The 288,358-nt window shown below is 36.8% G+C and overlaps 1 long non-coding RNA gene and 1 pseudogene across 1 annotated transcript; one reads left to right on the forward strand and one right to left on the reverse strand.

The window, feature by feature from the left end:
* Window positions 1-4,234: 4,234 nt before the first annotated feature.
* Window positions 4,235-103,589, reverse strand: LOC112642718 (60S ribosomal protein L24-like; annotated as a pseudogene).
* On the forward strand, window positions 103,589-135,926 carry LOC112642772 (uncharacterized). The gene is made up of 4 exons (XR_007403799.1): window positions 103,589-103,991; window positions 116,878-116,987; window positions 131,614-131,691; window positions 133,967-135,926. It is a non-coding gene; the product is annotated as an uncharacterized LOC112642772 (long non-coding RNA).
* The last annotated feature ends 152,432 nt before the right edge of the window (window positions 135,927-288,358 follow it).

The raw sequence follows: 288,358 nt of genomic DNA on the forward strand, positions 1-288,358 counted from the left end.
TGTATGCATTCCTAAATTGCCATTTTATTATAAAGTATCACTGAAGTTGTTCCACTTTTATTTCCATTCTAAATCTTTATTATTATACTTTTCTATTCTTTGACACCTTATGCCATTAACTTGTTCATTTATGAATACAACTGTTTGGCACATTCTATATTCACAAGGTATTGTGCTGGGTATTATAATTCTCAAAATAGTGTGTGTATGCCACAGCAAAATGTGAACAATATTTTGAGACTAAGTACAAATCCTCAAAAACTTTTGCTATGAGATAACTTTAAAAAGCAGTAATTTCTTTTAGCCTTAATCTCTTTTGGACTGGTCATATGGCTAAATATTTATTTTCTTGATTAGACCACAATATGTAAAGTCATACTAAATTTTATATACAGGTAACTTTATAAAACTATGTGGCTTAACAAAAATCCAAGGAAACAAAATTTTCACAGCACTATTATCCATAATTTTTATATTTATATGTGAAAATTTTAAAAATTCAAGTATCATAAACATGAATTTTTTTTTTTAGTTTCAGAAGTAGAGTTTAGTGATTCATCAGTTGCATATAACACCTAGTGCTCATCATATCAAGTGCCCTCCTTAATGCCCATCACCCAATTGCCTCATTCCCCCACCTACCTCCCCTCCAGCTCAATGAAATCAGAGAGGGAGACAAATGATAAATATGAATCTTAACAAGTTTCACTCTTGCCTTTAGAAATTCACTTTTCAGATCAAAGAAGGGTCAAAGAAAGTTAAATACATTGAAATAATATGTAGAAAGTCCTTTTAAAAGTAAAAAGTGCTGGGGCACCTGGGTGGCACAGTCAGTTAAGCATCTGACTCTTGGTTTTGGCTCAGGTCATGATCTCAGGGTCCTGAGTTCCAGTCTTGCATCATTGGGCTCCACATGCTCTGTGCAGAGTCTGCTTCAGATTCTCTCCCTGTCCCTCTACCCAGTCCTGTTTGCACACATACACCCTCTCTACAATAAATAAATCTTAAGAAAGGTATAAAGTACTGTTTATTACTGCAGAAAGTTGTTACTTTGGGGTTTGAATTCTGATTTTGATATTTATCAGCTCAGTGTTTTTTTTTAATTTTTATTTATTTATGATAGTCACACACACAGAGAGAGAGAGAGAGAGAGAGAGAGGCAGAGACACAGGCAGAGGGAGAAGCAGGCTCCATGCACCGGGAGCCCTACGTGGGATTCGATCCCAGGTCTCCAGGATCGCGCCCTGGGCCAAACGCAGGCGCCAAACCGCTGCGCCACCCAGGGATCCCTCAGTGTTTTTATCTGTAAAAAATAGGGATGATAACTCATTTTATGACTTCTTCCCTCCCTTTTTGCTTCACTACTTTCCTGAGAAATGACAATCTAGTTGATTGATAGTTTCTAGGTAGGTCAGAAGGCTGAAGATCAAGGGAAAGATGAAGAGCAAAGGAAAATTATGTCAAATAAGGGAAAAGTATAGAGACTTATAGAATTGTAGAAAAATGGAAGTTTCAATTGTTTTGTAACACTACTAACCTAAAAGATGAAAAAAAAAATGATGAAGGAATATTTCCATCTTGTAAGTCACTAATCTTATAATATCTTGGTTTTCAAATTTCTCTGTGTGGGTTATCTGTTTTATGGATTATTTTAACATGCTTTGGAACTACCACTGATTTCTTCTAATAAGCACCATTTCTGTTCTGTCTCCTATATTATAAATTGGTGTGGGATTAGGAAATGCAATAATAGATTAATTTAAACATAATTGGAAAAGTAATTTAGTTAACATTGCAAAGAAAAAATATGCTTTTTGGATTATTCATTGTTATTTTTTTCTTTCTGCTACTCTCTTTTTGTTACTCTCTTTATGTAGATAATTAGGAAGTTTAATAAATTTGCCCTCCTGGGTGAGGATTTATGTATGAGAGAGTAAAGCATTCACTGTTTTTATAATGAAGGGCTCTGTTTTAGAATCAGTGTTTTTGTTCAAATATTGTAGATGTGCCTAGTGTGGGAGGGGTGTGAGATGTATTCTGGGAAGTAGCTGGTGGTGACATCAGAATCCAAAAGAGCATGTTCAGTTTTAAAAAATCATACTTAATTGTATAATTACTTTGATGTGTTCTTTTATTTTTAACTTGTTTTAATCACCCAGTGCTCATCAAGACAAGTGCACTTCTTAATCCCCATCACCTATTTCACCCATCCCTCCACCCATCTCCCCTCTGTTAACCATCAGTTTGTTCTCTATAGTTGAGTCTGTTTCTTGGTTTCTCTCTCTCTTTGTCCCCCTTCAGTCATTTGTTCCATTTCTTAAATTCTACATATGAGTGATATCATATGGTATTTGTCTTTCTCTGACTGATGTATTTCACTTAGCATTATATTCTCTAGCTTCATCCACATCATTGCAAATGGCGAGATTTCATCCTTTATATGGCTGAATAACATTAAAAGGTATGTATGTTCCGTATCTTCTTTATCCATTCATCAACCAATGGACACTGGGGGGCTTCTATAATTTGGCTTTTGTAGGTAATGCTGCTATAAACATAGGGATACATGTATCCCTTTGAATTAGTATTTTTGTATTCTTTGGGTAAATACCCAATAGTGTGATGCTGGGTCATAGGGTTCTATTTTTAAGAACCTCCACACTCTTTCCCAGAGTGGCTGTACCAGCTTGCATTCTCACCAACAGTGCAAGAGGGTTTCCTTTTCTCCACAACCTCACCAATATTTGTTGTTTCCTATCTTGTTAATTTTAACCATTCTGACAGGTGTGAGGTGATATCTCATTGTAGTTTTGATTTGCATTTACCTGATGGTGAGTGATGTTGAGCATCTTTTTATGTGTCTTTTGGCCATCTGTATATCTTCTTTGATGAAATATATATTCGTAGCTTTTGCTCATTTTTTAGTGAATTATTTGGTTTTTGGGTGTTGAATTTTTAAGTTCTTTATATATTTTGGATTCTAACACTTTATCAGATATGTAATTTGCAAGTATCTTCTCCTATTCCAAAGGTTGTCTTAGTTTTGTTGATGGTTTCCTTTGCTGTGTAGATTTTTACTGTGATGTAATCCCAATAGTGAACTAAAAGCAAAAGTGAACTATTGCTTTTGCTTCCCTTGCTTCAGGGGACCTATCTAGAAAAAAATTGCTATGGGTGATGTCAGAGAAATTACTGCCTGTGTGCCCTTCTAAGATTTTTAAGGTTTCGGATCTCACATTTAGATCTTTCATCCATTTTGAATTTATTTTTGTTTATGGTGTAAGAAAGTAGTCCACTTCCATTCTTCTGCATGTTGTTGTCAAGTTTTCCCAACACCATTTGTTGAAAAGACTATCATTTTCCCATTGGATATTCTTTCCTGCTTTGTTGAAGATTAGTTGACCATATCATTGTGGATTTATTTCTGGATTTTCTATTCTGTTCTATTGATATAGGTGTCTATTTTTGTGCCAATACCATACTATTTTAATTACTACAGTTTTGTCATATAACTTGAAGTCCAGAATTGTGATGTCTTCAGCTTTGCTTTTCTTTTTCAAGATTGCTTTGGCTATTCAGAGTCTTTTGTGGTTCCATAGAAATTTTAGGATTGTTTGTTCTAGCTCTATGAAAAATGCTGTTGGTATTTTTGATAGGGATGGTATTGAACATCTAGATTGCTTTGGGTATTATAGACATTTTAAGAATATTTGTCTTCTAACCCATGAGCATGGAATGTCTTCCTACTTCTTTGTGTCATCTTCAGTTTCTTTCATCTGTGTTTTATAATTTTCAGGGTATTGGTCTTTTGTCTCTTTGGTTAGGTTTATTCCCAAGTATCTTATTATTTTTGGTGTAGTTTTATTTATTTATTTATTTTAATTTTAAAATTTTTATTTATTTATTCATGACAGACAGAGAGAGAGAGAGAGAGAGGCAGAGACATAGGCAGAGGGAGCAGCAGGCTCCATGCAGGGAGCCGGACGTGGGACTCCATCTAGGGACCCCAGGATCCCACCCTGGGCTGAAGGTGGCGCTAAACCACTGAGCCACCTGGGCTGCCTTTTGGTGTAGTTTTAAATGGGATTTTAAAAAAATTTTTATTTCTGCTACTTTATTTTTGGTGTATAGAAATACAAGAAATTTCTCTATGCTGATTTTGTTTCCTATGAATTTACTGAATTTGTTTATCAGTTCTACTTTATGTATTCATTTTTTATACTTAGATGTTTATTTAAACATCTGATCCACCAACTTTGCATTTTCTACCAACCCAGTGTGCAGAAACCTTTACAGGCTTCACAGTCTTTTGCTTAGCCTTCAAGGGAAACTCTGAAGCAGCCATTGCTGTCTTTTTTGATGTTTGCTTAGCCTCTTTGGGTTCCTTGGCAATCCTGATGGTTCTTGTTGAGCCTTTCTAACTTCAGGCTTCTGATTCCTCTTAGCCATTCTATCAGCAAGAGATGGCACCAGTGATTGTCTTTTGGAATTTGACTGCATACCAGGTTTTTGTCTTTTGAATTTCTTCGGACTGTCCCTTTTTGTGCTTTTTTCTGTAGGGGATAGTCCAGTTTATCTGCTGAGGATTCCTCTGCAAAAGGAATGATAACTGGCATTTTGCATTTAGAAATTGGAAAGCTTTCCTGTCAGTCTTGGCATTGGGTTTCCCATGTCTAGGGTAGATCTTGTACTCACTGAAACTGCACAGCTCCACCTCATGGCTATGGCAGCCAGGAAGAAGGAAAGATGGTGAAGAACTACATTGATATGTTCTTCATCATTACTTTACATTGAAATTTCAAGTAATCTGGTATTTTTAGGTTTATCAGAAAGGGGCAATAGATTTAAAAGAAGGTTGAGAAACAAATTGTAGACAGCTTTTCTTAGCACAATATGATCTTTTGTTTTGCAAATGAAAGCACTGCAGGATTCTTGGGCATACAGTATACAATTTAATCTTGTAAGTTTTTATTTATTCACAGGAGGTGGGGAGGAGTACTATATCTACTTTAGAAATGAGGTGTGTTTGGGACTGTTTTCTTTCCCCTTTAATCTTGATAATATGGTGGGCAATGCCTAGTTTTGATAACTACCATAGAAAATGAGGCATATAGAGTAATAGCATGGGACCAACAGGGCAGCTTCTCCCACAGAATCCTTTGAAAGCATTTGGGACCTTGAAAAAGTGTAAGAAACATGAATCTAAGGACACCAGCAATCCTATGGTCCATGTCTAATTGGTTCCACTGATATTTGATGGCCCCAAAACTTGCTCTTCTCCCTAAACTACTGATAGTATCATGAATTCACCTCACCCTCAGCCTGCTTGTTATTCCGTAACCAGAATCTTTAGTGATCCACCCACGTATTTCACATTGAGTACATATATTCAGCCTGGTATTTAGAGCCCTCCATATCTTACCTGCCCAATGTAATCTCTCATGAGTTCTTATTCTACTCTCTACACTTAGTTAAACCTACCAGTGTGCTTTTTCTAAGATTATACTACATTTTCTCACCTTTGCACATTTTCTCCTTCTCTTCCATTTACTAGGAATATTTTCTTCATTTCCATCTACCAGAATTCTATTAATTGTCAAGATGCATTCACATACCAAATCCTTTGTTAAGCCTTCTTACTATTGTTTGGCTGCGACACTCCCCTTTTCTGAGTTATATATTTAGCTTATGCTTTCACCAGGTTTTATGACCTGACTTATATTATAGTTATTTTATATTTTTTGCTCTGTCCTTAAAGGACAGAGCAATATCTTTCCCATAAGGTTTTGTCTTTTCATACAATGTTCAAAACAGCTTGACTTATAGAAGGTGCTCAACAAAAATTAGTTGAATTAGGGTTAATTTCCAGATCTATCCATGAACTTCCTACTGACTTATCTCTCACGCATTTAGTAGAGTTTTAGAATAATGAAATTGAAATTACAGATCACCTGAAAAGCAGGCATACTTTTAAAGATGTGTACCTCAATGATTAATTCTTCTAAAAAAGTGATTTAAGGAAATATTTTACACTCATTCATAGAACAACCAGAAATAAAACATTTTTGCATTATTTTCTTACTAATATTAGGTGACGTCAAAGACTGTTGTTCAACACATTACAGTTCTGGAAATCATATTATAAAAGAAATTGTTACAGAGGAGATCATATTTTGAAACTGTATAATTCTCAGGCACTGGATATATGCCTGATCAAGGACTTTGGCATGCTATTACTACCAATATATTTTTAAAAAGCAAGTCTATAAATTCAATAACTCTTTTTAAAAAAAATATTTATTTTTTTATTTGAGAGAGTGAGTGTAAGCACGCATGAGTGCACATACAAGTGCGCATAAGCCAAGGGAGGGGCATAGGGAGATAGAGACAAGCAGACTTGCTGGTGAGTGGCAAGAACTGGATTCGGGCTCCATCTCAGGACCCTGAGATCATTATCATTATCAGGGTCTCAGGACCCTGAGATCATTTCATCTTGAGATGAAATCAAGAGTTGGATACTTAACCCACTGAGTCTCCAAGTCCCAATTCAATAACTCTTAGTGGTCATATTTCAGAATTTAAATATACTCTTGGTCATACAGAATCATCTATTCTTAATTTCCACAGTTTCTTAGATGAAGAACCGAGATTCAGAGAGCATAAGTGACTTGCTCAAGATCTTAACAGCAGGTGTGTGGCAAAGCAGTTAGGGAAACTTTTTTTTTTTTTTTTTTTGATTCTCAGTTAAATAGTTTCTTTAGGAGTTCATAATATCTTTTCAACAAAATATACAAAGTGAGATTAAAGATACTTGACCTATTCATTTTACCAGGATTTAACATGATGTGCCATGAAGTGTAAATATAACCCATTAGACAGTCCTATAGTTTACATTTTACTTAGCTAAACATTACTTTAGCTTAATATGTAAAATGTTCAATTAACAAAAAAATCTACTTGACTCACTAAACTGCAAGTTCTTAGAAAACTGACTTAGCCCCACATCTCTTTCAAAAGCAGTATATTTCAAAAGATTTTGAAATAATTCCATTTCTCCCTCTAGATTTTTCTACAGTAAACTATGCATTAAATTTATTCTTGTGAACATTCTTTTTTTTTTTTAAAGATTTTATTTATTTATTCATCAGAGACATACACACACAGAGAGGCAGAGACACAGGCAGAGGGAGAAGCAGGCTCCATGCAGGGAGCCAGACGCGGGACTCGATCCCGGGACTCCAGGATCACACCCCGGGCTGAAGGTGGCGCTAAACCACTGAGCCACCCTGGCAGCCCTAGTTGTAGATTTTTAAAAAACTCTTTCCACTGCCTCTTTGAGTGACAACTTGGTATAGAAAACTGAAATAGTGAGTAAAAGCCTTGAGAAATGAGATGCAGCTTATTATTAAGCAGGTTGAAGCAGCAGAGCAGAGTACTGAATAGCAGGTTTGCCTTTAATTTTCACTTGGGGTAACCCATTCATTAAGCTTAAATCATGTATATAAAGGATTTATTGAAATCTTCAGCCATAGGAACAACCTGAAGTTGGACAAATTATTTTATTTTATTTTTAAAAAGATTTTATCTATCTATCTATCTATCTATCTATCTATCTATCTATCTATTTATTTATGAGAGACACAGAGAGAGACAGAAACATAGGCAGAGGAAGAAGCAGGCTCCCTACAAAGAGCCTAATGTGGGACTCAATCCCAGACTCGGAGATCACAACCTGAACCAAAGGCAACACTCAACTGCTGAGCCACACAGGTGTCCCTAGGCAAATTTCTTTAATAAATAAACTTCATAAGATGAGGCTTAAAACCAGTGGTGTGCTGGGTAATATATAGGGTAGGAGGAACCGCTGGTTTACAGCACCTGCCAATTTCTATGGTGTAAATGCTTCCACAACTGCCAAACTCAAAAAAAAATGATGAATATTTAGCAATTGGCACTCCAACAAGCCAGTTGCAGCACACTAGCACTTAAAGACCCACTCCCACATCCAATTAGTGAAGCCCAGGAAGCATTCTCTGTTTTCTTGTATAGGCAATCAACAGCCAACACCACATCCTCCTCTATCTCCACCACAACTGCCACCAAGTATTAGCTGTGAACAATGGACCAGGTCCTGTGCTAGGAACTTTATGATCTTTCTTCACATCCTCACAGACACCTCTGAGGCAGGTATTAATGTTTCCATTTTACAAATGAGAAAACTGGTGCTTAACTATCTCAAACAGTGAGTTAAATAGTGAGTAATTGGCAGGGCCAGCATAGAAAACAAATCTTAAGGTAGCTTCAACGTAGGAAGGCTTTGAAGCCAAAATCTGTAGCAAACATCTTGTCACTTGGAGAATAAAGAATCAGACTTAGTAAAGTTCTTAGGGACTTCTGAGAATTTTTCAAAACCAAAAAACTATCATGCAAAACTTATAATGTGTCCTATTACTTTCAAACTTTAGCTGGCATGGAAGTGTCATAAGTACCCTTAATATATCGTTTAATGTTTTAAGTTTTTTTTTTTAAGATTTATTTATTTATTTTATTTTATTTTTTTTTTAATTTTTTTTTTAATTTTTATTTATTTATTATAGTCACAGAGAGAGAGAGAGGCGCAGAGACACAGGCAGAGGGAGAAGCAGGCTCCATGCACCGGGAGCCCGATGTGGGATTCGATCCCGGGTCTCCAGGATCACGCCCTGGGCCAAAGGCAGGCGCCAAACCACTGCGCCACCCAGGGATCCCCTATTTATTTATTTTAGAGAGAGACAGAGAGAGAGAGTGAGAGAGAGCATGAGTGGGAGGGATGGGCAGAGGAAGAGGGAGAGGATCTGCACCAAACTCAGCGTGAAGCCTGACATAGGGCTGGATCCCACCACCCTAAGACCACAACCTGAGCTGACATCAAGAGTTGGATGCTTAACTGACTGAGGCACCCAGGCACCTTTTAATTTTTTAGATTTTAAAAATATTTGTGTTCTTCATTTCTTCTGAAGTTTTAATCAGTGGATTTGGAGACTGTATAGAAAAATATCCTATTTAACATAATGTGTATAAAATAAGTGGCATATTTGGGCAATAAAAACTGAATAAAAATATCTATAAAATATTTTTTTTTGAGAGCAAGAAGTAGTTTCCCAATCAGAAATAGATCCTGACAAAGAAATGAGATTTTACTTATTTGGGAAATAAGTATACTGATGCCAGAGTGCTTAACCATATGTTACTTGATTTTTCCCATTTATTCAATTATTATGATTAATTATGCAAAATCCATACAGTTAATGAATTATTCTTTAAGGCTGATGAGTATTTCATGCTTTATGAACCTTTCAGCTAAAAATATGTAGATCTGAGCCATCAGGGAAATTACTTCAATTAAGTTAATCCTTCTCATATATACATAATATATGCTTGTGGTGTGATCTGGAATCCATTTTTATCATAGAAATAGCATCTGAGATTTTAAAAATATTAAGACCATTAAAATACATAACTTATTTTTAGAACTTGGAAAATTGCATAAATCCTAGGTCTCACTTACAGATTGTCCACTTATTTGCATGGTATAAAGTTACTTAACCAGAGAATGGGATTTAGTCATGTGTGCCCTATGTTTCCATTCCAAATGTACAACTATTCTGAAAGTGAGTTATAGGTTTATATCACACAGAGTTACTTGGTTACTGCCTGAAACTGATTTTGACCATCTGTTCAACATAATAAAATGGATATTTATAAAATATATAATAACCTAAGTACAGTATGACTGGTTTCACTATTGATTCTTACTTTTTAAGTGCATCAAACTGCTTATCAAATGGAAAAAAGATGGACTCATTCATTTAGCACATTTACTGATGTTTGCAGATCATGACATTGTGTATTTTGAACACTAAAACACAACCACTTTACTTCATGTGGACGTTATAAGTAATATATTTTTATTAACTTCACTTTTGAAGTCCAGGCCTAAATTTCTAATTGTCATTCATATAGTGTTAACTATGTGTGTGCCCCACAGGCATCTCCAACTTGGTAAGACACTTGACTTTCTCAGCTGTGTCCACCCCTTGGCCATCTAAGTTCCAATTCTAAAGGAATCACATTTATAAACTATCTCATGGTGGGTTATTTCTAATCTTGCTCATTATTTAATGTAGATGGAGAATCCTCATTTTATAATTATTTCTAATGCCCAGAACCATTCACTTTAGAAGACAGAAGGAACTCTATAAATAGCCCAATTCTTTTATCTGAGGCAAATTTTTAATAGACTTTTAAAAACCTTCTCTTCAAATCTGTAGTTGTTCTTAGGTACTGCAATGGTGAATATACAATGGCATATCTGATCTAAGTTTATAAACAATTATATATACTCAATGGAAGAACAAAAAACTGATTAAACCTTGCTGTGTTATTAGTATCCTGTTAAACTTTCCAGAAAAAGAATAGCACACATGACTTTATAAGTAATCAGTTTACATACTCTTCCTCAGTGTGAAATTATTATTTTCTCATCAATACAAAGTCATTAAAGACATTTTTCATCTAACCACGTCTGGGTAGATGTGTGTGAACACATAGGCGTGTGTGTGAAGTCTTTTTGTTTAGGTGTGATATTACATTATAAATAAAAATAGTCCACTTAAAATAATCAGTCCAATGGAAAGATTGGTATCATAGAAGTCCTTGGATTGCCTGGATAATGAGACACTTTTTTTAAAATTTATTTTTTATTGGTGTTCAATTTGCCAACATATAGAATAACACCCAGTGCTCATCCCCTCAAGTGCCCCCCTTAGTGCCCGTCACCCAGTCACCCCCACCCCCTGCCCACCTCCTTTTCTACCACCCCTTGTTCATTTCCCAGAGTTAGGAGTCTCTCATGTTCTGTCTCCCTTTCTGATATTTCCCACTTAATGAGACACTTTGAAATACTGCCAGCACTGTTGGAGAAAGATTTGGGCCATCTTGGTTACACTTTGTTTAGCACACAAGCTGAACAAATGCTCCCAGTATGGTTGGTTCTGAATGTAATTTTTCTTATCTTAGTCATGAAACAGGTCTTCAGTCAAGCATGATTCCAGCTACTTGCTCAATTTTAGGCTATGTGAGATTAGTCAGCAAGAAGAACATCACCTAAATATCTTAAAAATCATGGATAAAGTTATAAGAAGAAAGCAACAAGAATAGTATTTTGGACTTTTTGTTGGGTGAACCTTTCGACCTAGTATGTATGCTTCTGAGAACATAAATGTATCTGTCAGGGTTCGACCAGAGAAACAGAACCAGTAGAATATCTATAGAGGATACTAATTGCAAGGAATTGGTTTGTGGGTTGTGGAGTTTGGCTAGGCAAGTCCAAAGTCTTTCCCTGTCGGGCAAGCCATCAGGAAGGACAGGCTGGAACTTTTGGACATTGTATGAGCAGAAGCTGTAGTCCTTAGGAGGAATTTCTTCTCCAAGGAAAGCCTCAGTTCTACTTTGAAGACCTTTCAATTGATTGAGTGAAGTTACCCAGAGTGTCTAGGATAACTTCCCTTACTTGAAATCAATTGTTTATGACTTTAATCACATCCACGAAATGCCTTCAGAGCAACACCTAGATTAATGTTTGATTGAATAATGGGACCGTAGGCTAGCCAGGTTGATGTATCAAAAAACTATCACCATGGGGCAACTGGATGGCTCACTCAGTTGAGCATCTAACTCTTAATTTTGGCTCAGGTCACGATCTCAAGGTCCTGGGATGGAACCTTTTGTCCGGCTCCACGCTGAGTGTGGAGTCTGCTTGTCTCTCTCTTGCTGCCCCCCCCCCCGCCCCCACTCCCTGGTCTCTCTCTCTCTCTCTCTCTCATAAATAAATAAATAAATAAATAAATAAATAAATAAATAAAATCTTAAAACACACACATACACACACACACACATAACACTGACCTAGGGAAAATAGCCTAAATACAGAAAAAGCTTCACACACAAATTGATTCACTTTCACTAAAAAAACCTGTAAATATGTATAATATTGAGTAAAAGGCAAGTGGTTAAGTTATGACCCATTTATATGATGGACATTATGCTATTAAGCAATATTTTAAAATTATATGGAGGATATAACAATTTTTATGATGTCAACTAAAAATCAGGAGACAGAGTGTCTGATTATAACTTTGTAATCATTTGAATGGAAAAAAATGAATATTTAACAAAATGTTAGAAAAGATAACCTGGGGTGGTATTACTACTGCTGGTTTTCTTTCCTTCTACATTTACATTTTTCAAATTATCTCTAAGAAGCATGTATTACTTTTGTAATAGGAAAAAAATAACATTCTAAAAATGATTGTTCTGAATTTTTAAAAAGATTTTATTTATTCATAAGAGACATACAGAGAGAGGCAGAGACATAGACAAAGGGAGAAGCAGGCTCCTCGCAGGGAGCCCGGTATGGGACTCTATCCCCGGACCCCGGATCACTCCCTGAGCGGAAGGCAGATGCTCAACCGCTGAGCCACCAGGCATCCTGATTGTTGAGGCATCAGAATTTTTAAAATATGCTAGACATTTATTTTTATCAAGACAATTGATTTTCTATTTTTTTGCCAGTAAATTTGTTATAAGGACATTTAAACTTTTATGCCATGGTCATTCTCATAATAAGGCAGGAATATACAACTTTCTTGGTATCCTTTTATAAAAGGCAGAAGAAAAAATAAAGGTCTCAGATTTTAGTGTTTCTTCATTACAGGTGAAAACAGGAAATTCTCAGGCCAACTTATTTGTATATTATTTGTATATTTTTATTCTGCTGTCATAAAACCTGCAGGACAGGGGCACCTGTATGGCTCAGTCGCTTGATTTTCTCTCAGGTTATGGTTTCAGGGTCATGACATGGAGCTGTGTTGGGGGCGGGGCAGCTGTGCTCAGCGGGGAGTCTGCTCTCCCTCTAATCCTCCCCCTGCTTGTGTGCTCTCTTTTTCTAAGATAAATAAATAAATCTTAAAAAAAAAAAAACTACAGGAGAAAAGTTCAGACTTATAACAGGTGAATTCCTTAGTGCAAATTCTACTTTATTTCAACTGACAAAAATATTCCTTGAAGTGAATCATTATTGCAGGTGTGATCACATAGAAAGGTTGTATGTACCCCTTTAGGATATTTCATGTTTCATTTTCAGTGAAAAACGCACAATACAAAACTGTATACTCTGTATGATCCTAACTATGTATAAAGTGTATGTTTGTCTGTGCATATGTCTGTGCCTGTGTGTATTTGTGTGTGTGTGTGTGTATGTAATACAATAAATTGTTAACAGTGATCATGTGTGGGTGGTAAAATTATTGTTATATATTCCTTCTTTATTTTCCAAACACTGCAGTGCATTACCATTAAAATCATACAAGCATTTTTAAAAAAAATAGTCTTTAAAAACTCACTTAACTTTTCAAAATGTACATATAACTTTTTGGTATGCATCTGGTATGTAAACAGAATCTATAATGTATTATGTAAAAAAGAATAAGGGAACTTTTGTACTTTGTAAATGGGATGCAGAAAATGATGTAGGTGGAACTCAGGGTTTTTGTAACAAGAACTAAGAATATTTGGTTTATAATGATGCCTTATAGATGAGCATTCAATAAATGTTCAGTGAATGAATGATGTCCAAATGCCCCTGCCTCCAAATGTCCAAATGTGATATGCCACCTCTTTCCAATCTTATTGACCTTTACCACCTACTACTACTAAACTTCTCTGTTTTCCCTCCTAGGCTGAAAACTTCTTGTGGGCTGAAGCTGCTTCAGATATATCCATTGATTCTGGTATCTAGCCCCAAACTCAGGACATACAGATATCCAGTAAAGGGTTGCTTAAATAAGCCATTGTATCTATCATTGGCAAAATGGTGAATATAAGAGAATGTCTATAAACATAAGCATTCTTCCTTATGACTGCTTTTTTGTTTGTTTTAGCATCAAGAATTCTTATTTGTTGAAGTAATTAGCAGAACAGTGCAGAAAGAGGAAAGAACCATAGGACTAAGCTGTGATATTAGGAATTCTTTGAAAAGGTGTCTTCCTGCCAGATTTTGACCCCTCTTTTTGCCAGCAGGAACATAATAAAGTCGATTCTCTATTTGGGAGCACAACTGAAAATAATTCTCTTTACAAGTTTTCCTTGGATCTGGAATTAAATTTATGACACTTGCTTAGACTATGAGAGCAAAATAAATTCAATTCCTGGTTGTTAACTTAAAACTTGAGGAAAAAAATCAGAAAATTTTATTGTGCATAAAACAAAAAGTGATTGTATCTCTATGTTATGGGTTAATCCCCCATCAAAATCCATTTCTCCTCCAGGATTCTGTTCAAAGAGTAGTAAGTAGCCCCTTTAAAGGGGAAAAGGCAGCAGGACTCCAGGCAGCATGGAGATGGGCTTCCACACTGCCTCAAGACTCACAGCTCACAGTTTTCTCCTCTTTACTTCATAGCAGGACCTCTAGAGTTGAGAATCTTCACAAAGTGGTTGAGTAAATTCTAGCCCAGCCTAAAACGCTCTTTCCTGCCACTCTTCCTATAACCAGTCAAACATATGCTTGAGTTAAAACTATTCCTTCTCACTAAAACTAGAAAAAAAAAAGAAAGGAAAAAAAATGTGCTTGTCAGTTGAAATAATTAAGGCTCCTAATAGATAGTATACAGATTTTTAGGAAAGGAGTAACAGATTACCCTTTTAATCTTTGATCCACTCTTCATGAGTCTTTATTTCTTTTTTCTTTTTTTTTATTTATGATAGTCACACACACAGAGAGAGAGAGAGGCAGAGACATAGGCAGAGGGAGAAGCAGGCTCCATGCCGGGAGCCTGACGTGGAATTCGATCCCGGGTCTCCAGGATCGCGCCCTGGTCCAAAGGCAGGCGCTAAACCGCTGCGCCACCCAGGGAACCCCATGAGTCTTTATTTCTTTGTTTCCTCTCTCTTTCCTTCCTTCCTTCCATTCATTCATTCATTCATTCATTCAACTGTCAAATGTTTACTGAGTTCCTACTATACACCAGGCATACTTCTAGACTCTGGGGAATCAGATAGGAACAGGAACAAAATCTTCCCATTTATGGAACATACTTATAGCAAAGGGCATGAACAAGAACAAACATATATGTAATATATGGGAGTATTTATTGTCCCATATATCCCTGAGGATATAGGGATAAGAACTGATAAGAGGGAGGATTGTGGACAGGGAAGGCTCTTCTCATGGGAGACTTGTATGAAGTGAGGGAATAGGACCTGTGAACATCTAGGGGAAGGATATTCCAGGAAGAGGGAACAGCTCTGTGATGGGATTGTGCATTGTGTTCTCAGTGGAATAACGAGGAGACTACTGAGGCTGGGGAGGGCTGGGGACAGGGAGTGTTGCAGGAAATAAGCTCAGAGGTGTGAGGATAGGAGAAGAGATCATTGTGTTTGACTGTGTATGTTCTGTACCTCATTGGGTTAAATGGAAGTTGAGAACTCAGTTGTTAGTTATGGTGACCGGCATTTAACCATGATGATCTTATTTATCTGAGAATAGTTTACAAGTGAACAACATGTATACTTTTAAAGCTAAAGTGCTCTGATTAAATTGAAAGTGTAGGGGCAGATTTTGTGCTTGCACAGTATTTTAAATGTGAAATATTTGAATTAAATAGAAGAAACTATAGTAAACCTCAGGTAACATCCTATCTCACAGGATGAGTCAACTGTGATTTAGAAGGGATAATCATAATAATACAACCATAGCTATAACATTCTGTGTCAAGCACTTTGTTGAGTGCTTTATACATTTAATTCCCATGACAACTCTGTTGGGTAGGCATATTACCCTCGTTTTTAAGATAAGGACACCCAAAATGAGAGAAGTAAAGTAACTTAGACAAGACCAGAGTCCCAATAAACAGCAGACACATGATTCAGAGGCAGAGTCAATCTTCCTCTTGCCTGACAGCAGGATTGCTATAAACAGAAGTTTTCTGACAATTAATGTTTTTGTTTAGATACTAAAAAATCCAGAATCCAGGCTCCTTGAGTTTTGGGACAAGGCCTTCTAATTTTCCTTGCTTGAGTCCAAAGCCGGGGTTTTTGACCACTATACTCTACTGCTTCAAAGTGATAATGTGTTCCAAGGTGATAGCTGGAACAGTTGGAACTATTATGGAACCAGTTATGAAATCAGTTATGGAAAAGGCCACAACCCAAAACTGTTAGGCTCTTAGCTTGGTGTTCTTTACAGGAGGCCACTCCATTCTTTGATCGCCCCCCCCCCCTCAACTCTTCCAACCAGCAAGCTCTCAACTACTCAGGGAAGTAAAGGGATGTTGAAGCCTTTTTCTCTTAATCGCTGCTACAGTCCTGCCTTCTGATCACCAGTTCCTCTGACAGAACCAACCATGAGCGATTACTTGAATTTTGGTCAAGGTCAGCTTCACCTTTTTCACTTGCCCTAAATTACTTTGGATGTTGGTCTAGGAATGTTTCCAAATCAAACTACACAAAGATTAGGGAAAATAATTCTATCAGTAAAAAAAAAAAAATTTTTTTTCCTGAAGAGTTATTAACTAGGGGAGAAACTGGAGGAAAGACAGAACACAGTTAATGGAGCAGATCATACTGTTCTGCCAGAAATTCTTCCTTGTTTTTAATTCTTTTCTTCTCTCCAGAGACAACATTTTAAAGAACATTTAGAAGGAAGACATAAAAGGCTAACATCTTTGGAGAAGAGAAATATGTGTTATCTGAGCAGAATAACCTGGACCATCATTTGCAAATGACATAATAATCATCAGAAATGCTGAAACCAAAGAATAGCTGGTTTTAGTCTTCCAAAGTTTTCTTTGAGTTTTTGCCGTGTCTTTGTTTTGTTTTCCTTGTGGGAGAAGACCATCATGCACACATCCCAAAGGATTCAGGATAGTTGGCTTGTTCTTTCTCTGTCCACACCTGGCTAAATACTCTTTGGCACTATACAGCTTGGGTAATACTTGGATTTATTGACCAACGGGATAGGAGTGACTGTATTGAAAGAATACATTCAATCATTTTCCAGAAAGTCAAATGAACAAGAATATTCCAAAGAGTTAGGAATCATGAAAATTAGAAAATTGACTTAGCAATACCACATCTAGACATTTATACTCAGGAAGTAATGAAACAAGTAAACAAAGTTGTAAATGCAAAGCTGTTCATCAAAGAGTTGTCTCCATTAGCAAAAATAGGGAACAGCTTAAATATATATGGAAACATTTAGAGGAATTAAAATTAAAAAAATATTTTATTTATTTATTTGACAGAGAGAGAGAGAGAGATTGAGAGAGCACAAGCAGGGGGAGCGGCAGGCAGAGGGAGAGGGAGAAGCAGACCCCCTGCTTGGCAGGGAGCCCAATGAGGGGCTAGATCCCAGCACCCTGGGATTATGATCTGAGCTGAAGGCAGATGCTTAACCCATGGAGCCACCCAGAGTCCCCTAAAAATGTTTTTAAAATAAATTATGTGAGTGATGTCAACATTATGGTGAAATAGGATGGTTCTAGATATGCAAATCAATAAATGTGACACACCACACTAATAGAATGCAAGATAAAAATCATATGATCAAAAAAATCTTCAAATTAAAAAAAGCAAATGATCATTTTAATAGATATACAAAAAGCATTTGACAGAATATAGCATCATTTCATGATAAAAACCCTCAACAAGTTAGGTAAAGAAGAAACAACCCTTAACATAATAAAGACCATATATGACAAACCCACAACTAACACCATACTTTATGGTGAAAGATTGAAAGCTTTCCCTCTAAGATCAGGAACAAGACAAGGGTGCTCACACTCACTACCCCTATTAATGTAGCACTGGAAATCCTACTCAGAGCAATTAGTCAAGAAAAAAAGGTATATGAATTAGAAAGGAAGAAGTAGAATTGTATTTGTTTGCAGATGATATCATCTTGTATACAGAAAATCCTAAAGACTCCACCAAAAAACTGTTAAAACTAATCAACTATTTCGGTAAAGTTGCAGGATACAAATCACAGAAATCAGTTGCGTTTCTAGACACCAATAATGAACTATCTGAAAAATAAAGAAGACAGTCCCATTCACAATAGCACCAAAATACTTAGTAATCAATTTAACCAAGGAAGTGAAAGATATGTACCCTGAAAAACTATAACATGTTGATGAAATAAATTGAAGACACAAACAATAATTTGTTGTGTTTATATATTCTGTGTTCATGAATTAGGAGAATTAATATTGTTAAAATGTCTATACATCCCAGAGCTATTTATACAGTCAATATAATACCTATTAAAATTGCAGTGGCATTTTTCACAGAAATAGATAAAACAATCCTAAAATTTGTACAGAGCCACAAAAGACCTTGTATAGCCAAAGCAATCCCAAGAAAGAACAAAGCTGGAGGCATCACACTTTGTGATTTCAAACTATACTATGAAGCCATAGAAATCAAATCAGTATGGTTCTAGCATAAAACACACATAGACCAATGGAAAATAATTGAAAGCCCAGAAATAAACCCTAGCATATATGGTTAACGACATTTGACAAGGAAGTCAAGAATACTTAATGGATAAAGGATAGTCCTTTCAATATATGGTATTGGGAAAACTGGAAAGACACATGGAGAAGCATGAAAAAGTATACTTATCTTAAAGCACTCACAAAAAGTAACCCAAATTGGATAAAAGACTGAAACATGAAACCTGAAACCATAAAACTCCTAGAAAAAAACTTAGGGGAATAGCTCCTTGACACTGGTCTTAGTAATGCTTCTTTGGATATGACGTCAAAAGCACAAGAAACAAAAGCAAAAATTAGTAAGTGGCACTACATTAAAAAAAACCCAAAAACTTCTGCATAGCAAACTATTAACAAAATGAAAAGTCAATCTACTAAATGGGAGAAAATATTTGTCAATCATATATCTTATGAAGAGTAAACTTATAAAAGATAGAACTCCTACAACTCAATAGCAAGAAAACAATCTGATTAAAAGAATGGGCAGAGGAACTTTATAGACATTTTTGCAAAGGATGTATACAGATGGCCAACAGGTTCATGAAAAGGTGTTCAATGTCACTAGTCATCTGGGAAATGAGAATGAAGACCACGTTGAGATAGCCCTCACACTTGATAGAATGATTATTATCAAGAAGAAGAGATTACAGATATGGTGGTAATGTGGAAAAAAGGTAACCCTTGGTGGTAATCTAGACTGGAGTAGTCACTATGGAAATAGTATAGAGGATCCTCAAGAAAAATTTAAGAAGAATACCATATGAGCCAGTATTTTTGCTTCTGTGTATACATCCAAAGGAAGTAAAATCAAGATCTTGAGATACCTGCACCTCCATGTTCACTGCAGCATTATTCACAAATAGCCAAGATATGGAAACAGTTTAAATGTCTGTCAACAGATGAATGAATAAGGAAGACATGATTATATACATGTACATATATCAGGATTTTATATATATATTTGTGATATGATATAAACATATCATATACATAATCAGGATTATGTTATATATAACATACATTATATTATATATAACTGAATATTATATAATCAAGAGTATACATATATTACATATAATTGACTATTACTCAGCCATGAGAAAGAAAGAAATCCTGCCATTTGCAATAACATGGACGGACATTGAGAGCATTATGCTAAATGAAATAAGTCAGACAGAGAAAGTCAAATACTGTGTGTTATCACTTATATGCAGAACTTAAAATAGCTGAAACTCATAAAAAGAGAGAGAGGAATGGTTGTTACCAGGGTCTGGGGCAGTGGGGAAATGGGGACATGTTCATCAAAAGGTACAAACTTTAAGTTATGTAAAGATGAATAATTTGGGGGGATCTAATGTACAACATGGTAATTACAGTTAATAATATTATATTATATACTTGAAAGGAAAGGAAGAGAGTAGATCTTAATGTTCTCACCACAAAAAGGAAATGGTTATTATGTGAGAGGTGATGGAAGTGCTAGCTAACACTACAAAGGTAATTATTTTCAAATATATGTGTATTAATGTATACCTTAAACTAATACAATATGTCAAGTATATCTCGATAAAGCTGGAAAAACTAAATTATGGTTCATGTATTTAATGGAATATTACCTAGCCATGAAAAACTAATTTGAATGTGTATTTATTTGGATGGAAAATTTCATGGTGTATTATTAAATGGCAAAGCAGATTTTGTTTTGTTTTGTTTTTTCATTTTTGTTTCTTTTTTCCCCGAGTTTTTACTTAAATTTCTGTTAGTTAGCATGCAATGTAATATTAATTTCAGGAGTCAAATTTAGTGTAAGTTATATTCATCACTTACATATAACACCCAGTGCTCATCACAACAACTTTCCTCCTTAAGGCCCACCAGCCATTTAACCCATTCTCCGCCACCTCCCTTCCAGTCACTCTCAGTTTGTGCTTAATATAAGAGTCTGTTTTCTGGTTTGCCACTTTTTTTTTAAACCCCTATGTTCATCTGTTTTGTTTCTTAAATTCCACATATGAGTGAAATAATACTGTATTTGTCTTTCTCTGACTGACTTATTTTGTTTAGGATAGTATCTGGCTCTATACATGTCATTGCAAATGGCAAGATTTTATTCTTTTTTATGGCTGAGTAATATTCCAGTGTGTGTGTGTGTATGTGTGTGTGTGTGTGTGTGTATCAAGACTTTTTATCCATTCATCAGATGCTGGACATTTCCATAATTTGGCTATTGTAGATAATGCTGTTATAAATATCGGGGTGAATGTATCCCCTGAATTAGTATTTTTGTATTTTTTGGGTAAATACCTAAGAGTGCAATTGCTGGATCATAGGGTAGTTCTATTTTTAATTTGTTGAGGAACCTCCATACTGTTTTCCATTGTTTGCGTTCCCACTAACGATTTAAAAGGGTTCCCTTTTCTCTGCATACTTGCCAACGCCTATCGTTTCCTGTGTTGTTAATTTTATCCATTCTGACAGGTGTGAGGTGATACCTCATTGCAGTTTTGATTTGTGTTTCCCTGATGATGAGTGATGTTGAGCATCTTTTCATGTGTCTGTTAGGCAGCAGATTTTATATATATTAGTTTTATATATAGATTAGTTGCATAAGGGCATAATTTTTCATTTTGATTAGCTATACTTTTACCTTTTTCTACCAAAAACTTAGATTAAGAAAGGCTTAGTCAGCATAAAGGTAAATATTTCAAACTATCTTCCATGAGATTTCCTTCTTTCTTTTATACAAGTAAAACACATGTGTATGTGCATGTATTTGTAGAAATAAAATATTGGCTTTGAGAAAAATTCTCTAATATCTAATATCTTAGTATTTAATTATAAATACTATACTAATTATAGTATAGTATTATAATAGTATAAATACTATACTAATTATAAATACTAAATATAAATATCTTAGTATTTAAATTAATGGAGAATGCAAAAGTCAATTCATGTCATTTCCCTGCTCAAAATCATCTAAAGGCTTCCCATGTTACTCATGTAAAGTCTCATGTCTTTAAAATGGCTCACAAAGTCCCACCTGAGCCTTTCCTCCATTGCTTGTCTGATTCCATTTTCTAGTACTATCCCTCAGCTCACTCTGCTCTGGTCACACTGTCCTCCTTGCAGTTCCTAGATCTCCAACCTTGTGACTTCCTTAGGGCTTCTGCACATGCTGATTCCTTTGCCTGGGATGTTGTTGCCCTACATTCTGCAGGGCTAACAACATCTCTTTTAGATCTTTACTCAAATAGCTTCTCAATGTTGCCCAAGTTGACCACTGTATTTAAAATTACATATTGCTCCATCTTCCTAGCATTCTTAAGCCCCCTGGCTCTGGTCTAGTTTTTTTCTATTAAACAATATGCTATTATTTAAGTGGTGGTTGCAGGGGTGATCATCATATTTAAAGAATTCTGAAATCTGTGTATAGTTTAGTTGACAATAAATATTGATTAATTCCAGATCTTGTTAGATTAAATATGTATTTAAGTTTCTGAGAAGGCAGAAGAAAGATAGAAATAGAGTATACATATTCCCAGCTATTAGAGAGAAGTAAAGGAAAGAAGAGGGGAAAAATCAACCCCAAAAAGACAAGAAAAAAAAAGAAGAAACATAGAAAAAGCAGCATAGAATGAAAGTACAAAATAAAAAATAAATTCAAATATATATTTTCCATAATATATGTACTTTCAAAAAAAATAAATTAGCTGAATTCTCCAGTTAAAAACTAACCTTGTCAGCCTGGATAATACACACATACACACACACTCTCACCCGTACAGACTGAGGGTGTAAAGATACAAAAAATTGAAAGTAACAGGGTATGAGAAGATAAGCAAATATGTATGAAATGGAAGCTGGTATAGCCATGTTAATATTGGACAGAATAGACTTTAAGACTAAACAGTGGAAAAGAAGATCAGCACATAATGGTTTAATTTAGCATTCCAAGCTTCATTGTACTTAGTAACATAACTTTAACTATGAAAAGCAAATATTAAAACTACACCTAGAAGCTGATATATTACTATGTAGGGAATTAAAACATTTTTTTTTAAATTTTCTTAATGATTTAAATAACACTGGCTGCCTCAGTGCTATATTTAAATATCTTTCCCCACATTACAGATTAAAATATTAATCCATAAGGGAAAAGATTGATCAACATGCTTGTTTAAAATTAAGACCTGTCGATCAAAAGATACCATTAAACCCAATGGGCATATATAGAAAATGAAACCTTACAATTGGTTTATACACATTCTTCTTAAGCTCAGGGGTCATTTATAAAAACCAACTATATTTGGAGACATAGAGTAAGAATTCGAGGAATCAGTATCATATAGATCTTTTTTTTTTTACTTCAAGACAATCATTAAAAAACAGTAAGCTAGTAAAACAATAAAATAACAAAATAATCACCTTATATTAGGAAAATTGTTAAAAACTTTCTATAGTTCATTGGTCAAAGAAAAAGTCTTGATAGGATCGAGAAATATTTGTTCTGGAATAAGAGAGAACTTGCAGGAAACTTATAGCCTTAAATACTTGTATTACAAAAGAAGAAATTTAAAAATTATTGACCTAACCAAGTTACTTTAGAAATTAAAGAAAGTACAGGGGAATAAACATAGATAAAGTTAAAGGAAGGAAATAATAAAGATAAAGAAATTAAAATAAAAAATAAGATACAATAAAGACAATTAAGAAGTCTAAAGTTGACTCTTTGAAATACTAGTAAAATTATCAAGTACACAGCAAGATTTGTATCAAAAAGAGAAAGGTCACAAACAAAATAAAGAATGAAAAAGAGGACTAAGTACAGATATAGCAGAGATTAAAAAGATATGAGAAAATTACAACTTTACAAGGTCCTAGGAAAATGTTTATTCTTAGTTGACTTAGGAAGGTTTAAAAAACCCAAATTATCTTATAACTATTGAAGAAGTTGAGTCAGTGGTTATATAACTTTCCGCAAAGAAAGTCTAAAGCCAGAGTTTTTCTGTTGAGATCTAGAAAAAAATTCAAGGAAGACATAATTTCAATCTTAAAAAAGTATTTCAGATACTATCTAATTCATTTTATAAGGATGGAACAATCTTGATTTACAAACCAAGCAAAAAGTAGGAGGAAAGAAAATTGCAGACTAATCTTATTCATAAAGATAGATGTAAAGATTCTAATTAGATCCTTATAAAATCAGCAGTGTATGAAAAAGTCTAATAATAGATTATTCAGTGATTATTTATTTATTTATTTTAAAGATTTTATTTATTTATTCATGAGAGACACAGAGAGAGAAAGGCAGAGACACAGGCAGAGGGAGAAGCAGGCTCCATTCAGGGAACCCGACGTGGGACTCGATCCCAGGTCTCCAGGGTCATACCCTGGGCTGAAGGAGGTGCTAAACCGCTTAGCCACCGGGGCTGCCCCACTGTTATATTTACATATCTTTCCCCACATTACAGATTAAAATATTAATCCATAAAGGAAAAGATTGATCAACATGCTTGTTTAAAATTAAGACCTGTTGATCAAAAGATACCTTAAATAAAGTGAAACACAAAACTACCTTGAGAGAAGAATTTACAATATATATAAGTGACAAAGAAATGTTTTCTAAAATATATAAACTCCTCTTAAAAGATCAATAAGAGGGATGCCTGGATGACTCAGTGGTTGGGCATCTGCCTTCGGCTCAGGCGATGATCCCAGGGTCCTGGGATCGAGTCCCACATCGGGTTCCCTTCAGGGAACCTGCTTCTCATTCTGCCTGTGTCTCTGCCTCTCTCTGTGTCTCTCATGAATAAATAAATAAAATCTTATAAAAGTCAATAAGAAAAAAGTAAACAACTGGATAGAAAAATCACCCAGTATATGACCAGCCATTGCTCAGGAGAAGAAACAGAAATAATCAAAAAATTATGAAAAGATGCTCAAATCCATTAGTAATCAGAGAAACACAATTTAGAACCACAATGAGATACAATATAGTCCTGTTTTGTATCCATTATAGTGGCAAAAAAAAAAAGTATAATTCTAATGGTCGCTGAGGAGGTGAATAAAGCACATGTTCTTATACACTGCTGATGAAAAGATATAAATTCGCACAAAATCTTGGAAAATAATTTGAAATTATCTAGTAATTTTGAAGATGTGCAAATCTTACAAGACAGTAATTACACTCCTACTTTTATACGTAGGAAAAACTCTTGTACCTATGGATCAGGAGACCTAGAATGTACAAGAATGTTTATAGCTGCCCTCTTTATGAGAGCCCCAATCTGGAAGCAACCCAAAAGTTCAATGTCAGGAGACCAGACAAACTGTGGTAAATTCATATTGTGGAACTCTGTACTGCGGTGGGAAATGAATGAAGTACAGCTACTCACATCAAGACAAATACAGCTCCCACACAAAATACGGAGTGAAGGAACAAGTTTAGAAGGCTATGTGAACAGTATGACTCTGTTTAAAAAAGTGTAAGAAACAGGCAAAAGTGAAACACTGTATTTTACAGTAATAAGGATGTGTGGTAAAATATCAAGAAAAGTAAGATCATGGTAAACACAGTTCAGAATTGGGGAGAGAGAAGAATTGGGGACAAGCTGTTGTGACACAACTCCAGGGAGCACTCTTCTCACTACACTCTATGTGAACGACAACCACTGGAGTTGTGAACAGTGGCCCTTGGGGAGGAGAGTACAGGCACTTCAACGTCTAAGCTAAATCTGGTTCTTAAGCCGGGTGGCTGGTCATAACGTATATCCTCTCGTATGTAAAAGAGAATTAATTGAATAGAAAAGAAGTGTAAAAAAAACCAAAAACTTGTGGATAGAGAATATGTTCTTGTTCCAGTTCCACCTCTAATATAAAACTATGTCATCTTTGGCAAGTCACTTAGTCTCACTGAGCCTCATTTTTCTCATTTTAATAAATGGTTATAAGAAATCCAGTCCTACCTGTTTTATAGGATCGTGCGAGGATCAAGTGTACTTGAAAGCATCTAATAAGTTATTAATGAAATGAAATATTCATATGTAATATACTTTTCCTACATATGAACTCAAAGGTTTATCTCTCCAAGTAATATCCAAAATCCACATGATGAAAGGTGAGAATGTTCAGTGGAATCACACAGCTCTTCCTCTGCCAGTTGAAGTGTTCTGCACGGCTATTAGCCAAAGTCCGTCTAAGCTGTAGCAGCCGTGTGGCTGCCCTTGGAGGGGATATAGGCCTTGGGAAGGGAGAGCTTGGTTTTTGAATCCTGGCTTTGTCACTTCCTAACTCTGAGATGTTGGCAAGTCACTTCCCACGTCAGCCCTTAGGTTTCTTTATCTGTAAAATAGTTTTTATTGGCATTGTTCTAGAGAGGGAACTGCGGTATTTTCTTTAGAGACAGCAGGCCTCTCCTTCATTCTTTGAATTCACATGAGCTGCTTGGGCTTCCTTGCCCAGGTTCACACCAGTGTTGACTTTTTGTTATGGTCAATGGTACACCCCACCTGATTCTTTTCTTCTGTGTTGGTTTCTTCTATGAACCAGCTATTGTCCATCTGCAGACAGTGACCTATTCTGACTTAATTTTCGACTTTGCTTGTGGACCATTTGTAAGGCTGAGAACACAGGCTTCTCTTATGAGGCTTCTCTTATGAGGGGCTGTTACTTTCTTGTTGGCCCTCCTGTTCTCATGATTTTTACTCAGCCGCCTGCAGTCCAAACGAGGGGATTCTAATGCTTTTGATTGTGATCATATAATATAATGCTGCATAATGTAGCAGTCGGGAACTGGGCAAAGTTAATGAGACTGGGATCCTTGTCCCGAGTTCCTGGGAGGTCTTATGGGTTAAGAGTATCAGTAGATTGCATCATTTTGATGACTAAAATCCAGAGATGATTTTTTTAAAAAAATGAAGCTTCTTATTTTGAGATAACTATAGCTTCAGAGGCAGTGGAAAGAAATAATGCAGAGAGATGCTATGTATCCTTTGCCCAGTCTTGCCTAATGGCAACATCTTGCAAAACTATAGTATAATATTACAAGTGATCCACAGATCTCATCTTATTCATATTTATGTGTGCTTAGTTTTATTCAATTTATTGTCACATCTGTAAGTTTGTGTAACCACCCCAGACATAAAAATAAGACAAAAAATCGTTACATCACCACAGGGATCCCTTGTGTTGCTCTTTTAGAACAACCTCTTTCCCCGTTCCCCACCTTTGGCAACCACAAATCTGTTCTCCGTTTCTAAAATTTTGTCATCACAAGAAAGTTAAATAAATTGGATCATACACTAAGTAATCTTTGGAAGTTAACTGTTTTACTCAGTATAATTCCTTGGAGATTCATCTATTGCATATTTTATTTATTTATTTATTTATTTATTTATTTATTTATTTATTTATTTTTAAGATTTTATTTATTTATTCATGAGAGACACACAGAGAGTCAGAGACACAGGCAGAGGGAGAAGCAGGCTCCATGCAGGGAGCCTGATGTGAGACTCGATCCCGGGACTCCAGGATCACACCCTGGGCTGAAGGCAGGCACTAAACCGCTGAGCCACCAGGGACCCCCCTGTTCCCCATTTTAATACTTCATTCTTTCTTATTGTTGAGTGCAAGTGCCGTGTCATGTGGTAGTTGCACATCTAATTTTATAAGAAACTCCCTGTTTCCCAGAGTGTCTATACCATTTTATGTTCCCCCAGTGCTGTAGGAGTGATCTAATTCCTATGAATCCTTGCCAACATTTAGCGTTGTCACTGTTTCTTATTTTTGCCATTCTGATAACTGTAGTACTATCTTATTGTGGTTTTAACTTGCATTTCTCTAATGGCTGATGATATTGACTTTCTCAAGTGCTTATTATCCTTCTGCATATCCTCTTCAGTGAAACGCCTTTTGTCCATTTTCCAATTGGATGTTTTATATATCATTGAGTTCTGAGAGTTCTTCATATATTCTACATACTAGTTCTTTTTCAGCTATGTGGCTTACAAATATTTCCTCCCAGCTTGTAAAAAAGATGTGTTTACATCTTTTTAACATGGTCCTTTGCAGAGCAAAGGTTTTCAGTTGTGATGGAGCCCAATTTACCCTTTTATGGATTGTGCATTTGAGGTCAAGTCCAAAAATTCTTCCTCACCCTAGGTCATAAAGATTTTCTCCTTGTTTTTATTTTCTAAATGTTATATTTTAGGTTTTACATGTAAGTGTGTGATCCATTTTGGGTTAATTTTTGTGTAAGGTGTGAGGTTAGGTCTAACTTCCCTCTTTGGCCTGTGGATGTCTAATTGCTTCAGCACCATTTCTTTAAAAGGCTATCCTTTCTCTGCTAAGTTACTTTTGCACTTCTGTCAAAAATAAGCTGTATGTATTTGCATGGGTCTATTTCTGGGTTGTCTAGTCTAATTCTATTGATTACATATCTTTGTCTCTGCCAATACCACAGTGATTATAGCTACATAGAAAACTTTATCATTGGGTACAGTGATTCTTCTGACTTTAGAAAACTGTTTTAGCTAGTTGCGCTCTGAGGCTTTCCATAGAAATTTTAGAATCAGCTTATCTATGTGTGTAAAATCTTACCAGGATTTTGATAGAATTTGCATTATATCTATAGATCTGTTTGGAGAGAATTGACATTTTTACCATGTTGACTCTTATAATCCACGGACACAGTTCTTCTCTCCATTTATTTAGGTCTTTGATACCTCAGAGGCAACTTACTAACCATGCTAAGTGAATTCTAATACTCAGAGAACCTCACACTGGTTAGAATTAAAATACATCTTTGGGGCAACCCTATCACATTTTGGGATAAAATATGACTGAATCTAAGCATAACCTTTGGACCATGGAGTTGATAAAAAACAGTTTGCAAGCCACTTTCCATGTTTGTGGCATATGGTCATCAGTAGCAATTAAGGACAGTTTTACACTAGTAGAAGTATAATGTGACACTTATTTTTTAAAACTTCTCTTTTCAACCACTCTTTTATTTATTGATTAAATTATTGATTCATATGCACCATAGAGTCAAGGGTAAACATCTGAAAGAGTACACTGTAGGCACGGTGGGGATGATATGCTTCTTGCCACAAAGGCTTTCTATAGACAAAGTTCTTGTTTTGTATCTGCCAGGTTGCTTCTGTATATTCCCAAAGAGACTCTAAATTGTGTGAAGATACCAATATATTTCCAGTTCCTAGCACAAACTTGGCACACAGTAGATGTTCATTCATATTTCTAAAAATCTTTAGCAAGTCACAGTATTTGGGGATCCATTCTAGGTTCTTTTCCTTCTTTTTGTGCCAGGTTAGGTTTTGTTGAAGTTCTCTGTGCTTATTGATACCATTTCTATCCCTTACTTGGTAGAATATTACATACTCCTGATTTAGTCTCTACTTTTTGAACTTTTCTTTTACTAGCCTTTTATTGTGAGTATTCTTCTAACACTATTTTTGGAGCCACTACGTTTTTTTCTTTTTCACACTGTAGGAAAGAAATCTCTCTCATCATTTTGCCTGTTAGGCAGACTTCTTTTTAAGAACTTCCCCTTTCCTATGCCAAAGGGTGATAGTGGAGATTTCATGGTTGGTACCTTAAATGGATTAAAAAAATTTATCTTTTTGAACATCGTTATTGGTCTAGATATGGACACATTGTGAAAGCAGGATGACTTAGACTCCATTTGGGATTTTTATGTGCATGCTGGGGGAGGGAGGGTCACTTTTTAAAATCTGGGATTATAAGATGAGATTCAATCATTCAACAAATACTTATTGAGTGCATACTCTGTCCCAGCCACTGTGTGTGGACTCTGAATGACATGACCTAGGACCTGTCTATGGCAATCGGTGCTGCCACAGGAAGAGGACAGGGGCCTACCTGAGAATGAAACTAACACAAGAAAAAAAGCAACTCGAAGGAAGAGAAAATAACAACTACCTTCCTGTCCTTTGAGTGTCTGGATCCAGTTGTGCCTGATGCTTATGTTGAACTTCCAGTTAATGAGGACCCATTTAATTAAAATTTTTATGCAGTCTTTATCACTGAGTAAAACACATGCCAAATTCTAATCATTTTAAAACCTGAATCTTCAGTTCTCTCTGCTAACATTTACTGTTGTTTCTTCCAATGGAATATTCCAATGATATCTGTAATAAAACATATCTGAAAGTAAACTTATGATCATAATTTATCAGGATATAAGCTCCGTGAGGGCAGGGGCCTTGTCTTGCTCACTGTTATGTCCCAGTGCCTAGAAGAGTGCCTGGCACATTATAGGTCAAAAAATTTTATTAAAGTAATTAAAGTAAATCCAAACTCCTCAAAACCCTCAGATTATGATGCATTTCCAGTTATCCTTAATGAGTACTTTTCTTCACTGTGGCAAGTCTTAAGGATGTTGAAATGTGGGGGTTTGGGAAGTGGGTTTCCAGAATCATCCAGGGAACTTTGTCAGTTGAGATCTACTGATATTAGAATTATAAATAACATTTTATTTTATTTTTTCTTTTTTGAAAGATTTTATTTATTCATGAGAGACAGAGAGAGAGGCAGAAGCATAGGCAGAGGGAGAAGCAGGCTTCCTGTAGGGAGCCTGATGAGGGACTCTATCCCAGGATATCAGGATCACAGCCTGAGCCAAAGGCAGACTCAACCACTGAGCCACCCAGGTGCCCTAAAAATAACATTATAAAAAATAAATCAAACTTTGCATGAAAAACTCAAATTCACATTACACCATTTTAGAAAGTGAAGACTTCCAAACATTCTAGTTTTTCAGCTTTGGAAATGTTCTAGTTACCTTTCATCGTTATCTCCAGCCATCCCAAAGCTTAATGACTTGAAACAATGACTATTTGATTGTATTTCATGACTCTGAGATTCAGGCAGGGATTACTTGGTTAGGTGATTCTTCTGTTCCACGTGGTGTTCATGTTGGTCACTTGGTGACCTGATGAACTGGTCTGGTGTATCTGTGTACATAGTATACAGAACAGATAATTTTTAGCCCATTTTTATTTTTAGTAACAACATGAAAAGAAACTAATAATAACGATGCCCACAAAAGAAATAGAGACAGTGAAAAAAAAGTCTATTTATCTATCTATTTATTTATTTATTGAGAGAGCATAGGTGGGGGAGGGGCAGAAGGAGAGGGAGAGAGAACCTCAAGCAGATTCCACGCTGAGCACTGAGCTCGATGTGGGGCTCAGTCTCACGATCTTGAGATCATGACCTGAGTCAAAGTCAAAATCAAGAGTTGGAAGCTATAACTGACTGATCCACTCAGGCACCCCCCCAAAATTTTTTTGTTGAACTTTGTATACTCCCACCATTTTTTAAAAAGTGAGAAAAAAGATACTACAGTCCAATGAAAAAAGGAAAAATGCATAGTTATTTATTCTGGAGTTTTTCCGCCTAATCTACACAGTTTGAACTTTTGGTCACAGTTGGATCTAATAATATTTGTTTTTTTTTTTTTTTTAAATTTTTATTTATTCATGATAGGCACACAGTGAGAGAGAGAGAGGCAGAGACACAGGCAGAGGGAGAAGCAGGCTCCATGCACCGGGAGCCTGACGTGGGATTTGATCCCGGATCTCCAGGATCGCGCCCTGGGCCAAAGGCAGGCGCCAAACTGCTGCGCCACCCAAGGATCCCGGATCTAATAATATTTGAAGTAAATAATTGTTCAATAAGTAAAAAATGAATTGTATAATAGCTGAAAAGTCTGCAAATGATTCAATTTGGGTAAGTACTAAGTTGTACTATTGATATAACGTTTTATTTTCTTTATTTGTTCTTTAGGTTTAAAACCATTAACAATTTAAATAGAAGAATAGATTTAATTTATAGAGATATGATTGAAATTCAGCCAAAGTTTTCATATATGAATTTTCTCTTTCCAAATGTTGATATCACCTTTGCACTTTTCACCTTGTTTCATTGCTTTAGTGTTTTAAAATGCAAGGAAGATTCCAAGTGGTCAAGTAGAATAACAAAATTGAAGTTCTGTTTCTTTGTCTTTGCAACTACTGTATATCATAGCTTATCTGAATCTATCATCTAAATGCAGGAATATGACGTCTTCCAGGATTGGAGAGTACACAACTCCACAATGTCCACAAAGAGATTGTGAAATTATGAGATAAATGTATAAAACTCTGCCCCCACTTCCTGGCACAGGGCTCCTAAAACTCTCATAAATTCCTAAGTGATAAGAGCACTAGGAGCATCATCTGTTCTATTGAGCAGACTCTGGGTGGCCTCCTGGATGGGGGGTGGTCAAGAAAGACCAAGCTATGAACAGAAGCTTGGAATTTTCACCCTCGCCCACCATCCTCCAGAGAGGGGAGTTATAAATGAACTTACTCAATGACTGCGCCTACCTGGGGAAGCCTTCATTAAATCCCAGCAGTAGGGAGTTTGGAGAGCTTCCAGGCTGGTGAGCACATCTCCACCAGGAGGGTGATGTACCCAGATTCCATGGGGACAGAAGCTCCTGCACTTGGGACCCTCCTAGATCTTGTCCTATATATCTCTTCATGTGGCTGTTTATCTATATCCTTTATAAATATTGAACCCTTAACCTGGATCCGATACTCTTCAGGTAGATAGAGTTGCATATGAGTTAAATTGTAGGACACTCAGCTGGTGTCACAGAGAGTTGCTTGTTGTGGGGAAAAACCTCCACACATTTGGTTACCAGAAAGGTCAGAAATGAAATGTTCTTGTGAGTAGTAAAGGAGACATGCAAGGAGGAAACACATGGTAGGGAAGAACTGGGTTCTTTTAGAGAGCTTGAAATCGTTATGCTTTGCTGAGATTGGGTGTGCTGGGGGTTGACTGGATAACTGAGAGTTCTCCACATTAGCTCCCACGTAGAATATAATGTTTGTTAAAAGATAAGTAACACAAATATGCTAATTTGAAGTTTATATGCATATTATTAAAACTAAACAGTATCCCTAGCAAGTGTTTAGAAATTAGGGCAACTAAAGATGTCTTCAGGTAGTCATATTTTATTACTGACATCATTTAGAATTGCTAGTTCACAGGGATAATAAAAAGCAGATAAGCTTTTTGTTTTATTATTCTTTTAAAATGCTGTACATATAATGAACCTCTCTATTGTCTGCACCTCAGACAGACTGGTATACCAGAGGTTTGGACTGTCTCAGATGTTTGGAGTCTTCTTAGGGATGGCTGAAAAGTCGTGATCATCTGACAGTATCAACTGGAGCACCTACTTGCGGCCTCTCCAGTGTGGCAGCCTCAGGCAGGTCAGACTTCTAACATGGTAGTGTAGGGCTCCCAGAAAAGAATATTCTAAAAGGGGGATCCCTGGGTGGCTCAGTGGTTTGGCGCCTGCCTTTGGCCCAGGGCGTGATCCTGGAGTCCCATTATCGAGTCCTGCATCGGGCTCCCTGCATGGAGCCTGCTTCTCCCTCTGCCTCTCTCTCTCTCTCTCTCTCTCTCATGAATAAATAAAATCTTAAAAAAAATATTCTAAAGACCAGACAGAGCTGCAAGGCTCCCTATGTCTGTGCTCCAGTTTCCCCATCTCTTTTTTTTTTCAGTTTCCCCATCTCTATACTGAGCATAATGATGATAGTATCTACCCTAGCCAATGAATATGTAAAAAGCTCTTAGAACAGGGTGTCTCACGTGGCATATGCTGAACAATAACGTATTACTGTCATATGTCTCTAAGTGGCAGTGCTTGAAACAAAGATCTGAGTGTAAGTAGTTTATTTGGGAGATGATCTCAGTAAACATCAGTATGGATGTGAGGTTGTGAAATACAAGGGAAGGCAGCCAATAAAGGCAAGTTACCACCCTGGAAAACTAGGGCGCCATCCCACTAGAAAATGCTGGGAGCCAGTGTGGAACATACATTTCACAGTGATCTCACCCAGGGGATAAGAGATTATTTATAAACCAACTGTCATCCATCATTGGATAAAGAGCTCTTCTAGAGTGTGTTAATTCCCTGATACTTCCTTTCTTCTGTGTGAGAAAGCCCTCAAGAAAAGAGATGCAGGTGCTACCACTGGAGGTCAGGTGGTGGGCACAGAACTGATAAAGACCTGTCCTAGGGGAAATGGGAAAGGCACTGGTGGCTTCCACCACTTTGTATTATTTGTCTGCTCAGGACTTTAAAGTGGGTTCCTGTATGTGTCAACCACTCAGAAGATTGGCCAGATACAACTTGGAGAGAGAGGGAAGTAGTTGCTGTAAGCTTGGAGGGAGAAAATAGTAGAGGAAGTAGAAGTAAGAGATGGGAGGGTGACAGTGCCCATGATAATAGGCTCACACACCTACACGGATATCTTTATTGGATATTCAAGGCCTTATTATCAATTAAGCTTTCTGTATTTACCCACTTTCTTTTTTTTCTTTTCTTTTTTTAAAGATTTTCTTTCTTTTGGGAGAGTGTGTGTGAGAGAGGGAAGGGCAGAGGGAGAGGGAGGAGAGAGAATCTGAAGCAGACTCTGCACTGAGCACAGAGCTGACTTGGGGCTCAATCTCACCACCCTGAGATCGTGACCTGAGCCACAATCAAGAGTTGGGTGCTGAACTGACTGAGGCACCCAAGCATCACTACCTATTTTCTTTCTTAATGTTCTCTTTTTATTATTCCTGTAGTTAGCAAGGCCGAGCAGCTTGCCAAAGCATTCGTGACTCTTGATCATTCCCACTTTCAATGTAGAATGATAATATCATATGTGTAATAAAGTAGGAAGAAAATACTCTTTATTAGCTCGATACAGATTTATGCCTGCAAACACTGCCTGTAAACTACACAAAGTACAAATTTTCCTCAAACTCCTATTCAGTTTTCATAAACATTGAGGAAGTTGTTGTAACCTACAGACTAATATCTCAAAATCTGATGAGAGTTAACAAAAAGTCATTTAAGACTACTACCAATCCATTTAGATATTCAGGGGTCTTCCCTTAAAGCCACACAACAAAAATATTGTAAATTAATTAGACAATGAGGCCATTGAACTGAGGGGCTCTAATACCATGTTGGCCTACGTAAGTAAACAGAAATCTAAAACTGTAAATACCCAAGTCATGAAATTGAAACATAAGGAAAACCAATCACAAACAGCCAACTAGGCTTTAAGCTATGGCCAGTGAATAATTTCCTTACTTTGTTTCTGCCATTTCTCTATAAAACTCTTTCCTGGCCTTGGAGTGCTCCTAACCACTTCTGCGTTGGTGCTGCCCTCTTTCAATCAATTTTTGTTCAACTCCTAAAATTTTTAATACGCCTCAGTTTATCCTTTAAACGTAGGAAGCACCCTCAGGAAGAAGTCTTGAGGGAAAGGCATTGTATTTGGCTTGTATCTCTGTCTTGCGTCACTCTGGGTTGATCTTGGATCTGATCTGTGACCCAAGAACAATAAAGGATTTAGTGCTGGGCTGATTTTCACAGAGGAAAGCTACCATCTCTTTCTGGAGTTATTTGGGCTGAGCCACACTAGGAATGTTTTTGAAGTGGTACACTCATTAAAAAAAAATCAAAACCAGAAGAAATCATAGGAGTAGAGTATTGCAAATGACTTCTGTTTATTTAGGCAGGGTGTTACCACTGTGTTGGCAGAGTTTTCACTTTCTCAGTTTGGAATTAGTCCCCCAAACCAGAGCTAGCCTCTTTAGATGTTCAATGAGAGTGCTTAAGGGATATACCACTGCAAGTGGGGAAGGTATATGAAAAAACCCCACAAAACTCTGGCCTGGAGGTGTGTACGATTTTACAGGTCAAATTAATATGTAATCAAAATAAATGTAGACTTACATATGCAGGCATTGCTGATGTGTATTCAGGGAGAGCAGTAGATGGGAGCAGAGCTGATGGGTTGAAGAAAGGGCAGAGTGAAGTGGTGAAAGCTGCAAATAAATATGTCCCTGACCCAACCTCCTCTTCCCTGACTTTTCTCATTTAGGCTCCAAGGAACTACCAGCTGATGAACAGCCACAAAGTACTTTGGAAAGAGCCTTAAAGAGGTGCAGACCAACACTGTGCATTAGAACTTTCTGTGATGATGGAAATGTTCTGTGCACTACTGTAGCCACTAACCACTGTGGGTAATGAACACTTGAAAAGTGTCAGTGGAACTGAATTATTTAAGTAAATTTAAATTTAAATAGCCATGCGTGGCTGGTGGCTACAGTACTGGACAGCACCGGTCAGGACAGTGCTTTCCTCTGACAATCAACCATCTCCTGAACTGCAGGAACTAGAGAAATAGACAAGAACAAGGGCTGGAGGGAGACTATGTGACTAGGGCAGTAAAAGCAAACTTGAAGGCTGCTGTTTGTGTGATGAAGGCCCACTTGTCAGTCAGGGCCCGTGTGGAGACGGAAACCACACCAGTTATTTGTTTGTTTTTATTAAAGTGAAATTGTCATAACATAAAAGTAGTTATTTAAAACATTATATTAATATTTATTTTTTATTTAAATATTTTATTTATTTATTTGAGAGACAGAGCATGTAAGAGTGGAGGGGAGGAGATGAGGGAAAGGAAGAAGCTCCCTCTCTCAGCAGGGAACCCAATGTGGGGCTCAATCTCAGGACCCTGGGATCATGAAATGAGCCAAAGGCAGAGGTTTAACCAACTGAGCCACCCAGGTGCCTCTATCTATCTATCTATCTATCTATCTATCTATCTACCTATCTATCTATCTACCTACCTACCTACCTATTTATTTTAGGTAGTCTCCATGTCCAGCATGGAGCCCAATGCAGGGCTTGAACTCACAACTCTGAGATCAGGACCTGAGCTGAGATCAAGAGCCAGATGCTTAGGCAACTGAGCCACCCAGGTGCCCCAAAAGTAGTCATTTTAAAATGAATAATTCAGTGGCATTTAGCATAATATAGAACAAAGGATTGGGATTATTAAAGATTAGCAATATTAAAATTTAGAAACTTGCAGGAGCTCTGAAGACCTGAAACTCAGACCTCTGTGGAGGGGCTACTGCTTGGCTGGTACTGGAGACTTTGAGAGATGCTTGAGGCTGGTTCTGAAAATACTGGAGAAGCTACAACCAAATTCAATTGTTGCTATGGGAAGGGGCTGTTGCTGCTGGGGTAAAGAGGTGGTGTTGGGAAGAGCAAGAAGACAGGAAACCTGGAGAAAGGGGAACCCTCTTGCACTGTTGGTGGGAATGCAAACTGGTGCAACCACTCTGGAAAACAGTGTGGAGGTTCCTCAAGAAATTAAAAATAGAACTACCCTATGGTCTAGGATTGCACTAATGAGAATTTACCCCAAAGATACTGATGTAGTGAAACGCTGGGACACCTGCACCCCAATGCTCATAGCAGCAATGTCCACAATAGCAAACTGTGGAAGGAACTACAATGTCCTTCAACAGATGAATGGATAAAGAAGATGTGGTCTATATATACAATGGAATATTATGCAGCCATAGAAAGGATGAATAACTATCATTTGCTTTGATGTGGATGGAACTGGAGTGTAGGTCACTCAGAGAAGGACATAGTATGGTTTCACTCATATACGGAATATAAGAAATAGTGAAAGGGATTATAAGGGAAAGGAGGGAAAAATTAGGAGTGGGGAAAAATTAGAGAGGGAGACAAACCATGAGATACTCCTAACTCTGGGAAACAAAGGTTTGCTGAAGGGGTGGTGGGTTGGGGGGTTGGGGTAACTGGGTGACAGGTACTAAGGAGGGTATTTGATGGGATGAGCACTGGGTGTTATACTATATGTTGGCAAATTGAATTTAAATTAAAAAAAAAGACAGGAAGCCAATAGGAAACAATTAGGAAGGACCACATCTCTTCTCCCTCCTTTACCTTTGCAGCCTCCCCTAGTCCGACTCCCCCTTGTAGAAAAAGCCTAACAGGGTGTCAGCTGGCAAAGCTGACACATGGTTTGCAGAGTACCAACACTAGTATCACAAATCAGAACATAGAAGGGTAGTTTTGGAGCAGAGACAATTATTTAATAACTGACACAATCCATTAAAGAAAAAGACTCAAGGCTATACTGAGAGGGCTTAGGTATATAGAAGGAAATGCCAAGCACTGATACAGTTTTCTATAACCGCTTGAAATTTCATCCTTCTTTCATTCTTTGCTAGGTATAGAAAAATATCTCCTAGGCCAAGGTAGAATGAAATATAATATGTTTATTTTATCAATTTGCATTCTCCAGGGGCTTTGATCCCTTTGTCTGAAAAGTTCTTCCTTCCCTTTTACCAACTGATCCCAGATCAATTATTACCTTCTCAGGCAAGTCTAGATTGGGTCCCTTTGTGTTATAGGCCTTTAAAAACAGTTTCTTTTAGATTATTCATCTCTTTGTAAGTATAAATTCATTAGTGGGCTTACTGGTATCCTCCCAACTACAATTGTGTCTGTTTTGCAGCACTTTTATACCCTCAGTGCCTGATACAGTCCTGGCACAAAGGCAGAAATAACAAGTTACGATTGAAGGAATAACTGCATAGTATAATAGAATATGGATGTACTATAATATATTTAATCAGTTCATAATATATTTAATCATAATGACAGATATGTAAGTTGTTCCTACCTTTTATATATTAACAAATATTTCATATTAAACTTTAAAAGCCCAGTTAAAAATATGATATTGTTTCTGCCTTTGAATGTTCATGGATCCAAGTGTTTTGGAAACAATAATAATAACAACAACCTGATTGCAATAGCAATTTTTTTGAACTGGACAAGAAACAAAGTAGTAGTTTTTGTTGTTATTATTATTATTATTTTAGCAAGAGAGAAAGATAGAGAACACACAGGGGTGGGCAGAGGGAGTGGGAGAGAATTTCAGATAGACTCCACACTCAGCACAGAGCCCAACATGGGGCTCCATCTGACAACCCAGAGACCATGACCTGAGCTGAAATAAAAAGTCAGATGCTCAACCAACTGAGCCACCCAGGCGCCTCTCACAAAGTAGTTATTATATACTAGTAAAATGTAAACTTAATCAATACTGCAAATAGTACCAAATATAATGATTTAGGATCATCCAGGGAAGAAAGTAACAAAAAAGTTAGCATTTTATTTTGAACCAAAAAAGATGTTTATATTATATTTATATTTATATTATTATTTTATTATTATTTTTGATTTAGACTTTGAATAGTCATTGTCATTACGTTTTTGGCATGAAATTTGTTAATTTTTCATAGGATGGCACAGCTTGTAGGTATTAGCATTTTCAATCTTGTTAGGATTATTTTGACCTAACTAGTATAAAAATATACACAGGACTACATCCAAAACTGTCAAAACTCATAAAAGAGTGTGGTAATATGTATTAAGTTAAAATATGTTTTTTCTTTGATCTTGATGCCTCTGCTTTTGGGACTCTGCTTTAACAATAGAAGCATGAGTATCAAAGAAGGTATATACAAAGATATGTAGCATTATTTGTAGTGGTCAAAAAGTTGGGAAAAAACCTGTATGTCCATCATGAGGGAGGTTTTTGGACTATTTGCAGACCATTTATACTATGGATTGACTATACAGTTATTAAAAAATGAATTGGAGGTATATATCTATTAATCCAAAGGGATATACATGATCTGTTATGTTCAGGAAAAATTTCCAAAACTTGGAAATAGGGTGAAACAAGATGATTGCATGATATTAATATCCTGCTACAGCATTTTCTAACAAGCCAGTTTGAGAGCCATCTAGCTCTCTTGAGGAAGAGAGATTTGGCTTGACTTGTTTACAGTTGATTAGGGCCCCAAACACTCTACAACTCGGTAAAATTAAAGGTTAACTTGTAGAAATCTAATAAGGTGTGATGAGTTTTTTTTTCCCTGTATAGTAAAGGAGATAACCCCAAAGGTTATGATTTTATTTCCCTGTAGGACAATGACTAATTTTATATTTAATCTAGCAGTCTTATTTATAGCATTTTTTTCACTGTTCATTTAAGTCCAAATTTCTTGTATTCAAATTGAATCAATATTGTCATTTTGCTGATTCCCTCATTAATGAGTCAAATGAAATTTTAAAGTGTTCCCATTACTATTTGTATGGGACTTTGTTTTAACCAATTTGAGAATTAGGTTTTAATGACTGTTAAATGAGAAAAGCAAGTTGCAGATATAGATTATTTATATAATGATACAAAAATCCCTATTCATATGTCTGCATGTCTGTATATGTTTGTATGGGTGTGGGTGTAGGTGTGGAAAAATACAGACTAGGATGTTAACATACTCCTGTTGCCTTAGGGGATGAAGTGGAAGGAAATTATTATGAATATATACATATATATTTATCCTTTTTTGGTGAATTGATTCATAGTTTAATACTTAAACATTTTAATAAAGAAAATTGAGGCAGGTGTGTGCCTGGGTGGCTCAGTTGGTTAAGCGCTTGTAGTTTGGCTCAGGTCATGATCCCAAGACCCCGGGATTGAGCCCTGTAACAGGCTCCCTGCTCAGTGGGGAGTTTGCTTTTCCTTCTCCCTCTGCCATTTCCCCTGCTTGTGCTCTCTGGCTCTCTCTCTGTCAAATAAATAAATAAATAAATAAATAAATAAATAAATAAATAAACTCTTTAAAAAATTGAAGGAGAAAACCCTTTTAAAAGATTCTGTAGTGTATCTGGGTGGCTTAGTTGTCTCAGTGTGGAGCCTGATGTGGGGCTTGATCCCAAGACCCATTCTCAGCACTGGAGTCTGCTTGAGATTCTCTTTCCCTCTGCACCTTCCCCAGCTTGTTTTCTCTCTCTCAAAATACACGAATAAATAAATCAAATCTTAAAAAAAAATCTGCAACAATTTATCATTGTCTATTTCCAAAGTATATACAATGTATTTATAGTTAAAAATTCATATTTTTAAATAAAAAATAATTTCACAAAATTGGGGTTCTATTGGACTATGTTTATATAATTGGTAAAACTAACCTAGTTTGAAATTTATTAATATGCTTTTCTCTTTTGTTTTTCTGAATACATAAACTTAGCTCTGGCTGGTTTAGGAATCCATTTACTTGGGGTGGAGATGGAGAGAAGGTATGAGAGAAATGTAGTTCCTGAATTCAAATTTGTTTTAAGACCATAGGTTGTATGGGATGCCTGGGTGACTTAGTGGTTGAGCATCTGCGTTTGGCCCAGGGCGTGATTCTGGGGTCCTGGGATCGAATCTGGCATCAGGCTCCTCTCAGGGAGCCTGCTTCCCCCTCTGCCTATGTCTCTGGCTCTCTCTCTGTGTCTCTCATGAGTAAATACATAACATCCTGGGGAAAAAAACACATAGTTTGCAAGCCAAGTATCAATGAGAAAAGGTTTAAAAAATCATGTTTCCCCCCATTTATCATATCAAAGAACAAATTTGGAGCACTCCATTGTAGGGTAGAGGGGGTGCCACTTGCCCAGCCATCCAGAACCCGAGTCTTACTCTATTTGGTAGAGGAAGTGTGCTCTAGAGGGACCACTAGATGCTACCTATGGGGACAGTTAAAATTACTGGATTGCCATAAGGTTTAAACCAGATTTGACATTAGTAATTTTTCTGCCTACTACCCAGAGGGTGGTGGCTGATGAAGAAAAACCATATTAACTTCAAAGCGAAAGAACCATGTTCTCTCTGTACACTTGAGTTGATATGTGAGTTAATTTAGAATGCCTTCCCATTTTGCTGTTTTATACCTCAGGTTAGGTTGTGTAGATTGTGGTAAATTGGGAAAGGCTTGGGCTTTGATCTGCCGAATCCATTAAAATAATGTCTGTTAGTAGATAATTTATTGTGACCTATAAGAAGCTCAGTTAATTCTTTTGTAAAATAATAATGCATATAATGTGTCTAATGCTGTGCTTAGTGCAAGCTAGGCTGTCAGAAACCATGACCTTCCTGTATTTTAGGGTGAGATGTCAAACCACTCAATTCTAGTGAGAGTCTACAAAAGAGCGACTTTGCCAGTACAGTGTACATGATGGATATAGCCTATTACTGTTCCTTGGCTCAGAGAAAGCACCCACTACTTAATATTTAATAAGACATTTATAATGGTTGCCATCTGCTTTATTAATAGAATGTTTTCTCTCATTAGAGTAGATGAGAAAAGCTGACTGTATTCTGGGGAATGGGTGTGACCTGTTGAAATCGATGGGAATTTACAAGGGAGAGTCCATTGGGATTATAAATATATGTAACTGTGGTTTTGGTGGTTTGAGAATGTACAAGGGACTCCTTTTATGGGACCCTCTGATACTTATATTGGCATAGACAAAGGGGCGTTATAGTTTGAAGTAATGATTTAGAAAACTGGGCAAAGTAATTTTAATGAGCAGTTTCTCTTAAATGGACTGCCTAGATGATACACAGTATTTCCTTTTGCCTCTGTAGCTTCAAGCGTTTGCATTTCTATTGCCAAAATTTCTATGTTCACATTTCTGTTGACTGAATAAAGATTCACCAATGCAAGAAGATTATAGCTTTCTAAGGAATAGTGTTATGAAAAACTTAATTAGTGTTTTATGTAGTCACTGAATCTTTTGGTAGACTTCTGAGGCATGTTTGAGCAAACTGGCAAACTGAGGCATGTTTGAGCAAACTGAAACAATGGAAATGTTTAGTGAGCCAATCAGATTAACATATGAATAATAATTCAAATCATAAAGGGTTTATTGATTTTTGTTAAATGACCTCCAGATGTGTTTGCATTTTTTTCATAACTTATTACAACCCATATTATAATATTTATAAATAATGCAGAGAATTCTTTGGAGATGATGCTGTATATAATAAGCTGATCTACACCAGATGGTATTAGGTAAGAGGCAAATACTCTTAAAGTTAAAGGCCTGTGTGGTGTAGGATTTTAAGCAATTCTCAAGCAAGTCATAAAATACCAGATATCTAAATTCTAAAAATATACATCATTTCTAAAAGGAAAACTTTTGCAGATTTAATCAGACTCTCATCTCCTACACGTGAGACAGTTTTTCACTGCTGAGGTTAGGTAATGCTACCACAATCTCAATCTTACTATTGATTCTATAACTCAATAACAAGTGATAAAGTTTACAGAGATCACTTTCCTAAGCTACTAGATAAACATTCAGGAAAAAAGAAGGTCTTGTGTTTTTGTGATGTGCCTACATTATGTAATAACTGAAATTACATCGCAAAACATATTGTACATAATATTTTTGTATATATATGTAACTTTACCTTTGTACACACACACACACACACATAGTTGTGAGGTAGGTTGAGAACAGCATATGTGTAAGGGAAAAAAGAATCTCACCTAAAAAGAACTAAAGGATCTGATTTAAGTAGTCTAAATATAAAGCAGTTAAAGCTTATTGGGATATGTAATGTTGAGAGCTTACAACCAAGAAAAAGAAATGAGTAAGAAAAAAAAAAAGTCCTTTTGGAAAACAGCACAGTTAACAGAAACCAAACATAAAAAAGCTCTATTTTCTCTGTAATGCTTGGTGCTCTTTCAGCTCCTTTGTACAAGTACTGTTATTTTTGGAAAAGTGGATAATTTTATTTCCTTTTAAAAATATTTATTTATTTCTTTGAGAGAGAGGGAGAAGAGCAGGAGCGAGCAGGGGGGCAGGGCAGAGGGAGAGGGAGAGAAAGAATCTCAAGCAGACTCCATGCTGAGTGCAGAGCCTGATGCAATGACCATGACCCTAAGATCATGACCTGAGCTGAATTGAAGAGTCTAATGCTTAACTGAGTGTGCCATCTAGGTACTCTGCTAATTTGATTTCTAATGCTCATTCATAATGAGAATCTCATCATTATTTTAATTCTGTCACTTTTGTGATCATGTTTTCATGTTATAGTTACAAGATTGATACAAAGGCTGTATAGTTACGGTACCAGGTAAACTCTACCTCAATGAACATTATCAGTAATGCTGCCTTTTTTTTTGTAGAAAAATATGAATCCAGTGCTCAAATTCTGAATTAACAAATAAAAACAAAGTTATAAAGCTGTCTTATTATGTATGTGATTTCTTGATTATATTAATGCTAGATTAAGATATTTTCAGGCTTCAGCTTTATAATGAAAAAAGTTATTTCTCTGTATTTGGGAAGAGGAGTGTGACTTCAGGTATCTCTGGCCCCTCCTCTGCAACCCCATCCTGATTTCCCTAGTTGGACCCTCATCATTCCTCTGCTAGCCTATTTCTATATTCTACTACTGGTTTTCATATTGGGCAGTCATTACTGTCTGGAATCTGTTACGTACATTACAGAAAGAATGATATATATATTTGAAATGTGCACCTGACCATTTATACCCTGAGATGGACTCTGTTGAGGTGTTTCCCAAATATGGGAATCAGATTACAGTTTGGGAGGGAAACTTTATTATCAACACAGAATGATCTGATTGTAAAAATCCAAATGACCCCCTGTGAGCCAGACTTCACTGTAACCTGATTGAATGTATCCACTCCCTTATGCAGAATGTTAGTCAGTCATGGAAGCTAGAGAAGGAGAGTGAAAGAGGCCAACTTGTACTGTAAAGTAGTGATGCCAGGGATCCCTGGGTGGTTCAGTGGTTTAGCGCCAGCTTTCAACACAGGACGTGATCCTGGAGTCCCAGGATTGAGTCCTGCTTCGGGCTCCCTGCATGGAGCCTGCTTCTCCCTCTGTCTTTGTCTCTGCCTCTCTCTCTCTCTGTGTTTCTCATGAATAAATAAATAAAATCTTAAAAAAAAAAAAGTAGTGATGCCCTGTTAGCCATCAGGTATTTTGGTCTTGATTATATCTACTGTGGAATTAAGCACTCTGTTTTTCAAGACACCACAATGACTCTATCTCACTGGTATGATGGATGACAAGCTCTTATGACTTGACCTTCCCTTTGTTAGCCTTCTGGGTTAGGCATCGTTTCCTCCAAGAAGCCCTCCCCTTCTAGTCTGTTGAGTGCCCTCTTCTTTGCTTTCATGACTCTCAGGAACTTAGCACAGAAACTTGAACACAGAATATCTCCTCAATTTTTAAGAGTTCTTTTCATAGTAGGGATATTAGCTTCTTATCTGTGATAAATGTTACAAATACTTTTTCTGTCAGTTGTCTTTTTTTGTTGTTGTTGTTTGCAATGAAGTTGGTATTTTTTATGGAGTCAAATTTACCAATCTTTTAAAAATTCTTCTGGGGTTTTAGTTATAGTTAGAAAATAGCTATGCCAAGTTAATGAAAATTTAACCATGTTTTCTTCTAGAACTTGGATAGCTTTATTTTTTACATTGAGTTCTCTGTTCTAATTGGAGATGTGTGTGTGTGTGTGTGTGTGTGTGTGTACTTTGAGGTATGGATTTAATTCTTTTTTTTTTTTTTTCAAATGGTTAAATAGTTGTCCCAGTCCCATTGATGATAAAGTTCATTCTTGCTGTTGAGACTTGAGAGGTCATTTTTATCGGATAGTAAAGTAATATGTTCTCAAGTCCATTATTTGAATTTCTATCCAATTTGACAGGTCAGTTTATACACCGATACCACATTATTTTCATCATAGTAGATTTTACTCTACTATCTGGTAGAGTTAGTCCCTACTCCCTCCATCATGGTTTTTCTTTTCTGGTGTTTTTCTGACTACTTTTACATGTTTACTTTTCCACATGAAGTTTAATATCAATTGTCTAATCCAGTTCCATTAAAAAGCTTGTTGGTATTTTTATCAAAATATTGTATTAAATTTATAAATTGACTTAAACACAACCGACATCTTTAAGATGTTGAGTATTACTCCAAGAACAAGAGATGGCTTTCTATTTATTCAGCTCTACTTTATTGTCTTTCAGGAGTGTTTTAAAGATTTTCTAATACAGACTTTGCATATTTCTAGGTAAATTTTCTCAAGAATTTTAACTTCTTTGCTGCTATTAATAGGCAAAGTAGTAGCTAAAAGCCTACTAATAGGCTTTTTTCTTCATTTACATCTTTTAACTGGTTATTGCTTGTGTAGAGGAGGGCTATTAATTTCCATATGTTAGTAAGTTATTTTGAAGAAGAAGACACAATAGTGTAAAAACAATCTATAGTTCCATTAAATATAAATAAAATGTTGAAAACAAATTGTGGGTAAATCCTGACAAAATTGAGTTTTATCTGAAAGAATAAATATGAAAGAATATCCAGAAAATTTCTTAAAATAATTTTTTAAAGATTTTATTTATTTATTCATAAGAGACTCAGAGAGAAGGCAGAGATAGCCAGAGGAAGAAGCAGGCTCCTCGCAGGGAGCCTGATGTGGGACTCGATCCTGGGACTCCAGGATCATGCCCTGAGCTGAAGGCAGATGCTCAACAACTGAGCCACCCAAGTGTCCCTCTTAAAATAAATTTGAATGAAGGGATACCTAATTAATCACATATTAAAATATATTATGAAGATTTAGCAGTTAAAGTAGTCTGGTGTATTAGTAGCGATATGAATTAATGAAGTAGAATTCAGATACAGACTCTTGTATATATAGAAATTTAATTCATGATAAAGTTGTTATTAAACTTATTAAGGAAAATGTAAACTATTTAATGAATCATGTTGGGAAAGCTGATGATCATTTGGAAAAAAATAGCTGGATTTCTCCTTTTAGTCTTGCCCTTAAATGAATTTAGATGCATCAGTTTTATTATAAGAAATGAAGCCATAAGAAAAATGGAGAAAATTGGGGTGCCTGAATGGCTCAGTTGGTTAAGGGTCTGACTCTTGATTTCAGCTCAGGTCATGATCTTAGGGTTGTGAGATCAAACCCTGCTTTGGGCTCTGCATCTGGCCTGCTTGAGATTCTCACTTCTCCTTCTGGTCCCCCCTCCCTTTAATAAAAAAGAATAATGGAGAAAATATAGTTGAATATTTTTATAATGTGGGGGCTGAGGAAATCTTTCAAATCTAATCAAGAAGACAAAGGAACAAAATCAAAGACCTATAAGGCAACAAAGAAATCAACACTAAGCCAAAACAAAAACCCAAAGGGTTCAAAAGTGAATTACAACCTAGGAAAAATTTGGTAACATATATGACAAATATGGACTAGGACACAATTTTTCTTTTTTGTCAAAGGTTTTGACTTTTGAGATTATCAAGTTGCCTGTTTCGGAGCTCAAAGTCAAGAATTTGAATTTTTTTGTCTTCTCTCTGTTTATCACTCTATTGAAGCAATGTCTCATTGTCATGGTCTAGTTGTAATTGTGGAAGGGCCTTCAGGTAAAAGGGAATTTCCAAAATGGGAAATAAAAACCAGCATTAGTATGTTGCTAGTTTTTAAATGGCTCTTACAGGTTTTTTTTTTTTTAAGATTTTATTTATTTATTTGTGAGAGATACACAGAGGCAGAGGGAGAAGCAGGCCCCCTCTGCAGGACTCAATCCCAGGACACCAGGATCATACCCTGAGCCTAAGGAAGATGCTCAACCCCTGAGCTACCCAAGCATCCCTGGCTTTTACAAATTGATAGGAAAAAATAAATCCACCTATAGAAAAAATGGACCAAAAGATAAAGATGCTATTCACAAACAGAGAAGTTCAAATGGCCAATCAATATATATAACAGATGTTCAAGTTTGCTTATAACGAGAGAAAAGAAAACAAAAGCTTATTAAGATGTCCCTTTTCCGGCAGCCCCGGTGGCGCAGCGGTTTGGCGCCGCCTGCAGCCTGGGGTGTGATCCTGGAGACCAGGGATCGAGTCCCACATCGGGCTCCTTGCATGGAGCCTGCTTCTCCCTCTGCCTGTGTCTCTGCCTCTTTCTCTCTGTGTCTATGAATAAATAAATAAAATCTTTAAAAAAAAAAAGACGTCCCTTTTCACCTGTTACATTTAAAAAGGAGAATGAAAATAATAATGCCCATGGCTGCAAATTGTGTGTAAGAAAAAGAACTCCCGTGTGGTAAAAACTAGTACTTCTTAAGAGGGTGGTTTAGAGCATGTGGCAAAATGTATAACGTATATTCCTCTTATTCTGTATCTAGGAATTTATTCTAAGGATGCAATTTGATATCTTCAGAAAGGTATGTGTTTGAGGAGTTAATTACAGCATTTTTCTTTCTTTCTTTTTTTTTTTTTTAGAGAAGGGAGGGCAGAGGGTGAGGGAGAGAATCTTAAGCAGGCTCCATGCCCAGTCTGACGTGGGGCTCGATCTCACAACCCTGACATTATGACCTGAGCCAAAATCAAGAGTCAAACGCTTAACCAACTGAGCCACCCAGGAATCCCATTGCATTTTTAATAATAATGAGAAATACGGGATCAGTTATGTTTGTCTGTCACAGGAATGGAACATTATATAGTATGGAACACTACACAGCTAATAAACTAAGGATATATAACCATAGTTAGTGACAAGAAAAAATGTCCATGGCACTGTGGAGTTACAAAATAAAAAGTATAGAGACACAGAGACGCCAACCTCAGGAGGGCCCATCCACATAGACTAGGATGGTACCCCCAGAATTGAGCAATGTAGCAGTCCTGATAGTGTAATTCTATTCTGTTGTTGTTGTTTAGAAATTTATATATATATGTAGAGAGAAAAAAACTAATATTTAAATGATGCACTCAGAATTCTGGAAGAAGAGGGTGTTCCCTTGCAAAGATGAGGCTCCTCTGGCATAGCTGTGACAGGCAGGAAAGGGGTAAAGAGAAAGTTGAACTCTTCTACATAAGAAATTGAAAGGAATTTGGGATTAGATGCTAGCCAGAGAGGGTGCAGAGGGAAGATGCAAGGAGGTTATACAGCAGCAGGGAAGATGGAAGATGTGGTATGTAAAAATTTTCTTGGAGAAGAAATGGCTTAGGGACTTCTTCAAAAGAACAGGATGTACGAAATGAAATTTTACATTGATTACTTTTCTTGGCTTCCCCCACTGCTGTTTTAAGAATTAATCCTGTCTGTACACATATAGCCTTCATTAGGAAGGAAGTATTTTGCATAGTGAAGGAGTAGGGCCAGCTGGGTCACTATGCATAAAAACAGAATGGAGGTGGGGAAGCTGTGCACTTAGGGTTAGTGCCAAAATACACGGGAGTCTCACCAGTCACAGGGACTAGCTAATGTTTGGGTTAGATATTCATGGAAGTTGTTCATCAATATAAAAAAAATTTTTTTTCTGGTGGTGGAATTTGGGGTAATATTTTACTTCTGTTTCCAGCATCCCCCTGAACCTTTACAATGATTATAATTATTTTTTATATTAGGGAAACACACAAAAACTATTTTCTTTTCAGTTTAGCCTAACAATGAGAATGTACTTAATGCCATAGAACTGTACTCTTACGAAGGATTAAGATGGTAAACTTTATGCTATATTCATTTTATTACAATTCTAGAAGAAGTCATCATTAATGACACAAAGACATGGATATTCACCACAAATCCTTGTGATTTAGAAAAGGAAAAATAAAGATTAAAAATATATACTTCAATTCCTCTGCGGTAATTGAATGACTTCTGATATTTCCTGCACTGTTTGTTTTGGACTACTGATAGTAGTGGGAGAGAAAAAGTACTGAGGAGGCAAGAAAATTAAAAATTGAAAAGTTAGTGTGCAGGACGCCTGGGTGGCTCAGTTGCTTAAATGACCAACTCTTGGTTTCAGCTCAAGTCATGATCTCAGGGTCATGAGATCAAGCCCTGTTTGTGGTAGAGACTCTCTTTCTCCCTCTGCCCCTTCCTCCTGCTTTCTCTCTCTCTCTAAAATAAGAATATGTATTTTTTTAAGTTGGTATACATTACAAGGAAGTCATCTCATGGTTTTTGTTTCACAGCTTCCAAATTTGTTTTGCCCTTGGCACTTTCCACCTATTTCTAGTAATTACCAACCGGGGGGCAGTGGCTTGCGAATGTTAGCTGAACCTGCCAGGTTTGGGTTTCCTTTCACAGACCCCACAGGGGCATTACTGTTCCTATTATACAGATGAAGAAACTAAGGCACAAAGTGAATAGTAGGCGACCTAGCCTTGTGTGAGTGTGGAGGTAGGATTTAAATAGTATTTTCAATTATTTGTTGGTTAGGCTTTTTGAGAGCCCACCTGAGGGTACAGCTATTATTTCCATGTTGTTTTCAATGCGTTACAACCTTCTTTTATTAAGGCAATAGATTAAGCAAATTTTAAGCAACCAAACAAAAAGAATACAGGGGCATGTTTACTTCATGGATGGCATGGTGGTAGAGTCAGAATTAGTGTGAGAAAGTAAAAAATACAATGTAAAATTCAATGGGATAAATTAAGTTTTGCTTGTACTTTTGCCCATTTTGATGCTCTTCTTCTTTCAGAGTTTATATTTATGAAAACCTTGGTGGGTTTTGTCTTCTTAAAGCAAAAAATCTGCATTAAAGATAGCAGCAGTTGATTAAGATGACTTATCTTCACAGATAAGAATTTGTTTTATCACAGCAAAGTTTCTCAAAAGACACTGTTATGGGCAGAAATGTGTCTGCTTCCAAATTTATATGTTGAAGTCTTAATTTCCAGTAGCTCAAATTTTGACTGTATTTGGAGATCAGGTCTTCAAAGAGGTCACAAAGGTAAAATGAAGTCATTAGATTAGGGCTCTAATCACATATGACTGGTGTCCTTACAAGAAGAGGTGGCTAGGAGACAGACATACACAGAGACTATATAAAGATAATAGGGAGAAATGGGGTGATGGGCATTAAGGAGGGCACATGATGAGTTGAGCACTGGGTGTTATACTATAGGTTGGCAAATTGACTAAAAAAAAAAAAAAAGAAAAAAAAAAGAGGGATGCCTGGGTGGCTCAGTGGTTAAGTGTCTCCCTTTGGCTCAGAGCGTGATCCTAGAGTCCTGGGATCAAATCCCACATCAGGCCTGCTCCTCCCTCTGCCTGTGTCTCTTCCTCTCTCTCTGTATCTCTCATGATTAAATAAATAAAATCTTTAAAAATTTTTTTTAAAATAAAAATTAAAAAAAAAAAGATATAGGGAGAAGATGACGAAGATGACCAACTACAGGCAGAGGAGAAAGACCCTAGAAGAAACCAACCCTGTCCACACTTTGATCTTAGCCTTCCAACCTCCAGAAATGTGAGGAAATAAATTTCTGTTGTTTAAGCCACCCAGTTTGTGGTACCTTGTTATTGCAGCCTGAGCAAACCTATATTAAAAAGCAGAGCAAAACAAAACAGAACTATATCAAATGACGCAGAGGCTTATTGAAGAATGAGAGACCTCTGAATGATTGGAAAAAGAAAGGAAAATATTAAAGAAAATGTCTATACCTTTGAATAATCTGGACACGAGTCCAATCAAAAGGATGGTATTGAACTGTGTAATTTTCATTCTTCAGCAATTGTAATCACATTGCTATGTGGGCAAACCACACAGATTCTTTTTGCCTAAAAAATTCTGATTTTCTATTCTTTAGAATAATACTGTTACCTATGCATGAATATAGATCCAAAAAGGCAATTGCACATTGACTAAAGATTCTGAAATTCCCTTTCATTGCTTTTACTCTTGGATCCCCAGGCCAACATCTTGCAACTTATACCAATGACTCATGGCTTACTATGTAAATTTCTTAAAGCTCTGACTGGTAGGTTTATAATTGAGTTTATTGGGCAGCTGGGGTAGCTCAGCGGTTTAGCATCGCCTTCATCCCAGGGCCTGATCCTAGAGACCAGGGATCAAGTCCCACGATGGGCTCCCTGCCCTAATGCTCTATGCCTCTTCTTCCTGGCTCTTCCTGTCTCCTCTTCCCTCTCCTCTTTCTCCTTTATCGCTTCTCTTTTTCCTTGTCCCTGCCGTTTACATACTCTCATTGCTGTAATCCAATTCACAAATCCTTGAGCTAATTCTACTACCAGTGGCTATTGAATTAGTATTCCACTTGAATCACAATGACTACATGTGGAAAATGGACAGTGACATTATTTTCTGAATGTTTTCTTTTTAAAATTTAGAAGCAAAAATGTACATGAATAAAAATAAAGCAAAAAAAAGAGGTTTGCTTATAAAGCACGCTGAGCTTTTTGGGTGACATTAATTTTACAACAGGATAGGAAGAAAGGGAGTTGATTTTCAGCTACTTTAATGGGTTTTGCAATATTCTTATAAATTTCTCTAAACAAAATTAATATGAATTCTGTTTTATATTTAATAATGTTTTGACTAGAATTTGTAGAACTCCAAAGCCGTTCATCCTAAAATCATGTATTATGCACTTAATGAAGTTGTTTTGTAGCAATGTTCTATAGAGATGGTCTCTAAATTTAGTACTATCAGAGAAGAGTTGTATAAGAAGGACTGAATTTACATTTATGAGGAGGAAAGGAAAAAAAACTGCTAAGTTTATGGTAATTTGTTATGCAACAATAGAAAATTAGTACAGTGACATAATTTTGAAAACTACTTCTTTAAGATATCTTGGTGTCCATAAGTCAGCCTCAAATAAGAGCTGCCTCTTACCAGCTATTTGACCTTGGATAAATTACACAATCCTTCTGAGTCTGTTTCTTCACCTGCATTGACAAAGGAAAAAATGACTACCGCCTTAAATGGTTTCTAGGTGAAGTGAATTGACATTAATGAAAATCCCTAGCAGGTTTCTTGGCATGTGGTAGACACTCATAAATGGTTTACTTTTCCTTCCTCCCATTCCTCTTTCCACAGGCCATTCCTGCCCTAGTTCAGCAGTTTTCTAAGTATGGGGGCCAATGGCGATCTTTCAGACCCTTTCAGGGAGTCCTCGAAGTCTAAGCTATTTTTATAATGATGCTAAGATGACATTGGCCATGTTCACTCTTATTCTTTAGGGGGAGTTTTTCAGAGACTTACATGGCTTATCACAATAGATGGAGTGAAGAAGCAGGTATGAGTTTCTCATTGTCTCCTATTAATCTGGACATTAAAGGGATTTACAAAAATCGAAATGCCAATCTCCTCACAATATATTTTTGTTTTGAAAAAGATAGTTTTTTAAAAATAAAAAAAAACATTATTTATGTTAATATGTAACAAGTTTACTCTTGTATTTTTATTTTTTTTTTATTTTTATTTTTTATTTTTTTATTTATTTATGATAGTCACACAGAGAGAGAGAGAGGCAGAGACACAGGCAGAGGGAGAAGCAGGCTCCATGCACTGGGAGCCCGATGTGGGATTCGATCCCGGGTCTCCAGGATCGCGCCCTGGGCCAAAGGCAGGCGCCAAACCGCTGCGCCACCCAGGGATCCCTACTCTTGTATTTTTAAATGAAATAATCAAACTTTAAATTTTCTAGGTTCTAATTTCCAGTGTTGGTTAGCAAATATCAGCACACAAAAGCTGTTTGGGGCCCTTAATAACTTTTAAGGGTGCAAATGGGTCCTGAGACCACAATACTGTGCTTTAGCAGAGAACCCAATATTTTCTTATAAATATTTATCTTCCAAAAGGAGATAGCAATGCTTAGAAAAAGAGTTCTATGGAAAAATGGATTTGGGAAACACTGTAATGTATTCACCTCTACTCCAATACTCTCACTACAAGTTAGAGGAATTTTGGAAATGCAAATACATTTTAAGTTTGCTCAATTCAGTATTTCCCCAACCTAAACTGCCCTCAACCATCAGGTTAAAAACTTAGCTGGAATTACCTTACCAGCCACTGAGAGCAAGATTAAGATGCAGGCTCAGATTGTGAGGGAGGGATTTTATTGTAAGGGCATCAGGAAGGAAGTAAAGGACATTTATAATAAGGAAGACAATTTTTTCCCAGGGATTTTTTTTTTTTTTAAACGGAATGCCTATCAGGAGATCAGCCTGTAGGTCACAGACTACAAGAGCTACTCTAGCCAAGTCCTCTTCGCTGCATTTCACCCACCCTGCTCTGTCTCTGCTCTTCTATGCTTATTAACTGTTTACTTCCTTTGTGCACATACATATTCTACTGCCTCACTTCCTCTCCCTTGACCTTTTGGAAAATAAACTTTTAAGAGATATATCTATATCTATGTTTTTTTTTTTTTTTCTTACATCGAAAGAGCAAACACTGTTTCTAGGGAACATTTTTTTTTTTTAAAGATTTTATTTATTTATTCATGAGACATGGAGACGTAGGCAGAGAGAGAAGCAGGCTCCACACAGGGAGTCCGATATGGGACTCGATCCTGGGACTCCAGGATCACGACCTGGGCCAAAGGCAAGAGCTCAATCGCTGAGCCACCCAGGTGTCCCTAGAAAACATTGTTTAAAGCCACGTATGTCCTGTCTCTCAGAAGATAAAGAATGGTTGGAATTAGGGGAGAAGTTACTTATTACTGATTCTCTGTTAATTCCTCAAGCCCCAGTTGCATCCCTACTTTCTTGCCTCTTCAGAATGCCTCAGATTCAGAGATGTCATTACCCTGAGGAGAGGGGCCCTAAGGACACCAGCCCCTGGCCCCAAGCAAGGGTGCAAAAGCAGCAAGGGTGTAATGAAAGGTGTGAAATTCTTTCCCTTGTTCTATTTCTGTAATAGCTCAATTCTATGACATGAAAATCTCCCTCTCTATATTAAAATGATCTGTAAAAAAGTCTCAAAGCTGTAACTCATTAAATGTTGCCCCCAGCTGATTGCTATGGAACCTAAACACAGCAGAGGAGGGTGTTGGGAATTTGAGGAAATTCTTTCATAGAGGGAAAAGAAATAGAACTAAAGCAGAGAAACCTCAACCAGTGATTGGGGATTAGGGAACCAAAGGGGAGATGCTGCTTTTTAAATGAAGAAAGACTATTTTGAGAAAGCCCTTGCATACTAGCAAAAGGGGTCTAGAGTGGAAAACACTTGAATATTATTAGCAGGCCCTGGGCACATGTTCCTCCTTATTTTGAGTATCCTGCTCTTCCTGTCTGATTCTCCTGAGTCTGGCTGTTTTTCACAGTGCCTGGTCATACAATCCCAGCTGAGATTTTGATAGTCAAGAGCAGGTTATTTTTTTTTTTTAAGATTTTATTTATTTATTAATGAGAGACAGAGAGAGAGAGAGAGAGAGCTGCAGAGGGAGAAGCAGGCACCATGCAGGGAGCCCAACGTGGGACTCGATCCTGGGTCTCCAGGATCAGGCCCTGTGCTGAAGGTGGCACTAAAATACTGAGCCACCCAGGCTGCCCTCAAGAGCAGTTTAAAATAGAGTTGGTCCCTTTGGGTACTTATATGTGGATGTTGAGAAGGAGGGTAAGAGGAATCGACTGGTACAACCAAACCCTGACACTGGTTGTGTAAAACCAATGGTGGTGGTCCCTTGGGGTCAGAAGACTCCAGTGGAGCCTCTCAAATGCTGTCTCCATAGGCAGAATGCACCTGAAGGTGGAGAATAAATCCGCTAATATAGTGTTTATTCTCATGGTTTCCTGATTTTCATTTTTACTGTTTGACTTAGTCTACACATGCTTCCTGACAGCAGGGTTTTATGTTTGCCGTGCTCATTGCTGGAGCCTGGGTGTATTATAGCCCATACTGAGTATACCTACATGTGGCCCTGGGTATTATCTCAGGGAGCATCTCATATACCCTTTTCCTTCTTAAAAATGTATTTATTTATTTGAAAGAGAGAGAGAAAGAAAGGCCATGAGCAGAGGGAGAGGGAGAAGCAGACTCTCGGCTGAGCAGAGAACTTGATGTGGGGTTCCATTCTAGAACCCTGACATCATGACCTGGGCCAAAGGCAGACAGACACTTAACTCAGAAGAGCCACCCAGGCTCCCCTATCCTTTTCTTTCTTTCTTTCTTTCTTTCTTTCTTTCTTTCTTTCTTTCTTTCTTTCTTTCTTTCTTTCTTCTTCCTTCCTTCCTTCCTTCCTTCCTTCCTTCCTTCCTTCCTTCCTTTCTCTCTCTCTCTCTCTCTTTCTTTCTTTCTTTCTTTCTTTCTTTCTTTCTTTCTTTCTTTCTTTTCTCTTTCTTTCCTTTTTTTTTTTTTTTTTTAAGATTTTATTTATTTATTCATGAGAGACACACACAGAGAGGCAGAGAGGCAGAGGGAGAAGCAGGCTCCATGCAGGGAGCCCAATGCAGGACTCGATCTTTAGACCCAGGATCAGGCCCTGAGCCAAAGGCAGAGCCACCACTCAACTGCTGAGCCACCCAGGTGTCCCGCCCCAACCTTTTTATACGGTGCCAAACAATGTATTCAAAAGCTAAACTCATTTGTCAAGATGTGTCAGGTTTGTATTTTCCATTTTCTGCTTAGTCATTTAGAATTCCCATTATATATGCAAAGTGGTCAAAAATGGGTGTGATGTAATACTTCAAGAGTGAAGCAGGTTCCATGTCCTACCCATGAAATACCCTGAATGTGCATTATTGGTTTTCTTAATATAAGAGTAATATGCTCTTCTTACCTTGACCTTTCTGATAGGAATTTTTGGATCCAAAATGGACTGTTTACTGATTCTAAATGATTTGCTGGTCAGAGTGTATTTTCTACACATTTGTAAAAGATGAAATACTCAGAATGTGTACAAAATCCAATTGTTATTTAGACACTGATAGTAGTACAAGAACTGGAATGAAACTCATGTGCTTAAGACCAAAAAGGGGGATCCCTGGGTGGTGTAGCGGTTTAGCGCCTGCCTTTGGCCCAGGGCGCGATCCTGGAGACCCAGGATTGAATCCCACGTCAGGCTCCCGGTGCATGGAACCTGCTTCTCCCTGTCTATGTCTCTGCCTCTCTCTCTCTCTCTCTCTCTCTCTGTGTGACTATCATAAATAAATAAAAATTAAAAAAAAAAAACAGGTAAAAAAGACCCAAAAGGTGGGATTATTGTACTGGTAGCAAAGAAAAATTTAAAATTTAGAATGGAAGTAAAATGTGCTTAACATAGTATTTTTGTTTTTTTAAAGAATGATTTATTGGCTAATAGATTTGTTTGGGACTAGTCTCTTAGAAACATGAAGGACACTCAAATTTGTCATCTTTTGTTCTTTGATAAGGACACACTTTTCTTTAGGAAATAGGATCTCCAAGTCTATTTTTCTTATTGCCTGAGAGAGATTTCATTCATATCTTTTGTATTATCCTACAGGGTTAGGCGATTAGGTACATTTATTTTGTTTTTTCTCTGAATGGATTTAAATTCCTCTACTTAGAAGCCGCCCCTTCAGGGAATGAAGAGGGCTTATCTTTACTGGCCATGTGGATTCCTGTGAATTTTCTCATCCAAGATGAAAGCAATTTACATTCCAGTAACGCTGAGCTATCTTGTGTTCCCTCAACACTGGTGATTTTTCAGTTACTTTCTCCTCTCTGAGATGTCCTTTCTAGCTGTAAAACACTTTATTCTTCAAAATCCTGTTTAATGAATGGATTCTTTGTGAAGCCTTTCCTTTCCATCTTCTTGTCCCCATAATCCTAAAACAGAGTTTATCTTAGCTTTTTCTGTAGTATCTCCTCATCATAGATGAGGTGAGGAGCTTTATTATTACATTAATCACATTATATTGTGGCCATAATGCTAACTCTCTTGACTTCATTTAGCCTTCTAGGACTAAAGTTGTTAATCTTTTTAATCTCTGTAGGCTCTACCCCAGGTGTCTACATAAATTTCCTTAATAATAAATTATGCATGATAACATGATAATAATTATCATTATCATGATATTATTATGATATCATGATAATGCATGATAATAATAATAATTATGCATGAACTAATATTTATTAAGTGCTTATTACCATATTCTATGCACATATTTTTCTTCCATATTTAAACATCTATAAAATTAGGATGCATCTTAAAATTGATGAAGTCTTAGTTTTGATGAAGTGCAATGTATATCAGCCCCCGTACTGATTTCTTAATGTTGCATTTCATCCTAAATAAGCCCCTGAAGTTAAGTACTACTACATACTCAATTTATAGATGAAGAAATAGAGACTTAGAAGGACTGAATAACTGGCTCAAGGTCACATAGCTATGAAGTAGCAGAGGAGCAAGGGCTGAAATTTAGGTATGTAGGTCTTCATCACCCTGGATCTTAACCACTGGGCTGGGGAAAAGTGGTAAGAATGGGAGAAAACTAACATTTTAGGACTTCTATTATGTGGCAGCCACTGTGCTAGGTATGTTATATACCAGTTCCCTTTTCATGCTCACAAAAACTTCATGTGGTAGATATTGCAGTCTTCATATTATAGATGAGTAAACAAGCACATGTTAGCTTGTTTGCAGTCAAATCGCTGGGAATGCTGAAGCCAGAATTGGAACAAAGGTCTGGTGGGCTCCAAAGTCCTTTTCACCACAATTTTAGCAGTGTGCATCCAGGTTAAGGGAAACCACCCACTTATATAGGCAATATGGATTGCACAAACGATATAAAAATCCATTTCCCAGATGGTAAGATTAGGTAGTAATTTTTTGTATGATGATATTAGAGTGTCCTAGACTCGTGGTTTTCCTTGAAGATCAAAAAAATAATCTGAACTGTGAATTAGTCTCAGGCTGTTTTCTTGACCTATGTAACAAAGATAATGCTCTGTAGTTTCCACTGCCTTGTACTTTACAAGGATGTTACAAGAGCTCCAATTAGCTGGACCCTGCCCTGGAGCTTTGCATGTTAAAGGACAGTGATCTGTGTACCTTAATACACAGTGTAACTGATATTCCATTTGTTAAACTGTTGATTTGTGGCCCTATGAACCAGGTCTTAAAGGCTTATTAATTTAGCCTGGGCTAGACCATTAACACTTGGGAGATTCCATTATGTGGGATGCCTATTATATGCATTTATTTTGCATTACATAAAAAATTCCTGGGATACCTGAGTAGCCTAGCAGTTGAGTGTCTGCCTTCAGCTCACGGCGAGATCCTGGTCCAGGGATCAAGTTCTGCATCAGGCTTCCTGCTTCTCCCTCTGTCTGTGTCTCTGCCTCTCTGTGTGTGTCTCTAATGAATGGATAGATAAAATCTTTAAAAAAAAAAAAATTCCCTTTCCCTACTTTTTAAGGAAAAAGCAAGATGGTTTTTACAAACTAATCTTGAGTTCACTGTAAGAATTAAAATACCCAGCTTTTAGGTATATTCAGTCCTTTCAAAGTATATAGCTTGTGAGTATATGATAATGTTTTCATTTTTCACTTGGGTAAATTTTGATATGTAACCAGATTTAATAAATTTAAATGTAGCATTCTAGAGTAGTGGTTCCCAAAATGTGTTCCACAGTGTACTGGCTCTAAGAGTAGACCTTTGAAAAATGGGATCCATGGTCAAATAAATTTGAGAAATGTAGCAAAGGTATTCCTCCCTCATAGAGTTTAAATGTTCGTGTATTAAATGCTCTGATAAGTCCAGATATAAAGAAATTATTTTTTGGCAAGATGCTCACATCTTATGGACTTAGTATTTCCTTAATGCACCTCAGGATATACTGTCAGTGGCAGAGACTGCAGTTGTTCCCCAGTATTCTTTCTCTTTTTCCTTTTAGTAAGAGAATCTCTGAATTTTAGCTAGGCACATAGCCTTCCAACTGAATACTATATTTTTTAGCTTCTTTATAACCAACTCTGGCCCTGCAGGTAAGTTTTTGCCAGTAGAATGTGAGCAAAAGTGGGGCACCTGGGTGGCTCAGTTGGCTGGGCATCTGACTCTTGATTTCAGCTGTGGTCATGATCTTGGGGTTGTGAGAGTGAGCCCTGAGTCAGGATCCACGCTGGGTGAGGAGTACGCTTGAGATTCTCTCCCTCTGCCTGTGTGCTCTCTCTCTCAAATAAATAAATAAATCTTAAAAAAAATGTGAGCAAAAGTGATGTGGACAACTTGTATGTTACCTCTTTAGAAAGAAGTTGCTTGCTCTCTACTTTCTATATTTCCCTATTCTGGCTGGCTAGAACACCCAATTGCTGGTAACTCAATTTTGACCATATGGCGTGGGACAACACTCTAGGGGATGCAGAATAAAAAGATACAAGGAATCTGGGTCCTGGATGGTTTTGTGGACTAGCCATCTGTATCTGAATTGTTTCATGCAAGAGAAATAAAATTCCATTTGTGTGAACCGCTCTGTTTTGGATGTCTTTGTTATAGCTATTTAATCTAAACTGTCACTAATCACTGTCTCAGAATTCTCTAAGAATTTTATGCTTGGGTTAGTATAAACTTCCTGAATTCTATTGGCTGTTCCTGATAAATGTTTTTTAATGAGAAATTCCTAACTGTTCTAGAGGAAACTAAAAATTTAGGTCAAATAACATTTAGAATGAAGCTAAGTTGTAGATTTCTCATCAAAATACAGAATGAGCACTCAAATCATGAAACATTTGTTCAGACTCAGCAAAGTTAAAGACTGGACTTTCTAATGAAAGAGGAGGAGGTTTTAAATGACTCACGTTATGTATAGTATCACTAATTCTCCTAAGTGTGTTTATACATAAATGTCTTGAGCTACTGAAATAAATGAATGATTCATATTATCTTCAAAAAGAAAACCTTTGGGGTTCTGTTTCTGCTCAGTATTTTAACATGTCATTATTTAGAGGCTTATTCAAGACTTTTAATAGCAGACACACTGGCAACAATGTCGATTCTGACCTCAGTCATACATAATAGGAGAGAGCAAATTGTGTTTTCCTCGGAAAAGAAAACCACAGCATATTTTCCTCCTGGAATAATTGGATTTCCTTTTGCTGTAGAAAGTCCAGAGAAAACGACTGCAATTCTATCATAAGCTTCACAACTTGAAACTAAATGTCTGTGATTTTACTTCCCATGATGACTTTTCTACACTAATACTTGGGTTTCCATTGTAGGGCCCCTGATTACTAGATGTGCTGCAAGATTTTAATGTAACTAAGCACGCTTGGCTTGGCTCTGCTTTGGGGCAATGGCATCTTGCCGGCTTCTGTGATGAATGTGTCTAGAGCTTTAGCCTTGAAAACTCCAGTCTCCAAGGAATAGTTGATTTTGTCTCTGACATTTATGAAGGACACCTGTGTAATGTCTGACCATGGCCTAAACCTCTGTATCTCCACATTTATCACAGTACCTGTGTTTATCTGCAAGTCCCGAAATGGAAAGGAGCAATTTACTAATTGGAAACTATAACAGGTTTGGACTTTTTCATTGTAACATCTGTGAAACAGTATGAGATTTGATCAGTGTCTAAAAATCTTTATTTAATTTACTACCAGAAGCAGATCAAATTTCAGATTCCCTTTGCTGGCATTAGAGTCAAGATAAATTTTTTATAAGGGTATATAGGAATTCTAACAAAAAAACCCACCAATAGCTTTTTAGATTTTCCTTGTTTTATGTTGGCTTTTTTAGAAATGAAAAAGAATTGTTTCTTGGGAGAAAGTTAAAAACTACTGGTAGGGAGGGAAAAACAGGAAAAGAACCATGATATTTCATATTTTTATATTCCTGAAGGCTAATTTTGATCCATTTCCTGTTCTCTACTTAAAGACTATAATATAGTTCTTTGCAGGTCGTCTCAATTCTAGGGGATTCTCACTCAGTTATCAATGAAACCCAAAGCCATGTGTGGGAGTTAACTATTCTTTGAAAGATTATCATAGATTCACTATTAACAAAACAAAATAGGGTTTATACTCTACCTTATAGCGCCTTTTGGGAGATTTGTGAGCCCTTTCCGTGCATATGCTATGAAAATGCAAAATTATGGTAATAGATGATGTAAAGGGAAAAGAGGGTTTCTATAGGATCCTGTAAGAGAAAAAAACATATGTCCTACACAGCATTTAGGACAGGGCACACCTGCTTCTGTTCCAGACTGCTAATTTTTCCTTTTCTCATTCTTTGTAAATAGAAACTTCTAATCTCATCATTCCATTCCTAAAATGAGCTCTCAACCTATTTCAGACTGCAGAATTCCAAAGAATATGGGTCATGTTTGTGAAGCTTTCTTGAAGAGCCTTAGCACTACACTGCCTGTGCATAAATGCTTAACAAATAGGCTTTTCATTATGATGTGTCTTAGATTTTAGGGAAAAACTGTCTCTTTCAACTGAAGAGTTCCAGGTAGCAGCTCGTTAAATTAGTGGCCAGCTGCCTCAAATCCTTTTTGAAATGAAGTAAGATTTATTCACTGAATAGATTAAGAGACCCACTCATCAATGCAGTATTGTAACATGGCTTCAACAAAGCATGGTGCTAGGCTTGTGTCAGCATTTGTGTTCGAAATCGGTGGGCACAAATGAAGTCACATTAACTCTAGCAGCTCAAATTTTACTGACTTGTGAGAGCCCTTAGCCTCCTGAAAACTCCCTGCCAACTATTTTTTCACATATATTTAGTGGCTATCTCCTATGCACTTGAGAAGCCACTCTGCTCATTGATGTTCCTTGTTTGAGAAAATACCTCAGAGCGGTTGCTACCTGCTGTCACTCCCCAAGCTGCAAACTAGAGAGACCAAGTAGAGTTGCAAGCCCTGCAATTGACCCTGGCCCAGATATAAGCTGTGTTCCACACAGAATTTATTTTGTCAGCAGGCACACAAAGAGGGTTTTAGACAGTGCCTCCTAAGTTCCTTTGGGAAAACAGTTTTTTTCCCTTTTTGCCTGTAGTACCTCTCTTTCCTTAGAGCTCAAACGTGAGTCTATGTGTCTTGAGCAGGATAGCCACCATGTTGTTCCCTTCAAGTCCCGGGTGTCTTCTGTAGTGTGCCTTGAAAATCCCTACTCCCTACAGTCACTCAGCACCCCTAGGCAGATCGATTTTTATAGACACCTGTGGGCTGCTACTACCTCATCAGACATGCCCAGATGTGTCTCAATCCAGCAGAGATGACAACTTAGGCTGAAACCAAAGCCCCTGTACATGCTTAACCAAAATGCACACAATACTATGAAACATAAAGTCTTAACGAAAAATGCCTCATATTAACTTAGTTCATGCATGCATGCTTCATTTATAATCCAAATAAATTCCTAGGCCCCATATGGCTCAGTCTTGGCAGAGTACCATACTAAAGAAACACAGTCTAGCAACCAAAAGTAATTAAAAAGTAATTCCCACATTTATTTGGGCCTCCTCAAGAATGTGAAATGAACGACAAGTTTGTGACCCTTACTCACACTTCTGGAAGCTCTTGTCTCCTTCCCTCTTATGTCCCTCTCTCTCAAACCTGGCTGTATGTCTCTTAGTTGTTTTTGTTCTTTTTTTTTTCTTTTCCAATTTGTCCTTCTCCTTCTCCAAATCTAGGAATTTCTGGAAAAATTGAACTCATCTTAATGGGTCAAAGTAGCAGGGAAGTTAGCAGACCAAGACAAGATTCTTTTTTGTGAGCAGAAAGAGTGAGGGATAAATCAGTAATTTTTCTACCTATTACACATTCAGCTAACATCTACTGAAAGTCTATTATATGTGGCAGGCACGGTGGAGGCAGAGAAGACATAAGTGAATAAGATCTTGTCTCCAACTTCAGGAAATGTAAGTCCAGTAGAGGGTACAGGCATCTGATTATTATTACATGTATTTTTTAAAAGTTATAGATCTATAACTTTAATTCCTTTTTACCTTCTGACAGTGTGGCTTTAAATAGCATATTCATTTTTTTTTCTTCCAAATTTTTATTTAAATTCTAGTTAGTTAACATATGGTGTAATACTGGTTTCAGGAGTAGAATTTAGTGATTCTCATCACTTAGGTACAACACAGCGTTCATCACAACCAGTGCCGTCCTGAATCCATCATCCATTTAACCCTTTCCAAACCTTACCCACCCAACCCACCTACCTCTCCTCCAGCAACCCTTAGTTTGTTCTCTATCATTAAGAGTCTCTTATGCTTTGCCTCCCTCTCTCTCTTTTCTTTTTTCCCCCTACATTCGTCTGATTTGTTTTCTAAATTCCACGTATAAGCAAAATCATACAGTATGTGTCTTTCCTTGACTTATTTCATTTAGCATAGTATGCTCTAGCTCCATCCACTTCATTGCAAATGGCAATATTTCATTCTTTTTGATGGCTGAGCAATATTTCATTATATATATTTTCTTATATATATAATCTTCTTTCTCCATTCATCATTGGACATTGGAGCTCTTTCCATAGTATGGCTATTGTTGATAATGCTGCTATAAATTTTGGGGTGCATGTACCCCCTTTGAATCTATATTTTTGTATACTTTGGGTAAATACCTAGTAGTGCAATTGCTGAGTTGTAGTAGTTCTATTTTTAGCCATCTGAAGAACCTCCATACTGTTTTCCAGAGTGGCTGCATCAGTTTGTACTCCCACCAACAGTGTAAGAGGATCCCCCTTTCTCCACATCCTCACCAACATCTGTTGTGTCTTGAGTTGCTAATTTTAGCTGTTCTGACAGGTGTGAGGTGGTATCTCATTGTGGTTTTGATTTGTATTCCCCTGATGATGAGTGATACTGAGTATTTTTTCATGTATCGATTAGCCATTTGTATGTCTTATTTGGAGAAATGTCTGTTCATATCTTCTACCCATTTCTTAACCAGATTATTTATTTTTTGGATGTTCATTTGACGAGTTCTTTATGTATATTGGATACTAACACTTTATCTGATACATCATTTGCAAATATCTTCTCCCACTCTGTAGGTTGCCTTTTGTTTTATCGTTTCCTTCACCATGTAGAAGCTTTATATCTTGATGAAGTTCCAATAGTTCATTTTTGCTTTTGTTTCCTTGCCTCCGGAGATAGTGTCTAGTAAGTAGTTTCTATAGCTGAGGTCAAAGAGTTTGCTGCCTGTTTTCTCCTTTAGGATTTTGATTGTTTCCTGTCTTACACTGAAGTCTTACATCCTTTTGAGGTGGTAGTTTTTTTTTGTTTGTTTGTTTTTTGTTTTTTTGATGGTGTAAGAAAGTGATCTGATGTTATTCTTCTGCATGTCACTGTCCAGTTTTCCCAGCACCATTTTTTGAAGAGATTTTCTTTTTCCCATTGGATATTCTTTCCTGCTTTGTCAAATATTAGTTGAACATATAGTTATGGGTCCCTTTCTGGGTTCTCTTTTCTGTTCTATTGATCTATGTGTCTGTTTTTTGGGCCAGTACCATACCGTCTTGATGATTATAACTTTGTAATACAGCTTGAAGTTTGTGACTGTGATGCGTCTCACTTTGCTTTTCTTTTTCAGGATTGCTTTGGCTATTCAGGGTCTTTCGTAGTTCCATACAAATTTGAGGATTGATCGTTCTAGGTCTGTGAGAAATGCTGGTGGCATTTTGATAGGAATTGCATTAAATTTATAGATCACTTTGGGTAGTACAGACATTTTAACAATGTTTGATTTTCCAACCCATGATCATGGAATGTTTTCCCATTTCTTTGTATCCTCTTCCATTTCTTTCATAAATGTTCTATGATTTTCAGAGTACAGATCTTTTACTTCTTTGGTTAGGTTTATTTCTAGGTATCTTAGTGTTTGTAATGCAATTCTAAATGGGATCAATTGCTTGATTTCCTTTTCTCCTGCTTCATTGTTGTGCATAGAAATGCAACAGATTTCTGTACATTGATTTTATATATTGCAATTTTACTGAATTCATGTATTAGTTCTATCAATTTTTTGATGGAATGTTTCAGGTTTTCTACATAAAGTATTATATCAGATCATCTGTAAATAGTGCAAGTTTGACTTCATCCTTGCTAATTAGGATAACTTTTATTTCCTTTTGTTGTCTGATTCCTGAGCCTAAGACTTTCAATACTATGTTAAATAGTAATGGTGTGAGTGGACATCCCATCCCAGTGGTCTTGTTCCTGATCATGGAAGCAAAGCTCTCAGTTTTTCTCCATTGAGAATGGTATTAGCTACGGGTCTTTCATATATGGATGACTCTCATGATGTTGAGGTGTGTTTTATCTATACCTACTTTGTTGAGGGTTTTTATTAAGAATGGATACTGCATTTTGTCAAATGCTTTTTCTGCATCTATTGAAAGGATCATATGGTTCTTACCCTTTCTGTTATTAATGTGGTGTATCATGTTGATTGATTTGCAAATATTGAACCACCCCGCAGTCCAGGACTAAATCACACTTGTTTGTGGTGAATAATTCTTTTAAAGTACTATTGAATGCAATTTGTTAGTTCTTGTTGAGAATCTTTGTGTCTATGTTCTTCAGGGAGATTGGCCTATAATCCTTTTTAGTGGGGTCTTTATCTGGTTTTGGAATCAAGGTAATGCTGGCCTCATAGAAGGAGTTTGGAAGTTTTCCTTCCATTTCAATTTTGTTTTTAAGGTTTTATTTATTTATTTGAGAGAGAGAGAAGGAGAGCACAGAGGGATAGGGAGAAGAAGCAGATTTCCTGCTGAGCAGAAAGCTCAATGTGGAGCTCAATCCCAGAACCCTGAGATCATGATCTGAGCTGAAGGCAATTGCTTAACCAACTGAACCACCGAAGTGCCCCTCCATATCTATTTTTTGGGATGATTTGAGAAGAATAGGTATTATCTCTTATTTAAATGTCTAGTAGAATACCCCTGAGAGCTCTGTTGGTCCTGGGCTTTTGTTTGTTGGGAGATTTTTGATTACTGATTCAATTTCTTTGCTGGTTATGAATGAGTCTGTTCAAATTTTCTATACCTTCCTGTTTCAGTTTTGGTAGTTTGTATGTTTCTACAGAAATTTGTCCATTTCCTCCAGATTCCCCAGTTTGTTAGCATATAATTTTTCATAATATTCTCTTATAATTGTTTGTATTTCTGTGGTGTTGGCTGTGATCTCTCCTCTTTAATTCATGATTTTATTTATTTAGGTCCTTTCTCTTTTCTTTTTTATAAGTCTGGTTAAGGGTTTATCAATTTTATAAATTCTTTCAAAGAACCAGTTCTTAGTTTTGTTGATCTATTCTATGTTTTTTTTTTAATTTGCTTTTATATCATTTATTTCTGCTCTAATCTTTATTATTTTTCTTCTTCTGCTGGCTTTAGGCTTTATTTCGTGTTCCTTTTCTAGCTCCTTAAGGTGTAAGGTTAGGTTGTGTAATTGAGACTTCTCTTGCCTCTGAGGTAGAGGTAGGCCTGTGTTGCAATATGCTTCCCTCTTAGGACTGACTTTGCTGCACAAAGGTATAGGCATATCAGACAAATGATTGTAATTGGTAGGACAGGTATATGAATGGAATCACATTTTAGGCCACGGTGACAGCAAATTTGAGTATGTCAATAAAGGCTTCACAGAGGACAAAATCTCGGCTTTAAGGTTAGGTGGTAGTTTTTCAAGTGGGTAATTTTCTAAGCTAAAAGGGTCATCTGAGACTCTTTTTGTTCCTTTATCCTCTACAAATACTTCTGTGCTTATGGCCCATTGATTCTATCTACTTAATATCTCTTTTATCCATCTCTTCCCACCCATCCACATTGCTATTATTTATATTAGCATACCTTTCACTTTGAAAGTATCCAACCTAGCTTCTTATTTATCTTCTTACCTATAATCTGGTATTTTTTGAAATTATGTATCATATTGCCTATAGTCTAGATAAGTAGTTTTCAAATTTTTGTCTCAAGACCTCTTTATACTCTCAAAAATTACCGAGGACCCAAAAAAGCTTTTGTTTATGTGGATGATAGTAATATTTATTATATTATAAATTAGGGATCCCTGGGTGGCGCAGCGGTTTGGCGCCTGCCTTTGGCCCAGGGCGCGATCCTGGAGACCCGGGATCGAATCCCACATCGGGCTCCCGGTGCATGGAGCCTGCTTCTCCCTCTGCCTGTGTCTCTGCCTCTCTCTCTCTCTCTGTGACTACCATAAATAAATTAAAAAAAAAAAAAGAAATTAACATTAAGTAGTTAAAAAATTAAACATTTACAGATGAAAAAACCTCATTTCATGTTAACAATATTTTTATTAAAGGTATATTTTACAAAACTAAATAAAATTTAGTGAGAGGAGTAGCATTTAAAAAGTTTCTGCAAGTCTCTAATGTTTGATTTAATAGACGACAGATGGATTCACATATCTATTTCTACTTTCAGTCTGCTGGGATGCACATGGCATGCAGTTTCTGTCAGTCTCCACTGTATAATCATTAAAGAATGAGAGTGAAAGTATTATTATGAAAATATTTTTGACCTTGCAAACCTTCTAAAATGGTCTGGGGGCCCTAGAGCTTCTTCTGCCACCTTTTGAGAACTGCTGGTATAGATCTTCTTAGAGTATAAATCTGATCATGTTTCCCCCCTGCTTAAAATCTTTCAGAGGCTCTCTTTTGCCTAAAGGACAAAGTAAATGAAGGAGTGGGAAGACACTAGGATGACTCCTAGATTTTAGGCTTAGGTAATTAGATAAACAAAATTAAAAAGCCTATTTTTCACAGCAATGAAGTTGATCAATTTAGGGTTTTTTTTTAGTCGTTGCTTTTGAGGTGAATATCAGCTAACTACTGTGCCTAACAAATAACTAAAAAACGGTAGTGGCTTAAAACAGCATTTGTTATACACACCAAGGATGTTATCTATGAAAGAAATACTTGATAAGCTAGACCTCACTAAAAAACAAGAAACAAACAAAAACTTCTGCTCTGTGAGAATTAAGCCCCAGACTAGGAAAAAATAGTTGCAAAAGACACACCTAATAAAGGAAAGCTATCTAAATATACAAAGAACTCTTAAAACTCAACAATAAGAAAAAAAACAACTCATTAAAAAAATGGGTCAAAGACCTACACTGATTCCTCACCAAAGAGGATATACAGATGGCAAATAAGCATATGAAAAGATGCTCCACCATCTTGTGACATCAAGGAAAATGAAAATTAAAACAACAATGAGATATCACTACACACCTATGAGAATGGCCAAAATCCAGAACACTGACAACCCCAAATGCTGACAAGGATGTGGAGCAACAGGAATTCTCATATCACAGATGGGAATACAGAATGCTACATCCACTTTGGAAAACAGTTTAGCAGTTTCTTGCAAAACTAAACATACTCTTACCATAAGACCCAGCAATCATCATCATTGGTATTTCAACTTAAAGGAGTTGAAAATTTATGTCTACACAAAACCTGCACAAGGTTGTTTCTGGCAGCTTTTTTCATAATTGTCAAAACTTGGAAGCAATCAAGGTGTCTTCCAGTTGATAAATGGATAAACTGTAGCATATTCAAACAATGGAATATTATTCAGAGCTAAAAGGAAATGAGCTATCAAGTTACAAAGACATGGAGGAAACTTAAACACATATAACTGAGTGAAAGAATATGAAAAGGTTACATATTATATGATTCCAGTTCCATGTCATTCTAGAGAAGGCAAAACTAGGGAGATAATGAAAAAGTCATTTGCTGCTGAGGGTGTGTGTGTGTGTGTTGGGGGAGAGATTAAGAGGCAGAGCATAGAGGATTTCTAGGAAGTGAGAATATTCCATATAATATTATAATGATGGATACATGTCATTATACATTTGTCCAAACTCATTGAATGTACCATCCCAAGAATGAACTCTAAGGTAAACTGTGGACTTTGGGTAATTATAATGTGTCAATGTAAAGTCATACTTGTTAAAAAGAATCTACCATTCTGATGGGGGATGTTGACAAAGGGGGAGAATGTGCATGTATGAGGGTAGGGAGTATATGGGAAATTTCTGTAACTTCCTCTCAATTTGGTTGTAAATCTAAAAAAACCAAAGTCTTAAAAAAAACCCAGCATTTAAAAAATTATTTCTCACAAGATTGTGGGTTGGCTGGACCCAGGTAAGATGATTTTGACCAGCTTGCTCACAATTTTTCCAATAAGTCAGAGGGCTGGATGGGGCCTGACAGTATGCTTTCTTTGGGTTACTTGAATATATTTTAGAATTCCATTTTTAATTTATTAAATGTGTTTTTGAGTATTTTACTTTGGACAGTTTCTTAGTGATTCCTCTAGCCATTACTGTATACATACATAAACTAACCACAGCTTACTACATGTCACTGTATTACTACTTTATTAAAAAAACTGAAGACTTATTTCCATTTAGGTTTCCTTACTTTCCCACTATTTAAATACAACTGTCTTAAGTATTTCCTCTCCATATATTGAGTACCATATCAGATGGAGTCATAGTTTTTGCTTTAACCATCAAATGATTACAAAAATTCATGAATAAGATAGTCTATTATATTTACCCAGATTTTCATCCATTTTGATTTTCTTTCCTTTCCTAAATTCTATGTCTTCTTCTGTTATATTCTTATCTATTTGGAGAGATTTTTAAGCCATTCTTTAATGGCAGGCCCGCAGGTAACAAATTCTCTTAATTTTTTTTTTCTCTACAAATGTCTTTATTTCCTCTTCATTTCTGCAGGAGTTTCCCAGATATAGAATCTGTTGTCAACAGTTCTTTATTTCAGAACTTGAAACTGTTGTGCACTTCTTCTGGCCTCCATTGATGAAAAACCTGTTGTCATTAGAACTAGCATTCCCCTATAGGCATATGGTAATGTGTTGTTTCTCTCTGGTTGCTTTTAAGATTTTTTTCTTTGTCTTTAGTTTGCAGAAGTTTAATTATTATGTGTCTTGGCATGAATTTACTTACACTTATATTAGTTGGGATTTGCTCAGCTTTTTGAATCTGTATGTTTCTGTCTTTTTGCCAAATTTGGGAAGTTTTCAGCCATTTTTTTTCTTTGAACACTGTTTTTAGCCCCACATTCTTTCTCCTCGCCTTCTGGGACTGCAATGATACAAATGTTAGACCTTCTGTTAATGTCTCAAAGATCTCTGAGGCTCTGTTGATTTTTTTTGAAATCTATCTTTTTCTGTTGTTTGGATTAAGAAAAATCTATTGATCCATCCTCAAGTTCACTGATTCTGCCTCCATTATCTTCATATACTATTGAGCCCATCTAGTAAGGTGTTGTTTTTTGGGGGAGTGGTAATTGAATTTTTCATCTCTAGAATTTCCATTTGATTCTTTTAAAAAATATAAATTCTATCTCTTTGTTGAGATTTTTCTATTTTTTATTTGTTTTTAGAGATTTTGTAATTGCCCATTCAAACATTTTTCTCATATGGCTGCTTTTAAATCCCTCTTAGATAATTCCAACTTCTCATTGTGTCAGACAATTATCCTTTCTTTTCAAGTTGTGATTTTCCTGTTCTCTGCAATGAATGCTTTTTGGTTGTATCCTGGACATTTTGGATAGTATGTTAGAAGATTCTGGATTCTGTTTAAATCTTCTCTTTTAGCTAAAAGAGAAACCCCACAGCCACTTTCATCCCTGTTTAGGTTTTAGTGTGTAGGTTCTGGCTTACTTATTTTTTTTTTTTTTAAGATTTTATAAATTTATTTTGAATTGGTTAGAAAGAGAGAGACAGTGAATACAGGGGGAGGGGCAGTGGGAGAAGGAGAGAGAATCTCAAGCAAACTCCCCTGCTGAGCATAGAAACAGAGGTGGGGCTCAATGTCTTGACCCTGAGATCACATTCTGAACTGAAATCAAGAGTCTGACGCTTAACTGACTGAACCACCCGGACACCCCAGTTCTAGCTTACTTACGTTTAATATAACTCCAATGACATTTTAGTTTTCAGAATGTTTTCAATGCATTCTGGTCTGCTTTGTTCTTCCTGCTGCTTGGGCTCCCATTTGGTCCCTGCTGGTGGCACTTATGGGGACAAAAAGTGTTTCCCTGGGCCTCCCAGTATCACTAGGTGGTAAAAGGGGATGCTATACTGGTGAGATGGAAAGCATTTCACCTGGGCTATTCTTTGGTCAAACAGTGCCAATGTGCTTCCCGCTCAGTCTCTGCTTTTGTAGGAGGAGAGTGCCTCCTGAGGCCCTCTGCCACTGGTGGAAGGTCAGGAGATATCACATCTGAGTTACTCTTCGCCACTAGGTGGAGAGGACCAGAAGATACCAGCAGTCTCCTGTTGCTGTGTGAAAGGCTGGGACAGCCGGGGTTTGGGTTGCCTTCTACCACTAGGTGGAGAACTGAGAGGTATCTTATTTGCTTTTTTTTTTTTTTTTTTTTTTTGCAGGTGCTCTTCCAAATTTTTATTTAAATTCAAGTTAATTAACATATAGTGTAGTACTGGTTTCAGGAGTAGAATTTAGTGATTCATTACTTACATATAACACCCAGTGCTTACCACAAGTGCCCTCCTTAATGCCTATCACCTATTTAGCCCATCCTCCATTCCCCTCTCCACCCCGACCCCAGCAACCCTCAGTTCACCTTTGACATTCCTCCTCCATGTTCTTACAATGTCCTGTATTGGTATTTATAACATTACTTATTAATCATTGGCTTTTTTATTCAGGCAGATACCATGTCCTATGGTCCTACCATACCATTCAATAGAATGCCTGATATGTTGCAGGCATGTAACAACTGTTTGAGAAATAAGTGGATGGTGAAATTTGATATTATGAAAAAAAAAAAAGAAATTTGATATTATGCAAAGGAGGCTGAAAACAGGAAGCCGTTATAAACTTCTGAATTGAGTTATGACATAAAGAGAGTTGTGTTTTAGGAAGATTATACCATTATTAATAATGCGGTGAGAAATACACTCCTCTTTCAGGACAACAACTACTTTCTCTTTTTCTCCTGGAAGGCCATTATAATTAGAGTTTTTCATGTACCTAAACACAACCATAAGGTTTGGACAGTTAAACCCATAGATATATAAATCTGTGAAGGTATTGAATTAATGAAAAGCAGTGAACCATCATTCATTTATTCCCAGTGAGAGTGCTAATTATGTAAATGAACAATGATCAGATCACAATGACAATAGAACTTTGACTCAGAATCCCAGGAAGCCAAACTATACTTCTGCAGCAACTGGCCCAGAATTGTCAGAGCTGGTCAATGACCACCAACTTTCCAATTTTTGCCACTACTTCCAAATCAGGACCAATCAGAGAAAGCCAAATATAATCTCTGAACCAATTGTATGATATGCTCTGCTTCTAGGTAGTTTACCTCTATCTTTCCTATACCAACAACTTCCAGTCAGGCATGCCTGATGTCTTCCCTTTCGTTTTTTCTTACTATAAGTTTTCCCACTCCCTGCCTGGTTTTGCATCTTTGCCAAACATAAGAGATGATAACTTAACTCCCTTGGTGCAGCAAACTCAATAAATAGCCTCTGTTTGTTCTCATGTGGGTGATCTTCATTTCTCTCCACACCAGAAAATAAAATGGTCCATGGGAAGCTGAACTAAGGTAGTTATACTATAACAAACACCATCCTGAGCAACGGACCAGTCTAGACAACTGGGGGAGCTACTTTATCTCAGTTGCTTTATATATTTCAGTAGAGTTGGTGGTGAAGAGTTCTAGTGCATAAATCTTAACTCAGTTGTCATAGCTCCAAATCAGGTCAGTAAAATAAATCAACGAAAGCATTCTTCTATTAACCTGCCATCCAATGTTTTATCCCCTGGAAGTTTTGTCTTTTGGTTGGCGTTAAGTTCTGTTGATTTGTCATTTAATATGCCTGTAGATTTTTTTACTTTTTTCTCTGTCACATTGTCACTTACCCTTGTCCATGTTTTCATGATCTCATAATGAGCAATTATCTAAGTAACCCCTCTGAACCTCTTTCCACTTTATTTTTTTTTTTTAATTTTTATTTATGATAGTCAGAGAGAGAGAGAGAAGCAGGCTCCATGCACCGGGAGCCCGACGTGGGATTCGATCCCGGGTCTCCAGGATCGCGCCCTGGGCCAAAGGCAGGCGCTAAACTGCTGCGCCACCCAGGGATCCCTCTTTCCACTTTAAATCATTGTGCATGCTAAGCTTATGCTATCTTCCTCTAATTTCCATCATTAGTAATTTCCTCAAGAACTTACTTTATCTGTAAAGTAAGTATCTTTTTTTTTTTTTTTTTGAAGGATTTCTTTGTTTATTTGAGAGAGAGAAAGCGCACACACAATTGGGAGGAGAGGCAGAGGGAGAGAGAGAAACTCAAACAGACTCTGGGTGATTGTGGAGCTTGACACAGGGCTCCATATCATGACACTGAGACCACCACCTGAGCAGGAACCAAGAGTTGGAAACTTAACCAACTGCACCACCCAGGCACCCCTATCTATGTAAACTTGATTTGGCATGTGTGTCTTCCATCACATGGCTTCCTTAACTAACCTAGCACTTGTGTCCTTCTGTTCTTCTACGTGTTCTGGACTCATATCCTTACCAGGTTTATTCCACCTTTGTGTCTTTGGTCATTCTGCTGCTTGATCTGCAATGCCTTCTTCCTTTTTTTTTTTTTTTTCTATGTATCCTCATTTAAACAACCCTCTAACTCTCACTTTGTCTCTGAGTAGTCTAATCTCTTACACTAGAGAGTATTCTATTGTAAATTTGCTCATGCTGTGACCTATGTTTCACTGTAAGATTCTAAAATTAGAGTTGACCATATATGAAGCTGTAGGAGATTTTGGAGGCAGAGATTAAAGCAGCAGCCATTATACTTGGAAAGTTGTCATTGGTTAGAGGCAGTGTAGACAAATGCCAAGATGTCAGCAGTTTCCAGTTTATACTTGCACTTCTCCTCTCTGCTTTTAGTTCTCCTTTCTAACGGCCTGCCCTACTGACCAAGAGCAGCCCCAGGCCCACCACCAGATGCTTTGCTGTAAGCTCCTAGAGGCCACAGCCCCAAAGAATCCACAATCGTCCATAGCAGATACAACAGCCCGCTTCTCAGTACTGCTCCAGCTCATGCCTCGCTATTAGATTCAACTGTGATCTGGGAACAGAGTACTAGAATCCTTTCTCATGTACCTTCTAGCATCTCACACCTGGCCATATACTCTCTGATCTTTTTTTTCCTCATTCTTACTGAATTCTTATCATTTTTGGGGCCAAAAATCTGATTTTATGTTTTCAAACATGTTTCCTTAATTAATTTATGGTATATATACTGGTCTGAATTTTGATATTTTAAAGGAAACTATTTTTTTTAAAAAAATCCAAAACACTCTTTTACTTTCACGTACCTTACGACTGCAATTGAGACCCAGGACTATGCCATAGATTTACAAAAGTCCACTTAGGAACTTGAAAGCCAAGAATTTGGCTGCTTTCTTTGTGTGTCTGCTCTAGCCTAGGGACAGCTTATATGGATTGCTATTGCTATTGCCTCAATGTCGAAGGCAGAATGTTGGAAAACGAGCTGTAAGATGATGTAAACCTTCATTTGGTATCTCAAATATTATCTTGTTATGCAGGAATAAAATTTAAATTTTTCATGGAATGAATGCCTTTTCAGTAGTGCTATTTTTTGCAACTATGCTTTTGATAAAAATTAGTTAGTAGCCAGCATGAAGCTGCATTTTCTGGCAAGGAACCTAAGTTCATGTGTTCTGCATTCTTAAGAGCAGATCTATAGACTTAGAAATCAACTGGGGAAAAAAAAAAGCAGAAAGTAGGATTGCAATTCTCTTGCAAAAATGAGATGATCTAACCACCTCTCTTGCCTGAATAGATGATCACCATAATTTTTGTCTTCTAACAAAAGAGGTATTTTTTTTTTGAGAAAAAGGGGTATTCTATCTTCTGTATCTCCATCATCATTTTCTTTCTATTGATAAAGAGAGGTTATTAGAGATGACTATTATGATCTCTGACACATATAGGCTTTAGATCTCCCACTACTCCAGACTCATGAAATAACTTTTTTTTTTTATGAAATAACTTTTTAAATGAAATCTGGAGTGACATTTTATATGTTTGGAAAGTATGATGTCCCATACTCAATGAACATATAGTTAGGTAAGTCATTAACTCAGAGAGCAGAGTTTTGAGAGTCTTGGAAAATGAAGGAAAAATAACATTCAGTGTTGATTTCTGTGTAACTATTTTCTGAAAATATCTTGGCTCTGCTTATATTCCTCTGGGCAAAGAGAACCTATCAAATTGTGGTGATGTTTGCACAGCATTGCCCTTAATAAATGGCAAATTGTATGTTTTATATATTTTACCATAAAGAATACCATCTCTTCATACAAGATCTTGGGTAAGCTTAAGAAGGTTAATGGATTGGTGATTTATATAATAGAGGAAGGAAGCAAGACTCTACTCACAAGAAAAAAAAAGTGACTTATATGAAGTTCCTGGAAAAGGATTCTGTGTTACTATTTCATGAACAAGTCTGATTTTTAGGTGACTAACTTGGAGAGAGAGACTAAATTTCTTTTTCTTCATTTCTATTTTTAAGATTCTGGTGTTTATAGATACTGTGGAATTCATTCACGCCACCTTTAATATAGGAAATTATGTGTTTTATTTTAGTGAAGGATATGATCATTTGAAAAGTAACTTACTTAAAGATATCATGACATGAAAAATATAGAATCAACAACATATTGGTCTTTATGGTTTTAAATATGCTGAACTGTCACAATCTGAGATTTCCAGAGGAAAGACTCTTCCAATTTTTTTTAATATGAAAGTTTTGGGATATGTCCCTATTGATTTTCTAAACATTCATAATATTTTATTCCTTCTATTTCTATTTTTATTAAGTAATTATTTTCATAACCTGGAGACAAACTACCTTTGCTTACCTCACATAGATATTTTTATAATGCATGAAAAATCACACATATGATGTAAAAGTTTAGGATATATTATTATATAATTTTTGAAGATTTAAATTTTAACCTCAATGTAATGTCTCAATTGCTCTGTGATAGCTAGATGTGAAATGGATAATTTTAATGTAATTAAAAATGAGTTGCTATCTTGATCATCTAGAGGTTTTCCAACTCTTGCATTTTTTTAAAAAGGTTTATTTATTTTTAGAAAGAGGGAGAGAGAGTGCGTGTGCGGGAGCAAGCAAGGGGTAAGGGGCAGAGGGAGAGAATCTCAAGCAGACTTCCTGCTGAGCGAGGAGCCTGAAGCAGGGCTCTGTCCTTGGACCCTGAGATCATGACCTGAGCTGAGATCAAGAACTGGTTGCTAAACCAACTGAGCCAAATAGGTGCCCCTCAACTGTTGCATCTTTTATAAGGGATTTTATCCTGGTTGACAGAAATTAAAATAATTCTACTCATACTTATAGTTGGATTTAAATGTGAAAGTTTGAGCCTGGTAGTGGAGACAAATGTCTATAGAGGATCTTGATTCTGCCAATTGGTTCTATATAATACTGAACTGTGTCAAAATAGGTAAAAGAAAGTGGAAAGATGGGTAATTCCCTGTAAATATAATGATAAAATAATCTGTAAATGTAAATGAGAACTGAGTGTTCAAACTATTTGAGTTCATATAATCCAAATATTGGAACCATCACCATTTTTCTCCAAGAATAAACAGCAGGTTTTATTATTGTTCTTCTTACCTAAATTATCTAGGCTATTTTTAATCTTCCACTTTAATCTTCTCGGGTAGACATAGTCATACAGGAGGTATACATACACACTGCCAACTGAATATTCAAGCTTTATTCTACTGCCAAAATATGATTTGTAACAAACCTGCTGATATGATTTTGCATTCTCCACAGAAATCACTCAATGGCAAACCAGGTTTTTTGGCCACAGCAGTATCCCCTGCTAAGAGCTAAATAAGCCATAGTATTGAGAAGCTGAGCTGGAATTTAGATGTTTAATTGTTTTCATGTGTTTGCATTAGCATGGGCATGAACCCTGAGTAGTCAACATAGGAAGATTAGAGTTGGAATCTGGGTCTTGTTCTCATAGAGCTAAAGCTAAAATGCCCCCTTCGCCTGATTTATCAGTTTCTGTTTCTCAGGGAAGTAAGTTCTATTGCTTTTGAAGGAAAGCAAAGTGATTTTAAGGAAAGACGCTCTCTAGTTCAGTTATACTTCCGCTTCCTCCTCTTTTCTCTTGGCATTTCTTAGAACCTTTCAGACTACTCATGTGGCATGCACTTTATATTCTTGAATATATACCCCAAATCTACTCTCTGAGGTACAAATATTATACCATATACTATTTTTCAAATAACTTTACTGGGGTGTGATCGATAATCAAAGAACTGCATGTATTTGATACATATAATTTGGTGAGTTTGGGGACCCCTGGGTGGCTCAGCAGTTGAGTATCTGCCTTCAGCTCAGGGTGTGATCCCGATGTCCAGGGATCGGGTCCAGGAATAAGTCCTGCATGGGGCTCCCTGCAGGCAGCCTACTTCTCCCTCTGCCCGTGTCTCTGCCCCTCTCTCTGTGTATCTCATGATAAATAAATAAAATATAAAAAAATAGTTTTGTGGGTTTGAACATACCCAAACACATGTGAAACCATCACTACAATCAAGGTAACAGGTTCAGAAGAAGGAGTTTTGCTAAAGATCCCAGAGATAATATGTAAGGCAGTAGTGACTTGAACACTGGTTTTACTTCAAAATCCATGTACTTTTCATTGCAATGCTACCAAGTTGTATTTTCATATGTATTGGCATAGGACTTGCTAGAAGTGTTAGCATTGAAGACCTAGATTTTCTCCATTGAGAAGCAATAAATACACTTAAGAGACACAACCTTTGGAATTGGGCTGTCCAAAAAATCCAGAGTATGTTCATTCAATTCAAGCAAAAGTCACTTTACTTGGAGATAGAAACAAAGGAATTCACACTGTCTGATTATGTCCTTTCCTCAGTTATAAAGGTACGTGGGGTGTTGTATGAATAGTAGAAGTCGGTCAAGAAGGCCTGCTTTCCCAAATTGCCACAGAATCACAAATCATACTTTGTGTGATGGATGGGTCATTCTTTCTAGGGGATATGATATCATCTTATTAATACATCTTTAAAGCAGGAGTGAGTTATGCACATATGTATATATGGCATTAGATGTATTAAACTCATTATACTTTATCTTCATATGTTTGTCTTCTCCTAATTATGTTGTTACGAGAATATGTACTGATACTTGGAGGTGTTGGAATCACTGAGATTTAATCTTTCTTAAGTTTCCAGCATGTTAACATACCACAGGAGGGGATAAAGTTAAATTGAAAAGAATTTTGATTCCTTTCCAATAAAAAACAATAATTTTCAGTTGGAAGATTTGGTCACTATAAGAAAGATTTTGAAAAAAGTAAAAATGAGTTTTAACACCACCAACCAGATATGACTATTGCTGTTATTGGTATACTGATAAAATTATTTAAGAGAAAACCTTGTGAATGGTGCTACATTTATGAAAAACAAGTGAAGGAATAAATGTTTGATATTTTACACTATTCATAGTAGAGGAATTAAAGTGTGCAATAGCAATATATTCTAACATTTCACAGATAAAGATTAATAAAACAATTGTCTTTATATATAGACATTTTCAAGAAAAAAAGAAGCTTTTAAAATATGCACTGAAAACCTAATTTCATATAGCAATCAGGATTATAGATTCACAATTTTGAAGTCATGGTTAAAAACAAACAAATAAAAAAAACCCCAAAACCATGGTTACCAAGTGTTAAATAACTGCCTCTAGCCCCAACTGGTATCCTGTTTCAATGGCTGATGGTTTGTTTTACTTCTTGCTTAAAAATAGCTAGACAAAGAAACAATATGGAACAAGTCTAAATCTGCTATTATGTAGCAGATTGTATTTCTGAAAGATGGTTGCACAATAACTCTGAGCCACATGCACTTTTAGAACTTTGCCACTCACCCATAAAGAGTCTAATTCTCCCCCTTGCCTTGACTTTGGGTGGGACTGGAGTTGCTTCACTGATGGAATGTAGTTGACGTGGCTTTGCGCGATACTAGGTAAGAATAAACTATAAGTTCCTATTGGTTCTCGTGGGATGATTGCTCTGGAGGAGGGTCAGACCAAGTAAGCTGACCAACTTCCCCCATACAGGTGTGCTGTGAGGAAGCCCAAATTAGCGAGGCGGAGCAAGCAGAGACATTGAATCTGCATGAAAGAGATAGGATCCAGGCATCTCAGTTGCTTCCAGCTCCTCATTGCCCCAGTCCAGCTACCATGTACTGTGTACAAATGAGTGACTGTGCCAGAACCATGAGCCGGGCCCTTTCTGAATTCCTGACCTATTATCATGAAAGATAAAATGATTGCTGTTGTTTTAAGCAACTACATTTTGGGGTGATTTATCATGCAGCAATAGATAATTGGAGCAGAATTTGATGCAGAAATGGAGTGCTGACATGACAGAAACCTAATGTGATCATAATCCTTTAGGAAGAGACTGTTAGTGAAATCCTACAGCATCTAGGGAGGATGTTACTGAAAGCTGGAAGGAAGTCGGGGAGGGTGTTAGCAGAAGCCTAAAGGGCTTCAGGAAGTCTGTCTGTGAGGGCTTAAAGCAAAGTGAGGAAAATATAATTGGAGGTTGGAGAAAAGGGAACCCTTGTTGCATATTGGCAGCAAGTTCAGTAAAACTCTTGCCTAAGCAAATGTGGAACATAACTGTGTGCCTAATGAACTCACTGATCTGGCTTCTTCTTGCTTCCTATCACACAATGGAAACAGAGTGATGAACTAATGAACAAATTATTTAGTTTTGAATGGAAGTCATAGAAAATGCAAAGGATTCAGAAGTTTTTTCAGAGAGTAAATTGTTCTCAAATTTAAAAAAGGCTTTAAATGGTGGCTGGGTGGCTCAGTTGGTTAAACACCCAGCTCTTGATGTTGGGTCAGGTCATGATCTCAGGGTTGGGAGATTGAACCCTGAGTTGGGCTCTTTGCTGGGTGTGCAGCCTGCTTAAGGTTCTCTCTCTTCCTTTTCTTCTGCCCCTCCTCCCCCATCCTCCTGCTTTATCTCTCTCTCTCTCTCTCTAAAAAAAGGGGGGGGGGAACTTTATGACAAAGATCTAAGGGATAGAAGATAGGACTATTCTTTGTAAGACCTCAGAAGGTTCTAAGGCATCATATAACACATGCAATACATGAGAGGCTCCAAGCCAGAACCACCCAGATGAGCCTTCCCTAAATTCTTGGCCCATAGAAACCATGGGAAATAAGAAAATGATTGCTATTTTAAACCACTTCAATTTGGAGTGATTTTTTTTTTTTTTAGGTCAAAATAGATAACTAGGATATATTCAAAAGACAAGAATAGCATATAAAGTAATAGGTACTCATTTTTAATTTAAATTTAAATTTTTAAAAATGAGTTTACCACCTGGAAGTAGGATAAACATGATTCAGGTATATAAATAAATGTAACATGTCTAATTTTCCTTCAGAAGTAAAAAATTAGAGCAAAATAAAAATCTTCTATTTAAAGATTAAACCATATTTTATTTAAATGTTGAATCATACATGCATTCTTTTTTTTTCATACATGCATTCTTTTCTTTATTCCTTCATCATTAAAACAGAATAGAAATATTTTTAGGCCAGGGAATTGGCTTTCACACTATGGGTGTTGCAGTATATGACACCTTTTTCAGAAAAACAAATGTTACAGAAAGGGAGCCCATAAAAGTTCGTTTTAATTAAGCACTTAATTTTCACCCAGAAGTGAAGTTTCCACATGTAAGTAAAGTTTCTTACCATGTGCGCTTTCACAATGACTTGTTGAGAAAACTGATTGTAACTTTCACATAAAATTAAAATTCTAATTTTACATAAAATTAAAAATGAAAAGTGACTGACATTTTGCCTTTAATTAATGATCAATACATATGGGCTTAAACATGACAATTTAAACAAACTCTACTGATGAAATTCAGATGCAGTGTATAGTTGAATTTTGCAAAGGGGTAATACTGTAGGACATCGTAATATTCCAAATCTTCTATAAGCTTCTTTTTCTCCCACACCCTTCCCCCATCCCGCCTTTCTTCTTTCCTCTTCCTCCTCCTCTTTCTTCTCCTTTCTCCTTCTTCTGTGATTTTAAGATAATTTTTTAAATAATAGGCCAAATTTGTTTATTTTTTCTTTGATCCCTTTATCATTTGTATCCATATAATGTGTTTAGTCTAGTTGCTTGTGGTATTTAAGAAGAAAACTCTTCATTGTGTTAAAAATAGGCAACATAGATAATTATTCCCGACTTCAGGGAGTTCACATTTTACTATGGTAAAAAGTCACATACTGAACTCATCACAGTATTCTCAGATAGTTATATACAAGTCAAATGTATAATGCAGTTGAGACCACAGAAAAGAGAGTGGTTAATATTTTGGGGTGAAAGTGTGATTTAAGGAGTGGTGTGTTGGAGTAGGCTTGCACTGATTTGGGGTAGGTTTATGGAAGAGATTCTTTTGAATTGAGCTTTAAAAGATAAGTAGAAGAGTTTTCACCAGGTTATAAGGGAGAACCGGTTGGGGAAGGGCACTAGGTGATAATCGTGACAACTATTTACTAGGTACAAACTATGGCCCAGGTACCTGCTAAGTAAGCACTTACATACACTATCATAATTCATCCTTGAAAGGTAGATATTAACAACTCCTTAGGCATGGAAAATGGAGGCTCTGGGATTTGAAATCATGTCTTTCTTCTGGAAGGTTTACCATTGCACTTTACTGCCTCATAAGTGGATATAGGGAAGTTTGGCGAGGGGTTGGAGGAATAACTTTAAGAAAACAGTTTTTCTTTTATCACCACTTTACATAGCCTGCAATTTTCTGAAGTTACATATAAATTCCTCTGGCTGGGGGCAAACTTATTCTCTAGGTAAACTCACTGATAAATCCTCAATATTATAGGCTCTGGTGGCCCTTTGAGATATCTTGTATTGAGATATTTTATTTAGAATATTAAATTCCAGGAGAGCAGTGAGTGATAAGGTTGAAATAGCTAACATACAAAGTCAATTGAAATTGTGATCTGCCCAGTGTTTTTTGGACTGCAAGAAAGAGGAATGCATTAGATAAAGTCAACTGACAGGGACAGAGAAGACTTTTGCAGCATATATAATTAAAAAAGAGATTAATATCTAGAATATATAAGAAACTTCTTCAAATCAACAAGAATAACACAGGAGAGCCAATCTAAATGGGCACAATGCACAAATAAGCAATTCACAGAAGGAAGTATCTTAAATGACCAATGGCATTACTGGGTACAAACTATGGCCTAGGTACCTGCTAAGTAAGCACTTACATACACTATCATAATTCATCCTTGAAAGGTAGATATTAACAACTCCTTATGCATAGAAAATGGAGGCTCTGGGATTTGAAATCATGTCTTTCATCTTACTAGAAATTAAAAAAAAAATAAGTAACCTAGCATCCATCCTCTCAAAAAAGTATGTCAAATGAACCAAGGGATGTGGAAGGGAAGGTGGGCAGGGGGTTGGGGTAACTGGGTGATGGGCACTTGATGAGATGAGCACTGGGAGTTATACCATATGTTGGCAAATTAAACTTCAATAAAAGCAAAAAAAAAAAAAAAACCCAAAAAAACAAAAAACCCCAAAGACTTGGTAAGAAAAAAATGTTAATGATTTGTTATATATTTACATGTCAAAATGATAAAACATTGCATTTGAAGACTTTTTATTGCTAAAGAATGTAAAATTGTTTATTCTTGTTGCTTATGTGTTGCAGTGATAACATTTGAATTTCAATGACTTCATAACAAAAGATAAATGGAAAATAATTACTGCTTTGTGTATAGTGTTTCCTTGTTGAAATGAAAACAGACTGCATTTTAAAGACTTAGAAAAGGGCATCCCTGGTGGCTCAGCGGTTTAGTGCCGCCTTTGGCCCAGGGCCTGATCCTGGAGTCCTGGGATCGAGTCTCACGTCAGGCTCCCTGCATGGAGCCTGCTTCTCCCTCTGCCTGTGTCTCTGCCTCTCTCTCTGTGTATCTCTGTGTATCTCGTGAATAAATAAATAAAATCTTTAAAAAAATAACGACTTAGAAAGAATGTAAGAGTAACAGTGATATGTTGATGTTATTTCTATGTTGAGATAACATGCATTTCAAAGACTCACTAAAATTTTTTAATATTATTTTTTCTTATTGCTTGCAACCTTGAAATGATAACAAACTGCATTTCAAAGACTTAGAGAAAAATGTAAAAGTTGATAATAAAAATACTTAATAACCTGTTATTTCCATTTTATGATAACACATTGCATTTCTGACTTAGACATGTTAGAATAACTAATAAGTGAATTGTGTATGTTATTTCTTTGTTGAAATAACACATGGTATTTCAAAGATTTCATAAGAAAAAAGAATACAAAATCAGTAATTTCATATTGCTAACATTAAAATAATGATATTGCATTTCAAAGACTTAATATAAAATATAACGTTAAATAACAATTTATTCATATTGTTTCCAGCTAGAAATGTTAATTTCTTTACCTTTGTGTTAAAAATAATTAAAAAAAAACTTCCTTTTTTTTTTTTAAGATTACTTATTTATTTATTCATGAGAGACAGAAAGAGAGAGAGAGAGAGAGGCAGAGACACAGGCAGAGGGAGAAGCAGGCTCCATGCAGGGAGTCTGATGTGGGACTTGATCCCTGGACTCTAGGACCACACCCTGGGCTGAAGACGGCGCTAAACCGCTGAGCCACCGGGCTGCCCAAAAATAATTATTAAAGTTGAATTCACCTTTTCCTATTAAAAAAAAGTATGTCACAATTTTGGTTAAAGTAATACTTGATGCTTATGTTATTATGATTATGTGAATATTATTGATCTCTAGGATTGTATTTCACTTGATTTATGGCCTGTAAAAACATTTATTTGGTATGTTACATAATACAAATACGCATTTAAAGTGGAAAATTTAATAAGATTTTACATACATTTATACCTGTGACATCACCATAATCAAGATAATGACATACCTATCACCCTCAAAATTACCTGTATCTCTTTGGAATCTTGTGGTACTGCCCATCATCTGGTAGGCAAACTCTGATATGCCTTTTGTTGTATAGATTAGCTTTCATTTTTAAGAATTTTACATAATCAAATCATTAAACATTAGCCTTTTTTGGTCTGGCTTCTTTCACTAATTCTGAGATTTTACAACTATTTTGAGATTCATTCATGTTGTGGCAAATAACAATAGTTTATTTTTATTTTTTTAAGATTTTAATTATTTGTTTTTTAAGACTTTATTTATTTATTTATTCATGAGAGACAGAGAGAGAGAGAGAGAGAAAGAGAGAGAGAGAGAGAGGGAGAGACATAGGCAGAGGGAGAAGCAGGTTCCATGCAGGGAGCCTGATGTGGGGCTCGATCCTGGGACTCTAGGACCATGGCCTGAGCAGAAGGCAGACACTCAACCACTGAGCCACCCAGGAGGCCCTTATTTATTTATTCATGAGAGATACTGAGAGAGAGGGAGAGACTTAGGGAGAGGGAGAAGCAGGTTCCCCAGGGGAGCCTGATGCAGGACTCAATCCCAGGACCCTGGGATCATGCCCTGAGCTGGAGGCAGATGCTCAACCACTGAGCCACCCAGGTGTCCCAACAATAGTTTATTTTTATTGCTGAATTTATTCATTGTTTGGATGTACTGCCATTTATTTATCTATTCACCTGTTACTGGATGTTTGGATTGTTTCTAGTTTTTGGTTATTTCAAATAAAAATATTATGAACATTCATATACAGATCTTTGTATGGACATATGTTTCATTTCTCTTAAGTACCTAGGGGTGGAATGGTTGTATCATATGGCAGGCAGATGTTTGGCTTTTTAAGAAACTGTCTAAAGTGTTGTATTGTTTTACATTCATATTATCAATGTATGAGCATTCCAATCTCTCCATCCTCTCCACTACTTAATACTATCAGTCTTTGGTCTTTTTAATTTTAGCATTCTAACAGGTATGTAGTTGTATCTCATTTTGATTTTAATTTGTTGCTCCAGTAACTAATGATAATAAGCATCTCTTCATGTTCTCATTTGGCATCTGTTTATCTTTTTGAGTGAAGTATATGTTCAAATCCTTTGCTCATTTCTATTTTATTTTAATTAATTTATTTTTAAGTACTCTCCATGCCCAGCATGGAGGCCAATGCAGGGCTTGAACTCATGACCCTGAGATCAAGATCTGAGCTAAAATCAAGGGTCTAATGCTTAACTGACTGAGCCATCCACCCAGGTGCTCCCCTTTGCTCATTTCTAAAATTGCATTTTAAAAAATTTTCTTATAGTTGAGCTTTAAGTTTTTCTTTATATTCGGACACAAATCATTTATCAGATCTTTGGTTCACAAATATTTTTTTTCCAGTTTGTGGCTTTTCTTCACTCTGTTAACTTTTGAAAGGCTTTCAAAACTCAAAAAGCTTAAAATTTTGATGAAGTCCATGTTATTAATTTTTTCCTTTGTAGATTGTGTTTATGGTGTTTTATCCAAGAAACCTTTGCCTAATTCAAAGTAATGGGGGTTTTCTCTTAAGTTTTCTTCCAGAAGTTTTATAGGTTTAGGTTTTATATTCAGACTTATCCATTTTGGATTAATCTCTGTATATGGTGTGAGGTATAAGTCAAAGTTCTTTGTGTGTGTGCATATGTGGATTTCCAATTGATCCAGCACTATTTGTTGAAAAGATTGTTTTCTTCACTGATTTTCCTTTGCATCTTTATGGAAGATCTGGTTTCATATACATGTAGGTCTGTTTCTAGCTCTCCATTCTATTCCATTAATCTATTTATGTATCTTGGCTCTGATATCACATTGTCTTTACTGTAGTTTCTTTTTTTTCTCTCTCTCTCTTTTGCTTGTCACAGTGAAGTTTATGAAAAACTGGTATGCGGACATTTAGGAGGGCTGGCTCAGGTAAGATTGTGGCTTCTTTACATTGATACCTTATTTGCTGAGGGCAGAGGTCAAGTCCTCCATGGTTAGAGTGTACTTGTGGTCCTTTCTCTGCCAGAGGCGGTGCCGTTCATTTTGCAATGCCACAGGACATCATTGGAAATATCTGAGATGAATTTCTGGGCACCTAGAGACAAAAAGCCAAATTATGCTTGGATTTGAGGCCCCAAAGCCAGCTCGGTTCAAGCAGTAGCCAGTCACAGTATTTGGGATCTTAGGTGTGTAATTCTCCCAGCTGCACCTGGAAGTCCGTTAGAGGCTTGCCGAAGCACTTCCAGCCTCAGATCTTTGCTGGCTATGCTTGGAAGTATGTAAACCCTATCAGACACAGCCCAACCCGGGGTGGGGGTAGGCATTACAGGGATGTGGTAGGAGGGAGGGCAGGCAACCACTGCTCCAGGCCCAACACCCCTTGTTATCCCCAAGGGTCTGGTCTTGTTCTACAGACCCTTTTACTCTAGTTGTATCATGAGTCTTGAAGTCAGGAAGTATTAATCCTTAAGCTATTGTGTGGCATCCTTTGCATTTATAGTGAATTTTAGAATCCCCAATTGATGTACAGATTTTTAAAATCCGAGAAAAAAATCCCAGCACAATTTTTCTAGAAATTGAAAACTGATTCTAAAATTCACTGCCCCCACCCCAGTAATGCCTCAAATCCAAGAGTTTAAGAGTTCACTGAAATCTGTGTGTGTGTGCGTGCGTGTGCTAATTTGTTTCTATTACCTTCATTCTTTTTTTTTTTAAGATTTATTTATTTATGATAGACGTAGAGAGAGAGAGAGAGGCAGAGACACAGGCAGAGGGAGAAGCAGGCTCTACGAAGGGAGCCCAACGTGGGACTCGATCCTGGGACTCCAGGATCATGCCCTGGGCCAAGGCAGGTGCCAAACCACTGAGCCACCCAGGGATCCCCTACCTTCATTCTTATGTATTGATTGACTGGCTTCTATGTGGGTTATTTGGGTAGGGAGTGTGATGCTTCATTGTTCATATTCAACTTTGAGTATGTGGATCTTTTCTTTTACGTATTCAGTATTGATAAGTAGAAATCCTTTACCTTCTTGCATAGGGGTTATAAGGGTCACTACCAGAGCTCCAAGAGTCAGGTTGCTATGGTGGGGTGGGGAGGGGGGTAAGGGGTGTTGGTGGTAGAGCTCAAGAGTTCCCCTATTTATACATAAATTTCACTCAGTATGGCATCTCTGCCTTTAGCTGTGCCCAATGACTCCTAATTAAAGTTTCCAAGGTTTAACTTTAAAAATGTTTTACTGAGGCGATGGAGGGCATCTAGGAGTTTAACTGCTTCTTACACAGACTGATAACCAACCCTTCTATTCTCGGTCCTACAATACCTGAACTTCAGTGGTACTTGTAAGATCCAACTCTTGAGACTTTTTTCAATATTTGTGTCTTGTTTCTGTGTAGGAATTTGGTTTTTCTCTTTTCTTCTAAGTCAGTTATTATAAGTCCATGTACTTTCCACCTTCCAAAATTTAGTTGAAATCTCTATTTTCTATATTATTCTATTCTTTTTGCTCTATGGGTTTGGAACTTAAAAAAATCCTTTCAATGTAATTTTAAGGTATCCTCGGGAGATGGCAGAGATTAATGAATGGTTGAGATATATTCTCTTTTGTTTAACTTTTTTTTTTAAACTGTGAAATGTAACAAATGTGTAGAAAGCTTACAAAGAATGTAATTCACTAAGTTTTACAAAGTAAGCAGTCAGATTAAGGCATAGAGCATTGCCAGTTGACCAGAATCCTCTTGTGCAATAATCTTAATCCCATCACAGTATTATTTTGGTGCACCCCAAATATCCTGACACTTACTCTATGGTTTCCTGAATGTGCCACTTGATAAGTAATCCAAAATTAGCTCCATTTTCTCTATATTTTCCTGGTGTCTACTGGATGGGAAAAACATTCCATATATATATGGAATTCCATATATATATATATATTCAGTGTTGAAATAGAGCAAGATATGACAGGTCTTGCTGACCTTTATCTTAGTTAATAAATGTAATGTTTTGTTAAGGATCATTTGTGTGCAGGTACAACCTGACTTTATCCAAAAGAAACTTCATCTAACACAGAAAACTATTTCTCCTTTGAGATATTCATTCTGTAAGACTAATCTAATATTCTGACATGATTTCTTTTTCTGTTTTAGAAGGTTCTGGAGAAACATTGAAGTTAGACTGTGATATAGAGCCAGTATAAAATAAGTTGAAAAATAATATTTCTTGGTAATATCATTTACTCTTTACCTACTTAAAGCTCAACACCCTTCCTTTACAAAGGCCATAGTTCTCTGTGAACCAGAAAAGCTATAAATTTTACCAGCTGGTTTTAACTGAAAAGAAATATCAAAAAAATTTCCTCCTGTGGGCTCTATAAATGCTGAGATAGTAGACTGACACATGAAATATATTAACTGTAGTTATTCATGCCTTTTCCCCCCTCTCAAACATGTCCTAATGATTTGTTATTCTACTTCATTTATAAATAGCCATGGAGCAGAGTCTCACTGAATGAGAAGCCTGCTGTTTTTTCTTAATGTAAAGTGTCAAGTGAGTTGAATATTTTTGGGCACATAAATCCTTGTTTGGCACGTAAGCAGAGAACATGTTAAGGATTCAGCATATGGAGAGTAAATTGGTTATCAAATTTTGTCTACATTGAGTTTCTTTTTTCTCCTTCAGGAATTACGTTGAAATTGGTACCTTTTTGTTTTGTTTTGTTTATGGATTTTACTCTCTGTCTGCAATCTAAAGAAAAAAGATGGGAAAAAGAAACAAGTGTATTTAATCTTCCTTTCCATGGAAGTGCAACATTGGGAAATTTCTGCAGTGCATGCAGAATTCTTCTGCAGGAGAAATCTCTAAAACCTTCTAGTTTCAGAAATGGCTTTGTCACATTCAATCTCTAGCAGTTTTGTGTTGTCTTTCCTGTTTAAGAGTTTCAGGTTAGCTATTGAAATGGACATCCAAAATGTAATCTCAGGGAAAACTATTTGCATAAAGATTATATTGGAGATTTTCTAAACTTGCTGAACATTAGAATCCCCTGTGGAGTTTGTTGAACAGATTCTTGAGTCCTGCTCCCAGAGTCTGATTTTCCAGCCATTGTTGATAATGCATTTGGTTTCTGCTCCTGTAACAGTGTAGTGAAGGGGCCTTTTCATTATAGCTTCCCAAACTCTGAAGTTCAAATACTGTTTTCATTACATTGTTTCTTTATTCCTTGGAGCAGCAATTTTTAAGTACTAGCAATCTCTCAAGGAAAGAATAGGGATAGATAACTTGGGGGCATGAGGCTCAGAGAGAGAAGGGCAGGGTGTAGGGCAGAGGACATGGAGTCCTTTGATATCAGGTCTCTTAGAAGCCACTGTTGGAGAAGAAATGCAGAAAAGGGCAGTGGAGGGCATCTGTGAACAAGCTATTTCCCTTTTCTAGCCTTTTCCTCAGTAAGCACACATGTGTAGCCACTCATCCCTCAACTCTGCCAGATGCTTGAGTGGTTCTGTCCAAACAGCTGGAAGCAACCCCAATAATCCATCAGTATGGCAGCTCAATATTCTCCTGAGGCCTGCTCTGTGGGACGTCATAGGTTAACTCCAAGTCCACTGGGTTAATTCATGACTTAAAGAAACATTTGAAAATATGGGACTGAAGAAAGCACACCTGAAATGAGAGTCAGGAGACAAAGTTCTAGTTCCATTTCTGTTGTTTATTACCAAAGTGACTTCCTTAATATCCCTGAGCATTACCATTTTTTGTGTGAGTTTTTTTTTTCTCAAAAAAGGTTGCATTAGATGATCTTTCACGTCCCTTTTATCTCTTAATCTATTATTTTGAGAGGGCTGAGTTGGAGGCAGAAGATGGTTTCTAATCAAATTTCTGCTGCCTGCTGTTGTCAAGTAACTGTTGCCCCGAGTCATTTGCTGAGATTCTTTCTCTTTGGAGGAATCAGTGTTTTTAATGAGGTTGGCAACATTGCTTATTTCTGCTTATTGATGAATATTGGCACACCTTCTATTTTTACATGGTGTAGGTTAGTTTGTGCAAAGTATAAAAGTTGCAAAGCATAAAACTAAAGAGGCTGGGACTTGGAAATGTGATATGAGTTGCAAAACAGTCACTGAATTCCTATTTGTTTGAATAAAGTTTGAAAATTCTCTTGGAGGATTGTTCAATTTCCTGATAGAGTCTCAAGATTTTGTTTAGTCTCTTTTCTTTTAATATTATCATTATTAATACTATTAGTATTCTGATGGATATAGATTCATAAGTCAAATCTTGTGTTTTCAGAAATAATTAATAGCTTAAACTCAAAGTGCTCTAAATAAACCAATCTTTCGCACAAAATGCGCTTCATTTCCTGTATTTCCTAACATTTTAAAAGAGATACCTATGTAATCACATCTAATCCCCTCTTCTCTTACACTCTCCACATTTTAATGAATGGCTAATTTTGCTTGGTTCTACCTCTAAAGTGTCATTATATGAGACTTACTGCCCCTGACTCTTTTCTTTCTTATACCATTGCAATAACCTTCTCTCTAATCTTTATCTTGCACCAGTTTATACTTTAATGTCACAAAAATAATTTTTATAGTGCACCATTCTGATCATTTCTCTCTCTTGCTTAAAAAACATAAATGACTTAGTTTTACTTATAGGATGAAATCCAAACTTTCTAGTGAGATTTTAAATGTTTTCTTGTTTGAACTTGCCTAACATTCATATATTTACATGATTCTCTACCTTTGCTTATGCCATTCCTGTAGCCTTGAATGTTCCACTTCTGTCTGGCAAAGTCCTACTCATCCTTCTAGGTCAAACCTCAAAGCGTCCTCCATATGAACCTTTACCTGAGAATTCTATGGCCAAATAAATGCTCCTTGTTCTAAGCTCTTTCAATGGATCTTATTGCTTTCATATTTTGCTACTTTGTTTTTATTACCTTCATTCTTATTTTTTCTTGAATGTTAACTGTTACTAATAAGCATTAGGTAGACTTCAGCCCTTAAAACTGATGCAAATTTTGCATGTATTTGTGTATTTCTGGTAAGGGCAATTGTATCTTTAATAAGATTTTCAAAAGATTTAACAACTCTAAATGGTCGAGAAATAATAATATATTATGAACTATTTGATAAAAAAAGATGAATTTTGCCAAGTGAAAATTGAGTGTAATACCTTCAACATAATCAATAAATAATCAGCTGGATAAGAAATAAGTGAATATTACATTTAAATATCATTTAATTGAAGAGTCCACTAAATTTGTATTCTCAATCATGTATTGGGTTATTGTTAAAACTTGCCTATATTTCTACATATCTAGGATAAGGAAATTTTTATTCAGGTGGACACTGTTTCATAAAAAGGGTTTGTGGTTGTTGTTTGTTTGCTTTTTTTGGCTAAGATTTGAACTTAACTAGGATTTATCTGGTATATTTGGATATGATTAGAAATCCCTTCAAGTCCCTCGAACTATTCTTATGGCCTCTGAATCAGGTGGAAGTCTACATTAATCTTCAAGGGGGGAATCTGGGATACAAAGCAGATTTAAATCTGAGTGTCTATCGTGTGGCTTTGGACTGAAACCAGTCTTGGCTCTCTACCTTCCCCTTGCACTCATTCAATTCCATCGTAAGAATTTACATGTAGACACCCTCTTGTTTCTCACAGGCAAACACACGAGGATACACTCTTAGCAGATGTGAGTACCTTCACCCTCAGCAGCAGTTCCTCCTGTGTTTTCTGCAGCAGAGGAGTTTAGAAGATAACTGTGCCTGATTATCCAATGTAGAAGCAAGACATGGCTGGCAATTTACCTGTTGTTTGGAGTGTTTTTCCTTGTCTTTGAAATTAGGGAGTAGGAATTATTTGCAGATTTAGGGAGGGCTTGCCAAGGACAGTAGGGAATGATTAGAGATGAAGGAGAAAGTGCTGGCAGCCTGAGAAGGGTTCCATATACTCTGACTTATAGTTTCTTTAAATAGAGGGCTGCCTATGGTATACAGTTAGCATAAGTGATAACAGAGATAATAAATCTCTTGAAAAGTACATCTTCTTTTTAGAATGTTGTTTAATTTGCAATTAAATATTCTAATATTTATTCTAATATTGTTTAATTTGTAGTTTGTAACAAACTACAGCTAATCTAAGGGTTTATAGCCTATTTAGGAATAAAAGGCATATATTGAAGAGGAGGGCATTTGGGATTTGTAGGTCATACTTTTTCAAATATATTATCCCACTTACTCCTGACAATAATTTTTTGAGGTATGTAGGAACAATATTATTCCCATTTTTTAAAAAAGGAACTTATGCTTAGCAGCGCAGATTACTTAATCAAGAATCAGAACTAAAATTTAAATCCCCTAGGCCTATTAATCAAATAATAACAATAACTATTCCTAACTCAGTTATCACAATCTGTAATCTGTGGGTAGTTTTGCCCTAAGAAAAATTTCTTGTGCAAAATAAATGTAACAGGCATTTATTCAGAGACCAGAGATACTTGTGAGTCCTAATTATATGAACATAAATATTACTATAAAGTACTCTCATTTAAAAAGAATAAGATAAATTTCATAGGTTTCTATACTAAAGTTTTTTTTTTTTTTGAGTTAAGGAGGCAAGTAACAAGATCTTACTGTTTAAGGATGTTTGTGTAAAAGTTTGGGGTATTTTTCAAATACTTTGAGGTAATTCTAGAGTGCAACCAGTGTTGAGAGCTAGTGGTAGAAAGGCAACGTTGGAAGCAACTGGAGAAGGATGCCAAAGGCTGGGACCATGGTAGTGGCGGAGGAGGGAGAGGCATTTCTAAACTAATATTTAAAAGGATTGTTGATCAATTGAGAATAAGGAGAGAGAAGTCTACGTTGAGTCTAATGTAGTTTCTAATCTGCTAACAGAAGTGGCTATTCTTGGCTGTAAGCTGGTTTGAGGGAATAGAAATAGGATAGAAAGACATTGATAGCCTGATTTTATACATAAGATGGTAGTAGAGATATAGGATAATATTCAAGGATAGACTGAATAGTGAATCGTTCTAAACCCTCTTCTGTTATATTGACAATTACAATAATGACAGTTTTTTAAACTTTAAATTAAATGTAACCTTTGATAGACATATTCTTGTAAATGTTCACTTAGTCCCTTCTAAATGGAATAAGTTAGCAAGTAATATCCTATTACTTCTCCCTCTGATGGATTTAAACTAAGCTGAGAGGAGAGGAGGTAAACTTGAATGGTTCTTGCCTAAAAAATATCACAGGGCACCTGTTTACGTTTCCACTCTGAAGGAACTCTGTTTCTTGGACCATAGTTACATTGGCCTTCATGCGTAGGTAGGGTAGATACAATTTTTTGTACAGTGGCTTCATTATGAAACTTTTCTTCTTATTTTTGTTCTTTTTGGGGGGCACAGGGTTAAATTCCAGCTGGGTGGGACCCTATGTGTATATTTTGTGGCTTCAGACAAAGCACTATAAGGCGTTTCCTTCTGTTCATTTTCCAGGGTATTTCTGGGAAATCAGACCATGAAGTTTGCCCCAGGAAATTGTTTCTTTGTGGCCAAGACCAGTGTTTACACATTCTCATTGAGGGAATCTTTAATAAGCTGTTTCATTTGCACACAAATTGCCCAAAGAAGGTATTTTTACCCTCTTTTCTAAAACCTTGGCATTATAAGAATGTATTAAACAGTGGCCCAATTGTGAGAGGTTATCCAGGGCTGAAGGTTTGAGGACCCTTTTTAACAATGCTGTATATTTAAGCATCTAAAATGACTTAATCATGTAGATTTCATGTTTTTCCTTCATTGGAGGGAGAATCCCTTTTTACCTTTGGAGGAAAAAAAAAAGTAGCAAAATGTTTCAACACTTCCCAGTGGTTTTTTTGAATTTCAAAACAATTTATGAGGAAATTCTAGGAAGATATTCAGCTCTATTTTACCAATGAGAAAGCTGTGGCCTTGACCTGGAAAGGTTAAAATACTTTCTTAAGACTCCACAAGAAGTCAGTTGTCCAGCTGAAATTAGAACCTTGGAGAAGGATCTTTGGCTACTTTTATTTCTGTACATTAAGAATTCTAAAATAGCTCTTGCAGAAGTTTAACATCAATCTTGAAAAGGTCTAATGATATTTGAACAGATTTAGAATGGCTGTGAAAGATAAGGAAGAAAACAAACCCTTCTTTGTGTTTGAAGCAGAATATCCATTTGAGAGAGAAGCCTTGAATGGCCTGGCTAAAATGACTTTCATTTTGTTTCTTCTTTGTCTCCACTAATTGTTTTATAGTACATCTGCTCTTATCACATTTTTCTTCTTCATACAATTTTATGGTCCTTTGAAACATTTACTTCACTCCAGATCTTCCAAGTATACGGTCACATACCAAAGGATAGGGAGAAGATAAGGATAAGATACACATTTATAACTTTTCTCACTGAAAGTTGTCATATGGTAGGAGAGTATAGCATTGGCAGAAGAATGGAGAAGATATGTTAGACCAACACTCATCAATATCATGTTGGGAAAATTTTTCTCTTCCAAATCATGTTTGTGCTGGAACATTCCTCTCTCCTTGAGTTGATAACCATGTGGTCTAGAAAAATCTCCTGATTCTCTCCTCCTTGAAGTTATTCCAAACTCTAAATGTCCTTGTTGGGGAGAGTGGGTCCTATTAAAAATAACATGCTCAGTTATGTATTTTTCATCATAATTAAGGATAATTCTGCTAGAAGCATTTTTTATTCCTTTTCAAATTATTTTTGTTGAAATATTTGTAAGAGTTCAGCGATGACTCAGATTTATTGTTTATATAATTATCTCTTCCTCTTTTTTCATTGGCATCTCCAGTGAGAAAGCCAGAAGAATATGAGCTATATGTGAAGCCCTTTATCTGGTATCTGAGGACTAGGTTTGTTATTGACATCTCCAACCAATATTTCTGTGTTTCTGGATAAAAGTTAATTTTCCCCAATATTTTTCTTCTTTACCGTAGAGTAAGATGGAAGATTAACAAGCTATGTCTCCCTCCTATGTTGACATAATTAGATATCACAGTAGGATATTGGAGAGAAATGGTGATTGCCATCCCTTAGATCATATGTTACTAATAGAATTTTCTCCTTGTGAGAAGGGTATGTGTTTGGTCCACTGATGGTCCAGTGATTTTGATTCATTCTCAGGTCTCCTTCCTTTCTTTATTCTTTCCTTATTACCTTTCATCACTATTAATTGATCACATACCATGATCTAGACATTTAAAGTATTTGAGTATACAACTCAAAACACATTTTATTTTCATTATAAGATACTATATATATAATTGGCCATATTTTATAATGTAGACAAATAGACATTAAAGAAGGAAAAGATAAAACTAAATAGAAGTTCTAATAACTTCTTATATCCACAAAGCACACAAACACAATGGAGTCCAAGGAAAGTCCCTGGTATCTGAATTCCAAAAAGACTCTGGGTTACGTGCATGCTGTGGCTAATGAGAATGTTACCCATGGCAGGCCCCCCTACTTATATAATTTCCATCAAGGCTCATGGCAGTTTTATGTATACATTTATAAGGGGAGACTCTTAAATACTACTACTGTTCTATATCTAAGGGGCTAAAGTGCTTTCAGGAAAGACTATTTAATCTTCTTGTGTTTGAAAAACATAAAATGAGGTGATGACTGGCAAATGAGAGCAAGCCTGTTTAATATTAAGATTATGACGTAAATTGACAAAAGCTCAGGCATTCTAAGTCCAAGTTGCTAGGCACCTTCTTCTTGCTCCCATCTGAGTATAATGATGTATTGTCAGCCTTAGCTGAGGTACAAAAGGGTTATTAGACTTTGGAGTCCATCTGCTCCCTGTGCAAAGGAAACAATTGAACTAATACTGCCTTCTCTTTTCCTTGGTTTCTTGCCACCTTCATTATAGTTCATCTGGGCTATGTGTGTACTTGCTGCCTTGAGTAGAACATTTTCCAGAACTCTAAGAAAGAAGAGTGAAAGCATAGGTAAGGGAATTGAAGCAGTTTGCAGTTAAGGCTTGGAGGAGGGTGTCATCTGACGAGTCATCCAAGCAATCAGGGCAACAGCAAATGCTATCCACAATTCACATTACCTCGATACTATTACTGCACCATCTTCACAGAGTTTTCCAGTTCAACATTGGTCTTGGTTTTTATTTTTAAATGTTTTCTGAGCGTGTGTATGTATGTTTGTTGAGACTGGTGCATCAGGAGTTATTTCTTTTTAAGTGGTAGGAATGAGAGATGAACCATCTTACCTTCCATATTTATTTGCTTATACTTTTTTTGGATCAGTAGTCAGCCCCCTATTTCCTCCTGGGGTACACTTGGCAGATGTCTTCATGTACAAAGCGACTTGGGCATACCACACAACTAGGTCTGTGGCTTGGATAAAATAGAGTCTGGTGATAAGTATCGCTTGTGAGTTACTGTAACTCTAGCTCTTTATGTACCATCAATTTGAGACCAGTTAGGTTACTGTACCACAAATAAAAATTGCTGCTCTAAGAATATGCCAAATGGCTCCAGGAAAGGTGACAAACATTTAAATTCTGGAACTTCAAGGAAGATTTTGTAAGAGTTTCCCTTTGTTGACAAATGTTTTCATTGTGTCCAGAATGGCTTTTCCTTACTCGGTGCAACTAGGACTACTGAGGCGGCTTTGGACAATCTTTTGCTTGAAACAAAACTTTCTTGTTGGATTAACTCCACCCTCCCCAACCCCCTGCCCATAGTATCAAAAATATTCTTTCTGCTTGGGTCTGATTTTGTGTTCTGTGAACTCTAAGAAATTTTGGTTCCTTTAATTAAATACATAGTAGAGAAATGTGAACAAGCTATGTGCAAATTAATTATAGGTAAAAATACATTCTCTCTGCTCATTTTTGGTAGGTCTGACTTTCATTATTTTATGCCTATATTTTTTTATTAGCAAATTGATTGTTTAAGATGCATTTTTCCTCATGAAAATTAAAAAATTGAACCTGAAATTGAAATTTGTCAGTATCAATTGGATTGCTTATACTAGACAACAGTATATGAAGGCTCTGGTCTTCATTTGGATTAAAAGAGTGCGGTTTTATATGCCAGTCAGAGGATTGAAATGATTCAGTGGGAATGAATCAGTGGTTTCCCACACTGTCAGCACATAAGAATCACCTGGATCTCATCCTCAGGTGATCTGGATTGGAAAAAGAGGGAGGCTAGTAGTTTGTCTCTGATTAGTCTAGGTGATTCTGAGAATCAAGCAGATATGGGAACCTCTGGAGGGATGGTAAGTTTTTTTCTCCTCCTACATCTAAAATTCCACGACTATTCTCCATTTATTATTTCCATATCATAAATATTTAGAGCTAGAAAGTATCTTAGAGCACATTTGGCTTGAATTTCTCATTAAAAATAAAATATTTTTATCCATTCCCACCAACCTCTCCTCTGGTAACCATCAGTTTGTTCTCAACAGTTAGGAGTCTGTTTCTTGGTTTGTCTTTCTCTCTTTTGTTCCTTTTGCTCATTTGTTTTGCTTTTTAAATTCCACATATGAGTGAAATTATATGGCATTTGTGTTTGATTGCCTTATTTTGCTTAGCATTATACTCTAACTCCATTTATGTCATTGCAAATGGCAAGATTTCATTCTTTTTTATGGCTGAGTAGTATTCCAGTGTGTGTGTGTGTGTGTGTGTGTGTGTGTGTGTGTGCATCACATCTTCTTTATCTGTTCATCTATCAGTGACACTTGGGCTGCTTCCATAATTTGGCTATTGTAAATAATGCTGCACTAGACATATGGGTGCATGTATCCTTTTGAATTAGTATTTTTGTATTTTTTGGGTAAATATCTAGTGGAGTGATTACTGGATTGTAGGGTACTACTTTTTGTAACTTCTTGAGGAATTGCTGTACTGTTTTCCACAGTGGCTGCACCAGTTTGGATTCAAACCAACAGTACAAGAGGGTTCCTTTTTCTCCACATCTTCACCAACACTTGTTGCTTCTTGTGTTGATTTTAGCCATTCTGACAGGTATGAGGTGATATCTCATTGTAGTTTTGATTTGCATTTCTCTGAGCGGTGAAATAGGTAATGGAGATTAAGGAATGCACTTTTTTGTTTTTTAAAGTAGGTTCCATGCCTAATGTGGATGTTGAACTCATGACTCTGAGACCAAGAGTTCCGTGCTCTACCTACTGACTGAGCCAGCCAGGTGCCCCAGGAGTGCACTTGTTGCAATGAGCACTGGGTGATGTATGGGATTGTTGAATCACTGTATTTTACACCTGAAAATAATATAACACTCTATGTTAACTAAACTGGAATTAAAATAGCAAGTGCAAACATGGAAAAGTAGTGGTCAAAAGCAAAAGTTTAAAAGTCAAAACTTTCCAACTTTAAAATAAAAATTTGAAGGGTGTCTGGGTGGCTCAGTTGGTTAACTGTCTCCTTTTAGCTCAGGTCATGATCCCAGGGTCCTGGGATCAAGCCCTGCATTAGGCTCCCTGCTCAGCAGGGAGTCGGCTTCTTCCTCTGTGACCTCTCTTGCTCTTACTCTCTCTCAAATAAATAAACAAAAATCTTTAAAAAAAGTTTTTGCAAAAGTAAAAAAATACAATCTTTTTTTAAAAGTCAATCTTAATTTCTTAGAAATATAAATATTTTTAGAATTATTTATAGAAAATTTGGAAAATGGACATAAAAAAGAAAAGAGAATAAAAATCATTACCCCTACTCTGACCACTTACTCTCTACACATTAGTATTATAATTTTTAAATTTGAGTATCATTGACATATAATGTTATATTAGTGTCAGGTGTAAAACAGAATGATTCAGTTTTTCTATACATTATGTTATGCTTACAACATAATTATTATTTACACATTTTCAATTTTCCTTCCTTTCTCTTAAATATATATTTCTTTAAAAATGGGAGTATACATTTATGAATGTATGCAAGGTCTCTAACTTGCTATTTTTGCTTAATATATTTGGGAACATTTTCCATATCATTAATTCTTTATGATTACAGAATCAATGGTTTGGCTTTAACAATCATTTCAATGAATGCCTTAATTTTGGTTACGTAGGTTATTTTCCATTTTTTTTCCTATTATAAATGATGCTGATATTAACACCCTCATTGAAAATTCTTTGCATACATACTTGATGATTTTCTTAGGATAAATTCCCAGAAGATGAAGTTCTGGAATATAGGATAATAGTTCGCAGCATGGGCTTTGAACCATACAGCCTGGATTTGTATCCAATTATTGATTTTGTAAACTTGGGCAAATTTTAGTGTCTCAGTTCCCTGACATGTAAAATGGGATTAATTCTTAGTACAACTTTATAGAATTTTTTCTGAGGATTAAATGAGCAATATACTAGGAGCACTTAAAAGAGTGTGTGGGACAGAGTATGACTTCAATATTGGCCATTATTCTGGCACTAAGGCGATGTACATTTGGAAACTCCTAGTTTTTGAGAGTTATTGCCAGTGTACTTAGGAAATTGTTAGAAAGTTATTGCCATTTTTCCCTCGAGAAAGGCTGTAGAATCATTGCTCCTCCTAGAAGTGTTTAGAGTCCATTTCCCTGCATCTGCACCAATCCTTTCTTCATTTAAGAGGAAGAAAAATGAGGTTCTAGTGAGATCAAATTCCTTAACACTGGTCTCATTGTCAGGCTTTGACAGATTTGGGACAACAGTACAGCTTCATAAACCTGTCCCTATCAGAATTATAAATTAAGAATCTTACATTTGTATATATTAACGTATCTTGTTTCGTAGGATTGATTGGAATGAAGCCTTTTCCCCCTTCCAGATACAATGTAACTGTGGGAGCACTGGATATAAAAGGGTCATTCTCCAGTGTGATATGTGGCTAATTGATTGTAATATATACTTTCCTCAATAAGAAATAGAGATTGGTGATTATAAATATGTATGGGGAAAAAAACCTCCCTGAAAACATTTAAGACTCATTTATACTTTTTGTTTTCTGATATTATAATAAAAGCCAGGCTTATCAATGGGTCACTAGAGGGCACTGTGACTCTTCAAGTTTTCAAGTTGTACTGTTTGGAAAAGAAATTCTGTTCTAAAGGATATTTTTGACTTCTGTGAAGATTTTTGCTGGCATCCAAAAAAGTGAAATCAAATATGAAGAGTGTGATAAGTGCATAGAAATTGATACAAGACTGTGTATGAGTTGATCAGGAGGTTACCTTTTTTGGTTACAGGAAAATCCAAGTTTTAGGAGCTTTTAAATTATGGAAATGGTGTGTTTTGATCTACCTTCCTTTCAGTGTAAGACAGTGTTTTGGTCTAGAGATTTCTCATTGTTTTCCCCCTCTGGAAACATTTTATGTTACAGCTGTAGTTGTGAGTGTTAACTTGATTCACCAAATGGCATAAACCGATATTTATGAAATAAAAATTTATGTTGTAGTTATTTTAAAGCATTATATAATATTCCGCCCCCCAACTGATGTGAGCCTTTAGTAGGTACTTTAGAATTTACCTAAGATCCTTTCATTGGCATCCTTATTTTTACTTCGTTAAATACTGTGCTGAAGAGAAAGCTCTTCTTTCACTTCATTTTTCCCACTATATGGCTAAGCCTGGGATTATGTTAACAAAATCAGCCAGCAGCATTGCTTTGCCCTTCACAGTGACCTTCCTGAAGGACTTCCTAGTGAGTAGTGTGCATCAAGCAGCATCTTTGTTAACAGTTAACTATGATTTCCATTCACACAACATAAAAACCCAGAACATTTGAAATGGTAGTAGCCGGTTTTAATTTGATAAACTTGCAAATGGTTCACCAATTTCTTTTCTATGTTTGTCATCTTGTAGTAGGTTGTTTAGAAAAAAAAAGTCCACACATCATTAAGTTTGAGTTTGTCCTAGCCTTACTAAAGGGACTTGGTTTATTTATTTATTTTTAAAGGGACTTGTTTAAAATAAGGAGTGGTTTTGTACGGTCTTCAACAACCAGGTGCTGGGCTCCTTCCTTTTTTATAAACAAACAAACAAACAAATAAATTCAATAAAAAGACTCTAAGTAGTATAGTTAAAATACAAGATATTAATATTATTTCTAAAATATATTTTTAAAAAGGCTCTATTATTGTCTCTTCCTGGAAGACAATATATCAAAACTTATTTGTTCAAATTGATTTTTTTATGTTTCTTAACCAACCTCACCTTCCTTTTTTAAAAGAATATTTTATTTAAATTCAATTTGCCAACATATAGTATAACACCCAGTGCTCATCCCATCAAGTGACCTCCCTAGCCCATCACCCAGTCACCCTACTCCCCCAACTTCCTCCCCTTCTGCAACTCTTGGTTTCCCAGAGTTGGGAGTCTTTCATTGTTTGTCTTCCTCTCTAATTTTTCCCACTCGGTTTCGCTCCTTTCCCTTATAGTCCTCTTCACTATTTCTTATATTACACATATGAGTGAAACCATATGATGATTGTCTTTCTCTGATTGACTTATTTCACCTAGCATAATACCCTCTGGTTCCATCCACATCAGTGTAAATGGTAGGTATTCATCCTTTCTGGTGGCTAATAGTCCATTGGGTGTGTGTGTGTATAAAATATATTCTTTATCCATTGAAGGACATCATGGCTCCTTCCACAGTTTGGCTATTGTGGACATTGCTGTTTTGAACATTGGTTGCACCAACTTCACCTTCCAAAACAGTTTACCAGTCTCATCCCCTCCACATTTCCCCCTCATCTCCTCAATTCAGAGTTTATGCTAAAATTCTTTAATCCCTTCTCTTCCTCTCTTTCCTTCTCTCAATAATCTAACAGGCTGCAGGACTCTATCTCCAATTATATATATATATATATATATATATATATATATATATATATATATATATTTTTTTTTTTTTTTATTTTCTAGAGTGGCGTTTTCTGAAAGTAGCCAAACCTTGTCATATAGCATCTTACTATACCTTAGGTTTAAATCAAATCATTTTTCTGTGTATGGTTCCTTCCTTTCACTGTAAAGTAGAACATTTTAAGTAGCAGTGGCAAGCCCCCTCTCCCCCCAACAGTATTAGAGTTTCCTTTACGGAAAGCGAGATCAACAGTGAGTGTGTGTTGTATGAGAGCACATGAAATTGGCAGTGAGGGACCCCTGGGTGGCTCAGCGGTTGAGCGCTTGCCATTGACCCAGGGCGTGATCCCGTGATCCCGGGGTCCTGGGATCGAGTCCCACATCAGAAGCTGCAGGGAGCCTGCTTCTCCCTCTGCCTCTGTCTCTGCCTCTCTCTGTGTGCTTCTCATGCATAAATAAATAAAATCTTAAAAAAAGAAAAAAAAAAGGAAATTGGCAGTGAAACTAATGGCCAGGTTAATGTTATATTGGTATGGGGCTCACTACTTCAAGGATCAGTTCTTTCCCTACTGTGGCATCTGATCAAATCTGTTTCTGCTTCCTTGCTGCAGCGTGGTAATCACAGCTAGCATTGCTGAATACCAATGTATCTGGCAGGCTAAACCCTTCGTTTAGGTATTTAGGGCGCACCCTATAGGGCTCATCACGCTCTCTTGGCCTAGGCAGGATGGGCAACGTGTTCCTTTGGAATTCAGGATGGAGCCTACTTCCGGAAAGGTTATCTTGTTGGCGGTCACTGAGAATTACCGGGCTGCCTGGGACTTTCAGAACCACCCTAGGGCTCCCATAAAAACACTTTAAAAATAATATTTTTAGGAAAAGATGATGGAAGTAGAAACCACGTGATGAAGAATCTTAAATCTATTAAACTGTTGTTTTTTCAATCCCCCTCCCCTCCCCCCCCTCCCCCAACTAACGTGTCCCTGCAGCCATTTCACCACTACGGTTGTTGAGCAGGGGGTAATTGCTGCCTTGGGAAGAGGAAGATGGATGGAAGGGAAGTCTAAGTCAGGCCAAGTAAACACAAAATCAGGCGGGGGCTGAGGAAGGGACGGTCAGACAGGCGTGTCGGAGTGTATCCCGCGGTGGGCGGGGATGGTTAGAAGCAAGGGAAGCCCGGCTCTCGCTCCCAGGAAGCCTGCGGGGGGCATGGGAACCGAGCAGCGCCTCGTCGGGCCTCAAAGGCAGTGATGGCGGCGCACGCAGGGCGTGCCAGGGCTCACGGACCAGGGCAGCACTGCGCAGGCCCGAGCCACGTGGCCGCCTCGAGAGAGAGCAGGGGACGCCGGGAGGGCTGCCGTCTGCGCATGCCTGCGGCGGAGGCGGGGCTGCGCGGCGGGGGTGCGCAGTGGGTCAGGAGAGCCCGGAAGCGGCGGCATGAGGTGCGGGGGAGCCGGCGGGATCACGCCCTGGCGCCGTCGCGTCGCTCCCTGGTCGCCCACGTGCCGCCGAGCCGGCTAGTCAGACAGGGAGGCCTGGAGGTAGCCCGCGGTGAGGCGCCGTTTGCTGAGCTTCTCAGCTCCCTTTTGGAGAGCGGGACGGAAGAGAAAGCTTCGTCGCTCTGCCGTTACCCCCGGAGAGGCCTAGACGACCTGGAAGACCCCCGTCTTCCCTGAGACTGTTTTACAACCGGAAGTGAAGGAGCAGCCTCCGTCGCCAGGTTCGCTTCCCGACTCCGCTGACAGTGGGAACTTGAGCGCCGCGTTGTGTCCGTGAAATGGAAAAGGAGGCCACGTTTTCACGAGACGCGAGCGTAGCGTGTACTTTTTCAAGCCTACAAGGTACAGTTTGTGCGACAGTTAGAAAAGTGGGATGAAAACATTAAAAAAAAAAAAAAAAAAGAAAGCTTGATCTCCAAGCTCAATATTTGGTTTTCTTCAAGAAAACACACAATTGTATCACAAGATGGGGGTCCTACTGCGTAATTCCCTGCCCCAATTTTTTATACGTCATGCTTTATTTTGAGTGTTTTCCCGGTTCTTCAAATATTTAATGGCTGTAACTTGATTGCACTCTTCTTCACCTTCCTCTTCCGTTTTCTTAAATGTTTGTCCTGGCCCCATTTACTGCCACAACTGTCTCCTTTATACCTCTCCTGGGTGCATCAGGCTTCCTCTTTTTCAGTCATGCCTGTATTTTGAGGAGCTTTTTTTTTTTTTCTTTTTTTAAAGATTATTTATTTATTCATGAGAAACAGAGGAAGACGGAGAAGCAGGCTCCATGCAGGGAGCCCGACGTGGGACTCCATCCCGGGTCCTCGGGATCACGCCCTGGGCCGAAGGCAGGCGCTAGACCGCTGAGCCACCCGGTCATGGGCTTGCTTGCTTGCTTATTTATTTATTTATTTATTTAATTATTTTAATTCATGAAAGACACACAGAGAGATAGAGGCAGAGACACAGGCCGAGGGAGAAGCAGGCTCCATGCAGGGAGCCTGATGTGGGACTCGATCCCGGGTCTCCAGGATCACGCTCTGAGCCGAAGGCAGGCGCTAAACTGCTGAGCCACCCGGGATCCTCGTGGAGTTTTTTAAATCATGCAGCCATCATTAAGTACTCCAAGACTTTGTTGTGTTGTACATGCTCTGCTCCATTTCTGAATTAGTGCCTTATTCCCGAGTTCCATATATTGGGAGCATATTTGAGAACTAATGTGAGGAGTCTTACCAGTCAAAATGCCCTTAACCACCACAAACTGTATTCTCTAATCTTCCAGCCAAGTCAGATACTTGATAGGGAGGATGGCTTAATTGGGATTAAAAAATCATGACTAAGGAAAATGTCCCCACAACTGTAGGAGCATGCTCCTGTGAGAATTGTGTTTTTTTTTTCCCCACATGTATGCAGAAGGCAGTTCCTTTTACATGTGGGAAGTTTATTATTGCCATCTTTTTGGAAAATGTGGGTCTATTCTTATTTTCTCTTCTTTGCTTAAGCCACCTGCAATTTCGTTCTCTTTAGCTATGACTGGCGTATATATCTGTAGTTGTTATTTTGTAATCTTGGAATTTATTTTATTTTTTTTTACCAAGGTAACTTTCTATCTTGACCTTAATCTATGTGAAGAAATGGGTTTAGAGTAAATGACTAGCCACTTTTAGGGGCAATTACTTAAGAAGAGCTCCAGTTATTTTTATATTTTAATGCATAAAGATACCTGTTTTTTTTTTAAGATTTTTTTTATTTATTTATTCATGAGAGGCAGAGAGAGAGAGAGGCAGAGACACAGGCAGAGGGAGAAGCAGACACCATGCAGGGAGCCTGATGTGGGACTCGATCCTAGGACTCCAGGATCACACCCTGTGCTGAAGGCAGGCGCTAAATCGCTGAGCCACCCAGGGATCCCCCGAAATTACTTTTTGAAGAATGAAGCAGGCACTGAAAAGGGAAACATATTGTTCCCAAATTTGTCAATTTCTCTAAAATTAAAGGGAAATAATTTTGGATCTGAAATCTTGAACAATGATTACTTGCTGGGCATATGAAAATAGAAGAATAACTTTAGAGTAACTAGAAGGGAAAGTTTATTTTAGAAACATTTTAAGCTTAGGCATACTAACATAATATACAATATACATAATGTATATTGTTATAATTATAATATTAGGCCGATTATTATACAATACTATTAAACAGTATTATTATTATTGCCTTTTTACTTCTTTGGCAAGGGTGGAGATGCTATTGTGATATCTCTTAGGTTCAATTAAAATATGTAAAATTATTTTCAGACTTGGGGCTTTCGTATTACAAATTACATTGTAGAGGTCATCTGTTAGAGCCATATTATCAGGCTTAGCTCCAGGAAAGAAAATTATTTTTATAGCAATTAGGAGTTTAGAACCATGGTACCCAGGCCTCACATTGGATAAAAAGAACTGGAAGAGTATTAATTCAGTTTAGGGTGAGGCGACTCTTAGGATAAACAGCCTCTGGCTATGCCAGTTTAAGTTTTATATATTAGGGAAAAAGTACACGTGTTTTATCTGAATTCAGTTCTAAACATGATTGCTTAAAGAGCAGATATAATGTCACATCCGTCAAACATAGATTAAGGGTGTGCTCCGTCCGGGGTTCTCCTGTACTAAGGTATAATTTTTACTTTATGATACTAGCTGGGTTATGAGAAGAAACTGGAAGAAAAAAGAGGCTGTTCTATAAATAATATTGATATAGTACTAAATAGAAAAAATTCTGCAATATATTGTAGATATAAAGAAACCATATGTAGAGAAAACTCCACAAAAAATTGTACCATAATAATGTGAGAAGGGAAGGTAAGATTAAAAGGGGAAGTTAAGGTTAATAGTAACTTTCACCCTGAGGCCAACACAGTCCCTTTTCTTGTATATTATTGGGTTTCTGTACATGTGTTTGAAGAGAGATGTTTGGATCTAGGTTACATAATCCATTGCTGTTTGCTCCAGAACATTGTATAGCATCTTTGGAGCTTTCCTGTCAGCTTCTCTATAAAAAGAATTGTTCTTAAATCTCTGCTGCCTGGAGCTATGCTTCAGCTAGTGTAATTTTTCCATATTAACTTTGCTGATAAGCAGAGCCTACATTATAAATGTAAGTTTGACACAAATTGGGAAGAAAAGGAAATAATATGAGGTTTATTCAGTCTTGTAGAAGTTTTGCCTGAGGAAAAAATGATACAAATGTTTATTATTTAATTAATTTTTAGGCTTGCTCTCACTCTCTCTGTCTCTCCATTTGTGGAAAGTATTTACTCCATCAGTGTACTGAAAGTCTGTTCAACAGACCAAAGGCTAGCCAATATACAGCATTTCTCTTTATTATTTATATATTATTTATATTGTTAAGGTTGAAAAAAAATGAGGTGAAAGGAAACATTTGTGGAATATAGAATTTGAAGAGCATATGGCTATTAGGGATTAATAGATTAGCTGTGCAAATAGAAAATATTCTAAAGCCTTTGAACTTTCTATTTAGTAGTTGGCATTTGCATTCATCAATCTCTTCTAAACCTTTCTTTTACCTTACAACAATTTTGAGTAACAGCCATGTCTCCCATTTTCTGACATCAACTTTACTTACCGTTAACTGATTTCTTATAAAAGATATAATTCAGGAACAGCCAGATGGAGAGCTGCATAGGGCAAGATATAGGTGAGGGGCATGTGGAGCTTGCATGTCACCCTCCTAGTACCTCGATGTTTTCACTAAACCAGAAGCTTTCTGAACCTTATCATTAGGAGTTTTTATGGCGGTTTCATTGGTTGATTAAATAAATCATGGACTGTTGGTGATGAACTTAATCTCTGGCCCCTCTTGCCTCCCTAGATGTCAGTGGGTGGGGCTGAAAATTCCAGTACTCTAATCTTGCCTTGGTCTTTCTGGTGATGAGCACCCATCTTGAAGCTATCTAGGGACCTACCAAGAGTGGCCTCAATTAAAGAAAAGATGCTTTTATTACCCAGGAAATTCCAAGGGACAAAGGAACCAGGGATAAAGACCAAATATTCCAAGTTGCTTCTATCATCCCTTTCATTCAGGAAATTATAGAGGTTTTAGGAGCTCTGTTTAAGGAACTGTGGGAAAAGACCAAAATATATGTTGTTTTTAAATCACATTCTCCCTTTCTAATTTATGATCATAGGAGAAATACTGTCCTTCCTCTTTTTCCCATCACATGTATCAATTATATTTAAGTATCTGGCATATCCCATTAGAGCTTCTTCACTAAAAAAATATTTTCATGAAAATCCCAACAAAAGGAGTAGAAAGGAGAAACTTCCTCATATAGGTTATGTTCTTTTTTCCCCTTGTAATCTTGGCACGTACTGTTTCATGAAGGGTATGATAATGTCCACAAAAGTCTTGTGGTTAGATATAAATATCATAGGTTACAAATAAATTTCCTTTGTCAAACAGGAAGTATGGCAAATGGGAAATAATTATCTTAGAATGTTTTTTGTTTACTTTTCTGCCTGGTTTTAAAAATGTTGCTATTTCTTATTTTGCCTTTGCTCCTTTCTATCCTCCATAGTACATGTCTCTTGATTACAGTCAGTCATACATTTTTTTTCAGAGACTACCTATATACTAGTGACTTCCAGATCTGTATTTCCCAGATCCTAAGTTCCTGATACATAAGGGAGAAATCTTTCAGTTTTCCTACAGGCATTTTAAGCATTCGTTTATTCATTCAGTGCATTTAAAAAATGTTATTTCTTTCATTTCTTGAAATACCATTAACATACAGTGTTATATTAGTTTCAGCTGTATAATGTAATGATTTAACAGTTCTACACATTACTCAGTGCTCATTACAATAAATGTACTTTTTTTTTTTTTTAAGAGTGCAATAAGTGTACTCTTAATCCCCTTTATCTGTTTCACCTATCCCCACACTTTCCTCCCCTCTGGCAACCACCAGGTTGTTCTCTGTATTTTTTTTTTTTAAGATTTTATTTATTTATTGAGAGAGAGAGAGAGAGAGAGAGACAGGCAGAGGGAGAAGCAGGCTCCATGCCAAGATCCCGAAATGGGACTCGATCCCTGGTCTCCAGGATCACACCCCTGGTGCTAAACTGCTGTGCCACCAGGGCTGCCCAGTTCTCTGTATTCAAGAGTCTTTTTATTGGTTTCTTCTTTACTTTGTTCGTTTGTTGTTTATTAAGTGCGTTTTTTTCTTTTTTCCTCAGTGCATTTTTATTAAGGGCCTGTTATGTGCTAGCACTTAACCTGTCCAGAACTTTTCATTTCTATTTCTCTCCATAAGTAAATACTTGTCTCCAGATAACAAAGAAACCTGGGGACTGTTTTTCCCTTTTCCTTTGATGATAATGATAAAAAGAACTGGTCTAATACTGTGATAGGCATTTGGCATACTTCATTACTTTGTTGTATTCCCATAACAATTTTGTGAGTTAGGAACTAGTATTTTAAAGTCAAGGAGAAATTTGAATTGAGAATTCTGTAAATTATTTGAGATCAATATGGCTATTGGGTGGGAGAGGCAGGTCTAAACTAAGGTCCTATGCAGTAACAGATTGATTTTCCTTCATTAATATTACGTATGTAAAGCTCCCTCTTCTCCATTCTCACTGTTCCAAGTGTAGTTCATTCCTTCATCAACTTGGCCTGGGTTTCGTTTCTTTCTTTCTTTCTTTCTTTCTTTCTTTCTTTCTTTCTTTCTTTCTTTCTTTCTTTCTTTCTTTTTTTTTTTTTTTTTTAAAGATTTATTTATTTATTCATTCAGAGAGAGCGAAGAGAGAGGCAGAGACACAGGCAGAGGGAGAAGCAGGCTCCATGCAGGAAGCCGATGTGGGACTCTAGGATCACACCCTGGGCTGCAGGCGGCGCTAAACCGCTGCACCACGGGGCTGCCCTTGGCCTGGGTTTCTTAAACTGGTTTCTGTTAGGTTGGTTCATATGTCTCCATTTCATCTTCAGTACTGCTACCAGATAAATCTAAGATCTGATCATGTTACTTGTCAATTAAAAACCCTTCTATGGCTTCTTCATTAACTACATGACACGGTACATACTTCTCTCTGACTGTTCCTCACACTCTCCTACTGTCTCCCCTCCACTTAGATTCTTTGTTAACAGAACAAGGGTTCTTTGTTTGTAGTGGAGTAGCAATGTGCCCACTCTAGTGGCTGGTTAAAACTGGTCTAAGCCAGTGTTTCTTGATGGAGGTGTTTTGGTGTTTTGAACAGTACAAATCTCCATTGTAGGGGATTGTTTCCAGCATTTCAGTGTTTTTAGCATTTTTGGCCTCTAGGCATGAGATGCCAGTCATGCCACGTGCTTCTTTCCATCATTGTGATGATCAAAATGTCTTCACACTTACTAAAACATTCCGTTTGGGGCCTGGATGGCTCAATTGGTTAAGTGTCTGACTCTTGGTTTTGGCTCAGGTCATGATCTCACAGTTGGGGATCCAGCCCTGCATCAGGCTCTGGGCTCGGCGTGTAGTCTGCTTCATATTCTTTCCCACTTTCTGTCTCAAATAAATAAAATCTTAAAAAAACAAAACAAAACATTCCCTTGGGGTTGAGGTACAACCACAGATCTAAGTTAATCATGGTATTCCTTCCCCCTGCTCGTAGATTCACTCCTAGCTAGTTGTAGTCGTGTGATCCTCTTAGGGACCCTGAGACCTAAGGGAAGTTAGCTGCCGGATCTTCAGGGAAAGCTTTTCATTTTCTTAATTGAAAGGACAGATATAGCTGTTGATGTTCCTCTTTCTTCTGCCTGTCCTGAATGAGGAGTAGAGCAGAGCTGTAGAATCCATTTTGCAACAAGCCAATGTTCCAAGGGTAGTGGAATAGAAAGAAGGGCCTGAATGTTAGCACCAGCACTGGCCTCTATCTCGTTGCAATTCATTTTTTTTTAAAAGATTTTATTTATTTATTCATTCATGAGAGAGAGAGAGAGCGCGAGCGAGAGGCAGACACAGGCAGAGGGAGAAGCAGGCTCCATGCAGGGAGCCAGACGTGGGACTCGATCTCCGGTCTCCAGAATTACACCCTGGGCTGAAGGTGGCGCTAAACCGCTGAGCCACCCGGGCTGCCCTGCAATTCATTTTTAAATCCTGTACATACTGAAATGCTCACTATGATGTTACCATTTATTGCCATACAAAGTTATTACAATATTATTGACTATATTCCCTATGCTGTACCTTTCTTCCCCATGACTCATTCATTCAGTGACTGGAAGTTTGCACTGCCAAATCCCTTCACCCATCTTGCCCATCTCTCCCCTACATCCCCTCTAACAACTACCAGTTTGCTTTAAGTAGATTTTGAGAGGAAGAATTATTTTACTTTGAATTATGAATTCTGTCATACTTGGTATCTAATACAGAATGTGTCAGTCCAGAACAAATTAAAACATTGGAATAATTCTTGCTTGAGGATAGCATTCCTGTAGACTCATATTTCTGGCTCATTGTATCTTTCAGTTGTAACTACAAGGGGACTACAAGGTTCATGTCTATAGCCAATTAAACATGTCACCTCCTCAGTTACTTGGCTATCAGCAACTTCATGTCCATTCTGTTTCTTCACCTTTTTCTATAGCTGTACCTGGACTTTGTCTTACCTAATATTTCTTCCTTAGACATAATAAGCCATCCTTCCTACTCTTGCATTAGTCCTTTTTTACTAGGTTTTCTTTCTTTTTGTCTTTTTCTTTTTTGTACATGGGAACTAGTCCTTGACTTATCAGCATTCTCTCTATTGGTTAATTCCTGTCTTTCTATAATTCCCATGGTTCATCATTTCAACCATCTGTAAGCAGTTCCCTAAATTTCCTTACATTTTGCATATCTTTGCCATTTTGAAAATGTTATTTTTTCATTCTCCGTAGAAGTTCTTTCAAAACTTGTCCATTCTTGGGGTGTCTGAGTAGCTTAGTCAGTTAAGCATCTGCTTTCTTTTTTTTTTAAGCATCTGCTTTCAACTCAGATCGTTATTTTGGGGTCCTGGAGTCTGGCTCCCTCCTCATCAGGGAGTCTGCTTCCCTTTCTCTCCCCCATTTTATATGTGCACTTGCTCTCTCTCTCTCTCTCAAATAAATAATTAAAATCCTAAAAGAACCAAACAACAACAAAAAACTTGTTCATTCTCCTTGAACTCCAGCTACTTATACCCTCCCCCCAACTGCTCCCTTCTTAAGAGATAAACATTTTGCCATAAAGAAAATCTGTACTATCCCCACCTTCTACTCAATCCCTCCTACTTATAATTCAGAGAGGACCCTTTCTTTTGTTTAGGTATAATCTATGTGAGTTCTAGATCTCATACCCTGCCATCATCTCACGGACCTTGCTCAGTGGATTTTTTTCCCTTCTCCTCTTGTTATGTTCCGTTAGAATTTATATACGGCATAAGTTGCTCCTGTTTTGTAAATGTACTTAGATCTCGCATCCATTTGTGGATCCTTGCTCTTTTTCCAATCCCTTTTAGTCACATATTTTGAGAGTTGTATTTTGTGCTTCCACTCCTACTTCCTATTACTTTCTCAACTAGTTCTGTTCCTTCAGTCCACAGGTTCCTTGGCTTGAATGAAACTCCTCTCTCCAGAGTCACTAGTAATCTTGCTAAAGCCAAGAGGCATGGCTCAATCCTTACATTATTTGACTTCTTTCTTTTATTTGATACTTTTGATCCTGACACACTTTCTTCCTTTGACCTCCATGATATTCTAGGTAAAATTTTCCTTTTACTTTTCTGGTTCTTTCTTACACATCTTTGCAAAATTCTTTGCCTGAGGAGTCTTTCCTGCAGTCTTCTCTTTTCATTCTATAGTTCTTTTCTTAGATCATCTGTTTCTAGGACTTAAAATACCAACCATATACTGATGATTCCCAAGTTATTGATTCCCTCTCAACAGTTCTTAACTTCAAACCAGTATATACAGTTGCCTATTAGATGTTTTCAATTGGCTATCATATAGGTATTTCAAAACAACACATCTTATCTCTTCGCACATGCTTGCTTATCCTTTGTTGTTTCTAATCTCATTAAATGGCATCATCAAAGGAGAAACTTGAAAATGATCTTTAACTTGTCTTTCTCTGTTATGTTCCATATCTAAAGATAATTGGATCCTATTTCTTCCACCTTGTAAATATTTCTCTGATCTGCCAACTTTTCTCTATTTCTGTTGCTATTTTCCTAGTTCAAATTGACATTTAGCTGTCATCTGGGTAAATGCAAGAGCCTTCTATTTCATCTCCATGCTTTAATCTTTCCTTTTTAAAATCTATTCAAATGCACGTATTGTTCACCTGGCTAAAATCCCTCAGGAACTTCTGTTTGCTCTTCTGGCCTAAACTTTTAAGCATAGCTTATCAGGTTCTACTTCTTTACACTCGCCAATAACCACTTAACCCTTTTTATTCTAAGCACTACACATATTAAAGTTCTTCCTATTCATTTTTCACTGTTATATGCTCTTGATTTCATGATTTGGCATATGCTTTCTTCTTCCTACTTCAATTTGTTTAACTCTTACTCATTTTCTTTTTAAAAGATTTTATTTATTTATTCATGAGAGACACAGAGAGATAATGACATAGGCAGAGAGGGAGAAGCAGGCTTCGTGTGATGAGCCCAATGTGGTACTCGATTCCAGGACCCTGGGATCATGCCCTGAGCCCAAGGTAGATGCTCAACCACTGAGCCACCCAGGCATCCCAACTCTTATCATTTTCTAGATTTCATCTTAGATATCCCTTCCATTAGAAAGCATTTTTTCTTTTTTAAGAGTTTATGTATTTGAAAGAGACCGTAAGAGCACAAGGGTGGAGTGGGGAGGGGGAGAGAGGGAGAGGGAGAAGCCAACTCCTTGTTGAGCAGGGAGCCCCATGGGGCTCAATCCCAGAACCCTAGGATCATGACCTGAGCTGAAGGCAGATGCTCAACTGACTGAGCCACCCAGGTACCCCTAGAAAGCCTTCCTATGGGATCCCTGGGTGGCGCAGCGGTTTGGCGCCTGCCTTTGGCCCAGGGCGCGATCCTGGAGACCCGGGATCGAATCCCACATCAGGCTCCCGGTGCATGGAGCCTGCTTCTCCCTCTGCCTGTTGTGTCTCTGCCTCTCTCTCTCTCTGTATGACTATCATAAATAAATAAAAAAATGTTTAAAAAAAAAAAAAAAGAAAGCCTTCCTATTTCCACATCTCCACCTCAAGTCTGGGTAGGTCCTAGGGCACTTTGTATCTATATTATCATGACATTTATAACAGTGTATTGTATTTACTTGTTTATTTGTCTATGTCATGGATTAGACTCCGTTTTCTGGAACTGAGTCTGATTAGGTCAGCATGGCATGCTAGGGTCTGGCACATTACATGGTAATAAATGGAGACTTAACACATGATTGAATAAATAAGTAAACGAGTGGGTTACTTGTAACTGATTAAATGTATAGAATGAGTGAAAGTTTAGGACAAAAAACCCTAAAATATGGGTTTGAAGTCTAGGTTGGCTGATGTTGCCAGTCATTGGGAAAAGGAATCCAGAAAGCAGAGTCATTTTGGAAGTGAGATCCTGAAACATTTATGTGGAGCTATCTGATGAGCAACAGAATTTTATAGGAATGGTTTCAGGAGAGGGAAATAAACTAGAAACATTGATTGGAGGTCATCAGCCTATTGAGTATGAGAGAGCCTGGGAGAGGCTGTATAGTGGGAAGAGAAGAGAGCAAATTGTCAGAGTACTTAGGAACACTGGCATTTATGAGGTGAGCAGAACAGCAAGGAACCCACAAAGGCATCTGAGAGAAAGCAACCCACTTGGTGTCATGTAAGCAAAGGGAAGGGGGAGTTTCAAGGAGAGATAATTGACAGCGTCCGATTAATTAGGTGTTTTGTTTTGTTTTGTGTGTTTTGTGTTTTTTTTGGTCATTCAACAAATTGAGTTTCACAAAGGATATTGTGTCAGGTGTTATTCGTCCACCTTGCTTCACTACAAGTTTCTTGAGTGCAGAGATATTTGTACTTTTAATCCCAGGATTTATCCCAGTATCTGACACCCAGTAGAATTTGATAAACAGGTGTTACACATTTGCTCTGGTTAGGTGATGGACTCAAAATGTATGGCAACATAGGCATAAATGATTTCTCTTTATTCTATAAAAATTTTCTTCTAGATCACATTTGGATTTCAGAGACGTCTGGAAAGTAGAATATAGTTGGGTACTTCCCATTGTATAATTTAAAAATGAGTCTGCCTTAGTGAATCTTTTCAATTTTAACATCCTTGACTTTTCTGTTTATTTTTTTACTACCTAGTTTCTTTATCTTACAGACATCTCTAGTTCTGTGTCTTGTTCTGGGGAATACAAAAAGAGATGTGATAAAAATAGGTAATATTAAATAGTATTGATTTAAAATGTTAAAAAGTCCCATCATCAAAAAATAAGACAAAGTATAGAGCTTACCATCAGTAGGGTAGAAGTAGTGGTAGTGGAGATGATAGAACAGGGTCTCTATGTTCTCAAATACAGAGCTTGCCTAACAGTCCTGTGGAGAGAGCACTGGTCCTCAAATAACATCTGTTTTGAATCCTTACTCTTCACTTACTAGGTGGGTGCCTTTGAATTTATCCCAGACTTTCTGAGCTTTACATTCTTCATCTGTAAAAGGATCATAAGAACTTCCCTGTGAACCTCCTGGGTTAGCCAGAGGATCAAATGAGATTGAATATATGCAGCTAGTTTGCACAGGAAAGACTATTATTCTTTGCAAGCACTCATGAAAGTGTCTGATACTTGCATTGTGTTTCTAGTCTTAGATTTCAACCATTTGGTTTGCTATTTGAATACACCAGAGCTGCAGAAAAGTTTGTTATAGTCTAATTGTAACATTATATAATACAATGTAGTTATTTAGAGGTAGAAATGCTACAGTGTAACATAGGTATTTGGAGGTAGAAATACTATAGGAATGCATATACTTTAAGCCTCCTCTAAGCTTCTTAAAAAAATATAAACCAATAGCCTAGGACACAAAAACAGTCTTCCCAGTTTATTCTTCCTGGAGACACCCAAACTCTTTAGAGAGCTGATTGGTGTTCTTACTTCCCACACAGCTGTAGTTGAACCTGTGCAGTTACCTCCAGGGAATTATTTTGGCTTTAGTGTGTTGGATAATTGCCTATTTGGACAACTTTGCCTTGGATAATTTCCCTTTGACCAATCATGGGAGTCATAAATCCATGCACAGGGGGACATATTTCAGAAGATAATATTTGGCCATAGATAGTTGCAATTTCAAGACCCTTTCAAAGGGTGATAATGACATATTTTTACTGGACAATGTAAGTTTTCAAACTTTGAAGATATATTCTGGGATCCAGATCATTTATGCACCAGTATAGAAAATGCATTGCTTATCCATCAACCTGTTTTAAAATGTTAAGGTCATGAATAAGAATGTTCCACAGCCCATAAAATACTTTTCTTGGAGTAATACCTAACCAGGGGGAATATTTTTAAGTATGTAGGAGTTCTACTTTGGTATTCAACTGAGATATAAAATGAGAGAGAAAAAGACCCATTTCTTTCAAAGTATGTTTTCCTTATAATATTAAATGTTTAGAAAAGAAAATGCACAGAAAGATTTGTTTTTTTTATAATCCTTTTTTCATCTCTGAATTTATTTTGTTTTGATTTCATCATGGAAATTTTAATGAATGGCTCGAGTGGTTATCTCATCTGTAAAATCTGTTGGGTATAGTTATAGTTATGTTTTCCAGAAAATACTATGCTAAATGTGGGTCAGGAGTATTTAGAAAAAGGATACAGCTGTATACTATTCCTATGAAAAAAGAAACAATGTCAGGAGTCATCAGAGATACTTAGAGATGCTTTCTGCAGGATTTCCAGATTTCAACAAAATTGTTTTGCCCTGAATAATGGTAGGTTTAATCCTAGCCAAAATGCAACTGGGCAATCTGTTACTTCCCATATGGAAAGCAACTGTTCAAGTAAATTATATAATTGTACATTACAACTTTGCTTCTGTCATACATTATAAATTCAATTCTATCCCAAACTGAGACCATTGCATGATTGAGCCAAGTTTAGTGTTGCTTTAACCAGCCTTTCTTGTCGTAGTTGCATCCAGCAAAAAAACAGTGAATTCTCTTTATATTTCTCTTACTTGGCTTCTTGGAAATAGAGATTTGCTTGGACCTGTCACTGGATGTCACTTTTATCCTGATTGGGAGAATCGATCAAGATGATTTTCTAGAGTAGCCTGTTGTGAAGTGAAGAGCCTAATAGGAAAAGGTAATTGTTCATTTGGATTTTTATTTTCTTCTGAATGAGATGGTTAGTACTAAAATTTATAGAGCATCTGTAAAACCTAAAAATTATTATTACATGGACCTTTTTATTTGCTCATGATGGTGTTCTGCCATGGGAGAGCTGAGCTCATGGTCTCACTGGGCTGGTGCTCGTGAGGCATTGTAGAGCGTTCTCTGTTTTGTCATGTTGGCAAAGGAAATTACACCAGTACCATGATTGTCAGAATGATGCAGCACCTCTGAGGAAAGGGATTACTGCCTTATTAAAGATAGGTTGGGGTGAGCTATGCCAAATGTTGAGTGGGATTTATTGAGTACCCTACAAACACAGTGTGAAATTTCTGTACATTTTAGTTGTGAGAAAACAAGTGTTGGTAAGAAAATAACAAAATTGCAAGTGAGAAAATAATCATTTTCTGGGTCCTTTCATGAGGCAAAGGGATGAAATCTAAAAGGAACTGTCAGGAAAACATTAAGTGAGGCAAGTAAGTAATATTAGTCATGCTTTATAGTAAATTGAAGAGCTGAGATGTGATACTTCTTACAATGTGTGTCTGACTCTTTACCAGTGGTTTTGTTTCCTTTTACTCAGTTTGTGAGGATGTGTTATGAGTGCACAATTATATTCACTTTCTCTAAAATTCCAATGTTTAAAACATTCCAGGACTTCTCAGATTAAAATGATACCTTTCAAGTTATAGGCCATTGTATTAAAATATAAACTTTAAAATTTTATTATTCATTGCATGAGTGATTTGTTGTTTAGGTCTTTTTAATGTAACTTCCTTTTTTTTAGAGTATAAAATGACCCATGTTTGGAATTGTCAGGTTGTTCACCTTGCAGCAGACTTACAAAGTAAAGTAAGCTCATTAATGCACTCTGCCTACCTTTAAAAGTGGCTCATGTAGAAGAAGAAAAAGCTTACTTTATTTTTTTAATGGAACAGTGTGTTATCTTTCTACAAATATTAGCATTGGGCTATGCAAACAGCTTAATGAATACTTGAGAAACCCTGAAAACTATTACTTTTTGTTATTATTAATCAATAATTGTCTTCATATATCTTGTGTTATTTATCTCTATTTTTATAGAGCCTTAGAGAATTAAAAGGAAGCAACAAAAGATAATTTAAATTATAGCAATAAATAAGGGTAACTTTGCACTGCCTAAAAACTTAAGAATAATGAATTATGAAAATTTCAAAATAAAGCTACTATGCAATTTTTAATTAAGCAAGTTTACTCATCTTTCATATTTGTTGCCACCACTGACCATAATTTATGAGGATGTCATTATCAATTAACTTCTAGTGAATAAATGATACATAAATTATCATTTGATAAATAATGGTTTATAGGTTGGCAGTTTGATACATTTATTTAAAGGACTGATAAAGTTACTATAAAATGATACAAGATTGATGACTTTTGGAATATTAGTACTTCAGGAAGTAGATAGATGGGTGTGCATAAGTCATTTAAGCATACTCAAAGACATTATGACATCATATTTTTTTTTTTAAGATTTTATTTATTCATGAGAGACAGAGAGAAGAGAGGCAGAGACACAGGCAGAGGGAGAAGCAGGCCCCATGCAGAGAGCCCGATGCGGGACTCTATCCAGGGTCTCCAGGATCACGCCCCGGGCTGCAGGCGGTGCTAAACCGTTGCGCCACCGGGGCTGCCCTATGACATCATATTTTAAATTGTGAAGCCAGAACTACATCTGTTAAATGCTAAGCACACTGGAAAATTGGATTTATTCTTGAATGCCTTTTACTTATTTCACCAAAAACCAGCATTCTGAAAATTGGCAAGATGTCCCTTAGATTAACCGTATCTTTAGCCTCAACTTGTGTAGTTCCTTCTCCATCTATTATTTCTTTGAGCCATCTCTTCTAATTGCCTGTTTGTTGAGACATGAACAAGAAGATACCCTTAATAACTTTGAATATTGTTGCTTTTGTTTTGTTAATATATATAGTTCATAGAAATATATTTTCAGATTGCTTGTTTTGAAGGAGAAATAGGCAAGTGCAAGTGATACATCTTTTTAGTGGACAAAGGCAGATATAAATAAATAAAGAAGTTAGTAAAGCTTAAGTCCATTTTTCTTATTGGGAGGACTGAGAAACTTGTGCAAAAAGGAAGTTACACTTCAATTTTTCTTCTAACCAATAAGCAAAGCAGACAACTGTTTCCAGTTTCTTTTACCTCCCTCACTGTTAACATGGCAGTTTGGTACCTCGTTTTATATTTGGAAGTATTTGCTTTCCCTGTGTTTATGACACAGCAGCAGAAGTGTACAGAGATCTACCACCAGTGGTAATGGTACTTTTGGGGAATATAAAGAGTTTTCTAGTGGATAGCAAGATGTAAAATGAGCTCCAATAATGATGTTACTTTCTCCTCTAATTGAAGGGATTTCCTTAATTTTGAGGGAAGATGAAAAGAGTTAAACATAAAAAAAAAAGAATGCATTTCATTATTTTTGAATTAAATGTTAGTTGAAAGCATTTCCCTCTTGAATAACGTAAAGGGAGAAGTCACATGAGATTAGCACAAACGTGAGACAATTATGGCCATAAATTAGAATTTTCAGAAGCTCTGACTGATTACTGATTGTAGGATTTATTTTGAAGACCTTTTGGTAACCTCAGCTGTAATGTTTGCTTGCACGGAAGTCTCCGTGAGTTGGGGAAGGAGTCCACATGGTCCCTTTATGTCATAGCCTGCATTTAAAACTGATTTCCAACTTGGGGCTCACACTTTTGTTCCAAACTTGATCTTTTTGGCATCAGAGCTCATGGTCTTATGGCCAATTTGGATTTTTAAGCAAAGAAACTAATTTAAAACGTCTTTTGGATAACAAGTGACTTTTAAAAAATAACATTTTAATGATTTAAATGGAAACAACCAGAAGAAGCTGGATTAAATTTCTCTTAAAGTATACATGTTTAGCGATTAAGAGAAGAAAGTGGCTGAAAAAATGCTGTCTGTTATTTTTCTTCAAAACCCCAAATAGTTGAACAATTGAGTAGCTGAAAAGACTTGAATTGGGATATCTTTGTGGAAAATATTTTTGGTAATTAAAGTACTGCTAGTAAAAGAATGAGAGATAATAAACTTTAACTGAGTTTTTAATCTGTATGGTTTTTACAGATCAATCTTAGTGATAAAAACTATTTGATTGAAGATTGTTTAGAAGAAGGTCAGCCTCATTCAGGAATTTCAGGGACAGAAAAAAAAAAGTAGATATTTAGGGAAAAATGGTTTTGAATAAAAGGTTTTTCCTAGATGAGACTTGCTGTTATTGTGCTTTCTTAAGCTTTTATTTTTTTTATTTTATTTTTATTATTATTTTTAAAATTTATTTATGATAGTCACAGAGAGAGAGAGAGAGAGAGAGAGAGGCAGAGACACAGGCAGAGGGAGAAGCAGGCTCCATGCACCGGGAGCCTGACGTGGGATTCAATCCGGGGTCTCCAGGATCGCGCCGTGGGCCAAAGGCAGGCACCAAACCGCTGCGCCATCCCCTTTCTTAAGCTTTTAATACCTGTTTCTAAATTCTACATTTTTCTTAGCTACCATAGATTTTGCATATGATTGTGAGAGGGTAGGAAGACTAGATTTTTAAAAAAATGTGGGCTTGATTTAGATGGTCAAAAGTTTTCTTGAAGGATGTGTGTGATGGGGAAAGAAATCTAGATTAGTGGAAAATATAAGTTAGTAGACAGGCAGAATTATGGTAGATATTTGGGTTTGCAATGATTAGGTCAATGATGTCCCTCATTTTTAATGTTTTGAGTGAACTGAGAAATGATACAGGAAGGATGGGAGATCAAAGCACCACCTTTATTTTTCATAAAGTGATGTTAGTAGTTGTGGTTTAGCTGTAGGGACAGTGATCTTCCTTGAAACAGATTCCAGAGCTAGGCAGTCTTCCCTACCCAGTCCCAGAGAGCGTAGAATAGACAGGTACTGCCCCACAGTGTCAGAGCTGCCCTAGATAACCATCAGCCTGGGGAGGTAGCACTGAATGTTAGCTTGCCGCAGTCAGATGGTTTCAAAGAGAAGAGGAAGGGGAAAGAGTTGAATATGCCATTACATTTTTCTTAAATTTGCAATCTGTAAGTCTGTGTGCCTCTTTTGGGGAGGAGAGAGTAAAGTTTTGGCAAGAGCCCAAGAATGTTACTTTAATGGGGCTCCCTTCACATTGGAAGGAAACCTCAAGAACAGGAAAGGAGTTAACTTTTTGAAATTCTTATTCTTTTAACCTAGTGGTTCTAAACCAGGATTATCTTCCCCTAGGGGAAGTTTTGTTTTAACAGTGATTATGGAATACTGATGGTGTTGTAATGGAGTATAGTGGGGAGGGGGCGTGTAGGGATGCTAAATATCCTGCATTGCACTGAACAGTCCCTTCTAATGAAGAATGCCCCCCCGCCCAAATCCCCTAGAGACACCCTGAACTGAACTTACTGCGTTATGTCTGCTCCTTGGGAACAGTGATCAGCACTGTGTCAAGAGCATTCCTGCTACACTTTCCTGAGATGGGTCTCTCAAGGCAATTCATTGCTTCTTTTGGGTCCTCTTTGAGCTATTGGTGGCAACGTAGATTTTATCACAGGTTCTGAAATGGGTCAAAACTGCACATTATTTAAGTGGACTCCAAAACTCCTTTGTACACAAGACAGAAACTTGACATCCTAATCTAGTTCCAGTAAAAACTATGATGCCCATATTGTCCAATGTAGCTTAGAAATTATAAAATGAAATCAAATTATGAAATAAAATGAAACTACATTAGATTGTACCTGAAACAAAATATAAAAGGAATGCCCTAAATTTGAAGATAAACATTTTCCCATTATAAATTTCTTGGGGAAAAAAACCAGATATTCAAAGATTCAGCTTTTTTTAAGTTAAGAGTCCAGGGGAATTAAGGTTAAATATCAAGTTCTTTTGGAGCTTTGAATTAAAATTCAAAGAAATTGAAGTTTTGTATTGACCTCAAATTCTTATGCTCAGTCTCAGCTAGAAGGTTCTTGATGTCTTGAGTAGAGTTGTTTTTCTTTCCATAGTCATAGCCTATACTATTTTTCAATGAAATTTCTTCAAGGTCTCAAAGGTTTTATTGATTCTGAATCAAATCTCTGAGAGACCTGATTTTTAAAAAAGATTCTAAAGGGCCAACAGAACATCTAACATTATCACACCACTGATTCCTCTCTCAAGTGGATCTTAAGTCCTGAAAACTATCACCTAGGCCAAGTTATTTTCCCTAAAACTTTGTACTTAGTGTTTCCTGAAGGTCTATGCCAGAAACTCAGTGGTATGTTTATTAGCCAGAGGCCCTGTAGGAAATAGGTGGCACACTTCTACTTCGGATGATTTGAGGGGAATTTAATAAGATTGTGGGCAGTGAGAAGACACAGGAAATAGTATATGCCCCTGAGGCTGGTAATCAGGAAGCTGTTACCACCCCTAGAGCTGAAGGGGGAAATGAGAGATTATTGGAATCCTGAAGAGAAGAGAGCTGTGGGAGAGGGAGAGAAACTGGGGAGTATATAGTCCAGTGTCACCCTCGTTCCTTCCTCCAGTCTCATGCTGTTACTTCTAAATGACTGAAGTAGCCAGAATCCAGAGGCCACAGGAGCCCATTAATGGGGGTGCAAAGTGAAGATAGCAGGCATAGTAACTGAAAAATGAAAGTGAAAAGAAGAAAGTCTTGTTTCACTTTGATCTGGGTGCCAGTGGAGCCAGACTTCCATTGTCTATGACCAATGAGTTAAACTTGATTGAAAGAAACCCCTTACCAAGAGCTTAATTTTGGCAATGTGGATTAACTATGTCTGGAGGAAGGAAATATCTATGCATAATTTCTCCCTCTCAGAATGCGGCTGTAGAGACTTCTTTTGTTTTTTTGCTAAGTTTAAAAATTGCAGTGTTGGCAGACCTAATTATAATAACCAAGTCTCACCTGAGGTATTTTTTTTTCCCCCACCTCAGTGAAAACCTGTTAATGTACTATCAAACCCTTTTTATTTCCATATCCCCCTTTAAACCCATGTTCCTGGTATCCTGTGGTGAATCTTGTGTAGTCTCTGTCTAGTGACAGAGCTTCTAAGATACCTGAAAGAGGGTATTTTCAGTCTTTTTTTTTTTTTTTAAGACTTTATTTATTTATTCATGGGAGACACAAAGAGAGGCAGAGAAATAGGCAGCAGGGAGCCAGACACGAGACTTGATTCCAGGACTCTGGGATCACAGCCTGAGCCAAGAGCAGATACTCAATCACTGAGCCACCCAGGTGCTCCAGTATTTTCATTCAGTCTTAAGCCACAGTTGTGTTCTGTGGAATTGTTTAAGGCTGTGAGCTGTGTCTTTAAGGGAGGGTCTACTAGTCAGGCCCATGTTGGTGTTGGTTGGATATCTGGTCCAGATACTTGCTTTTATTTTTATTTTTTAAAAAGATTTATGTATGTATGTATGTATGTATGTATTTATTTATTTATTTGAGAGTGAGCCTGTGAGCACATGCGGGGGGGAGGGGCAGAGGGAGAAGGGAGAGGGAAAACAGACTAGTTGCTGAGCCGGGAGCCAGACTGATCCTAGGACTCCAAGATCATGACCTGTGTTGAAGGTAGATGCTTAACTAACTATAAAAGCCACTTGCTTTTATAACAGTTTTCTTACAGTATAAGGCTAGAAGTCAGTAGTGTTTTGAATTGGAACTCTTCAGGTAAAAGCAGTAAATACTCACCCAAAGGGGATATGGAAATTTCTAAGAAGTTTTTTTGTCTAATTTTAACATAATCTATACCTGTGTAGTTCAAGATCATGCTGCAAGACCCAGTTCTCTGAGTCTCCACCATTGGTCTGTGGCCTCTTTGACTGAAGTATATCATCCATATAGTACTGGCATGATGAATACACTATGGACAAGGTACCATGGGCTCCTGTGAGAATCCATGTGGCAAAGCTTATCCAACTGTTACTTATTTTTATTTTTTTTAATTCTACACTTTATTTATTTAGAACAGTATTAGGTGAGCAAGAAAGTACAGAGAGTTCCTGTGTACAACCTCACCATCCCCATCCCAGACCAATTTCCTGTATTATTAGCAGCTTGCATTAGTGTGGTATATTTGTAACAATTGATGTACCAATATTGATACATTATTTTTAGCTTAAGTTTATATTAGGGTTCATTCTTTGTGTAGTAAGTTGTATAGGTTTTAACAAATGTTAATGACGTGGATCCACTATCATGATACAGAACAGAGTAGTTTCACTGCCCTAAAAATTCCCTGCTCTGTTTATCCTTTTCTCTCTTCTCCAGAACCCTTGGCTCCCACTGATCTTTTTAGTTTCCATAGTTTTGCCTTTTTCAGAGTATCCCATAGTTGTAATCATATAATATGTAGCCTTTTCAGATTAGATTCTCAGAGCTGTTACTTTATTTATTTATTTATTTGTATTTTTTTATTGGAGTTCGATTTGCCAACATATAGCATAACACCCAGTGCTCATCCTGTCAAGTGCCACCCTCAGTGCCCGTCACCCAGGCACCCCATCCCCCCGCCCACCTCCCCTTCCACTTCTCCTTGTTTCCCAAAGTTAGGAGTCTTTCATGTTCTGTCACCCTCTCTGATACTTCCCACTCACTTTCTCTCCTTCCAAATGAATGAAACCATGTAATGTTTGTCCTTCTCTGATTGACTTACCTCACTCAGCATAATACCCTCCAGTTCCACCCACATGGAAGCAAATGGTGGGTATTTGTCGTTACCGATGGCTGGAGTAATATTCCATTGTATACATAGACCACATCTTCTTTATCCATTCATCTTTCGATGGACACGAAGGCTCCTTCCACAGTTTGGCTATTGTGGACATTGCTGCTATAAACATTGGGGTGCAGGTGTCTCGGTTTTTCACTGCATCTGTATCTTTGGGGTAAATCTCTAGTAATCCAATTGTTGGGTGGTAGGGTTCAGAGCTGTTACTTTAGTCTGTAAATTTCACCTGCTAGTTGTTTCTCAAGGGTATTCCACTTCTACTAAGAAAGTAGATATCCTAGTTTGCTGGTATAACATTAATTTTAAAGATTTTAAGCATAATCCACAATTAATCTGCTTCTTTATTAGATAAAAACTAAATACTTAATCTACCCACCTACTGCTACAGGATATGGCCTTCAGATTAATGGTAGTATGGGGTGATCATTGTGTAGAAATCTAGTGTTGTTGTAGCACTGAAAGTCTTCACTAACTTTCTACAAAGGTAATGTGGTTATGTGAGGACTCTGAAAGTTTGAACAGTAATAAGGGTATTTACTCTTCTTCAAGAACCAGAACACTATTAAAAGAGCTAAATATCAAATCTTTCACAGATTAGTTGTCTTGTTGGATGAGATGTTGAGATTTTCCAGGGAAACAACATACAAAGGAAATAAGGTCCTTTTTGAAAGGGTTTACTTGATGGTTCAGAATTTGACTTTCTGAATTTGTGTTGGTGGTTTCGATACAGGAGAGCTTGGTTCTTGTCTCCCGGAGTCGAAGAATGAATCTCGCGGACAACAGAGAGTGAGCAAAGCAATAGAAGTTTATTAAGCAGAGATACAGAGAAAGCTCTCAAAACTGAGAGGGGTCCCCACAGGTTAGCCACTGAGGTCTTTTATGGTCTGTCCTTTATAGGAAACTGACCAGGGAACTTGGTAAATTTCTTATGAATAAGAAATTGAGTATCAATTTCAATGATACTGAAATATCAGTTTCAACACCAATGAAATTTCTTATCAATCAGGGTGGATATTTAGAACAAACATGCTGGACTTAAAATAACAAGCTAGATGTTTTTTGCAAATACCATGTGCCCAAACAAGGTGTTCCCTTCTTTCAGGTTAATATCTCCTCCATAACATTTCTCTATATCTGGGATTTCTGTGATTACTTAGTTGCCATTAAAATGGAATACTCCCTAACATTTTGGAGCTAGGGAGCCAGGTTTATTTTTTTCTATTATTATGGTCTTATCTCTGCTTTCTTGGGTTGGGTAGGAGTCTGACTCTGGGCCTCTCTCTTATCTTTTCCTGCCTACCCCTGACTCATGCCTACATCAGTTTGGTTTGGAAATATTTATTTATTCATTCATTCATTCATTCATGATTTTATTTATTTATTCATGAGAGAGACACAGAGAGAGAGGGGCAGAAACAAGAAACATAGGCAGAGGTGGAAGCAGGCTCTCTCCAGGGAGCCTGATGTGTGAGACTCAATCCCTGGATCCCAGGATCATGCCCTGAGCTGAAGGCAGACTGTCAATCGCTGAGCCACCCAGGCATCCCTGGTGTTGGGAATTTATAGTCTTAGTATAATGGAACCATAAATTCTATATTTTTAGTATACTGAAAAGTCTTAGAAATGATTCAAAGTGACAGTCCTTGTTGGTGCGTAAATTTTGGAATTGTGTGCTGGACATGCTAGAGTGGCAGTGGGGTTAAAGTCATGACCAAAAAACTTCAGAGCATCTCAAATACAAAGAGTATGTGATTTAAAGCCAGACAGAACATGCCCATTGAATATTTTCAAATTTAGATGTCTGATAAGATTTTGCTTCTTCTCTGAAATAGCTTCCTCATCTGTGAAATAGGATAATGCCTTCTGAATAGGGGGTTGTTGTAAGGAGTAAATGGGACTCTTATCTATCTACCTATCATCTATCATGCCTGAGTATGTAACATATGGAAGCTAGGGTAGCATGGGTACCAACCCAAGTCTAACTGGGCTTTAGCCATGTCTTTTGAGCTGATTCAAAAGGATTGACAGAACTTTATTCACGAAGACACCAAGAAGCCTCTTGGTAAACATTTCTTTGATTATTTAAGTAAAATGGAAATCCTGATTTTTGAGTAGTATCTTGCAGTTTGATTTTTTTCTGGACCAGTATTTCATATCATTTCTGGACCAGTATTTCATATCATGAGCCACCTGGGCTGCCCCAGGTTTGCTTTCCTTATTTTTTATTTTAAATACCTTTCTTTTTCAAGGTTGCTTTGGCTATTCTGAGTCTTTTGTGGTTCCATATAAATTTTAAGATTGTGGGATCCCTGGGTGGCGCAGCGGTTTAGTGCCTGCCTTTGGCCCAGGGCGTGATCCTGGAGACCCGGGATCAAATACCACGTCGGGCTCCCGGTGCATGGAGCCTGCTTCTCCCTCTGCCTGTGTTTCTGCCTCTCTCTCTCTCTGTGTGTGACTATCATAAATAAATAAAAATTAAAAAAAAATTAGGATTGTTTGTTCTTGCTCTGTGAAAAATGCTGTTGGTATTTTGATAGGGATTGTATTAAGTGTTTAGATTGCATGGGGTAGTATAGACATTTTAACAATATTTGTTCTTCCTGTCTATGAGCATGGAATGTATTTGTGTTCTCTTCTATTTCTTTAATCAGTGTTTTGTAGTTTGCAGAGTACAGATCTTTCATGTCTTTGGTTAGATTTTTTCCTAGGTATCTTATTGTTTTTGTGTAATTGTAAATGGATTAATTCCTTGATTTCTCTTTTCTCTGCTTCATTATTTTTTTAAGATTGTTGATTTATTCATGAGACACACAGAGAGAGGCAGAGACACACACAGGCAGAGGAAGAAGCAGAGCCTGATGTGGGACTCGATCCTAGGACCCTGGGATCATGACCTGAGCCAAAGGCAGATGCTCAGTCATGGGGAGCCACTCAGGTGCTCCCTGGTGCTTCATTATTGATGTAGAGAAATGCAACAGATTTTTACATACTGATTTTGTATCCTGTATTTTTACTGAATTTGTCATTTCTGGCAGTTTTTTGGTGGAGTCTCTCGGTTTTCTATACAGGGTATCATGTCATCTGCAAATAGTGAAAGTTTGACTTCTTCTTTGTCAATTTGGATGCCTTTTATTTCTTTTTGTTGTGTGATTGCTGAGGCTATGACTTCCGGTACTGTGTTAGTGTCAAGAGTGGATATTCCTGTCTTGTTCCTTATGATGAAGGGAAAGCTCTCAGTTCTTTCCCATTAAGGGTGATATTAGTTGTGGGTTTTTCATATATTTGTATTATGTTGAGGTGTGTTTCCTCTAAACCCACTTTTTGAGAGTTTTCCCTTGAATGGATTTTGTACTGTGTCAGATGCTCTCTGCATCTATTGAAGAGATCATATGGTTCTTACCCTTTGTTTTATTAATGTGATGTATCACATTGATTTTTGAATATTGAACCATACTTGCAACCCAGGAATAAATCCCACTTATCATGGTGAATGATTTTTAAAATGTATTATTAAATACAGTGTGCTAGTATTTAATGAATAATTTTTGCATCTATGTTCACCAGAGATATGGGCCTATAGTTCTCTATTTTAGTGGAATCTTTTTATTTGTTTATTTATATATGTATGTATGTATGTGGAATCTTTATCTGGTTTTGGTATCAGGGTAATGCTGGCCTTCTAGAATGACTTTGGGAGTTTTCCTTCTTTTTATTTTTTGGAATAGTTTCAGGAGAATAGGTATTAATTTTTCTTTAAATATTTGTGGGATGTGGGGCGCCTAGCTAGCTGAGTCAGTAGAGCATGCAGTTCTTGATCTCAGGGTTGTGAGTTTGAGCTTCATGTTGAGTGTAGAGATTACTTAACAAAATCTAAAAAAAAAAAAAAAATTTGGTAGAACTTTTGTTTGTTGGGAGTTTTTTGATTACTGATTTAATTTCTTTGCTGATTATTGGTCTCTTCAAGTTTTCTATTTCTTCCTGTTTCAGTTTTGGTCATTTATGTTTATAGGAATTTATCTATTTTTTCTAGGTTGTTCAATTTGTTGGCATATTTTCATAATGCTCTTTTTATTCTTTCTTTTCAAGTAAGTGTTTGAATTTCTATGGTGTTATTATTTCCCCTCTCTCATTTTTTTTTTCCCTCTCTCATTTGTGGTTTTATTTGTTTGAGTCCTTTGTCTTTTTGATAAGACTGGCTAGAGATTTATCAACTTTATTAATTTTTTCAAAGAACCATCTTCTGGTTCTTTTGATCTATTGTATTTTTAGTTTCTGTATTGTGCATTTCTACTCTGATTTTTATTATTTCCTTCTTTCTGCTTGCTTTAGGCTTTGCTTGTTATAACATTTTAAATGAGACCTGCATGGCAGTAATGAGCCAGCCACACAAATCTATAGCATTTTATGTAGGGGAAATCAGGAGTGCAAATGTGTAAGAGGGAACAATTTGGTATATTTGAGGATCAGAAGGATCAGAACTGAAGTGTTCTGTGTGAAAGGGAGACTAGATGGAGATCAGGACAGACACACAGACAGGTACAGGTTATATAGAACCTGTTAGGCATCCATGGTAAGAAATTTGGATTTTATTCCAAATGGAAACAATCAGAAGGATTTAAGCAGGGGACTGACGTGATATGTTTTATGTTTTAAAAGATTACTTTGGATCTTGTGTGAAAAACAGATTGTACGAAGTCATGAGGGGAAGGTGTGTCTCATAGTAGCAATCTGGGTGAGAGAAGGTAGTGTCTGGACCAGGGTTATGATGTAAATAGAAGTGGATGCATTTATGTTGTGTCGGGTGATAGAGTCATTCTGCCAGTGGGCTGTATGTGAGTTGGGAAAAGAGAGGAATTAAGAGATGAATCTGAGGTTTTTGACAGCTTGGTAGATGGCATGATAATTCATGATAATTATTTCTTTGCATGGTTGGTGTCTCCACTACCAGGCTAAGAGCTTGCTGATGGCATTAAAAGCATCTTACTCATTCATGTATTTCAAGTACCTAGTAAATACTGGATTAGTGTGGACAAGAAAAATCAATGATAATACTATGCGATAAATAAGAGAACATGGAAGGACATCCAACTCACCTTGGGCAATCTGAAAATGCTTTTTTTTTTTTTTTTTAAAAGATTTATTTATTTTAGAGAGAGAATATGCACATGTGAGCGAGCAAGTGCAGGGGGAAAGGGCAGAGAGAGAGAGAGGGAATCTTCAAGAAGATTCCACACTGACCATGGACCCTGACACACAAGCTTGATCCCCAGGACCGAGATCATGACCTGACAAGAGTTGGCAGCTTAACTGACTGAGCCACCCAGGCACCCCCAGAAAATGCTTCTAAGAAAGAGCATTAGAGCTGACTTATGAAGGAAGGCAGGGGTTAGGAAGAGGGCAAATTTGTGATTAAATGCAAAATATTCTGTTATAGTGTCTAAATGGAAATGAACTACTTTGTCTTATAAAATCAAATCCCTCCTTCATGGTCATTGAAGACATGCTGTCTTGAAAGAAAGCATGACACTAGTCAGAGTTTTGTATCCTATGAGGTCAAATGAGATGGTACAATGTACAGAGTTTTAAGGTTTGTGTGATTAAAAAAGTGATGGTTAGAACAAAAGCTTAATTTATCGTTTAAATTTATAGGACAGCCTGGGTGGCTCAGTGGTTTGGCACTGCCTTTGGCCTGGGGTCTGGTCTTGGAGACCCGGGATCGAGTCCTGCATCGGGCTCCCTATGTGGAGCCTGCTTCTCCCTCTGCCTATGTCTCTGCCTCTCTCTCTCTGTGTCTCTCATGAATAAATAAATAAAATCTTAAAAAAAATTTAGGTGTTATTTCTATTTAAATGTTTTTTTATGTTTATCAATAGTATTTGCCTTAGATTATGTTTTTTTTTGATTATGTGTTCTTAAAAGCCAGACACGACGTTAGTTTTTTGTTAGACTACCTATACAGTGTACTGTATTTAGATGCTAAATAAATTTGCTTTTGTAGTGATGTTTACCTGCTTAGTTCTGCTTTGTCTCTCTGAAGAGATGCTATTTTCTAATAATGTTGGATCAAGATAGCTTGTCCTCCACCTTAGCTTTTTATTTATAAAAATTAAAAACCTACAGAAAATTTGGCATAATAGTGCGGTGAATGCCCATAGCACCACATTTAGAGTTACCGATTTTTAATTTTTTGGAACATGTGCTTTATCTCTTTATACATACGCACACACTTAATAAATACATGTGAAAGTAAGTTGCAGATATTTTACCCCCAGATACTTTGGCATGAATCTTTAAGGAACAAGGACATTCTCCTACCTAAGTTTAAAACATTGTTAAACTGAAAAATTTAGCTTAAACTCAGTAATATTAATTTAATATAGATTTTTGTTTAAATTTATTCAATTTTAACAACTTTTTAAAATATCCTTTGATTCATATTTTTGGATACAGGAGCCAATGAGTGAGAATACACTGCATCTAATTGAGAGGTATCTTTTATTATGGTATGCATTGTGTCTTGAATCTGTTGTATACCTTGTTTGCTCTTATAGAGTTGTTTGCATTATTTAAAGGTAATATTTTGACTCTTTCAAGAAAAGTGCATGACGTTTATTAACTATATAATAAAATAAGCTGCTTTTCCAGCTGCTGCATAGCCCTGAAGCTTAAGTATGAAAATGACTTTTCCAGTAACTGAGTGAGCTGAATTGTTGCTTTTAAAAACGTTTTTTAGTGCTTCTTTTCCAGCCTTTGAACTTTTCACTAAGCATTAGTCATTTTTAATAAAAATACATTTGTTTATAGGTCTTAATAGCATTTTGTCCTCATAAAAATGGAAAACTTCACCAGATTCAATCTGTTGCAGCTCTTAAAAAAAAAAAGGTAAGATTTGAAATGAAACACTAAACTACCTGCCCCCCAAGTTAATAAATTACATAATGATTAAATTCTCTCTGACTGACTTTGGAATTTCCTAATTTTAAAAACTAATGCCAGGGAAGAAATGTTAAAATACTTTGAAAAACATTAGATTTACTGAAAAGCATCCCCTGCCTAATTATGCTACTCTAAGTACTGTGGTGACATTAACCAAACATTTTCTCCATCAATATAGAGAATTTGGAGTTATTTATTCTTTTGACTGGCTTATTCATGTTCATTGCTGCATTTTTTTCTAGATGAAGCAGTATTATCCAATGTTACCTCCCAAAAGGCTACTTTTATTTTGATTATTTCATGGTTTCCAAATGTGTAGTTTATTGTTTATGGTTATAGTATGAATGAGAGAAGGGGCTATTAGGTCATTAGTGGCTACAAGGTATTTATATCTTGATGTTATTTATTAGTCTAGTAAAAATTTTTGACATAATTTAAGCCAAATTGGAAATGGTTATTCTTTTGTGTCTTCCTCGCCTCCATTTTTTTTCTCTCTTAAGTTTTCCAGTGATCTTTGAAGCTGTATAATTTTGTTTTTATTAATGAGAGACACACACACACACACACACACACACACACACACACACACACACACAGGCAGAGGGAGAAGCAGGCTCCATGCAGGGAGCCCGACGTGGGACTCGATCCTGGGTCTCCAGGATTAGGCCCTGGGCTGAAGATGGCACTAAACCGCTGAGCCACCCAGGCTGCCCTGAAGCTGTATAAATTGTTAAAACATTTTCCTTACTATTTTTCCCAAAGTATATATTTTTTTGTGAGTCACATACTTAAAAAATATATATGTATGTATAAAAACATATACAGTTATAAATTTATTCTTGTCTTTCAGCTTGTCTCCAGGCCATTTTATTATTTGTATTCATGGAAATTTTCCATTCTCAGATCTCTTCAGGCATGTCACCCTCTTTCAAGCTTTTTTTTTTTTTTTCTTTCAGAATCCTTTATTTATGGAGATGTTGAAATTTATCTCAAGTTCTGTTGTATTGATTTAAATTGCTCATCTGTTGAAAAATCCTTGATCAATGAAAATGATCCTATTCTACTTCTTCAACTTAGTGGGTCTGGCTGTCCTTGATGTCTCTAACTCTTGTCTTTACTCCACCTTAATCCTTATCTGAGTGACTATCCTCTAGACCTCATCATTCATTACAAGTAGATTTTCATCTCTGAGGTCTCCCAGATTTGTGGAATTGACAATCTTGCCAAACCTGAGTTGTATTCTCAGTGAAACACTCAATTTCTCAACCCCTTTACATCCTCTTTATTCAATTTTTTCTGCTTAACATCTAAAACTAACCCTGTTAAGTCTCACTTGCACTTTTTGGAAACCATGTTTCTATCTGTCTACAAGTTTATCCACTAGGTTATCCTGGCAATAACTTGAATTCAGTGTGTCCCAGTAGAACTCATTGTTAATTATCCCAAATGAGAATGGGAACTGTGTTTATTTTGCTTACTGCTGTGTACTGTGCATGAAGTACATTTTTGTTGGATAATTGAACAAATAATTATATTTCCCTCAACCAACCTGGAGATTCTTTCTAACTTCTCCTTTTCCTTCTTGACATTATCCCTTATTTACTGGCAGAGAAGATGTCAAAATCTTTTTTGTTTCAGGGTTTTAGGTCCAGTGAAAAGGATGAAGCTTAGAATTATGCTTCAAAAAAGGGAGGAGGTGGAACCTTGGCTGGTGTTGAGATAGGTAGAAGGGTTCTAATCCTGAACAGATATGGGTTATTTGGGGGAATTTCCTCAAGGTTGAGGAAGGTGATAGTTTTTTGGGAAGCGGTTTTTTTTATGTGGTGGATATGTGTGTCCATTCTCATACCAAGCCCTAAAGAGGTGGCTGAGGGGAGTGTGTGTGTCTGTATCATTGAACATTAGAAGTCTTGGCCTCTACTTTTTTTCTCTTCATGGTCTTGGAGCTGCAGTAGTATCACCACAAAATGGCACAGAAACATATTTTGATGATGGTATATATGCAGTTTTATATTATAATTCCATTAGATAACAATAATTTTCATTGTCCCCTATAGATTTTATGATGAAAATTTGTGAAAATTTGAGGGAATATTTTATAATTTTGAATAATTCCTCTATTAATGTGCATATATGTCATTTTCATTTTTTCTATTTTAAAATAAAACTGTGATTAATGTCTTAATATATAAGGTTTTTCTTCTTATGCATTATTTTTCAGTACTTACGTAATCGTATTTCCTAAAAAACAATACCATTTACAATTGCATCAGAAAGAATAAAATACCTAAGAGTAAACTTAACCAAAGGGATCAAAGACCTTTACTCTGAAAGGTTATAAAACCCTGATGGAAGAAATTGAAGATGATGCAAACAAATGGAAAGATATTCCATGCTCATGGATTGGAAGAATTAATATTTTAAGATATTCACACTCTCCAAAGCAATCTACGGATTCAATGCAATCCCTATCAAAATGCCAACAGCATTTTTCACAATAGTAGAACAAATAATACTAAAATTTGTGTAGAACCACAGAAGACCCCATGTAGCCAAAACAATCCTGAGAAGGAACAAAGCTGGAGGTATGACAATACTAGATTACAAAATATACTACAAAGCTGTAATAAAGCAATATTGCACTGGCACAAAAATAGACACACAGATCAATGGAACAGAATAGAGATCACAGAAATAAGCCTATATATGTTTAATTAGTATGACAAGGGAGGCAAGAATTTACAATGCGGAAAAGACAGTTTTTTTGCCATAAGTGGTGCTGAGTAAAAGAATGAAACTGGACCACTTTCTAATGCCCCACACAAAAAGAAACTCAAAATGGGTTAAAGACTTCATGTGAAACCTGAAACCATAGAAACTCTAGAAGAGAATACAGGCAGTAATTTCTCTGACACTGACCATCATAGCATTTTTCTAGATATGTCTCAAGGCAAGGGAAACAAAAGCAAATATAAACTGTTGAGATTACACCAAAATGAAAAGCTTTGCATAGTAAAGGAAACCAACAAAACAAAAAGTCTACTGAGTGGGAGAAGATATTTGCAAATTATGTATCTGATAAGAGGTTAATATCCAAAATATATGAAGAACCTCTATAACTCAACACCAAAAAGCCAAACAAACCAGTTAGAAAATGGGGAGAGAACCTGAAAAGATGTTTTCCAAAGACATACAGATGGACAACAGACACATGGAAAGATGTTCAAGATTACTAATCATCAGGGAAATTCAAATCAAAACCACAATGAGTTATCACCTTACCCCATTTAGAATGGCTAAAATAAAAAAGACAAATGTGTTGGCAAGGATGTGGAGAAAAAGGAACCTTCATACACTTTTGGTGGGAATGTAAATTGGTACAGCTACTATGGAAAAAATATGGGGGTTCCTCAAAATATTAAAAATAGAAATAGTATATCATCCAGTCATTTTACTGTTGGGTCTTTACTCAAAGAAAGTGAAAATACTACTTCAAAAAGATAAATACACTCTTGTGTTTATTGCAGCATTATTTAAAGTGCACCATTATTTAAAGATACAGAAGCAAGTAAGTGTCCATCAATAGACAAATCGTTAAGGAAAATGTGGTATATGTACTATGCAATATTATATGGCCATAAAATGGATGAGTTTGTGCCATTTGAGACAGCATTGATGGACCTAGAGAGTTTTATGCTGAATGAAATAAGACTGAGAAAGTCAACTATCATATGATTCCATTCATGAGTGGAATCTAAAAAAATCCCCAAATGAATAAACAAAAAGCAGAATCAGACCTATAAATACAGAGAACAAACTGATGATTTCTGGAGTAGGGGTGGGGGTTGGTCAAAATGGGTGAAATGGAGAGGGAAACACAGCCTTCCAGTTATGTAATGAATAAGCTAATGGAATAAAAGATATGGTAATAGCATTGTAATGGAACAGATAATAGCTACACTTGTGGTGAACATAGCATAATGTATAAACTTATCAAATCACAGAGTTGTACGCCTGAAACTAATGTAGCATTGTGTAACAACAATATTCAAAGTAAAATTTTAAGTCTGAATAATTTTTTCTTTTCCTGAGAATTTTGTCATGTTGTCACTGCTTTGAAAGGTTAATATCCCTTCTTCCAAGTATCTAACATTCTGAAATGTTTTTTTAATATCCCCTGACTGTGGATTCAATAATTTTACATTTTTAGATATTTATTTGAATACTAATGTTGAATAAAGAGTCAGATATAATCCATCAACATCAGCTTTATATTTTGTTTTGGATAGCTGTTTGTTTTTTCTCTGGAGATCTTAGTATTTCTTGTTAATTATAAGATTTTAATTAATTTTAATTTTCATATGTAGTTTTAATTTTTCACTAAATATGCTACCTTTGTATAGTCCATGTATGAGATAGGTAGCAAATCTCACCATGTTATGTTTGCTATGTAGATTTTAAATTTTATTGTTTTAGTATTTGTCTAAAAAATTTTAATTTAATTTATATTTTTATTTTTTGCAAAAGCAATACATACATATAATGGAAAATACCAACACTACAAAAGAATATACAGTTAAAAATAATTAGAAGCAACAATGACCAGTTTTTGTGTATCCTTTCAGAGATATTTTATATATACTCTAACCTTTATCATATTTACTTTAGCTAAAATTGAAGTGTTCTTTTTTTTTTTTTTTTTTTTTTTTAAGATTTATTTATTGGGCAGCCCCAGTGGCCTAGCGGTTTAGCGCTGCCTTCAGCCCAGGGTGTGATCCTGGGGACCTGGGATTGAGTCCCACGTCAGGCTCCCTGCATAGAGCCTGCTTCTCCCTCTGCCTGTGTCTCTGCCTCTCTCTCTCTCTGTGTCTGTCATGAATAAATAAATAAAATATTAAAAAAGATATATTTATTCATGAGAGACACAGATTGAGAGGAGAGGCAGAGACATAGGCAGAGGGAGAAGCAGGCTCCTCTCAGGGAACCCTATGCAGGACTCAATCCCGGATCCGGGGATCACTACCTGAGTCAAAGGCAGGCACCCAATCACTGAGCCACCCAGGCATCCCAATTGTAGTGTTCTTGAAAGGGGAACATCTTGTTTTAATTTATATATTTTTTGCCGTTTTGTTTTGTTTTATTTTATTTTAATTTTTTTAAAAGACTTTATTTATTCATAGAGACAGAGAGAGAGAGAGAGAGAGAGAGAGGCAGAGACACAGGCAGAGGGAGAAGCAGGCTCCATGCAGGGAGCCCGACGTGGGACTTGATCCCGGGCCTCCAGGATCACACCCCAGGCTGCAGGCAGCGCTAAACTGCTGTGCCACAGGGGCTGCCCTATTTTTTGCCATTTTAATACTGTATACTATACAGGCTTATTGTAGTTTTGATTGGTTATATTTGGCTTTTTTTAAACTGTAAAATAAAAATCTGAGTAGGATTGATTCAAATAGTCATGAACCATTTTGAGAACTAAAATTAGGAGAATAGAAAGGAATTATCCAAAAGGTATGGGAACTAAGTAAGCCTGGAGGGAAGGGGAAAGTAAGAGGCAGGACTGTTGTGTGTATTATTTGAGGAGCATTCTCTATAAATACCTTTCTTCTCCTCTTTAGCACATGTATGTACTTCTCTTATCCATACTGTTGGGTAAGTTATTAAATTCTGTATAACTGATTTCTAAGCTATGCTCTGAGAATTTAGTATCTGACAAGATGTTAATATGTAAGTGATGAAACAATTTTGTGGTAAAAAATGTTTGGGACACGTGGTATGGCATTGATAGTAAAGTTTTTAAGTGAAATTAGTTATTTCTTTTGAGGTGTATAAGGTGCTAAATATATCCATCTGAGCTGCTAAAATACTTTAAACATATTTAGAATGAAAAGGAAATCTATTACAGAACTCTATCATTTTCTTAACTCTTTAACTGTTAGATACCATCTTTGTATTTGGCAGAAGTATTATTGTTCTTCTTTTCTAGTGTTTGTAGAGTGCAATTTTGGCAGTTCCTGAGGGGAATAGAATTTATTGAGGCAGTTTGTATTTTTAAAATGCAATCACTTGTTATGTCAGAAGCGACTTTGAAATGCCAGAAGAAAATATTTCCTCTTTCTTTGCCTTTCTTCCTTTATAATTGTCATAAACAATGCAAGTTGTATACATAAACTGTGTAATTATTTACTTTTAACGTTTGATTGAATGGCTTTTAAAAAGTCAGACATACTGCCAAATAGTAAAATGTTTATTTATTTATTTCTCTTTGAGTTAAGGGAATGTGGGAGGATAGTGCTGACCTGGTGTGAAAGAGCCTGGTTTGGGGAAGGACAGGAAAAGGAGCAGCCATATTAACACTACTTCCCCTTCTGCCCACACCCTTTGACTAGTAAAATCTTGGATTAAACTATTGAGGAATTTTGCCTCAAATGCTTTTGTGAAATTTGTTGAGTGGGAAGTAGATAAATAAAAAATAAGTGAATAAGAACTGTACATTTACACCTTCCTTGATAGAAATTCTCTGTGACTTAGGTAGGTATGCACCTACACATTTTGAAACTGCTGAACAACCTCTTCCCAAGGATTGAGACTATATTATTTAATGGTTATCTATGTTATATTATTATGTTATATATGTTATGTTGTTATTTAAGGTATCTGTGTATCTGGGAATAAATATTACCATTGTCTTAGCTTTATTTAAAAGTTTTTGTTCCCTCCAGTTTTAGTCTTGATTTTGGAATTGCTGTATTGATCTATAAAGTCCATAAAAAACAGTCATTTTAGTTGATATTTAAGAGTAAAACTTTCATTTATAATGCCTTTACCTTCTTGAAAATGAGAATGTTCTTTTTAAACAATGAGGACACCTCAAGGTTGTAGAACTGTTGATGTTTTTACTTGTCCTGATAATAGAGGAACCAGGGTAAAAGTGATGATTTTGTAATTTTCACCCCTTCCCCATTCATAACATAAACAAACATAAAAAATATAAATTAAGAAGTGTAAGAAACTTCACCTGGACCTAAATGACTCACAAAATCTTGTTCAGGGTGAGGGTATATATATTTCAGGAAATATTCATATTTATATATAAAAGACATTTTCAATATGTTACTTGAAATATTTTTGTTAATGTATATTCATATTAATGTATTTTACACAGTATATATACATTAAAAATGTATTATGTTTACATATTCATACATATATAAGTATAAATAAAATTCAAAATATAAGTGATACATAGATCTATGAAAATGTTTCTAAGTATTTGTGGTTATATATTTATATACAATGAATATAATGTGAATGTACATACATATATATATATGTTGGGGATGTTTCATATGATAGTCTAGCAAATCCTTAAACCCAAAGAAAATACATTCTTGGCTGATATATATAAGCATACCTAGAAGTTAGAGAAGGTAATAGTGCTTTATTAATTTTTTTTAAGGAGTATATAAATAAGTTCTGAGAGGCTGAGGGGTGTAGTGAACAGATTTTTCCCAGTAAGATATCATACTTCTTTCCTCTATTTGCCCAAGTCTTGTTACATTAGTATACTCTACAAATCAGGGCATTGGGGGTGGGTGCATGGTAGTGGACTTAATTGTGTTGGTGATGAAAGGCATTACAACATCGGCGGGGAGGGGGTCCCTTGGCACAGGAGAGGGAAGGAGAATAAAAAGAGTTAAGAAGTCAGTGATTTGGGCTGTTTATTAACATTGCCTTTCTTTGGAAAAGATTCTTCACCCTGTCATTGGGCATGGAACTGGCAGCTGGAGTGTTGTCTCTGACCCCTGAAAACCAGCAAATGAGACTGTTGAAGGATGGGGTTGATTGTGCTCCAGCTGCCACATGCCCTGAATAAAAGTCACAAAGAGACTCATACACATCACTGAGCAGGATTGCAAGGAGGAGCTAGGGGATTTTAACTGCTGGTTTGTTCACTGTTTCCAGTGGACTAATTATTAAGAAGCACTTAAGGGCCATAGTGATGGAAATAATTAGTATTTAAAAATTACTAAGAAAACTGCTTGGAAAGATGTTGGGTAGAGTTTTCTTTTAGAGGTATGGTCATTAACCATAGGCTAAGGTTGAAACCCAAGGCTATCAAAGTTTTGCTTTCCCCAGATTGCTCTTTGGCTGTGGGTTTATTAGCATTTAGCTCTATCCCCAGGGTACCTCTTCAGGGCTTGAAGTTCTGTTACACAGTTGCTGTGCCTGGTGTGGGAGGGATATAAGACAGCAACTCAGGCTGTTTGGCTAGATATTTCCTGGTTATACCAGATTAAGAACTGGGTGAGTGGTTGCTGAGACATACTCAGGCATTGCTTTACCTCCTTTCTATTTGGATCCAGGCCTTTGGATAGAAGATAAAGAATTATGTCAGAATTTACTTAGTGGTAGTGAAACAACCCAATTTAGTTGTCTTCTAAATCTGCTTCAGCTGACATGAACCACTAGGGTCAAAAGAAAAAGCAATGCCTTGGAACATGAAAGTGATAGAAGGAAACACACTATTTATCTTTCCCACTTCTTAAGACATAAACTCTCTGGAAGTTGTGCTTGGGTGCTCAACATTTTGCAGGGCAACTCTGATCTTCCTCTGACACTTCTACTCCAGTCTGCAAAAGTCCCAATTCCCTCAAGAGTTTCTCATCATCATCTTCAAATACCTATTGAGTGTTTCTCTATGATGGTTCTTTCCTGAAGCGTCTGCCAGGTGGTTTGAAGCATCTGGTAGTTTATAGTCCTTTTAGGGAATTTTGGGATGATTTAATATTTGAAGAGTAACCCTTTTATGGGAATTGCATATCACTTTTTAAAAAGACTTACTGATTATTCTAGAGAAGGCGGGAGAGAGAGAGAGAGAGAGAATGCATGCAAGTCCAGGGAGGAGCAGAGGGAGAGGGAGAGAGAAACCCCAGCAGACTCCTCCATGAGTTCAGAGCCCAAAGTGGGTCCAGATCCCAAGACCCTGAGATCTAGATGTGACCCGGAACCAAGAATCTGACGCCTAACCAACTGCACTACTTAAGGACCGCTTCATAGCAGTTTTGAGGCTTTCCTTGTCTGTTAATTCAAGTGATTAGTATTACCTGGCACTTATGGTGTGAACTGCATGATGGATCTCAAGGAACTTAGGGGATCACAGTGATTTAGCATATATTAAGTAATTAGAGAACATTACAAGACATTATAAACTTAAGGACTTGTGTGATATAAATTATTTATTTTAACTTAGAAAGGGAGGGTAGAAGGGCAGAGGGAGAGGGAAAGGAAGAGAGAGAATTCCAAGCAGGCTCCTTTGCCCAGTGTGGAGCCCAAGGTACAGCTTGATCTCACAACCCTGAGGTCATGATCTGAGTCTCAGTTGAAGCTCAGATGCTTAACTAAGTGAGCCATTTAGGTGTCCCATGATACAAGCTCTTAAGTGTAGGATGGATCAGCATAACTGAGTGCAAACCCTGATTTCCACCACCTTGAATAAATCACAAGCTCTCTAATCCTCGTGTATCTAATAGGGATACTATTAACTGTCTCTAGAATTGTTGAAAGGATTAAATAACGTACATAAAAGGTGCCAAGCATGTTGCTGATACTCTACATGTCAGATCCACGTAGGATGGGGAAGACTTAAAGGAAATAGGAAAATGTGACTTGGAAGATGAAGAATGGGAGAGGTGTGATTAGCAGAGGGATGATGAGTGAGTATATTTATAAGGAGATGGGAAGGGAAGGTGAGTTAACATAGGCAGATGGGATAATTTAGGTGTGAACCTGGGCCTGACTGGAATGAAAGGTTATACGGAGAACTAGTGAGGTAAAAAAGAATGACTGGCATGACCAGCTAAGAAGTTTGATTAGATTCAACAAGCAGCTGAATGTATATGAATACAAGTGGTGTTTTGGAAAGATTTTTGCAGTGTATAAAATACACACTGATACAGTACCCCTCTGAGGAAGGTACTATTCTTATCCCCATTTTCCAGGGTAGAAATAGTGTTTGGAAGAGGTTTTAAAAAAACTTTACAATTGTATATTTACTATATGAAAATAACAACAGCAATGCTAATGGCAAAATGAAAGAAAAATTAGTTCATGATCTAGCCATCCAAACAAATCAGACTGTTTTCTTTTTCTCATATTCCCAATTGGTTTTAGTTTTTCTTCCAAGAAATGCAAGAAGTGTTATGAATATTATTTGAGTTAATTTTTGCTAATGCTTTAAACAGTGCGTGGCACATTGTGAGCACATACTACATGTCAGCTATTATTTTTACCTTAATACAGACTAAGAAATTATAGAGCAGACAGGAAAGTCCATGTTAATAGACAGTTTAAGATCATTTTGCCAGGTAAATTTTGGGACCTTCTATTTTCATTCAAAACTTCATAATGGTTTCATGTGTAAACTAAATAAAAAGAGAAGTCTCAATCCTTTTTAGAACAGAACTGGGTATGACCAATATACAACTATCTTATCTGCCATTTAAAGCTAAATTTTTTGGTGGCCTGTCAGAGGTTTGCTCTCATTTACCTGCAAATGGTAGGAGAGATAGAACAAATAATATTTTTTTTTGCAAAAATTTATGTCGTATTCATTGGGTAATCTGTGGTTAGGATTTATTGTTGGCTTAAAATATAGATCTAATTATGATATTTTCCTAGAAAAAAGAAGAATTTATTTTTTGATTGTTACCTTCTTGACACTTTTATTTTATAGGATGAATACTCCAAATTTCAGTGTGCCCTAAGAGTGAGTCAGGCAGTTATTGTCAAATGTTCTCATTCTTAAATTTTCCTGGTGGATTATGGAGAAGTTAGCAAATGACATGTTATATCAGTCAGGTTGTAATTATTTCTGGACTAATAAAACTGTGAACTCTTCTCTAACTGCTAACCTGAGTTATTTTTCTAAAGACTTTCTGTTCTTTGTAAAATCTTAGCTGTTGATACCACTTGGATAGACTCATCATTTTTCAAGTGTTGAGGTCTAAGTTGTTGAATAAGCAAGACTAACCTTTGACATGAAAGAAAATTTAGAGGAAAGAAGGATTTCATTTGCTTTTTATTGTCAAGGCCATGTATTACAATGTGAATTTATCAAAAGCATGACTCACATTTTTCACACCTCTGTGTGTGTCCTTTGGGACACAAACATTTAGGGAGATCCACAGGCACAAAGACTGCTTTGTGCTGGGGAAAATAATAAAAAAAAAATTAAGAAATTGGAATTGAAAATAAAACTCCTTTGTGCATTTTTTACATAAGTCAGTAAGCTTTGTGGGCTTTTGGGTCTTCTCAGATCTCCTGGAAGGCATTTATGGAACAATTATAGTGACTGGAGTTGCTATTACACCCTTTCTGGGGAGCTTGGGAGGAAAGAAGGTTCATTTACAATGTAGTCTGGTAAGTGGGTTACAATTCTGCTGAGAGGATTGTATCTTTTTCACCTGTAAGCAACAGCACAGAAAATCAGCTGGTAAGTGGATATGGGATTTTTTTTTTTAAATTTTTATTTATTTATGATAGTCACACAGAGAGAGGGAGAGAGAGGCAGACACAGGCAGAGGGAGAAGCAGGCTCCATGCACCGGGAGCCTGACGTGGGATTCGATCCTGGGTCTCCAGGATCGTGCCCTGGGCCAAAGGCAGGCGCCAAACCGCTGCGCCACCCAGGGATCCCGGATATGGGATTTAGAACTTACTTGTAAGTTCTATGGAGACATGAATAAAAACTATTGTGTAGATGTTCAAAGCGTTTAGGGTGCTTTATGCTTGTTCCTTCCTTCTTTCATTCGTTCATTTTTAAAAGCAGTATTTTATAACATTTCATAAATTGGTAATTTTATACTTGGTGCATAGAGAGTTATCAGGTGCTTTTGGAGAAGAGACTCAAACCAGGAGGATAGGTAAAGATAAGAAAACTTAAATTTTGTTGTTGTTGTTGTTGCTCTGAATTCACTGGGGATAAACTGAAGAGCTTTTTGAAGCATTACTTTTTTGAACAATGGCACTGTCACTGGCTTTCATTTCACTCATGACTTGTTGAGGAAATGATTTTACCCTAGAGTTGTGTATAACACAAGTCATTTTTGTTGCTCTTTTCCTCTTCCTTTTCTTTCCTTCCTTCTATCCCTACCCCCCTTTCTTCCCTTCCTCTTACCCTCCTTCCCTTCCTCCTTCTTTCTTCCATGTGTTTTCCTTTTTCTTTAATCACCTCAGTATCCACATATCAGCCAAAGTAGTAAGCAGAGTACAGACTTTTGTGACATTTGATTTGGAATATTGTAATTTGCTACCTGGGAGCAGTTAGTACTGTCTTGCTTCATTCTGCTTTGCTGTATACTGCTGTTGGAAAGATTGATTTTGGAGGATTTGCTAGCAGAGTAGCAGTCACTCTTACTATACTTGGAAATGCAAGGAAAATTGAGTATCTTTTTTTTTTTTCTTTTGCTGACAGTCTCAATGGGTAGTTAAGAAAAAATTAACCGTGCTGTGCAATTTATAATCTTTTGTACTCTTCGAGTTTCATCTCTCTTTTTTTAAAAGTTTTTATTTAAATTCCAGTTTTAGTTTACAGTGTAATGTTAATTTCAGGTGTACAACACCCAGTGCTCATCACAAGTGCACTCCTTAATTCCCATCACCTATTTCACCTACCCTCTCATCCACCTCCCCTCTGGTAACCATCAGTTTCTTTTCTATAGTTAAGAGTCTGTTTTCTGGTTTGCTTCTCTCTTTTCCTATTCTCACTTGTTTTGTTTCTTAAATTCCACATGAATGAAATCATATGGTAGTTATCTTTTTCTGACTTATTTTGCATAGCATCATATTCTCTAGCTCCATCTATGTTATTACAAATGGCAAGATTTAGGATTTCATTCATTTTATGGCTGAGTAATATTCCATCACCCCCCCTCCCCCATTTTCTTTTTTTTTCTTTCATCTTTATTCATTCATCAGCTGGTGGACACTTGAGCTGTTTCCACAGTTTGGCTATTGTAGATAATGCTGCTCTAAACACAGGGGTGCATGTATCTATTTGAATTAATGTTTTTATTCTTTGAGTAAATCCCTGCTAGTGCAATTACTGGATTGCAAGGTAGTTCTGTTTTTAGCTTTTTGAGGAACCTCCATATTGTTTTCCAGAGTGATTTGCATTCCCACCAATAGTGCAAGAGGGTTCCCTTCTCTACATCTACAAGATGTTGCTTTCTACAAGAAACAGCACCTCTTGTTTCTTATGTTGTTGATTTTAGCTCTTCTGACAGATGTGAGGTGATATCTCATTATGGTTTTGATTTTCATTTCCCTGATGATGAGTGATATTGAGCATCTTTTCATGTGTCTGTTGGCCATCTATATGTCTTCTTTGGAAAAATTTCCATGTCTTCTGCCCATTTTTAATTGGATTATTTGTTTTTTGAGTGTTGAATTTTCTAAGTTCTTTATATATTTTGGATACTAACTCTTCATCAGATGTCTTTTTGCTGACTCAGTGTCTTTTGTGTTAAATTCATAGCCCTTTAGGTTTGTATCCCTTTTCCATTCTTTTCTTCAGGATGGAGTATGAGAATGATTTCATGGTTGGGGGGCAGAATTGGAAACCTCTGTCCACATAGTGCCCTCTGGATACTGCCAGCATTTGGAGTAATACAGTCCATGATAAAGTTATGATGTTCATTACAAAAGTCTCCTTTTTGCCAAGCATAAGGTTTGTCCTCTCTTCTTTGTCTTGGTTATTGTATACTTAAGGGCTTAGCCAAAAACAACAACAACAAACAAAACAAAACAAAACACCTACATAGGTCTTTTCAGTTGGTTGATCTGGTCATTTATTAGGATAGCCCCCAAATTATTGTGAAATGGTTGTGAATGACCTTTTATCTGCATTTCAGGCAGCCACTGTTTCAGAGAAGGGAGGCCTATTAAACAATTGAAAGCAAACTATTTGATCCCAGCTTCTGATTTTAAAATTCATGGTAGAAATAGTAGTTAAAAGAAATGATTGGAAAATTGGCAAGAATTCATGATAATATAAGAGCATTTTTTCTTTCTAGACTTGATAAAGATTCTTTGGGCTATGGAGAAATAATTGGAGAGGAATGGCATTAGAAACTCTTGGAGGTCTTTGGCACAGAGCCACGTGCTTTTCCCTACACCTATCTCAGCAACAGTTTTGTCCCAGGACTGGGTAAACTCAGAGAGGCCGCATGCCCTACTCCTTGGCTGGTTTTCAGGGGTGCTGCGGTCCTTATCCATGGGACGGCAGAGTAGCTGGAGATACTACAGTGTTGCTTGGAGAACGGTCTTACAGAGAATCTCCTTCTGCTCATATGTAGTGTAAGGAGTAGCCAAATCTTTTGCTGTATAGCTAAGAGTAATGTGGGTGTGTACCTGATAGACACTTGTGGAGCAGCCCTGTATTTGTAACAAGGGACCACCACTGGAAAGCAGCACAGATAGATGTCCTCAGGAGATGCCAGCATGGAGATATGATGCCTTCCATGAGTCAGATGGAATGAGGTGCATATCAGCAGAACTCAGCATGGACTGAGGAACATGTGCCTTTCCCTGATGCCATGGAGTAAGCCAAGTAGAACTTAAATTAAGAAGGAGAGAGAACCCTAAATTGAGTTTACACTGATTTGACTAAGAAAGTACCCAAATTAACTGAGTTTAACCTGCATTAGTGGGTATAAGTTTTCTGCTGCCAAATGGAGTAGGGAGTAATTTGAACTTCAGAAAAAAATTACACTTATTTCTGACCCATTGCATAGAGTTCCCAGCAAGTATTAACAGTCAAGGTGATAAAAGCAAAGAACAGGTGCATATCAAGCAGTCTTAAATATGATCCAGTTTGTCTTAGATAGCTTCCATTAAAGTGGAACAGAGCTGGTCTAGAAAAGCAGTATAGTGTTGCTCCATTAGTTATTATACAGGAATGATTCTTACTGAAGAGCACAGAGTGGCATATTAAATGATAAGACATTCAGTAAGTTATCTTTCACCAGTATGATCTGGAATCTTAAGAGTTCCTACAACTTCTTCAGCTAGAGCATATATATGGGTGATGAGATTTACTGGTAGAAGCTTTGGGAGGATTAAATAAATCTCATTCACCCACTTCACCAATTATGGGCAGGTATTATGCTTTACTATGTTTGAAACACAACAATGAATAGGTCTTTGTCCTGAAGGACTTGACAGTTTAGTTGTGGGTATGGGCAGTATGTTGGCTATTGCTCTACTGTGTGGTAAGTGCCAGAAAAGGGGTGAGAACTGGATGCACTCTTGGGCAGTAGTGAAAGATTTCTTAGACATTTTCTAAATCATGAGGATTACATGATGCAGTGTAGGTGAAGTTCTTGTTATATCACAGGATGTCAATAAACACTAGTTTCTTTTACCTTTTTTATGGGTTCACTCCTTGGGGGTTGGGAGTGCAGGTCAATTATGTAAGCCTTTGTATTCCCAATACTTAGGACAGTACCTGCTGCATGATAAGAACTAAAAGAAATGACTTGCAGAATGATTCATGAACTATTGAATAATTTCTGATATCTGTCTGATGATAACTAGAACTACTTTCAGAAATTATGTATCTGAAAGTTTGTGTTTTCCAAGAAAATGGAATTGTGAATATTGTAGTACAAATTTGAGCCATGGAAAATCCTTTGTGAATACTGCACTAGTCCACTTTCTAGTTACTGCCAGATTGTCACCAAAACACAGCTCTAATCATAACCAACATCATCACCCTAGGAATATACTATGGTTAAAAAAAACCTTTCTATATATTATCTTATTTCATTTTTATAATAAACTTTATTTTTTAGAAGAGTTTTAGATTTACAGAAAAATTGTGAAGGTAGTATATATAGAGAGGTCCCATATACATTCCATACCTACTTTTCCCTATTATTAACATATTAGTACAGTAACTTGTTATAATTAATAAAGCAATATTGACATATTATTAATTATTTTATAATTCTAATTTTATTATTTTTTATCTAAATGTCCTTTTTCTCTTCTAGGATCCCCTGTGGGATACCACATTACAGTTAGTCATTACATCTTGATTTCTCTTGGCTGTGATAGGCTTTTCTTGTTTTTGATAATCCTTGACAGTTTTGAGGAGTACTGGTCAGGGATTTTGTAGAATGTCCCTCATTTGGCATTTGTCTGATATTTTTCTTATAATTAGACTGGGTTTATGAGTTTTGGGGAGGAAAATCACAGAGATAAAGTGCTATTTTCAGAACATCAAGAGTACATACTATTAACATGTCTCATCACTCTTGGAATTAACCTTTCTAACCTTGCTTAAGTAGTGTTTGTCAGGTTTCTCCACAAAGTTACTCCTTTTTTTCCCTTTCCACACTGTACTTTTCTACCTCATTTAGTCTTCAAATCGTGAGAGGCCCTACCTTATTAACCCCCATAAGCAATGGTGGTGATATGAACAGAGATGAGCAAATTGAATAAATCATAGGTTTGTTACAAAGATCAAATAGGTAACACTTCTAATGTGCTTTGAAATCTGTTGAGCACATAAGCTAATTATTTACTGATAGTTCAGAAAATTAAATCTTCAAGAAATTTGATGACTTGGTACAGGATAGTGGGAGAGAAACTCTGGACAAATCTAATCCATCTTAAAACTGCATCTTTTCAAGCAAGCGGGTCACCTACTCCCTTTAAGTACAAAGCCAAAGTGATATGTCCTTATGGTGGACACTTGTCAGCTATGATTTCTGATGCAGAAATTTTAAGCAGAAGCAGGAAAATGGTCTAGTTTTACTCCTCTTCTCATTCCCTTTAACTGAGACTAGAAATATGAGAGAGGATAAATATGAAGGGAAAAAAAGGGAGCGGTAGGGAGCAGACCGGAAGATTTAGCCTGGGAGTGGCAGCTCCTGAGTGATTTATTATGGGCCAGGGAAAGCTTAGCATTTCTTCCATATTTTTCAGGAAGGATGTGATGAGTTGCAACAACAATCTGGTGACTATTGCAGACTTTTGAATAAGTCGTTCTTTATGCCTGCTTTCTTTTAAACTCAAGTTATGTACCTACCTCAGGTTAAATGGCTAATCAGTTTTCTTCTGCCTCCAAGAAGAAATGTCTCTGAGGAGCTTTACAATTTTACTAGTTTGAGAACATCAACATTTCTCCAGGTTCAAGTCTGGAGAGGCAAAGCAATGGCAGTAGTTGCTCTTTGTTAAAATAACTTCTCTCTTTGGGCTTTAAATCATGTCTTTTTCTTTTCCGCCACTGGTTTTCTCCTTTGCAAGAGAGTGTTTTCTGATTATTTTCCCACTACTCCTCTAAGAATTCCTGCATCTTTGGGTAAAATCAAAATGATATCTAATTTTCTTTCATTGTATTGTAGAGGAGTGTGCATCCCAAATACTTAAATCATGTCAGTTAACAGAAGCATTAGGTATTATGCACAATTGATGAATTATTGAATACTACATCTGAAACTGATGATGTACTATATGTTGGCTAATTGAATTTAAATTAAAAAAAGAAATATTTGGTGAAATTCTGAGGCATCAAGTTAGATTTTAACTTTGTTGATTTCATATCCAGAGACGCTGCTCTCGGGGGCTGTCATGGAGAGAGAGTTTTTAGTGTTAGAATAGGCAGTAGAACATAATGTTTCAGGCCGTGAGATTTAGAGCAAGATTACTTAGGTTCCAATCTGGGCTTTACCACTTACTAGCTGTATGACCTTGAGCAAGATACTTAACTTTCCTGTGTCTCAGTTTCTTTATCTGTAAAAGGGCTAATACCAGTTCTAACTCATAAGATCATTGTGAAGATTAAATGATTCAATATATGTAAAACACTCAGACCAGTGTTTGGCATTGTAAATCCTTTGTGTTTACTACTTATTAGTATTTATAATAATAATAAAAATTCATTGGTCTATATACAGATATTCTGTATTTGTCCGTCTTCCCCCTCCCTTACTTTACACCCTCACAGTTGACTGCTGACTATGAAGAGCATTACCTGGGTTCTTCCCCTCTTTTAAAATATTTTATTTATCTCTTAATGAGAGACACACAGAGAGAGGCAGAGACATAGGCAGAGGGAAAAGTAGGCTCCCTGTGGGGAACCTGATGTGGGACTTGATCTCAGGACCCCAGGATCATGACCTGAGCCAGAGGCTGATACTCAACCACTGAGCCATCCAGGTGCCCCTAGGTTCCCCTTTCTAGCTGATTTATATTTTCTAGCTGATTTATATTTGGGTTCAGCCAGCGGAGGCTTTGGGAGGACACAGAGCCACAGCTCTCTTTTTCTTGCATCCTCCCTGCTTCCATGCATCAGTTTCTCCTATAGTAGATGTGCTCTTCCATGATTTCGATCCCCTTGGGTAGACCCTTCCACAGCTTTAGCTCTTACTGGGCTCCTTTAACATTTTTTCTTCTTGCCCCTTCAGCCTTAAGAGTGGTGATGTCCTTGCATGAATGGGTTTCTGGATGCCTCATCATGCCTTGTTTATTAGCTCAGTTCTTCCCACACCTTTGTTTTTGATCCCTATATTAGCGTGTTTTCATTTGAATCATCTGGAGGAAAATTCTGTTTTCTAAGGGGGACTAGTACAAAATTCGACAACTTCCTATTTGGATTTGACAGTTTTGGAATGTCTCAACTATGAATTGTTCTTATTAATGTTCTAGGAAAGTTTCATTAAGAAATTATGATTTTTTAAAAAAATATTTTTTTTTTAATTCATGAGAGAGACAGAGAGAGGGAGAGAGAGAGAGAGGCAGAGACACAGGGAGAGGGAGAAACAGGCTCCATGCAGGGAGCCTGGTGTGGGACCTGATCCCGGACTTCAGGATCACGCTGTGGGCCAAAGGCAGGCGCTAAACCGCTGAGCTACCCAGGGATCCCAGAAATTATGATTATTACTTGTAAACATTTTGCCTCTTCATTGTTACATTAAGTTTCTTGAGACAGGAATTACTGTTTTCGATGTGTGTGTGTGTGTGTGTGTGTGTGTGTGTGTAGTCCTTGTAGTTTCTAGCACAGTTCCAGATATATAGCAGGTGGTAAAAAATAACCCCATAGTATTGAAGGACATTTCTGTTCAGAACAGTGAACATGATGGTTTACTCCAGTGACACATTAAAAGCTTTGCAACTATAGCAGCTTTAGTTTCAATCTCTACAATTACTTATTCGGCTTTAAAGGATTTATTGCTTGTGAAAGGTGCCAAAATAATAGCACTGAGGAAGAAAATCCCATAGTCTCACAACAGACTGTGACTGTCCAAGCTTCTGCCTCTTGCCAAAGAGCCCAATGGAGCTGATTGAAAGATTAGCTCATTTTCAACTAAAGTTTTGATGTTCTGGGAAACTGGGCAGTTTACCTCCCCCTCAGGAAATTCTGTGAGAGAACTAGATTAAGTGTTTTATTTTTCGGAGTCTCTCATATAGTCTTTCTGCTTCATCCCTGAATAGACTTGGCCTTTTTGAGAAGGAACAGTTAATTAATTTCATGTCTATACTTTTGTCTGCAAAGGAAGATGCTTGTCAAGCAGTCAACCTGGTCAACTGCTGAAATAGTTTGTGACCTGGGTAATTGTAAACAAGATCTTGATACAGCTTGTTAGCATATAGCATACAAAGTACTTAAATGCAACTCTAGACATAAATATTTAATTTTCATGAGGGCAACCCTGGTAGTGTCTCTGTGTGAGTTACTGGGCAAGTAGCTTTTGGAACTCCATTTTCTTTATCAGTAAAGCAAATGGTAATACCACCTACCTTTTGTGTTTAAAAATTACAGACATTTACAAAGCACCTAGAGTGTAGTACCTCAACAAATGATAACAAGGAGTAATTACAAAAGCTAGATTATAATATTCTTTTAACTGAAAATGAGTAGAAATAATTAGTTTATTTACTTGGACCAGTGGTATTTTTCTGTTATATCGTGCTTATTTGCAAGTAGGCCAGATAGGAGTGGAGTGAGAAACAGAAGAAGAAGATCTCATGAGTTTTACCAAGTCAGCCCAAGTTAGGGTAGAATTATTATATTTAGTGTTTCAAATTAAAGCTTAAATATTTTAAAGCTTTTCTTAGAGTTTTGGCATTTTATCTTAGATATTATCCTTGAGAGTATTTTAATAATAAAGTCTGAAAACGTTTGTTGGTATTCTAGTGTTATTAGCTTATCAGAAGTATTTTGATCAATTGAGGTAATTGGGTCCTGCACATTATTTTATGCACAATGAGATTATACTCTGTTCCTATCACTTATGTAGGGTGTCATGGCAAAAGACATTCATGGGTACTAGTCTTATTGTTCCACTTTCACACAAGAATACGTGACTAAATTTTTGTTCACAGGAAAAATTAAAATAACTTTGAGATAAGCACTATGGAAAGAGGTTATGTAAGAAATTCAACCAGAGAGGAGATGAAGGAGAAGTATCATCAGATAGTAGCATAAGTACTGGAACTGAAACTGAGATTCTGCCAATGACTAGCTGTGTTACTGTAATATCCAGAATTCTCCAGAAAAACAGAGCTAACAGTATATATCTATATCTAGAAAGATATGTATTATAGGGTATTTGCTCATGAGTTTAGATCCATTGTGAAGGCTAAGCTCCATGATCACCTGTCTGCAAGTTACAGATTGAGGGAAGCTGGGGGTGTAATTTGAAGCCCTGAGAACTAGAGAGCAGAAGGTGTAGGTTCCAGTCTGAGGTGAAAGCCTGAGAACCAGGAGCACTGAGGGCAGGAAAAGATCCATGTCCTTGCTTAAGCAGTCAGGCAGAGCAAAACCAGCCCTCCTCTGCCTTTTTGTTCTATTGAGGCCCTCAGTGGATTGGATGGTGACCACCATGTTTGCAGTGGGCATCTCTTTACCAGGACCAGCAATTCAAATGCTCATCTCTTCTGGAAACACCCTCATGAACACATTCAGAAATAATATTTAAGAAGCTGTCTGGGCATTCCATGGCTCAGTCAAATGGATACATAAAAATAACCATCACTCTTAATTCAGGTAAGTCACTTAAATTTTCTGAGCCTTGGCCACCTTGTCTATAATAAAGGGATATTGCTGCTGACCCGTTTGAAAACTTGGCTACTGATTCATTCTGCGTGGCTGGTATATAAATCAAGGTTAACATTTATTTGTTAATTTGTTTAGTTTCAAAAGTGCTTACTCAGGGACACCTGGGTGGCTCAGTGGTTGAGTCCTGCATTGGGCTCCCTATAGGAAGCCTGCTTCTCCCTCTGCCTATGTCTCTGCCTCTCTCTGTGTCTCTCATCAATAAAAAATAAAACCTTTTTTAAAAAGTGCTTGCTCAGTGCAGAAAATGTGAAAAACAAGAAAACATTACACTTTTCTCCCTTTCATCTCTACCCTTTAGAGGTAATCATTGCCAATATTTTGGTGTATGTTCTTCAAGTTATATTCTGAGCATACTATACTTTGACATTTAAATTCTTAGTTGATAATTAGATTAAAAATTTGTTAATTTGAAAAAATTCTAAGAATTACAATTTTCCCTCGTAGCTATTACATACATTTAAGATCACATTCTGTTGGAAACAGTGATACATTCTTCAATGTCAAGCTTTCCCAAAAGTGAATCTAATGTTGGAATTTCTAAACAGATCAAATGTTGGCGGTTGCTGTAGGAAGCAATATTTTTGGGAAGAAGGTTCTTGGGAGAAGACTACTTACCCACTCACAAGGGGACTTTTTTTTTTAAGATTTTATTTATTCGTTCATGAGAGGCACAGAGACAGAGAGAGAGGCAGAGGGAGAAGCAGGCTCCATGCATTTCAGGGAGCCGCACGTGGGACTCAATCCAGGGTCTCCAGGATTACATCCTGGATAAAGGGGGTGCTAAACCGCTGAGCCACTCGGGCTGCCCACAAGGGGACTTTCTTGATAGGGTTAGATTGCAACATGTTCACCAAAGGATAAATTAAGCTCCGCTAGGTGGTAGCATTGCTATATGGCCCAGCAAGGCAAACTGCAAGAAACTGGCTGAGGATTATGTGAATATTAAAGACAGAAGTTTGGATATGAATACCAAAACTGCTAAGGGCCAAGCAATAGGACTTTTGACTTATCTGCTTTAGAGCCAGCTGAGGGCTGGTCTGGAGGACTGTGACATCTATCTCATGTATGCTTTAAGATATATTTATAAACACACACACACACACATACACGACCCACGGAATTATGCCATCTGGGAACCAAACTAGAAGAGCAAATTTCCCTCAAGGAGGTAAAAAAATATAATATGATAATTACATAGTGCACACAAGATGTGTTTTGAACTTTACGGAAATAAACCTTTCAGGCTCAAGTTCTGGTGCCAAATAATAATAATAGCCAGAAGAGAACTATGTCTTGTGGTTTTCTTATAATCCCTTCCAGTTCCTCACACACACCAAATTATGCTGAAGAAAGTGGGGACAACACATACTTTTCAGGGGAAGTTCAGTAAATTGAACTCTTTGGATCAAAACACTAGCAAAACAACATTGAAAAATCACAATATTTAACTTCCCTTTTGAGTACACATAAACATTAGGAAAGAATGAAGATACCTCACTTAAAAATTATTGTAAAAGTTCCATGTTTGAATAACGGAGCTTGGTTTTTCTCAGACTTTGTGGATTTTACTTTCAGACAAGTGGTTTTTAAGGGTTATTCAATGCTTTAGTGTATTCTTTATTCTTTACATATCAAAGAAATTTTGTTTTTTCTTTCTCATCATGTCTTTCCCCATAATATTTATTTTTCCTTTGTACAGGAAATAAGATAGGTGGAAAGGGAGGAGACTCTTTATGATTCCATTTTACCATATTTCTTTTTTTTTAATTATTTATTTATTTATTTATTTATTTATTTATTTATTTTTTATTTATAATAGTCACAGAGAGAGAGAGAGAGAGAGAGAGAGAGGCAGAGACACAGGCAGAGAGAGAAGCAGGCTCTATGCATTGGGAGCCCGATGTGGGACTCGATCCTGGGTCTTCAGGATCGCGCCCTGGGCCAAAGGCAGGCGCTAAACCACTGCACCACCCAGGGATCCCATTTTACCACATTTCTTTGAGTTAAGAAGGTAACCATGGAATTCATTCACACTGCTCAAAGTGGAATTAAAACTTGCCACATATGTCCAACTGACATTATACATTGACACCTAGAAAGTGTGCAGCTAGGTGGTGGTTAGCTTTAGAATAAGAGCCTTTAATTTTCCTCTTCCAGCCTTTTTTCCTTGGTTTCTCTTGATGTAATAATATGCCCCTATGGTGGATGCTTCCTGGAATTTGCGCTAATATTTGTGATTTCTCGTAAACTGTTTAGATTTGTGACCAGTAGATTTTTGACTTGCATTTGCCTTGGCTAACTAACCCTGGGACATTCCCATTCAAAGGAGGCCCTGGAATTTAGGTAGTGGCAGCACTGACTCCAGAATTCTAGATTTGCTTTGAGGAGGGGAAAAAAAATCCCAGGAGTAATGACTTATCAAAAATGTGGTGATCACTTTGGAAGCAAGCAGCTATGAGCATAAATATTTTCTCTTCCAGATTAAGGCAGGCATAAATTGGCCAGCCACACCTTCATGTGATCAGTTTTGGATGATAGGAATGGTTTTCCAAGAGCTGAACTATAGTGGCCCCAACTCTCAGTAAAGTGTGTGTGTAAATGTGAGAAGGAAGGTTTAATCAAGAAGCCAGGATTGTGGTAGTAACTTCCTTTGAGTCTTCATTTAAAATTGATTTTAAATGTGATAAACTTTTGAGGAAAGGTAAGGAAGACAGGGAATAAAATGTTAATTGCTGGGAGTAGATACATTCAAAGATAGCTTTGTTATAGGACACTTGAGAGTCAAATTTAGATCCAGATGAGATTTGAGGTACCTTTTTGGCCATTTTACTTTTTATTTATTTATTTATTTATTTATTTATTTATTATTATTATTATTATTATTATTATTTTTAAAGATTTTATTTATTTATGAGAGACATACACAGAGAGAGGCAGAGACAAAGGCAGAGGGAGAAGCAGGCTCCACGCAGGGATCCGGTCATGGGACTCAATCCTGGGTCTCCAGGATCAGGCCCTGGGCTAAAGGCGGCGCTAAACTGCTGAGCCACCAGGGCTGCCCCGTTTTACTTTGTAAATTGAGAACTTTTTAAAGTTACAGTTTGGATCTTGCTTCTGTAGAAGTTTGAAAAAATTCCCAACTCTGATTAACCTTACCAAAGGTGTTTGAAGGCTACTTGAGGTAGCATAAAGTTTTCTATGCTTATTACTCTGAACTTCATATGTGTTGCCGAAGCGAGCACTTATTACTCTAAACTTTAAGAAAAATTTTTTTTTAATCAAATAATCTCTATGCCCAACATGGGGCTTGAATTCAAGACCCTGAGATCAAGAGTCATGTGCTCTGTTCCACTGAATGAGTCAGATGCTGCACTCTATACTTTTTGAACAAAACCAAATATAAATTAATAAGAAAACAAAGATATAAAATATTTCTGATCATATTTAACTTACTTGATTATCTAGCTAAGGAATCTTTTTTTTAAGACGGGCAAATATTGTTTCATCCTGCCATAGTTTAGGAAGAATAACTGCAATATATCATTCACTCTTTTGTCCATAGATTTTCACTTTTTTTTAAAAAAATTTTTTAATTTAATTTTATTTATTTATGATAGGCACACAGTGAGAGAGAGAGAGGCAGAGACATAGGCAGAGGGAGAAGCAGGCTCCATGCACTGGGAGCCCGACGTGGGATTCGATCCCGGGTCTCCAGGATCGCGCCCTGGGCCAAAGGCAGGCGCTAAACCGCTGCGCCACCCAGGGATCCCCTATTTTCACATTTTTAAGAGAATGAGAGCACTATATAATATTTCTTTGCAATCATGGTGGTCTTTTTCTCTCCCTTTTTAAATTCTGAAGGATACTGTAGTTGCCAATGGTAAAATTTCTTTTGGGAGTAGAAATAGGCTTCCACATAGGATTACTTTGTAGTAAAATCAGAAATCTGAAGCGCACGATTTAAATGGTTAAGCAGTGCTTGGAAGCCTTGATATCAGAGGAAATAACTGCTATTAAGTGAAAGCTGAACAGCAGTGTACAGGCGAAAAAAATTTCCTCATTTTCACCAGCTAATAATCAAAACAGTTTGATGCTAGCCAGAAAGAGCCAAAAAATATGGAAACAATTATTGAATTAAATGAAATATCACAAAATTATATGTTATTTTGCATTTTGAGTTTTTAAGGTAAGAGATTTTCATGAAGATTCTATTATGTATTGACCAAATAAAAGAAAAAGGTTAGGAGTGGTTTAAAGGCAAATGTAAGAAATGTGATATCTTAAGATACCAGTGGAAAAGTATATGGATTATTCTTACTTCTACATGCACAGTTCTACTTTAAATTCTACTGCTGACTGCCTTTATTATTAGGTTAGAATAATTAATTCTATGATGGGATGAAAATGGTTTCACTGACAAGAAAAAGATGCCTTACAAGTTTGTTTGGAGGTTTTATCAAATGCAAATAGTTTGTCTTAAAAAAGTGATGGTGATTGTCATTAAATCTCAAGTTCTGTTTTTACTTTTATGAGACTATTACACACCCTAACTGCATTAACACTACAATAACAAAATCACGTTTCCTGCTATTTCAAGAAATCTGAAATGGTGATGAAAGACATTTCCTACCAGTGATGTCAGTGGTTATTTAATTGCCATTAAGATGGCAATAAAACTGTTTCTTGTCACTTACCCATGATGAAGTGTTCTTGATCAGATTGTGTTAACAAAATGGCTGCCATCATATTAGATGTTCTTTCTGAAAACTAGGTTTTCATTACTCTAATAATGTTAGCAGAGCAATCTGCATTATGTTTGGCATTAGCTCTTGAATGACTGCCTTTAGGTAGTGTGTTTTTAAAAAATTGGATTACCTTAGTTTTCCATATTAAATATAATGTGCATAATATTAATAAAAGCCCCACTTTTCATTATTTGAGATAAAAATCAATTGCCTATCCTAGGCCCCAAATTTGTTCTATTTGTTAATTTCAACTACTGGTGTGAGTTTTTTCTCTTTGAAATCAGACCTGTACTTAGGTCACATTCATAGGACATAAAGTGAATCAGAAACTTTTAGATCATTTTTTCTTTTGACTTGAGATATAAATAAAGGGTTATACAATGGTGCTGTCTTCCCTACCATTAGTCTTGATATTTTCCATTATTAGCTGCTCTCTTTATTTCCTTAAGTGCATCTATATTCTGAGGAAGATTGGGAGAAAATGAAAAGAAATGAAGAATATAGAACAAGAAAAAAATTATAGCATCAATTCAGAAGTGGAAAAGCAAACTTAACATTGGACTAAAAAATAATTGCCTATATCTTAAATCCTAAGCAAGGCTATTGGTAGCAAGTTGAAGTTTTTGCAGTTAGTTGAAAAAAACAGGTCACAGATATATCAAAGATGGTATACTTTATCATATCCTTGAATCTAGGCTTGATAGTATGACTTACCTTGGTTAGCAGAACATTGGGAAATACGATTCAAGCAGAGGTTTGAGGAAAATTGTATGTTGAAGCTTAATATATTACTATTTTTTTGGAACCCTGATTCTGCTGTGTAAAGAAACCCTGAATTTCCTTCTGGAGGATGAAATATCACATGAAGCCAGAGACAAAGTGTCCTAGCTTTGGTCTCCTTAGACCAACCAGCCTGCCAATCCTCAGACATGTAACTAAGCCATCATAGATTATTAAGTGCCAGCTATGCTGGTGTAGACCAGCAGATCTTCTCAGCCAACTCACAGAATCATAAGAAATAAAAATATTTGTTATATAAAGCATTAAGTTTTGGTGTAATTTGTATGCAAGGAAAAGTGAATTGATAAAAATATAAAAAATGGAACATTTGCTGTTAGATATAAAATATTATCCTAAACATTTTGTTGTTGCATGTAAATTTGTTTTTGAAAAAGGTGCTTCAATGGAAAACTTAGTTTTAACTTTGACAAACTCACTATAGCTTGGTTAGAACATTTTGTGCAGACTCAATGACTTGAATCACTCTAGTTTGAAACTGTACATTTCTCTTGAATTCCTAGATGCTTTAGATAGCTTTGTAAGAATTGGTTGCAATAGTTTGTCAAGATATCATCACGTTTTTTATGTCTTTTCATTTCAGTTTTGCCCTTATGCTTTTATACCATTATAAAAATGTATACTTGAGAACTTTTGGGAACCAAACACATTAGCTATTACTAATTTAATGTGACACATTGTAGATGTAAGCAATATTAACACTAACATATTTTTTTTCACATTCCCATTGGATTTGTACTGAATCCTCAAAATTGTCCAAGAAGACTTTTGCTGTGTTTACTGTCAATAGGGATTATTTCTCAAGTACGTGTATAGAGTACATCTTCCTTCATCTGCTGGGGAATAGCCAGATGACAAAAATTCATTTATATTTGAATAAATGCTCTCTATTTTTATAACTGATTGATATAGGTTGTTCACTGGATGTGAGACTGTTGGAAAATTCAAGAAACTGCAGTGCTTAGAAATACTGTTATTCATCTTATGAATATATTATTCATCTTGTTATCTTATTCTATGGCTTTCTTACCTTTTGTTACAAATTTGTCTTGACATTTTGATCAAGTACATGGTTTTGGTTCCCTTTGAATAGGTTCATTTAAAAGCTCATATTTCAGGGATGGCCAGGATGACTTTTTTTTTTTGTCCAAGATGTTCAGAGTTGCAATCTGTTCTTTTGGACACAGGTTTTACCAGATGATCCAGATCTTTGTAACCAACTGGCTCTATAATGCTCTTTGTTAGAGAATCAGTTTTGAAATTGCCATTTAAATCTGGAAGAGTTATTTATCCACATTAGTAACAACTTTGTGTTCCTAAGGACTGGGTATAATCCATGCTAGAAGTCATTATTTTGGGGAAAATAATATGGAGTGAGTAAAGTTGAGGATTCTTTCTCTGAAATAATAAGAAAACATAAAATTTCACATATCTAAATATGGCTCCAGATTTAATTATTAAGAAGTAACTTCAAATTAAATCTGTTTGTTGTATATCAAGGCAACTGAGAGAACCAAACAGCACACTTAATAAGTATAATAGACTTGAATATAGGAACTCTTTAGGCAAGAAAGGAGGCAGGTTCACTTAGATCTGGTTTTATGTTAAAGACTTAATTTTTGTATTGTAACACGTTCCTGTCAGTTTTGTATAAAACAAGGTAATATTTGCTCTATAGTAGGTGTAGACTGATTCTGTTGCCTTTTTGCTAAAAAAGAAGCCATGATTTGTTTTTGGTGAAGGTGGTGGGATAGTGTTTGGTCATTCTTTTAATAAGAATGGATAAGAGTGGGAGGAGCAAGATGGCGGAAGAGCAGGGTCTCCAAATCACCTGTCTCCACCAAACTACCTAGAAAACCTTCAAATTATCCTGAAAATCTATGAATTCGGCCTGAGATTTAAAGAGAGACCAGCTGGAATGCAACAGTGAGAAGAGTTCGCGCTTCTATCAAGGTAGGAAGACGGGGAAAAAGAAATAAAGACACAAAGGCCTCCGAGGGGGAGGGGCCCCGCGAGGAGCCGGGCTGAGGCCGGGGCGAGTGTCCCCAGGACAGGAGAGCCCCGTCCCGGAGGAGCAGGAGCTGCACCGACCTTCCCGGGCGGAAGGGGGCTCGCGGGGAGGTGGAGCAGGACCCAGGAGGGCGGGGATGCCCTCGGGCTCCCGGGGACAGTAACAGCAACTGCGCACCCAGGAGAGTGCGCCGAGCTCCCTAAGGGCTGCAGCGCGGGCGGCGGGACCCGGCGGGACCCGGAGCAGCTGAAGGGGCTCGGGGGCGGCTCCGCGGAGGGGGCTGCGCGGCCCCGGGAGCAGCTCGGAGGGGCTCGGGCAGAGGAAGAGGCTCCGTGCGGAGGGGGCTGCGCGGTTCCAGGAGCAGCTCGGAGGGGCTCGGGCGGCGGCTCCGCGGAGGGGGTTGCGCGGCCCGGGAGCGCGAATCCACCAGCGCAGGCTCCGGAGCACAGGGCGCCGGGACACAGCCCAGGATCCCGCCTCCCCCGGGACAGGCAGAGGCCGGGAGGGCCCAGGACAGCGAGGACGCTCCTGCCCCAGCTGAGCAGATCAGCGGCCCCGCCCCGGAGCCTCCAGGCCCTGCAGACGGAGTTCCTGCCGGAGCTGAATCCAGGTTTCCAGAGCTGCCCCGCCACTGGGGCTGTTCCTCCTGCGGCCTCACGGGGTAAACAACCCCCACTGGGCCCTGCACCAGGCAGGGGCACAGCAGCTCCCCCAACTGCTAACACCTGAAAATCAGCACAACAGGCCCCTCCCCCAGAACACCAGCTAGACGGACAAGATCCAGGAGAAGCCAAGGGACTTAAAGTACACAGGATCAGAAGATACTCCCCCGTGGTTCTTTGTTTTTGTTTTTGTTTTGTTTTGCTTTTTGATTTGTTTCCTTCCCCCACCCCCTTTTTTTCTCCTTTCTTTTTCTTTCTCTTTTTCTTCTTTTTTTTTTTTTTTTTTCGTTTTTTTTTTTCTTTTTCTTCCCTTTTTTTTTCTCTTTCTCTTTTCTTTCCTTCTTTCTCTCCTCTCTTTTTCTCTTTTTCCCAATACAACTTGCTTTTGGCCACTCTGCACTGAGCAAAATGACTAGAAGGAAAACCTCACCTCAAAAGAAAGAATCAGAAACAGTCCTCTCTCCCACAGAGTTACAAAATCTGGATTACAATTCAATGTCAGAAAGCCAATTCAGAAGCACTATTATACAGCTACTGGTGGCTCTAGAAAAAAGTATAAAGGACTCAAGAGACTTCATGACTGCAGAATTTAGAGCTAATCAGGCAGAAATTAAAAATCAATTGAATGAGATGCAATCCAAACTAGAAGTCCTAACGACGAGGGTTAACGAGGTGGAAGAACGAGTGAGTGACCTAGAAGACAAGTTAATAGCAAAGAGGGAAACTGAGGAAAAAAGAGACAAACAATTAAAAGACCATGAAGATAGATTAAGGGAAATAAACGACAGCCTGAGGAAGAAAAACCTACGTTTAATTGGGGTTCCCGAGGGCGCCGAAAGGGACAGAGGGCCAGAATATGTATTTGAACAAATTCTAGCTGAAAACTTTCCTAATCTGGGAAGGGAAACAGGCATTCAGATCCAGGAAATAGAGAGATCCCCCCCTAAAATCAATAAAAACCGTTCAACACCTCGACATTTAATTGTGAAGCTTGCAAATTCCAAAGATAAGGAGAAGATCCTTAAAGCAGCAAGAGACAAGAAATCCCTGACTTTTATGGGGAGGAGTATTAGGGTAACAGCAGACCTCTCCACAGAGACCTGGCAGGCCAGAAAGGGCTGGCAGGATATATTCAGGGTCCTAAATGAGAAGAACATGCAACCAAGAATACTTTATCCAGCAAGACTCTCATTCAAAATGGAAGGAGAGATAAAGAGCTTCCAAGACAGGCAGCAACTAAAAGAATATGTGACCTCCAAACCAGCTCTGCAAGAAATTTTAAGGGGGCCTCTTAAAATTCCCCTTTAAGAAGAAGTTCAGTGGAACAGTCCACAAAAACAAAGACTGAATAGATATCATGATGACACTAAACTCATATCTCTCAATAGTAACTCTGAATGTGAACGGGCTTAATGACCCCATCAAAAGGCGCAGGGTTTCAGACTGGATAAAAAAGCAGGACCCATCTATTTGCTGTCTACAAGAGACTCATTTTAGACAGAAGGACACCTACAGCCTGAAAATAAAAGGTTGGAGAACCATTTACCATTCGAATGGTCCTCAAAAGAAAGCAGGGGTAGCCATCCTTATATCAGATAAACTATAATTTACCCCGAAGACTGTAGTGAGAGATGAAGAGGGACACTATATCATACTTAAAGGATCTATTCAACAAGAGGACTTAACAATCCTCAATATATATGCTCCGAATGTGGGAGCTGCCAAATATATAAATCAATTATTAACCAAAGTGAAGAAATACTTAGATAATAATACACTTATACTTGGTGACTTCAATCTAGCTCTTTCTATACTCGATAGGTCTTCTAAGCAAAACATCTCCAAAGAAACGAGAGCTTTAAATGATACACTGGACCAGATGGATTTCACAGATATCTACAGAACTTTACATCCAAACTCAACTGAATACACATTCTTCTCAAGCGCACATGGAACTTTCTCCAGAATAGACCACATATTGGGTCACAAATCGGGTCTGAACCGATACCAAAAGATTGGGATTGTCCCCTGCATATTCTCGGACCATAATGCCTTGAAATTAGAACTAAATCACAACAAGAAGTTTGGAAGGACCTCAAACACGTGGAGGTTAAGGACCATCCTGCTAAAAGATAAAAGGGTCAACCAGGAAATTAAGGAAGAATTAAAAAGATTCATGGAAACTAATGAGAATGAAGATACAACCGTTCAAAATCTTTGGGATGCAGCAAAAGCAGTCCTAAGGGGGAAATACATCGCAATACAAGCATCCATTCAAAAACTGGAAAGAACTCAAATACAAAAGCTAACCTTACACATAAAGGAGCTAGAGAAAAAACAGCAAATAGATCCTACACCCAAGAGAAGAAGGGAGTTAATAAAGATTCGAGCAGAACTCAACGAAATCGAGACCAGAAGAACTGTGGAACAGATCAACAGAACCAGGAGTTGGTTCTTTGAAAGAATTAATAAGATAGATAAACCATTAGCCAGCCTTATTAAAAAGAAGAGAGAGAAGACTCAAATTAATAAAATCATGAATGAGAAAGGAGAGATCACTACCAACACCAAGGAAATACAAACGATTTTAAAAACATATTATGAACAGCTATATGCCAATAAATTAGGCAATCTAGAAGAAATGGACGCATTCCTGGAAAGCCACAAACTACCAAAACTGGAACAGGAAGAAATAGAAAACCTGAACAGGCCAATAACCAGGGAGGAAATTGAAGCAGTCATCAAAAACCTCCCAAGACACAAGAGTCCAGGGCCAGATGGCTTCCCAGGAGAATTTTATCAAACGTTTAAAGAAGAAATCATACCTATTCTCCTAAAGCTGTTTGGAAAGATAGAAAGAGATGGAGTACTTCCAAATTCGTTCTATGAAGCCAGCATCACCTTAATTCCAAAGCCAGACAAAGACCCCGCCAAAAAGGAGAATTACAGACCAATATCCCTGATGAACATGGATGCAAAAATTCTCAACAAGATACTGGCCAATAGGATCCAACAGTACATTAAGAAAATTATTCACCATGACCAAGTAGGATTTATCCCTGGGACACAAGGCTGGTTCAACACCCGTAAAACAATCAATGTGATTCATCATATCAGCAAGAGAAAAACCAAGAACCATATGATCCTCTCATTGGATGCAGAGAAAGCATTTGACAAAATACAGCATCCATTCCTGATTAAAACTCTTCAGAGTGTAGGGATAGAGGGAACATTCCTCGACATCTTAAAAGCCATCTATGAAAAGCCCACAGCAAATATCATTCTCAATGGGGAAGCACTGGGAGCCTTTCCCCTAAGATCAGGAACAAGACAGGGATGTCCACTCTCACCACTGCTATTCAACATAGTACTGGAAGTCCTAGCCTCAGCAATCAGACAACAAAAAGACATTAAAGGCATTCAAATTGGCAAAGAAGAAGTCAAACTCTCTCTCTTCGCCGATGACATGATACTCTACATAGAAAACCCAAAAGTCTCCACCCCAAGATTGCTAGAACTCATACAGCAATTCGGTAGCGTGGCAGGATACAAAATCAATGCCCAGAAGTCAGTGGCATTTCTATACACTAACAATGAGACTGAAGAAAGAGAAATTAAGGAGTCAATCCCATTTACAATTGCACCCAAAAGCATAAGATACCTAGGAATAAACCTCACCAAAGATGTAAAGGATCTATACCCTCAAAACTATAGAACACTTCTGAAAGAAATTGAGGAAGACACAAAGAGATGGAAAAATATTCCATGCTCATGGATTGGCAGAATTAATATTGTGAAAATGTCAATGTTACCCAGGGTAATTTACACGTTTAATGCAATCCCTATCAAAATACCATGGACTTTCTTCAGAGAGTTAGAACAAATTATTTTAAGATTTGTGTGGAATCAGAAAAGACCCCGAATAGCCAGGGGAATTTTAAAAAAGAAAACCATATCTGGGGGCATCACAATGCCAGATTTCAGGTTGTACTACAAAGCTGTGGTCATCAAGACAGTGTGGTACTGGCACAAAAACAGACACATAGATCAGTGGAACAGAATAGAGAATCCAGAAGTGGACCCTGAACTTTATGGGCAACTAATATTCGATAAAGGAGGAAAGACTATCCATTGGAAGAAAGACAGTCTCTTCAATAAATGGTGCTGGGAAAATTGGACATCCACATGCAGAAGAATGAAACTAGACCACTCTCTTTCACCATACACAAAGATAAACTCAAAATGGATGAAAGATCTAAATGTGAGACAAGATTCCATCAAAATCCTAGAGAAGAACACAGGCAACACCCTTTTTGAACTCGGCCATAGTAACTTCTTGCAAGATACATCCACAAAGGCAAAAGAAACAAAAGCAAAAATGAACTATTGGGACTTCATCAAGATAAGAAGCTTTTGCACAGCAAAGGATACAGTCAACAAAACTCAAAGACAACCTACAGAATGGGAGAAGATATTTGCAAATGATATATCAGATAAAGGGCTAGTTTCCAAGATCTATAAAGAACTTATTAAACTCAACACCAAAGAAAGAAACAATCCAATCATGAAATGGGCAAAAGACATGAACAGAAATCTCACAGAGGAAGACATAGACATGGCCAACATGCATATGAGAAAATGCTCTGCATCACTTGCCATCAGGGAAATACAAATCAAAACTACAATGAGATACCACCTCACACCAGTGAGAATGGGGCAAATTAACAAGGCAGGAAACAACAAATGTTGGAGAGGATGCGGAGAAAAGGGAACCCTCTTACACTGTTGGTGGGAATGTGAACTGGTGCAGCCACTCTGGAAAACTGTGTGGAGGTTCCTCAAACAGTTAAAAATATACCTGCCCTACGACCCAGCAATTGCACTGTTGGGGATTTACCCCAAAGATACAAATGCAATGAAACGCCGGGACACCTGCACCCCGATGTTTCTAGCAGCAATGGCCACTATAGCCAAACTGTGGAAGGAGCCTCGGTGTCCAACGAAAGATGAATGGATAAAGAAGATGTGGTTTATGTATACAATGGAATATTACTCAGCTATTAGAAATGACAAATACCCACCATTTGCTTCAACGTGGATGGAACTGGAGGGTATTATGCTGAGTGAAGTAAGTCAGTCGGAGAAGGACAAACATTATATGTTCTCATTCATTTGGGGAATATAAATAATAGTGAAAGGGAAAATAAGGGAAGGGAGAAGAAATGTGTGGGAAATATCAGAAAGGGAGACAGAACGTAAAGACTGCTAACTCTGGGAAACGAACTAGGGGTGGTAGAAGGGGAGGAGGGCGGGGGGTGGGAGTGAATGGGTGACGGGCACTGGGTATTATTCTGTATGTTAGTAAATTGAACACCAATAAAAAAAATAAAATAAAATAAAAAAAAAAAAAAAAAAAAAGAATGGATAAGAGTGAATCATTCACTAGTGAGTATACATCAAACACTTCCTCTAGTGCTGATAGAATAAATCCCAGAGAATTGTCCTTTGGAAAAAACAGAATTTAGAGTTAAGTAATTTAGACCTAACCTGCTGATTTGTTGAGTAGCCTTAAGCAAATTGCTTAACCTCAGTTATAACACACCTTAAAATACTTAGATAGAAGTCCGCATGTTTAAAACAGAATATCAGACTAGATTTTTATTTGATACAATGCTCAGGGGAAATTTTGAGAGCATTATATAGAATGAGAGTTTGGCACAATAGTATTATTATGGATATTGGAACTAAGTGAGCATATTCAGTATTTATGGTTCTCAACATTGCAGCAGCTCTGAATGATGGAAAAACATTCATTTTTCTACAGACCTTTTTGAGTGCTGGAGAGATGAGGTGCCATAGAGAGAAATGAATAAGGCTTCTTAGCAGTCCTCCAATTGAAGTAAAAAAGAATCCCTTATGTGGTAATACATCAGTTTGTATCCCCAGTGGGGGATTCAGAAATAGTAAAAAAGAAAAAAAAAAGTCTTTCATGGACATCCTGCTTTGGATGTATCTGATTCTGGGATAAATGCCAGGGGATGGCATTGAGATGGCACAGAACTTTACAGTGTCAGACTTCTCCAACCTGGATGTGGAGGAACCTGAGTGTTTCATGTAGGCCTTTGGAAAGACGGTCATTTTTGAGAGGTTTAACAGTCTCTTTTTGCCTGTTGTAAATCATCTCTCAGGTTCTCAAATCAAGGTGTGATGTTAGAATGGTATTAGGTTGTTGTAGATTGGACATTCAAATTGGCTGTAATTAGAAATGTGTTAAGTATAATCCTGAGACCTATGGCTGATACTGTACTGCTCATGGAATTAGCCTGGTGGTGGTTCTGGAAGCCTAGATAGAATTCATCTCAATCATGTGGAAGAAGCTTAGTAAAGGAAACGGAAAACGTTTCTGGTCCTTTGAGTTATTCCACAAATCTTTACTTTTCAACTACTATGCACCAGGCACTATGCCTGATTTGGAGATATAGTAGCCCAAAAGACAAATGCTTAATGACACTGCTGCTACAGTAGGCAGCTGCCCTTCTGAGTAGTTGTTATTGTTGTTGTTTTTAGTAAACCCAGTTCATGTGAAATGTAAACATTCTTTATATTGGGCTTCATGTTACAATACCAAGTAAGTTTCAACAACTATTGCAGTCTGAGGTGGACCTAAAATCAATGTATTTTATTTGTTCAGTAAGTATTCATTCAATTAAACTTTAGTTTGAGCCCATTTTTGAGTAGTAGGCACTTTCCCAGTGAATTCACATTGAGTTTGTCTTGGGCTTAGCATCTGTAACTGCTCTCTGAAAAGATTATTGCTGTAGTGAGACTGCTCCTGAGACTTGTGACCAGTCTGAAGTATTTGGTTTTACTTGTTCTTGCTGGTTTACTTATATCTTCCCTAACATCCAGCAGGTGATTTGGAACCATATAGTATTCAGTATTTTTTCCATACTCTATCCAACAGAGTCATCTTACTGTAGACAACAGACATTCATCAAGCATTTATTGTGTGCCTGAAATGCTTTTCCTGGGGAAATCCAGGTCCTACCTTTAAGGTCCTTGCAAGAAGGGGCAGATAGTTAGTATTTAAAATACAGCCTAATAAGTGGCACAACAGGTATAAATATAAACACTGGATATTGGAAAAACATAGAAAAGGATCACTAACTCAGACTTGTAGAATCATTAAGTTGGAAAGGATAAAACCTACTTGTATTAGTTAGCTATTACTGTGTAACAAATTGCTGTAAAACAAATGGCTTAAAACAACATGAGCATTTTTTTCTCTCTGGGTCAGAAATTTGGGAACATTTAGCTGGGCACTTCTTGCTCAGGTGTCTCTCTTGAGGTAGTAGTTGAGATGCCAGCCCGGGATGCTATTATTTGAAGACTTAGTTGGAGCTGGAGGATATGCTTTCAAGGTGGTTTACTCACATGGCATATACATATGAGATGTTTATTGGTGGGAGACCTCAGTTCCTTCCTGTGGAGGCCTTACTGCAGGATTGCTTCAGTGTTTCCAGGACATAGAGGCTAGCTTCCCCCCAGCAATAGTGATCCAACAGAGACCAAATCTGTAAACCTAGTATTTTTTAGACTTAGCGAGGAAGTAATGCATTTCTCTAGTATTCTCTTGGCATCACAGGTGAGCCATGATAGAGTGTGGGAGGGAACTACACACAGTGTGAATACCAGGAGGTGAGGATTATTGGAGCCATCTTGGGGACTGGCTACCGTGTCAATCTTCAAGGATGGTTAGCATCTGTGATTTGATGCTAGTCCCTGGACCATTAACTCACTTGAGCTCTGCCAACTACCATTGATTATGTGGGTCTTTGAATTTCATGTTATACAGGTTTCTGTTAACAGTTACTGTTCCTGGAGTCATGTGGAGTAACAAGATGTTGGCAAAACACTGGATACAGATGCTTCTTAATTCAATACCACTGATGAATTAATCCTAGCGGTGTCACTGACAGTTAATAGGTTTCAGGCAACATCACAGAAAAAACATATTTGCTGTTAAACATGGGGATTACAAAATAATTGTTCTTTCTAATAGTGTTACTGAGACATTCTCATGAGGCTCCAACTGGCAGTCTCTTTCCCTGGAGGCTTGATAATTAGCCATTTGGATAGATTGGCCTATATTGTTTGTAGCTCTAATGTGAGTTTCAAGCATTTTAAGCAATGGGCCATTTAATACTCAATAATGTAAGCATCCTCCAGATTCTATCTCAGAAAAGTGATGAAGCCAGTAAGTATTTGGGACTTGAGGCCTAAAACTTTTCTTTGTTGAGTAGGGAAAATGTATGTTAATGAATAAAAGTTGATGCTCATTGTATTTGCCAATTAAGAGTATTTTGTTAATACTTTTCCATTTCTATGATTGTATCAAAAAGTGGTTTAGAAAGGGGCTATAAGTTTTCTTAATTTCAGTTAGACCCAAAGTCACTCACCTGAACAGTATCACTTACGTACAACGTGCTTATTTGTATAAACTCCACTATAAGATTCTGGATTGAGTCTTTTAATCCCCTTGTATTTAAAAATCTTGACTGTCACTATTCCAGTCCAATCAGTTGTCTTTTGATATTAGGTACTACTATTAGCTTCAGATTAACATAGCTCAGACTTTGTTGCTTGTTAGGTTTTGGCATCTGCATTATCCATGTGGGATCTGGCCCTTTTCTTCCAGTTTGTCATTATGAATGAGCACTGAGTTGGTGATGATTATAGAGCATTTTCTGACTATAGAGCATTTATGCAACACAAATTGGTTATTAGCCTGCCCATTTAAAGCGAGACTTTCCATAGCCATTCTGACATCCTAAGTCCACGATTTCAGAACCAAGCCTGCTAGAATCTAATGCACTATTATAGTATTTTCCATAGTTTGTAATTTGATGAAAGCAGAGTTATATTCATGCACAAAAGTCAAAGATATGGAGATTGTTGAGTATATATATTTAATCTTACTATAACTCATATTCTCTTAATCTGTGTAGGCATGTGCCAGTCAGTATCCCTCAGTCTGTACCAGCCTAGCATTATAGGTCTGAAGGCCACACTCTAATAGATTCGTTACTTAGCTCCATACCTTGCATATCCAGATTCCTTCTGCTGGCAGAAGAGAGGGGAACCACTAGGAGTATCTCACACAAATTACTTTGTTTCCCAGTGGGCTGTTTACTCTTAAGTAGATCTGGGGCTCTTTCAGATTCTTCCAGTTACCTAGCCAAATTTCTGATTGAGTGTTGCTTAAATAACATTTCATGATTGTGGCTAGACCTTTCTTTGGCTATATCAGTCTCTCTTCAAACATTATCTCTCTATTTACAATAGCCAACTTATTTTCAATTTTTATTGAGATTTTTAGTACACGCTATTCTGCTTTTTCACCTCTACATCTAGTTTCCTAATGCAAGGGGAAAATATCTTGAAATGATAAGGTTCAGTATCACAGCAAATTCCCTTTCTTTCCTTAGCTACATTCCAAACTGCCATACCTCTGGTCTGAACTCATACTGTCCCAGCTTTCAGGAATTCCCTAAAGGGCCCATTTCATCACTATGTCAACCTCTGTCAGTAACTTTCTTATAGAAAATTGTGATAATCAGAGGTTTACCCTCCCATATTCACCACTGCTCCCTTCTACCAATAATCACCCCCTTACCTGCATCTGTCTTGATGCTTTTCACTTGTTTCAGAGAAAGGGTCAGTGCTGTAGACAGCTTTGGCAATATGCAGACAAATTTTGAAACATGGCCCCGCAAATTCCTAGTAGAGGAACCATTGGTGAATTATTTATTGTCTGAAGTGTCTTCATGTGCAAAGTTGGGGTTAATATCAGTTTAATGGGGATGATTAAGAATATGTTCATATACCCAAGTGCTTAGAATCTATCAGACAATGAACAAATGTCAACCTTATTTCTCATTTCTCACCATCTCTCTAGCTCAGATTCCTATTTCTTCTGGGGTCTTGTTCCATCAATCCTAAAGCTTCAGATCCCACCTCATATATACATTCTTTCATATTACAAACTTCTCTCCTTACCCTGGTTTTTCATTTAGCTTTTGCTCCAGTTCCCTTTTCTTCATATCCCTTTTCTTCATAGCTTATTGAAAAGGTTATCTAAACTCTGTCATGTCTCATTTATTACCACATAGATCAGTGATTGACTTTTACCTTCATCTAACCATTGAATTCGCTCATACTAAGTTTCTGGTACCTGCTAAATTATCAAATATAATGGATGCTTTTCAGTTCTTATCTTCCTTGATCTATTTATAGGATATTACAACATTGATCATTCCTTAAAATTCTTTCCAATTTATTTATTTAATTTATTTATTTTTATTTTATTTTTTTTTGTCTAGAATGGCCTTTTAAACATTTTTTTAAATAAATTTATTTTTTATTGCTGTTCAATTTGCCAACATATAGAATAACACTCAGTGCTCATCCCATCAAGTGCCCCTCTCAGTGCCCGTCACCCAGTCACCCCCAAACCCCGCTTCTCTATTTCTCTGAATGTTGCCGTATTATCCTTGTAAACTTTCTCTTACTGTTTACCACTTTAACATTACTATGTTAACCTCTGCTTTTTTATCTTCTCTTCCTTTTTTTCTCTCCCTCTTCTACTCTCTTTAATTTACTTCTCTGTGGGTGTTTTCTTTCAACTCAACAAATGCAGTATACTAAACAAATGTGGAATGTCCACCAGATAGTAAATAAACTGTCATTGTTTAAAATTGTGTGGATGAATCTCAAACACATTGCTTTGAGCAGAAGAAGCCAGACACACAAAAAACTAAATACTGCATCATTTTATTTATGTGGAGTTTGTTAATGTGCAGAATTATAATATATGGTGTTAAACCATTAGCCAGCCTTATTAAAAAGAAAAAGAAGAGAGAGAAGACTCAAATTAATAAAATCATGAATGAGAAAGGAGAGATCACTACCAACACCAAGGAAATACAAACGATTTTAAAAACATATTATGAACAGCTATACGCCAATAAATTAGGCAATCTAGAAGAAATGGACGCATTTCTGGAAAACCACAAACTACCAAAACTGGAACAGGAAGAAATAGAAAACCTGAACAGGCCAATAACCAGGGAGGAAATTGAAGCAGTCATCAAAAACCTCCCAAGACACAAGAGTCCAGGGCCAGATGGCTTCCCAGGGGAATTCTATCAAACGTTTAAAGAAGAAATCATACCTATTCTACTAAAGCTGTTCGGAAAGAGAAAGGGATGGAGTACTTCCAAATTCGTTCTATGAGGCCAGCATCACCTTAATTCCAAAACCAGACAAAGACCCCACCAAACAGGAGAATTACAGACCAATATCCCTGATGAACATGGATGCAAAAATTCTCAACAAGATACTAGCCAATAGGATCCAACAGCACATTAAGAAAATTATTCACCATGACCAAGTAGGATTTATCCCCGGGATGCAAGGCTGGTTCAACACTTGTAAAACAATCAGTGTGATTCATCATATCAGCAAGAGAAAAACCAAGAACCATATGATCCTCTCATTAGATGCAGAGAAAGCATTTGACAAAATACAGCATCCATTCCTGATCAAAACTCTTCAGAGTGTAGGGATTTAGGGAACATTCCTCAACATCTTAAAAGCCATCTATGAAAAGCCCACAGCAAATATCATTCTCAATGGGGAAGCACTGGGAGCCATTCCCCTAAGATCAGGAACAAGACAGGGATGTCCACTCTCACCACTGCTATTCAACATAGTACTAGAAGTATTAGAAGTCCTAGCCTCAGCAATCAGACAACAAAAAGACATTAAAGGGATTCAAATTGGCAAAGAACTCTCCCAAATTGGCAAAGAAGAAGTCAAACTCTCCCTCTTCACTCATCCCTCTTCAGTAGACATGATACTCTACATAGAAAACCCAAAGGCTCCACCCCAAGATTGCTAGAACTCATACAGCAATTTGGCAGTGTGGCAGGATACAAAGTCAATGCCCAGAAGTCAGTGGCATTTCTATACACTAACAATGAGACTGAAGAAAGAGAAATTAAGGAGTCAATCCCATTTACAGTTGCACCCAAAGCATAAGATACCTAGGAATAAAGCTACCCAAAGAGATAAAGGATCTATACCCTCAAAACTATAGAACACTTCTGAAAGAAATTGAGGAAGACACAAAGAGATGGAAAAATATTCCATGCTCATGGATTGGCAGAATTAATATTGTGAAAATGTCAATGTTACCCAGGGCAATGTACACATTTAATGCAATCCCTATCAAAATACCATGGACTTTCTTCAGAGATTTGGAACAAATCATCTTAATATTTGTGTGGAATCAGAAAAGACCCCGAATAGCCAGGGGAATATTGAAAAAGAAAACCATATCTGGGGGCATTACAATGCCAGATTTCAGGTTGTACTACAAAGCTGTGGTCATCAAGACAGTGTAGTACTGGCACATAAACAGACACATAGATGAATGGAACAGAATAGAGAATCCCGAAAGTGGACCCTCAACTCTATGGTCAACTAATACTCGACAAAGGAGGAAAGACTATCCACTGGAAAAAAGACAGTTTCTTCAATAAATGGTGCTGGGAAATTTGGGCATCCACATGCAGAAGAATGAAACTAGACCACTCTCTTGCACCAGACACAAAGATAAACTCAAAATGGATGAAAGATCTAAATGTGAGACAAGATTCCATCGAAATCCTAGAGGAGAACACAGGCAACACCCTTTGTGAACTCGGCCACAGTAACTTCTTGCAAGATACATCCATGAAGGCAAGAGAAACAAAAGCAAAAATGAACTATTGGGACTTCATCAAGATAAGAAGCTTCTGCACAGCAAAAGAAACAGTCAACAAAACTCAAAGACAACCTATAGAATGGGAGAAGATATTTGCAAATGACGTATCCGATAAAGGGCTAGTTTCCAAGATCTATAAAGAACTTATTAAACTCAACACCAAAGAAACAAACAATCCAATCATGAAATGGGCAAAAGACATGAACAGTAATCTCACAGAGGAAGACGTATACAAGGCCCACAAGCACATGAGAAAATGCTCTGCATCACTTGCCATCAGGGAAATACAGATCAAAACCACAATGAGATACCACCTCACACCAGGGAGAATGGGGAAAATTAACAAGGCAGGAAACAACAACTGTTGGAGAGGATGTGGAGAAAGGGGGACCCTCTTGCACTTTTGGTGAGCATGTGAACTGGTACAGCCACTCTGGAAAACTGTGTGGAGGTTCCTCAAAGAGTTAAAAATAGATCTGCCCTACGACCCAGCAATTGGACTGCTGGGGATTTACCCCAAAGATACAGATGCAATGAAATTCCAGGACACCTGCACCCCTATGTTTATAGCAGCAATGTCCACAATAGCCAAACTGTGGAAGGAGCCTCGGTGTCCAACGAAAGATGAATGGATAAAGAAGATGTGGTATATGTATGCAATGGAATATTACTCAGCCCTTAGAAACGACAAATACCCACCATTTGCTTTGCCGTGGATGGAACTGGAGGGTATTATGCTGAGTGAAGTAAGTCAATCGGAGAAGGACAAACACTATATAGTCTCATTCATTTGGGGAATATAAAAAATAGTGAAAGAGAGTAAAGGGGAAAGGAGAAAGAATGAGTGGGAAATATCAGAAAGGCAGACAGAACATGAGAGACTCCTAACTCTGGGAAATGAACTAGGGGTGGTGGAAGGGGAGGTGGGCGGGAGGTGAGGGTGACCGGGTGATGGGCACTGAGGGGGGCACTTGATAGGATGAGCACTGGGTGTTATTCTATATGTTGGCAAATTGAACACCAATAAAAAATTAATTGATAAAAAAAATAGATCCTCCCTACAACCCAGCAATTGCACTACTGGGTATCTACCCCAAAGATACAGATGCAGTGAAAGACTGAGACACCTGCACCCCAGTGTTTATGGCAGCAATGTCTACAATAGCCAAACTGTGGAAGGAGCCTCGGTGTCCATGGACAGATGATGGATAAAAAAGTTTAGGTTTATATATACAATGGAATATACTCAGCCATTAGAAAGGACGAATACCCACCATTTGCTTCCACATGGATGGAACTGGAGGGTATTATGCTGAGTGAAGTAAGTCAATTGGAGAAGGACAATCAACATATGGTTTCACTGGTTTGGGGAATGTAAGAAATAGTGAAAGGGATTAAAGGGGGAAAGGAGAGAAAATAAGTGGGAAAAATCAGAGAGGGCGACAGAACATGAGACTCCTAGCCCTGGGAAATGAACAAGTGGTAGTGGAAGGGGAAATGGGTGGGGGGATGGGGTGACTGGATGACAGGCACTGAGGGGGGCACTTGACGGGATGAGCACTGGATGTTATACTCTTAGTTGGCATATCGAACTTCAATAAAAAAAAGTTTAAAAAAATTAAGAGCAGTGGTTGTCTATAAGGCCACGGGGTTGACTAAAGTGGGTCCTCAGAACTTTCTTGGGTTGTTGGACAAATTCTGCATCTTGTTTGGGTGCTGGTTCATGGCCTTTACATTTAAAATTTTTTTTTTGAATCATGTACTTGAGATCTGTGCATTTCATTGTATCTAATAACATTTACCTTGAAAAAGAAAAGGTCATTGAGAGAGATACGATGATAGAAAGTATATGTTAGAAAACAGATCTTTCCTCCATATTCTCTCCTACCTCTCAAAAATTTCAGAGTATTCTGTATTGAGCTGGGTCTGCTTCATCTGAGACTACTTTTGACTAAGATACAAGTTTTGTAGTTTAAAAGGTTGGCCCAAAGGGTATGTCCTGAATTGAGGAAGTATGAAGGAAAGACACCTCCAAAGTTGGGACTGACACTTATAATGTCAGATATTTAGTTGCATGAAGGGAAAAACATTTTCTAGCTTTATATACAGTATAAGCACTGAATTAATGTAACTGTGTGCTTGAAGTACTTGGTTTTTATATTTCAGATCTTTTCAACATAATAGAGGTAGAAGAGGGTTGGAAAGGGAAATGTGCCAGCCTGCCAAATTCCATAAACACAATTATTTGAGGAAATTCTAGTGAAAATGCATTAGAACTATGAGTGCATTTACTGACATTTATAATTAGGCCAGTAAGCTTTGATGTAAACCAGGCAAAGTAAATACATTCTTCCCAAGTGGGAAAAATTCATTTGTCTCTTTAAGTAATTGAAACATAATTTCCCAAACTCAGGATATCTAAAATGTGTGCATTGATTTAGTATACTTAGTTCAAGTTTGAGGTAATGAGAAAAAGCATTTTGACTGGTTCTGATAGATTTCCTCCCTTGTGGGGATGTGTGACTTAACAGATTTACAGGTGGCCTACTATACTGTCCAGATCTCAATTTTTTTTTTCTGAAGAGTCTTTGTTTGATAACACCTTTCTTCATATTCAAAAGTGACAAGTAATGACATAAATGACATACCTTTATCTCTATAAAGATAAAATTATAAATGTGGAAAATTCAACATATTTATGTTTTCTGAACGATGTTTAATTTTCTTCACATTTAATGTAGTAGTTTGATTCATTCATCTTCTCTGGAGCTACTCTTAGTTATTTTATTAGTGAAATTTAGAACTTTTTTTTTTCTGTCAAGGTGCTATGAAGATAGTTCCGGGAAAATAAAGACTGAGAAACAATTTTTTGGTTCAGTCTTTTTTTCCCTTTATTATAGGTGTCTTGTTGAAAGAATTGTATCCAGATTAAATTTTCTTCATTGCTATGCTCTTCTTGTCTCATCATAATATTACCTCAGTACACTTTATTTAAGACAACATCTTCTGTTGCCATGGAAATGATTCAGAGTCACAGATTTGGCATTTTGACTCCATTTCTTTACCAAGCAGGAAAGGTGTACGTGCTGAGAAAATAAGCCAGTGTTTAAGCATAAACCCACATGGTAATCTCTAAAAAGTAGGCAGGCCAGTATGATAGATATAGAGGCCTCAAAAAGACATTTTAAATATCTAGTGTATGATGAACCTTTGTAATGTACAAGGTTTCTCTTATAATGACTAATGACAAATAAGCCAATTAAACAATATTAGGACTTTTACTTGTTAAGATTTAGATTTATGCAGTCATTTTTATTCTACTTAAGATGTCATCTTAGTGGTGACTCCAAATAAATTCTGAGTCTCTCACTCTCCCTAATTTGCCATGACCTTAGACACGTATACATAAAAATTAATGTATCATATACAGTTGCTGGGCTGAGTCTCTTTTGGGCATTTTCTCTCAATCTCTGACTCTGTCCAGATGTGCATTTTTTGTGTGTATGTGTATGTATAAATGTGACCTGAAAAAATAGATTGGTTACATAATATCCTCAGTATTTTATTGCTCCCCTCCTCTTCCGTCTCTTTCTTCATTCTCTCTTCTAACCATTCTTCTGGAAGAAATTTAGTGAATAAATATGAGGAATTGATGTGATCATCACCACTATTAGACTTAATGAGCTTTTGGCTTTGTCTTTCCTCACGGTTCTACAATTCTACAGAACTGGTGCTGTGCATACAGATGGGCACTTGGCTAGAAGAAATACTTTATGTACTTTATTTCACATATCCATGTATACACATTGCACACAGATACATGGTTCACAATTCCCTGTCACAGGAAATGTCATGCAACATATTAATCATAAACATTCTAAAAATTGGATCTGATCTCTTTAATATCCTATTTGCTGTTGCGATGGAAATATTTCCTAACAAAAATAGTCAAGTCTGCCAAACCAATGTAGTGATCTCCAATGTAACATACTGCTTTCCAAGTATTCTACAATTTTATGATACTAATGTCATGTCGCCAAACTTGGCCACCAGGCTTGTTCCAAATGTTGAATTATTAGCAAAAAATGCTTTTATAATAGTTCCTTTTCCCTTGCTCAGACTCTCAAATCTGTGAAGTGTCCAAATTCATTATTAATTTTTTAATGACTCTCATTGAGTACTCTAATATAGAACAGTTTGAAAGCTCCTCATCTTTTTAGCCTGTTTTGTTTTGATTCATTGATTTTTGTTTGTTTTATGCAAATTATTTTGAGAGAAGGAGAAGGACAAAAATAAGGATTCATTTTTATAGCCTTCTTTCTTACCACTGTTTGTATTTTCTTAGGGTAATGAGTCAGTATTTATGGGGATGGCATGTGGATTTTTTTAGTCATGCACGTGTAAGACATTGATTTGTGGTGCTGATGCCCATTATTCCTCTTTTGTTCTTAATGTTCTGAATCCTAATTTAAATATAATTTTCTCCAGCTTATTATGAATACAGTTGTAAGTTAAAACAACCAAAACCACATAAAATCCCTGGAAGCAAAAGGGTGGTGTTTGTAGGAAGGAGATATATGAATTTCTAAGTGTCTTGGAGACTGAAGTTAAAGAATGGAGGGAAGGTAAAAGAAAACGTTAAACTTTTTTTTTTTTTCAGTAGAATTAAAGTTTTATCATTTCACTTCACTATCAGGGTTTATTGTTAATATGGACAGAGGTATATATTAAAATGTGCTGTTTGCCCACCCGAAGAGTAGAGATGCTACTCCAACTTTACCAGAGAACTGAAAGTTCTGACCATTAGCATTACTTCATCTAATCTTAGAAAGACTATACTCTTGGGAAAGCCAGAGAACAGTTATTTTGGTCTCAAACCATTCTGGAGTATTGCAGTGTTTCCACGAGAATGGGTATTTGCTACATTTATTTGGACTTACTCATTGGAGCAGTTCAAAAACATGAAACTTGATGAAGAAAGGAAAGAAACAGAGGGTTGTCTGGCACAGGTGGGATGTCTGTAGCTAGGGACAGGCTAAGGCACTGACAGCTGTTGGAGTCACCAAAGATGAGGGATATAGACAAGGAACAATGACAAACTGCCTTAATTATGAGTTTGTCTCAGGGTGATTCATTAGTTTTTAGTCTTTCATATACCTTTTTTAAAGATTTTATTTATTTATTCATGAGAGACACAGAGAGATGCAGAGAGAGAGAGGCAGAGACACAGGCACACAGGCAGAGGGAGAAGCAGGCTCCATGCAGGGAGCCGGACGTGGGACTTGATCCTGGGACTCCAGGATCAAGCCCTGGGCTGAAGGCGGTGTTAAAGCACTGAGCTACCCAGGCTGCCCTACTCTTTTATATACCTTTAAACGGAGTCCTATTAGTGTATGTCAGACTGTGGCACTGAGTTTTTCTGATATTTTTTTAGAGTAGAGATACATTGTAAACATCTATAAAATTTTCATATTTAAAATCATTATTCATTAATTGATTTAAACCTTCCTTGAAACGAACTGTGTTTTTGATCTTTACCAACCCGTGTGATGTTATTACTTATCAAGTAAAATTTTATCTTATATATCTCCAAATTACTGAGTTCTCTGCCAAAGGAACACTTCCTGGTTTTAGTGTTCAATGTAATGGGTCTACATTCAACTTCACTATACTTGTTGGTAATATTAACAAGTTAACAAAGTATTGTGCTTACTGGTATGTAGACAGCAAAGAAAACATGGAATCCTCAGTTTAGGAGGCTACTACCATTACAATTAGGGAAACATTGAATAATACAATGTTAGCAAGGCATTGTATACTGAAAACAAATCAGTGGTACAGAGAATTACTGTAATAAATTCAGGAAGAGAGAAATCATGGTGGATTAGATAGAAAAGAAAGGAGTCGTGGAAAAGTCAGGCCAGTATTTGCCTAAAATGTGCTTTTGACAATGTCAGAAATAAATGCTTTCATCTCAGCACAGTATACTAACTTTTCTCTCAAGATGCATTGGAGTTACACCCTTTCCTTTTGCCCAGATAATTTCCTTCATCCTGAGAACCCATTTAATTCAAATCTCTCTTCAGATGTTATCTTTCCTGACTGGAATTCAGTTTTCAAGTCTTGTATCAGCTTCTTCATCTCTTCAGTCCTTTCACTTACCTTGGACTTTCTCCCTATTGCTGTTTTTTGAAGTATGGAGTCAACAGACATGCACAGTACATTTTACTGTTTTTTTTTTTTTTTTTTTTTTGTACAGGAGAGCATGATGTGTTCTGTTTTATTTTTTATTTTTTTTATTTTATTTTTTTTCTGTTTTATTTCAAATGCTCCTTTTTGAGTATATATTGAACTTTGATGTCTTTTTTTGTAAAGAGAAATATTGGGTTTGCTCTCAGGTTCTTTCTGGGAATGAGACTTTTATCTTAGAGTGTGCCATCTTTTAAATATAGTTTAGAGGGGATCCCTGGGTGGCTCAGCGGTTTAGCGCCTGCCTTTGGCCCAGGGTGCGATCCTGGAGTCCCGGGATCGAGTCCCATGTCGGGCTCCCGGCATGGAGCCTGCTTCTCCCTCCTCCGGTGTCTGCCCCCCCCCCTCACATAAATAAATAAGTAAATCTTTAAATAAATAAAGTTTAGATTTGGCTTATTTTTATATTTGAAAGTAGATCAGTGGCATTGGAAATCTTAGAGATTCCTTTGTGCATACTTTTTTTTTTTCAAAAAGATTTTATTTATTTATTCATGAGAGAGAGAGAGAGAAAAGCAGGGACACAGGCAGAGAGAGAAGCAGGCTCCACGCGGGACTTGGTCTTGGGACTCCAGAATTACGCCCTGGGACGAAGGCAGGCACAGGCGCTCAACCCCTGAGCCACCCGGGCATTCCTTTCTGCATACTCTTTTGAGATTATTTATAAAATATGACCAATTTCAGGATTCATTCTTGCAGATCCTATTGTTTATGCTTTTTTTTTTCTAGCCTCATCAAAGAAATCCTCATGTCTTTATCTTCTTCTTAACTTCTCTCTTCAGTTCCCTAGACAAAAATGCCTAAGCCATTTTGAAAATCAGCATCTGACATAGTATCTTATATCTAATAGCAAAGTTATAATCAATACCAATAATATTTAAGCCTGACTGGAGAGAGATCTTTCAGGACTTCTCAAGCTAAGGGGTTCTTTTCATTAGAGTAACAGCTTGGATAATGTTAAATAAGTCAATGTTCTAAACTGATAGTCTGTAAAATTTTATCAAGACGCTCATATTCTATAATTGCAGTTGGTATAGAAAATAGATGAAAAGAATGATCAATAGAAAAAGTATGAGCTAAATATTAAAAGAAAGGTGGAAAGTTCTCAGAGACTGATGCATGAATATTAAACACTTTTAAATACATTTATAGGCCTGAAGATACAATAAAAAAGAAGCAAAATTTATAAATATATATACTTACCTAATATCTTTAAAAATAATATGCATTTATAATTTATTCCTGTTGATTATCTAGCCTATTAATTTTCAGGCCTGTAACTATGAGTCAGTTTTTAAAGAGATTAAAAAGACAGTTGATAATTCAAGTCACATATGAGCATATACTAAATGAACCCATTTGGCATCCTCTATACAGTAAATCCAGTCAGAAAATGAGAATAAAGTAGGAGGACTGAACAGTGGAGAGAAGGATGTTACCAAATTAATTGAGAAAAACCGTCTGTAATTATTAGCTCTATGTGCTTACTTACCCAATATTTACTCCACAGAATTGGTGGCTTTTTGTTCACCACGCATTTAAAAGTGCAGTTGCTGTGTTTAGCAATTAGTTCTTAATCTCTGAACCTACAGTGTTTCTCCTCATTGTCCTCTTGATTGTTTTCTGTGTAAACTGTGGTGATGCAGTCTAATTTGGCCCAAGATTGTGTATATATACGAGTTAGAATAATGTTGAAGTTAAAGGTGCAGATGAATATTTCTTTCTGCCTATTCTTATGGAACCCAAGAACATCTAAAATTTCATCAAAATAATTTTGGGAGTAGCGCTTCCTATGTGCTCTGTTGAACAATTCTTGATTACTTGTGATATCTGCCATTTTTCTCCTTTCCTGCCAAAGCTTAGAAGCAGGCAGTTATGTTACAGGCGCTGGAGGAAGGTAGAAACACCTTGCTGCTTGTCAGAGAGGCCAGTGCTTCAGCCTGCTGTTCCCCAGTGTCCAGTGTCATTGATGTCCTGGTCACTTGATGCTGGTAACTTTGTTGCCAAAGAGGCTTGTTATTGTTTTTGGTCCCTTTGTAAGATGCTAAGATCTATGTTATTTGATTAGACTTTCAAATATTTATGAAAAATATTGTGAAACTGGGTGTGAATCCTTGGGGACTGAATCTGGGAAAAATCTGGCATCATTTAAAAAAATAGGAGCTTTATTGAACTATAATTCACATGCCACCCATTTCTTTCATTTAAAGTGTACCATTTAGTGGTTTTTAGTATATTCAGAGTTATACAACCATTACCACAATCAATTCTAAATAATTTCAGCGTGCCAAAATGAAACCCTATACCTATTAGCCATTACTTCTCATTTCTCTTCAATTTCTAGCCCTATAGCAACTACTGATTTACTTTTTGTCTCTGTAATTTGCCTGTTTTGGACATTTCATATAAATGGAATCATATAATATGTGTTCTACCGTGACTGTTTTTTTTTTTTTCATTTAGGGTAATGTTCTCAAGGTTTATCTGTGTTGTAGCATGGATTATTAGTACTTAACCCTTTCTTATTGCTGAATAGTATTCCATTGTATGATATACAACATTTCATTTATCCATCCATAAGTTGAACCATTTTGGTTGTTTTCACCTTTTGGTTATTATGAATAATGTTGCTATAAACATTTGTGTACAATTTTTTGTGGAGACATATGTTTTAAATTCCTTTGGAGGGCAGCCTGGGTGGATTGTTGTGCCCAAGATCGCGATTCCGAGAAACCACCAAGGAGCCGACTGATGCAAACACATGAGGGTTTATTACAAGCTTGAGCCTGGGTCCAAGTATAGCCGACGCAGTGGAGCAGGGATTGGACCCCGAGACTAAGAGGCTTAGCAACTTAACAGGGGCCAGTGGCCAATGGGATATGCAGAAAGTTGCACAGTCATGCTGGTCCACTGAGCCGGATTTCAGGTTAGGGTGTGTCCTGGTCTTTGACTAGGGTGGGGCAGTGCCCTAAGTAATAAGTAGGTCAGCTCAAGGCAGGTGCAGCACAAAATAGAGTCAGTCCTGCTCTGCTTGTCCAGGGGTAGGGGATTTTGTTAAATTTCCTGAGTCCCACAGGATCAGGGGTTTAGCGCCGCCTTCAGTCCAGGGCGTGATCCTGGAGACCTGGGATTGAGTTCCACGTCAGGCTCCCTGCATGGAAACTGTTTCACCCTCTGCCTGTGTCTCTGCCTCTCTCTCTCTGTGTCTCTCATGGGTAAATAAATAAAATCTTAAAAAAAAATTCCTTTGGAAATATACCTAGGGGTGGAATTGCTAGGTCATATGGTAAGTCTATGTTTAACATTTTGAGGAACTTCCAGATGGTTTTACAAAGTGGCTACATGATTTTACATTCCCACTAGCAACATATGAAGGTTTCGCTTTCTCTATATTCTTATTAATACTATTATCTTTTAAAAAGTAGTTGTGAAAAAAAAATAAAATAAAAAGTGGTTGTAAAGTAGTATCTCACTGTAGTTATGATTTGCATTTCACTGATGGCTAATGATGTTGAGCATCTTTTTGTGTGTTTGTTGGCCATTTTTGCATCTTTTTTGGAGAAATATCTATTCAGAACCTTTCTTCAATTCTTAGTGGAGTTTTTTTTTTATTACTGAGTTTTAGGTGCTCTTTATATATTCTAATGCAAATTTTTTATCATATATATGGTTTGCAGATGTTTTTTCCCTTTCTGTAGGTTGTCTTTTCATTTTCTTCTCTTTTTTTTTTCCCTCAGATTTTATTGATTTATTCAGGAGACACACACACACACACACACACAGGCAGAAACACAGGCAAAGGGAGAAGCAGGCTTCATGTAGGGAGCCCGACGACGTGGGATTTGATCCCGGGTCTCCAGGATCACGCCCTGGGCTGAAGGCGGTGCTAAACTCCTGAGCCACCTGGGCTATCCAGTCTTTTCATTTTCTTGATGGTATCTTTTGAAGCACAATAGTTAAAAAATTTTTATAGTGTCCAACTTAATGTAATTTTTTGTTGTTGCTTGTGCTTTTGGTGTCATACAAAAAGGCTTTGTTAATTTAACCCAGTGTCAGTTTACTTGTATATTTTCTTCAAGAGTTTCACAGTTTTAGTTCTTGTTTAGGTCTATGATACATTTTAAGTTAATTTTTATGTATGGTATGAGGCAGGAGTTCAACTTTATTCCTTTGCATGTATATATATATATCCAATTATTCTAGTACCATTTATTGAAATGACTATTCTTCCCCCGTTGAAATGTCTTGGCATCTTTGTTGAAAATTACCAATCCATTGTTCTTAAGCCAAACTTTTTTTTTTAGTACCTGTAGTCTCTATCTCTTAGGATGAGATTATTCCTACCATGGAGACTTCTCAGCTCCTCCTCTAAATAGATTTCTGATCAGTCTACCCTTAAGTTCTCCTAATACTCAGATTTTTATATTAACTTGCAGCAAACACTTCCAGACACTTCTTGGTTAAAAACATTGTTGTTCCTTGCCCCTTGTACCACTCCTGTATGCTGATCATTTTTTCTCCTGGTTCTCCAGTCTTTCATTCTCAGTTTATCTTGGCTCCTTTCTCACTATGCACACAATTTCATTTCACTTTCTGATTTCTGTGCTAGCTCCCAAATCCATAATTCCAGTCCAGACTGAGCCCCGGACCCATATTTCCTGATGCCAAGGATTGAAATCAAGCTCCACACAAAAATAACTGAACTTATATCTCTTCTCCCAGAAATCTCCATCTCTTGAATTCCCTGTTTTTTTAATGTCATCACTAAGTATATATTCCTTAGTTTGAAATCCTAGAGTTGTAGGCTCTCTTTATCTCACCCCTAGTCACCAAGTTCTGCAGATTCTGTCTTGGGACTCTAATATCTGCTCCCTATAGTCCATCTTTTTTTTTTTTAAGATTTTTTATTTATTCATGAGAGAGACACACACACACACACAGAGGTAGAGACACAGGCAGGGGGAGAAGCAGGCTCCATGCAGGGAGCCTGATGTGGGACTTGATCCCGGGACTCCAGGATCACACCCCTGGCCAAAGGTAGGCGCTAAACCACTGAGCCACCCAGGGATCCCCTCCAGTCCATCTTCTGTCTTAGTTATAACTTAGTCATTTTCATCTTCATTTTACATTGGTGTACCTAATTCCTCCTGGTCTTAATTTTACTTTTTCCAACATGTTCTTCATGTTGAGCCCAATTATTTTTCTTAACATAAATCTTATGATACTATCCATTCTCACAAACCATCTAAACCTTCCTGGGCTCTTATAGCCCAGAAGATAAACTTCAGACTTATTTGTAATAATGCAAAGCATCAGTCAGGCTTCTTCTTACCTTTTCAGCCCATTTCCTGACACTTCCATCTCTAGTCTATAGCCTCTGATTATATTAAACTATTATTATTATTATTGTTTTTGGAATAAATTCTTCTGTTTTGTGTTTCCATTTTTTTTTTTTTGAACATGCTATTCCTGCTATCTAAATCGCTTTGACTCCTCCAAGGTGAAGTATCACTTCCCCTAATGCTTTGCCTGACTTTCCCAGGCATTTAATTGTTCTCTTTGTGGATTTGCCTACTATCATTGTGGCACTTGCCACATTGAATAATAATTGTTTGATAATTACTAAAGAATGGGACATAAAACCGTTTTGAATTGGGAAATGTTATTCAAGTACATGATCAATAATTATTCATTTAATTATTGAATGAATAATGAATTCTTTGTCATTTTTCTACTGTTTATGAGGGAACTATTATTTTTATCTCACACATTTCATGGAAAATTAATGAAAATAAAGATTCCAGGGAATGATAATTTAACAGGTTTCTACCCCAAGAAATATGATCTAGGTGGATTTTTTTTTTCTCTTAACGACATGGGTTTTGGACTTTTTCTTTTTTTCATTTTTTTTCTTTTAATGTGATGAAATCTACAGCATTTAAAATAAGACACAAGCTGACCAAAGACAACTTTTTTAGAGCTATATAAAAATTTACTTAAGTTTTCAGAAGCCCACCATGAGATGAAATTCTACATCATACATTATATAGGGGTAGTTTCATGACTTTTCCCTTTGTGCTATTTAAAAGCATCATTTAAAGTGGTTCTTTACTTTTTTTTTTATTGATTTAGCACTGACCGTGATTTCTGAATGAGTCTCTTATGATCCGCTATGTTTGAAGCTCAACGAGTCTTGTGGGCCCATGGAAATCTTGAGTCATCTTCCTTACATTTGGCATTGAAATGGAAGTGGGTTATAAAGATAGGGCATGGTACTGACAATAATAACTGTAACTTAACTCTTCATGGCAAGATACAATGAAAGCAATTGAATACACTATATTTAGAAATTATTCTAATGCTAATTTCCATCCTTTGATTAACTACAGTTTAGACTTTTTCTAGTGTTTGGGTTCAGGGCATTTTATGCCTATTAAGAAATAATGAGGGGCAGCCCCGGTGGCTCAGCAGTTTAGCTCTGCCTTCAGCCCTGGGTGTGATTCTGGAGATCCGGGATTGAGTCCCACATCAGGCCTGCTTCTCCCTCTGCCTGTGTCTCTGCTTCTCTCTCTCTCTCTGTGTCTCATGAATAAATAAAATCTTAAAAAAAAAAGAAATAATGATATTATAGTTTTATTGCTTGACTCATGGAATATTTGGCAAATGCCAGGCTCATAATGTGTAATAAATTTCCCTTGAGGAAGGAGACAATTATTTAAACATCCTGAGTGTTATTTTTTTTAATATTTTATTTATTCATGAGAGATAACAGAGAGAGGCACAGAGACACAGACGGGGGGAAGCAGGCTTCCTGTGGGGAACCCAATGAGGGACTCAATCCCAGGACCCTGGGATCATGCCCTGAGCCGAAGGGAGATGGTCAGCCACTGAACCACCCAGGTGTCCCAAGCATTCTGAGTGTTTTGAAGGTAGTTTTATTCGATTAATTTTCTCTTAACATGTTTCATAAAATTTGACTGTTGGCTCTGAGCATAGATGAAAATAAGACAGACTTGATTTTTAATTTGACATATATTAATCATAAATTTTACTATGTGTCTGAGATATGCCAGGCATTGTGGTAGGTGTAAGAATGAGTACATGAACCTAAAGAATTCATTTACCAGAGAGTATGAAGAGAACATTAAGTAAATGAATTATAGCATAAAGTGGCGAATCTTATAAAAGTATTTTTAAAAAGAGCCTCTAGATAGGTAGTAGAACTGGGAGTTGAGGAAGTCTTTACAGAGGAAATGTCTTTGAGTTGGATATTGAAGGATGAATAAGAGTTTGTCAGGGCATAAAGAGAAAGATTATTTCATGCAGAGAGAATGGCTTGCTCATAAGCTTGGATTTATCAGGGGTGATGTTTTCATAAAATAAAAAGATTGTAGTAGAAGAAGCTGCAACGTCTAAATTTGCTGCAGCAACTCCTTGTTTGTTGGAGCAAATCTAAATACTCCAACAAGCCATTTAAAAATATTCTGTCCAATAGCCCCAGCAAATGTATGTCCATTATTGATTCTGCCTGGTTTCCCACTGAGGTCCTTTAGCTTTAGTGACATGAAATCTGTAATGTATTCCACATGTGGCTGAGGACTTCCTTGACAAATCTAATGCTATTACAACTCTTCCCTTACTTTGGACCCCCTTTCCCCTGGCCCCTGCCCATCATGACTCCCTAATTGTTCAAGATATGTGTACTTTACAGTATGAATTTCTATGAGGCAGGGACTATATACTTTCTATAATTTGTAGTGTTCAGCAAAGAGCAATTACTATAAAAATATATAAATTCTTGAGAACTGCTTTGGTAGCTCTAATTAAATTTTTATAAATTTTACCTCTATATTAGTTTTTATTTAGTTTGATTTTCAAGGGCATTTGTGTTTCGTGAAAATACACATAGAGGAAAGTCATGATGCCTATATTTGAGACCATTTCTGCTGCTCATTTATTGTATTACTTATATAATTATATGTCATGGAATGGATTAAGTGATATATAGAATCCCTTCTACTTCAAAATATTCTTCTGGAATAGGGGGAAGGGAACTCTGGATGATTTCTATGGGGGCACATGATTATATTCTGTCCCCAAACTCCCATACCCACTTCCCACCAGATATGATGATTCCTATATTCACTTTTGTGATTGATTTTCCAATATCTATAATTATCTTAAAGAGTGCTCTAAAATTCTCAAATAAAAATTATAATTCATTTAGATCTTTTGGAAAATATGCTCTCTAGTACACTCTGTAAAATCTGGGAAGGAAATCTACTAGACAAAGTTACAAAAAGAGTTGGGAAATCAGTATTCTAGGTATAAGTGAACAATAGATGCTTAAAGAAGAAAATTTCAAAGTAAGATGTATGTGGCAATGACCATTTTGGTTTTGATTCTGGTTATCTATTATTGTATAATAACTCACTGCAAACTTAGATACTTAAAAAAAGAACAACTATTATTTATTCAGCCTTCATATTTGGAGAGGTCACTGGGGAGGCATATGCTTGCTCTACAAAGTTAGCCGGGGTGGCTTGATGGGGCACCAGAGGATCATTTCCAAGATGACTCACAGATACGGCTTTGACTCAAGTTGGAGGGGAACTCAGCCAGGTCCCAAGTCCAGGCATCTGGATTCCTCTCCATGTTTGCCTCTCTATTAGATACTTGAACTTCCTCACAGAATGGGGGCTCAGTTCCAAGAGAGCATGTCTGGAGTCAGGAAGTGGAAGCTGCCATTTTTTTTTAAAGCCTAGGTGTGGAAACTGGCATTGGATTACTTCTGATGTATTCTATTGGTCCATCAGTCAGTCCAGATTTGAGAGGAGGAGGAACAATGACTCTCCCTGCGGATGGGAGAGTATCAAGTAATTTGAAGGAATGTTTTAAAACTGCCATGTGCTTCTTCAGTGAAAATAGCCTTGTTTTTATTCTGTTATTTATTTATGTATTTATTGATTGATTTATTGATTGATTGATTTGATTTATTTATTTGAGACAAAGGGCAAGTGAGTGAGTGAGTGCTAGGAGAGTGGCAGAGGGTGAGAGAATCCCAAGCAGATTCTGCTTATTGGTGTGGAACCCAGTTCAGGGCTCGGTCTCAGAACCCTGAGATCATGACTGGGGCTGAAACCAAGTCAAGGCTTAACTGATTGTGCCACCCCAGCACCTCTGATATTATTTTCATTATAGAAAAGTTCAAACAATACAGAAGATTTGTAGAGCTCATTTGATATGAAATTTGGAAAAACTCTTGGTCTGCTTTAGTAACACTATCTTGTGTCTAGTCATTTGTCTGGTCATGTCTATCTTAAGGCAGTTTTGAGTTAGCTAACCACATATTTGTGTTTTATAAAGAAAATAATTATATTTGAGGTTTAGTATGTTAATTCTTTATATTTCCTTTCAACGCTTTTGTTAATTCCAATGTAGGCTTGGAAGTGAATTTGTGTGTGTGTGAGTGTGCATATGCATGTGTCCCATGTACATACACACATTGATCTTTATGGAACACTTTCACTCTTTAACTTTTTATTTTTCCATGACCTTTCACTATCTTTAAATAAAGTCCTCTTTTTCCACCAGGCTTGCAATAGTTACTCCAAAGGAGCAGTGGGAATCCCCTTTTAGGAAAGATGGTGAAACCACTGAGAGTATAACATTTCTATTTTAGGATTCACAACCTTAATATGGGAAAAGTACTTTGAAACTCATATAATTCAGGTATTCCTCAGCCAATTACTTGAATTCCCTCCATAACATTTCCGCCAAGTAATTATCCAGCTTACACCAGAAGAGCTCCAGCAATAGAAAGCCTAGTCTTCTGTGGTAGACCGTTTCATCTTCGAATATTTCTGCATTTTCACTCTTTTCCTCTTAATGAACTAAATTTGTATCCCTGTAACTTTTAATGTACCAAAAACTTCTAAATGCCACAAAAAGCTTTCAAAATTGAAAATATTTATTATGGCTTTTTCTTGTTCTGCTGATTTTTCTTACTCCAAACTAAACAGTCTTATTTTTTTCAACTGTTTGTTCCCCTTGACATAGTTTCAAATGACTTTCCATCTAATTACTTACCTCTGAATGTATTCTGGCTTGTTGATGTCCTTAAATATTATTTAGTATTTAAGAGGAACATAACATTATTGTTAAATACTAAGCAGTATTTAAGAACTCAACACAGCACTCCAGAAGCAGTCCTACAGGGAATACTTCCATAATGTTCCTAGCTGTTTATTTTCAATTTTAGACCAGGTTGCAAAGTGGCTGCTTGGAGTTCCAGTAGTCTTGGCAAGATCTGTTCAATCTCTTCCACATATTTTGTCTCCTTCAAGGTTGTGGATTTGAAATCTGGAAGAGGAAAAGAAGTTTCTGTCATTTATTTTTAATGCAGTGAGCATCCAATTTCTTTTTCTTCTAGTCTATCCAGAATTTATCAATCTTGAAAGGTAGTGAAGCATTTAATAGGCTAAATGACTTTCCAACTTTCTTATTCTTTTATTTGTCAGGTTCTCTGAAAGCAGTTGTTTTCAGGCATATAGGCTACATAACAGATAAATTGTTAGAACCTTAAAGATAAATTAGTAAAGGATTTCTTAGTAAACATACATTTTATATATTTTCAAGTGATCAAGTAAGTAAAAATACTGCATAAAGACAACGGAAAGGAATGATACCTGTGTATTGGTTTCTGTGTTTAATTATATAAATAATTGTTAAATGCCTGGTTAGTCCCATGCTGGAATATTGAATATTTAATCTCAATGTCCTTGATGTAAGATAGGATGCATAATATTCATGCTTTCAGGCTACCTTCAACTCCCTGGGTCAATTAATTTCTAATTGTTTAAGCTAATGAGTTAAATTCCCTAAGTCAGTTGTGGATATGACCCTTCAAAGAGACAACATGGAGGCAAATTTTTCTTGCATATTTATAATGTGTTTATTTCAATTTACTTCTTTGTAAAATTTGACCATCTTTGCATATGATAAGGGATATGTTTAGTATGTGTGTAGGAACAATGCTAGTTTCTTTCTTAATGGTTAGTTGATTGTGAGGGATATTTTCAGTTTTGAAAATGTTAAAATTGGTAGGAAAAGGCAAGGAAACAATGGTTAGTTTAGGATTCACATATTATTAAGTATGGCTGCTTACAGTTGCCAGTCCATGTCTCCTTTGCTATGGTAATGTGGTCTATAGAGTTAGCATTGACTCTATACATAGATCATATCACTAGGGCCTATTGTGGTATGGATAGAAAAATATTATGACACTGTAACAAGTTAAGCAGTCGTTATAAAACAACTTGTTACTGTGCCTGTCCTGCCCCTGGAATGCAGAGACTTATTATTACTTCATCAACCTGATCTGGAAACCACTTTTTAGAAAAACCTGCATAAAACGTGTGCCTACTACCCTTCTTAAATACTGTAAATGCAGAACTAAAAGCTTCTATAATGGAAATGATAGAATAATTTGGTTCAGATTAATATGAAAACTGTAGCCCATAAACAGTTGCTATTCCTCTAATGCGGGCCACCTTGGATTTGCCAGGCCAAAGTATAAGTAAGTATATCTGCTACTGATTTATCCTAGATGGCTTTTCTTATTTGAAAATGGTAACTTACTTTGCAAATAATACATGAAAAATTAATTATATTTAGCGTACAAGGCATGAATCTAAGGAGTACAGCCCTAGAAAGGAAGCGAAAAGACAAACTGTGCAATATTTGGGGATAACCTTTAGGAATTCCTTTGTTTCTTTTATATATAATTACGCTCTGCATGAAATATTTTAGTTGTGATAGATTTTATATAGGACTATTCTGTGAGTATGAGGCAGAGTAACTGAACTTTTAGTTTGAAATATGGAATTTGAGAATTGAAATTTCTGGTTCTCCACACATATGTCATTTATGCTTATCCTTAAATATTTACAGGGATGGAAAGATTTCTAACCCTGTGGCTATTTCCCTTTTTGGGAAATGGCAGTTGAAGGGCATTTCTCATATTGGACTAAATATGGCACCCTATTGAATTTACCTTTTACTCTGAGTTTTAATCTTTCTACATGATGGGTTTTTCAAAGAACATATTTTAAGATAAACATCATTCATTATTTTTTTCTAGCCATTTTTTAATGGCAGTTTCGCTTTCTATATTACCTCTTCTGGTCACAGTTTTTCTTAAAATATTTTATTAATACTGCTGGACATTTGGGATAGTACCATGAAGAGTCAGTGACTTTCATAACAAACTAATACTCATTCCAATGAAAATGAAAAAATATATTCTAATTATTTTCATGTAGCTCAGTTTCTATCTTGCTAAGGTCAGAGGCTGGAAATAAATTAACACCAAGGAGAATTCCGGCTATATGTAAGGGAGAATTTTACTGGAAATGAAATAAAGAGCCATGCTTGTTGTTTCTCCTAAAATTTGAAGTACAGACAGTCTGCTGCAAAGTTGGCACAGGCAGTTATCCACATTTAGGGATTTTAGCCAAGTAGTAAGGACTATTCTGCATCCAATTTTTTTCCTTTTTTTAAGTTTAACTTATTTAGTTGCAATAGAAAACGTCTCTGTTGCAAACAGTAAAAAATATTAGTTGATATTCATAGTGATGATCAGAGCCAGTAAAATATTCTCAAATCTCTATAATGTTTGAATTGTACATATCATAGTATTAGAGTTAAGTATAATTAAGTAGTTTTTATGTTCTAGTTCCTTGATTATTACTATGTCATGTGAAAGATAGATGGTAAATGTCTATTAAACAGGGCAATTAAAAATTCCATATTCCTTGCCTGTTTTTGGTAAGAGAGCTTACTGGAGGTACAAGAAACCTAACTGATGAGCAAGCAACTCAAATCCTGGGAGTTGGACTTATCTGAAATTATATGTAAATCGTATCTGATTTATTTATTTATTTTTTTTTTAATCGTATCTGATTTAGATCTACATGTACTCTCCAGTGATATTTAGCTCCCACATTATAATATTGGGCCTCCATTTTCCTCCACTGATAGGTTAATATTCAATCCAATCTTCCCAAGGCATTTCCTGGTAATTGTTTCAGTGGTCATTTAGCCAGAATTTGGATTTTTTGTATTTTGTGATGCTGTAAAAGTGACTCATTCTTACTCTCAGGTTGTGAATGAGGAAGCATGTTGCTGGCAGCTATCTTTCAACTGAAAGAAGCCAGCTTGAGGATGAAGCTTAAACATGGAAACGGGGAGAACAGAGAAAATCCAAAGACTGGAAATTTTGTCTTGAGCCCAAAGTCCAATTACTTCTAGAATTTTCAGTTATACTAGCCAGCAAATTTCCTTTATTGTAAAAACCAGCTTGGGTTGAGTTTATTTTTACTTGCAACTGACAACATTCTCCCTGAGACAGTGGGTGAAGAAGGTACAGATAATTTGAGCTGCAGAGGAGTCCTGGGTATAAATGATGACTAGCCTCTCTCTGATCTATAAAATCAAAGGAAAGGTAATCTATAGAGATTTAATGACAACATAGACAAACTGTAATCCTTGCTGTTGTATATTGGATTGCAAATATTAGCAAAATGAAAAGGAATTCAGAGAGCCACTAAAGGGAATATATTAGGGAACTAAATTTAGATGGATCCCTGCTTCTTCATAACACGTATGATTACTTGATATTATATACTTTTATTTTGTCTTTTTTCTCATAAATTGTAAGCTTCACAATGGCAGGGATTTTGTCTGATTCATTATTATATTTTTAGTACCTAGAATTAGGCTTGGCACATGGTAGAGGTTGAACAGTTATTTATATGTATGAATGAAGGGATGAATTTCTGAAAAAAATTTAAGAGCCTAGCTCAGATTGGGTAGTATGAATGTATGGTCGAAAATATTGACCCAGTGTCATAGCTCTTTCAGAGAATATTCTTTAGCCTGGATACATGAGAAAAGATATTACGGATATTGTCCATGATTGTGGAATGGCACCTTTCCCAGTGCCTGGCACTTAGTGAATGGTAAATACAAATTTAGTGCTATATGATGTGACACAGTGGTTATGCGAGAGGATGGATGGTGAGGAAATCTAGCATGCCAGCCTGAGTAGTATTGACATGACTGCCCACTTGGTCCAAGTAGAATAGGGAAACAGGTTATTAAAGTGATTTGGAAGTCCAAAGTAAAACACTATCAAATTAATGCGATGTTGAAGACTTGGTTTTAAAGTTCGTGGCATGGTTGTTTAATTTTACTGGAGAAAACATCAGTACTACTAGATGAACTACTTAAATCTAGCTTGCTTAAGATAAAGGTAGTGATAAGGCAAAAATAAGGTCATAAAGAGATCACCAGAAAAAAAAAGTAGCTTAAAGACTCATAGAAACATAGCTGGATGTGTATAAGCATTTGAGCATTGGTGATGCTGAAGTCTAAGAAAATTTGTTGTTAGGACTTACATTAAAGATGGAGAAAAGGAACAGTGAAAGTTCCGATTTCAACCTGCATTAAAAAAACAGAAATAAAAAAGCAGTGGAAAGAATTCATGAAACTGGCTGTCATGTTTAAATATAGTTAGTAGGCTAAAAGAGGGTTCAAAACAATGGACTACACTGTTGTAGCTGCTTATTTTTACTGGGTCTGTTGGCAAAAGTCTCTCATTTCTTCACACTTACTTTTCAAAGACCCTGGAGTCCCAGGTTTCATTTAGCAGAGTAACAGCTTTCAAATAATAATCTGGTGTCTGTCTCAGCTCCTGGTTCTCCCTTTCCCTTTTCATCCTTGCCCTCTTATTATTTTTCTTAGTTCCCTTCTCCACCTATTCTCCTACCCCAACACCTTTTTTTTCTTTTGTCCTATTCAGTTTCTCTCCTGATTACAGAAAACGTCAGTTAGCTATAAAAATCATCCCATGCATGTGAAACGTGTTTGGTGATGAAGTCTGGAGATTTCACAGGGGAATCTGTTCCAGGGTGGCCATCATGCTATGTAGCACATTGGTTTTGAGGGTTGGGATCAACTTGAAGGGATTGAATGTAATTAGTCTCTTGGAACCTCTGGAAACTAAGAACTACTCTATCATTCCAGACAGTGTTGTAATAGAAAGAAGTCTTTGTCATTAGACAGACCTTGTTAAAATCTTGTTTCTTTTATTTATTAGCTATATGATGTTGGATATGTAGCCTCAACTCTATGGGTTTCAGCTTCCTTGTCTGTAAAATGAGAATAGTAATACACACCTCTTAAGTGTTTTGTGAAGAATAAATGACTAAAGCCTGGCAAGTGATTAGTGTAGTACCTGACATTTGGTAAGCATTCACTAAGTGATAGCTACTCTCATTGTTAGGTTGATTCTAGTTTCATGCATCTACCAGTGTTCAGCTCAGACCAAATAAATGGTACTGCTCTTCTGAAATCTGAACCAGGACTGAATCCTTTAAGGTCTATCCTGTTGGAGTTTCTGGGCAGAAGAATATGCTTTTCTATTAGTGAGGATATTGGTGTCTGAATGGGTGCCCTTCAAGTGAGTTGCAGGATAGGCTTGCTAAAACTCTCTTTTTGGGTTATATGGAGGTCATACAGTAGTCCCTTCTTATCCATGGTTTTATTTTCCACTGTTCTAGTTACCTGAGTTCATTCACTGTTTGGAAACAGTTGATCCTTCTGATACACTGTCAGAAGGTCGATGGTAGCCTAACACTGTGTCACAATGCCTACATCATTCACCTCGTTTAATCTCATCATATAGGCATTTTATCATCCCACATCATTGCAAGAAGGGTGAGTACAGTACAATAAGGTATATTGAGAGTGAGAGAGAGACCATATTCATATATATTTTATTATAGTATATTACAATGTTCTAGTTCATTATTATAGTTATCTCTTATTATGCCTAATTTCATAAATTAAATTCTATAATTGGTATGTATGTATAGGAAAAAACCAGTATCTATGGGGTTTGGTGTTATTCATAGTTTCAGGCATCCACTGAGGGCCTTGGAATGTGTCCACCCCAGATAAGGAGGGGCCTACTGCATATGGTTTCATTGAATGAATTGCATCACAGATGCACCTACACAGAATCATGGTGACCTTTCTGGCTATTGCTAGTGTTAATCACTTTCTTAAGGCATTATTCATTGGCATTTTAGTTTTCTTTTTCATGCCAATTTTTCACTGTCATTTTTTTATTAAGTTAAAATATTTATGAATTCAGATGGTTTAACTCATAGTCTTGCACAGTTTGCACTTGTAAGTAGTGCATCATCTTATAGAGCTAATATCCCATTACAGAATATAGAGCTTTTTTAAAAATATGTGTTGCTTTTATTTTTATTTTATTTTTAGTTAGAAGATAGTGTAATATAAGTTTCAGGTGTACAGTATAGTGATTCAGTACTGCCGTACATCACCTGGTGCTCATCATAAGTGACTCCTTAATCCCCATCACCTATTTAACTCATCCCCCCACCTCCATCTGGTAACCAACCATCAGGTTCTCTATTGTTAAGATGTCTTCTTTCTTTCTTTCTTTCTTTCTTTCTTTCTTTCTTTCTTTCTTTCTTTCTTTCTTTCTTTCTTTCTTCTTTCTTTCTTTCTTCTTTCCTTTTCTTTTCTTTTCTTTTCTCTTTTTTCTTTTCTCTTTTCTTTCTTTTCCTTCCTTCCTTCCTTCCTTCCTTCCTTCCTTCCTTCCTTCCTTCCTTCCTTCCTTCCTTCCTTCTTTTCTTTTCTTTTCTTTTTTCTTTCTTTCTTTTTTCTTTTCTTTTCTTTTCTTTCTCTTCTCTTCTCTTCTCTTCTCTTCTCTTCTCTTCTCTTCTCTTCTCTTCTCTTCTCTTCTCTTTTCTTTTCTTTCTGATTTTTAAATTTATTCATGGGAGACACAAGCAGAAGGAAAAGCAGGCTCCTCGCAGGGAACTCAACGTGGGATCACACCCTGAGCCAAAGGCAGACGCTCAACTGCTGAGCCACCCAGACTTTCCAAGAAGTCTGTTTCTTGATTTGCCTTTCTCTCTTTTTCCCCCTTTGCTCATTTTTTTGTTTCTTAAATTTCATGTCTGAGTGAAATCACATGGTATTTGTCTTTCTCTGACTGACTTAATTCGCTTAGCATAATACCTCCCAGTTCCATCATGTCATTGCAAATGACAAGATTTCATTATTTTTTATGGCTGAGTAATATTTCATTGTGTGTGTCTGTGTGTGTGTATGTGTGTGTGTGTGTGTGTGTGTGTATACACACACACACATACCATACCTTCTTAATCCATTCATTAGTTGTTGGACACTTGGGCCATTTCCATAATTTGGCTCTTGTACGTAATGCTGCTATAAGCATTGAGGGGCATGTATCTCTATGAATTAGTATTTTTGTATTCTTTTGGTGAATACCTAGTGTGTAATTGGTGGATCATAGGATAGTTTTACTTTTAACTTTTTGAGGAAACTCCATACTGTTTTCCAGAGTGACTATACCAGTTTACATTCCCACCAACAGTGCAAGAGGGTTCCCCTTTCTCCATATCCTTGCCAGCACCTGTTGTTTCTTGTGTTGTTGATTTTAGCCACAGAATATAGAGCTTTATATTTTATTAGAGTATCACATGCAAAACCATCCTGTTACTTAAATATGGGAAATTTAAGACTTATGAGCTTCTTTATTCTCTTTTGGTGCACAGGCTACATAGCATAGAATTGGAAGGTCATCATAGTAGGCTTATCTTTTTTTTTAAGATTTTATTTATTTATTCATGAGAGACACAGAGAGAGAGAGAGAGAGAGAGAGAGAGAGAGAGAGGCAGAGACACAGGCAGAGGGAGAAGCAGGCTCCATGAAGGGAGCCCGACTTGGGACTTGATCCCAGGACTCCAGGATCATGCCCTGGGCCGAAGGCAGGTGCTAAACTCCTGCTGAGCCACCCAGGATCCCCCATAGTAGGTTTAGATGCATTTTCTCCATTCTAGGTTTCCTAAGAAATAGGAGCTCAAACTGGAAGTTGCAGGATGTGGGTCATAAATACATTTTGAATTAATGTCGACACAACCCTGTAGTGTTTTTCATCCATGTTTTCATTGGTGTACTTTTTAGATAAAACAGAAATATGATTATTGGTGAAGTGTTCTATTTGAGCCTTGCTGACAGCTAAACCAATCTTTATTTTTTTCTGTTTTTCCTTAAGAAAGTTCTTGTGATGTTTTCTATGACTGGCTCAGTTTTAACTACTTAGGTCCTATATTTCATATGTCTATTGCTGAGGACAGGGTACAAAGCGAAGTCTTGTTACTTTTATAGATGTAAATGCTGTTTGGTTAGCATAAATTGTAAGAGCACCCTATGGTCTTGAGATAATTGGCAATTTATTTGTTTTCAATATTTTTGAGATGGAGTTCGACCTTTGAGTAGTTTTTTTGGTTTTAGAAATTCATGATAAATGAGAAGTGTAATAGTTTGCCTGGCTTTCAAAACTCACATTTAAAAAAATCTGCTACTACTCTATCCCCTGTTCAGTTTTAGTGCTAGTTCACATTCTAGTTACGATACTTAAATAAATCAGAGGATCTTAAAAAAAAAAAGTCAGAGGATCTTAATAACAACTGTAAAATAACTAATTGGCTAAGGTTAAATACATGTTATCCTTTATTTTTGGTGCCCTGGCATCCAAATGATTTGGTTTTCTTTTAAAATTTTAAGATATTTGACTTCTGTCATGTATTCTGTACCCTCCAGATGGGCTTCTGACTAGTACTACAGTTCTGTAGTGTGGAAGTTCTTATCTTATACTGAAAAGAGTTGAATTTCTTACCTGAATCTCTCCGTATCTTAGTTTTTGACATCTGTTATTGACTATCACCAGTGCCAACTGCCTTTCCTGTTTGAATGTCTGCTTCCTATCACCTTTTTTGTGAATTTTCGCTGCCTGATCCACCATGGCTTGAATAGTAAGATGAGTATTTTTCTTAGTGATATTTACACCCCACCCATTCCTTTTCCTCTTTGAATTGATGCCCACAACTTTGCCTTGCTATGTGGGCCTGGCCTGTTCTTCTATATAAAATAAAAATATTCCTTCATGGGCCAGGCTCACTCAGCATTTTGTTGCATCTCCAAAAACTTCTATTAAAACAAATCAACAAATCCAATAAGCAACATTTTCCTCAAGCCTCACCACAAAGCCAACTGTAAAACTATTGTCAAGTGGTGCAGCATTTACTGAAATTCACATGAGATGGTATTTCAATTGCATACCACAACACAAAATTTCTTAAAATAATCTTTTTTATTCTTTCCTCATTTCTCTTGCTTTTTTATCCTCTTTTTCAAAAAGATTTTATTTATTCATGAGAGACACACAGAGAGGCAGAGACATAGGCAGAGGGGGAAGCAGGCTCCCCATAGAGAGCCCAATGGGAGACTTGATCCTCCATCAGGGATCACGTCCTGAGCTGAAGGCAGATGCTCAGTGGCTGAGCAACCCAGGTGTCCCTCAAATATGCTAAGTGTGACTAAAGACATAAATAGATCTAGGGTTGACTTTTCACTTGAGCTTCAGTTATTTGTAATCAGTATCTTTCAGGATGCTTGTTACATGTGTGTAATCTATAATCAGTCTAAAATTAATTTCACCACTCCTCTCATCATCTTCCTGATCACTAAAACTTGAAATGATTTCATCTTGATTTATCCCTCTTCTTGGTATCTTTTTATACTCTACTTAAGTTTATACATTTCTCTTTAAAATATCTTCTTCATGCTTCTGTTTCTTTCAATTTTCTGTGCCACAATCCCAGTTTAGTCTTTGATCTTTTTGTATCTAGATTTCTGTTTTGATCTCAGTCTTTCTTGAGTCACTCCTTCATAAATAATGCAGCATATTCTGGTTATATTAATCATTTACAGAAATACCTTCTCTGGGTTATTTTCCTACTCAGTAATTTTTTACCAAATAAATTCAACGATCTGCCCTTAAGAATAAAGATCAGTGAGTTTGCATATATAACAACAGAAATGATCCAAAATGAAGACCAGAGGTATACAATGTATGGAGCTTCAGTGAGTTGTGGAAAATACCTAAGTTTCACATGTGTATAATTGGAATCCCAGAAATGACAAGACACCTGCACCCCAATGTTTATAGCAGCAGTGTCCACAATAACCAAACTATGGAAGGAGCCACGATGTTCTTCCACAGATGGATAGATAGAAGATGTGGTATATATATCTATACCATTATACATGTGGGATATATATATATATAGGAATATTACTCAGCCATCAGAAAGGATGAATACCTGCCATTTGCTTCAATGTGGATGAAACTGGAGGGTATTATGGTGAGTGAAATAAGTCAATCAGAGAAAGACAATTATCATATGGTTACACTCATTTGTGGAATATAAGAAATAGTGGAAGGGACTATGAGGGAAAGGAGGGAGACTGAGTTGGGAAAAAGTAGAGAGGAAGACAAACCATGAGCGACTTCTAACTCTGGGAAACAGAGTTGCAGAAGGGGAGGAGAGTGAGGGATAGGGTGAGGTGAAGGACACTAAGGAGGGCATTTGATGAGATAAGCACTGGGTATTATACTGCATGTTGGCAAATTGAATTTAAATAAAATATTAAAAAAATAAAATTCAATATGATAATCTCTGTACTTTAATAGAAATGTTTAGACAATTTGATGTAATTATCAGTATGATTGGTTGAAATCTACCATCTTGGTATATGTTTGCTATGGATATCTTATGTATTCATTTTTCTCTTTTCCTGCTTTACTTTGTATAAAATAACTTTTTAAAAGAATTCCATTTTTCTTCATTCTCAGCTAATTAGCATATGTATCTCTTTAGTTTGTTGTTGTTACTTTAAGTAACAACTGCTTTTCCTGAAATAAGAAGCTATCAACCTAAAATTCTATACTCAGTTAAAAATATTTTTCAGAGCCACCTGCGTGGCTCAATGGTTGAGCATCTGCCTTTAGCTCAGGTTGTGATCCTGGGGTCCTGGGATCGAGTCCCACATCAGGCTTCCTGTAGGGAGCCTGCTTCTCCCTCTGCCTATGTCTCTGCCTCTCTCTGTCTGTCTCTCATGAATAAATAAATAAAATCTTAAATATTTTTCAGATATGAAACTGAAATAGACTTTTATGGAGAAAGGAAAGCTGAGAGATTTTTTTTTCAGTAGACCTGAGTTATAGAAGAGTTAAGAGAAGTTTTTTAGGCAGAAAGCAAATTATTTCAGATGGAAACTTGGCTCTACATAAAGTAATGGTAAACACCAAATGGATAAAAAGTAGGTATATTAAAATATATTTTTTTCTTTTTAAATCTCTTTAAAAGATAATTTGTTATTTTTTTATAAAGATTTTATTTATTCATGAGAGACACAGAGAGAGAGAGAGAGAGAAAGGCAGCGACACAGGCAGAGGGAGAGGCAGGCCCCATGCAGGGAGCCCGACGTGGGACTCGATCCCAGGTCTCCAGGATCACACCTTGGGCTGCAGGCAGCGCTAAACTGCTACACCACCAGGGCTGCCCTATTTTATTTTTTAAAGATTTTATTTATTGGGTGCCTGAATGGCTTAGTTGGTTACATGTCTGCCTTTGTCTGGGGCCGTGATCCCGGCATGGAGCCTTGCATTGGGGTTCCTACTCAGTGGGGGAGCCTGTTTCTCCCTCTCTCCCTCTGCTGCTCCCTCTGCTGTGCTCTCTAATGAATAAATAAAATATTTAAAAAATAAATATTTTATTTATTTGAGAGAGACAGAGATAGTGAGAAAGAGCACAAGTGGGGAGTCGAAGGAGAAGCAGACTCCCCACTGAGTGGGGAGTCCCATGTGGGACTCCGTCCCCAGTGGGACCCCGGATCACACTTGAGCCAAAGGCATACACTTTGGTGAGCCACACAGGTGCCCCTAATTTATTATTTATAGCAAAAGTAATAATAGTGCATTATGGGATTTGTAACTTCTTTAGAAATAAAATGTATGACACTGACAAAAAAGAAAAGAAGAAGGAATATAGAAGCGTACTATTACAAGACTCTTACACTTTTAAATGGAATTTGTTATTTAAACAATTCCAGTATTATTTAAATGTAGACTGTGATAACAAAAAGTATATTTTAAGCCCTGGAGGAACTCAAAATAACAATAACAAATGGAAGAAGTATAGCTAATTAGCTAACTATAAGTAAAAAATAAAATGGAATCCTAAAGAACCACTATTTTTGTTTAAAATAAAGCAGGAAATGAAGAAAAGCTGATACATAAGATAAATAGAAAATAAATAGCAAGATGGTAGTTTTTAATCCAAATACATTGATAATTACATTAAATGCAAATGGTCTAAACACTACAATTAAAGGGCAGAGATCAAAATGGATTAAAAAAGCAATAACAGCTATTTGTTATCTACAAGAAATGCACTTTAGATATAAATATGCAGATATATTAAAAATAAAAGGAAACAATAGAGTAGTCATACTAATATTAAAATAGACTCAGAACAAGGCATATTACCAGAGATAATGTAGAATATTCCATAATAGCAAAAGGATAAAGTGATCCAGGGACAATACAATTCTGAATAAATGTATATGTACCACATTATAAAGCCTAAAAATACATGAAAGAAAAAAGATAAAAAAGCAAATATACAATTATTGTCAAATATGTTGTAAATTCTCTTTCATTACTGTATAGAACAAGTAGAAAATCAGTAAGTATATAGAAAACTTGAAAAATACTAATAATGAACTTTACTGAATTGACATTATGAAAGTACCATGAAATGAACACAGAATACAAATTCTCTTCATTATACAAAGAAAATTTATGAAGTTAGATCCCATTCTACACTATAAATGTCTCAATAAGTTTTAAGTATGTTTTCCTGCCATAATAGAATTAAACTAGAAATGAATATAAAAAAGATAATCTGGAATATCTCCAAGAATTTATTAACGAAGTAACACTGAGCTAAATAACTCATGAGCTCAGAAAGGAAGGAAATATATTAGCAAATGTTTTGAAATGAATTAATATTACAGCTTGCCAAAATTTGTGGGAAGCATTGCTTAGAGGAAATTTATACTTTTAAATACTTTTATTAGGAAAAAAGAGGTCCTCAAAATCAATGATCTAAACATTTGCATTTCAAAAAAAAGGAAAAATAAAAACAAATGCAAAGTAAGGAGTGAAATAATTATAAAAAGAGCAGAAATCAAATATAAAACAAAGTCTATGAAATGTTAAGCAAACCAAATGCTTTTTTGGGGGAAATGTTAATAAAATTGATAATTCTCTAATTAGAATCATCAGTTAAAAAAAAAAAAAGATGCAATTACCAATACCACGTTTGTAAGAGGAAGAACCCTTACCAATATTACAGGCACTAAGTAGATAATGAGGTGGTATCACTAATTTTGCCATCCATTCCACAATATAGAGATAAATAGGCAAATTTCTTGAAAGTATAAACTACTAAATTTACTCAAGAAAAAAATAGGTAATATGAATATATGTATTTGGATTTGTATGTATAGTCAAAACCTCCCTTTAAAGAAAATATCAGACCCAGATGGCTTCTCTGGTGAATTCTAGTAAGCCTCCAAGGAACATAAAGACCTAATTACAGAAAATCTTCCAGCAAAAGAAGTGGGAGGGACTTCCGAGCTTAACTTATGAGGGCAGTATTACTCTGGTACCAATACCAGACAAAGATATCACAAGAAAAGAAAATGATAGACAAACATGTTTTATGAAGATAGATAAAAATCATTACTAATTTTTAGCAAATTAAGTCCAACTAAATAGAAAAACCACAGTGCCTCATGATGAAGACGGTTTTATTCCAATAAAGCAGTTGTGGTTTATCATGGTGAATCAATTAGTACAATTCATATTAATAGAGTAAAAAATACAGTCTTAATAGCTACTGAAAAAGTATTTTACAAAATTTAACACCTATCCATTCATAAAAAATCTTGAAAGAAATTAAGACTAGAAGGAAACTTCCATCAAATTGAGAAAGGTTATCTACAAAATATTACAGCTAGTTTTGTACATGATTTTGAAAGACTAAGTGCATTTCTTTAAGATTAGGAACAAGGCAAGTGTATCTTCTCTTACCATTCCTTTACCCCATTGTTACCGAAGATCCACATTATTACTGAAAATAAATGGCATATGGCTTGGAAAGGAACAAATAAAACTGTCTTTCTTTGGAGGAAATTTAGTTATCTATGGAGAACACATAGATAATTTATAAAGTAATTTCTAGAACTAATGTGTCCCAAAAGATTATAATTAAAATGTCAATGTAAAAAAAAAAATCAGTTGTATTTCTGTATTAGCAATGAACAACTAGAAATTAAACAACAGCACCATTTACAATAGCATAATATAATAAAAATATGAAATAATTAGGTATAAATATATAAAAATATGTGTAATATCTGTGTAATAAGATTGAAAAATATTTCTGAGGCCTATTAACACATAGAGGTATATACTCTGCATATGTGTCAGAAGATAACATAATGTGTGATTTTTTTCTCAGACTGATCTATTATTTGGTGCATCCCAATAAAGATTCTAGAGGGTTTATTATTTTTTTAATACAGAATCTGGCAACCGGATTCTAAAATACATATGGAAATGCAAAGGATCTTGAGCAACCAAAACAATATGGATCAGATCAAAGTTAGAGGATTTATACTACCTAATTTAAAGACTTACTATAAAGCTTTAGTAATTACAAATGTGTTATTGATGTAAAAACAGATCTGTGGATAAATGAAACAATATAGAGTCCAGAAATAGACCCACATATATAAGGCCAGTTGGTTTCCAACTTGCCAAGGTAAGTTAAAGGGAGAAAGGATGTTCTATCCAACAAATGGTGCAGATTAATTATTTGATATGTATTTGCAAAAAAACCTTGGCATGACCTTTATATGACCCTTACCTCAAATCACATAAAAATTTGTACTCAAACTAGATCACAGATCTAAATATAAGAGATAAATCATAAACTTTCTAGGAAAAGATACAAGAGAAAGTCTTTGTTGACCTAGTCTTAGGCAAAGATTTTTTTGTTTTCTGGTAGGGTGCAAAAGAAACATAAAACTTTGGTAAATTGTACTTCATTAAAACAAAAAGCTGCATATTCAAAAGACATTATTTTTTCAAAAGACATTATTAAAAGTGGAAGCCATAGAATTGGCAGAAAATATTCACCATATATATGTATATCTAAGAAAGTACTTGAAACATAATATGTAGTATCTTTTGCAATTCAAGAAGACAAAAACTTTGATAAATGAATGGTCAAATATTTGGACTGACTTTTTATCAAAAAGCTGTATTAGTGGCAAGTAAGCAATGAAAATTTATTCAACGTTTAATTTGTAGTAAGAAATACGAGAACAAAATTAAATGTCATTACCTAGTAGAAAACCAAAATTTAAAATGGCTGTAGTTATCATATGACCTGATAATTTCTTTCCTAGATATTTACTTAAGAGGAATGAAAATAGGAGGAGGGGCAAGATGGCGGAAGAGTAGGGTCCCCAAATCACCTGTCCCCACCAAATTACCTAGATAACCTTCAAATCATCCTGAAAATCTACGAATTCAGCCTGAGATTTAAAGAGAGAACAGCTGGAACGCTACAGTGAGAAGAGTTTGCGCTTCTATCAAGGTAGGAAGACGGGGAAAAAAGAAATAAAGAAACAAAAGGCCTCCAAGGGGGAGGGGCCCCGCGAGGAGCTGGGCTACGGCTGGGGCGAGTGTCCCCAGGACAGGAGAGCCCCGGCCGGAGACGCAGGAGCTGCACCAATCTTCCCTGGTGGAAAGGGGCTCGCAGGGAGTTGGAGCAGGACCCCAGGAGGGAGGGGATGCCCTCGGGCTCCCGGGGACACTAACAGACACCTGCGCCCCGGGAGAGTGCGCCGAGCTCCCTAAAGGGCTGCTGCGTGCTGGGCTGGACCCGGAGCAGCTCGGAGGGGCTCGGGTAGAGGAAGAGGCTCCGTGGAGGGGGCTGCGCGGCTCCGGGAGCAGCTTGGAGGGGCTCGGGCGGCGGCTCCGCGGAGGGGGGCTGCGCGGCCGGAGCGCGAATCCATCAGGGCAGGCCCGGGAGCACTGGGCGCCAGGACACAGCCCAGGATCCGGCCTCCCCCTGGGACAGGCAGAGGCCAGGAGGGCCCAGGACCGCAAGGACGCTCCTGCCCAAGCTGAGCAGATAAGCGGCCCCGCTCCCGGAGCCTCCAGACCCTGCAGACGGAGAGCTCCCTAGTTACTGTGGGAGCTGATCCAGGGCTCCAGAGCTGGCCCAGCCACTGTGGTTGTACCTCCTGGGGCCTCACCGGGTAAACAACCCCCACTGAGCCCTGCACCAGGCAGGGGGCAGAGCAGCTCCCCAGTGCTAACACCTGAAAATCAGCACAACAGGCTCCTCCCCCAGAAGACCAGCTAGACGGACAAGTTCCAGGGGAAGTCAAGGGACTTAAAGTATACAGAAACAGAAGATACTTCCCCGTGTTTTTTTTTTTTTTTTTTTTTTAACGTTTTGATTTCTGATTGTTTCCCCCACCCTTTTCCCCCCTTTCTTTCTTTTTCTTTCTTTTTCTTTTTTCTTCCTTTTTTTCTTTTTTCTTTTTCTCTTTTCTTTCCTTCTTTCTCTCCTCTCTTTTTCTCCTTTTCCCAATACAACTTGTTTTTGGCCACTCTGCACTGAGCAAAATGACTAGAAGGAAAACCTCACCTCAAAAGAAAGAATCAGAAACAGTCCTCTCTCCCACAGAGTTACAAAATCTGGATTACAATTCAATGTCAGAAAGCCAATTCAGAAGCACTATTATACAGCTACTGGTGGCTCTAGAAAAAAGCATAAAGGACTCAAGAGACTTCATGACTGCAGAATTTAGATCCAATCAGGCAGAAATTAAAAATCAATTAAATGAGATGCAATCCAAACTAGAAGTCCTAACGAGGAGGCTTAACGAGGTGGAAGAAGGAGTGAGTGACGCAAAGAGGGAAACTGAGGAAAAAAGAGACAATTAAAAGACCATGAATAGACTAAGGGAAATAAACGACAGCCTGAGGAAGAAAAACCTATGTTTAATTGGGGTTCCCGAGGGTGCCGAAAGGGACAGAGGGCCAGAATATGTATTTGAACAAATCATAGCTGAAAACTTTTTTTTTTATTTTTATTTATGATAGAGAGAGAGAGAGAGAGAGGCAGAGACATAGGCAGAGGGAGAAGCAGGCTCCATGCACCGGGAGCCCGACGTGGGATTCAATCCCAGGTCTCCAGGATCGCGCCCTGGGCCAAAGGCAGGCGCTAAACCGCTGCGCCACCCAGGGATCCCGAAAACTTTCTTAATCTGGGAAGGGAAACAAGCATTCAGATCCAGGAAATAGAGAGATTCCCCCCCCCCCCTAAAATTAATAAAAACCGTTCAACACCTCGACATTTAATAGTGAAGCTTGCAAATTCCAAAGATAAAGAGAAGATCCTTAAAGCAGCAAGAGACAAGAAAGCCCTGACTTTTATGGGGAGGAGTATTAGGGTAACAGCAGACCTCTCCACAGAGACCTGGCAGGCCAGAAAGGGCTGGCAGGATATATTCAGGCTCCTAAATGAGAAGAACATGCAACCAAGAATACTTTATCCAGCAAGGCTCTCATTCAAAATGGAAGGAGAGATAAAGAGCTTTCAAGACAGGCAGGAACTGAAAGAATATGTGACCTCCAAACCAGCTCTGCAAGAAATTTTAAGGCGGACTCTTAAAATTCCCCTTTAAGAAGAAGTTCAGTGGAACATTCCACAAAAACAAGGACTGAATAGATATCATGATGACACTAAACTCATATCTTTCAATAGTAACTCTGAACGTGAATGGGCTTAATGACCCCATCAAAACGTGCAGGGTTTCAGACTGGATAAAAAAGCAGGACCCATCTATTTGCTGTCTACAAGAGACTCATTTTAGACAGAAGGACACCTACAACCTGAAAAAAGGTTGGAGAACCATTTACCATTCAAATGGTCCTCAAAAGAAAGCAGGGGTAGCCATCCGTATATCAGATAAACTAAAATTTACCCCGAAGACTGTAGTGAGAGATGAAGAGGGACACTATATCATACTTAAAGGATCTATCCAATAAGAGGACTTAACAATCCTCAATATATATGCCCCGAATGTGGGAGCTGCCAGATATTTAAACCAATTAATAACCAAAGTGAAGAAATACTTAGATAATAATACACTTATACTTGGTGACTTCAATCTAGCTCTTTCTATACTCGATAGGTCTTCTAAGCACAACATTTCCAAAGAAACAAGAGCTTTAAATGATACACTGAACCAGATGGATTTCACAGATATCTACAGAACTTTACATCCAAACTCAACTGAATACACATTCTTTTCAAGTGCACATGGAACTTTCTCCAGAATAGAGCACATACTGGGTCACAAATCGGGTCTGAACTGATACCAAAAATTGGGATCATCCCCTGCATATTCTCAGACCATAATGCCTTGAAATTAGAACTAAATCACAACAAGAAGTTTGGAAGGACCTCAAACACGTGGAGGTTAAGGACCATCCTGCTAAAAGATGAAAGGGTCAACCAGGAAAGTAAGGAAGAATTAAAAAGTTTCATGGAGACTAATGAGAATGAAGATACAACCATTCAAAATCTTTGGGATGCAGCAAAAGCAGTCCTAAGAGGGAAATACATCGCAATACAAGCATCCATTCAAAAACTGGAAAGAACTCAAATACATAAGCTAACCTTACACATAAAGGAGCTAGAGAAAAAACAGCAAATAGATCCTACACCCAGCAGAAGAAGAGAGTTTAGTTAAGATTCGAGCAGAACTCAACGAAATCGAGACCAGAAGAACTGTGGAACAGATTGAGAAAACCAGGAGTTGGTTCTTTGAAAGAATTAATAAGATAGATAAACCATTAGCCAGCCTTATTAAAAAGAAGAGAGAGAAGACTCAAATTAATAAAATCATGAATGAGAAAGGAGAGATCACTACCAACACCAAGGAAATACAAATGATTTTAAAAACATATTATGAACAGCTATACGCCAATAAATTAGGCAATCTAGAAGAAATGGACACATTCCTGGAAAGCCACAAACTACCAAAACTGGAACAGGAAGAAATAGAAAACCTGAACAAGCCAATAACCAGGGAGGAAATTGAAGCAGTCATCAAAAACCTCCCAAGACACAAGAGTCCAGGGCCAGATGGCTTCCCAGGGGAATTCTATCAAACGTTTAAAGAAGAAACCATACCTATTCTCCTAAAGCTGTGTGGAAAGATAGAAAGAGATGGAGCACTTCCAAATTCGTTCTATGAGGCCAGCATCACCTTAATTCCAAAACCAGACAAAGACCCCACCAAACAGGAGAATTACAGACCAATATCCCTGATGAACATGGATGCAAAAATTCTCAACAAGATACTAGCCAAGAGGATCCAACAGCACATTAAGAAAATTATTCACCACAACAAAGTAGGATTTATCCCCGGGACACAAGGCTGGTACAACACTTGTAAAACAATCAATGTGATTCATCATATCAGCAAGAGAAAAACCAAGAACCATATGATCCTCTCATCAGATGCAGAGAAAGCATTTGACAAAATACAGCATCCATTCTTGATCAAAACTCTTCAGAGTGTAGGGATAGAGGGAACATTCCTCGACATCTTAAAAGCCATCTATGAAAAGCCCACAGCAAATATCATTCTCAATGGGGAAGCACTGGGAGCCTTTCCCCTAAGATCAGGAACAAGACAGGGATGTCCACTCTCATCACTGCTATTCAACATAGTACTGGAAGTCCTAGCCTCAGCAATCAGACAACAAAAAGACATTAAAGGCATTCAAATTGGCAAAGAAGAAGTCAAACTCTCCCTCTTCACCGATGACATGATACTCTACATAGAAAACCCAAAAGCCTCCACCCCAAGATTGCTAGAACTCATACAGCAATTCGGTAGCGTGGCAGGATACAAAATCAATGCCCAGAAATCAGTGGCATTTCTATACACTAACAATGAGACTGAAGAAAGAGAAATTAAGGAGTCAATCCCATTTACAGTTGCACCCAAAAGCATAAGATACCTAGGAATAAAGCTAACCAAAGAGGTAAAAGATCTATATCCTCAAAACTATAGAACACTTCTGAAAGAAATTGAGGAAGACACAAAGAGATGGAAAAATATTCCATGCTCATGGATTGGCAGAATTAATATTGTGAAAATGTCAATGTTACCCAGGGCAATGTACATGTTTAATGCAATCCCTATCAAAATACCATGGACTTTCTTCAGAGAGTTAGAACATATTATTTTAAGATTTGTGTGGAATCAAAAAAGACTCCGAATAGCCAGGGTAATTTATAAAAGAAAACCATATCTGGGGGCATCACAATGCCAGATTTCAGGTTGTACTACAAAGCTGTGGTCATCAAGACAGTGTGGTACTGGCACAAAAACAGACACATAGATCAATGGAACAGAATAGAGAACCCAGAAGTGGTTCCTGAACCGTATGGTCAACTAATAAATGATAAAGGAGGAAAGACTATCCATTGGAAGAAAGTCTCTTAAATAAATGGTGCTGGGAAATTTGGACATCCACATGCAGAAGAATGAAACTAGACCACTCTCTTTCACCATACACAAAGATAAACTCAAAATGGATGAAAGATCTAAATGTGCAACAAGATTCCATCAAAATCCTAGAGGAGAACACCGGCAACACCCTTTTTGAACTTGGCCACAGTAACTTCTTGCAAGATACATCCACAAAGGCAAAAGAAACAAAAGCAAAAATGAACTATTGGGACTTCATCAAGATAAGAAGCTTTTGCACAGCAAAGGATACAGTCAACAAAACTAAAAGACAACCTGCAGAATGGGAGAAGATATTTGCAAATGACCTATCAGATAAAGGGCTAGTTTCCAAGATCTATAAAGAACTTATTAAACTCAACACCAAAGAAACAAACAATCCAATCATGAAATGAGCAAAAGATATGAAGAGAAATCTCACATAGGAAGATACAGACATGGCCAACATGCACATGAGAAAATGCTCTGCGTCTCTTGCCATCAGGGAAATACAAATCAAAACCACAATGAGATACCACCTCACACCAGGGAGAATGGGGAAAATTAACAAGGCAGGAAACAACAAATGTTGGAGAGGATGCAGAGAAAAGGGAACCCTCTTACACTGTTGGTGGGAATGTGAATTGGTGCAGCCACTCTGGAAATTGTGTGGAGGTTCCTCAAAGAGTTAAAAGTAGACCTGCCCTGCGACCCAGCAATTGCACTGTTGGGGATATACCCCAATGATTCAGATGTAATAAAACGCCGGGACACCTGCACCCTGATGTTTCTAGCAGCAATGGCCACAATAGCCAAAGTGTGGAAGATGCCTCGGTGTCCATCGAAAGATGAATGGATAAAGAAGATGTGGTCTATGTATACAATGGAATATTACTCAGCCATTAGAAACAACAAATACCCACCATTTGCTTCAATGTGGATGGAACTGGAGGGTATTATGCTGAATGAAGTAAGTCAATCGGAGAAGGACAAACAGTGTATGTTCTCATTCATTTGGGGAATATAAATAATAGTGAAAGGGAATATAAGGGAAGGGAGAAGAAATGAGTGGGAAATATCAGAAAGGGAGACAGAACATAAAGACTCCTAACTCTGGGAAACGAACTAGGGGTGGTGGAAGGGGAGGAGGGCGGGGGGTGGGGGTGAATGCATGACGGGCACTGAGGGGGGCACTTGACAGAATGAGCACTGGGTGTTATACTATATGTTGGTAAATTGAACACCAATAAAAAATTAATTAAAAAAACTGAATGAAAATACGTTTCAATGCAAAAGCTCTTTTGTGAACATTTATAGCTTCTTTATGTATAATAGCTCTAAATTGAAATTGATCTCAATATCCTTAAAATTGATGAATTTTATAATTTGTACATTAATTTCAATAAAGCTGATTAAAAATACTGAATAGAAGGTATTTCCATAGGATGTTTCTTTGAGATCTTTTTTGAAAATATGTTAAGGAGCATTAAAATGCCTATTTGTATAACAGTTGGAGTATTACTATACTGATTTAAGAAGTATGTTTGTGTTAAGGCAGTGATATGGTTTCTATAAAGACTGTATGCCTCTGATTCTATGATGTCTATATAACTAGATTCTTTTATTTAGGCATTACAGAGCTCCAGGCCAGAGAAAAGTTGAAGAGACTAGTGACAGAATGAAGACATTTTATGAATCAGCTCAAATAAGAGGCAGTAGGTAATATTTAGATATGACTACTAGAAAAAAATTCTTATGTCAACAATTGGAAACATATTTTTAAAATATTGATGCCAAACCCCAATGAAATACTAGGAGAGACAGCATGACGATGGTCATCAAGTCTCTACAAGAGATGAAACCCTAATATGGGTAGGTCATCTGGTCTTAAGAGGAAATTCCTGAGATGGATTGACAAGGAAATATGACACCAAGCTTTAGTTTAAGAGTCTTAGTGAGGAAGCTGGAGAGAAAGCTGTCATGATGGAGAGAACTGTCGTTTTTCTTGATTTCACACCACTAGCTATATCCAAGTTTCCAGCCACACTCTCTCAGGCTAAAACAGTTGCTGGCAATTTCATTTTTCTTTGCTGATGTATAATTAATAACTTACAAGTTATTTGTGTGGATATATTTTTCCCTTTCTATTGGCATTTTTGAGTTTTAGATTATTAGATTCTGTCCCTCAGTGTGAACTGCTTAGTGGTTTATTGGCTTATTAGGGAGAAGTGTGGCCACTGCCTCTGGAAGATGCCAGAGTGGTGTATGTAAACCATGATGAGGTTTTAGCCAAAGGTGGATGGTATGTTAGCTTTGGCCTTGAGTTCTTGAGGGATCATGATTAAAAGTTGTTCAGGGAGACATATTGCTGTTTCTCGGTTGCCAATTTTGTGGCTTTCCTGTGGAGTTGGACTAGTTTTCATCAACAGCTGTGGTTAATTTTCAGGAGCCAGGAGTAGCCATTTTGGAGACAAATCTTTCCCTTTCTTTGAATGGTGAATGAAGTTTTTGACTCTGGTTGCTATGGTGTATACTTTTTTGTATTTCTTAAATTGAGAACTGATTAGACATGATAGGCTAAGATTTTGTGTAAGCTAAGCAGAAGTCTAACTGATAATTTGCTGACACTTCAAATAACCAATGAGGATTCTCACATTGATGGTTGGGAAGAGGCCATTTGGATGAGATGCAGAGACAAGAATGGATAATAATTGGTTGATATTTAGTATTTGTCCATAGTTGCCACTTACCATAGCTTTGGATGGATATGGGTTTTAGAAAGTATATGACACCATTCCTTGTAAGAAGGAAAGTGGCTGATTAGATTTTTTATTTTATTTTATTTTATTTTATTTTATTTTATTTTATTTTATTTTATATTTTATTTTATCTTTTATTTCATTTCATTTCATTTTATTTATTTTATTTAAAGATTTTATTTATTTATTCAAGAGAGATAGAGAGAGAGAGAGAGGGGGAGAGAGAGAGGCAGAGACACAGGCAGAGGGAGAAGCAGGCTCCATGCAGGGAGCCTGATGCGGGACTCGATCCTGGACTCCAGGATCACACCCCAGGTTGAAGGCAGGTGCTAAACCATGAGCCACCTGGGTATACCCTTTTCATTTATTTTAGATATGATTTACATATAGTAAAATTCATCCTTTTAGTGAATGTATGTGAGTTTTGACAGTCACACTAAGCACCACCATAATCAAGTACAGAACTGTTCCATCACCTTCACAAATTCTCCTATTCTCTTTTGTTGGTAACTCTTTCATTTTTTTGGTCCCTATCATTTTGCCTTTTCCAGAATGTTGTATAAATTCAATCACATAGTATGTGGATTTTTGAGTTGGCTTCTTTTACTTAGTGTAATGCATTTGAGCTTCATTCATATTGCATATGGTGAATCCTTTTATATTGGTGAATGGTATTTCATTATATAGATGTACTACAGTTTATTTATTCACCAGTTGGAGGATGTTTATATTGCTTAGATTTCAGGGATTATGAATAGGTTGCTATGTAGTGGTAAATTTTAGGTTCAACTTGGCCATAGAATGCCGAGATATTCGGTCAGACATCATTTTGGATGAATAAACATCTAAAATTGGTGAATTTTGAGTAAAGCAGATAACTCTGCATAATATAGATGGGCTTCATCTAAACACCTGAAAGCCCTAAATAAAACAAAAAAGGTGGCCTCCTATGCACTCCCCCTACCTCCTACCAAGATACAGTTCCCAGCAGAGTACCTTTGGAGTTCATATGCAGCATTGGCTTGTCCTGGTTCTTCATTAGATGATCTCTGGACTCAAACTGGAACATCAGGTCTCCTGGTTAACTTCTACAATTGTATGAACCAAGTCCTTATAATAAATCTTTTCCTATATACGCATAAATTTTATTGGTTCTCTGGAGAACCCTAATACAACCCCCAAACAAGTTTTTGTGTGAACATAATTTCTTTTCACTTGTAAGTACCCTAGGAGTAGCATTGGTGGGTTATATGGTAATGCATGTTTAACTTTATAAGAAACTTCATAGACTTTTTAGAAGTGGCTATAATAGTTTGCTTTCCAAGCAGCAATATATGAGAGTTACTTTTGTTCTGCATCCTTTCTACCACTTGATATTGTTGACATTTCATTAAAAAAATTATAGACATTTGGGGCACCTGAGTGGCTCAGTCAGTTAAGCATCCAACTCTTGATTCCGGCTCAGGTCATGATCTCAGGTTTGTGACATCAAGCCCCGCATTGGGCTCCATGCTCAGCATGGAGCCTGCTTAAGATTCTCTCTCTTTCCTTCTGTACCTCTTCCCCCGCTCATGCACTCTCTCTTAAAAAAAAAAATCATTCTAAATTGAATCTAAATTGAAGTGTAGTAATACCTTATTGTGTATTGTAGTTTTGTGTGTGTGTGTGTGTGTGTGTGTGTGTGTGTGTATTGTAGTTTTTGAGTAAGGGTATGATGAACTTGCTGCTGGTCTAGAAGAGCCCTTTCCTTTTTGCTGGGTTATCTTTACATCTGGTATTGGCCTTTAGTTAAGATAAGGATGAAATCACTAAATAGTGATCTATTAGTTGTTGCTTTGAACCTAATACCTTACTGGAGTGGTTTTGAAGTATGTTCACAAACTACTTGCTATGTCTACCTTCAACAGGTAGAGCTTAATTCCCCCCACTCCCCGTAAAGTAGGCTGACTGGCCTGAGTGATCCATGTTTAATGAATAGCATATAATGGAATTGATGGTGCATTAATTTTGAAGACTAAAAAGCTTCCTCTTACTTTCCCCTTTTCTGAGATTACTCCCTCAGGGAGAGCCAGTAAGCTGCCATGTTGTGAAGACACTCAATAAATCCAATGGAGAGGTGTCTTGTAGGGAGGAACTGAGGCCAATTTCTGAGAACCAATATGGAACTGAAGCCTCTCATGTCTCATGAATGAACCATCTTGGACAATGATCCTCCAGCCTCAGTTAAACCTTCAAATTGTTGCATCCTTAGCTGGCATCTGGAGTACAACCTCATGAGAGACTCTGAGCCAGATCTACCCAGCTAAGCTGCTCCTATATAGAGATTATGAGATAATAAATGTTTGTTGTTTTAGCTACTACATTATAATTTCTTATATAGCAGTGGATAACGTAGATTATTGTGCTGAATTTGGGGTGCTACTATGATGAATAAAAATAAAGATATGGCTTTGTAATTAGGCAGTAAGCAGAAGTTAGAGGGACTTTATTATTAATTATCTTGGCAGAGTCTGAAGTGTGCCACCAAATTATTGCTCTTGTATTTTAGCTTTGTTGTAAATATCAGGCTCTACCTGATTTTCATTTCTTTTAAATAGGTTTTACAATGGCTAACTCAAATTATGTGCAGAGGACCATTTATTTTAGACTTTAAAAATGTCATACAGTTACCAAGTAAAATCATAAATCATGAAACACCCTTATCCAATTTCTTAAATATCTTTCTTTTAGTGATTACTGTAACAGTAGGAAGTCCTTGTCTCAATTTTTGTTTTAAATTTTAATCTCAGTATGAGGTTTTAAAGTAAAACGTTTGGATGGAAATAACTGATTATCTGGTTCCAAAGGACATTTCCAAAAGCCATCTCTTGGGCATAATCCATGCACCCAAGTTCTCACAGAGTAGGAGATTTACCACTTACGGAGTTTAGTATCATTGGTGTATAGTTTACATGTACATTCTTTAAGCTTCAAATTTAATTTCTTTGGCAATCCAAACTATTCTTTTACTGGAGAAGCCAGATTCTCCTTCAATCTGGAGGCCTTATACTATACTAATATATCATACCTGCCTTCCATCAATTCCGTAGTGCTACATAAATTGTTGAGTTCTGCTTTTTGCCTCTTTCCTGGCCAAGGTGTGAAGAGGCCCAGGAGAGAGAGAGAGGAAAGTAAATCAGAATGTGTATACTGTCTTTTCTTCTTAATAACCATGTCTGACTTAATCATTGGCAGAGCTGAAGCACCCTCTTTCCCATGACTGAGTCTTTCTTCTTTCTGTTCTAGGGGTCATGATGCGTATCTTTAAACTTGTATTGAATCATTAATATTCAGAATTACAGACAAAGAGATGAGAGTGCTATGGAGTAGCCACCATATACTTACATCACACAATAGCTTAAATATGTGTCAGAATAGCTGGCACAGTTTGACTCCCCTTGTGGTATTAAGTACTGATCAGGGTCTCAGTCAGTTCAATTATAACTACCAGTATTTCTCAGCTCAATTTGGAAGAAATTATTGAAGGTCATTCTCATGGAGTATATGAAATTGATCCTTTGTGCTTGGATAGAAAACCTGGCTGGTTTCCTGCAGATCTTCTGGGAGAACATGGTATACAGTATTCAATAAAATTTGAATATTAGCTATGGACCCTTGGAAATCTATTGAGATAGACATCCAGGACATATTTGCTAGAAGCAAACTCTGCTTTTGGGGGAAGTCAATTACTTTGTTCCTTTATTGTCCTATGCTCATAGTCACTTAGTGCCTTTTTCAGGGATGGGTTCAGTAAGTGGTGAAAATTACCTGCCTCATGCCTTTGGTGAAGTAGGCTGGGCTCTAAGAGAGCCTCAGGATGCCTTTTGACCTATTAGCATAAAGCCTGAACTAGGGTAGCCTTAATTAGGCTGTTAGATTCATTTCCCCCTCCTAGGACCTACTCTGTTTCTGGTTGGCCATCCAAGGGGCTCCCTCTAAGTGGGAGTCTTCCCTAGGCTTGTTTCACGGTACTAACTGCTTGAGGTAAAGTGAGCCAAGAGAGAACTTTAGCCGTGAGAACATCAAGACATTTAAGTATAGTCAGAGCAATTCCTGGGGTCTATATGTAAGTCCCTGATGGACCTGTTGCAGATGTTCTTTGGGGTAGAAAATAAAAGAGAGAGTTTATCAAGATTGCTATTCTGTTATTATCATGGTGTTCACTATAGTTCCTTTGAAAGTACTCTAGGAAACTAATCAGCAGTTTAAATCAATCCATGGCTTGGGGCTTTTCAAAAAGATTTACTCTTTTGAGAGGAGCAACTTTTTTTTTTCTATGCATTAAGAAATACGTGTTTTATAAACCATAGTTAATCAGTGGACAGCTTTTGTTTTGTCAAGGATAAAGGACCTTTGTTAACAAAACAAGCAAAAGCTATGTTGGAAGAAAGGGCCAGCAGCTTGTTACCATGGACTTTTATATCAAAGTGACAAGTGGACCCTATTCCTCATAAGAGGCACAGTCCTTCAGGATGTTTGACTCCTATGAATTGTCATTAGCAGGTCTTTTGGTCTCTACTTTGGTCTAAGGCAAGACAGCACTTTTAGTGGACTTCTTTCTTCTTAAATAATTTTCTGCCTCATTTTAGTTTTAGTATCTCCTTTTAATTTTAGATTGTAATATTAATTACATGTACCTACTTAGAAGCATGTAAAGGTTTAGAAACTGAGCATGGTTGAAGTGAAATAATCTTTATGTCTTATGAAAATACACAAGTGACTCATTCTTTATTGGAGCTGAAGGCTCAAGTTAGAATCTTTTTTCTCCATAATCTTTTAAACATATGTTCAACAGAGAGAAAAAATATATTTAGGCTGGAATTTCCTACTAAGTTAATAAAATGTTAATGTTTTCCCATGTTATACATTCAGACATTTCTAGGGTCCTAAAATCACAGTGGCTAAAGCTCAGTGAAACAACACTAATGGTAGAGTGAGGAGTGTGGAAGAGAGGCACCCAAAGATTCCTTTTTTATCTCTGCTGTTCTCACTTTCTCATATTGGGTTGGGATAGGCAGTTCCAGTTGCATAATTAAAGAGTCTTCTCTCCAGAATGTCTGCTTTACTCATTACATAGAAGAAGGTTAAACAAATTGGTGTGTGGTATGGGGAAATGGTGTGTGTCTGTGTCTATGTGTGTGAATAAAAGGATCTTACAGACTTCTGAGTAAGAGCAAGCTGTATTTATATATTTATTTTTTATTTTTTTATTTTTTAAAAGATTTTATTTATTTATTCATAGAGACAGAGAGAGAGAGAGAGGCAGAGACACAGGCAGAGGGAGAAGAAGGCACCATACAGAGAGCCTGACGTGGGACTCGATCCAGGGTCTCCAGGATCATGCCCTGGGCTGCAGGCGGCACTAAACCGCTGTGCCACTGGGGCTGCCCTGTATTTATTTTTTAGCAATGCATAAGAGTAATGCCCCCAGAGATAAAATCCTCTAAGTTCTAGAAGAAGTAAAAAATTGGAATTTAAAAGGTATAACCAACATGTATTATGCTTCTTTGGTGGACAGTAATGCTTTTTTAAATGTAAGACCTTTTTTCCCCTATGCTGGTGATGAAACTTTATTCCCTCTCTTTGAATGAAAGAGCTTTTGGGCACTTATTGATAATTGAGAACATTCATCTTTCATCCCAAATAGACAGGATTGACACTTTTCATGTCCCAGGCATCCATATACCCCCAAATCTGCACAAATACCTTTTGGGGCCCCTCTGTCATCAGGGTACCTACTTTCAAGAGAAATAGATGAGATAATGTCTGTAAGGAACTCTGAGAATGCTAAGCACCAAAAATAAAATATTTTTAGAAGAAGTTATTACTTTGGACAGGCGAGACCTAAATGTGTAATGTAAAGTCAACTGGGAATAACTAAGAGTTATAGTGCCAGTCAAAAGCAATACTGTGATCATGGGTGGGTGCCTGGGACCTGAGAAATAGAAGGTTGCATGGAAGGCACAGAAAAAGATAGAGCAAAGGAAAATCAAGGACTGGGTTAAATGGCCAAACAGAGACCAAAAAAGCCTGAGAAAGTCAATTGCAGGAGATTACAAAGGAAATAGGGATTGGGCTTCTCAGTGCCTCACTTTCTTTTTAGTCAAGCTATTCTTAATTTTAAAAAAGTGTTTTTTCCTTTCCATCTTGTTTTCTCGTACTCTTCATTTTAATTTTTCTTATATTTACCTTGTTATTTATGTCATGAACAAAGCTGAGGAGCAGTCCTTAAACATGACTTTTATCACATTACTTTCCTAATCAACGGTGTACTGTGAAAAGTCTTTGTCTATTATAGCAATTCTTCCAACATTTTGAAAGATATCTTTCAAATGAAAGATTACTTAGAAGAGTAATTTTAAAACAGTTGAAATTATAGTTATTGAAGATGGAGTGGAAGAAACGGGCCTAGAATATTGCCTGCTCAGATTCTTTCTACCCCTCTCCCTATTGCCTGCTCCTGTGGATCTAGGAATCTCCTGTGACTCCCTGATTGTTGGATAAAATCTAAACTCCTCAGTTGATATTCAAAGCCCTTGATACCGTGGACTCATTCCTATAATACTTAGTCACTCATTCCTATTAATATTCGTTCCTCATTCCTATATAATACTTGGTTATCCTCACCCCTCATTTTTGTATGCCTCCACTTTTCCGCTTGGGCTCTTGCCACACATTCTTAATCTATCTTTATATTTGCATGCTCTTCTTGCTTAGAATGTTCTTCACTTGAATTATGTACAACTCCTTTTGACTTGGCTATATCCAGAGAGGCTCAGCTGCTCTTGACTTAATGCCACCCTATTCTGCTATTTCTTTTACTCCATATTCTTTTGCTGTCACTCACACCTTTATTATTGCTGCTCAGTCACAGCATACGAAGACCTTCAGCTTAAAAACCCATTACTACTCAATGCCTGAAGCACTTTGGACTAAAATACGGAAACTGTGTTGTGAAATCTTTCATATCTGTAGGTAGAACCTAGAATTATTCCTGCTTCCCAAAGCTTGGCATTTTTATCTGAATAGGATGAGCTCTTAGGCACCATAGGTACCTGGTCTGTATGACTGCTCTTTTAACTCAAGTCCCATATTTGCCCCTCAGTTTAGGACAGACTGTAGTATTTGCATCTACGTAATTTTGATGTTTCCCTCTCTAGAGATTGCATTCTACCTTTGTCAGTAGAGATTCTAATTGAAAGCATGCTTTAATCAGCATTAATCGTGTCATTATTCTCTGGACAGTGAACTTCAGGAGACTCCTAGATGCAGTTTCTTCGCATAGGCTGGTTTGGGCTTTCTCACGGAATGATAGCCTCAGGGCAGCTGGACTGCTCATATGGTGGGTCATTACTACAGTGTGACTGTTCTGGCAAGATGGAAGTTGTAATGCCTTTATTGACTTCACCTTAGAGGTTATACAGCATCACTTCTACAACATTTTGTTGTTGCAAGTCATTCATAAACCTTCTCTGGTTCAAGGGTAAGAGAATTAAACTGTGTTTTGATGGGGAGTGGCAAGTTTCTAGGAAGATATTTAAGACAGGAGATATTGTAGCCATTTTTGGAAAATACAGACTGCCACAGCCTGTATGTATAGTTACTATCAACATTTATGAAGATTACATAGATAAAAATAAACTTGGCTTCTTCCTTGGATAGTAATATAGCATTATAGATTATATTCATATATTATCCATTCTAATAATTTAGATATTTAAATGTGATTGATGGTAGTGGTTATTACTTCTTTTAAATAAGAGATATATATTTGAAGTTCACTAATGTATATTAATTGCACACTGGGTGTTGGAGATTATAGTATGGACAAATACTTATTCTCATGCTTTAAAGATGATTTAAGAGTAGATGATCAGGGGATGTCTGGGTGGTTCAGTGGTTAAGTGTCTGCCTTAGGCTCAGGGCGTTATCCTGGAGTCCCAGGATGGAGTCCCACATCGGGCTCCCTGCATGGAGTCTGCTGCTTCCCCTGCCTATGTCTCTGCCTCTTTCTCTCTCTGTCTCTTATGAATAAATAAATAAAATCTTTTAAAAAAATAGATGATCAGCAGCCAGCTTGTTTCTAAGTAGACCTGCCCAGGAGAGTAGTTCAGAAGTATAATGGGGGAGAGGGCTCTCATGGTGGGCTGAGGGTAAGATGCTAGTCAAAGTTAGAGATACAAAGACAGAAAGGGGTAAGAATGCTGACTGAGCAATTTGTCAGGAAAGGCCTAGAGACTGACTGAAAAAATGAAGATGAAATTGAAGATATGCTGAAATAAGTATTGGGTTAACAGTCACACCAGGAACTAGTCTCATAAACATGGCTCATGTGTTAGTTTGAAGGTGTATTCTTAAAGCAGCAGAATAACATTGAAACAAGCCTCACTCATGCTGGCATAAAAATTAACCTCAATACATTATCTATATAGGAGAAAAACAAAAACTCATTCTGACTAATGAATTTGCTAAGAGTTGCCTTGTTTATAGATAGTTGATGTGAGGTTTTTAATTTTTCATGTTGCTCACTGTAGCAAATGACTTAGAGATCTATCTATCTATATAAAATTCTGTCTGTATATCTCTTTGTCTTTACCCGTATCAATACCTGTCCCTTATCTTTATCCCTCCAAGATGTTGGCAGAGACTCCCTGCCCTTAAGAGTTATATAAGATTGGTTGAAACCTCTATTTTCCTTTTATTTTCCACTTCCTAAGATTTCTGCAGTTTTTGTGGAAGCACACACTTATAATTTCCTGATAACCTCTGAATTTGAGCTCTTTCTTGTGCCAAAGTAGTTTAATTTATGGATTGCCCCCAAAACCTATAGGTTTTCAGCTTATTTTCTTAAACAAGCCAGTTCCATTCTGTATTGGTTAGTTTTTGCTGCATAACAAATCACCTCCCAATTGAGTGGCTTAAGAGAAAAACTTTTATTCAGTTCACTATTCATTGGGTCAGCTGGGCTGTTTTAAGTTGGGTCTGGCTTGGTTGACCTCTCCTGGACTCTTTCATACATCAGTGGTCAGATGGAGGTTGTTGGTGTCAAATGACCTGGGATAGCATCATTCATATGTCAAGATTAGGCTGATTTTGTAGGTTGTTAGCCAGAACAGCTAGCCTAAGCTGCTTCATGTGGTGGTCTCCCAGTTCCAAAGAATCACAGTGTGTAAGTAGCTTTTCAAGCCTCTGCATTTGCAATGTCTCATTGGCTAAAACTATTCACATGGCCAAGCCAAGCTGATATGGGAAGGGACAACCTGAGAGCATGAAGGAAGTTATTACCATCATTTTTGCCAGCACTTTACTTACCATGCTTTCCTAAGAGAAATTTTAGTGTCAGCTGTTAAATGCATATATTTTAATTTCATTTTATTGTATTTTTAGAAGATTATAGTTATTTTTACTTTGTCATTCATCACTTTATATGTTTTATAATTTTTTACATGTATCATGTGTATTCATTACACATAATCAGAGCAAAGAAGCTTTAAATTGTTTTTAAATTGAAGTATAAACATATAATATTGTATTAGCTTCAGGTATAAAATGCATGTATTTAAACTGGATTCTTACTGTTCACTAAAGACTCAATTTTTCATTAGATCAGAGAAGTATTTTCTACTTCTGTTTTGAAACAACAATAAAAAGACGGGCACTGGGTGTTATTCTGTATGTTAGTAAATTGAACACCAATAAAAAAAAATGAAAGTAAAAAAAAAAAAAAAAAGAAAAAAAAAAACAAAACAAAAAAAATGTGGGAGTGGGTTTTGGGAAATATAAGGGGACCTTTTATGTTCATATAATGACTGAGGACTCTAATGGCATTAGTGGGCAGAGACCAGAAATGGCTGATCATTCTTAAGTGTGGAGAGATTTGGCATAGCACAGTTAAGGCTTGTCTTACCCTTGTTAGGAAAACACTGAGCTGTATGTACCAAGGGGAAGTTTTTCCTTTTGAATGAATTTTTTTCTCCTTTGCTGTTCAAGGAAGTAATTAAATGATGGAAGAGAAGGAACACTAAAGTGAATAAGAAGATTCTAATCTTATCTACACCACACTCTGACTGTTTGACCTGGAGAAAATCACTCAAGTATTCTGGGTCTGTTTTCCACCTTAAAGTAAAAGGTTGTATGAGATGAAATAAACTTATTCATACACTTATTTCCCTCCTCATTTCATAAAGAATTTGAGATGGCATGCAAAATGAATAAAACACAAAATAAATATTTGAGGAAATCTATGCAAGAAGGGGAGAATAGATAAGGAAAACTGGTTGATGAAAAAACATACTTTAAGAACCTATATAACCTGTAGAAATAGACCTCAAGTTTGGTGAGGGAAATATGATCAGTATAGGAGTCACAGCCACTGAAAATGAAAATAGTTGTTTCAGGTGAAACAAATTATTTTGTTACTGAAACTTGAGAGAACATTATCCTTTAGGATATCCTAATAGTGTATAGAAGGCCATATTCTCAAAAGTGCACAGTAGATATGTTAAACAATTTTCACAGTGATTTCTTATCATATCCCTAGTAGAAACTCTAAGGGGACCAAAATGATGATGTCTAAGTATATACCTCTGTTGATTTGATTTGTCTCAATGATAATATAGGCTATTTTCTGGAAGAATGTTCTTAATGGAAGTCCTTTAGGATGTCCTCAGTGAATATTATTGTTCACAATGGGTCTCACTGATCTTAAGATCCTTTCTGTGTCTTGATTGCCACTCATAGTTTGGGAAGAAAAGAGACTTCTGGTTTGTATGAGTCTAGGGCTGCCATAGCATAGTATCACAGACTGGGTGGCTTAAACAACAGAAAATTTTTTTCTCATAGTTCTGGAGGATGGAAGTCTAAGATTAAGGTGCCATCAGGGTTGGTTTCTAGTGAGGCCTTTCTTCCTACCTTGCAGTTTCCTTCTCACATGGCCTTTCCTATGTGTGCACGTAGGGAGAGAAAGATGCATGATTTCTCTTTTAGTAAGGACTTCTGTCCTATGAGATTAGATCTCCACTCTTATGACCTCATTTAATTAACCTTAACCACTTCCTTAAAGGCCCTTTATTCAAATATAGCCACACTGAGGGTTAACGCTTTAACATGTGAATTTTGGGGGATAATATATTCAGTTTATAACCAGGTTCTTTAATAATCAATTGGCTGTACTGAGGACAGGGATACATTTAATAAAGATTTCATTTTATTTCTTTGTTTCTTGGAATTTCCAGTTTGAAGCTAATGGATCCATTTTATTTTTCCTCCAACAAGCTCTACTTTGTGTATACATAAAAAAATTTCAGAGATTTCACATCTGTATTTAAAATAGTAAATGCAAATTATCATAATCTGATATACTTCACCTCTCAGAGTATCAATTGAAGTAATTTCACCAATCATAAATGAAAGTGGCCCTTAGGTTTGTCTTGAGAGGACTTCATGGCATTAAATGACTTCTGGGATACCTGGGAGAGATTCATATCTTGAGAATCATGTGTGTGTGCATACATATGTTTTGACACTAATGCTAAATAAAAATACAAGTGAAATAAGTTGACATAAATATGGCTTGTTAAGGGGTGATACACACCTTTTGCAATACTGTTTGGCAAAGGACAGAATCTAGTCCATGGTGTCATCTTTTTTTAATAACAGAAAATATATTATAGGGCAGCTAACATGCTTTCTAGTTTATCCTAGTGACAGCCTCATTCACTAGTTCCCCAGCAGCAGCTATATCAAATGCAACTTAAAGAGAAGAGAAGGTGGGGGAAGAGTTGGAGAGGGTGGAGCTAGAGGTGGGAGTAGCAATGAAAAGAGAGAGAAAACAGAGTTGTGAAGAAAATTGACTTAGGGTGGTATTTTGCTGAATCTTTATTATATTTATGTTAGGATATGTTTTATTGGCTCATAAAATTCAGTCACATGAGTAGATTCAGAAGTAAAGCAGCGAGCCTCAGTCTATTTGTTATCATTATCATAGTGTGAAAACCATTTCCATTGCAGGTGTTTCAAAGACCCATAGAGGTTACATGACTTAAACATTAACATATTATTCTAATAACATGAAGCTGCCACCCTTTGACCCATAAGCTTTAACTTTAATAATTTCCAGGTTATCCCTTAGCCAAAATATGTTTTCCCTTCGATTTTCACACTGGTGCACTTTCTTTAATATAAAGTACTGATATAAATAAATTATATCCAGATGAAAGCCTGTCATCTGATACCTCATCTCAGTACAATGCCTGCAGATACTAAAGCAAGCATTTCTCAACAACATTCTGCCTGTATCAGGGACAGAGACCTGGGGATCTGGTTGAGGTGGTATTTGGTAAGATGGAGAATGAAATGAATAGAGAAGTTAAGGAAAGATTGTCTTGAACAAAAATCTTAGAAGTCAATACTTCCTTTTTTATTCTTCCATAATGTGGAGGAGGAGGAATGAATGAAGAGAATAAAGTGGACGTCATCATAGATTGAAAACCTTGGTGTCAGATGTGAAAAAAATCTCACCAAAGAGAAGTCTGCATCATGAAGTGAACGATACATAAAAGAATGAATGCATGGGTTCAAGAGTCATCTGGGAATGATTGGTAGTCATATTATTTAGCTTCCTACACCCTGGAAGGCAGGTTGTCTATTTTATTAGCTATGTAGCCAGTGATTTTTTTAAAGCTTTTTTTCTGAGGGAGTTCATCTGCCTTATTTTCCACATAGGATGTCCCTAAAAGCACAATATATATCCAGAGAGTTGCTATTTACTCAGGTTCAACAATCTTGAAATCAGTGATTTCTAAGAAAGAATGGTGACATGTATTTTAATGTTGTATGATGCTCTGAATGGATATTCTGTTCATATCTAATACTTATAATGTGCTTTCCTCTTTTCTAGTGAGACAACCAGATTCTTTCCCCTGCTCTCCTTTATCCCTTTCCTTCTTCCTTCCTCCCTCTCTTCCTTTCCTTTCTTTCCTAATTTGTTCCTTCTTTATTCTTTTCATCCACCCTACCTCTCTTCTATCCCTACACCTTTATAAAATCAGATAGGATGGCAGCTAAGGGAAGAAGAGAAGAATCATCCATGATTGGTGAAGAGAGTTGTAGATGAAAATGCAGACAGTCCTTTGGAAGTAGTCTTTTTGAGTCAATTAGGCTTTTGACACACACACACACACACACACACACACACACAGATCTATGATACTGCTATAGGAATGTGCATTGTCAGAAGAGGAAAAGTAAGATTAGCATTTGTTGAACTTTTTTTTAAAGTACCAGGCTCTATTAGATTATTTGTTTGATCTTCATAATAAGACCAGGAAATTTTAATCAGAAAAGCACATTGCAGAAAATAAAATATTTCTCATGTCTGGTGTTGGTGTCCATTAATTATCACCATTTGCATAGTACCCAAACTGTCTAAAAAGTACATGTTATTTTCAGCACACCAAGATTTTCCTTAGCATGTATATTCAAAAATATATGCTAACATGAATGTAATACCAGGAATTCATTGTTCAGTAACTCAGTTATTAACAAAATATTTATGGATTGCCTACATTGTCCAGGCATTGTTTAAGGCATTAGAAATACTATGATGAAGAGGATAGTCAAAGCTATTGCATTATTTATTTGTTTGCTTGTGTTTGCACATATGTGTGCATTTATTTGGTTTATGAACACTTTATGACATTACAGTGTGGAATTATGTAATGATAATGATAACTGACATTAATTGGACACTTTCTGTATGTCAGGGGCTCTTATCTGCTGAAAGGTGACTGCAACTTGAAAGAATTAAAATAATATGGCACAAGGAAATAATTAAAAATAGGGGCTCCTGGGTGGCTCCATTGAGTGTCTGCCTTCAGCTCAGGTTGTGATCCCAGGGTCTTGGGATCAAGTCCTGCATCAGGCTCCCAGCTCCATGGGGGAGCCTGCTTCTCCCTGCCTCTGCTTCCTTTTCTCTCTCTCTCTCTCATGAATGAATAAATAAAATCCTCAAAAAGAATATAATTAAAAATAAGCCAGGCTTATGAGGTAATGGAAAAACAAGGTGAAGAAAGTATATAGAGCTGGGAGTGAGGCTGTGATATAAATTACCAGCCACAAATCTCCATGTGCTTTTTACCAGGGACAGGGGAAATGGGAGGATTCAGGGCCTACAAGGAAAAATGGAACTAGTTGTTCAGGAAAACCGTAATTTCTGATGCTGAGCTAATTAAAATTCTTTTGTAGGTTCTTGTGTTTGATGCCATATATACTTCTGAGAAACACTGTCTTTCATTTTAGGCTTAATGGCTTCAGTACTTTTAATTCAAGACCAATTTGGTAAACACAGTTCTATTAGGACAGAGGGGAGAGGTTGAGTGTAGGAGTAAATTGAGTTGAAAGAGTGGATCATATAATTTTCTCCAGTTATGAAGCTTTCTGATTTTTCTGGCTTAATCCAAAGAAAGGTTATATCAGAGGAATGTATAGTCTGCATTCTCTCATGTGATCCTTCATAAAAGTTATGTCTTTCAGCCAAGCATTTAAAAGGCATTGATCCACAGTGAGTTCAATATTAATTCCAGTGTCAAATATTTGGAATTTCAGATACTCTAGATTAGCTCAACCTTATGCTTTAACAATCAGTCAGACTGGAGATAAGAGTCTACATCCAACAGAAGGACATTATTTATGAGTTCCAAAAGGTCCTCATTATAGTATCCTAATTCCTGTGACAATACTCTCATGAAGTCGCTTATATCTTTCACATCTGTATTTGTGTTTATATTATGTGAGCCCTTCACATAAAGTGATCTATGCCTTAATGATTCTAGTTATGAATCTTAAGTAAGATACTGTTCTTTTTAAATCAAACTTACTATCAACATATATATTTTTTCTACTAATGTATCAGTACATTTTACATTTAGAAGACAAGGAATAATTTATTCATTGTCATGCAGAAGTAGCATTTAGATAACTGTCTTTCTATATTTTTCTAGGAATAAGTTTTAAAATAAGTCTTACATACATACTATTTTGTATTTTACCTTTTTTTTTTACTTAGTTTATCCACTTTTCCCCCTGGTACAGTAATGAATTTGCAACAGTCTTTTAAGGTTATGTAATATTCTATCCAGTTGATGTATGATGATAACTATATAGTTTACTCAACCCCTTTTAGGTGTTGTGATATTAGGGGTAGAAGAAACAGGAAAGAAAGGGGGGAGGAAAAGAACTAGCATGAGTCATCCAGAGTTATGCCAATAAATGCCCACAGACTTCTCTGTCTTTTAGGAGATCAAAAACCCACAATGTTACAAAGAGCTTTGTATGGTAATAAACAAAATTAAGTAAAAAATTTGAAAAAGTTTCTTCCCCAGTCTCCTCCCCCTCTCATATGTTCTGCTTTTTCTGTAGACATGATAGAAATATTTTAAATACAAAAGGAAAAGTGAGCATGAGAGAGTTTATAGAAAGTTGAGCCAATTGAGTGATCTGATACAAGCTGCAGCAAAATCCTAAATTCTGGATCTAATATAATCCAACACAATAAGGCCTGGATTTGTTTTTAAAATAGCTGGAAATTTCTACAGAATTTGTAAAGGTAGCTTTATGTAAGACAATTGAATTTATTAGTATTTTCAGAGAGCTACTGTCTTGGTGTAGTAAGTGTTGATCATTTTCATTATTATTAATAGAACTAAATTTACAAGGTACTTGAAGACATTGTCCTCAAGTATGAATCTGTAGCCTTTGAGAGGGGCTGCCTGGCCAGCTACATTTCTTTTGTGACCTGTCTAGTTTAATAAATTTATAGCAGAACAGAGAACTGTTATATTTGAAATGTTACCTAATTTCAGAACTTCGTTTCCTGTAGGATGTAGTAGACCTTTGAAAGTCTGGGACAGAACATCCTTGGAAAGTTCAGCATGAAAAGTATGAAGGGCATCTCTTGGAAAGCAAAACCTGTGTCCGCAATTATTATTATTATTATTATTATTATTCTTCTTCTTCTTCTTCTTCTTCTTCTTCTTCTTCTTCTTCTTCTTCTTCTTCTTCTTCTTCTTCTTCTTCTTCTTCTTTCTTTTTCTTCTTGGACTTTATTTATTCATGAGAGACAGAGAGAGAAAGAGAGAGTGAGAGAGGCAGAGAGAGAAGCAGGCTCCATGCAGGGAGCCTGACGTGGGACGCGATCCTGGGTCTCCAGGATCAGGCCCTGGGCTGAAGGCTGTGCTAAACTGCTGAGCCACCCTGGCTGCCCTTTTTTTTTTTTTTTTTAAAGATCTTATTTATTTATTCATGAGAGACACACACACACAGGGGGGGGGGGCAGAGAGAGAAGCAGGCTCCATGCAGGGAGCCTGATGTGGGACGCTATCCTGGGTCTCCAGGATCAGGCCCTGGGCTGAAGGCTGCGCTAAACTGCTGAGCCACCCAGGCTGCCCTTCTATTTTTTTAAATTTATTTTTATTTTATTTTTTAAGATTTTATTTATTTATTTATTTATTTATTTATTTATTTATTTATTTATTCATGAGAGACACAGAGAGAGAGGTAGAGACACAGGCAGAGGGAGAAGTAGGCTCCATGCAGGGAGCCTGATGTGGGACTCGATCCCAAGACTCCAGGATCACACCCCGAGCGGAAGGGAGGCACTAAACTGCTGAGCCACCCAGGGATCTTCTGTGTCTGCAGTTCTAACCCACCAAATGCTGCCTCTGCAGTGTCACCCTGTGAGTTTAGAGAGCTCTTTTTTTTTTTCTGATAGCATATTTTTATATATCCAAGCATTGTCTTCAGTAATTGGATTTATTTCTATCATTAAAGAATGACATTAAAGAAAGATATTGCTTTACATTTGGTTTATTGGAGCATGGTATGGTGGAGGTGGAAAGTTCTTTAATGTTTCTGAATATATGGCTACAGTCAAATCCTCATCCAGATTCTGTCAGTGAGGTTTAAGAACAGAGTTAGTTTTTCTTCATGTTGCCTCACACTGTTTTTTTTTGTTGTTGTTGTTGTTGGTTTTTTTTTTTTTTTTTTTTTTTTTTAAAATCTAAGTCTTGCAATTTATAGTCGAAGATTTGTTTGGTGATTTGGTTTAGATTCTTCTGAACAAGTAGAGTCTTTTTGGGAATATAATTTTTTTCTTTAAGTGCCATGTTGGATATTTTGTGAAAGATAAATAGTGGGGTTTTTGCTTTGCTTTGCTTTCTTTTGTTTCAGAGAATGAAATTTATATAGGCTTCTGTTCCACTACATTATCAGTGGTTTTGGAGGTGGGCATGAGTGGCTGCTTCAGTATTATTTAGTGGTAAGAACATTTGGGTGGAAGTTAAGACTTCGGGTTCTAATCCTGACTGTGTGTTCCCCTATCTCCTATTTAGTCTATTGGATCACATCTGATTTTGACTATACCATTCATTATGTTTTATGAAAACTTTATTATGGACATTTAAAAACATACGCAAGAAAAGAAAAAATAAAAAATAAGCTGATTTATACATCTCCTGATTTCCATAATCTTCAGCACATGATCATTACTGTCTCATCTGTGTCCATCCTCTAGCACCCCTGTCATACCTCAGAAACTTTTGAAGTAAACTTAGATTCTATTGTATTTGTAAATATTTATATATAAGTATTTCATTATGTATCTCATAAAGATAAAGATTCTTTATAAAACATGGTCACGATTATTACACTTAAGGAAAAATTCCTTAAGGGGCACCTGGGTGGTTCAGTCAGTTAAGCATCTGCCTTTGGCTCAGGTCATGGTCTCAGGGTCCTGGGATCAAGCTCTATGTCAGGCTCTCCACTCAGCAGTGAGTCTGCTTCTTCCTCTCCCTCTGTGGTCTCTCGCTATTGCTCTCCCTCAAATAAATAAATAAAATCTTAAAAAAAATTCCTTAATATGACTGAATGCCCAGTCAATATTCATATTTTCTCAAATATATATATATTTTTAAGATTTTATTCATTTATTCATAGACAGAGAGGCAGAGACACAGGCAGAGGGAGAAGTAGGCTCCATGCAGGGAGCCTGACGTGGGACTTGATCCTGGGTCTCCAGGATCACACCCCGGGCTGCAGGCAGTGCCAAACCACTGCACCACCGGGGCTGCCCTCAATTATATATTTTTTAAGGTTTATTTGTTTGAATGGGGATCTACATAAGGTCATACATTGTGATCGTTTAGTTTTTTTTTTTTTTAAAGATTTTATTTATTTGATTAAGAGTCTCTATGGTTTCTTTCCCTCTCTGATTTTGTCTTGTTTTATTTTCTCTCCCTTCCCCTTTGATCCTCTGTTTTGTTTCTTAAATACACACATGAATGAGATCGAATGAGAATTGTCATTCTCTGGTTGACTTATTTCACTTAGCATAATACCCTCTTGTAATCATAGGAAACAAACTGAGAGTTGCTGGAGAGGAAGGGAGTGGGGGACTGGGCTAACTAGGTGATGGACATTAAGAAGGGTATGTGATGTAATGAGCACTGGGTATTATATAAGACTGATGAATCACTGAACTCTACCTCTGAAACTAATAGTACATTATATGTTAACTAATTGAATTTAAATTAAAAAATATTCAATGAAAAAAAGACTATGTTGAGAGAAAATGCTTGAGACAGATCATAAGCAGTGGGGGGTGGTGGTAGGGAGGGATAGAGGGAGGGGGAGAAGCAGGCTCCCCACTAAGCAGGGAACCTGAGGCAGGGTTTGATCCCAGGAGCCCAGGATCATGACTTGAGCCAAGGGCATGCTCTTAACTGACTGAGACACACAGGCACCCCTAATTATGTTTTTTAAGTCTCTTTTAGTCAGTAGGATTCTCCTCTTTTCGTCTTCGTCTTCGTTGTCGTCTTCTTTTTCTTCTTCTTCTTCTTCTTTTTTACATCTCCATGGGCTGCTCAATATATTCTTCTTCCTTTGTGTTTTCAGTAAACTGGTAGATTGAGAGAACTGATCAGATTCAGTTGAATTTTTTTGTTGTTGTTAATACTACTTCTTACATGGTGTTATCTAATTCCCAGGAGGTACATAATATCTTGGCATTTCTTTCTGGGAGTTACTATTGATGTTCATTTTCTAAGTTCATTATTTCATTACAATATGCAAAATGGTGATATTCTTTTCATTATTAGCTGCAGAAAACTTCTGTAAAGAACTTTTCCTTATTGACCATCATTCCTTCAAGGTAGAGGCCATTTTAAATGGGCACCATTTTCCGTTTAAATACTAATTTTCAAAATGGTGGCTCCCTAAAATCTTGCAAAGATGGACATTTTTTGCCGGGGTGGGAGCAGCTCCGTGGTGGCATATTTTTTTTTTAATTTTTATTTATTTATGATAGTCACACACACACAGAGAGAGAGAGAGAGAGAGAGAGGCAGATACACAGGCAGAGGGAGAAGCAGGCTCCATGCACCGGGAGCCCGATGTGGGACTCGATCCAGGGTCTCCAGGATCGCGCCCTGGGCCAAAGGCAGGCGCCAAACCGCTACGCCACCCAGGGATCCCCTGTGGTGGCATATTTTGAGCACATTAATTGAAATACATTTTGTCCATTTTATAATATTGTCTCAAAGTTATACTGTTAGCATTCATGCAGATTAGTTCCTGAGAGTTTTGACATGACCCCAGTATTCTTTGATAGCTTCTTTGCTTCTGGAATGATAAATGTCCCAGGCTCATTTTGTGCATTTGCTATGCAGGATCTGGAATCAGTCATTTCTTCAAAGAGCCGTGATTCTTTTTAGTAGGATGTGGTGTTTACAGGCCATAGAGGCAAATAATATGTATTTATATACATTTATATATGTGTGTATATATATTTATTGTATAAACATGAATATATTTAAATACTTAAATATAAATCTGCATATAGTATATACATATATAAATGTATATTTATATATTGTACTGTATACTACACTATATATACTATAGTACATATATATATAGCACATGTGATAATTTAGTTATAATTAATTTGCATTTCTCTTACAAAGGCTGAGATTAAGCATCTTTACAAATGTTTAAAAGTCTTTGGACTTTTTTTTACTATTAACTGTCTCCATATTTTGTTTAAAGATTTTTACTTATTTATTTGAGAGAAAGCATGAGCACAGAGGTGGGAGGGGGAAGGACTAAAGGGGGAGGGAGAGAGACAAGCAGACTCCGAGCTGAGCATGGATCCCAACCTAGGGCTCCATCTCACAACTCTGAGATCATGCCTTGAGCTGAAACCAAGAATCCTATGATTTAACAACAAAGCCACCCAAGTGCCCCATATCTTCATATTTTTGGCTTGTTTTGGTTGTTGACCTTTTTCTTCTCTATTTTAATAGCTCTTTATATATTTATTATATCAGTACATTGTCTTTGATATACAAATCAAAGCTTTACTTTTTTTGTTTGCAATTAAAATTCTTTTACGGAATTAAATTTATTAATCCCTTCTTTTATTTCCTTTGGATTTAGATCATAGGAAGTCTTCCTACTCCCAAGTTAGAGGTATTGACTTTTGTTTCCTTATAGTATTTGTATGGCTTCATTTTATTTTTTTTTAACATTTAAATCCTTGATTCATTTGGTGTTTACTTAGTGTATGGTTCAAGAAAAAGATCCAGTTTTACCCTAACACTGTTTATAAAAAGTCTGTGTTTCCATTTCTGTGACAGTTTATTACTGCTCAGTTCCCAATCTACATCTTCACTGGCTGCTCTGTAATAATTGAGATGAGTGTTGTAAATTTTCTTCTTAGTCAGTTGGCATGATGTTAAGTTTTGTTAGAAGAGGATGCTGGAAGGACACTGGTTGAGAAATTGGTTTCCCTAGGGCTTAGATCCTATAGAACAGATAGCTTCTGTAGTGACCAGTGGTCAGTAGTGTCCAGTGGTTAGAAACTTCCTCTGCTACTGACTTCTGTTGTTTTTATAGCAGTTGTTCAGGTTGGAACCTTTCTGAGGATGACTTCCCTTATTGCCCCAGGAAGAGGATTTCAGTGAGTCCTGCTTGTGTGTCAGCAGAACAGTTTATCTTTGATCCAGTGTTTCATGGATGGGCCCTCTCCATCAAGGTCTGGATCTCAACCTGGTGTGTGAGTGTGTGTGTGTGTGTGTGTGTGTGTGTGTGTGAGAGAGAGAGAGAGAGAGAGAGAGAGTTGACTCATTCTTGGGTACTCTTATTTTGGCACTAGAAGTAGTGACTGCTCCTTATGTCTACTATTTCTGTATTTTCTAAAAAAGATTTTATTTATTCATGAGAGACAGAGAGACAGAGAGGCAGAGACATAGGCAGAGGGAGAAGCAGGCTCCCCGCAAGGAGCCTGATGCAGGACTCCATCCCAGACCCCAGGATCATGCCTAGAGCCAAAGGCAGACACTTAACTGTTGAGCCACCCAGACGTCCCTACTTCTGTATTTGATAGAGTTCTCTTCTTACTAGCTAATCTCTTGTACTCCCAATATCTTGTTATAGTTAATAATTCTTTTTTAAAATATATTTTAAAATGTTATTTCCTTTATTGATTTTTTTTGCTTAGAAAATCCAAGTATGTTTCTGGAAAAATCCAAGTATTTTTAAATTTTTTAAGATATAAAACTTTAGAGAATTTAAAAATAAAAATATTTCTTGGGCATCATATTTAAGTTACATAAGCTTTAATTAATAAAGATTAATTCAATCTGCAAATTTATAGGCTACTTCAAAAATTATGATGATGCCAATAATTTTTTTAATTGAAGTATAGCTGGCATATAATGTTCTATTAGTTTAGGTGTACAGTATAGTGATATGACACTTCTATACATTCTGTGGTACTCACCGTGATACATGTCATTATTATCAGTCACCATGCAAAGATTTTATTTACTTGAGAAAGAGAGCATGCACAAGCAGGGGGAGGAAGAAAGCAGATTCCCTTGTGATCTAGGAGATGTGGGGCTTGATCTCATGATCCTGACTGAGATCATGAACTGAGCCTAAACTGAGAGCTCTAGGCTTAATTAACCAACTGAACACTCAGGTGCCCCTATTGATTTTTTGTAAAAAAAAAAAAAAACAAAAAAAACGGGCCCTTGATTTTGTTAGTGCCTTTACTAAGTCTATGAAGATAGTCACATGACTTTTCTGTTTACCTGTATTAATGGGATGCATTATATTAATGATTTCCTAATATTGAATTATTTTTGCACTCCAAAATAAACCTCATGTGGTCATCTTTAATATTCTATTTAAGATTTTTGCATCTATTTTCATAAGTGAAAGTAGTTTGTAGTTTTATTTTTTGTGTTTCTCTAAACCTCATCAAGTGTAGAGAGGAATATTATAATTGCTACATAAAACAAAGTTTGAAGTTTTCCTTCTTTTTTTTTGTGTTCTAGAAACAAATAGGTAGCATTAGAATTATTTAATTTTTAAAGATTTTGTAGAATTTCGCTGTGAAACCATTTGGGTCTAATGCTTTTTTAGTGAGGAAACCTCTGAACTACTTTGTATATTCCTTTCCTGGAATTGGATATAATTAAATTATCTATCTCTACAGGGGTAACTTTTGCTTGGTTACATTTTTCTTAAAAATCATCATTTCATTTAGGTTTTAAAATTTATTTGCACAGAGTCATGCAAAGTGACCCCTTATAAAATTTTCCTCTCTTTGGTAACTATTTCCTTATCCCTATTATTTCCAATTTGTTGTACTTATACTTTCTCTTTTTACTTCATTAGGTTAGGTAGTGTTTTGTCTTTATACTGATTTTTTTCCAAAGAACCAAATTTTGGGACAACTGATGGCTCAGTGGTTGGGTGTCTGTCTTCGGCCCTGGGCGTGATCCTGGAGTCCCAGGATCAAGTCCCACATCGGGCTCCCTGCATGAAGCCTGCTTCTCCCTATGCCTGTGTCTCTGCCTCTCTCTCTCTCTCTCTCTCTCTCTCTCTCTCTGTGTGTGTCTCTCGAGTAAATAAATAAAATCTTAAAAAAAAAAAACAAAACAAAGAACCAAATTTTAGATTTGTTATTTAGTTATAGTCATTCTCAGTTTTTAACTCCTTAATTTTTACTTTTATTATTAATTACTTCTGCTTTATTTTGGTTTACTTTGTTATTGTTTTTTATTTTTTACGTATTTGTTTATTTTTTTTATTTTTTATTTTTTTACGTATTTGTTTATTTGAGAGAGAGCACATATTTAGTGGCAGAGGGAAAGGAAGAGACTTAAGCAGGTTCCATACCCAGCAGGGAGCCTGACTCGGGGGCTCCATTTCATTACCCTGAGATCATGACCTGAGCTGAAATCAAGAGTGGGTCATTTAACTGACTGAGTCATCCAGGTACCCTGTTATTTTTCATTTTTTTAAGATTTTATTTATTTGTGAGAGACACACAGAGAAAGAGAGGCAGAAACACAGGCAGAGGGAGAAGCAGGCTTCATGTAGGGAGCCTGATGTGGGACTCCATCCCAGGTTTCCAGGATCACGCCCTGGGATCACCGCAAAGCCACCGGGGCTGCCTCCCTGTTATTTTTAAAATGAAGCATTTTGAATTGGCTGTTTAATTAATTTTAATTTTTTCTATTTTTTTGAGTTTGGTATATGATGCCATAAGATTTTTTTTAAAAGATTTGTATTTGAGAGAGAGAGAAATAGAAGACATGCATGCATGCAAAGTGGGGGAGGACAAGAGGCAGAAGGAGAAGCAGATTCTGAATGCACTGAGCACAGGGCCAGACTCCAGGCCTGATCCCTGGCCCTGAGATTATAACGTGAGCCAGAGTCAAGAATCAGACATTTAACCAACTGAGCCACCAAGGCACACCAATAATGGTATTTTTTTTTCCTCTGATAACTGCTTAAACTCTGTTGCACCAATTCTGACATAGCTTCAGGTTGCAGTTATGGTTAGAGTTAGGCTTAGAAGGATCAAATGATCTGATTCATGTTTTAGAACGATATTGTGGCTTCAGTGGCAAGTCAGAGCCTTGGCAGGAAAACTAATAGTTAAATAAGTGATGATGAAGACCTGAGGCAAGGCATTGGCAAATTGATGGAGAAGAAGATATAATGTTAATATTTTAGAGATAGACTTTATAGCATACAGTTACTAGATGAGAGAAAGACAAGGAAGAATCAAAAGCAATCTTATATCATTAGTTATATATATATAATCATATATAAGTATAGAAATATGTAGTTATATATGATAATAAAATGATTCTTATGTAATTATATAATATATAAAATATATAATTATATATATATAAGAATAAAAATAATTCTTCTATAATTCCACTTAGAATTCTAACGTTTGGGTTTTTTTCACACCACCAAGCAATTCTCCAATACCAGATGGCTGTATTTCCTACAATTCAACTTAGTTCTGACACTGTCAACCCAGAATTAACATCTGATTCCACAGATTTTTTTTAAAGATTTTATTTATTTATTCATGAGAGAGAGAGAGAGCGAGAGAGGCAGAGACACAGGCAGAGGGAGAAGCAGGCTCCATGCAAGAAGCCTGATAAGGGACTCGATCCCCAGTCTCCAGGATCACAACCTGGCTGCAGGCGGCGCTAAACCACTGCGCCACTGGGGCCGCCCTGATTCCACAGATTAAGGGTTCAGTCCTACAAGACTGTTTCCCTTACCACTTTAGATGCCAGTCTTAAGTCTAGGTTAACACTTGTGCTTCTGATGGGCTTTTAATTGCAGGATCCCATACACTCTCCTTGAGTTTAATTAGTTTACTAGAGCAGCTCCCAAAACTCAGAGAAACATTTTATTTACTAGGTTACTTATTTATTATAAAAGGATATAACTCAGAAATAGCCAGATGGAGGAGATGCATAGAGCAAGATATGGGAAAAGTGTATAGAGTGTCCATGCCCACTGCAAGTGCACCACATTCCCCAAATATCCACATGCTCACTAACCTGGAAGCTTTCTAAACCACATCCTGTTGGGTATAGGTTTTATTACATGGATATGATTGATTAAATGATTGGCTTTTTTTAAAAAAAGATTTTATTTATTCTTGAGAGACACACACACACACACAGAGATACAGAGATACAGGCAGAGGGAGAAGCAGGCTCCATGTAGGGAGCCTGATGTGGGACTTGATCCCCGGACTCCAGGATCAAGCCCTGGGCCAAAGGCAGGTACTAAACTGCTGAGCCACCCAGGTGTCCCAAATGATTGGCTTTTGGTGATTAATTCAAACTGTAGCTCCTCTACCCTCCCCAAAGGTCAGAAAGGGGGGTTACTGAAAGTTCCCCTCTAATCACATAGTTGATTCTCCTGGCAACCAGCCATCCTTAGGTGTCCAAAAGTCACATCATTAACATAGCAAAAGACACTTTTGTTGCTCTCATCTCTTCCAAGGATTTTAGGAGCTCTGTGCCAGTAACAGTAGACAAAGACCAAATACATATTTCTAGTTATAAACCACAATATAACATCTAATGACTCTGGATTTAAGATCTCCAAACTGAAATTCAGGAGAAGGAGCAAAGCAAGTTTGAGGCTTAAGTGGGGAGTAGAAATGTTAAGTTTTACTTTAAGCATGCTGGATTTGAAATACCTATGGAATATCTAAGTGAGAACATCTAGTTGGAAACCTTATTCTAGAGCCTCGAAGATGGGTATGAACTGGATGTATGGGTTTGGACTTAATATCTACAGCTATGCATGCTTATAAGACCTTTCAAGTCTATTTATGGTGAGAAGGCCATTGTTGGAAACAAGACTCCCACCTAACTACTAATTTTTTTGAAGTGTAATTAATGTACAGTTATATTTGTTTCAGGTATACAATACAATGATTCAACAATTTTATACATTTCTCAGTGCTCATCAAAATAAGTTACTCCTAATCCCCTTTTTTTCACCCATCCCCCTACTTACCTCACTTCTGGCAACCTTCAGCTTGTTCTCTATTTATGGCTCTGTTTTTTAGTTTGTCTCTTTTTTTATTTGGTTTGTTCATTTGTTTTGATCCTTAAATTCCACATATAAGTGAAATCATATGGTATTTGTCTTTCTCTGACCAACTTATTTCACTTAGCATCATACTCACTAGGTCCAGTCATGTTGTTACTAATGGCAAGATCACATTCTTTTTGTGGATGAGTAATAGTTCATTATATCTATCTATCTATCTATATATCTCCCATTTTTTCTTTATTCATTCATGTATTAGTGGACACTTAGTTGCTTCCATGTCCTGGCTGTTGTAAATAATGCTGCCATAAACATAGGGATGTATATATCTTTTTGAATTAGTGTTTTCATTTTCTTTCAGTAAATATTCAGTAGTGGAATTACCGAATTATATGATAATTCTATTTTTAAGTTTTTGAGGAACATTCATACTGTTTTCCACAGTGGCCACACCAGGTTGCATTCCTATCAGCAGTGCACAAGGGTTCCTTTTACCCCGCATCCTCACTAATACTTGTTATTTTTGGTATTTTTGATTTTAGCCATTCTGACAGGTGGAAGGTGATATCTCATTGTGGTTTTAATTTGCATTTCCCTGATGGTTAGTAATGTTGAACATTTTTTCATGTGTCTGTTGGCCATTTGGATGTCTTCATTGGAGAAATGTTCTATTCATATTTTCTGCCTATTTTTAAATTGGATTATTTGTTTCTTCAGTGTTGAGTAGTATAAATTTTTATAAATTTTGATATTAACCCCTAATCAGATACATCATTTACAAATATATTCCCCCCCCCCCCCCATTGAGTAGGTTGTGCTTTTGTCTTGTTGATGCTTTTCTTTGCCGTGTAAAAGCTTTTTATATTGGTGTAGTTCCAATAATGTAATTTTACTTTTGTTTTTCTGGGGTTGATGTCAAAGAAATGACTGCCTGCATTTTTTTCTAGGAGTTGTGTGGTTTCAGGTCTTACTTTAGGTCTTTAGTCCATTTTGAGTTTATTTTTGTGTTTTGTGTAAAAAATGTCCAGTTTCATTTTTTTTTTGCGTATTATTGTCCAGTTTTCCCAGAACTATTTATTGAAGACACTATCTTCTCCTCATTGTGCATTCTTGCCTCCTTTGTCATAGATTAATTGAACATACAAGGGTAGGTTTATTTCAGGGGTTTCTATTCTGTTGTATCAAAATATATGTCTGTTTTTGTGCCAATACCATACTGTTTTGACTACTACAGCTTTGTAGTAAATCTTGAAATTTGGGATTGTGGGGACACCTGGGTGGTTCAGTGGTTGAGTGTCTGCCCTCTGCTCAGGGTATGATCCTGGGATCTAGGATCAAGTCCCCCTTTGGGCTCCATGTGGGGAACCTACTTCTCCCTCTGCCTTTGTCTTTGCCTCTCTCTCTCTCTCATGAATAAATAAATAAATCTTAAAAATTTTGGGATCGTGATACCTTCTTTAAATGTTTGATAGAATTTGCCCACGAAGCCATCTGGTCCTGAGCTTTTGTTCATTGGGAGATTTATTGATCGATTTAATTAATTAATATATTTTTATTACTGATTCTATTTCATTGCTTTTAATCTGTTTACATTTTCTATTTCTTCCTGATTCAGTTTGGAAGGTTATATATTTCTAGGAATGTATCTATTTTTTTTTCTAGGTTGTCCAATTTGATAGCATGTACTTTTCATAATATACTCATAACCTTTTATATTTCTGTGGTTTCAATTATTATTTTTCTTCCTTCATTTCTGATTTTGTTTATTTGAGTCTTCTCTCTCTCTCTCTCTCTCTCTCTCTCTCTCTCTCTTTTTGATGAGTCCAGTTCAAGGTTTATCAGTGTTGCTGATCTTTTTAAAGAACCAGCTCCTGGTTTCATTGATTTGTTCTATTATTTGTTTAGTCTTTATTTAATTTATTTCCACTCTAATCTTTAGTATTTCCTTCCTTCTGCTGGCTTTGGGATTTGTTCTTCATTTTCTAGGTCCCTTAGGTGTAAGTTAGGTTGTTTATTTGAGCTTTTTCTTGCTTCCTGAAGTAGGCCTGTATTGATTCAATCTATCTTTCCTCTTAGAGCAGCTGTTACTGCATCCCGAAGATTTTTGGTCATTGTGTTTTCATTTTTTTTGTGTCCATGTATTTTTTGATTTCTTCTTTGATTTCTTGGTTAACCCATTCATTATTTAGTAGCATCTTATTTACCTTCTTTGTAATTGTGTTCTTTCCAGATATTTTTCTTGTGATCAATTTCTAGTTTTATACCATTATCATCAGAAAAGATGCATGATATGATTCTAATATTTTGTATTTATTGAGACTTGTTTTGGGGCCTAACATGATCTATTCTGGAGGATGTTTCATGTGGACTTGAAAAGAATTCCACTGGTTTTGGATGGAATGTTCTGAATATATGTTAGGTATATCTGCTCCAATGTGTGATTCAATGCCACTGTCTTCTTGTTGCTTTTCCATCTGGAAGATCTATCCATTGACATAAGTCAGGTGCTAGTGTCTCATACTATTACTGTATCACTGTCAATTTCTTCCTTCATGTTTGTTAATAGTTGACTTATGTATTTAGGTGCTCTCATGTTGAATGTATAAATATTTACAATTGTTATATCCTCTTGTTGGATTGCTCCCTTTATCATTCGTAAATTTCCTTTTTTTTTTGGTCTCAGTGGCAGTCTGTTTTAAAGTCTATTTCATCTGATATATGTATTGCTATACAGCTTTCTTTTTGCTTTTATTTGCAAAGTAAATGTTTTTTCATCCCTTCACTTTCAATCTGCCTAGGTCTTTAGGTCTGAAGGAATCTCTTGAAGGCAGCATATAGATGGGTCTTGCTTTTTTTTTTTTTTTTTATCCATCATTCAGTCAGTCTGTGTCTTTTTTTCTTTTTTTTTTTCAGTCTGTGTCTTTTGATTGGAGCATTGAGTCTGTTCACATTCAAAAAAATTACTGATAGGTATTTGTACTTACTGTCATTTTATTACTTGGCTTGCAGTTTTTTTGTAGTTCCTTCCTATTTCATTCCTTCTCTTGCTCTTTCTTTGTGGCTTGATGGCTTTATTTTGTGATATATTTGTATTGCTTTCTCTTCATTTTTTGTGTATCCATTACTGGTTACCTTTAGGTTTATATATAACATGCATAATGTAGTCTATATTAAGTTGATGGTTGCTTGAGTTTGAACCCGTTCTAAAAGCCCTAAATTTTTACTCCTTCCTTGCCCACATTTTATGTATATGATATAATATCACATCCTTTTATTTTGTGACTCCCTTGAGTGATTTTTATCAATATAATTCATTTTAGTACTTTTGTGCTTTAACCTCTATACTGGTTTTATAAGTGATTAATGTGTTACTTTTATTATTATGTTTGCATTTGCCTGTGAAATTTTTTTCTTTCATAATTTTCTTATTCCCAATTATGGCCTTTTCTTTCTACCCTTTAATGTTTCTTGTAAAGCTGGTTTAGTGGTGATGATCTCCTGTAACTTTTATTTGTCTGGGAAACTCTTTCCTTCTATTCTTTTTTTTTTTTTTTAAGATTTTATTTATTCATGAGAGATGCAGAGAGAGAGGGAGAGACATAGGCAGAGAGATCACAACCTGAGCTGAAGGCAGATGCTCAACCACTGAGCCACCCAGGTGCCCCTCTCCTTCTATTCTGAATGATAACATTTCTGGGTATTTTTGGTTGTAGGATTTTTCCTTTCAATACTTTGAATATATCATGTTACTCCTTTCTGGCCTACAGTGTTTCTGCAGAAAAATTAGGTGGTAGCCTTATAGGATTTCCCATGTATGTGACTGTTTTCTCATGCTGCTTTAAAAATTCTCTCTTTATCACTACTTTTTCCCATTTTGATTATTATATGTCTTGGTGTGGACCTCCTTGGGTTAATTTTTATGGAGGCTCTCTCTGCTTCCTGAATCTGGATGACTGTTTTCTTTTCCACATTAGGGAATTTTCAGCTTTTATTCCTTCAAATAAATTATCTGCCACCTTCTCTCTCTTCACCTTCTGGGATTCTGATTATGTGAGTTGTATTATACTTGGTGATAGTGCTGAGTTCACTTAACCTATTCTTGTTTTATTATTTTTTTATTATTTTTTTTCTTTTTCCTGTCTTCCATGTTATTTGTTCTTCTGCCTCCTCTAGTGATTTTAATGTGTCTTAAAATTTTAGTTATTGAGTTCTTCATCGCTGTTATATTTTCTCTTTGTTGAAAGTCTCACTGAAATCCTCTACACTTTTTTTTTTAAAATTCCGATGTCTTTATGACCATTACTTTGAATTCTTTATTAGGCATATTGCTTATTTTTTTGTTTCATTTAGCTCTTTTGCTGTTGTTTTGTCTTGTTCTTTTATTTGGGACATATTCCTTTGTCTCTTCCTTTTGTCTAACTCTCTGTGTTTGTTTCTGTGTATTAGGAAAATTAGCTGGGTCTTCTGGTCCTGAAAGTAGTGGTCTTATGAAAACTGGTTGTGTGGTGCCCTGTAGCATAATGTTCTCTGTTCACCAGAACAAGCAGCTTCAGGAGTGTCTCCTGTGTGGGTCATGGTGCCCTACTATTGTGTTTGAGCCATGTTTACTTTCAGCCTAGTCAGTTGCAGTGGCCCACCTTACCTTGCCTGTCATGCATGCAGTGGGTAGGATTTGGTCCCTGTGCTGTTAAAAGGCCAATCAAAGGCCACTGTGGGCTTGCAGTTGGATGGTATCAGCAGTCAGACAAGATGTTGCCCTCAGCCCACCTGTCCATGGCTGTTGTGGGGCATTTTCCCTGTTCTCCCTGCTTTTTCCTCGGAGAGGTTTTACTAGGTAGGCAATGCCTGCAGTCAGGCTAGATGTCTGCCTCTAGTCCTTCTGTTGGTGCTGTAGTACACTGACCTGCAAGGCACTCTTTCTCCCTAGTTTCATGAGAGGCTTTCATTGGTGTGTGCCCAGCATTCAGACCAGATGCCTGTCTCCAGTCCATCTGCTCGGATACAGTTGCCCTGATTGGCATGGCACTCTCTGTGCCGGCAGCTATAAGGTTTGGTTGCTGGGACTGTGGACAGACTGGTGTGTATGGTTATCCTCATCTCTCCACAGGGCAAGAATTACTTTGGAGTGGTACTGTTTTTTTTTTTTTTTTGTATGGTAGGAGCCACTTTGGAAGGATGCCAGCTGAGTGGGGTGGGTTGGATGGGGTGGATTTGCAGAAGAACAAAGTAAGGGGTGGCTTGGATGAATAGACTTAACAGGATAGGTGGAGAGTGTGCTTTTTCCTACAAGTGTCTGGCTTGGATGGAGGTTGGGAGAGAAATGGCACCTACCAATCCTTTTGTTCTTGGAGAAGTCTCTTATAGACCCCTGCCTCTCCAGCATGAGTGCTGAAATTAAATAAACCTCCTTCACTTATTCCCCAGGTGCTTTTCTTTTCTTTTCTTTTCTTTCTTTTTTTTTTTTTTACCAGGTGCTTTTCAAAGTGCCGCTTCTATGCTGTGTCTCTACAGGGTTATTTGTTTTGATGGCTCTTTAAGAGTGGGGACTCAGTTCTTTATCACTTTCTGGCTCTCAGGGCACTAAACCCACTGATTTTTAAAATACCCAGAATTAAACCCACTGATTGTAAACACCTGTGAAATTAAGCCCTACTGGTTTTCAAAGTTGGATGTTTGTGGAGACTCATTTTTCCAGTGCAGATCCCCTGTGACTGGGTGCCTGGTGTAGGATCTGCTCCTTTTGCTTCTCGGTACTTGTGGCATCCCTCCCATCTGTAGTTAGTCTCATTGCTGGTTTAAAGGTTCACAACTGTGTCTCTGCCCCTCCTACCCTTTACAAGGAGGCCTCTTCTCTATATTAACTGTGGAAAACTTTTCTGTCAGTCTTCAAGTCATTTTTTGAGTTAGTTGCACTGATGTGGCTGTTTTCTCAATGTGTCCATAGGGTGAGCTAAACTCAGGACTCTCTTCCTTTCCTATCATCCTGCAGGTCCTAACTGCTTATTTTTCCTGCAAAATGTGACCTTCATCAGGGTCATAGTCCCTGAGAACACAAAGATAAATGCCAACATCCTTTTATCTTTTGAGAGAGGGTGATCTGCTCAGTGTCCAGGTACTAATTAAATTACAAAATGTAAATAGAATTTAATTGGTGGAAACTCAGAGGAAACTCTATCCTAAACAAATCTAGATTTTTTGATGAATTAGCTTGGTGGGATAAAAAGAAAGAGTAAATAGGATTTAGGTTCAGATTCCTCTAGGTTAGATTTGCTGTGTTGTTACACTCAAATGAATAACTTGAAGAAGTGTATAATAAAGAGAGAATGTCATTTGGGGACTGAGAACATTTGGGAGGAGTAAGCAAGGGTTGTGAATGAACATTTAATGTATCCTTTGTTATCTGACGTTCTCATTGGACAAATTTTGATTTGGGATTAAATATTTTTTTTAAGATTTTATTTATTATTCATGAGAGACACAGAGAGAGAGAGAGAGGCAGAGACACAGGCAGAGAGAGAAGCAGGCTCCACGCAGGGAGCCCGATGTGGGATTCGATCCCGGGGCTCCAGGATCACTCTCTGGGCTGAAGGCGGCGCTAAACCGCTGAGCCACCAGGGCTGCCCGGGATTAAATTTCAAAAGAGGTCATTGGCCAGTTGGTGACCAGTTGGAAAACTGCCTCTTTCGCTGCCATGAAGCTTAAGGGATGGACACGCGGTATTGCAGCATAGTGGCTGTAGCATGGCTCTCGTGCCTTGGAGAGAGGGAGGCTGAGAAAGCATACTTCTTATGGTGCAAAATAGGGACATTTCTAAATATAAATGTTGGTTGTGGTTAGTGTTAGTGGTTAGTATTCCCAAATTTTCTTCTTTCTCAGCATATTTTATATTGTTGCTTTTTTTTCTTTCATTTGGTAGCCACAAAAAACTAATTATCTCAAACTTTGGATTTTTTGAATCTTTGGTCCATGGTTTAACAAACACATTTATGTGTTTACTATTCCATTCTCTAATTTCATCTTCAGACTCACCCCATGAGGAGGAGTTACTAGTTTTATTTAATATTTGAGGAAGCCAAACCATAGAAGGTTTTAATGAGTTGAATTAGCTCTTATGGCTGATGAGTTATAGAGCTGAAATCTATATTCAGATCTTTTGATTTGAAGATAGCACTCTTAGCTTCACTGCTTTTACCTTTATACACAGTGGAAGTAAAGATGGAGAAGAACAAGACACACCACGTGCAGAAGAATGAAACTAGACCATTCTCTTACACCATACACAAAGATAAACTCAAAATGGATGAAAGATCTAAATGTGAGACAAGATTCCATGAAAATCCTAGAGGAGAACACACAGGCAACACCCTTTTTGCACTTGGCCACAGCAACTTCTTGCAAGATACCTCTATGAAGGAAGGCAAGGGAAACAAAAGCAAACAGGAACTATTGGGACGTCATCGAGATAAAAACTTCTGCACAGCAAAAGAAACAGTCAACAAAACTAAAAGACAACCTACAGAATGAGAGAAGATACTTGCAAATGATGTATCAGATGCAGGGCTAGTATCCAAGATCTATAAAGAACTTATTACACTCAACAGCAAAGAAACAAACAATCCAATCATGAAATGGGGAGAAGACATGAACCGAAATTTCACAGAGGAAGACATACACATGGCCAACAAGCACATGAGAAAATGCTCCTCATCACTTGCCATCAGGGAAATACAAGTCAAAACCACAATGAGATACTACCTCACACCAGTAAGAATGGTGAAAATGAACAAGGCAGGAAACCACAAATGTTGGAGAGGATGTGGAGAAAGGGGAACCCTCCTGCATTGTTGGTGGGAATGTAAACTGGTGCAGCCACTCTGGAAAACTAAACGGAGGTTCCTCAAAGAGTTAAAAATAGAGCTACCCTACACCCAGTCATTGCACTGCTAGGGATTTACCCCAAAGATACAGATGCAGTGAAAAACCGAGACACCTGCACCCTGATGTTTATAGCAGCAATGTCCACAATAGCCAAACTGTGGAAGGAGCCTCGGTGTCCAACGAAAGATGAATGGATAAAGAAGCTGTGGTTTATGTATACAATGGAATATTACTCAGCCATTAGAAACAACGAATACCCACCATTTGCTTTGATGTGGATAGAACTGGAGGGTATTATGCTGAGTGAAGTAAGTCAATCGGAGAAGGACAAACATTATATGGTTTCATTCTTTTTTTTTTTGCTTTTATTTTTATTTTTTTAATAATTTATTTTTTATTGATGTTCAATTTGCCACCATACAGAATAACACCCAGTGCTCATCCCGTCAAGTGTCCCCCTAAGTGCCCGCCACCCAGTCACCCCCAACCCCCCACCCTCCTCCCCTTCCACCACCCCTAGTTCGTTTCCCAGAGTTAGAGGTCTCTCATGTTCTGTCTCCTTTTCTGATATTTCATTCTTTTGGGGAATATAAAGATAGTGAAAGGGATTAAAGGGGAAAGTAGAGAAAATGAGTGGGGAATATCAGAGAGGGTGACAGAACATGAGAGACTCCTAACTCTGGGAAATGAACAAGGGGTAGTGGAAGTGGAGGGTGGTGGGGGGATGGGGTGATGGGCACTAAGGGGGGCACTTGATGAGATGAGCACTGGGTGTTATATGTTGGCAAATCGACTCCAATAAAAAAATATACAAAAAAAAAAGAAGAAGAAGAACAATATATAGTGGAAGGGAAACATATTCCAGTAAATGATTTCTTGAAATACCAGAAACCACCATTAGTTTTTTTTTTTTTTTCTGAAGAAGAACAAAAATTCTGATATGATTTCTAGGGCCTTGTTATTTAGGGAACTCATATCACAGTGCTGTGTTACAGCATAAAAATACTTAATGCTGAAAATAGAGGGATGCTCTTTGAGGTAGATTCAGTGAATTCCTTTTAACTTTTTATGTCTCCTTAAAGAGGCTTTAGCTAAAAGTGTGGAGGTCAGGGAACCATAAATCATGGACATCGAAATACTGAAAGCTGTGAACATAAATGTTTCGATAAATACCAAGTGGTATCAAATTCTGCTGTGAAATTCCAAAGTGTAATATAATCCTTTAGTGTTAAGGAAAGAGGTCTTCAAATGAACAAGAGTTAAAGGTGGTCAGCTTGGCTTTTATATTTTGAAGAGGGAGCAAAGCCTTAAGAGTGCTGCTGCTGACTGTTTGTCAGTCTAGAAACAGCAATGGAATGGCTGTTTCATGCCAGTAGGTTGTCTTTTCTTTCCCATTTATGTCTTTCTTTTTGTTCAATATATGTATGTTATATACCTATTACATATACAGAGGCCTTTTGACATCAAAGATTCTGGTTCTGCAGCTTGGATAATCTATAAGATTATACCGACCATAACATAGCAGGCACATGCCAGACACTTGACCCCTAAAAGGGAGTCACAGGCCATGGCATATTTAAACACAGTGAGAAGTCAAGTTAACAGCAAGTATACTCTTGAACAAATGTGCATTGTTGTTACAATTGAAACCACATGCTGAGTAATATAACATAGGTGCAACCTAACTGAGAATGTGTAGACAGTTGGAATCATGAATGTATTATGATTTTTAAAAATTTATATTATGTCTGTGAGTCTTGGGGCCCCTCACTCTGTTTTCTTAGTGTAAGTCAGCAACACAAACCCAGCTGCATCGATAGACCTGGGTACTGGAAGACCAGTTCCTCTCTAGCTGCTGGGACCATGGAAAGACTTCAGCTGCTACAGGAGCCTAAGGACCTGATCTTTCTAAACCATGGCAAACCTGAACTTACCTAAGGGGCTAAATCACAGACCGCTGAAGCAGACATCTCTGAATATAGAACTATTTCAGTGGCTGTTTATTACTTTATGGAATATTCAGCCATAGACAATTGTACAAATAGATACTTACACTAAACCTTTCAAGCGTCATTTGGTTTGAAATAACACATGTTTCTTTTTTTGAGGTCCAATTTTTTAGCTCATTTTTTGTTTATTGGCAACCTAAATTAAGACAGGTTAGAGATGTTGAGTTTTGTCTGCAGGCAGATGAAAATGATGAAATAATGATTTATTTGTGTGTCTTTTGTGCAGTAACAGCTAGAGTGGTCTGGAAATCCCATTGGTAATTTCTTTTTGCTTCTGGTCTATATCTTTACTTGTAGCCAGACATGGAAAGCTTGAGGGGAAAGAGGAAGAGAGAATGAATTTAGGGAGTGTCTTCTATTCATTGGCAGCATTCTTCTCTTGCAAGGAGCATGGGGTCTGTGGGAAGAGTGTAAACTCCACCATGAGAAAGGAATGAAGGTACAACTTGTTCTCATTCAGTATACTTTCTTTCCATATATTTCTACTTTCTCTTTGTAAAAGGAAAGGCTGAAATTAAATAACCAGTCTCTCTGGTATTAAAGTGCTCTGACTTGATTACATACCCATAGCCTATTTTACCACAGATAATATTTGCAGTTCACTTAAAATTTTTCTATCAGAGCCTTTTCCTACTTTGTAAGTGTTCATTGATTCATTCATTCAACATATATTTAAGGATTTTTTTCTACATAAAAAATGCTATTTTTGAGGGGATGAGATAAGGAATTGTAGCAGAGTACTTTTATATATGTATCTTTTAACTTAGAGGTGAAAAAAACCCCCACTCCTTCACAAGATATATTACACACCAAAAGATGAGTTCACAAAGCAGCATTAGATGAATGGAATAAAAAGTAAGTTCTATGAATCCAGAGACAGGAGAGTCAGCATTTCACCATGGACAGGAATGATTTTTTGAGTGAGAGAGGCCTTGTGCTATGTGCGATAGCTCAGTAAAGGTTGGATGGGGAGAGAAGACTTGAGGTATCCCCCCCCAAGAATATAGAGTGGTAGGAGCCAAACTGGAGAGGGAAAATGAGCATGGAACAATTAAAGAAGGTGTAAGTAGACCAGTGTGGCTAGATTGGTAGTTTTACCAAGGGGCATATCTACTTAGTCTTTAACTTCAGCAAATATTTATGGAGTTCTGACTGCTCTGTGTCAGGTACTTTGGATACAAAGATGAAAAAGACAGACATGGTTTAGGCAATCAAATAGGTTACAGTCTGGTGGGTGATATGGACAATAAACATTGGAACCAACAAATTTGTGAAATAGTGGGAAATTAGGTAAGAATAATTAGGAAACATACAAGGATCTATAAGAGATCAGGGGAAAACAACTAGAAAATAAAAGAACGGTGTGTATTCTAGCCCAGAGGAGGCAATGTGACATTGTATAGATAATTAGTCAACCTGAGTTCAAATCCCAGCTCTGCCATTTGTTGGCTGTTGGACTTGGTAAGTTATCAAACCTGTCTGAGCATAGTTTTGTACCTTTGTTAAATGGGAATAAATACCATTTACCTCATAGGATTGCCCAATATTTGAATGAAATAACATACGACACAGTATGCATAGTTTTGGGGAACACAGTAGATACTCACTAAGCATTAGAATCTATCATTTATGCCTAAACACCAGAGAAATAGAGAAATCCTATTTTTTCTTTTAGAAAAAGACTCTGGAGGGTGACTGGTGATGGGCACTGAGGGGGGTCCCTTGATGGGATGAGCACTGGGTATTATACTATATGTTGGCAATGAAGCTCTAATAAAAATATATATAACAAAAAAAAAAAAGAAAAAAAAGACTCTGGTATCTTTATAATGAATATAAGTTAAAACAATTAGTTAGAAAGTCATGGACAGGCATCCTTACCACTGATTATACCTGTTGGGATGGTGGTGGCTTTGCTAACAGACAGGTCTTAGTAAACAGCCTTAGAATCTCAACATTCCTCTCACAGAGGCCACACACTGGCATATGGATTTGTCTTCTCTACTATTACTTTGGTTGTGAGAAGTATATTCTTTTTTCATGGATGAATATGAGACATTTTGGTTCAATGACTGATGGGTGGTAACAAATTCAGCAAGTACACTTTTCCTTTTGGTCAAAATAATAGTTCAAAACTCCCAGCGTTTTCACAGAAGTCCTTTTTCTGCTTCAGGAATTGCTGAATTAAGTCAAAGTTATATTAGGACCTTGTAGTATCCTTTCTTTTCTCATTAAAGTGGGGACTCTGAAAATCTGGTAGAAAAACGTTATCTTCTTGTCTAACCTGACATGTTGTGTTCTGCTAGTATTGATGGAAGCCTCGTGATGCCAGTAGATACTCAGGGTGGTTGGTAGTAAGTATTAGGAACAGGACGTGGTTTCTGATGTACTTGGAACAGTAATACTATCCGTGAAGGCAAAATTCATATTTTCCTATGTGAATATTAGTGGTACCATTATTTTCATTTGGTGGTATCTGACAGGAAGTTACTCTGTCTTGGCCAATACAGTTCTGTTGTTGTTGGAGGTACCAAGAAATTGGAGAGGCAATTTCATAAAATAGTGGGGAATTTGAAGAGCAGTTGACCTTCAAGAATGTCTGAACTCATGGATCTGGGAGAAGGTATTATGGTTTCCAACTGGTCTGCACTAGAGTTCTCAAACTGGATGTCAAAAGTCAAAACACTAAATCAACAAAATATCAAGTCAAAGCCATTTTATTGTCAAAGGAAACCTTCATTTGTCCTTCGCACAGTAAGACTTAAGTCTTTGCTGATGACAGCTATTCTGTTTTGATGTAGTTCATATGTAGGCATGACACCTCCTCATTCCGGAAAAGATTTAAAGTAGACAGTGGACATAGATTTTTAAGGCTGTTACTCAGGAAAAGACAACTCAGGACTTCCAACATATTTTGTGACATTGGATATTAAGCATTAGTCATATTCTTTTATTCTTCATGCCTTTATTTCTATATCTTTCTTCAATGTGTTCCAGCTGTTTCTAGTTCCTTTGGCTGTTTCTCTTGCCCTTTCCATTCCAGTGGTCACTAGCTATGATCCCTGGGCTCAGCAAAGGCTTTGTTCTGAGGAAAGGAGATGTACTTTAAAGTGGACATTGATATTAGACTGAAGTGGAAATGAGCAGGCTGCTGTTCTTGCTTAAATAAGTAAAACAAAAATAAATGGTATAAAATAAATGTGGATGAAATATTCCACTTCTAGAAGTTCATACTTAACCTGACCAATAATATTCATAATGATTATATTACTGAATTTAAAACCAAGAACAAAATACATCCTGAAATACCTGCCAAGCAATAGACATATTTTTTCCATCATCAAATAAATGTGCTTCACCAGGGCTCAGTCCTGGATAGGCACATTTTAATTTTCACTGACTACCTGCTGTTCAAGATGGCAGATGAAGTCCATTTATTTGAACACATATCCCTACCATGCAAACGTTAAGATGAAAATTGGGTAATGATGATGAAATAAACACATAGTGAGAAGAGTGGAAAGGTGTTTCTTGAATAAATAAATAATTTTAACACATATATGGAGGGTAGAAAGCAGATGGAGGAGTAACAATTAGGAAAACAGAATGGAGGAAACTTCAGCCTAGAAGACAAGCAGAAGGTCTGCTGTTTATCCCTCTATTTCTAAGTAGTACATACATGGCATCTAGATGTCTTCCTTGATTCCTTCTTTATCTCCTATAATCCACAAATAATCCATGCTTACTGATTTTAGCTCCTGAATATCAACCAGGATCTGTCCTGAAACATCACTTGACCCTTCTTCTATCACTCTGTTCTGCCTTAGCTGTTTGGGTCAGTTATGACCATTTATAGCAGCTTCTGTCTGGTTCTGGTACCTCCATGCTTGGCTTATACCAACTTTTCAAAATGCAAATCTTATTGACTATGCCACCCTTCCTATTAAAACTTGGAAATCACTTCCCATGGTTTTCAGCATAAGTACCTTAGAGAATGCAGAACATAATAGTCTTCATTTTTACTCACTTGTCATTAACTCCAATGCAGTTCCCCTCTCCCTATTACTGTCCATATTTTCTATCCATGTTCCAACAGTGCCCAATTTGCCCTTCCCTAAGATACTTTGCAGCTTCGCATTTCAGTGCTATTGCCGATATCACCTATTTTTTAAAATATTAACATATTAAAAATTTTTTTTTAAATTTGAGACAGAGAGAGAGAGAGACAACATGAGTGGGAAGAGAGGGGCAAAGAGAGAGGCAGAGGGAGAAGCAGATTCCCCACTGAGGAGGGAGCCTGACGCAGGATGCTGGGATCATGACCTGAGCCAAAGGCAGAGACTTATTAACTGATTGAGCCACCCAGGACCTCTCCAGTGAACTTTTTGAACACATGGACTGATGCTGTAACTATTCTAATGTTATTTTCTGGCTAATTCCAGTATCTCTGTTAGTAGTGGTTTGGTTTCAGTTGATTGTTTTTTTCCTCTTATTATGGGTTGTATTGTCCTGCATTTTGGCATGTCTGTTAGTTTTTTTATTGGATATCAACCATTGTGAATTTTTACTTTATTGAGTGCTGGATATATTTATTTTTTTGACATTTAATTTATGTTTTAATTTTTAATTAAAAAATTTTAATTATGGTATAGTTAACATACAAAGTTATATTAGTTTCAATTGTGCAATGCAGTGATTGAGCAGTTCTGTACATACTCATGATCATCATGAAAAATGTATCCTTAATTCCCTTCACTTATTTCCCCCATTCCCCCATTCATCTCCCCTCTGGTAACCATCAGTTTGTTCCCTACAGTTAAGTGCTGTTTTTTTATTTGTTTCTTTTTTTTTAAGAGTTTATTTATTTATTCATGAGAGACAAGAGAGAGAAGTAGAGACACAGGCAGAGACACAGGCAGAGAGAGAAGCAGGGTCCTCGTGGGGAGCCCAATGTGGGACGCCATCCCAGGACTCTGGGATCATGCCCTGAGCTGAAGGCAGAAGCTCAAACACTGAGCCAACCAGGCATCCTGATTTGTCTCTTTTTCTGTTGTTTCTTTGTTTTCATTTCTTTTTTTAAAAGCAGCCTTATTGAAGTATCATTATATTCACAAAACAATGCACATATTGTGTATCATTTGATGAAGTTGGACATACAAATATACCCATACCATTGCCACAGATCAAGATACTATTGTCACAATATTTATATATTTATTTTTAATAAAATAAAAATATTTAATAAAAATATTTATTTTTAATATTTAAACTGTTTAATATTTAATATTTTAGGTGCTTTGATATTGGGTGCATATGTATCTGCAATTGTTATGTCATCTTAATGAATTGACCATTTTATCATAAGATAATATCCTCCTTTGTTGTGACCATAATGATTTTCTCTTTTGTTTGATATAGAAATAGCCACCCCTGCTCTCTTTTGTGTACTGTTTCCATCCCATTACCTCAGGCAATATGTGTCTTCAAATCTGAAGTGAGTCTCTTATAAATTGCATATAGTTGCATATAGTTGAGGCTTCTTTCATATATATGTATATATATAAATATAAATATGCATGATATAGAAATATATAAAATATGTTAAACATGTAATATATAAATATAAAATATAAATATAGAAAATATGTAAAATACATAAAATATAAATATATAAATATAAATATATATAAAATATATAAATATAAAAAATATATCTTTCTTGGAAGACAGAATCTTCCAAAGTTTTGCTTAAAATATTGCAGAAGATATTCAGAGGACATGTACAGAAGAAAATGTTTAGAGTTTAGAAGCAGAGAAAATGCTGTGAGGCCAGCTTTACCCTAATACCAAAACCAAACAAAAATGTACATGAAAACAACAAACCAACATTTCTCATGAATATATATGCAGGCAGTTCTACTATAAAATTATATCCATTCAGTCACTTTCTATCTTTTGATTGGGAAGTTTAATTCATTTAAATTCAAGGTAATTTTTTTAATAAAATAATTTTTATTGGTGTTCAATTTACCAACATACAGAATAACACCCAGTGCTCATCCCGTCAAGTAATTCACCTCAGTGCCCGTCATGCATTCACCCCCACCCCCCGCCCTCCTCCCCTTCCACCACCCTAGGTTCATTTCCCAGAGTTAGGAGTCTTTATGTTCTGTCTCCCTTTCTGATATTTCCCACACATTTCTTCTCCCTTCCCTTATATTCCCTTTCACTATTACTTATATTCCCCAAATGAATGAGAACATACACTGTTTGTCCTTCTCCGATTGACTTACTTCACTCAGCATAATACCTTCCAGTTCCATCCACATTGAAGCAAATGGTGGGTATTTGTCGTTTCTAATGGCTGAGTAATATTCCATTGTATACATAGACCACATCTTCTTTATCCATTCATCTTTCGATGGACACCGAGGCTCCTTCCACAGTTTGGCTATCGTGGACATTGCTGCTAGAAACATCGGGGTGCAGGTGTCCCGGTGTTTCATTGCATCTGAATCATTGGGGTAAATCTCCAACAGTGCAATTGCTGGGTCATAGGGCAGGTCTATTTTTAACTCTTTGAGGAACCTCCACACAGTTTTCCAGAGTGGCTGCACCAGTTCACATTCCCACGAACAGTGTAAGAGGGTTCCCTTTTCTCCGCATCCTCTCCAACATTTGTTGTTTCCTGCCTTGTTAATTTTCCCCATTCTCACTGGTGTGAGGTGGTATCTCATTGTGGTTTTGATTTGTATTTCCCTGATGGCAAGTGATGCGGAGCATTTTCTCATATGCATGTTGGCCATGTCTATGTCTTCCTCTGTGAGATTTCTGTTCATGTCTTTTGCCCATTTCATGATTGGATTGTTTGTTTCTTTGCTGTTGAGTTTAAGAAGTTCTTTATAGATCTTGGAAACTAGCCCTTTATCTGATAGGTCATTTGCAAATATCTTCTCCCATTCTGCAGGTTGTCTTTTAGTTTTGTTGACTGTATCCTTTGCTGTGCAAAAGCTTCTTATCTTGATGAAGTCCCAATAGTTCAGTTTTGCTTTTGTTTCTTTTGCCTTCGTGGATGTATCTTGCAAGAAGTTACTGTGGCCAAGTTCAAAAAGGGTGTTGCCTGTGTTCTCCTCTAGGATTTTGATGGAATCTTGTCTCACATTTAGATCTTTCATCCATTTTGAGTTTATCTTTGTGTCTGGTGCAAGAGAGTGGTCTAGTTTCATTCTTCTGCATGTGGATGTCCAATTTTCCCAGCACCATTTATTGAAGAGACTGTCTTTCTTCCAATGGATAGTCTTTCCTCCTTTATCGAATATTAGTTGGCCGTAAAGTTCAGGGTCCACTTCTGGGTTCTGTATTCTGTTCCATTCATCTATGTGTCTGTTTTTGTGCCAGTACCACACTGTCTTGATGACCACAGCTTTGTAGTACAACCTGAAATCTGGCATTGTGATGCCCCCAGATATGGTTTTCTTTTTTAAAATTCCCCTGGCTATTCGGGGTCTTTTCTGATTCCACACAAATCTTAAAATAATTTGTTCTAACTCTCTGAAGAAAGTCCATGGTATTTTGATAGGGATTGCATTAAACGTGTATATTGCCCTGGGTAACATTGACATTTTCACAATATTAATTCTGCCAATCCATGAGCATGGAATATTTTTCCATCTCTTTGTGTCTTCCTCAATTTCTTTCAGAAGTGCTCTATATTTTTTAGGGTATAGATCCTTTACCTCTTTGGTTAGGTTTATTCCTAGGTATCTTATGCTTTTGGGTGCAATTGTAAATGGGATTGACTCCTTAATTTCTCTTTCTTCAGTCTCATTGTTAGTGTATAGAAATGCCATTGATTTCTGGGCATTGATTTTGTATCCTGCCACGCTACTAAATTGCTGTATGAGCTCTAGCAATCTTGGGGTGGAGGCTTTTGGGTTTTCTATGTAGAGTATCATGTCATCGGCGAAGAGGGAGAGTTTGACTTCTTCTTTGCCAATTTGAATGCCTTTAATGTCTTTTTGTTGTCTGATTGCTGAGGCTAGGACTTCCAGTACTATGTTGAATAGCAGTGGTGAGAGTGGACATCCCTGTCTTGTTCCTGATCTTAGGGGAAAGGCTCCCAGTGCTTCCCCATTGAGAATGATATTTGCTGTGGGCTTTTCGTAGATGGCTTTTAAGATGTCGAGGAAAGTTCCCTCTATCCCTACACTCTGAAGAGTTTTGATCAAGAATGGATGCTGTATTTTGTCAAATGCTTTCTCTGCATCTAATGAGAGGATCATATGGTTCTTGGTTTTTCTCTTGCTGATATGATGAATCACGTTGATTCTTTTACGAGTGTTGAACCAGCCTTGTGTTCCGGGGATAAATCCTACTTGGTCGTGGTGAATAATTTTCTTAATGTGCTGTTGGATCCTATTGGCTAGTATCTTGTTGAGAATTTTTGCATCCATGTTCATCAGGGATATTGGTCTGTAATTCTCCTTTTTGGTGGGGTCTTTGTCTGGTTTAGAATTAAGGTGATGCTGGCCTCATAGAACGAATTTGGAAGTACTCCATCTCTTTCTATCTTTCCACACAGCTTTAGGAGAATAGGTATGATTTCTTCTTTAAATGTTTGATAGAATTCCCCTGGGAAGCCATCTGGCCCTGGACTCTTGTGTCTTGGGAGGTTTTTGATGACTGCTTCAATTTCCTCCCTGGTTATTGGCTTGTTCAGGTTTTCTATTTCTTCCTGTTCCAGTTTTGGTAGTTTGTGGCTTTCCAGGAATGCGTTCATTTCTTCTAGATTGCCTAATTTATTGGCATATAGCTGTTCATAATATGTTTTTAAAATCGTTTGTATTTCCTTGGTGTTGGTAGTGATCTCTCCTTTCTCATTCATGATTTTATTAATTTGAGTCTCCTCTCTCTTCTTTTTATTTTTTTAAATTTTTATTTATTTATGATACACACACACACAGAGAGAGAGAGAGAGAGAGGCAGAGACATAGGCAGAGGGAGAAGCAGGCTCCATGCACTGGGAGCCCGACATGGGATTCGATCCCGGGTCTCCAGGATCGCGCCCTGGGTCAAAGGCAGGCACCAAAGCGCTGCACCACCAGAGATCCCCTCTCTCTTCTTTTTAATAAGGTTGGCTAATGGTTTATCTATCTTAATTCTTTCAAAGAACCAACTCCTGGTTCTGTTGATCTGTTCCACAGTTCTTCTTGTCTCGATTTCGTTGAGTTGTGCTCGAATTTTAATTAACTCTCTTCTTCTGCTGGGCGTGGGGTCAATCTGCTGTTTTTTCTATAGCTCGTTTATGTGTAAGGTTAGCTTTTGTATTTGAGTTCTTTCCAGTTTTTGAATGGATGCTTGTATTGCGATGTATTTCCCTCTTAGGACTGCTTTTGCTGCATCCCAAAGATTTTGAATGGTTGTATCTTCATTCTCATTAGTTTCCATGAATCTTTTTAATTCTTCCTTAATTTCCTGGTTGACCCTTTCATCTTTTAGCAGGATGGTCCTTAACCTCCACGTGTTTGAGTTCCTTCCAAACTTCCTGTTGTGATTTAGTTCTAATTTCAAGGCATTATGGTCTGAGATTATGCAGGGGACAATCCCAATCTTTTGGTATCTGTTCAGACCCGATTTGTGACCCAGTATGTGGTCTATTCTGGAGAAAGTTCCATGTGCACTTGAGAAGAATGTGTATTCAGTTGAGTTTGGATGTAAAGTTCTGTAGATATCTGTGAAATCCATCTGGTCCAGTGTATCATTTAAAGCTCTCATTTCTTGGGAGATGTTGTGCTTAGAAGACGGGGGCGTATCTTCTGATTCTGTATACATTAAGTCCCTTGACTTCCCCTGGAACTGGTCCGTCCAGCTGGTCTTCTGGGGGAGGGGACTGTTGTGCTGATTTTCAGGTGTTAGCACTTGGGGGGCCTGCTCTGCCCCCTGCCTGGTGCAGGGCTCAGTGGGGGTTGTTTACCCCGTGAGGCCCCACGAGGAACTACCCCAGTGGCTGCCGCAGCTCTGGAAACCTGGATTCAGCTCCCGCAGGAACTCTGCAGGGGCCTGGAGGCTCCGGGGCGGGGCCGCTGATCTGCTCAGCTCGGGGCAGGAGCGTCCTTGCTGTCCTGGGCCCTCCCAGCCTCTGCCTGTCCCGGGGGAGGCCAGATCCTGGGCTGTGTCCCGGTGCCCTGTGCTCCGGGGCCTGCGCTGTTGGATTCGCGCTCCCGCCCCGCAGCCCCCTCCGCGGAGCCTCTTCCTCTGCCCGAGCCCCTCCGAGCTACTCCGGGTCCCGTGTGCACGCTGCAGCCCTTAGGGAGCTCGGCGCACTCTCCTGGGGCGCAGGTGCCTGTTAGTGTCCCCGGGAGCCCGAGGGCATCCCTGCCCTCCTGGGTCCTGCTCCACCTCCCTGCGAGCCCCTTTCTACCCGGGAAGTTTGGTGTAGCTCCTGCTTCTCCAGGATGGGGCTCTCCTGTCCTGGGGACACTCGCCCCGGCCTTAGCCCAGCTCCTCGCGGGGGGCCCCTCCCCCTTGGAGGCCTTTTGTTTCTTCCCGGCCCCCCCCCCCCCCCGTCTTCCTACCTTGACAGAAGCATGAACTCTTCTCACTGTAGTGTTCCAGCTGTTCTCTCTTTAAATCTCAGGCCGAATTTGTAGATTTTCAGGATGATTTGAAGGTTATCTAGGTAATTTGGTGGAGACAGGTGATTTGGGGACCCTACTCTTCAGCCATCTTGCCCCTCCTCCTCAAGGTAATTTTTGATGGGGAAGGACTTGCATTGTAATTTTGTTAATTGTTTTCTGGTAATTCTTTTGTTTTTCTTTTCCTTTATTGCTGTCTTCCATTGTGTTTCATTGTAGTGATATTCTTTGATTCCTTTCTGTTTTCCTCTTGTGCATCTTCTGTAAATATTCTTTTGTGGTTACCACGAGGCTCTATAAAGCATCTTACACTTGTAATAGTTTATTTGAAGTGTTAACATCTTAACTTCAGTCACATCTACACTTTAACTCTCCCCCATTCACACTTTATGTTATTGATGTCACAAATTCCTATTTTTATATTATGTATCCATTAATCAATTTTTGCAGTTATAATTTTTGTCTTTTAACTTTTACACCAAAATCAAGAGTGATTTACACACCACTGTTAAAATACAGTATTCTGTATTTGGCCCTAGGGTAAGTGATGGTACTGTTTCTTCCAATCCTTTTGGTTAGGTCTTTCCTTGGCCTTAGTAGTTTCTTCACATGCATGGTCTATCAGTATTCATATAATTATTTAAGGAGAACCCTCTATAGAAATTTGGAACTCTATGTGTAGCTCTTTCTTCTCTTCTCCATTTTGTGAACTCTAGCTACCTTGGTCTCCTCAGTCTCCCAGTTTTATCATTTCAACTCAGGAATCTTCTTGGCTTTTCCTTGTATCTTAGTCCATTCAGGCTGCTATAACAAAATACCACAGAAATTTATTTCTCACAGTTCTGGAGGCTGGAACTCTGAAATCAAGGTGTGAGTTTGGTTAGGCGACAGCCCTTTTTTGAGCTGTAGATTTTACATTGTATCTTAGATTGTATCTCAGTGGTGGAACTGGTGAGCTACCTCCCTGGAGCCTTTTTTTATTAGGGTACTGATTTCATTCAAGAGGGCTCTGCTTTCCTGACCTAATCACCTCCCAAAGACCCTGCCTTCTAATACTTTTTTCTTTTTTTTAAAGATTTTATTTATTCACGAGAGACACACACAGAGAGAAGTACAGACATAGGCAGAGGGAGAAGCAGGTTCCATGCAGGGAGCCTTACATGGGACTCGATCCCGGGTCTCCAGGATTACGCCCTGAGATGAAAGCGGTGCTAACCCTCTGAGCCACCCAGGCTGCCCTCTAATACTTTTCTGTTAGGTTTTGAACATACGAATTTTGAAGGGATCTACATATTCAGACCACTAGGTTTCTCCTTCTTGTGCTTCTGACTAGAAGCTCTTAGGGCAGTAAGTTCTAGCAATTGCAGCACTCAACCTCATTTTGTTTTCTGTCTCATAGAGAAAACTGTCCTTTGTGGCCTAATTTCCAGTGTATTGAAAACCATTATTTCATATATTTGTCAGTTTCTTGGTTGTTTCAGGTGATGAGTAAATCTAGATGAAATAACAAATTTCATCATGGCTGGAAATAAATCTTTTAAAGTTTTGCTTAAAATATTGCAGAAAATAGATATTCTGAGGACATATTCAAAAGAAGATGTTTAGAATTTAAAAGCAGAGAAAATGCTTTCTAACTAATCCCATGAAGCCAGCATCACCCTAATACCAAAACCAGAAAAAAAAATTACATGAAAACAACAAACATCTCTCATGAACATATATGCAGACAGTGCTATTAAAAAATGGTCAAGAGTTCTGAACAAATACCTTAGCAAAGAAGACATAAAGATGGCATATAAGCATATGAAATGATGCTGCATATCAAATGTCATCGGGGAAAAGCAAATTAAAACAGCAGTGAGATACCAATCATAATGGCTGAAATCTGGGGCGCTCATCACACCATATGCTGGCTAGGATGTGGAGCAGTAGGTGTTCTCATTCTTTGCTGGTGAGAGTGCAAAATAGGATAGCTACTTTGGAAAGCAGTTTGATAGTTTCTTGTAATTCTCATTCTTTGCTGGTGAGAGTGCAAAATAGGATAGCTACTTTGGAAAGCAGTTTGATAGTTTCTTGTAAAAGTAAACACCTTCTTACCATACAGTCCAGTAGTCACATTCCTTGATATTTACCCAGTCATTTGAAAACTTGTATACACACCAAAACCTGCACGCAGATGTTTATCAAAACTTTACTCATTATTGCCAAAAACTTGGAAGCAATCAAGATGTCTTTTGCAGGTGAATGGGTAAATAAACTATGGTACATCTAGAGAATGGAGTATTAATTAATACTAAAAGGAAATGAACCATCAAGCTAAAAGAGATGTTGCAGGACCTCAATGCTTATTCGTAAGTGAAAGAAGCTAGTCTGAAAGGACCGTACGTCATATGATTCCAACTTTATGACATTCTGGAAAAGGCAGAACTATGGACAGCAAAAAGATTAGGTTTTGCTAGATGTTGGGGAATAGGGAGAGATGGACAGACAGAGCACAGAATATTTTTAGGGAGGTTAAACTATTCTGTATGATACTATAATGGTGGATAGATTGCCATTATATATTTGTGAAAACCCATAGAATTTGCAAAACCCAGGTTAACCCTAATATAAACTATAATTTTGGGTAATGGGATTTGGTAGTGGGGGCAGGATTTGTGTGTATGTAGAGGCAAGGGTTAAATGGCAACTCTGTATTTTCCACTGAATTTTGCTCTGGCTCTGAAAATGCTCTGAGAAACAAACTCCATTTAAAACTCAAGATCATCAACCAAAAAGCCTTGGAACTATTTTTGGAAATCATTATTTCTGTTTGATTTTACGATTTTAAAAAATATGAATTCCCCATTCCACCCCTCTCACAACCATCTACCTACTTCCCTCTCCCAAAGCTACTATAAGAAGAAATATTTTCTTTTCTTTTCTGTTTTTGAAGAAATCTTTTCTTACTATTGTTTATACTGACACATGCAAAATACAGAATATTGTTTTATTCATGCTGAACTACAATAAAAGGAATCAGTTATTTATTTTATCTGTTACTTATCTGATCCTTTGGTATAGGTTTCACCAAGAGCGTGGCAATTTTAATAAGCAATGTTTAATAGATACTCTACAGGTGTGGGTATAGTTAAACATTTGTAAAGTGAATCAATGTACGGTGAATACTGTTTGTGAACTTGTGAATACTAATTGTGTATTGCTGAGGAAACTTGGTTTAAACAAACCATGTTTGCATGCTGAATATTGTATGGTGGGGTTGAGGGCATGTTTTGGTTCAGCTTCAGCTTCTTAGCTTAGCCTAGTTCTTTTTTTTAAAGATTTTATTTATTCATGAGAGAGAGAGACAGAGAGAGAGACACAGGCAGAGGGAGAAGCAGGCCCCATGTAGGGAGCCCGACATCACACCCTGGGCTGAAGTCAGCTATAAACTGCTGAGCCACCTGGGCTGCCTAGCTTAGCCTAGTTCTATGCTTGAATGTGACAGCTGGATTTCTTTCTAGATATAAGACCAGAATTCTGTCTTGCGTTCATTTTTTTTTTCAATTAACAACTAAAAAGACAAAGTGGCTGTGAGTGTAACAAGAAAATAAAAGGAAATAAAAGTTTTACCTGATAAGTCAGTTTAGAAATGTCTGTGCTGACAGCCAGCCCCTCCATATTTTTCTATGGAGATATCTTATCCTCTCTACTCAGAATAAACTATCTTCCTCCAAATATGTAATTATTGTGACCTATTAGAAAATTTGGGCTGTGCTAGAAATAACCCTTTAGTTTATTTCGGTTTGGTGAATTTTTTCTTTTAAGGAATTTCTTGGATTAGGTTAGAGGTTTTCCTGATCTGGTTAAGGTTATTGGAGAATTGTTTCTGTGTGTGCAAGATTAGGTAATTTTCTGAGTTTGCAAGATTCTGGAGTAAGTTTGAGACCACTTGTGAAATACTGTTTGTGATGTTATATGATCATATTTACTCTGTTGCTGAATTCTCTTACCAAAAATTTCCAAAATTTTTAAAAGTAATATGCCTGGAATAACACAGGAAGATAATTTGTGCATTACTTCTTTGAATTGTTAAAATTTTGTGTTGTTCATCACCAGCTACTCTATAAGATATATATGACAGAGATATAAACTAATTTTTTTGTTGACTAATATAATTAGATGCTAGATAATACAGTTTAGTTTGTTTTATGCTTGAATTTATATTAGTAAAAATAATTTCATGCTTTATATTTTTCTAATATAAATGAATCATCCTTCTATAAGAGAAAAAGCTTTCCAAGACCAAAAATACCTGTTATTATATAATACATATATTCTGAGCACCAAGATATTTCTAATAATTTCAACTATGGATTACTAGATCTAGAAGATATTAATTCAGAACTTTAGAAATGTGTCTGTCTATTGAAAGTCCAAAGGAAAGATCAATGAAAGTAAGAGCAGGTTCTTTGAAAGGATAAACAAAATGGACAAACTTTTAGCTAAACTCGCCAGTTAAAGAGAGAAGACTCATAAATAAAATCAGAAATAAAAGAGGCAATGTTACAACTGATACCACAGAAATACAAAGGGTCATAAGAGATTACTGTGAACCATGACATGCCAACAATTTAGACAACCTAGATGAGATGGATAAATTCCTAGAAATCATGATGAAACAAATTTTGAACTGATTGATTACTGGTGAGGAGATTGAAGTGGTAATCAAAAACCTTCCAACAAACAAAAGTCTAGGACCAGATGGCTTTACTGGTGAGTTCTATCAAACTTTCAGAGAAGAATTATAACAATTGTTTTCAAATTCCTCTAAAAAATAGAAGAGGAGGAACACTTCTGAACTCATTTTTCGAGGCCAGCATTTTCCTGATATCAAACCAGACAAGGATGCCACAAGAAAAGAAAATTACAGGTCAATATCCCTGATGAACATAGATGTAGAAATCCTCAACAAATATTAGCTTACCAAATTCAACAATATATTTAAAAGATCAGTCACCATGGTCAAGTGGGATTTATTCCAGGAATGCAAGGATGGTTCAGCATCTGCAGATCAGTCACTGTGATATACCACATTAACAAAATGAAGTATATAAATCATATGATCATCTCAATAGAAGCAGAAAAAGTATTTGACAAAAACTCAACATCCACTTATAAGAACTCTCAACCAGGGTTTATAGAGGTAATGTACCTCAACATCGTTAAGGGCCATATATGACAAGTTCATAGCCAAGATCATACTTAACAGTGGAAAGCTGAAAGCTTTTCCTTTGTATCAGGAACAAGACAAGGATACGTACATACATATGCAGACACCACACCACACACACATGTAAGATCATTATCATTTTTCCTTAATAATAATCTGAGCTGTTGATTAAAAGTGACTTAGGAAAATTTTAAGATATTTTAAAAATGATGCCTTCATCTTATTTTACTATGTTACATTGTATTTGGAAGGGGAATCTTTTCAATTGCTTAAGTTTAATATGAAATAAAGAATGGTTGTCAAAGAGTAGTCTAATCTGTGTATACTATATTCTCCACACTGTCACTGTCATTAAATATTTAATGACTACACCTTAATTTTAACTTTCACTTCTCTTTCTATATATAGTGTTCTTTTCTGAAATCATTGATTATATTTCTGGGACATTATGAAATGAAAATAATCATCTATAATTAAATAATTAAAAAATTGAGAGGCTGTAATGAGGTAATCTAATTTTACAAAACTTATTTCTCATTTTACAATTATTGTATTATTACATGTATTTTCTTCAACTGATATTCAAAGGGGTTAGCAAATCTCATCAGATACTAGTGCAGGAAGTATTCAGGTTTAAGGCTTATGCCTGCACACTTGTGTACAAATAGTGTGGCATAGGACAGATTACACTACCTTTGCAAATAAGTGAGTCTGAGGAAACAAATTTGGATGATGTATTTTTTTTAAAGATTTTATTTATTTATTCATGAGAATACAGAGAGAGAAAGAGGCAGAGACACAGACAGAGGGAGAAGCAGGCTCCATGCAGGGAGAGCCCAACGTGGGAATCGATCCTGGGTCTCCAGGATCACGCCCTGGGCTGAAGGCAGCGCTAAACCGCTGAGCCACCCGGGCTGCCTTTTTATTTTTTTATTTTATTTTAATTTATTTAATTTTTTATTTTTATTTTTGGATGATGTATTTTGGAAACTGAAATGTAATACATAATGACTGGGAACAGTGACTTAGGTAAACTGAATGTGATAGAAGAATGAATTTTAAATTGTTTTAGTACTGGAGAGGGAAAAATAGGAAAGTCATATTGATTTTTAATGTAGGAAGATGGAGGACAAATTACTTTGAGTTTGACAGGCTATTTAGTGATACCTCTTAGACTAGTGTTTCTCAGACTTTATTGTGCCTAAGAATCAGTTATGAGCTTTTAAAAATGCTAATTCTCAGGTTCTAACAGATTCTTCTGCAGTAGGTCTTAGCACTTAGAATCGTTGGTTTTTAATGAACACCATATGCAGTTGGTTTCTGGACTTCACTTTCTTAAACATCCTATAGTATTTCTGCTAGCTTTTATGTGCTTTCTTCCTTGTCTAGATGTGTAGCAAAAAATATCTTATCTTTTAGATAGAATCTCTATAACTTTTTATTAATTCATATAGCAAAGATGAAATTTAAAAATATACATAGTTTGGTATGTCAGACTATAGAACTTAGGCACAGGTGGAAGAGTGAGAGAGCAGAGGCTAACAATTTTAATGTTATGTGTTTTATCCAGGATTTCTTATAACTTAATATTAATTATTTAAAATTAGTACTTATCAAACTTTTTATTCTCCCTCATTTCTCATGACTGCTCAACATAATCTATCAACCAATCGCCAAATGTAACAGAACTTGCACATTAAAATAGTATTATAGTATTTCCTTTATTTTACTAATTTCAGAAATTATTAGAAGTCTTCAATGCCATAATGTGCTATTTTCATTTTGTAGTGTCTTTTTACAAGTCTGACCTATTGTCATCATACATAAGTTGTTTTGGGACATTCTGGAACATTGGTGACAATGTGTGTATGTGGTTCTATACATGTGATTAGAGCTCCTTCCTAGAGAAGATATATGACTGGCTAGAGGGGAGAGTGGAAGGAAGTGTGGAGATAGAGAAGATAGTAAGAAATCAGAGACAAAAAAGTAAAGAAATGTAAAAGAAAGGAATAGCTTACTTTGGTCTATATCAAAGTTTAGAATAATTGTCTTTTGTTTAGCTAATTTGATGGCTCAATTTGTAGAATTTTCACAAAGGGCTGCAGGATAATGAAATATATGACAGAGTTTCCTTCTGGAGTGACATAGCCATGTAATCTGAAGGGTGATGCTGTTAATGTTCATTTTCCATTTGCAGTAGAAATATCCCAGTGATTCCAGAGGTGTAATGTCAGACGTTCCTATCAAAAGATAAGTTTACTCATTCTGTATCATTTGTAGTGGTGGTAGTGGTTGTGGTTGTGGTGATGGTGTTTACATGTCTGTGGTGGAAAGAATAAGGAAAAAGTAGGATAAAAGAATGTCACAGGATATTGGTTGTTTGAGTGCAGTAGTATCCCGGTTGTATCACTTCAGAGTCAGGTTTGGTCTCCAGATTTTCAGGCTCCAGTTTTTTTTTTTTTAATTTTTATTTATTTATGATAGTCACACAGAGAGAGAGAGAGAGAGAGAGAGAGAGAGGCAGAGACACAGGCAGAGGGAGAAGCAGGCTCCATGCACCGGGAGCCCGATGTGGGATTCGATCCTGGGTCTCCAGGATCGCGCCCTGGGCCAAAGGCAGGCGCCAAACCGCTGCGCCACCCAGGGATCCCTCAGGCTCCAGTTTTGACCAATGACAATTGATGTTCTAGTTTCAAATAAATTGTAAATTTATTTTGGAGTATAACACTTCCCAGTGACTTAAATTTGGAAAGTCTTTAAATGCTAGGATAACCATTTTGTGCCTTATGAAATTGGGAACTGTTAAGTATTCTTCTTCAGATTTGTGGAAAATTACATTATTATTTCTTTTTCAAAATCAGGTATAACTGTTATTTAAACAAACTTTTGACTATATAGGCTGTGCAGAGTACTTACTTGTTATACCCAAAATAAAAATGTTGGTTTTGGAGGTGGACATTTGGACATTGTTTTGCACATTTAAAATTCTGTCCTTTTGAAACTTCTAGTCTCCATCGGGAACTATCGGGTAGGTTTTAATGAAGAGTTTATATAAATTCCTATATAGTCTTGGATATATTTGACAATATTTTGTTGAGTCACAGTGTTTACATTTGGGGTATTAATCACAGAGTTAGTAACAACCTTATGTTCCATTTCATGTAGGAATTAGAATAACTCCACAAAGAGCTTAAACTCCTTAGGAATTTAACTTGATGAGTGTTAAGGAGCTCCCTTTTGTGGATAGGTATTTTTTCATCTGAATTGAATTTCATTTAATATGTAGATTGTTTTCTCTAGTAAATATTTTTAATGCAGATATATGAGATCTTAAAGAGTTTCAGTTAAGATTGCAGTTTATTTCTGGATCTAGTAGCTAGCTTTAGGTAATTGTCCTTGTTTTGCAAGTATAACTAGCTTTGCAGTATTAAGGAAGTTATCTTCTTTAGGCTTTCCTTTTTCAACTGTAATATGAGACTGTAACTAGAACATATAAAGATATATTTTATCTCTATAATTCTATGACTATAAGATTTCTAAGGAGTGATTTTAAAGTAATAATATTTAAATTTCTATTGACTCCGAAGGTCGTTCCACATGAGTTACAAAATTCATATAAGTTCTATCACTGAAAAAAGTTTCTGCCTCTTGAGAAAACTACTGAGGGAGATCTTCAAAGGAGATAAAAATATTTATTTGAACTTCAGTATTGACATGTTTATAAAAATTTACTCTTAAAAAAAAAATTTACTCTTATCCAAATACTGAGGACTTCTGACATGCAAGTATAGGCAAATTTAAGTCCATACAATGAATAGTTGCTCAATGAACAGCTCATTTTTAAAAAATGTAAACTTTGGATTATTTTGAAAAGAATTTTACTTTTTAAGATCTATCTATTGCCAAGCAACCTGTTTGAATCTTTCTGTTCTCCATTAGCAGTAGAATAGTAGTAAGAATATTTTTCACTTCATATGTACATGATTTATTAGTTCTTTTCTGTTCTTGCCAAATGTTCATAAGGTTAGACTAAACTGTAATTATATCATACTTAATACTTCAAAGGTTAGTAATAACTTAAGGATCTGTAAATTTAATAATAATAATTTCACTTTTCTTATTTTTGCCTAAGTAATATGGCATAATCTATAAAGTAGCAGGTGACATGTATGCCAGGATTTAAATAGCAACTGATATTATACTGTCCTCCACTTAGAAGGGCTAACTTGACACCTAGCGCATGCAACTGTATATCAGTTTATCAACAGAGGTATGGGTACAAGATCTCTTTTGCTGTTTTTATTGTTGTTCTAAGCCATGATAATATAATACTACTATAGGGCAATTCTAAGGTATTGGATTTTTTCTTTCCAGTTAATTCTGGTATGAAGATAGTTATTTTAATTAGGATAAATAGTGGTATCGGGTGGTATTTCTGGGTCTACCTGAAAATTGGGATCTCTGAAGTTAAAGCCCAGGCTTCTGCATTTTAAAATACTTTCCTGGGCAGATTTGATGATCAGCCATCTTTGGAAGCCATAGATCTCATATATGGAAAAAGATAATTATTGAAGTGTTCCTATAGCCACAAACCCATAACCTGGGCTATTTTTGGAGCCTGCTGTAGGCTTTAATCTTAACCCAGTTAGACTCATCGCTCATTCCTGTCTGGATTCTTCTTGTGAAGTTTGGTCTTACCTTAGGGTAGTGAATTCTCATGTTGCTTATTTTGGCAAGAGTCTTTAAGAGAGTTTGTATATGTGTCAGAGGGTGGGTGGGACAGATCAATACTTCACAAGGGTCCAGGTTTCCTGAAATGGCCTAGATGCTATCAGAACAGATCATAGTTAGACTATAATATGGTGGGCTGGTTTGGTTGCTGATTTTTGGAAAAGCTACTTACTGCTTCGGAGGTGGCTGGATCCCTGGAATAAAGTAGATTGACTGTATACCAGGATATACCAGAATAATGAATAGAAAAGCCTGATACCTGGGGTAAATTTGTATAAAATGCTGGAGTAACTTTGTATCTCATGGATATGGTTTACAATAAAGAATGATTAAAGTCAAGGAAACAGACAATGGTGGTATAAAACGTTTGCTTTTAGGTAGCAATAAAAAATATGGAAATAAAAGCCTTAAGAAAAACATTAAATAAACTAGTATCATTGGGTCTTAAATTCTGAATTGATGAAAAAAATCATATAAATAGTTATAATTTAGCTGCTTTATGCATTAGATAGTAATTACCACATTATTGAAGTTAAATAAGTCCATGTGTTTAAAAATAGCCGTGAAGATTGACATAAACCTTGGGTTTAAGATTTAAACTGGGCATTGTCTCATAGAATGTCAGACTGAGAGCCACATTTGGGGGAAGTTATTAATAAGAGTTGAGGAAATTTGTTAATAGCTTCCATGAAGCCAGAAATCTGTCCCTTAAATTTTTTTTCTGAAGTCCTGAGTAACACTAGATGTGCTTTTTTTTTTTTTTTTTTTTCGGCCCTTTTAGGCTGATTCATTTGTAAGACAGTTTATTTTAGGAAAATAACTAAAAATTTTTATTTACCATTACCATATGTTTATATAAGAAATGTAGGCAATTATAGTCCAACTAATTTAGGCATGGTACAAACCACATGTATATAGAGACTTGTTCAACCTAATAAAATTTATTTTTTAAAAAAGATTTCATTTATTTATTTGGGAGAGAGAGAGGAAACATGAGCAGTGGGAGGAGAGCAGAGGAAGAGGGAGAAGCAGGTTCCCCACTGAGCAGGAAGCTCAAGGTGGGCTCTATACAGAACCCCAGGACCATGACCTGAACATTCCTGATCTGAAGGTAGATGCTTAACCGACTGAACCACCCAGGCACCCCTAAAATTTTTTATCTTTTTGAACTTGCTAAAAATAAGCCTATAAGAACAAAAAATTATTACTCACCAGGATAATCTAAAATCATATAAAATAACCAGGTATCTTCAAATTGGAAATGGAGGAACAAAAATGAGATGGGCCAACAAAAAGGCTGAAAAAATTTAAAATCACTCACAGTGAGGAGAAGAGAGATAAAAAGATATCTTTAAGTTATTTGGCACTGACCAAGATCCACACAGCAGGATGAAAGATTAGGTGTCACAGTATAATTGGGGAGAAACCAAAGAGAAGTAGAACTATGCACATCAAGAAAGTAAGAAGCTTTTGCACAGCAAAGGATACAGTCAACAAAACTAAAAGACAACCTATAGAATGGGAGAAGATATTTGCAAATGACATATCTGATAAAGGGCTAGTTTCCAAGATCTATAAAGAACTTCTTAAACTCAACACCAAAGAAACAAACAATCCAATCATGAAATGGGCAAAAGACATGAACAGAAATCTCACAGAGGAAGACATAGATAAGGCCAACATGCACATGAGAAAATGCTCCGCTTCACTTGCCATCAGGGAAATACAAATGAAAACCACAATGAGATACCACCTCACACCAGTGAGAATGGGGAAAATTAACAAGGCAGGAAACCACAAATGTTGGAGAGGATGCGGAGAAAAGGGAACTCTCCTGCACTGTTGGTGGGAATGTGAACTGATGCAGCCACTCTGGAAAACTGTGTGGAGGTTCCTCAAAGAGTTAAAAATAGACCTGCCCTACGGCCCAGCAATTGCATTGTTGGGGATTTACCCCAAAGATTCAGATGCAATGAAACACCGGGACACCTGCACCCCGATGTTTCTAGCAGCAATGTCCACAATAGCCAAACTGTGGAAGGAGCCTCGGTGTCCATCGAAAGATGAATGGATAAAGAAGATGTGGCCTATGTAAACAATGGAATATTACTCAGCCATTAGAAACGACAAATACCCACCATTTGCTTCAACGTGGATGGAACTGGAAGGTATTATGCTGAGTGAAGTAAGTCAATCGGAGAAGGACAAACAGTGTATGTTCTCATTCATTTGGGGAATATAAATAATAGTGAAAGGGAATATAAGGGAAGGGAGAAGAAATGTGTGGGAAATATCAGAAAGGGAGACAGAACGTAAAGACTCCTAACTCTGGGAAACGAACTAGGGGTGGTGGAAGGGGAGGAGGCGGGGGGTGGGGGTGAATGCATGACGGGCACTGAGGGGGTCACTTGACGGGATGAGCACTGGGTGTTATTCTATATGTTGGTAAATTGAACACCAATAAAAAATAAATTTATTATTAAAAAAAAAGAAAGTAGGAGAGTGGAATATGGGACGACTGACTCTGATTCTCAAGGTGTGATACCTATTGACCTGATTTGGTTGTTTGATAGCAGAGATGGAGAAGTCCATGTGAAAAACACACTGATTGTGGTGGAGTATACTAGATGTTTCTAATTTGTAATAAATAAAAAATGTCGTGTGACACCCATACAAAATTTGAACATATAAGCCAATAATAATAAGCAAATGTATAAACCTATGGATTAACATAAAAGTTAAAATGACAATAAACATTTAGATAAAAAGTGTGTGTTTAAATGTAAATATGGACCCCATATGGCTCTAGTACTTTCATAGAAAAAAACAGAGTGCTTTTAGGAGTATTTTTGTCTCTACAATGTATGACAGGAAGAAAAAGACACTTAAGATTTTGATTCTAGACCAGAGCTCAGTGGAGTAGTTAACTAAACTAAAAAAGCTCTAAGTTTCTTCAGGCAATCGCTTTTTCTGGTTCATTGACTAGAGAGAAATTTTTTTCAGACAACTGAAAATTTCTTTTATTTATTCAGACACATCTGTGAAATCACTTTCCTATTTATTTATTTATTTATTTATTTATTTATTTATTTATTTATTTAAGCACTTTCCTCTTGAAAGATAGAAAGACTTTCCAGGATAGTGTGTAGAAGGAGTCCTTTTAAATGGAATACAGAATTTACTATTCTATATGTGCTTTCATGTCAATTTTTAAAAATGAGAAATCAAGAGAATATATGCATGCTGTTTATTAAGTGTTAAGAAAGGAATTTTTATTGCTTGCTGATTTTCACAGATGAATAGCAGAGCTACAGATGAAGTGGCGGACTTTAAAGCTTAGATCTGGTTATCCCTAACATGGTAAATAGCAAGTACTCTTAGCTTTGTTAACTTACAAATTACACCTGGGAGGATATTACAGCGCCACCAGAATTTACTTGGTATTATAATTTCATAATGCTTTTGTAACTTTAACATTTTAGGAGAGTATGAGTTGGGAACATGAAACATAACTCATCGTAGATATTACAGATGTAAACTGCATTCAATTTTGGTTGAAGTCCTAGAAATTTATGAATGAGATAGAAGACACGAGTTGAGCTCTCCTGGTTTAGATCTCTCTGGTTTGGGAGCATATGGGGAGCAATTTAAAAACAGGTGCTTATAGTTCTTGTTTTCAGAATGACAACATGCACACAAAAGCTATTTAAATCCCCTCTGTTATATGAAGCCCAAATATCTTAAATCCAGAAGATTGGGAAAAAAAAAAGACTTCCTACTTTGAGCCCAATAATTTTGACAAATTGGCTGATCCTTGTTTTCCAGGGAAATGATACATTTATCTGTGATCCAAAAGGAAATCTGTTCCTTTCATTATTCAGTGTGTGGTACAAATGTGTTTAGAGTATGCATTATGTATTTATTTTTGGGAATACGTATTTCTTTGCCAATGGGCATGCCTTATATCAAAGATGGGTGTTTCAGCAGCAGATGTTTAAATTATACTTCTGCTCTGTAGCAAGTAAAATCATTTTTGAGTGTGAAAATAAATAAATACAGCAATTTAACTGATATGTCCCAACTAGAATCTAACCTGAGGAATTTTAATATGAGACAAAAATAAAAGAACTCAACGTGCTTTTAAGAAGGATTGACGAATATACATAAAAGATGGTCTTAGCCACTCTAAGTGGGATGAATACATGTGATATGAAGGGCATTTGGTGAATGATTATTCTGAAGTTGGGGGAAATATGTTGAATAGCATGAGTATAGGACATTTAAGATGGATTTTTAAAAAATGTTAGAATAATTTTTATGGAATGGTTCTTGTTGTACCCTACATATTTGTTTCTCTTTGCTGCTAGGTTTTAAATACAAGGATTATTAAACTGGAGAACCAAGTTGTCTCTACATTACTGTCAGTACAATTAGCTCTCCTATAGCTCATCAGTAGATTATCCCACTTAGATATTTTTTGTGATCATTTTTCACTCCTGGATGTAATTGATCCCAGAGCTTAATATGTTCCCCAGCCACAGTCACTTGCTCAGAATATGTTGTAAACTATATAGGATCAACTGTTTACTTTCTTTTTTTTTTTAAGATTTTATTTATTTATTCATGAGAGATACACAGAGAGAGGCAGAGACACAGGCAGAGGGAGAAGCAGGCTCCTCACAGGGAGCCCAATGCGGGACTCAATCCCCGACCCCGGGATCATAACCTGAGCCAAAGGCAGACGCTCAACTGCTGAGCCACTCAGGGGTCCTGGATCAACTGTTTTCTACCAATATTTTATACTTGTGTTCCCTTCTAGACTATGCAAGTTGAAGACCATGCAATATGAAGGCTTTTTTGGGGGGTCAGCAATACTTATATTTAGAACTGTCAGAAAATTGACTTCTCCAGCAAATTCTTTTAGTTTAATTCATTTATGGTTGCTATGATTCAGGTAGTTTTAGGTTCAGTTATTAAAAGAAAAAGCCATAGAAACCTAACTGAACTCTGTTTCATTCCTGGCATTCCTAGGAGAGAATTGGAACATGACAGAGTTAGGAGAGAGAGAAAGAACGAAATATTAATTCTACTTCTTCAACAAAAGTTCATTTCTCTTTGAGCACTGTTTATTGTCAGTGTTTTTATACAAAAACCATTGATGAATGCAAATTTACAGGAGAAGAAAAGTAATTTATAAAGACCGTGGAGAAATTATGTGGGGATTCTCTTCCCTTTTGACTGAGACTAGATTTCAGAGATATACAAACAAAGGAATTGTTCTAAAAGGATTTTTATTTCCCTGATGGCAGGTGATGCGGAGCATTTTCTCATGTGCTTGTTAGCCATGTGTATGTCTTCTTTGGTGAAATTTCTGTTCATGTCTTCTGCCCATTTCATGATTGGATTGTTTGTTTCTTTGCTGTTGAGTTTAATAAGTTCTTTATATATCTCGGATACCAGCCCTTTATCTGATACGTCATTTGCAAATATCTTCTCCCATTCTGTAGGTTATCTTTTAGTTTTGTTGACTGTTTCTCTTGCTGTGCAGAAACTTTTTATCTTGATGAAGTCCCAATAGTTCATGATTGCTTTTGTTTCCCTTGCCTTCATAGAGGTATCTTGCAAGAGGTTGCTGTGGCCAAGTTCAAAAAGGGTGTTGCTGTGTTCTCCTCTAGGATTCTGATAGATCTTGTCTCACATTTAGATCTTTCATCCATTTTGAGTTTATCTTTGTGTATGGTGTAAGAGAATGGTTTACATTCATTCTTCTGCACGTGGCTGTCCAATTTTCCCAACACCATTTATTGAAGAGACTGTCCTTTTTCCAGTGGATAGTCTTTCCTGCTTTGTCAAATATTAGTTGACCATAGAGTTGAGGGCCCATTTCTGGGTTCTCTCTTCTGTTCCATTGATCTATGTGTCTGTTTTTGTGCTAGTACCACACTGTCTTAATGATCAAAGCTTTGTAGTACAACTTGAAATCTGTCATTGTGATGCCTCCGGCTCTGGTTTTCTTTTTCAGTATTCCCCTGGCTATTTGGGGTCTTTTCTGATTCCACACAAATCTTAAGATGATTTGTATAATTATTTGCCCACCTCCCCATCCACTACCCCTTGTTTGTTTCCCAGAGTTAGGAGTCTCTCATGTTCTGTCACCTCTCTGATATTTCCCACCTATTTTCTCTCTTTTCCCCTTTAATCCCTTTCACTATTTTTTATATTTCTCAAATGAATGATACCATATAATGTTTGTCTTTCTTCAATTGACTGACTCCACTCAGCATAATACTCTCCAGTTCTATCCACATTGAAGCAAATGTAGATATTTGTCATTTCTAATGGGTGAGTAATATTCCATTATATATATAGACCACATCTTCTTTATCCATTCATCTTTCAATGGATTAATAAGATAGATAACCCATTAGCTAGCCTTATTAAAAACAAAAGAGAAAAGACTCAAATTAATAAAATCATGAATGAAAAAGGAGAGATCACAACCAATAGCAAGGAAATACAAACGATTTTAAAAACATATTATGAGCAACTATATACCAATAAATTAGGCAATCTAGAAGAAATGGACACATTTCTGGAAAACCACAAACTACCAAAACTGGAACAGAAGAAATACCTGAACAAAACCTGGTCAGTAAGCAGGGAATAAATTGAAGCAGTCATCAGAAACCTCCAAAGATACAAAAATCCTGGGCCAGATGGCTTCCCAGGAGAATTCTATCAAGCATTTAAAGAAGAAACAATACCTATTCTACTAAAGCTGCTCCAAAATATAGAAAGGGATGGAATACTTCCAAACTCCTTTATGAGGCCAGCATCACCTTAATTCCAAAACCAGACAAAGACCTCACCAAAAAGGAGAATTATAGACCAGTATCCCTGATGAACAGAGATGCAGAAATGCAGAAATTCTCAACAAGATACTAGCCAATAGGATCCAATAGTACATTAATAAGATTATTCACCATGACCAAGTGGGACTTATCCCCGGGATGCAAGGCTGGTTCAACACTTGTAAAATAATCAATGTGATTCATCATATCAGCAAGAGAAAAACCAAGAACCATATGACTCAATAGATGCAGAGAAAGCATTTGACAAAATACAGCATCCATTCCTGATCAAAACTCTTCAGAGTGTAGGGATAGAGGGAACATTCCTCAGTATCTTAAAAGCCATCTATGAAAAACCCACAGCAAATATCATTCTCTATGGGGAAACACTGAGAGCCTTTTCCCTATGATCAGGAACACAACGGGATGTCCACTCTCACCACTGCTATTCAACATAGTACTAGAAGTCCTAGCCTCAGCAATCAGGCAACATTAAGAAATAAAAGGCATTCAAATTAGCAAAGAAGAAGTCAAACTCTCCCACTTTGCCAATGACATGATACTGTACTTAGAAAACCCAAGACTCCACCCCAAGATTGCTAGAACTTCTACAGCAATTCAGCAGTGTGGCAGGATACAAAATTAATGTCTAGAAATCAGTGGCATTTCTATACACTAACAATGAGACTGAAGAAAGAGAAATTAAGGAGTCAATCCCATTTACAATTGCACCCAAAGCATAAGATGGCTAGGAATAAACCTAACCTAAGAGGTAAAGGATCTATACCCTAAAAACTACAGAACACTTCTGAAAGAAACTGAGGAAGACACAAAGAGACGGAAAAATATTCCATGCTCATGGATTGGAAGAATTAATATTGTGAAAATGTCAATGTTACCCAGGGCAATTTACACATTCATTGCAATCCCTATCAGAATACCATGGACTTTCTTCAGAGATTTGGAACAAATCATCTTAATATTTGTGTGGAATCAGAAAAGACCCCCAAATAGCCAGGGGAATATTGAAAAAGAAAACCATATCTGGGGGCATCACAATGCCAGATTTCAGGTTGTACTACAAAGTTTTGCTCATCAAGACTGTGTGGTACTGGCACAAAAACAGACACATAGATCAATGGAACAGAAGAGAGAACTCAGAAATGGGCCCTCAACTCTATGGTCAATTAATATTCGTCAAAGCAGGAAAGACTATTCACTGGAGAAGGGACAGTTTTTTTCAGTAAATGGTGCTGGGAAAATTGGACAGCCACGTGCAGAAGAATGAAAGTAGACCATTCTCTTATACCATACACAAAGATAAACTCAAAATGGATGAAAGATCTAAATGTGAGACAAGATCTATCAGAATCCTAGAGGAGAACACAGCAACACCCTTTTTGAACTTGGCCACAGCAACTTCACAGCAAGATACATCTATGATGGGGTGACTGGGTGATGGGCACTGAGGGGGGCACTTGACGGGATGAGCACTGGGTGTTATGCTATATGTTGGCACGTTGAACTCCATAAAAATATACAAAAAAATAAAAACAATAAATAAAAAAATAAATAAAAGGATTTTTAAATGACAACTCTAATGGCAATAATTGAAGTATAATTCCAGGTGTATACTGCTGATGTAATTCCAGTGACTATGATGAACTATAATTTGTAAATATAAGTGTATATGTATGTGTGTGTACATTTGTTTTTTAAAACCATTTAATGAAATGGAATTCAAGACAGTGCATCCAGAAGTTGTTAGGGATTATACTTTTAAAATTGCAGATATCTAAACTCAGGAGATCTGATCATCTTGAATGGCTTAAGTCCTGGAAACTTTAGGTAGATAATTTTCTACTATATTGAACCTGGATTTTAAGGTGGACAGCATGTACTTGGTGTTAGATAATCTGGCTTCTATCCTCAGATCCAAATGCCTTCTATGCATAGCTTTAAATCTCCTTTGGTGGCTAGTGAATGAAGAGTTTCCTTGATATTTTTCAATTTCTGCATGTTTTGTCTTTATTTTATTTTTTTAAAGATTTTATTTATTCATGAGAGACACACAGAGAAGGCAGAGACATTGGCAGAAGGAGAAGCAGGCTCCAGAACTCTGGGATCACGCCCTGAGCCAAAGGCAGACACTCTACTGCTGAGCCACCCAGGTGTCCCTGCATATTTTCTCTTTAAGGGAGTTTGTCTTGTGTACATGACTCTTAGTCACCCATCTCAGGTCTTTGCTTCTTACTTTGAATTATTGAGTTGATCAAATATCTTAATTATTTTCTCTTGTGATACACTGTGAAATTGTCTCAACAAGAAGGACTTTGTCCACTATATATTTGGAAAAATGTTTTGAGGTTAGGTAAATGTAGAGGCAGTGAAATATATTCTGTTCTTTACTTGCAATCACCATAATTTTATATTGGGAAGCTTTTGCCTTGTGAATGTAATTCAGTCAGTATCAGTGATTAGTAGGTATGTGCTGCTGGCTGACTGCTGTTTTGTAGGATATATGGTTAAATTATATTTCAAGTAGTGTTCATTTGTTCATAATGAGAGACCATAGAGAATTTGCAGAGACCTCAAGTCAAACTATAATCACAACTATAAAAACAACAATGAAATGCAGTAGAGAGAAAATTGGATAGAGACAATCTGGAGACCTATGTTTGATTTCTACTTTTGTCTTTAACTAGCTTTGGCTAGGGGAAGTCGTTTAACCTCTATAATTTTTTTCCCTTATGTTTTCAGTGAAGGGTTTGAGTTTAGATAACCTCTAGTTATAATATTCCATTGTTCTATATTATTAGGTACCAAATTGTAATTTAATTGGCCGTATGCCACCCTGCCATTTATTCAAACATTAAGCTGCTTATATTAGTAAATTAGTGGCCCAAAATATTGGTTGATTCAAGAAGTCAGCTATGGAATTTTTTAGGATTTTGTTTTGGTACTTACATAGTCAGGGTTCTACAGATCAACAGAACCAGCAGGAGAAATCTATATGTTTAGGCATATGTATGTGTGTATTTGTCTCTGTCTCTATCCATATATGTGTGTATGTGTATATGTGTGTGTGTGTGTGTGTGTGTGTGTGTGTATGAGCCAACTCTAGAGTTATCACATGATTATAGCGGCTCAGTAGTCCAAGAGAGCCTCTGAAGAAGTCCCAGTCAATTCTGCAGGCCTGAACTATTCTATTCAGACCTTCAATGGATTAAATGAGGCCTACTCACACTGTGGAGGGCAATCTGCTTTTCTTAGTCTACTAATTCACATGTTAACTCATATAGAAACACCCTCACAGACACACACAGAATGTTTAACCAAATATCTGGGCATATTTGGTTAAACTGTGGTCCTGTCAAGTTGACACATAAAATTAGACACATAAAATTAGACATCACAGGACTAGAAGTTACAAGTATGATGAAAAATTAGAAGAAGTTTATGTTTTTTAAGATTTTGTTTATTCATGAGAGATACAGAGAGAGGCAGAGAGAGAAGCCGACTTCCTGTGAGGAGCCTGCTGTGGGACTTGATTCCAGGACCCTAGGATCATGCCCTGAGCCAAAGACCAGATGCTCAACCACTGAGCCATCAAGGTGCCCCAGAAGTTTTTTAAAGATGATCTACTTCAGGGATGCCTGGGTGACTCAGTGGTTAAGTGTCTGCCTTTGGCCCAGGGTGTGATCCTGGAGTCCTGTGATCGAGCTCTACATTGGGCTCCTTGCATGGAGCCTGCTTCTCCTTCTGCCTGTCTCTGACTCTCTCTGTGTGTGTCTCTCATGAATAAATAAAAAAAAAAATGATCTACTTCATTAGTTGACTACAATTGGTGTTTTTGTTTTTCTTTCTCCTGAGTAATTAGAATAATAGTACTGTAGACTATACTAAAGAAACACTAGGATGTCCCCAGAAAACAGAAACAGCATGGCTCAGGAGAAAACCAGCAGTTGATACTGTGAATGTTTATGGAAGTAAGATGATTAAATAAAAATTAGAGACTGGTTTGAATGAAATGTCAATTTTTGGTAAAATTAAGTAGAAAAAAAATTATATAAAGATGAAAATAACTCTTCTTAAGCAAAGGTTTTTGGAAAGCTATGAATTTGAGAGGTGGGGCTAATAAGACATGAGGAATGAACTGTTGTCTCTTCAGTCATACCTGGTCAGACAGATAGCTGTCATCTTTTACTATCATTTTGGACTGAGGGGAGAAATGCATATTGATCTATTGTCACAGCTTGATGTTGTAGAAAGAGTCCTAGGAGAGAAGCCAAAACATCCTGATCCATGGCCTGGTGTTTCTACATAGGTTTTAAAAAAATTTAATTCCAGTGAAAACTTCCTTTAATTTCTTTGTATTTCAATTTCTCATCTGTAGAATGGCAAAAAATTAGTAACTTCCCACCTGACAAACCATACAAACAAATATAATAGTGTTATTTTCTTTGTTGAGACCTTTTCTTATTGGTTTGCCTTAAATGCTTTCTAGCAAAGCCAAGACTTTATTTGTTCCTTACTATGTCTATTTTATGTTGGCATGGTAATTTAAAAGAAACAATGGAATTAAAAAAATTAATTTTTGCTTCATTAAATGAAGCAAAAATTAATTTTGCTTCGTTTAAAACTGAATAAGATGAAAAGAAATATGGCTATTTTCATATATTTTCCTCTGGAAATATCTAATTAGGAAAAAATTTCTATTTTTAGCTACATTCATTATTAACATCCAAAAAATCTTTTTATGATTTTGAGAAGCCTAAACTTTAATGCTGAAAGATCTTTCCGTTCTACTTTAGGAAGAAATATGTTAATAAGAAGTTTAAAACCAAAAATAGGGCAGCCCCGGTGGCGCAGCGGTTTAGTGCCGCCTGCAGCCCGGGGTGTGATCCTGGAGACCCAGGATCGAGTCCCGCGTAGGGCTCCTTGTGTGGAGCCTGCTTCTCCCTCTGCCTGTGTCTCTGCCTCTCTCTCTCTCTGAATAAATAAATAAATAAATCTTAAAAAAAAATAGAAGGAATAGGTAAAAGTGCTGAAACAATTGATACAAGAATTAGGGTGCTGGTCCATCTTTCCCACTCTTTGAAGTTGGGCTTGGTCATGAGACTTGCTTTGTCCAACAAAATCTGATAGGATTAGTACATGGCAGTTACAAGCCCAGGCTTCAAGATGCCCTCATAGGTTTCTGTTTTTCCTATGATCTCTACTATCACCATGAACAGGACATGCCTAGGCTACCCCTGAGATCACTGTGGAGCACAGTAGATTGTCCTCAGAAGTACAGCTTTAATCTGTAGCTTTTCAACTGAACCCAGGTGCAAGAGAACAAGTGATCATTCTTTAAACTCACTTTTTTTTTTTTTTTTGATGTGGGGTTCCATCCCAAGACGGGGATCATAACCTGAACTGAAGTCAGACACTTACCTGACTGAACCACTCAGGCTCCCCAGAGTCACAGGTTTAATGTGATTCTTTATGTAATAAGGGCTCACTGATATGAGGGTGAAAGTTCCTTTAGGACGAGGAGTATATCTTACTCATATTTAGGTTGTCAGGTGCACAGGTACTCAAGTATCATGCTGTGTGATAAATTTAATACAGAAAATTACAATGCCATCTAGAATTAACAAACGTTTTTTTAGTTTTTTTCCAATTGCATTATTAAAATAATGCCTTTCTGTTTTTTCCCAGTCAACTACTATCATGAAGTTATGAATTTACTCTTATAACTCATGTTTTTATACTTTTACTATTTTTATGCATCTATAAGTGATTGTGCTTTGTGTATTTTAGAAATATTTGGGTGATTATGGATATGCTTCACATATTCCACAGTTTTCTTTTTGATTCAGTGTTGTTTTGTGATCTGTGTATGTAGTATACTTAGATTTCATTCATTCATTTTACTGGTTATATAGTGTTCATTTCTATAACTTATTTGTCCATTCCCCTTTTGATGAATATTTAGGATGTTCTTAGGATTTTGTAAAAGCAAACAAAGCTGCAGTGAACATTTCTTGTTAGAAAAGACTGTTATCTGGGACATGTTTGTAAGAGTTTCTATAGGATATGTATCTGGTTACAATTGCCAAGGCCATAGGGTATTTCTGTTGTCAGCTCTACTAGAAATTGCAAATTTGCTCTCCAAAGTAATTTTATACTCTTACCTAAATATATGAGATGCTTTTTGGCCCCACATCCTTGCCAAGTATTGATAGGCTTTTAAGTTTTTGCTAATATAATAGATATGAAATAACATGTTTTATTTCACATTATTTCTGATTTTTGTAAGGTCAGGCACTTTTCCAGGTAAATATTTGCCAATATATTTGGGCTCTTCTAGTTAAATTTGCTTATTTTTCCTTTTTTTTTTTTTTTTTGCCTTAGCTTTTTTTTTTTTTTTTTTTTTTTTTTTTTTGCCTTCTTAGAATTCTTTATGCGTCCTGGCTACAGTTACTTTGTTTGCTATGTATATGCAAATATTTTCTCCTTGTCAGTGTTTTCTATTTTAATTTTTTAATGGTGTCTTTTGTAGGCAGCTTCTGAGGTTACTCCCAATAATCACTACCTCCTGATATTCTAGACCTTGTGTAATCTCTTCTCCTTGAGTGTGGGCTGGACTTACTGGTTCACTTCTTACAAATAGACCATGGAAAAAGTGACCACTTCTAAGAGTAGGTAAAAAAACAACTATGACTTCCATCTTGGGTTCTCCCCCTCTATCTTATGCATGTACATTTTACTTGTTCTTGTGGAAATCATGTTATGAGTAGTCTTATGCAGAGAACTGTATTGTGAGGAGCTGAAGCCTTTTGCTACACATCCAAGTGAATGAACTTGGAAGTAGTCCAAGGAGTCTTCAGAGACCACAGCCTGGCTGACATCTAGACTGCAAACTTTTGAGAAATCTTGACCCAGCATTATAGAGCTAATAAGCCTCCTAGATTCCTAGTTCTGAGAAATTATGTGAGATAATAAATGTTTACAGTTTAACCTGCAAAGTTTGGGGGATAATTTGTTAAGCAGCAATAGGTAACTAGTGTTTTTTGTCATAGGAATTTTACATTTTGGTGTGATGAAAGAAATCAATGTTTAATTTATGAATTCTTTTTGTCAGATAAATTTTAGCCTTTAATTTATGAAGATTTTTGTCTGTGTTTTGTTTGGAAGCCTTTTTACATAAATTCCTTTGTTATATTTTAATTTCAAATGAGTTACAGTATAATATGGTTTTACATTTTTGTCAGATAATCTTGTGGAATTGTCAACAGCAGTTGAAATTTTTAAAATACCTTCTTGATAGATTCTCTTGGGGTTTATGTGTAAACAAACATGTAATCAGCACATAATGACTATTTCAGATTTTCCATTTTGCTATATTTTAAAAATTACCTTTATTAAGATATGATTTATATTATAATTAATCTGTTTTAAAGTTTTAATGAGTTTTGACATGTGTACATTATGTAATCAGCACTCTAATCATGATACAGGACATTTACATAATCCCCAAAAGGTCTTTCAATCCCTCTTTGCAATTAATTGCCTCCCTCTGCCCTTAGCTCTTAGCAACCACTGATCTTTTTAACACTATAGTTTAAACTTTTCTGAAGTTTCATATAAATGAACATACAATATATGGTCCTTGTGTCTGGCTTATTTCACTTACTCTATAGTGTTTTGAGATTCCCACATTAATGAGTCTATCAGGGGATGCTTCCTTTTTATTGCTGATTAATATTCCATTATGTGGGCATACTACAATTTGTTTATCCAAAGAAGATTGACGTTTGAGTTGTTTCCAGTTGGTGGTTATGAACAAATCACCAATAATGCTTCAAATTCAAATCTTCATGAGGACATACATTCTCCTTTTGAATGAATACCTAAAAGTAGAATTTCTGCATCAAATGGTAAGTGCATGTTTAACTTTACAAGACACTACTAAATGGTTTTCCCGAATGATTGTGCATTTGACATCTCCAACAGCATTTTGAATTCCAGGTGTTCCATGTCCTTGCCAAAATATGGTCTGTTGGCTTGAACTTTAACTATTCTAACTATTCTAATGTGTATGTAGTGGATTCTCATTGTAGTTTTATTTACATTTACGTCATGACTAATGATATTGAGTGTCTTTTCATGTTTTTTGTCACGTGTGTATTTTCTTTGGTATATTATCTATTTAAATCTATTGCTCATTAAAAAATTGTTCTTTGTATTCATATTATTGTGTTGTAAGAGATTTTTAGATTTTATAAGTCTTTTCTCAAGTGAATGCTTTGCAGATATTTCTTCCAGAGTATGACTTGCTTCTTCATTTTATTAACAGTATTTTAATAGTGTATATAAAGTATAATTTGGTAGAGCCCAATTTATCAATAGTATACAATTTGTGCTTTTTTGGTCCTATATGAGAAATCTTTGATTAATGCAAGTTCACTAAGATTTCTCCTATATTCTTTAAGTTTTATAATTTTAGTTACACTTAGGTTATATTATACTTCAAGTTAAGTTTTGTAATTGCTATGTGCTGTGATTGAATGTACTTTTTGTATATAGATAGGTGTGCCAGTACAGTTTGTTGAAAAGACTTATTTTTCCCTTGAATTGGGTTGGCACAGCTCAAAAATAAATTGGTCATAGATAGAGATGTGCATTTAGAACTCCCTATTCTGTTCCACTGATATGAAATACATATGTATTTTTAAACTTTCAAAGTGTAAGAAGAAAATTAGAGAGGTCTTGTTAAGTCTTTACTAGCATAGTCTTAAAAAATGTTTCTATTTAATCTTTCTGGAAATCATAGTTGTCCATATTGTGATGTGAAACTCTAAAACTTTATTTCTTCTAAATATGTATGCAGTTACCACCTGGCATTTATTGACTACTTTTGCCTCTGATTTCAAATATCACCCTACCTGAACATTTATATCTGTATCTATATTATCCGCATCTATCATACATCATGTGCGTATGAACTAAGTATGTGGATTTCTGTTTTTAGGCCGTCAGTTTTGTTTTATTGCTCTAGTTTTCTGTTTCTATACCCAATATCATGCTGTTTTAATGTACATTACTGTAGTTCTGATTTATGGTAGAGCAAATTTTTAAAAAAATATTCTTTTTCAAAAATTTCTTGGCTATTACTTCACATTTACTTTTCCAACTGATCTTTCTACATCTTGAAAAAATATATTGCTCCATGATTTTGTTCCTCAGTAGAGATTTGCTAACTCTTTCCTTTTGAGAAAGGGTATGATTGATTTTTTTCAGCTTACTTACATTAAGAGAAAGCGACTCCACAGGCTATAAAGGAATCAGGCAGAACAGGTTTGGGCATTGTTTTCCCAGTGTAAACAGATCTGTCTACAGATGTGGTTCTGAAATAATGCGTTTAATAATAATACACTGTAATTAATGTGGTGTCCTCTGGCCCCTTAGCCCCTCAGCATCCCAGGAGCTGTAACTCAAAATGTGTTTTCCAAAGCAGAGGGCAGAAGGGTTTATTTAATAAAGAGCAGAACTGTAGAACAGCTTGATTTCCTACATCTTCTACCACATTATTCAGAAATATCATGTAGACTTTGTGAAACTAAAAGATGTTTCATATCTACTCACAATTTCCTGATCATCTTTTGACTGTGGGAGCTTCAGAGTCAATAATTGCAAATTGGTTTTCATTATTCTTTTTTCATCATTCTACACTGACCGGTCTAAGACCAACAGAAATTTTGATTGGTATACTGAGTCTAAAGTTTTCTGGCTTCTAACCAAACTTTCAGTATCATCTACAGTAATCTTTTGGGACATTGTTTTCTCTTGCATGCTATGCTACCTCTAATTACAGTGGTTTTTATGACTTGAGATTCCAGGCTATTAAATATTGACGCACATCTTTCTTCAGGATGGATATCTACCATCATACATTGATGATCATCATAATGTATCTGTTGAGGTCATCTACCTTGAGAGAAGGACACAGCTGTGCTTCCCTAGCTCTGTTAGTCTATAAAGCTACTGGGGCCTATTGCAGTAAGAGTAAGACTTTGTATAGGAATAACAGTGGGTGGAGCTTAGAGGGCAGTGGATTCAAAGATAGTAACAGCATAATTTACAAAAACTCCAGAGAGAGTCTGGGAAATCTCCAGGAGGAGATTTTTTCCTGCTTAATACATTGTTAACATTTTGTTTTCATTTTATATTATATGCATGAGCATATTTTAGATATCAGAATAATCTATTTTATATACATACCATAATAGTTAATGAATGCATACCATTTTCATATTTAACTATTTCTAATGTTTTATTCTTTTAAAAAAGTCTGAATGAGTATATTCAAACATATTAGTTACTAGTTACTTACCAAAAATGTCTTATAATTTTCAGTCCCACTAGCAAATAATATATGAAACTATCAGTTTTAGTATAACTCTTATCAGCATCATATTTTAATTTTTAATTTAATGAATGAAAATTATTTGTAATTTTATTCTAAATTTTTGTTACTAGGAAGTTCAAGCATATCATATATATTCATATTCATATATATCACTTGTATTACTTCTTTTGTTCAGAATATCAAAGGTGGTATTATTTAATCTAGATTTAGAAGGATGGTTGAGACTTTGCAAAATAAGGAAGAAAGGATATTCCTGACAGAAAGTTTAGCAATTAAAAAGTCCATAGAAGTATGTAAAATGTGAGGAAAGGTTTGTGAATACAGTATCTTAGGTATTACTCTGATCTTTGTGTTTATTTTATTGATTTTTAGGAACTCTTTATATAACATATATGTTAAGCATTTATATCTTAGCTGCTGCACAATTTTTTTTGTCCTTTTAAATTTCTCAAAAGATTTATGTGCATAATACTTTGTGAAATAGAAGTAATTTCATTTATTTATTTATTTTATAATACTTATTGATGATTTACTATTTCTAGATAATATTCTTGTCTGTGAGGTTATAGCCATATATAAAATGAAAAAAAATCTCTAACTCTGAAGAGTTTATATTCTAGCTGACAGGGATTGCAAAAGCCAAAAGTAAATTTATAATATGTCACATTATGATAGTTGTTATAAAGAAAAATTAATCTGGATATGGGGCCATCTGGCTGGAGTACAGTGAGTAAGAAGAGAATGGAAGATGATGAAGTCAAAAAAGAGCAGGAAGCCAAGCTAAATGAATTAGAGCTTAGAAGCAAGAATTGGTTATTAACTGAAAGGAGAAGCCATAGGAAAGTTCTGAGCAGCAGTCATGTGATCCATCTTGCAGGATAAAATGATTCCTCTGACTGCTGTGTGGAGAAAAGTCTTCAGGGGAATCAAGGGTAGAAGTAGATAACTAGTAAGAGATCGTTTAATAATGTAGGAGACGAGATACTACACTGGTCCAGGGTAGCAGCTGGGAAGATGGTAAGAAGTGGTCAGATTTTGTGTATATTTCAAAGGCAGAGCTGAAAGAATTGG

The sequence above is a fragment of the Canis lupus genome, chromosome 19 (assembly GCF_003254725.2).
Source record: "Canis lupus dingo isolate Sandy chromosome 19, ASM325472v2, whole genome shotgun sequence".
In the NCBI taxonomy this organism is placed as follows: domain Eukaryota; kingdom Metazoa; phylum Chordata; class Mammalia; order Carnivora; family Canidae; genus Canis; species Canis lupus.